The 264,503-nt window shown below is 28.3% G+C and overlaps 1 protein-coding gene across 1 annotated transcript; it reads left to right on the top strand.

Moving 5' to 3' along the window:
• Positions 1 to 26,402: 26,402 nt before the first annotated feature.
• Positions 26,403 to 236,560, top strand: LOC107444985 (zwei Ig domain protein zig-8). Its single transcript, XM_016059279.4, has 7 exons — positions 26,403 to 27,227; positions 147,367 to 147,593; positions 214,079 to 214,289; positions 222,498 to 222,794; positions 224,272 to 224,457; positions 230,674 to 230,754; positions 235,644 to 236,560. The coding sequence occupies exons 1-5, from the start codon at positions 27,092 to 27,094 to the stop codon at positions 224,388 to 224,390; spliced, it is 990 nt and encodes a 329-aa protein (XP_015914765.1). The 5' UTR covers positions 26,403 to 27,091; the 3' UTR covers positions 224,391 to 224,457; positions 230,674 to 230,754; positions 235,644 to 236,560.
• The last annotated feature ends 27,943 nt before the right edge of the window (positions 236,561 to 264,503 follow it).

Raw genomic sequence — 264,503 nt, 5'->3', positions numbered from 1 at the left:
TATCGGAGCGACAAAATTAAATATTAAGAATAAAATATAACTATTTTTACAGTCAGCATCAATTATGAGTATCATTTATCGTCCTAATCGAATAAAACTATGAAAAAATAGAAAAAAACATATTTGAGAAAACGTGTAATGATACTCAGGCTTAGACGAAGTGAATTATTTTTTCTGCAAAGCACATTACCAAACATTACTTACAAAACACTTTAAAAACATTGTCTTTTTAGTTTGAATGTTCGGTCATTATTGTTACACAAAAGGAATTGTGTTGTCAGATAAAATATATTCAGAAACATAATAACTTCAATATAGCACATGACAATTTTATTTTCAGATATTATTGTTTATTAAACAGCTTTGACATAATTTCACTATTTTTTTAAATTTGTTTTCTCATTTTTTTAAAAATTAGAAATGAGTATGTTAGTAATTATATTTAATTTTAGTAGTTTCATAAAAATTATTTTAAGGTAATTCATATCCGAGGAATATAAATCACTGCAACTAATGAAAAAATAATTAATATGTTTCAAATAAAAAATCAAATAAATTTTTTTTCAGAACTGGTGCAGCTATAAAATTAAGCAGGGATAGAGCACTCGCCTCCCATTGAGGTGACTCGGGTTCGATTTCCATCAAAGGTCGAAACGAATTCCGCACGCAGCTCACACCAGTCATAGTGATGACGTAAAATATCCTCAGTGGTTGACGGATCATGGGTTAGAATCCATTTGCCATTAGGCTAACTGTAGGAGGTTTACGCGGTTTTCCTCTTCATGTAACTCAAACGCAGGTTAGTTCCATTAAAAATTCCCGACGAAGGCAAATTGCAAATTTCTCTCAATATTTGATACAGGAGTTCCCTCGTCTGCTGGATTGGGCTCAAAATTTAAAGGCTACAAAGCAGAACATTGGTAGTACTAAACTCAGAATTAGTTTGGTTGTTAAGCGCTGATTATATATGAAAAATAATCAGGTTACATCTTATTATAGTTACATTGTTCTGACAAAAATGTTGAAAACTGCTCTGAATAAAAGAAATTCAGACCTGTTTTAAATTTAAAAAAAATATTTTCCCATTCTGATGATTTATCTTTACATTTTTTGTTTGTTTTCACACATAATATGGAAAAAAAACTTTTGAAAATAAACCATTTAGAGATATACAAATGAAGCTATGCTAAGTATTAGTTGAAACAGCAGAAGTTGATCAATTGTGACTTTGTTTTTTCGACATTTTTTTTAAAAAATCTGTGGGTATACTATTTAATTAAATGTTTCCAGGAAACATATTTTTTACGCATGGTTAAAAAAAGATATTTAATAGCAGATATTTTAACAATAATACTTTTTATATATTATAACTTTAAAATCAAGCGCAAAAAAAAAAAAGCAAAATGGGGTCAAACTGAAAATGATTATACATTACCTTAATGAAAGGATACTCACCTTTTTAGTAAAAAGTTTCTAATTACTGCTATGTTTCTTTCATAGGATATTAACTATTATAATTAAAAAAAATAAAACTATTGCCCGGTAACCATGGAATAGAAAGTGAACTGGAACTGAAACATTTTCTTGTCATCATAACGTTTAGTAAGATGACATGTTGAGACCTCACTTCCGCTTCATCGGTCACTGTCACATTTTCAGCTCACCCTTGCATGACTTAAACTTTTTCTTCAGAATCTTTGAGCTAACTCTTTTACCTTAATTCTGAAAAAGAAGCATTAAAAAGACATTCGAAAAAGACAATAAAAAAGATTTAAGTTAACATTCTTGTGTTTCTCATTTTTAAACGTTTCTGACTTGTGAATAAAGAAATGGTTTTAGCGATTTAACACTGACATACACTTAAATATTTTTAGCTGATTCTTAATTTTTGACCAACCATGGTATTGCACTTTGTACCAAAACGCATGCATACATTTTTAAAATCTATTTTCTTTTACCGTAACATAAACTTCACTGTTAATGACTTAAAAGGACTTTCACGGAAAAAACTTTAAGCAGTATTTTGAGGGGAATCTTTAAAATGCATTTATACAAAACAGTAATTTGTTGACTTGAACCGCATGCTTGATTATGGATCATGTGTTCTATAAATTCAGTAGAAATTTCGATGACTGTTAGTTATTTTTTTTAACATATAAATTATCAGAAATTACTGATAGCTTTTTATTTTATTTTATAACCGTCCTTAAACAGCCGACTCAATTCTTAGGGTTTACGACTACTAATGTTCATCTCGGTAGCCTTGTAATTTCAAACCAAAGTCAGAAGACAGGGGAACTCATGGATCAAGTATTGGGAGAAATTTGCCTTTGTAAAGGACTTTCTGAAGGAACTAACCCGTAAGTGCGTTACAAGGAGGGGAAATCCACGAAAACCTTCATTGGTTAGAATGTCGGTAAAGGGATTCTAACCCATCATTCGTCAACCACTGAGGATATTTTACGACAGCATTGTGGTCGGTACAAGCCGGATGCGAAGTTCGGAAACTGCCATCGAATTCGAATACGGTTCACCTCATTGGAATGTGAACTCTGTATCCCCTGAGCCATCACGTATCATATTTTCTGGCATGATGAAATCGGACACTCGGATTTTTGTGGAATAAATGTATGACATTTTTTGGAATTAAAAACGGCTGTTACAGTGTTTCCGGGGCACAATTAACGGAGCAAACTTTTTAAAAATAACATCACCTTTTTTTTTGATGAAACACATCTTTCACTGTTAAAAATTAAAATGACTTTAATTAAATTAACTTTAAATATAATTTTTGAAGACATATGCATTTATGGAAAATTATATTCTGTGAATCGACTTGAATCATATGCTGGACAAAAGGGTTATCTGTTGTAAGTATTCAACTGTACTTTCAATAACTTTTAGTCCATCACTAAGAGATTTTTTTTTAAATAAAATGCTCGATAGCTCGATAAAAGTGGAAAGTATAATTATCTAGTAACGGATAACCATGATTTTAGTGTAGCTAAAAAAATTTATATAGTGATATATTTTACAATTTTTCATGTAATTTCGACTACTTTTTTTCCATCAAAACACTACTGACCAGACCTCACAGTAATAACATGAAATGACTCTGATGGTGTAAACCTAAAAAAACTATTATTGAATGCACACTTATAGAAAATTGTAATCAGTTGAGTTGAAGAATATTCTCGCCAAGAGGTCATATTGTCAAAAAATTGATCTTTAATAACCTCATATTTAATATTGACATAAATCAAAAATATATTACGAGTAATATTAAATTTATTTAAACGATTTTATTGTAATTAAATTAATTAAATACATTTTTAAGTTCAATATTTGTAACATATATAATTAGTTTTTAATTTGAAATTCAACCCAATAAGTAGGATTTTAATATGATAATAATTTTCAATATGGTAAGTTATAAAATATTCAATAGTCTTTGATGCAAGCTAGATTATATGCCATGACGTAGAGCATGTATAGTTTAAACTCAATACATTAAATTATTCCCAGGTTTATCGGTTTACGATAACAAGACGAGAATGTCATAGATGCGTTCGGTCTAACACATTCTCCTCTCTAATCAATTATGTGTATGGAAGCTCTACGGTCTATTTGAAAGAGAAACTACTCGCCTCTATTGTAATTCAAACACTTGAGTATTGGATGGAAAATAATGCTATTAATTTTGATTACTGGAATACGTTAATCAAATTTAAAAATTAGAAATTTTGAAACAGAATAAAGTTTAAATTGCATACAGAGAAATTTCCATAAAATAACTTATCAGAATAAAAAATTAAAATAATGGTTTTAATTAAGTAAATAAAGTGAAATAAAGTACGTATTTCATAAATATTAAATTTTTAGAAATCTTATCGCTTAAATTTCAGTGGAACTATATCCTAAACAAAGTTAAATGTAAAAAATATGTCCAGTGAATGAAAACTGTAGAGATAGCAAGTTAAAGAATAGTGATAAAGGAAACGAAGGAACTAAAAATAAAAATATGACCACCGAAGCCGACGTCTTCAGGGGGTACCGGCTTCGGTAGCCATAAAACAAAATCATGGTTTTGTTTTATGGCTACCGAGGCCCCTGAAGATGTCGGCTTCGGTGGTCATATTTTTATTTTTATTTTCTTCGTTTCCCTTATTGTTACTTTTTTTGAAATTTCTGCTGCTTTTTAGCACGTTTTTTTCAAAGAAGCTTTATCTATTTAGAATTAAAATTATTTGTGTTTTCTTTTAGTATTAAAGAATAGTGCTTATACAACACTCAAGGTCACACAATCTAAAACGTTGCGTTTTATAAATACATATATATATATATATATATATAAAACGTAACGTTTTAGATTAAAAAGAAAATAAAAAAGATTCAAATTAACATTCTTGTGGTTCTCATTTTTTAACGTTTCTGAAGTGTGAATAAAGAAATGGTTTTAGCGATATAACTTACATACTCTGACTGACATACTGTTATTCTGACATACACTTAAATATTTATTATAGAAAGTACTATTTAACTGATTTTGACCAATCATGGCATTGCACTTTATACCAAATGCTCGAAAATCCTAAATCTACATCTGTTTTTCCAAACCTTTTCAATAATTGAATTATAAGGAATACCTATTCAAAACAGTTAGAAGGCATTAATTTAGGATTGAATAAATTTTGCATATTTTATTAAAAACATTTTTATATTAAAATATTCTTTCATCTACTTTCATGCCTGCATTTCCCAATATAAAGAATAAATTTTACCCATTCGAAATAAAAAAATAATCATTAACTAATTAAAAAATATAATTACTTTATCCTATATCATTTTTCTATCCTTTTATTACGAAAAAGAGCATTTAAAAAATAATAAACTGTTTGATGATTTGAAATCTCAAATGATAGTCTCACACTGACGAAAAATGTATGATCAAAAGTAGCGAAATATAAGAATATGGTAAAATTCACCTTGCTTTAGGCTCTGTCAGAACACCAGAAACCCCGGTAATGTTTCTGAAGCTTTTTGGGAATGGTTTCAGTAAAATTAACAATAAAATATGGTTTCATAATAAGTAATAAATTTCAGTAAATATTATAAAATTTGTTTATTTTATCATGAGAGTAAAACAAAAAATATATTTACTCAACTAATTTTATATTACAGCTTTGTATTTCTTACTAAAAACGTGGTAATAAGAATTATAATTTTGAAAACTAGGTGTTTTCGTGCGAAACCTTACTATATGATTGGGAAAAATTATCAAATAAATGCTTTTTATATATATATATATATATATATATGAAATAAAGGTGGATCCACACCGATATTTTTTAGTTAATTAGTAGTCAAAGCAGCATGATTAACGAGTCCATGTTGTGCATAATCTTTTTTATTTAGTAGCGATGGTGAAAGCATACATCTCAGCCCCCTCCAAGCTGGAGATGGGGGGAGACACATATCCCGTCTAAGCTGACGGATTTTATTTAAGCATGATAAACAAAAAAAATCCCCGCAAAAACATTGCTCCTGCATTTTATACGATGATCAAAAGTTGTGAAGAGGCCAGTCATTATTGCCTTTTTCTGTATTCTTACGCCTCATCAATTTATTTATTACTCATAGAAAATCGTTTAATCTTTCCTTATATGGAAGTGAAAGATCTTAAGATAATTTTTCTTTTGAAGTATAAATCTAATTATTATTCATTGGCATGTTTTTAGCCTTGAAGTCCCAAAATAGAATTTCCACCCTTATCCTTTACCAAAGATATTTTATGAAAACGAATGAAGTTTTAATGCTTTTATTAATACAAAAGTATTTTATTTTTGTATTATATATATATATATATATATATATATATATATATATATATATATATATATATATATATATATATATATATATATATATATATGTAAACCAGTATTTATACAGCACGGTAACATTATAAGAATTTTTTCACCATACAATTTTCTCTCTGAATACCCGAAGGCGTTACACACTATTTCTTTTTTATTCATATATCCTTCTTTATTTAAAGAAGCCATTATCGTCGTTCAGTAAGCCTGGTGAAAACGATAAAATGATTGACTGATTTAAATCTGTTAGCATTTCTGATTGGTTAGAATCGCCTATTGGAACCCTTACTAGTCCCGTGCAGAATTCTTATCGATTTTGTGGTGCTGGAATCTTAAGGGAAATTACCAAGACACCCGGATGCCTCAAGATCCGACGATTTGTCCTACGTTAATGATCGTATTTCGACGCAGAGCTATGACAGCTCGATTCAGAAGCGAAAACTATGGAGCACAAGCGAATTAAGTCAAATTGAATGTACTAAAATGGGAATTCTGACCCTCCATCTAATAAAACTCCCGTCATCAGTTATGAAATTTTATTCTTACGTTTCTCTCCGAAACGTGGTGTTGTTAGACATATTGAAAAATAATCTTGTCATGATAGTGGGCTGCCTCGCTGAAAGATAAGAACGTTTGATGATTAAAAAGAAAATCCAGCTGATAGATATATGATTTTCAATTTGAGTTTGAGCGACAGGTATATTTACCTTGATGTGTATTTAAATAAGAAATTGCAGTGTCGAGGGGATAAAAAAGTACTCTGTTTTTGCGAGACATTTTTTAAGATATAGCATATTTAATAATTCTATTTCGCAAAAATCATTTCCTTTTTATGTAATAAAAAGATAAGATTAAAAAAAAAAAGCTTTGAAGTTTTATTCTGGCTGTTCCTTAAAATGTAATTGTGAAATTGCATTCATAGTATTAATTAAATATCAAAGGTGTTTAACTAAATTTATTTTTAATTTATTAACCTTTAAGTCAATAATTTATCATTGTAACTTGTAAACTTAAACTAAGTTTGTAGCTAAGTAGGCACTTTATTTACGTTACACAATGGGCTATTGGCAATGGTTTGGGAAAAACCCCTGAGGATGATCCAAGGACTTGCTAACACAATTTATATCCTGTGCAAAGGGGATCTCATTTGTGAGGCTACTTTCTGAATTAAGACATGGATTTGGAAATGAACGATATTTTTTCCAGATCCTTCTACTCATGGTACTGCTCATTTACTGACGATATAACTTTCGATTCCACAGGTTTTACAAGCTCGTATATCGCATGTACTTTGTGTGTCTTATCTGAGCCCCTCGGGACCACTTGGCTACCACTGCCCAAATTTGAGTTAAAAGAATTCTGAGCCTCCAACTAATTAAACACAAGTGATCAGCTAAGGAATTTTGTTCTTAAATTTTTTTTGCTCAAAAAGTGGTTTGTTAGACACATTGAAAAATACACTTGAGAGTTTAGTAGAGTGCCTCGTTGAGAGAAAGGAACTTTTGAAAATGAAGAAGAAAATAAAGCTGATTATTACCTACTTTTTAATTTCAGTTTGAGGTACAGGTATTTATATACAGGTATTTATGTATATTTAAAGAAGAAACTGTAGCATTGAGGGGTCACAGATTTCTAATTTCCCCTCATTTTTTTTTTACAATATAACATTTATTAAAAATCAGTATCTTGAAAAACATTTTAGTTAAAATGAAAAAGAAAGCCATTCAGAATAGAATTGTTGTCGATATTATTGTTTAGAAAAATGAAGTTGGAAATTGGATAAATTGGGATTTATTATTGGTGCTTAACTAAATTCAATTTTAATTTATGATCAGTTTATTTTTTATTTATCAGTGTTAATGCCTGATAAATCAATTTAAATGAGCTAAAATGGCAATTATGAATAGTCATCTAATAAAATGAAACTGCTATTTGCTTAAAAATTTTATTCTTACATTTTTTCCGAAGTATAAGAATAACATTTCATAAAATGGCATATTGAAATATAATCTTGTCGTGGTAGCAGACTGATTCACTGAAAGATGAAAACTTTTTAATTCTGGAAAAAGGAAAATCAAGTTAATAGATATAGAATTTTCAATTTGATTTTGCGCGGTTAGTATCTCCTTACCTCCATGTACATCTAGATTAGAAAACTCAATGTTTTAGATTAGAGCAGTACTGATACAATTTATCCAGATACTAGTTTCTAGATCCTTCCTATACTAGTCTCCATATACCATTTAAGATTTATATTCTGTAATCCATCTGTTTAAAACTCACTTCATTTTAAATTGAATAAAAATAGCAGAGCATTTTGTAATTAAATATTGTTTCTTAAAATATAATTTCATATTTACACACACACACACATATATATATATATATACTAGCCACCTAAGGCGGCCAGCTGTCCGCCACGCTGAAGGTTTTCACAAATAAAGTTTTTTAAAACATAGCAGGAAATCTGAAGATTAGTGGACAATTAAAGTGTTCCTGTCCAGCAATTTTGTCTTCATATCCAGTTCTGCTGCAGATGTGTTATAGCTCTTGAGGATGTTTGAAATTATATAGCTACAACGCTTAAGAAAAAAAAACTAAAATGCTAAATACATGAAAAGAACACGAAAACGAATAAATTTTTTATGGTATCAATTTCTATTTCTATATAATTTTTTATGGTATCAAATTCTATTTCTATATCTGTTACGTCAAGCACTCAGGTATTATAATTTGATCTAGTTGTGCTTGTATAATTTTGATCTAGTTGCGCTTTCTACGTCATTTTGTTAACATCGTTTGGTTTGTTATTTAACATCGTTTGGTTTGTTATTTCTAAGTTAACTTTCAAAAAATTGGCTGGCATCAGCATTTTTATTCTTTAAGTTGCTTATTTTTTCTTTTGGAATTCGTTCCTTTTTAGCAAAATGTTTTTCAACCTAATCGAATTCTTTGCCGACTGTTCTCTGTATATATAAAGAAAATAAAGTAAATATTTTTAAAGTGTTGTGAAAAGAATTTTTAGTTGTACAAAGTACTACAATATCGCTATAAAAATTATCGTCTTCGCTTAAGAAAAAAAATAGAGCGTGGAAAGAAGAAGAAAAACTTATTATAACAATTATGAACAGCGACAAATATATCAAAGCGAAGCGTTCTATTTACGTATCGAATATGTTGCCACATTTTTAATACAAAAGTTAAACTTTTCTCCACTTTAATAAATGTAAACTAATGCGAACTTTACAATTAAATTATTAATTCCTTCGTTTATTATTGGTTTAAGTTGTCGAAAATTAATATTTCAATTGTGAGGTTCGCATTAGCATACATTTATAAGAGTGGGGAAAAGTATATGCATTTTTTAATAGTTTTTTGAATATGGCTCTTTGAAGACGAAAAAGCAGACGAAAAGCATAGACTTACAAAATGACTGATAACTAAATAACTAATCAAAATTTTTGAAAAAGAAAAAAAATACTTCTTCATTATGTCAAAACATAATTATGGGCCGAGTTTCGTGCCCGGGCGAGGCTTCTGGGGCGATATATTGTGATTACAGACACACACACACACACAGCCGCGTTTATTATTATGTATATATATATATATATATATATATATATATATATATATATATATATATATATATATATAAATACAGCTGTGTTAAGCTAAATTAATTTTAATCTATCAATTTTATGTTTATTTATTGATCAGAGTTAACATTCGATAAAACAAATTAAATGAATGAAAACAGCAGATCTTGACCTCATGAAACTCCATCGTCAGATTTGAAATTCTATTTTGTACATTTTTTTAAAACGTAGTGATGTTAGACACATTGAAAAATAATCTTGAGATAGCAAGCTGTCTCGCTTAAAGGTAAGAACTTTCGATGTTAAAATAGAAATTCATGCTGATACATAGAAGATTCAAAAATTGAATTTGAGTGACAGGTAATGCTGCATGATGTATATTTAAATAAAAAAATGCATCGTCGTGGGATCAAAGAGTACTGAGATAGCTCTATCCTTTTCAAGATAAAATAACTTTAATAATTCCTTATATTGAAAGTTATTTAACTTTAAATAAAATAATGAACGAAATTCACTACGGAGTTTTGGATTTTCAATATTTTTACTGTTCTGAATATAGCAAGATTATCACTTGTGTTTACCTATCGATTTCCAAATTAAAAGTTTCTTATTATACTATAATATAAATTACTCAAAAGGGGCCTCTTTATTACTTGTTGGATCATGTGTTTGATTTATTTAATATAACTTCGTTCCAATTAATATTGCAGGAATATTACTTGTGTTTACATATTTAATAATTACGAGTTTCTTATTTCATGACAATATTAATTTAACAATATTAATTTAATATAAACTCAAAAGTAGCCTCTTAATTACTTGTTGGATCGTGAGTTGGATTTATTTTAAATTATTTCTTTTCAATTTTTAATGTAGGGTGTTTACTTGTGTTTTCATATCAATTTATAAATTATAAGTTTCCTATTACATGATTATATTAATTACTCAAAAGTAGCCTCTTTATTACTTTTTTGGATTGTGTGTTGGGGTTATTTTATAATATTTTTCCAATTAATTAATTTAAGAACTCTTTTATATTAGAATAGAATACAAAAATCAGATTTGTACACATTCAATGATGATATATTACTTACATTTTGCAATTAATTAAACTTTCTTCCACCGCGAGGCAGCAAACCATTAAATCTTAATTCACCTAATGGAGTCCAGTCCAATTATTTGAAAGAATAAAAAAGACTCTAATAGACGTACTAAATAAATAAAGATTCTGTACAATCTTATAACTTTTATTGATAGCCAATCTTATAACGATCAAAGAAGTAGTTAAGTTTACTTATTTCTTTGCACTTTATTAAATTAGTTATCTATCTTTATATTAATTAATTTTTTAAACAATAAGACTTTGACACACCTATTGTAACGATATACTAAATATTGTACTTTTTTAAATCTACGTTTGTTACATTCCAATTAAAGTTATTACTCTGTTTTGAATATCGATTGCGATTAAATTTGAATTGCGGTTTTGATGTTTAAATTTTATTTTTGTAAATCGAAGTCAATGTTGAGATGAAATAATAATTATGCTCTTTAATACATATTTGTTTTGATTTAAAGTCCTAGTATTTATAATTAAGTGTGTGATTAAATACAATCATGAATTCGTAATTCCATTAATTTTCCAATCACTTAAAATAAATGGTAACTTTTGTACATGGAAATGCTCAATTCATAGGAGTTTATTCTCATAGATGTAATTTATAATAATTCCTATTATTGACTACAGAAACAACACTTTGATTGGGTATCATTTTTCAAGACGTAAAAATCATTTATGAGCCCATAAGATGTAAAAAAGCTTGGCTTATTTCCTTAGGAAATATAAATTTTAAGTTCCCATTGATTTTGATGGACGAGAAATGCATATCAATAAATATTAATGATTTTTAATCAGGAAATTTTACGAATAATGAAATAAAATAATTATGAAAAAATGCAATAATATGAAAGACTTTATCCAAAGGCGTAATATTGATTTCAAACAGTTTCCTATCACTGTTTCCAGATAAATGAATTACATATATATATATATATATATATGAAATATTTGAAAGATTTATAAAAGAAATGAAATTTTCAAGCACATCATGCAGAAAAGTCAGATTGCTCATAAAGAAATTCTGACACTCAACTAAAGAGTTTAAATATATATATATATACATAACCATTATATTGCACTAAAATCTAAATTTTTATACTGTGCACATTTAATAAATATTGGTACAAATTTTATGTTGAGATAAAGATATGATTGAAAGTAGTATACTATAGCTGAATTTGAAGCTAAATTTTATTAAATTATTTGCAAGTTCGCATTTCAGTTTACGAAATTGAAAAAGATAAGGGAAGGGCAATAACAAATTTTCAGTAATTTAGTTTCTTTACTAATATTCACCGATCACATACTTTAGATTACAGTAAAAGAGGAGTACATGTTTAATGTTACAGCAATAAGTATAAAACTTGTTCAAAGAATTTGCAATTAATAAATGGTTTAGCGGCAATTATATTTTAAATTTTGACATTAAATTATTCAGTTTCCATTATTATACGCTCTTTGATCGGAAAACTTTGCACTCGAAGAATTTTCATAAAATTAGTAGACTGAACCATACATTTATAAAGTCATTATCCTTTTGAAAAAAAACACCTAGTGCATGTAACTGCATCAAATGCGGAAATTAGTAGAATTGACTGTAAAAGCAAACGATGAATTCCATTCTTTGAAAACGTATCTATTGAACGTAAACTATTGAAACGTTTTTAAAAATATCATCATTGAAGAAAAAAAAATCGTTGTAATGAGCATCTTCAATTGGTTGATAAAAATCGTGCCCCCGATAGAACCAAAGTACAAAATACTATCAAAATTATTTTGAAATGACACAGAAGCTAGTATAAACTACAAGTAATCCAGCCAGGATATCTGTATGATACCAAAATGATATCTGTAAATTGTGATACCAGTGTGGAAAAATTACTGTACATTTTAAAGTTATATGTATCAGACACTATAGAAAGCTTCATAACTCGTTTTGAGACAAACATTCATTTCCATGGTGGTTATAGCATCTGCCTACAGTCTTGCAGTTTCCGAGTTTAATCCTAGCCGACCCCAAAGAACTACAATCAGAACATGGTCTACAAAAATGGGCTCACACTCCTTGACAAATAACAGCACTACACTACTTTATATCTTTCCAAGGTTCTCCTTGATTGGACGATCAAATCGCCTGAATCTCAAATAGCTGCGAGGTCTTGAAGACTTCTTACTAGCACAATGTTAAATTATTGTAAGTAGCCAAAAGAGAAAACAATTTAGAGATCTTCTATAGGTCAATTCTTTTTCCATTACATCCTCAAGGTACGGACACAAAGACCTTGCATTTGAACTTGGTGCCAACGGACATCTCTCTCGCATTCCTTCAGCATTGGTGACTATGTCTAACAAATACACAGCCCTCTACTACTGGAGAGGTTGCAGTAATACATTTTTTCGCCTCTCTTTTCACCCTTGCAAACTCGGCTCTCGCCTTGCAAACCAAGTACCGACGTCTCGAGCAACGTCAAGGGCAGAATTCTTTTCTCCAAATTTAAGAGTAAGGACCACATATGTTGAGAGAAAAAAAAACTTACGATCAGACCTGCATTTTCTTCGTTCTGATATATTTACTGGCATAATTTATTTCTTATACTTTTTAATGGTCAGAGAGTGAAATTTTTTATAACAAATCATGAAGCAACTATTTATAAAATGTTTATTGAATAGCATCAAGAACGACTGTTGCAAGAATAAAATAAAGGAGCAAAAAAATGAGAAAGCAATTTCTTAAGATATTTTACGAATGTGCTTATGCAGCAGTACTTGAGGTCTATTTGGTGAAAGTCAAGTCTTAAGAATAATTTGAATCATGCATTCTTAATTTTTTTTATAAAATATATAAAACATTTCTATGTGTTATTTTTATGTGACATTTATTCGTAAAATTTTCACATTTTATCATCAAGAACAGCTGTTGTACTGGAAAAAAAAATGCCAAGTGATGATGAAATACTAAGATATTTTCAGATGTACTTATTCAGCAGTACTTGAGGTCTACTTCTTAAAGTGCAAGTCGTAAAAATAATTTAAATCAGCTTGTTTAAACCATGCATTCTTGAACGAAAATGCTATATGAAATATGTAAGACATTCTTAATTGCTTTAATTTTTTAGCAGATCATAAATCAATTTTTTGTAAAGTTTTTAGAGTATATCATCACGAACAACTGTTGCTGGGGTAAAAGAATACAAAGATAGGATGAAACGTTTTTCACGATTTTTTACGGATGTGCTTACGTTGTAGCACTCGAGATCTATTTGATAAAGTTTAAGCCTTAAGACTAGTTATAATCAGCTTGCTTAATCATGCATTTTTTTTTTTAAAAATCTACATAAAATAAGATATTTCTAAATGGCAAATAAGAAATCATAATCAAATATTTGTAAAATGTTCACGGTATATAATCAAAAACAGGTATTGTAAGGAAAAAAAATTGCAAAGAAATGATGAAACATTTTTTAAAGATACATTACGGATGTGCTTACGCAGCAGTGCTTGAGGTTTATTTCAAGGCGCTAAAGTTCTTTATAGAGCTATTTCCAAGATTTCATGACGTATTCTACCTTTTTCACGGTTAGGGGGAAATAGAGCTTTCAAATCTTTTTTCACGTCTCACTTCCTTCATAAATAGGTCTTCAAATCGAAAAAGCCAAAAAAGATCCGTTAATAGCGATCTCAAATAAAAGGGTCCATCCCTACTTCCTTTCTCTATTACCGTTACTAGGTCTATATATCTATATCCACATATATTCTATTGAAACCTTAAGCTGTATAATCCTCAGAGATTTTCATCATCACTCAATAATACTTTAGGAATAAAAAAAAATATAACTTTGAGAAAAGACAAAAATAAAATATATCTAAAAAAATGTAGCAATGGAATTTCATTGCGATTCTTACAAAAATAAGTAATAAAAAAAGCTACTTTATTTCTTCCTCTTCAGTTTGGAGAAGATTACTTTAAAACAAATGCGGTCTTATGAAGGGCTCATGAAGGGAGTGGACAGGAGCATTGCGCATAAAAAATTCCAATACTAGTTCATTTTCTCTGTTTTTTTGTACCTCCTCAATATAAATCAGGGGATGATTTATCACGTACGGAAACAGGAAAGAACTATCGAGAGATTTTTACCCCATTTTTTTAGTGGGAAAGGACCTTTTCCATAAATCGTAACGAGCTATATGAATGCATATATATTCCACTCCGTGTTTTTCTTTCTCCTTCTTCTGAAGCTTTATTTCGGTTTTGTAAGAGTTAATGGATTTGAAAGCAGAATTTGATTTGGACTTTTTAAGTTTTGAAATTTGGAATAAAAGGAAAAAAGTGCTAAAAGCACTAAGACGTGATCGAACTTCACATGTTGATGAAAGTTAAATTAAAATTGGAGTTAATATGTGAAATTCTAGTTTAAACATGTTTGGTTAAATGCAGAATGTTTCGCTAAATTCTGCATGAAATCAAGCGTAATCAACAATAAAAATGTCTGTAATCAAACAAAAGTTAAATTATTGAAACAGCTGGGATAAACAAGGAGTAATTTTTAGAGATTTACTTTTAATATATTCAGTTGCATTAACATTCGACAATACATCAATGTCATAATGACTAAGTCTTAGAAAAAAAGAATAATAGTTTGTTAGTTTTAGTTTTGTTAGAATACAAATATGTTTTTTTTATTATATAATATCATCAAAGATTAACATCGATTCAATTAAAATGGGAAAAAAACAATATAATTCGCTAGAAAAATTGCATTTAAAAGAAATCAGCCATTCAAAATTTATTTTCTCAGAAACTATTCGACAGATTTCTTTCAAACTTTGTACCAAACAAATTTACGTTCATTAAAGTAATTAGAAAACTTAAGCACTTTACTCTTCAAGCCTAAAACAATAAAAAAAATAATAAATAATTGTTAAAAACTAATTATTGCATAAAATTATGTTTGAAAAGCGAATTTTACAATTGTGTGCACAACTTTTTTTAAGACGCTTGAAGAGTTCATTCGATATGACGAAATACGCAGCAAGTAAAATTAAAAACAAGGGTTCTAAGATTTTGAACGTTTTCTTGACCATACTGGGACCATATTTTCCGGATTGCGGTTACCCCCTAGATTTTGGGGATCAGAAATACTAATCTATCGGAAAAAAGTGCGTTTATTCATAGGAAGATATTTGATTACGTTTTTTTGAAATATAGTCTCTACTAACTAAATAACTTATTTGAAGTCACCCTAGATAGATCCTAGTACGTAAAAATCTGATCACTAGATCAAAAGTTATTTAGAGTGCTTCGTGCATTTTATTGCACACTGTACACTGAGCAATAGCCAGCATATTCTTGCGAGACTATTATCCTCGTTAATCTAGATATTTTTTGAAACGACTTTTGGCACACCAGCATACAGTATCGTACATATACTTCATGAGAAGTATTGATCAGTAAAACGTCATTTGGAGAAAAATATTTCAATCACACTGCCTTGTATATGTGTGCACGTTATTCCGATATCTCATATTTTTGCCCCGTATATGTTCACTGCGTGTTAGCTTAAGTGTTGGTCCTCTAATAATACATAATTTCTTGTCAAAAATACTTCTTTATCACAAGATTTTGAGAGCATAGAAAAAAATTCTGGATCAAATTATGTTATAAAGTACCGGTACTTTGGGTGAATCATCCGTAAAGTTCATTTTACTCTTAAATCAGATAGTTCATTTTACGTTGAAATAATTTTTAGCGTGAAGTATTATACTACAATTTTTACAATAATGTGTATTTGGTTAGAGTAATTCAGTGCGTTTACGGTAATTAATACCATAAAAACTACGGTATGTAAAATTTTTTGTTCCGGTAAAAAGGGATTTTCGACAAAAAGTATCAACACCCTGAAGGCCGGTACTTTTTGCAGTTATCTGGAATGTAAGTGTAGTGATTCAGTGACTTTTCGGTAACTATTACTGTAAAAATACAGTATATAATATTTTTTATTACTGTATATATAATAATTTTGATGTTCCTAGCATGTAAAAATGAATCTTACGGTCAAATGTAACGGCAACTTGAGAACTCGTAATGTTTACCGTAATTTGGTCCAAAACTTTCTACAGTGTAACTTTTATACATACATCATATCATTTTTAAGTCAGTTACAGAACATGGAATTAAGAGCAATATTTCTTGTATTAGTGTTAATTATTCATATTCTGAACCAACGCCTTTCTAGTTCAAAACTTTATTACCCAAATATATATTTGTGCTCTTAAAACACGTTGTTGGTTAAATTGGCTTCCTACCATTTGAAGTCGATTCTCTTATGAAAGCTATCATTATCACTTCACCTATCCAAAAAGAAGGCGATAACAATAAACCTTTACTTAATTTGAAATTACTATTGGGTTGCATATGTCTATAGCAAAATAGAGATTCAGGCATAACATTAAGCTATGAGAAATAGGACCAGTACTGCGATGGTAATACGAAGGAGTTAGAAATAAATGTGAGTTTTTTGGCTGAAAAACGTTTTAAATGTGAATTTCTGCATTAACTAATTAGTATATTTTACTTTGTATACAAGTGTGCGAAAGTCTAATAAATAAATTCGCATTTTCTTACCGAATTTAAAACTGTGAATGGAAACTGATTAAATTTTAGCTCTTATAATAAATGCGAGCTAAACAATTATCAGAACTATTAGATATTTGATATTTGCAGAACTGTAGTTTATAACATGTAGGTAATTATTAATATTTTTGAAATTTAAGAGAACAGATAAATACATTTTGCGATACAAAAATATAAATTTTTTGTTCTCCAAGAATTTATGAAAAAGATTTTATCTATGAATGAATAATTAAAAAAAAAACTTTTTAAAACGACGCGAAAAAAAATGTTACGTCATATTTTCATTAACCATTCAAATTATTATTATTATTACAGTTTTTGACGTCATTAGAAAGTAATGCAAACAAATTCTAATGTCATTTTTTTCAATTAATTAAGTTTAATAAAGTAATACTTTTTTTTAAGTACTTCTATCCTACTTTTTTAAAATTCAAACATTTTTTAGTATTATCCATCAAACAAAAATCTTCAATTAGATATTTTTTGCTAGTTGAGAAATATATTTGTGCTATACAATTAAAATACATTTGCCCTAAAGCAAAGCTTACTAAGCAAAATAATATCAAGCATATTATAGAATTTTAAAGAATGCATAATAAGAGCTTCAGAATACAGTAAACTACCTTATAGGAAATTTAAAAACTATCTTTAAAAAATTTGAATTAACCCTCTAGGTGTATTGAGACATTGATAAAATAAATGAATAAAATATTAAATTTGAATTAAAAACTACTCAAAATTTGATTTTCAGTTATAAATTGACGAATTTGATAAAACACTTTCAATAACGTAACATTATTATTATTGTGAATTTAGCTGGAGAAAATTAAAAATAACGTTGAGCATTTAGGATGTAAAATAATCTTTTCTCTCAGGGAATACCAACAAATTAGTTTTTTTTTAAAAATCTGAATAATGTAGAATCCTAGTTATTATGATTTAAAAATATCATTGTTCCATGTATGTTTTTATATTTCGAATAATCATAAACTATAAAACAAATGATTTGCTTGTGTACATCAAGTTTTGCAATTTAGCAGATATATACGATCTTCAAAGGTGACAGCAATGGAAGATAATGTTAGACATTTCAAATAAAGAGACCAATGTGAGACACTCTTCTTTATTAAAATAAAAAAAAATAAAATGCCTCAGTCCGAGAGGTCGTGAGATATATATATATATATATATATATATATATATATATATATATATATATATATATGTAACATATATATATATATATATGTAACCATTTTCCAAGAAACAATAAGAAAACAAAATACCGGGCTAGCTCTGAAATTATTTATTTATATAGTTACTAGCAGAGCACAGAAAACAGTTACAAATTACTAAAAAACATATTAACAAAACGAAACTCACATAACACTAAACGGAAAGATTATTTTGGAGATGTTCTCCAATCGGTTGCCGCAGTTCAAGTCAAAAGTTTCGCCACAAGATGGCGTGGTGGTAATTCAGTTTTAAAGTTAGTATAGTTCTGTTACAACCTCCCTCTCTGACTTCTTAGACATCTCGGCAAGGAGTCAGGATCATTCTTATGTCTATTTGGTGCAGAAGGTGGAGATGTAGTTGGAATCCGTGTAACTACTTGAACATCTTGTATACGCTTTGGACGTCCTCTTTTCCTCAAGGGAACCACTGGAGTTATCTGATGTGCAACACGAAACTTATTCTGTTCTTGAAATGGGGTTAGGGCTGATACATGATATTTGCCGAGAATTTTATCTGGTTCATTGGGATCAGCAATATCGAACGTTGTCGGAGATTTTATGGCAACAATGACGTAAGGACCATCTCTCTTTGGCATGAATTTACTTGTTTTCTTTAGATGACCCTTGCTTACCGGGTGGAGGCTAACCCAAACTTTGTCTCCAAGGTTGAATATAGGATTTTCTCGGCGGCTCATATCAGCATATTTCTTTTGTTTATCTTGATGTTTCTCAACTCTCTCCTGAACTTGGTGTACAGTTCTGGCAAAGCGTTTCAAATAAGGAGTTATTTCCGGAACGAAATTATCATTCTCAATAACTGCTTTTATGTCATGTTTAACATCATCAAGTGTTCGTAATTCTCGTGCAAATTGGAGAAAGGCGGCAGATTGTCCTGTTGATTCACATTTGGCTGTGTTTAAAGAAAACCTTATGAATGGCAACTTTTCTTTCCATGATTGATGGTCATTACCAACAAGTATGGCCAAACGAGTTTTTAAGTCTCTGTTCTTTCTTTCAACAGGGTTAGACTGAGGATGATAGACAGGAGTCAGACATTGGTCTATATTCAGGATATAGCATAGCTGTTGCATGACCGCACTTGTAAACTGAGCACCGTTGTCACTTATTATTTTTCTGGGTAGCCCAAATCGAAGTAAGACTTCTTCCATGAGAGTTGTGGCACACTCTCTGGCTGTTGCTTCCCTTAACGCAAATAGTTCTGTCCACTTTGTAGCACAGTCCTGGACAATAAAAATCCATTTCTCACCAGTTGGTGCTTCCGGAAGAGGACCGAAGAGGTCAATTGACAGGGTCTCAAAGCGTTGAGCATAAACAGGAGTTTGAAGTAACCCAGAAGGCTTTTGATTAGATGGTTTATAGCGACAGCACTCAATACAACTTTTAACATATTCTGCTATATCTTTTCTCATTCCAACCCAGTAGTATCTTTTTGAGACACGATGAAATGTTCCTTCAGATCCAAAGTGACCTGACATTGGAGAATCGTGATATTCTTTAAGGATTCCTGTTTTCCTTTGTTGGGGTATGACCAGTTGCGCCTCTTCTTCGTCTGAATCTGGAGAGTACTGGTATAGCACTCCTCTGTTCATGATATAACCACGGCCAGTCCAGGTGGCAAAGTCTATTGGTTTCTCAGGTTTCTCAAAAGCTTCAATGATCTTCCGAAGTTCATCATCTTCTAGCTGTGATTGACGTAATTGAGCAGGAGTAGCAGTGGGGATTTCAATTGATACAGCACAGATTTGGCAGGAATCTGTACTTGAATGTTCACAAATGGGTCGAGAAAGCAAGTCAGCAATAAAGTTGGAACGTCCGGGAATGTAATTAATTGTCAGGTTGTAAGATTGGATTAGTAACGCCCATCTTGCAAGTCTACCGGTCGGTGACTTAAGCGTCATCAACCACTTCAATGGTTGGTGGTCAGAAGTGATTGTGATGGACTGGCTTTCAACGTACCCTCTAAACTTGTTAAGTGCCCACACTACTGCTAGTGCTTCTTTCTCTATAGTAGAATAGTTTCGTTCTGAAGAGGTCAGCAATCGACTGGCATATTCTATTGGATGTTCTTCATTCTTCTCCCCTTGAAGGAACACTGCTCCAATAGCTACATTGCTAGCATCTGTCCGAATAACGAAAGGCTTTGTACCATCAGCTTGCTTAAGAATAGGAGGGCTTGTTAATTTCATTTTTAGATCCAGGAAGGCATTTTCTTGTTCGGCTTTCCACTTCCACAATGCTTTCTTCTTTGTTAGATCAGTCAGGGGTTTAGCTATTTGCGAGAAATTTGGAATATAACGCCGATACCAGGAGCATGTCTGTACAAACGACTGCACCTGTTTGACAGTCTTTGGAGATGGCATGTCTGCAATGGCAGCAGTCTTCTGAGTATCGACAGATATACCCTCTTTGGTTATGTAATGGCCTAAATATTTAACTTTTTCACAACAGAAGTGGCACTTTTCTCGATTAGCATTCAACTTAAACAACGTCAACCGTTTGAAAACTTGCTCTAAGTCTGATATATGTTTCTCAAATGTAGGAGACAGCACGATGATGTCATCCAGAAACGATAGAGCAAAGACGTCATCCAATCCGGAACGGAACCTATCCATTAGTCTTGAAAAGGTGGCCGGAGCATTTCTTAAGCCAAAGGGCATTCGGTTGAATTTATATATGCCAAAAGGGCATACAAAGGCAGTCTTATGCTGGTCTTCTTTAGCCACTTCTACCTGATAATAGCCTGACCTGAGGTCAATAGTTGACATATATGGGGTAGGTTTCGCTTCATTCAACAAATCGTCTATGCGTGGCATAGGATACGTGTCGGGAACAGTCCGAGCATTCAGTTTGCGATAATCGATGCAAAGTCGCATTTTCCCAGTAGACTTGGGAATCAAAACAACAGGAGAGGCATATGGGCTTTCACATTCTTCTATAATGCCTTGTTCCAAGAGGGAATCGAGCTCCTGTTTTAACAGCTCTTTCTTACTTGGGCTCATTCTATAAGGAGGTACGGAACTTGGAGGACTGTTTCCTGTGTTAATATGATGTTCGATGAATGGTGTAGTTTCTCCCCCTACTTCAAAGACACTCTGGTATTTCTTAAGTAATACATCAATTTCCAACCGTTGCGAGGGAGTCAATTGTTGCCCTTCATTTTCGCGAAGTTGGCATTTGTTTACTACAATCGAAGTTTCTGACTGTTCTTTATGTTGATGGGGCTTCACAAAACTATATTTTCTTCGAGGATCATCTGAAAAACTCTACTTGTTTTCAAAAAGGTTGAGCACAACTTTAGCCTTTTGAAGAAAGTCTATACCTAGGAGAGTGGAGTTGTTTTTAGCACCAGGCAGAATTATTAATGAATTTCTGAACTCTCTACCTTCTAAACGGATACTTTGTTCAGTGCGAAGTACCTCTTTTTCCGATTCCAAACCATCGGCAAAAGACACCTGCAGTGTCGTTTTTTCAAATACTACATTCTGTTGCTGCAGAACTTGGTAGAGTGATTCACTTGCAATGGAATGACTTGCCCCACTATCAGCGAAGGCAGTACCGGACACACCTCCAATACTAATAGGCAATACAGCCGTTCGGTTAGCACATGATCGGATTTGCACAGTTCCAAAATTAGAAGAATTTACATGCCTCGAAGGATTACAATCTGGACATTTAGCCTTGGTAAAACCTGATTTACCACATCCATAACATACCAAAGAACGGTTTTCTTGTCTTCGCTGCTCCCCATGACTTGAAAAAGTCTTATTGTTTCTATGAATATCACTGTGGTGATAGTCTGTTCTACTTCTGGGTGTATAATTTTGCTTGGGAGAATAATTCCGCCTTGCAGAGGCTTGAACTTTACGATTCTTGTTCTGAAAACGTACTGCTTCGTAATCATCTAGTGTCTGCATCAAGTCGCTCGAACTTTTCATCGCACCCCAAGAATCAACGAAATGTTCTTTAACATCATTACTCACTCTTCTTTTAAGTTGGTCCGTAAGCATCAGATCTTTGAGGGATTCAAAGTCAGTAACATCTAGGCTATGTAGCCATTCTTCCAAATAATTATTTAATTGATATCCAAAGTCTTTCCATAAAGTCCCAGGCAGTCTCTGGTGAGTGGTGAATTTAATTCGAAAAGATTCAGCGTTCAATTTAAATCTCTGGAGCAGGATTTTCTTTATGTACGGATAGTCTTCCAACTTGTCTTTTGGTTCACGTAAAATAATTTGTGAAATTTCTAAAGGCAGGAGGGGTAGAAGGTGAGTTAGGTAGTCTGCTTCATTTACCTTCAATTTTTGACATTGTCTTTCGAAAATTTGCAGGTAGCCTGCAATATCAGAAGTTTCTTTAAACTTGGGAATTAGATGTTGTATATTTATTTCAGCAGTTGCTTTTGAAGCAAATGTGCCAAAAGTAGGGTTTGAGCTAGCAGCCGCCAAGTTTAACTTCAAGCGTTCGATCTCTAACAACTGTTCACTCTCTTGTCTTTTACGCTCCTCTAATTTTTTGTTATCACTTTCTGTTTGATGTCTAGTTTCTATTATAGTATCAAGAAGGGTTTTAGTGAATTCTTCATCGTAAGTGTCAGATTTTAGGATAAGTTCCTTTAAATCAATAATGCGCATGGTATCACTTACCTCCAAGCCCAATTCGATGGATAAAGTTTTTAAATCATCTTTACGGGCCTTGGCTAAGTAAGTCATTGATATTTGTGGAGTCAGGGGGGAGGGAAAACGATGCAATATATATTTTAATCGTTCAGATATTGTTTTTCTATTATTCAGTTTTTAGTCCTTGCAGGTAATCTCTTTCACAAAATGTGTTTTTTTTTTGTAAATTTACCCAATCAAATAATAAAATACCTTTTTTCAAAAATATGAAATAATAATAACCCCTACAATTGTAACATTGAAATCACAACTACTTTGTAAATATAACATGTGAAACAACTACATAATAATAAAACAAACCAATATTTTCAAAAGAGAGGAAAACTGGCAAAACTGATAAATTTTCAAAATCAACTTCAGTATGCACACATAGAAATTACCTCTTTAAATGCAAATTATTTGCATATTTGCAAGCTTCAATGTGTTTTACTTATTTTTTCTTTTTTTAAATATTTTAATTTTTAACATTAAACATGAGCACTTACAACGCTTTTCTTTACTTAAAAAACACGCAAAAGAAATTTAACGCCTTTAAAATAATACAAATATTTATAAAAATAATATCATTTTATACACCTACAGTAATGTAACTCAAGATATCAGTCACTTTTAACTCTATTACTATTTAAAGCACTTATCAACAAAGCAAAAGTAAATTAACATTCCCAAATCAAAACAAGCGGATATCATTAATTTTAACCCAATATCATTCCTTATGTTAACTTACATACAAATCACTAAAAAAATTATAACGAATAAAGCACACTTTATATTTATCTTTCATCAAATTAATGAGAATTACTTCATGACTAAATCAATTCCATAAATTATTATCATCAAAACCATTAAGTATTAAGAATGTGCTCAAAATATAAGTCTGGCTTGAAAATCAAAAAATAACATCTGCGCCAGAATAAGTGTATATCTTATTTCAATAACAGAATGAAATGTAAACTTTGGACATAAAATATTTCTCTTCACCACATCTAATTACTTTTTAAAACATGTATGACTAATAAGTAATAAAACTTTCCCGTGATTAGCTATCTACTGATTTATCGCAGCTACTTAAGGAGTGACCTTCAACTTAATATTTAACAGAGCTGCTTGCTCTTATTATAAAAGATTAACTAAGTTTCAATGAATAAATTGTATTTTCACTCAAAACACTTAAATATTCTCACTTAAATTCCATATAAGAAATGATATATATTAAGCAACATTTTTACGTTCACAACACATATATTGAAACAGTAACTTAAGTTTCTCTACGCAGTTAGAAATATTTACCATTCACACAACGTAACTAAAATATTGCTCAATAACACAAGAATTTACAATTTGGCACTTGAATATAAAAAGATTTGATGAAACTATCTCAGTCTAAGAGAGAATTAAGAGAGAATTTTCTGATTAAATTTCTCTCTAGGTTATTTGTAGTCGACTCTAAACAACATTTTAAGACTCTAAGTCTTGAAATGCTGCCACATTCTTATAATATAATTTTAAAAATATTTAGGTATAAATTTTTTGTCCCTAGATATAAAAATTTTTAATAACTGAACAATTCATGAAGTATACAGTCTATTAACTTTGAGAATCAAATCTTATCAAATGTTAAAAATAAAAAAAAAGTTAAAAAAAAGTAAAAAAACTAGCGAGTTTTTCAATTTGCATACATATTTTTTTTTCATTGTCAGTTAAGTTGTTCACAAAAATTTTATTAAATAGGCCATAATCTTTAGTTATTGAAACACTAATATTAATTTGCAAAGTGCATAATATAACATAGAAATAATATTACGCATTCTAAAAAATCTTAAAAAATATTAAAATTATTATAAATTTTTAAAATTAATTATAAATGATTAGACATTTTAAATTTAAAGAAATATCTACAAGGTTTAAGTGTTTAAATATAACATTAGACTATCAATTTTAACTTTAGTGTTAATTTTAACGATAGACTTAATACAATAAAACGTTATTACTATTTTATAATACTTTGTGTCAAATAGAAGCTAAAAATGTTTTAAAAATACGCAGACTTAAATAGTGTATAAATAGTCTCTAAGCACAATATATGATTCCGGAAACCCAAGGTTTATAATGTCATTTGTGTGAATAATCATTTTTTTATTTATTTTTTTGTAATAGTAAAGTATTGCTTGCGAATGCAGCAATTAAAATAAGCAAAATATTTAACAAGTTGTTTTTCAGCAATAGTTTATAAATTAAGAATGTAGAAATTAAGAATGAACAAGTAATAAATGTGCTCGCAAATAAAATGCTATCTACGAAACTTAAGTATTTGCAAGCTTTTTCCACATATGTAGCATCAAATAAAAATTAATTTTCAGTTAAAATGCATAGAATGCAAGCTAATGAGACTATTGTTAATCTTATTAAAATATATTTGTTCAATTATTTTCCTGATTTTACTTAACGCAATCTGAAAAAAATATTTTATTTTTTGTACAGTGGGTAATAGTCAACGTATTCATTTTAGAGCCCTTTCCTTTTATAGCCCCATGTTCCTTATAAATACTGATTTCAAATAAAACAAAATGGGAGATTTAATTTCTGATGTAATTGAACTTTAAACATATAGCTGCGTATTAAAAAAATACAGTTAAAAATAGTTTCTCCTGTTTAATATCTCCTTCAATATATTTGCTGTACATTAATATAATACTTAAATAATTCAAAATTTAATAAATGAAGCGCAAAAAATTAATGAATTATTTACACAAAATTACTGAATCGAGAAGAGAAAAGTATAAAAATTGAAAAAATTGTTTTAAACTAAACAGTTTTCTTTCAGGTCAATATATATAATAATATAAAGACAAAAAGGATAAAAGAAAAGAGAGATTAAAGAATTAACTAAGAAAATTAAGATAGATATTTATCTTGCACCTTTTACATGTTGCATTACATTTTCGCTACTGACCCATTAATTTGATAATTTACATCAATAATATATTAAAATTTTGTTTTAAAATAAGAACATGCCTTTGCACAACATTTCTTTTAATCTCTGATTGTACTGGGTCCAAAGTTCTACTAAATAGTATAACAAAAGAGCGGGATGTTTCAATTTCCTGGTGTACTCATTTTTCCTACTTATTCTGTTAGTGTAGATAAAGAGTTGATAACAGATCATTAATTCACGCTTTTACTCCAGCCCGCATCCCTTTCTGATCATCCGCATCTTTTCTAGTGAGAGTTTTTGTTCCTCGATGAGATCTAAAGAGCCAAGAGAGAAAGAGGGTAACTCTCTTTTCTCGCTCTTTCTCGGGCAACTCGCTACCCCGTATACCCTCCTATACCCCTCGGTGCAACATTATCGAGCCAGCCGGCAGAGGCAGCCAGCAGTACTGTGTCAGGGCCTGCGCGTTAGCGAGAAAAGGGAAAAGGCCCTTTTTCACCACCCCCCTACAATCTGTCCGCCACGGTGGAGGCACCAGACCAGCGCCGCATCTGCAGTGGTGCTATGCTCTAAACTTCTTTACTGTAGTTTTTTAAGTTTTTCAACCCCTTTCAGTGAGCGGAAAGTGGAACAGAAGAATAAAGCCAAACTGCAACCCGAATTTTGGCGATAAAAAAATTTGATTTTGAAATTGCCAAATATAAAATATCTGGATTCGTCATCTTTCATAAAACGACATGGTTTTATGGGATTGTACTATTATTCACAATCGTATATCGCGTTTTTCAAGGTTGAAAACGGATTAAAATAAAATTCTTTCCTGATATCGAAAGAGAAAATCTTGTGTTTTCTAAAACAACAATTAATTTAATTGTTGTCAAGGTCTTGATATTTAGTGACATCTTAAAGTTGTTGTTTTTCCACTATAGATTAGAATCCGGTTGATTTTGAATTGAAACTTTTGGAAATAATTTTCTTTTGTGGTGAGAAATTTCTAATTCATGATGAAGAAATTTTACCCCAGTCAGTGCTGTTTCAAGAAAGGGGTGTTTATTACCCCAGTAATTTTTGCATGGATCATTATAGGACTATTTATAAATTTTAGACCAGTTCATCTTGAAAACTCAACAGAAAAAGGTAAGGTAAAATTCGCTGTTTATGCACAATTTGTTCTGTTCTTTTTAATAATTAATAATTTGTATTGTAGATATAACTTAAATACTAGATATATAAAATTTGTTTTGTAAAAAATGAAAGAGATACGGTGTATTTATGTATATTTACTACTCAAAATTTATTTTAAATTGTTTGAAAATAACAATTTGAGTATTTTTACAATAATCCTCAAATAGTATTTGTCTTAAGTATTGGTTTATTTTCTATGATATTTATTTAATTTACTTAATAAATTTTCAGAAGAAAACAATACAATGTCTTAACATAAACATATTTATAAATTTTAAGGTTTCGCTTATAATTTTGTAATACAGTTTTATTAACAACAAGTCTTGGCTGAAAATAAATTCTAATTATTTCATTTGCGAAATTTTATTCAATGAAATAAAAATAGTTTGATCAAATGACACAAAAAACATTTATAAAATAATAAATGTATAGTTCACCAGACGTTAATAATATTTTTTTTGTTATTTACAATTTTGTTATTCTATTTTCCTCTTCTGAAAATTATAAATAAAATATAAAAATTAACTATACAGATTGTAATGAACTAAATTAAGTGTATAGCTCTATTATTGTTAATAAGGATATTTTTTGTTATTTATTCTATATTCTGTGCAAGTGCAGATTCAACTAACATGTATCATGATTTCTTTAAGCATAAAATATCGAAACTGAAATTGGTATATTTGCTTTTTGTTTTTTTATGGTTTGTTTTTTATATAACTTCTAAAAAAGTATTCAGTTATATTAAAATCAATATAACCTATTTTCATTCTCCTATATTATTTTTTTATTATTTTAAATACTTTCTTATTTATAGTTTAATTGGCTAACTTATGAATTGTTTTGTTCTTGCAAACTAAGTTTAATCGAAAGAAAGCAGTGAACTTGAAAACATTTGTCATATTAATTAAAGTAATTTTAGATTCTTTAAAATATTGATAGATCCATTGATTATTAATTGATTGAGTGCGAAACAGTATTGCAGAATAATTATGAAATAAATTATTTTCATAAAACAATTCTTCAAACATAATATAATTAATAAAATCTACTTTTACAGCTAAATGTATAACACAGCTCATTTTCACTTTCAACCGGGAGAAATAAATGATGGAGTAAATTATATCTTTTTAATGAATCAGATAAGAATTAAGCTTTAAAACTAACAATTTAGTTCACAAGTACAGAAACAAGTACGAGTTACAACGCATTATTTATGGGTCCATTAAATATAGATTGATTAAGTGTAAAAAATATATTATTAAAATAAAAATGAAACAAATTTGTGTTTAAAACAACACTCCGACAATAGTGTAATTGAGAGAATAAACATTTAAAGCAATATGTAATAAAGTATAACATAGTGCAATCTGACTTGCATCCGGGAAAAAGGAATGGTAGATTAAATTGTATATTTATAATAATTCAGATAAGAATTATGCTACAAAGGTAACAATTTAGTTCACAAGTACAAAAACAAGTACGAGTACCAAAGAGTTATTGATAGATTCAATAAAAATTGAACGAAAAAATGTAAAATTGATTTCATCAAAATAATAATTAAGGATTTCTTTCTATAAAACAACACTACGACAACAATATAATCGAAAGAGTTAACTTTTAATGCAAAATGTAATTAAGTATAACACTTCGCAATCTGACTTGCAACGGTGAGAACGGAATGGTAGAGTAAGTTGTATATTTATACTACATTAGATAAGAATTACGCTACAATGGTTACATTTCCCAAATCGAAAGCTTATTAGAATATTCAAAGGAAATTTTAGAATTTTATGATTTTATTGTATAATGTGTATACAGAAAATTACTCCCAAAAAATTTTAAGAATTATTTTACCTCAATATGATTTTCAAATGTTTTGTTTTTCCCAGTGAAATTTCCGAACTATAAACTTTCAATATAGTTCCATACGAGATGTAAAGACGTTTTTTTTTTAAATTTTAAGAATATTTTTTTGGGAAACATATAATTTGGAAGAGAATTATCGAGTAACTCGAAAATTCATTTACTCATCTGAACCAATATATGAACATCAAACACTTTTACTTGTAGTTTAGTATTACTATTTAAATATAAAATCATCTAATTATAAATGATATTTGCCTGTTCAATATTCTTGAAATTCAATTGAAAATTAGAAATGGAAATTTTCTCATTGCTTAAAATCAATTCGTAATCATAAAATGAAGCATTTTAAAAGTCAGTTAAAAGTATTTAGTTCGAAAAAACACTTGTGTTCATGCAAAGAATTTTAATTATTTTTTGACTTGTAATTAAGTTTAACTCTCGTAAAACGATGAAAATTTTAAAAAATTTATTTTTTTAATCCTAAAATGGATAAAAAATATTGTTTCAAAAACCAAATATAATATATTTATCAGCAAAAAAGGAATAGCAGTTGACTTCCCAAAGAAAATTTATGCTTAAATTCGCTTTGTTTAGCTGTTTAAATATTATATTTTGGAAAATAATATTTTGGTTTTATTTATATGTTGACTTGTGATGAAGTCTTGTTAGCTTAAAATTATGATATTCAGAAGAATTTATTATTCTAATCATAAAATTAGTTAAAATAAAACTCCTAATTACCAATTATAATTTATTTATTAACAAATAAACCACAGCAGTTGATTGTCTAGTTTATATTTATCCGCTATATTTTGTATATTTGTTTTAAAAATTTGCTTCGTTTAGCTATTTGATAAGTTCCCATGTTTCTATAAAGAAAATGATGGTAGTTCTAAAAGTACATTAAAAATTGCTGATAGTGCACATCTTAATCATGTATAGCAATCACTATTAAATTTTAGTACTCTAAATCAATGTCTACCAATATTTTTTGAAAGTGTAACAAGTGCTTTCATTTTATAATAAATACTTTATTATAACGATAATTTTATAGTATTGCATTAATTTCGAAACTAAATAGCTGGTATTCAGAAGTATGTCTATAGTATTACAAAAGATTAGTGATGCTTCAAACGTTAAAAAGATATATTTTGAAACTGAAGCATCTAATGCAATCTGAATAATTATACTTTAAGAAATAAATTTAAAAGGAATTTAAAAATTAATTTTAAATAATGAACTGTATTAAATGCTTAACTAAAAAAATCATACCATTTTTGTTATTTAAATTTTTTAGTCAAACATTTTTTTAGACATAATCATATAGTATATCAGTAATTTGCAGTGTGACTTTTTTTTTCCTTCTTAACTCATGAATTTTAGAAAAAGGATTTTTGCCAAAAAGTTTATTTTAAAAAGTTCCATAATTTAGGAGAATTAAAAAGAAAATAAATTTCTTACTCAATCAAGTTGAGACAAAAATAAAATTGTTAGAAATTTTTTTTCGTCTTGCCATTGAAAATATGACTTTTTTTTAAGTACTACAATTCCAAAAATTTAATTATGTACACATGCGTAGTTTAAAATTTGAAATCTCTAATGAAAAATAGCGACAAAAAGTAATAATAATAATAATAAGCATTACAAAATTTAATATAAATCATTGAAACACAGCCATGAAGCATTTACGAAACAAACCGCTAAACTAAACGCTCAATCTTTATTCATCCGCACTACTAAACTGAGTTGGTTAAAATGCTTATTCGCATAAAGCCTCGATTTAAATGTCCCTAACAGTGACAAAAACGAACAAAAGCTATTTTGTCTAACTTAGTTACTGATGGTTGCTTTCAGCCATTCCAACTGTGATAGAAAAAGCCGACGCCTAAAGAAATTAGCAATTTGTCGCATGGCTAACTTGCGTGAACCACGGGTGGTCATTTATGACATTTTGGAGAGAACAACAAATCTCATGGGTTGAGTAATTTGATGAATGTTTGCCGTTTCGTGTTTTACGCTTTCCGAAACGTGTTTAGGCATGCATCTATTTGAATTAAGTGTGATTGAAAAATTTTTAAACTAAGTCATTGTACTAACAAGTTCGTTACTCGTCCAATTTATTATGTTCTCTTGTCTAATTGGAACTATTAAAAGGCTTTTAACTATTGATAATTTTAAATATTATTATAAGTTTTTTTGAAATTGTTTATTAAATTATTTTTTTATCAATGTTATATTTATACATTTTATATTAGTTAATTAAGAATTTAATTTTCTATTTAGTAAATTATTTTCTCTTTAATGTAACAATTAACTTATTATAACCCGATTAGTAAATTGATTTTGTTTTCTCTTTACTGCAATTATAAATTTTGTAATAGCTGATTTTTATTAATTTTAAGTTAGAGAATATATAAATGACTAATTAGGGGTTAAATTTAAATTCTACATAAGTCAGTATGGTGTCTAGAAAAAAAAAATGTTTATTAAAATATGGGTAGAAAAATAATTGTAAATTAATTAATTTCAATTGTTAAATTTGTAGCATTGTATTCAATACTGTGAAAAAAATCACGTAAAATGTACTGCTGATAGCTGGGTTGGTTGTGCGAAACAAAAAAAAATTACGAAGTAAATCTGTAGCCTCAGCCTCAAAGGTTTTTCACCATAAAAGAATGGATTTGTTTCCTTAAAAATAACGTAGAAAATCCTTAAACAGAATGTTTTTTTACTGCAACAAAAAAAGTTTTTACGACAAAAATAAATTCGTTGTCTAAGCATAAATTATTATAAGGGAACAAGTTTTCTCTACAAAAATTACGAAATGAGACTGTACTCGTACCAGATGTGAATATTTTATGGAGGCAGAGTTTTAAACGTTCAGTCATTGTTCTGATTTGAACGTGTGTGACTTCATTGAGAAGTGGGCCCTCCGTTTCCAAAGACACTGAGCCAAAGTACTTTATTACAAAGAAATTATGAGAACTTTGGTTCAACATTGTTTCAATTCGACCATAAAGTCGAATCACTGCTTTATTTATACGTTGTTCTAAACCATAAAGTAATTGCTAAAATATAAGAGCAAGTACAGAAATAATGGTGAAATGATTAGAGGAAAGGTAAAGTTATATTACGCCACGCAAAACTGCAAGGAAAAAACTAGAATTTTAACTGACGGTTTTAATCCTTTAGGGTTGTGGGTGAAAAAGCGGAAAAAAACCTTTTTTTTCAGGAAAACTGCTTTGAATCGTAAAATAATCGGTAAAATTCTGAAAAAGCAATGGATATTTTTTGTAGTGTAAGAAAGGATTAAATTTTACTAAAAATGTGTTGAGAAAATATTTATTTTTTGTTCAGTCATCATTAGTCAATTCAATAGAGGCTTTGACGAAAACTTTTTTTAGCTTCCCTATTACGGTACGAATCAAAGCATACTTTTTGTATGTTTTTTATTTACACTGTTCAAAATGGATTCTCAAAGTTCAAGAAATATTAATAATTTTTGACTAAATCAGTTTTTGGTATATGTGAACAATTCTTCAAATTGACGAAATAACAATCGTCACTTCTTTGACGGAATGAATTTTGCTAATAGTAAATAAATAATCCGTCATTCTATTGCTTTCCAAAGAAAATTGCATAGTGCCTAATATATCTAACTTTTCTTATAATCGCTTTATCATGGGCACCATATCGCTGGGTCAATGCTACCTTAATAACACAAAAAAAACCCAAATAGAACTGATATAAAACGGAATCCATGCCGGAAGCGAGATTGGAGCCCGGGATCTACCTGGTACGAGGCAAACGCTACGACCACCGTACTGGCCGGTTGATTTATTTTGACACTTTAGTTTTGATTTCCTTGTCCTCATCTTTGTTTTGCCATTTTAGTTAACAGTCTCCCAGAATGACAACAATAAGGTTTCGAGTTGATGAAAAATTTTCGTCATATATTTGTGAGATCTTTCATCAAAAATAACGTGATTTCATAATAATTCTTGAAACTAGCAAAATATATAGCTCAAGGATTAATAAATCGTCAAAAGTGTGAGTTTTATTTTTGAGAGTGTAAATAATAGTGTTATATTACTGAATGATATTGTTACATTACAGAAACTAAGAAATAAAAATAATCAAATAGTAGCCAAATAATTTTCAAATGTCACAAGTCTTATTTTTGAATGTTCACATTTTTCGTATAATGTTAGCAAAATATAAGCTTTTTTCAACGCGTTTTAATAGAAGTATTTTTTTTCATAAAGCAGTGAGAGACAATTCAGATAACTGCTAACAACAGCCATAATAAAGCTTTGAACATAATCTTAGGTAATTTTGAACCTAGATTTCAATCAAAAAAAAAAAAAAAAACCCACGTTTTAATAACATATAAAAAAAGTTTATGTTCTTACTGACCTTGGACATAGCAATTTCTACCGATACATCGTCACCGCAAACGACAATAAAAACGATTTTGAAAAATCAGGAGAAATTATGAAGACGAAAAAAAACGACACATTAATTGAACGAACTATCAAATATGGAGTCAAAAAATAATTTTAAGTTGTATAATTGTTTACAATACAGGTGACTGAATTCCAAAGAAGATTCTTTATTAGAACACGGCTAAAATACTTGAAAATAATTCTAAAAAGTATACAACATTTCTTAAAGCGTATCTCCTACGATTTCTAAGAATCGTGGATGAAATGAGAAGAAAATACGGGGGAAAAAATCTGAAAAATTACTGCACTGGTTGTGACATTCCCGCTTAAAAAAAACTAATTTGACTCATGAAAGCAAAATATACGGTATTTAAGGCATTCATTTGGTAATTTTTCTGTTCTAATGGTAACAGTTTTGAGAAAATTCCGATTTTCAAATTCACTGTTCTTATTACCACACATTTAGTAAAAAAATGCAAAACTGAAAAGCATATTTTACTGAATAAATGGTTTTTTATGACACTCTAAGGTATCATGGTATCTCCAAATTTTAACACAATTTCCAAATTTTTTAACATATTATAATTAATTTTACCGACATCAATACCAAAGTGCTTCGGTGAAAATTATCTTTAGAGCTTTTCAGTATTCCTATAGTACCAGAAAAGAGGTAAATTTTATCATATTTTGGAATTCTGTCTATACTTTTTTATCAGACTTCAGGGAAGTGGTTGAAATTAATAATGGTAAAAAACTATATTAAGTTTATAATTGTGTAAAAATATTATTATAGAATACTATTAAAAATATTATTTTTCAAAAGTATATATTGCTGTTTAACTTCACAGTTTTATGTTAAAGGTAATCAAACTGTCGCAAATTAATTAATAGAATTTAACTCAAAAGGAACAAAAAGTAAATAAATGCTGAAAATACTATAAGACTTCAGATTTATTTTCTTCATAAACTGAAAATACATGATTAGATGATTTTCAATTAATGTGACTTGCAATAATTCTATTCTCTTAATAGTGATTGATCTGTAATATATCTAGTGCACAGTTAATTCTTTCAGTAACATCAAATATAGCTTCCTTTGGATCTCATGGATTTATCAACGGATTTATTATATGTTTGGAAACATTCCTTAGGGTGTTTCATTTTTAACAATGATTGCTGAAATTTAAGCAAAGATTCTATTTCACTCTTCAATAACTATTAAAATATTATCATCGAAGACAATCAGACTCCCAACCGGAGTTAATTTTTCAATAACAATGTCTTTCAAGGTTTTGTGTATCAGATAAGCTTCGAAGTTTGTTCAATTTACTTTGTTAAAATAAATCTTTTTGTTCATCTTCTCCTCAGTTCGAAAGAAATGTCACTAAACATTCTCGTCGTACAACAAATAAAGAAATTTTACATTCTGACATTGTACGTCATGAGTTATTTTGAGTCCAGATTGCTAAATATTTTTTTTTAAAAGAATTTCAAATTTTCCAAAATGGCACTCAACAGTGAAAAGGGTAGAGAGAGTCAGCATTTTTGGAAATAAATTCCAAATAGTATTTTTTTTAAAAAAATATATTCAAAATATGTTTCTAATTTATACACTGTAAAGTTTATATAGATTATTTGGTTATATCTGTTTCATATTTAGTAAACATTGCAAAAATAAAATATTTTTCTAGGATATATAGGGCTTAATAAATAATACGGAAATTTATGCACCGTTGTGTAGTGTAAATCCAGCAGCTTTCTTTTTTAATGTATTTTTTTTTTATAAAATGCGAAATCTTACGTAATATTAATAAAGAAAAAATATATTTATATATCAGCAATATTTAACTTTTCTATCTTTAGAATAAACCAAAAATTTTGCTTATTCTATCTTATTTATCTTACAGTAGAGGATAGTTTCTTTAAAATATTTCTCCCAAATAACACACATTTGCTTAAGAACCTCTGAGTTTTACACAAATATTGACAATATCTTCATGGAAGAGACGGTGTTGATAAAGTTTCTATGCATTGTATGCATTACTCATTGTTCTGTTCAAGAATGTTACAAAATATGCGTAGATTAAATTTTTTTTTTTTGGCATTGATATCAAGTCTGAACGCTTGACTTTACCATTTTATCTAGTCCTACTTAAAAATGACTTTTCAAAATATTTTTCAGAATACAAAAGAAGTTAAATGAGTTAAATGAAGAAGATAAATGATCTTAATTATTTCCTAAAGCATTTTTTTTTCAATTTTAAATGTTATAATTTGTTTTTCTAAAGTCTTTTCAATATAACGTCAATTTTTTCAGCTCTAAAAAGCTCTAAAATTATGTAATTAAACCATAATTTTTAAACAAAATTATACTACATTTTGAAAAATTCATAAGCAGGATTTTCTTTCTTGCCTATTAGCCGTATTAAAAGAAACAGTCTATATCTTAATATTTACAGTAAGTAATTAAATTATAATTTTTATTGATTGAAATTTTCTCAATTGAAGTCATTATTTGAATAAAAAATTGATTTCATAAATCGTTGATATTAGTCCATGTTGAAAAATATTGTCTTTAACTGAGACTAATGAAGCAAATTAGTTTCATGCAGCTGGGTATATATTACAGCCGAGAGGGATAATCGAGTCCGATATGACGGGAGTTCAAATACCATCGTTGACACCATAACATTTCTTCCATTCCCTTCAACACATGAAGAGTTTCCAGTGTCCTGCATTCTCCATTGGGGACCATGGACTATTAGAATACGATACTTTCATTCCCTCATAGATGGTAGCACCATAAAGCTGTTTAAGACAAATGAGTTTAGTATTTCTCGTCTCTTATGATCTGTGGAACAACCAAATAAAATTATTAATCCACTGTCCGCGATTTATTTGGTAAAACGAAACTCAACCTATCTCCAGTGCCCACTTTTTAACGAAAAGCCTAGCTCAAATGTCTTGTCAGATTTCTTTATTATGGTTTTGAAACCATGCTAATTGCAAATGGTTAAAAAAAACATCATATTTTTGTATTCATAGTTCTTTTTACCGTTCTAATTGTACCGTAAACTTTGCGATTAATTGGATGCGCATTCTGCTGCTGGTTATTTAACAGCATTTTTATAATGAAAATTCTAACAGCGCAATAGCAGTTCAATTCTCTTAAAAAATCGATCTTGTTTATTTAATTACAGTGAAAAATAAATAGTTCATATTGAAAAATGTTTTTTGAGCATATTTTTCTAAACACGAAAATAACAGATATTATCTAAAGCTTGACTCTAGCGTCTTAGATATTATCTAAAATACTTTTTATTTAAATTTTATAGTTTATTTTCGATAGTTATTTTCATTATAAATTAAATTTGTTTTTTTATTATCAAAATGCGTAAAAATATCTAAATGAAAATATTAACTTTATGTGCAATCACACGAAATATTATTCAGATATAAACAAGATTTATTTTCCAGGATGTATTTGATTTTTAACAGTTACTGTCAATATTTTAATTATGAATGATCGATAGCATTAAAATATATTAATTATTAATTATGATATATGTTCTTTAAAATCTATTATGTAATTTTGACTACAAGATATCATACATTATTTTGATTCAGTTTTTGTTCAATTAAAATGTAATTTTCTTTAAAAAGATGACATTTTGTTTTCCAAGAACCATTTTATATGTTTTTCACTTAATGAATCTGAAATATGTCTTCTTACTGGATAGAATAACCAGTTTCTAAAACTCACAGTCATTTATTATAATATAGAAGTATAATAAGAAGAAGAATAATAATTATTTATTATAATTAGAAGCTTTTATTTTTTTATTTATTTATTAAAAAATAAAAGAATATAGAATTTACCTGCCTTTGAATTATTTATCAAGCATTTAGTTAATTTTTGCTTTTAATTTGTGATGCAAGCGATATCTAATTCTTCATTTAAATATTCGCTTGTGGGTACTAAAAAAAAAGGCATCCTGTTAAAAATTTCTCTTAAAATATGGTTAAATAACTATTTACTGAATTGTTATTTTATCATATTAAAACACATCAGTCAAATTACGCTAAATAAGTTGATATTCAAACTGAGAACTATAGAAAAAACCATTTATAACTTCTTTAACCCAATATATGCTTAAACAACCTGAATTTTATCGTACTGATTCAGCCCATCAGAAGATTTTTGACCCTATGCTATTAGAATATAATACTCTCATTCACGAGTAGATGACAGCACCATAGGGCTGCTAAATTATCTTCAATGTTTAATTAAATTCTTTTTTTTTTCGCTTTGAATCCATGCTAGTTGTAAATGGTTTAAAAATTGTATTGTTTTAACTATACGAACTGTTAACGGTTTTAAAACCATATAAGTATAAGTAAAAAATATTATTTTCCGTAAACTTAGCGGTTATTTGTATGGTTAGACTGTTGCCGGTTATTTTGATATATTTTTAGAATACAAATTCTAACTGTGTAGTTAGAGTTTGTCATACAGATATTTGAATCCTACCACTTTGGTACAACAAAATGATCCTTGTAAACGGTGTAAAGTAAACCAAATTAAAAATATAACTATTTCAACATTATATACCACTCGTTATGTGGTTCTAATTACTTTTCTAATGTATAATACCATTGATTGTACAATGATTATTGAATAGAATATCTTTTTAAATATATTATATTAATTTTCTTACTTTTAGAACATTCGCTTTTTTCGTTCATTACATTATTTTGCATTTACGCATCGGAAACTTGTGCATGCAATGAAAAAATAAATATAAAAGTTTGGAAGGGAATAAAAGGAATAATAATTATTAAGATTTATTTTTTACATTTACCAATTCTTATAACAATAATGTAGGGCTTTAAATTTTAAATATTTTTTAGATATGTGTGTTACCAAAACATAACTCTTAGATGTAGTTTCAAACATGTGAAACTGCTAAGTAATTAATTTTCTAAAGACTTTTCAGAAATAATGTCCAGAGACAAGAATTTAAATAACATTTAAATTGTTGAAGTTTAAATTATTGAAAACTTAATTTCTTAAAAATTTATGGGTTAATTTTGTTAGTTGAAAAGAAAATCGTATATTACAGTTTTTTAAAATAATATTGATTGAATTGAATTAAAAATATAATTAGTTGCATAAAAAAGATTCTTATGAAAACAACTTCATCGATCAATATTTTTTAAGTGTTAAAAGAAAAATCTAAAAAACTTAATTAATTTCTAAAAAAAATAATTTCAAACTAATCTTCTGAAGAAACTTTATTAATAGTAAATTTAAAGAGTATTATTATTTGAAATTAAATGATGATATCAAATACTTTTACATTCTGAAAAAAAATTTAATCATGCTATTAACAACGTCTTATTAAAAATCAATTAAGTAATTTTATTATAAAAAAATCAGAACTGTGTCTAATATTTTTTTTAAAAATTATTTATGAATACTGTTAAAACTAATTTTTTTTTAAATATTTATTTCAATAATATAATAAATTTTATCCGTGAAATAATTTTAGTTTTATATAGGAACATTGAAAAATCAAGGTAGTTTGGGGTCGGAATTACTATAATTTTACTAAACATAAATGTAATACCAAAGACAAAATTGAAAATCTTTTGCTTAAAAACTAAACATTTATTGAAATCTTCGAAACAAAATTGAACGATTAACATGTAGTAAAACTGCGGAGCAAAGTCGAATTCCAAAAGTCATTGAAATGATAAACAAGTAAAATTGTAGCAATAGACATAAAGAAAAAGAATAAGCATAATTCATAATTATTATAAGGCATACACAGAAGAACGTTTGGACCCACAGTTTCATAGTCTGTAGCCTGACAGATTCGTGATTTCGTAGCCTGACAGATTCGTAGCCTGACTTATGTGATTTTGGGATTAAGCAATCAGAAAGTCGTGATATTTTAAGAACTTTACCTGATTTTCAAAATATAATTTGCACTGTGCAAGAATAATAGAGAATGAATGATCAATGGCGCAGCGGCCAATGAAGCAAGCAATTTTATATTTCCAGATGGTATCTAAAAATAATAGACGTCATGTACAGCACGTATCATTGAAAAAAAGCTTTTGAATTATTGTATGCCGTAGTTCACATCCCCACTCCACAAGTTGATAAAACTCCGGAATGTTCCGGTAGATCTTTTATGGAACACGTTATACAGCAAGAGACATGCGAAAACCATCGCTCTCGCATTAAATACTTCGACTAACCACTCGGCCACCAGGTCGGCACAATGACAAAAATAACAACATGATATAGCAATTTATCTGTTTAGTCAACTAAACAGAAGGAAAAATTAAACATATTTATATAACTATTTTATTAAAATCTTCAAAAAAAAATTCACACAAAAGTATACAAAATTTGTATGCAAACGAACTGGACAACAAGTGTCATTTAATCAGAATTTAAGATTTTGTGTGGTTACAGGGGTTATTTACTTGATGAAAGTCTGTATTCCCCGTTAAAATGGAGGAAAACAGAATTTCATGATGCAGAGGGAAATTGAGAGATCCAGATTGGACATATACAAAAATAGTTAATAATTTTTTTCTCATCTTGTTGAAAAAAAAAAGTTGAACTTACCCTCACATCCAAATGATGCTGAGGTAAACATCTCCCCACGTGACTCGGATCTCCCCGAAAAAAGCTTTTACTTCTTCCGTTGAAAAAAGTAAAAAAAAAATAATTATTTTGTTTTAGACACTATTCATGATTTAATTTCAGCATTTTGTGGGCTGTGATATTTCCTAAGCTTTCATACATGTACTATTTCAAAATTTTGTTTACTTACATTTCTTTTTATTTATTTTGTAATTAGTTCTTGGTCATTCTTTCTTTTTAATATTTTTCCTTTTCTTTTTATTTTTATTACCCTTTACATTATTTTTTTCAATGTTTACTTTTACTGAAACATCTTTTTCATCATTTTTATTTTTTCAAAATTTACTTTTACTGAAACATCTTTTTCATCATTTTTTTTTCAATGTTTACTTTTACTGAAACATCTTTAACTTAACTATTTTTTTCACCATTTTTAACCTTAACATTTTGAGAATTCTGCTGTCCAATGTGCAAAGATAAGTTGTCATTGTTAGAATTAGCAGATATGATCAGTTTCTTACCAAATTGAGTAACAAGTGGCCAGACACAATCAATAAGCAAACAAAAATCTTCGCAAGTTTGCAACCCTAATGAAGCATATGGTAAATCAGTATCAAGTATAAAAAACTTAGCAAAGTTAACAATTTCGCCTATCGTAATAAGGGGAAACTCACAAATCTTGTTAAGTGTTAAATGTCCTTTTGTTTGGGTAACATTTAAATTTTCGCATTCTTAATTGGAATATTTAGTTTTGACCAAGTCCAAAAAGTTAAAGAATAACAAATTTCTTTAAGTTTATTTGAAAATTCTTCCTCGTCAGGTTCAAAAGAAAGTTCAGAAAATTTTTATTTTTTATAACGATTTAAGCGTGATAAATCATTAGGAAACAAAAGTTTAAATAACTTAATTTTGTTTGCCATCACTAATTTAATTGACGTTTGAATCACATTTATTTCCTTCAAAAATATTTTAAATGCTCTATGGATAATATTACATCATAATTTTTTAAAAAAAGCAATATAAATACAAGAAATGCACTCTAACAATGAACAAGATACTGTTGATTAAATTTCATAATAAAAAGTTTAGAGCAAGGCTCATATCTAATATCAATAAAATATTTAATCATAAGAATGAGAAAGAAAAATATGAGAAAAAAAATATCTACAGTTGCTCTTTCTTTCCATTTTCTTCAACCTTCATGATTTTTCATGGGAAGAGAGAAGGAGAAAAAAAAATATATAATTTTTTTTGTTTTTTGTTTGTTTCAAACGCGCACTTAACTTCGTAGTTTTTCATGAATATTCAAGATATTTAGTCACGCACAAAATTTTTGTTTTCACTTTTTCGCAAACTTGAGCACTAAGGAATTGTAGGGTCAGCTCTATGGATGGGACACACATCAACTGGTTTCAGGGGAAAATCTCGAGTAAACATCATCATTCCACTAGCGGCGAGGTACATGTAGTTGACGATGGGATGAGGAATCATTCCTTTCCTTCTACGCTTTTTTCACAGCCGATGAAGAAATTTTTCCTCCGGTGGGTGATGGGATGAGGATTTCCGAAGTCACAGCCGGCCTCTAAAGAACTGCGTAAGTTTCCTCCACAAGCAACTATCCTGCCGTCTTATAATAGCAGGGCTACATCCCTGTTATCATTGTTGTATTCAGCTTTAATAATTCAGTCGTAAGCCATAATACGTTATCAAAAGGTTTATTTAAAGGTAGGCTGGTGGTTATAACAGTTCACATCCCCACTCCACAAGGGAGTGGGTGTGGATAAAACTCCGAATGGTTCCGGCAGATCTTTTATGGAGCACGTTATTCAGCAAGAGACATGCGAAAACCAACGCTCTCGCATTAAATACTTACAGATATGGAGGTGAAAAGGCTCAGTCATTGCATAGTTTGTAATTCTACGCATCATCGATAATCATTTAATGTTTCCTAATATGTAAGTGAAAGAGGGTCAAGATTCTAAAAATAACTCCTCCTTTGAAATATAAATCTAATTATAATTCAATGGCATGTTTTCAGCCTTGAAGTACTAAAATGGAATTTCTACACATACGAAAACGGAAGAGTTTTAATGTTGTTAATAATACAGAAGTATTCATAATTTTTGTATTCCAAATATATATATATATATATTGTGTTGGTGTGATTAACTATTGTCACCCTGATCTGGAGAAAAAGTTCTGTTTCATAAATTCAGTTTAGTCCCCTTAAGATTAAGCATAGAAGATTACACTTCTGGCATTCCTACAGGCAACTGAGGCTTGTAATTCTCTATAAGGGGAGGCACAGGAAACTCCTAAAAGTACGAGGATCCATTCACTTAGTCATCTATTCTTCGGTTGGTTGCATCATACATTCAGTAATTTCATCGATTTGTTCACCATAGTATTTTTTTCATATTTATTTTTAGTCAATGCTTTTTTTCAAGACAAAAAGTTAAATGTTACGTATTGGTAAAATGCTTTTTCTTTCTGGATGACTCCGTTACACGCCACAACATTTCAAAATCATGGGTAGCAAAAACTGTTTGTCTCCGGATTGGTTTTCACCCTATGTACGTGTTTCAAGACGTCACACAATACTTTTCCTTCTTCATTCATATTTATATTTAAATCACCGAAAAGATAGTAATTATACGTTAAAATCAAAAAGAATATAAAAATACTTTAAATTATTACTAGTTAAATACATTAAAAGTGCCTGCTAGGGAAAATAAAAATAAAAACGGCAACGGTAGCTACAGCAACCCATGCAGTGAGAACGCATGCGCACTTAAACAACTTATCCAACTTGAAAAACATTTAAAAACCTTTAAACATTACATAGAAGCATTGTTAATTTTAAAAATATAAAAACATTTTAAAAAACATTTAAAACATTAAATTTAACCATATTTCAAAAATTTCTATAGCTACAAATCTGTTCTATAGCTACAACATCGTTGTAATGTTCGTTAATTGCATTATAAAATCCCCATCAATTAGTTAAAATTATGTTAAGTACATTAACTATAGAAAAAATATAGTTTTTCGCAAATTTCGTATTTACAGTGCGAAAACAAAAATGATTTAGACTAAATAATTTTGCTCTTATGATCAGATTTCAACAAACAAAGTGCCTCTCTTAATAATACGAAAGGGTGACCATAAATATGCTAAATAATTCATTAAAACTATCTATTAATTAAGTTATGGAACAAAACACAAAAATTTACTTTTTTTCTAAATAAGCATAATTTTTCATCGGATTTAGATATTTGCTATCAAAATACACGTGGCATCTGCAATCTGAAATACATGGTCCCGAACAGACAAGCGGTCGAAAGTTTTGTCCCATTAGTGTTAAAATTATTTTCGAGTATTTTGCCATTTCTCCGGAACTAATAAAGCGAAGCGAAAAATTTGCGCGAAAAATAATTTCAAAAATAATTTAACGTAAAGAAGAAAAAAAATTATAATTTTTTTTATTATCTTATTTCATAGGGATTAAAAAAATTAGAAATAAAATTTTTTTACGAAATATTAAATAGTGATAGTATATTTGTAAGTAACCTGGTTAACGTATAATTAACGTGGTGGTTTTCACCCATAGCTGAGGGCATGCCTGTAATTCCAGTTTTCTAATGCACTGATTGCAAGACAGATATAGTTATTAATGGGAGTTGTGAATTTAAAGATAAGTAGACTTATTAACGTCTTAGAGGACAATTTCTGCAGTCGAAAATAATTTTTGCATTTTTATTTGTGTATTTTACTATGTGTTTAGTTATTTTTGACCGTTAGAGATTTTCTATTAAAATTCGCTATTCGCTAATATTTTTATTACGTGCTGTTACGATAATTTCTTTAATTTGTTGTTTCTTAATTTTCCATTTTCCCATTAAACTTTTATAAATATTTAAAATGTAGAAGATAATAAAAAAAGTTTTTGCACATCATTTAATACCGTAAATACAATATAATTCACACGAATTAAGAAATATAGTAGGAATGTACTGTGAAAAAGAGGTTCAGTAACACTGAAAAAGAACAAGTGTGGGAAGTGGTCAAATTTTGTCAATAGTTCCAGGATCTAAACCCAAACATACTTAGCAATTTTTCAAACCAGTATTTAACGTTATGCAAACAGCTAAAAAAAAATACATATACATAAAGATTCAAACATATTTTTCTGAACATATTTTTCTGATGGATTTTAAATTCTCCTCTTTAGAAGCAAAGCCGTCTCGATAAAAATTAGGCACTTCACTTTTTGTAATTTTGTCATTTCAAATCAACTGTCAGATGAAACCAAAACTTTTTCACATAACTATAAAAAGGTATACAGAAATTTATACAACTTAATCTTAATATTTTTTTAATTTAATAAAAAATGAAAGTTATAAGTATTATCGGTTAAAAAGTTCATATAAAAATTTGAAATAATGAATTTTCTTAATCTTTATTATTCATAGTGTATTTGAAAAAAAAATTTCATCCACATTTGTTACACGAGGAATCTTTGGCTGGCGGGATTCGAACTCCGGAACACGGGCCCAACGTCCTACCAACCAGGCTATCCCAGCCTTTTAAGCAGATATACAGGTTTGAGGTTTGATGAATATTGATATTCAGTTTAAAATCTCTAAACGCAAACAAATACTTTGGTACTGCCATCTGGTGTATGAATTAAGAAATAAATATGAATTAGGGCACAAGAAATAAATTGCTTTAATCATTTTAACACGTTCGTAAAGCACTCCAACCTGAAAATATCACGGACTCGATAAATGGAGGGCGAAACTTTATTTCGTCAATATAATGGGAAGAGCTGGAGGAGGTTAAAGAAATTATTTTAGGATTGTTAAATTATTTGAAGAACTTAAATTTGCAGATTTAATATTCCTGTTGTTTATGTTTATTTATTTCTAAACAATTTAAACTTTGAGGTGCATAGTATTAGTAATAAAATAGTTTCAAGCAATATTTGAGTGTCTAAATTTCTACTCTCACAAATTTAAAAAAAATAAAAACATAAACTTGACATAAATTTTATTGTTTTTTATCAATTTTTAGAGTTCATTAGCAACCGCAGTATAGTAAAGAATTATTTAAAAAAAATAATAATTTTATTTAGATATCTAAGAATTAATTAGGATTATTATTAGGAATATTTGCATAGAAATAAATTTTTATACTTTTCAGGAATCAATATAATTCTTAGGATTATTTGCAACCAAAATTGAAAGTTTCAATGCAATTTGTTTTACTGCCAAATTGGCAAGAATTTTTTTAATTTTTAATTTTTTTTTCTCTCCAAATTAACTTGTATTCAACAACACTGAAATGCGACTAAAGTAAAAACAGGCGTTTTAATGTATATTACCTAATTGACATAAATATAATTAATTTAAATACAAGAAACTATGTAAAAAAGAAGAAGTTAATCAAATTAAGATATTATTTAATTTTAGATAAAATTATTGAATTAAAATGCTATTAAGTATTAAATTGCCTTTTAATGGGTATATTACAAAAAAAATCTCTAATAACCGGCATAAAAACCCTTCGAGGTAAGAATGCGTTTTTCGATTTTTAGAATAATTGATATAATTATTTTCAAATGAAACATAAAAATGTATTTTCATATAAAAAAATCATTTTTATATTAATTCGAATTTTAATATTAATTTTTTTCATTGCATTAATATGTGTTCAAAATATGAATTATTATGGAAATTAATGAATGTTTATATAATTCAGAATAATTTATATAATAATAATCGAACAAAATACAGAAAAATATTTTGATACAAAGAAGCAATTTTAATTTTAAAATTTTTTCTAATGAAATTTTGATAATTATTCTTGTATTGAAATTTTGACAATAAATTTTCTATTGAAATTCTGACACTAATTTTAATATTGAGATTCTGACTTTAATATTTATACTGAAATAACAAGAAACCAGTCTAAAAGCTTTTCAAGGTATAATTTAAGAAAAAAAGTTTTTTTTTGATACTTAAGCCTAGTTGAAAAAACGAAAAGAAAAATATTTTGATATAAGTGAAGTAAGCAAAGCAAGTATTTTTGATAATTAAGAATATTTGCTTGAAATATAGTTTTATATAGTTTAATATACCTAACGATATTATGTTGCTTTTAATAATATATTTTATTAATATTAATTCAAAGAATGAAGTATATATGTTATTGAAAATTAAAGTTCTAAATATCTTATGTAAAACTGCTTATAACATTTACAAAACTCTAATTTACTACTATTATTTCACAGTATTTACAATTCCTTTGTCAAAGTATCTAACCTCGTTAGTTGAAGGGTAACGACTTCAAAGCAAAATTTGTAAAGGAAACAATGAGCGTCAATTCATTAATAGTTAAAGCTGCCATAATACATTTTGAAAACTCAATTTGTATATTACTTTACCATTAAGAGGAAGTTTATCTAATCACATTACTTAAAACTACTCTTTCATTGTATTTAAAATGATGGTGATAATGATGAGCTGCATATCGGAATAAATATTAATAACGTTGGACAAAATATACATTCTCCATTTGATTGAGTGTTCAGCATATTTTAGAATGAATTGCAGAGCAGAGCTTAATAAATTTGCATTGTTGATTGCCTTTGATGATAGCAGTTCCAGTTTGAATATCTCTAATAATTGCAAAAGTGACATTCAGGAAAACATGTATGCAGTCTCTTTGAGATTAAAGGTTGCATTCATAGTTATTATTTAATGCTAACAATTTGTAATTGTTTATTTAAATTAATTTACATACAATCAAGCGTGTTTCTGCCATAGGCTAATGGAAAAGTATGCACTAAATGTATGCCAAATAAATTGTCGTCGTCACATAGAAACACGCTAAGTTTATTGAAAAAATTATTCAGTAATTTGCCTAGTATATTTTAGACTTATTACAATCAGCCTACATATAGGTTAATTAGAAAATTTATTTAATTGATTTAATAGAGCACGTGCCTCCCACTGAGGTTCTGGATTCGAATCCCAGCAATGGCAATGCGAATTCCTCATCCGGCTCTCCCCGACCACAGTACTAACGTAGAATATCCTAAGTGGTGGAGGGATCATGGGTCAGAGCCCCTAGCGATCAAACTACCCTTGGAAAGTTTTCTTGTTTTCAATCTCTATGTAACAAAAATGCTGGTTAGTTCCAGCTAAAAGTCCTCAACGATGGTAAAAAAAACTTCCAATATTTAATCCAGGAGTTCCTTTGTCTTCTGGATTCGGTTCAAATTACAAGACTGCGGAGTTGAACATTGGCTGTGGTAAAAAATCAGATATTAAACGTTCTAAAATAACATATTACAACTGTATTTAAATAAAGTGTCTGTAGTAACACTTTATTTATAACTATGACAGTTCTCCGGAGAACAACCTATAAACAAATTTTTGGCAACTAAATGTTAAATAACATAATTTTTACTTATCGTGTATTTTTTGTATTTCGAAATAATTTATTTGTATTTTTATGCAAATATAATTTTTAATAATAAAAATACATCAAATTTGCCACATGAACTTTCGTAGACAATGAGCGAAAAATCGTAAAATGTGTGAAAATCTAATTAAATTTCATAGATACTTGATTGACAAAATCGCGTGGTAAATTTATAATCGTTATCATAATCTTTCCACAAATTTAAATGTATTCCATAATTTTTGTGAATACTTTTAGATTTCGATGACTTCACGCAAAGTCGCAAACAAAGTTTTGTGTTTAATTTTTTCTAATTACTGTTCTTTATGCCTATAATATAAATGTTTACTTCACCCAAATTAAATATTAGATAAGCAAATTATTAATTTCCACTTCTAAATCTACATTTCTTCAACTAAAACACATTGAGTTAAACACAACTAAAACACAGTTGCTATAATTCATTTATACAAGTGCCATTTTAAAATAATCTCAAAATTTAAACAACCATAGTATTTACAAATATCTATATGAAATTAAAATTTTTGGAAACTCTGATAAAAATACAAATAGCAATTGACATTAATTGAAACTAGTTCTAGTTTCTAGTTTAAGCATAAGAATTAATAATTTAAATTAAGCTGATTGCATTAAGGATTTTTTTTTCTTTTTTTTTTCGAAGAAGAAGAAGACGAAGAAGCAGAAAAAATTATGCCAGATAATATGATTTTTTTGAAAATAACTTTTCAAATTAACAGGAATCTGCGATATATTTTGTCACATGCATTTATAATTTCCAAAATGAAATTGAATTATTATGTAAATTAAATGCATTAGAAATTTAAATATTTATTTTAATACTACATTCGACGATAACAGAAAAAAAAAGTTTTTTTGCGGAATTTTAATGAAAAATATAATTTTAGAATATTAAATTTCAGCTGTTCCAAATAAATTATTTTGTCTTCCACTAATTATGCTAATTCTATAAATTAATATAAGTGATCACGATACAAATGAAATAAATTTGTGATTTAATAGAAATTAGAATTTCATATTGTCATATGCATCTAATTATTTTTTTATATAAAAGTAAATTAGTATGTTAATTAAAATTTATTGTTAATTAATTCTCTTTCAATATTAAAATAAAAAATGTAATTAAACGAAACGAATTGAAATAACAAAAAGGAATGTTGTTTTCTTACTTATGAATTTATAATTAGAAATTGAGTTTTAGAACACAGAATTCCAAATACTTAAAGTACTTTTTATTTTTCTTCTGCCTTCCTCAAATAATGTCTTTTTTAAATATTTACTTAAATTTTCAGAGAAAAATTATTTTCCTTTAAAATTGCTTAAATAATGCGAAACCTGAAACAATACTAATAGCAGGAAATGCTCAAAAATCATCTCAATTACGATCTCAAATTACGATCAGGTGGGTAATTTTAACCCTTCCATGCCCGGACGGACATATTGTTTCATCAGAAAAATCGCAGAGTTCCGTGTAAACATTACATTCAAGTTCTGACGAAGTTTGACTAGATGACGAGCAAGGCAGTAAAACTGTTCCAAAGTTGGATAGAAAATCAATATTATAGTCCAATATAATATAAATATAGAAAATCAATGTAAAATAAAAGGGAAATTAATATCAGAAAAGAAATCAATATCAAATTAAATAGAATATCATAATTGATAAGATTTAAATATTATGCATATTAAAGTTCATGCCGATTCCTTGACAATTTCCTCATGAGCTTACCGATAATACATAATCGTCTTAAAATAAAAATATTTTTATGAATCGAAAATTGATTATAGTTTAATAGATTTAAATACAATGCTTATTGAAAGGCATACACCAAATGCAATTGACAAAAAGACATATTGTATATATATGTATATATATATATATATATATATATATATATTTTTTTTTTTTTTTTTTTTTTTGCTGCTTCTACGAATTATGTATTATTTTTAAATTAAGTTTGAATAATAAACGAACAAGAAATCATCATAATTCAGGATTTAACCACATTATTTCAACGTTTTCAAACATTATTTATCTTTAAATAAGTAGAAATATTACGATGTTACGAATTTCACATTTCTATGGAACATTTATAACGCTGTTATCCACAAATTATGCTTTTTTAAATTTAAATAAAATTTGAGTAATAAAAGGAATCTGTGCATTTTTAAACATTATTGATTTCTTCATGCATTATTTGAATTTGTATTCTAAAATTGCCGAAAAATGACAGCCAACACTTTGCCCGTCCAATTAACCGTAAAGTTATAGGTAAAGAAAATTTTTTTATCTTTAGGGTTTTGGAACCGTATACAACCAGTATGGTTTAAAGACTTCGAAAGCTAAACAATACGTTTTTTTAACCATTTACAACTAACATAGTTTCAAAGCCGTAAAAAATAAATTTAACTGGACATTGGAACTAGGCTTTTCGTTTGGTAATGGATATTGGAGCTAGGTTGTGGTTAACTTTTTTTTCCTGTTGAGCAGACTTATCTAGTACCGTTTTCCAATTGCCCATGGTTGCAAATTGTGGAGTACATGGAAAAGGAAATTCTTCACGTCTTTTCAAAAAAATATGAAGTGTTGTGGTGGTAACGCTGGGATTCAAATCCCTTTTCTGTAAGTTATGAAATTGACTGACTAGCCCACTCGCTTACAATATATACCTAGCTGCTAGGAATTAAGTGGTTTTATTGGTGGGCCTAGTTTGTGCTATAAAATATGGTTGATTAACCGTATTAGGTGAAAGCTGTAAATAAATGGTTTTTCTCACTGTCAACAGTTTAAATATCCTCTTATTTATGTTTATTTGACTATTTTGTTTAAATATGGTAAAATAACTCTTACGCAAATTGCTAATTAATTTTCGAAAAATTTCTAAGAAATAGTATAATTAAAACTTTATTATTATTACACTAATCGTAATATTTAAAATAAAGCTTCTTTTTTCCTATTTTTACGAAATTTGTGCGATCATTTCCCTTTGATTGATGGTTGACATGACGTAAAAATACAGCTGACAAGGGAATAAACGGACTACACGAATACTTCTATTCAATCTTAGTTCATCTCAAGAGAATCTAATTAATTTACTCAAGCAATTGGTCATCTAAAAAAGACCCATGGCGCATGAAAAGAAGGAAGTGGAAAAATAAAATAAATAAATAAATAAAAAAAATGTCGAAATAAAAACAAAATCGCTCCCGGTTTCATTATTCCCTTGTGTATCTCTGGAGCGAATGAACACTTCACTCGAAAAGAACAAAAACATAAACACTCTCGGAAAACACGAAAACAAAGCCCGGGAATAAAAAAAAGAATCTCTATTTACCCCAAGATGGCCATTATAGCAAAAACTACGTAAGAATATTCAAATGCAATAGCACTTGCAACGGGATTTATGGGACGATAGCTGTATTCATAAAAGTTAATGCTAAAAAACGTAAATGCATGGGAAATGCAAGAAAATATGTTAAATATAATATTTGTTGTACAATATTATTATTTCTTTATTTACCTCTTATCGTGTGATCTTAATTCAAATAAAAAAAGTTGTTTAAAAATATAAGTTAAGGATAATTAAAATGAGGATCCAATTAAAATCATTAAAACATTTCATTTGATAATAAAGTTTCAGTTTAATTTCCCTGTAAGTAAATTAGTTTGGAGAAAACTAATTAATTGGTGTTACCAATAAAATGTGCGTAATAGTTGTTTCTTTTGCTTAGAGTAGAAATTAAACATTTTGTTTAACTGCAAATTGTTTTGAAAAAATTGTTCTTGTTTTTAATTATTATTAATAATTAAGTTTTTTTCTACGCAATTATTGTTAATTATTGTAAATTATTGTAATAATTGTAATAAAATAATAATTATTGTTCACTATTTCATTACAATAATAGAATCACATAAAATAGAAATTACAATAACTTTAACTTAACCATTTCTAATTTTCATTTTCTTTTTTCTTCATCTTCTTTAAATTCTGCATTTTATATTTTATGTATTACAATATGAATTTAAACTTTTATATATTTATCTAAAATGCTTTAAGGTGATGCAAACAAAATACTGTTTTTAGAAATTTATTTACTGCACAGCTGTAAATGATAAAATAAAACTTTCTGAAAATATATGTTAAACACGGGCATTCATCATGAATTTTTATCGGATTTGCTTATGTTTTTCAAAGATTATATAATATTAAGTTAGTTTTTATTAAGCGTCGAAACTTTTAAAAGCTTTTTTTATTAAAACTAGGGCGTATTGTACTTGGAATGTCTTAAACTGACTTCAAAAACAGTAAGCGCATTCGAGCGAAAAAAAAAAGAAAAAAAACATTAGCCACATTAAAAATATTTGCCATGAAGCGTAAAAATATAAGTCTTTGGGCCATAAACTTGTTTGCTTGAACCATAGATTTAGTGCGTATATTTTAACTGTAGTTTTGGACCATAAAGACACGCAGGCATTCTGAAGTTTTCATAAGATGTTAAAATTAACACTTTTTATTGAAGAAAAATCACTGTGATTATGCAATCAAATTTAATCAGCATTCTCAAGGCATAGACACCACAGAAAACACTAGTATTAACATGAGTAAATCCTAGAATAGTCTTAAAATTTTAGAACATGTTAATTTATTCTTGATGCAAAATATCTCTTACCAGCAAAACGAAGGTAATGAAATTATTTAAGCAACTAGTTTCTTACTAGAAAACCATTAATGAAGTAAAAGTGAAAAAGCAAAAGTAATACTTTGCGATATAAACACCACTTTATTTTATTAACCGATATTATTTCTAAACTTTTGCACATGTAATAGCAGACAAAAGCAAATTAGTTATTAAAAGTATATTTAAAGCCACCTTTTCGCCCTAATAAGCTAATAAATTGCTAAAATTTACCATTACCGTAATATAGTTTCTAATTGAAGCATACATTAATTCACTCAAATTATTTCTACAATTGATAGTATGATACTATTATTCAATAGGAACTTAAAAATGGCTTAATACTTAATACCTTTTTAAAGTTGCAACAGATTTGCAAAATATTGAGTCGTAAAGTGAAAAGTTTATAGTTTAATATTTAACCAATATTGCATTTGTCATTAAGACCAATAAGCTTTTTACTCAATACACGTATCTATTTGTTTTATTAACAAAATATATTTACACGGAGAAAAATATTCTGTTAAATTTTATGCACTGAATGGAATTGCCATTTATGGTAAACCAAAAACAAAACAAACAAAAAAGCAACATAATTCTGGTAATAAAACTAAAGTATATGGTATCTGAACCATCTATTTAGTATTATTTTCATTCGCATATTAACAGTTTGACAAAAATTTTGGTTTTCATAACTTTAGCTCTCATTTTCAAAGATTTAGTTAAAAATAAATGTAGCTAAATAAGTGGTTTTTAAACCATGCAAGAAATGATGATGAAATTACCAAATTTTGCCACATTTACTAAATTTTAACACATATCATAACTCTAAAATTTATGGTTCATTTAACCAAGCTCATTACCAAAGCGCTTCGTTAAAATTTACTGAGGTTTTTGGTGATCTCTTAGAGTCATAAACACGGAAATTTCAACCATATTCTGGTGATTTTGAATATGCTTTTTATCTCAGGGTACAAATTACGTCCCTCTGTAACACAAAATGCATTTTGTATAAAGATAATTATCTTAAAGAAACAAGTTTCTACGTTTTAAACGAATGTTTCCTTTACTATTTTTAATATTCATCCATTCATGGCTTCTTATTTTTCAAATGAAAAAAAAAGAAACTTATTATCAACTCATCCAGCTAAAATACCAGACGTGAATCTGAAACTAACTATATTAATAAGCTTTAAAAAGGAAAACTATCGCTGTTAATGAATAACAAAATGATACTAATCTTTATTATTGGTAGTGATAGCAGACAAACCCTAGTCTTGATATTTTTTATTGTAACACAGGCACTTAATCTTTTGTTGGTTAAAAAGAAAGTGCCAGAGTGATTAAGAACAACGCTAATCTAATTTCGTTAATTCTTGTTTTTCTCGAGTACATTCACTAGAAATTGGCTGCATTCCAAGAATAGTGGTGCCTAATTGCAGACAACATTTTTAAGACTGCAAGGATTTTAATTACAGAACTTTGCAATATGCTCCAAGTTGTCCCATTTTTAAATCAAGTTCCAGAAGTAGATGGTTGGTTAGTTTTCAAATACCAATGCTACTAATGACTTTAGTAGAAGGTATCGCTTGAAAAATAAAAGCAATTACCCTTGCGTTGCGCCTTCAATAAAACAAATGGAATAAATATCTGTGCATTTTTTTCTTGGGGAATACGTTAAATCAAAATACATTTACAATTTACACATATTCACGATAAGTTTTGTAAGAGAGATTAAAAATGCTATGTTTAAATCTATTTTAATATACACAATATTTTTATTTTTTGGATTATGTAAATTTAGTTTTTATAATCGTCAGCAATATGTCCATAGTATTAGAAAAACAATATAAATTTAAAAAAAATTAAATTAGGAATACTAATAAAATGCATTTTCAATCATACCCGAATAATAAAATTATTTGAAAAAAAGTTTTAAAAAAATCTTTCGAACAGATGTCCCTTAAAACATTTTCAAAAATTTACATGTTTAGGTAGATAAAAAAGATACTATTTTTTTTTATAAAAAACGATGCTTGCTATAAAAAATGCGCAGTAGTGTTATTTATATTGCAAATGTAATAACTAATATTTCACGCAATTCTTTTTTTTTAAACTGAATATTTTTAATATTTTATACGAATATAGTCGACACAAAAAATGAGGCTCATAGTCTCTGTACATATAACAAAATATTTTAAATTAAAAAAAACTACTTTTTCCCCTTTATTTCCTTTTTAGGAAATGAGTTCCTTATCATTTTTTTTAACTTTCTACACGTGTTTTTTAGAGTTTTGTTCAATAAACCGAGCCTGTCAAAACATCTCTAAATTACAGAAAAGTTATCGATTTTTCTAAGATCAATACATAAAACATATCTTGCATGGTGTATTTTAAAATTATTCCATCACCACGCATTTTAATTCAGTTTCGGTTCGTTTTGATTGAAGAAGACTGAGGGAAAGTGAAAAAGGAGCGGCGCGTTTCACGCTATTTTGAGTAATGGAACGGATGGTTTTAAACGCTACAAATGCTCTATACGTATCTAGAAATTTGAGGTAGAAAAATATTGACGTGGAAAGAAACTTCTGCGTAAAGGCCCACGGCCTAATATATGACTTTGCCTGTCGCAGCAATATCTTTGGGGCGAATATGGGATATATTTCTTCATATTTATGCAAATTTTTGTAAGAACTTTTCTGCAGTTCAATCCTTTCTGGAATTGCTTGTGGGAATTGAAGCAATAGGATGGGTGATATTTACATAAATATTGCGTGAACGAGTAGTTGCGTCTTACTTGGATTGCAGAGACGCTGACTAAAACTGGATGGTTTGAAATTGCATTAGATTTTTCAACGGCACTTTTAGTTTCATCGAAAATTGCATTAATGCAAAAATTATTTAAAGTATACTCGTTTTAAATTAATTTAGAATGAGGATATACTCTTCTTCTTCTCTTTGCACCAATATATATCTGAAACAAATGCTTAATAAATTAACCAGTGGAATCAAGTGAAAGCAAAATAGAAATTTTAAAATATGCTCTATTATTAATTGAATTGCAGAGATGCATAGTGAATAGCAGCACTTTATAAAAGAACTTTTAGCTTCTTTTTTTTTTAAGGACTGTGAGCAGAAAAAATATTCTGGTAAAATTACAATACTATACGGTTATGACATTTCTGTTCAGAAAGAACATGATTGATAAAATCTAAATATAAGTAATTTATTCCATATTTCTTAATTTTACATGAATTTTTCGTGTTCAGTTTTTTGCAATCATACTTCTTATTACCGCGCATCTAATGCGAAATAAAAAACTTGAAAGTAAATTAAACCAAATAAAGGGTTTTTATGCCGCGCTGTAAGGTAGCATAATAAAATTACCAAATTTTATCACGTTTGCCAAATTGCATTACATATCCTAAAACCATGTTCTTTTAATTAATTAGCATAACCATTTATCAGTGTCTTTTCTAAAGTGCTTCGGTTCTCAATACCGACCTTTTTAGTGTTGCTATCGTGCCGGAAACAAGGTAAGTTTTGTAGAATTCTGAAAGTTGTGGAGTTAATTTTTTTATCATTGTATAAATTCAAAATTTCTTTAAAATTTGAATAGTTTTATGATGATAATTAATTTGGTTTTTTTCCCTCTTAATTATTAACTAATTATGACAAATGAGTAATGAATCGTAATATCGAAAAAAGTGTATTAAGCAAAATATAAGTTAAACGTTATGCAAGAACAGTTTAATAATATGCTAGCAAATATGATGCATGCAGTTTCGATTTAAAACAAGGGACTGATGCCAAGAATCTCGAAAAATATGCTAGCATTTGTTTTTAAAATTCTATTAGATAAATGTTTCTTATAATTCTTATCTATATAATTATTTTTTTACTATTGTAGAGCTTTATTGTAGAGTTTTTTTTTAATATTGTAGAGCTGTAAAAAATGCAGTAACTACAGAATTAATTAAGCATTCGAATTAAGGGAAATAAGAAAAAAGTTAAATTATTAAATTATATTTATTTTTAAAATAAACTTAAAATGTTTATTCAAATATGGCCTGAATTTCACTGTGCTTACCAGTAAATAAAGAAACTGCATTGATATATTACTTTATACATGACATTCATTGATTTGGGTTATAATATTTATATCACAAATTCTGATTTTTAGATTGAGTTCTTTTTTGTTGATTTTTAAACATTATTTTCGCTCTTTGTTTTGAATTTCACTTTTTGTTAGTTAATATTGATTGTTATTATAAGTTATAATAATCGGAATTTGGAAATTTTCAGAATTTCAATTAAATTTTTTTTTAAAAATAATTATAAATAACATAATTTAAACGTTACGAACAAATAACTTAACATAACTACTTGTTACTACATAATAACTTACTTGTTTAATTTATAATAAAATATTATCATTATTTATGGAAAACATAATAAATAACATTAAAGTTGTGTATTTTCGTAGGCACATATATACTTCTGAAAGGATATTTTATTCATTATATTAATAGCTAAGGAATACTGCTTATTATTTTTTAATAAGTGATTTATCAACTATTCTAATGTTGATTGATTTGTAAAAAAAATAATAATTATGAATATTTCAAAACAAAAACTCAACTCATCTGAATAATCAATAAATTGTCTCGAAATTAAAGTATTTCATAAAGTATCGATTTCAAAATCTTGCGTGTAGTAAATTTTAGGTGCTTTATGTAAAATGTTCTCGCTTTAAAGAGGTTCGATGCATCAACGTTAGACGTCATTGACTGTATATCGAATTACGTTATTCTCTATCTGTAATAAGATTTAATTTTGCTCATTTCATTAGTTGTGACCAAAATACCCCTGTTAATGCGGATCTCCAATTCTTATCAACAATGTGCAGAAGAAAAACAAATAGTTTTTTAGATTCACGCTTTTAATTTTACCCCATTCACACTTAGCAGGAGCCATACATAAAAGCACAAAGGTTTAACCTTGGTTATGCTACTTGATTTGGGCTGACGATATTTTAAATTACGAAATCAGATACAAGAACATGCTTATTATAAATGTCAATTCTAAAATGTGAAATCCGATAGTCCGATCATTTGATAATTAGTTATGCAACGCGTTTGTTTTTTCCTTGTACTTGTACATCGTAAATCTGTTTTCATACTCTTAAAAAATTAGTTTCAGTGTAAAGTAGGAAATTTGATTTCAATTCAAAAAGCGTATGTTTTGGATGGAACTCAAGATAAACGGTTGCCAGTCACCAATGGATGTTTATTGCATAGAAACCGCGTTTATTGCATTTGCTAACAAAGCATCAAACGTTGGTCACTGAAATTGGAGACCATTTTACAGGACATGCAAAAAAAAAAAAAGTTTTAAGACACACACGATTTACAATCATTCCATCGTAAATCCATTTCTTGTTTCGAGTTCTTTTCTGGCAATTGTTCGATTGTGTTTTATTGTTGTGTGATGTAAAGTAATAATTTTTCGCCCACCAGTAATTTACCCTCAAGGGTACGATATATATTTATTTAAATACCCCTATATGTTTAAATATCGATATTTTTAATACGGTTATACGATACGAGAATATCAAACCACGCATTAAGTTTCACTTTTTGATTGACGATTCGTAACAATTCAACCATATTTTTTATTATTATCAAGTAAATATAATAATTTCTCATAGACTGTATTAAACCAACAACTTTGATGCTGTGCGTATATTTATCTAAAGGCAGCTACTAAAAGTTCAAAAGAGGCAACTATTTCATATGATTTTAGTAGCCAGTGTCTACAATTCGCAATTTCTTGTCTGAAATTCTCGTTGGGGAATACTTAATAGCTCTTAAGTATTCCAAATACTTTATCATTCGAAATAGTATCTTTCGCAATTTTCATTGTAAACTAACTGTAGTAAAATACATTTGAAAGTGAGAAAAAAAAATAGTTAAATGCTTTGAAATAAGTGACTTTTCAGTAGCAGATTTTTTTTTAGAAATAATGAATACAAAATTCTATGTTCTGCAGTGTCTCTCTTCTACTATTTACTTAATTTCAACTTTCAATGTGTGTATTATTTTTTATCTGAATAGTTGTTTAGCCAATATTTTTTTCAGTTCTCAAAGTAGATCAGCGCAAAATAAAAAAAAAATGTAGGACAATGTGGTTAAAGGTCAAAAAAACACTTCTAGGTAATTCTCTGTAGTTTTTACCCTCATTCTCTTATTATTATTTTTTTTAAAAAAAAGACTATAATTTTTAAGAACTTTAAACTTCTTCTCTCAGCGCCAAACAGTTATCCTTTGTTAGAATAAGGAGCACAAATCTAAAAGCAAAATATTTATATGTATGCCTATATGTAACTTATACAAATTCTCAATTCTGAACCATACAAACTAAATTTCGTAGATAAACGTTCAAAGACTTTGCAGACAGAACTATATATTTTAAAAGTCAGCCTGATCACCAGTTTGCGTGTTACATCCCAAAAAAGGAGTTCCATATAGAATTTGATAAACATTTCATAACAGTGATTTACTAGCATGCAGCTCTGATCAATCAAAAATTAATTAGTTTCATCGCACGTTTTTGTGAATTCTAAATAGCTAGCTTCCTGTGCTTGGTTATCACAAGCAGTATTAACGTTAAAAATTACGCATGGTGATGTCATCGATTTTGTATTTAAAAAGTTGTGTGAAACCCCGTGTTTCATTTATCGATATTTAAGCTTTTAAAACATGCCTTTTTATTTAAAGGAAACTCAATATTTCTAATAAAATAATATTGGAATTGCCTATTAAGCCAAGGAAAAATTGCCGTAAATTTTGCATAACACAGGTTAAATGATAGTATAAATTTAATCTGTCTTTTAATGAGTTAACTTATATATCATTATGGTAAATTTAATAGTATGAAGCCGCAAAGAATATACAAAATAAATTTAAAAAAATAAAATAAAGTTTGTTTTTCAGGTGCCATGAATGCTCAGTAGGATGATATTAGGGATATTCTCCAGTTTGGAGGGTGGTAAAAATCCTATCATTGTAGTACCTTGGTATAAAAGATTCTCATTAATACAGCACTTATAAGGGCAATACCTGTAGTATCTAATACCACAATTAATTCAGTTGCACGGTCTTTCTGTAATACACTCTATAACAAAAAAATCGACGCACCAAGAAGCAATCATCCGATTGCTTTGAAATTTCGTATGCATGAATGTTTTGAACAGATATGGCTGGAATGATGCCGACTAGGGACATATAGTCTTTAGCGACGAATCCCGCTTCCAACTGTGTCCTGACGATCATCGAAGACGCACAGGGCAGAGGGGGGATCCTACCTTCACTATTGCACGCCACACCGGCCCTCAACAAGGCATTATGGTCTGGGGTGCCATTTTCTTTTTCAGCCGGACCCCTTTGGTCGTCATTAGAGGTACACTTACTGCACAGCGGTACGCCGACGACATCCCAAGACCTGTTTTGCTACCGTTCCTTTTGCAGCGCCCTTTGCTAGTTTTTCAGCAGGACAATGCCAGACCACATACGGCACGTGTTGCTATGAACTGTCTGCAAGCTTGTAAAACTCTTCCTTGACTTGCCAGATCACAAGATCTCTCTCCCATCGAGCATGTCTGGGATATGGTGGGAAGGCGATTGCATCTGGCACGGAATTTTGATGACCTCGTTCGACAATTGGATCGAATTTGGCAGGAAATACCGCAAGAGACCACCCGGGAGCTTTATCGGTCTATGCCACGCCGTGTGGCAGCTTGTATCTAGGCTAGAGGCGGGTCAACACCTTATTGAACTTGTTACTGTAACTCTGCAATAAATTATTCAATTGTTCTGAAATTTTAATCATTTACTATTCTGTACATTGTCTTCCTATCCACCAATTTTAGTTTCAATCGGACAATTCCTTCTTGGTGAGTCGATTTTTTTGTTATACAGTGTAGTTTGGTTGGCAATTTTTTACGACATTTGAAATAAGTTCGAATATTAATTAATTTTCAAAAATGAATATAAAGAATATTAGCGTCGTTGATAATTATTTTCAAGAAATACAATTAATTAATGTTGGTATTAGGTACAAGTTGAACAAAAGTTTTGTACTAAAATTCGTATAATAAGATACGTATTCATCTACTCTGTATAAAATTCCAGCTCAAATTCCGGTAAAAAGTGCCAGCACTCAGGACGTCGAATCATTTTACTGTGAAAATCATTTCTACTGGAACATATTACGGAAAAAAAATCTGATATAATGCAGTTTTGCCAGTGATAAATACAGTAAAATCATTGAATTACTCTAATTAAATAAATATTACTAAAAAAATAACGATATATACTTTATGGAAAAAAATGCAATTTTCCGGTATATTTCCGGAGAATTTTCCGGATTTCGCCGATGATGTAATGAAAATGTGTGCGGATACCAAAGTGCCAGTACTTTATACCATATTTTTATCCAGAATTTCTTACAGTCCAGCAGAACTATAAAAAATCACCTTATCGCAATTGTTAATTGATGTTTTAATAAATACTAAATACACAAATACTGGTATTGAGATACATACTATAGGTACTGTTGGAAGTTTCTCTGAAAAGGATAAGTACAGGAGAAAATTGTTTATTATAATAATTTTTGTCCTCGAGTAATTGCTTTATGCCAAATGATGCTAAATCTTAATTTTGATCGAATGAAATTCTAAAAACTTGTTGCGCTTAAAATGATTTCATAAAGCCACCAGGAAGAGCAATAAAAAAATTTAATTTATGTGTCGATACATATCTTTTAGTCTTGTGCATATTCATTTTGATTAATACCGATTTATTGATACCCCCCCCCCTCACGAAGAAATGGTATTTTGTTAGCATATTATATAAATAAATACTTCTTTTTTTCACTTTTTAATATTTAAGAACATTTAAATTTTAAAATAAAACGTGATTTTTATCTTTTATTTTTTAAGTTTTTGAATTAAATACTGAATTGAATTTGATTTTAAAAGTTTCCCAAGAAAACTATAAATGGACCTTAACATTAACTTAAAACGTTATAATAAAACCACAAATATTTAGCGCTCCTCTTGAAATTCTTTACAATATTGAATTTTTTCCTTAATATGTTCAATTAATTTTCAAAATAAGTTGTATTTAATTTCCCATTATTGAAATATTTCAATTAAAATGAAGTCTGACCTTTTTTCATAGTTTTTGTTTTATCTACCATCATCTCCAAACTTGAAAAGCGATAAATTTTGTTTCATATCTTTTGATCAAATGATGAGTTACAGGCACAATACAGAGTATGAATCATTTTATGAAGTGTTCTTTAATTGCCACGAAGGCCAGTCCCCGAAGAAAAGATCCAATAAGTAATTAAAGCCTAGCGCTTTAAGGTGAATTGACCGAGGAATTTCCTATTCCCACTAATTGGAAATTGGAAAATCAATATTTTTCCATCAGTAGCTACTTCAGGAAAAGGGCCCATTTTATTTTTAACAAAAATTTACTGCTACTTTCAGAAGACAATCTTTCAAATATTTTAAAAGAAAAAAAATGTAATATGAAAATTAATTAAATGTAATTAATAATTGAAATAAGTCTCTATTCGGGCATATACTCTTAACTTATTTTTAAATTAATATAGATTTACAATTTATGACTGCAATTTTAGTAATCGTCCCTAGGGCATCGTTTGTGCAAATTTAAACGTAATCATTATAATTAAATAGAGTAATGTTATAATCAAAAAATTCCCAGTTTGAATTATCCTAGTTGTTGAGTATATTTAAACATTATAAATATTTGTTTTATGTTAATATTATTCATTAACGATGTTAAATGATATCATATGATGTTTGTACCCATCAAAGAAGAAGAATTTGCTTGGACCTAATTTAGAGACTTATAAAAATTACTTATCATTTGTATTCAATTTAAAGATCATAGTTTATAAAAAGACAAACATATTAAAGTTATTAATTAAGAAAATTTTAAATTTTGTCAATTATCTTCTGATTTATTAGGATATGGAATTAATATCAATTTAGTTAAATTCCATACGAAATAAATGATTTCTTAACACTTTTAAAACACACAATTGATGGTCTGTAATACTTTTCAGTGCCGAAAAGTATCAATCAATTCTTACATAATCAAACTAAAAAAATTTATAATAGTGGGTTCTTTCTTCTTCCTATAACGTGATTTCATACTAATTGTCATTTCGATAAACTTTTTTTTAAATATTTCGGAAATTGCATTGTTACATTGGACACTTTTTAAAGTTAATTTTACACATCTGTGGTTCAAAATCTACATTAATTTTCCTCAAAAGTTTCTTTTGAAAGAAAGTAGTGTTGCTTAGGAAATTAAGAGCCAAATAATGAGATTTTTTTGATAAAGAGTAATAAACCTGTAGCATTGCCAATGGAAAATTTAAATTTTGTTTTTGATTTTTTTTTAAATTTTGCAACATTAAACCTATATTAAATGTTACCGTGTGTCATTTTCTAGAGTAGACTTTGCATGGACCATACCCTGTTAAAAATTTCTCTGATAAAATGGTTGAATAATAATTCATTTAATTGTTATGTTACCATATTCAAACAAAAAGAGTAAAACAATCTTAAATAAAATTATATTCACCCTGTTAACTGTGAGTAAAACTGTTTGTTAACAACTTTCACCTAATGTGGTAAAATAACCAGAATGTTATCACACCAACTAGTACTTGACCCACCGAATGAAGCCACTTACTTCCCAGTAGATAGGTACATATTATAGCTGAGAGGGCTAATCTGTCTATCAAATGACCGACAAACCGACTAATCTATTTCCGATGTCCAGTTAATTTCTTTTTACAGTTTTGAAACCATGCTTAGGTAAAAAACCGTAAAAGTAAAATATGTCTTTTACCGTAAATTTTACTGGTTAATTGCATAAACAGACGACTGCCATTATTTTACAATAATTTTTATTGTACTTTGCGGTTAAAAGGTACAATTTTTTAGAAAGTGACAGTCAAATTTTAAGTCATTAAAAAAAATTTTAATGAAAAATTATTCTAAATTTAACGATACAATAAACTCTTTAGTACTTTAGAAAACCTGCTTCCATGTTAAACTAGTATACACAATTTCCTTTAAAACAATTAGTATTTTAATGTTTTATTTAACATATTATCTTTGCTTTTGATTAAAAGCTTTTTTTCCATAACATTGATTTTTTCATTCAAATAAATAGAAAATTGTAAGGAGTGAAATAAAATATTAAAAATTTCTTCTAAACACGTTAATATATAATAATCGTTCAAATTAACCAGAAACTTAAAAGAAAGGTGCCTAATTGAACTACATTATCGGAAAACATAATTTTTCCAAGATATAACACGATATAATGCCCCTACATGAGCGGAAATATGGTTAAATTAAAAGCCAAATTTTCAAGCTCTTACAGAGACTGCGAACATATCTATGTCCTGTTAGCTATTTCCGTCTTCAGTGTGCAAGCTCAAAGTAGCTACAGGCCTCTCAGAGGTTGCGCAGTGTCGATCTATATGGAATAAACCAAACAGGTAGACATACAAAGTCTTTCTTTTATGGTTTATGAAAACTTGATCCAATGTCATTCTTAATGAAGGCAGAAAAAAAATTGGCTATCATTATGATTTAACCTTTTCCTTACGGCTGGTACGACATGTGGACCACATGTGACGGTAGAACATAGTGCACTGTAAGCAAAGGCTTAAGGTACCAATGCCACTGTCCGTTGTTAAAACATTTTAATGAGAGTTTGCGAGTAAGGATTTAAATCAATGACGGCCTAAATGTAGCCATAAATCACGCGAATTAATTAACGCAAGCTTTCAGGTAGTGCTTGCCGACCAAAAAAAACAAAGGAGAATTAACGGAAATGATAAGGAACTGCCATCAACACGGGCTTGTTTGAGCTCCTTTTTTGTGTTTTCACTTTGATATTGGTTAAAAAAATTATAATATGTATAACTTTCAACATCAAAACAGAATTTTAAATACATAAAAAATATCTAAGTTAATAAACGAGAATTTTTTTAAATAGACTTATTTTTTTTCCTGATTTTTTTATTTATTTATTTATTTTTATTAAATTTTGACCGAACTAACACCTGTGTCGGGATTTTTGGCATCAGACACTTGTTTTAGATGGAAACTGCATGCAACTCAAATGTTGCAATACCTTGCACAAGACTTTGCTATAGACACACTGCGAAAAAAAACGTGTTGCATGTTTAAACATAAAAATATATTTAAGAAAAGAAAAACGAAAGAAACTTTATTTTTGTTTTCATAATTTTTAGAGGCGATTTTTTTTTTACACGAACTCCCTAATCAGGTATGTCATGGGCAATGGGTCTTTTCGTTTCATTAGCTCGGGACGGTTTATATTTTCTTGATGTCAGCTCAATCTTAGAGCTAAATATCTTTTCTGGTCACAAATAAAAAGAAAAGAAATAGCATGGCATTTATCCGCCATAAATTTTTTAACAATTCTAAGTGAGGCAGAAATTAAACTTAAATAAGCAGCCATAAATATCTTCCTCTTAACTAGAAACCTACGTGATAGTGAACCTAAACTTTCTTAGAGTCAATTTATACTTTTAACTCAATATTTATGGACATCATAAAATTTGAAGAATTATATACTTTAAACGTAAATTCCTAATGCCAAATTACTTAAAGCACTTCCGCTATTATATTTTTACCTACTATGTCTTTATAACAAATTTAAACTTGGTAGAAATATAACATAAATAATTAAACACAAATATTAAAATTGAGAAAAAAACCAATGAAACATTAAACTATAATGACCACAATAAAAAGTACCGGCAGTCAGAGTACAGGTACATTTGTACGTAAAATCCATTTTTAACAGAACATATTATGGAACAAAAAAAAACTGATATACTGTAAAAACTGTTCTTAAGCCAATTTATAATTTTAATTTAAAAAAATGCTTGTGGGTTTCAAAAAAATTTAAAAAGTTAAATATTTTTAATGCAAAATTTCTGCTGGGAAATTTTCTGATACCTTATCATGGTTAAAAATCGATAAGCAGTATTTTTTTCTGTCTTATATTAAAAAAAAATAAGCTTGATTTTTATCTACAATCTATTTTTAATAACTGCAAGTTTGGCATAAATAAGCTTTAAATAATCAACCATATTGTTCTCTCGACATAAAGCCCAGGGGAGAATAATTAATGTACACGGATAGTTGATAAAAGCAATTTTTGCATTAAATTCAGAATGATTTGCGAGTTTTTTTTTCTTTTAAATAGATAAAAAATATATTCTTGTGATGCAAAATTTCTGATTTAAAATTCCCTAATGCCAGTCTGTTGTTTTTTAAAAAAAAGGAACGAAATCTGTAAATTTGTGTTGTGTCACAAATCAAAAAGAAAATAGTATGGCTTTTATCTACAATCTCTTCTTAACAACTATAAGCGTGGCACAAATAAAACTTAAATAAGCAGCCATAAATCTCTCCCTCTCGACAAGAAACCCACGCCTTCGTCTCTGGAGACATTGTATCAATGGTAGTGCATTCATAAGCCCCTATCATCAAGAACCTGTATAAATAAGTAAACGCACATAAGTATTTCAGTCTCTCTCTTGGTACCTTTTGAGGATGCTTGTAGACATCGCATTTCTGACACGGGTACCTCGGGGAAATAAGAGGAAGGCACATCACGATCTCGCCCTAGAAGGGAAAGATCTTAGTACCATCGTGAAAATAAGTTATCGCGAAAAAAATGTCCACAGCCACTTGCAGCTGCTACAGGACTCTCTGGTGATGAATGGGAAGGATGGGCCGATATTGACAGCAGTCCTGGTGTGCATGTTGTGAGCTTTCTAGGCGCATGTCAGGAAGGAGAAAATTATATATTTGCCACCTGCTGAAGGATGTCTTATTCTTCCATGTTCCATTTTTTCTTCTTCCCTCCATTCTACTTATCCTTTATTACTTCCTTTCCCCCAGCCTTCTCCATAGGACGGCTCTGTCTGACAAAGATGAATCATTTTTGCTTACTTAAAAACTCACAGCAAGACGCGTGGAATGTATGAAATTATAAAGTGAAATTTTATTCAGGAAATGAAATTTTATGTTCGTACGATTTTTTTTTCTTTTTCATTAGGATTTAAAAAGAATTTGTAGGAGTAAAAATGTAATGGTATTCTGATAAATAAAAATCATAAAAGTTTTAAATTTTATATATGTCAGTGAATGCATCCTCTGGAATATTTTATATATTAAAACATCAATAAATATTATATATAAGCCTATAACTATGCACAACTCTAGTTGTCAAATATGGTACACTGATAGTTACAATTTATAAAACATCTCTAAGATTTTTTTAACGCTTACACGCTTACCGTACAGTATTCTTATCTAAAGAACGAAAATTTACTTTGAAGTCTTGTAAGAAATAAACTTATTTATTTAATTGCTTCTCAACCCTAGCATTAGATTTAAGTGCACTAAAAACTTCTTAATTTCGCTCAATTCAAACACTCTATCGATACAATTTATACATAGTTTTCATATAAGAAATACAACACACAATTTGCGAGTTTGCTATAAATAAAAAGCGTGATTTTTGAAAACAAAAGCTACAGTAAGAAATATATTCATAGTGTAAAAGATACTATACTGATCAAGATTAAAAAAACGTTCTTTATATTTTAATAATTTCTTTGAATTTTGCCTCTTAATCATTATTTTTTTAAAGCATCAATGCAGATAACAAAATAAATTCTATAAACTTAATGTGTACAAATATGCTAAATTTAAGAACAACCTAAACTTTTTGCAATTTTGCATGGCAATGTCTGGAAATTTGCTTTGATGTTGCCCATGTTTATATGACACCAGTATAATGGATATCCATTTGTAAATTTCGAATATACTATTATCCTTTACCCATTTTCTAGCCTTAGAAACTTTGATCAGTGAAACTCATAACAATGTATAGTAAATAATTTGTATTTATCTCTATTTATGTTACATATTATAATCATTAGAAGGGTATTTTTAGAAGGGATGATAATTTTTTTTACCTTCGTTGTTGTCGTTGTTTTATTGCTCAATGTTACCCCTTGATTCTTAAAGTAGGGCTGACTTTGACCTATTCTCACTAACATTTAAAGAATGCCAATAGGACTGATATGTGACAGAGACTCAAACAGTGTAAAAGGCACTGACGTTTCTACCTGAGACTTAGAAAGTTCTGGTGGAAAAAATGAATATGGATCAAAACGTTAATTAACTTAAAGCCCAAACTAACGTTCATTAAACACCTAGAGATATCTGAGAATATAACTGAGAGCTCTAGTTGAAGACTATCTCAGCTAACTAAGGGTGGCAGTGCCTCTGTTTAAACACAAAGTGTTTTTTTTTAACATTTGTTAGCTTTTTATCTCATCCAAATCATTTATAAATTTTTCCGATGGACTGAAAATGGATATTTCTTTTATACATTTTAACTCTTTACTGCACCCCTTTGAATATCTGAAAAGCTAAGCTTGAATTGGATTTTTTTTGGATGTCCTCTAATTTGCTTATCTGAAATGGTTACTTGATTTAGTAAGGAGAAAGAATTAACCACCAGTCTGTACTAGTTTCATCGTTGCAAAACATATTGTTTCTCTGTGTGTAGTTTCGTTAGTTTTACCTACTTCCATTTCCGTTAGATGTATTACGTATGTTTCGGGCTATTGCAGTTAGAAGCTTTAGTCATTTTATTTCTTATACTTCAGTAAATATTTGATTTTTGATGTAGCATACATTTCAGTATATATTTGTTTATTATTGTAGCGATTCAATTGTTTACATTTGCGTTGGGTATCAATAAGTTTATGACATTTTACAAGCAGTTCAGCAGACATTGTACAAAGTTACAACCCCCCCCCCAAATTGTAACTTGACTTTTTACGTATTTTTCTTATATTCCTTGACCAATTCTACATTTGAGAATAATTATTCTTCCTCATTTTTTTTTAAATGTGGAGTGAAGGTAAAAATTGCAGAGTTCATCTCTTTCGAAAGTCAAGTCCGGTGATTTTTCCTACGTTTTAGGTTTTAGGCGTGAAAAAATAAAATTTCTTATTTCATTAAAAAAAATTTTTTTAATGTTTTCATTTCATTTTATTAATTTCTAGTATTTAATATTATTTTTTTTTTTTAATAATATTATCTTGTTTAACTTGGCCAAAACTTATATTAGTCATAAAATGGTCTAAATCTTTTTTCTGTTATTCCTTAATGGAATTAATTTTTTCCGATACTTAGGAAAAGAGTATCTTATTAAAAACACAGCTCCAGAATAAATTTGAGTACGCGATCATGTTGAAAAATGAGGACATTTTATTTGGTGATAAACTCTAATTTGAATTATTGAAATAAGATACAGAGGTCCAGTTGAATTTGAATATAGTTGGGAAAAGTTTGGAAATTGAATTGATAATAATAAAGCGTCAACTATCAAATAAATATTAAATATGAACCCTTACTGTCAAAATTGGTGAAAATTGATGTTATAAATTCCTTTCTGAAATAACATGGCTATGAATTATGTTTATAGAAAAAAAGTGTTATTCAAACTTATATTGTCACTAGAAACAAAGCTCTAGTTCAAATTTAAATGACGGCAAATTACAATTTAGCGATATATCATGCTTGCAGTTGTGAATAATAGTTTAAATTTATTCTGTTATCAAGCAGAGAGTCTCAGTGGAGATTTCATTGCTTCCAGCTAATCTAAATGTATTTGGGATTTTGATTGTTAAATCTCTCTCTTTCAAACACGAAAATGTAGTGAAGTAATTAAAAACTGCTAAGTTACTATCTAAAAAATGTCTCATATTTTGAAGATTTTTTTGGAGGTATTGAAATTAGCTCAACTGAAAATAAGATTAAAATTGATTTAAATTATAAAGATTTTATCTAGATCTTTCGGGAACAAATATTTTATCTTTTTCTGAAACATAGCCATAGTTTGTTTTCTTGTTTAGGATTAAAAACTTTGAAATTGCTTTAGTTACAAATATGTGTTCGAACAAAAATATTTCTCGGGTAAATTTTCATTACCTTAATTTGTTTAGTACAACTCTACTGCTGAAGATAAGAGGAACATTTCAGCAGGAATACTAAAACAGTATACTTAAAATAATCTGTTTTAAATAGTTTAATAAAAAAATAAATGACTTCCAATTGAATTAAAATTTACCTCTAAAATTGAATCAAATTATTATTTACATTAATTAAAGGAACATTGATGTTATTTATAGCATTATGACGTACGATATCATTTTTCATGATATAATTACCTCACTCTATTTCTAATTTAACATATTAGAAATGAATAAAAATAAAATATGCAATTTTAAAATGTTTGATCAATTACTGCGAATTCTTAATTGCGATACTTGATGAAGTAAATATCGCAGAAAATAGGAATTACAAAATAATTAAGCAAATGAATTAAATAATTGAATTGAGTTTAATATTTAGTTTAATGAAGCAAAATACTATAATATAATTGGGTAAATTACCTGATTAAAAACTTCATTCATATGCAAATAGGAAATAACAGTCGACATAATTCAAAAGCTCCAAAAATGAGTGCCTACTTTTGAAGCGCTTGAAACATGTCGACTGTTATTTTCGATTTTATATTTTGAAGCAAATGAAGATTTTAATCAGGTAATATCTTACCACTTCAGTTTCTTGGGATTATTTATTTAATAATCGGTTGTAGTAGAACAAGTAACAAATGTTTTGGGTATTTGTTACATGATCTAGAGTAGCAAGATCAAGTAGATGAATTAAAACTTATAAAAAATAAATAAATAAATATGAAAGATCACCCTGGCAACTTTTGATAAGGGTAGAAGATAAAGTCTTAATGTTGCTGTTTTAAGTATTGTGGAAGATCGTAACAGAATATTTTAATTACCTATTTTGTTCTGACTTATTTATTAACTTTTTTATTATTTTATTTAATTAACTTATTCGTTACTACCCACATTATTTTCCTCTCTGAAATTTTTAAGGGGGAAATAATTGTAGGTATACAAAAAGAATAATTCGAGGAATTCACTTTTTTCACATATGTACTGATTACTTTTCCCCCCCTCAATATTGATTTTCGACATATAACAATTCCAAATTAATGATTTATTTTGTCTATATATTGATGATTTATTTTATCTATATAAGCTATACATGGTATAATAGTAATTTACATAACCCAAAGTAGATGGTAATTATCCCATACTACTATGTACTAAATTATATAAATTATAAATTACATGTTACCATTGAAGCTCTTATTAGGGCTATCAATTTTAATATTAAGGTTTAAAATATTTTACCTTTAAGTATTGCAGTTTTACTTATTTTTTAAACAACTGCATTATAATTTCAATAATATATTATTATTTATCAACGAAAATTAGATCTTCAAGTACTTAGGTTACAAGTTTGAGGGCCTTGAATTTTATCGATCATTTAAAACACGATCTTCCAAGAAAACCACCTGCCACACCAATCTTCCAACTTCGATGGGTTTGATGCATGGTTCTTCGAAAAGCATCGAGTTTCCTAGCTTTGTTTGCACGCTTTGGCCTCACTTGTCCCGCTGAGCATTAACTCAAATTATCCTGATTTATGTCGGCCATTGTTTATTCGAAAATGCGCTCTTTCTGTCAAGAATAAATCCTCTCTACAAGAGTAAAGAGGATCAGTTTGTGAATTTTGTAGACACTAGAAGCAGAGCTTCCTTTTATTTTTGCGTATAAGATAAGATAATCTCTAACTCATCTTTTATCACGAACTCACAATGTCAAAAATTGTTATTTGTTGAATCTCATTGAAAGACAGTGCTTGTGCTTGAATACGTTCCCTTAGTTTATTTAAATTTGTTTATTTTCCTAATTCTTTAGGGATATCGTAATACTTTGTTTACAATAATTAATTGAATTGGAGGAGAATAAAACTGTAAGTCTAAACTACGAGTTAGGTTGTATGGTTTTAATTAACTGAAGTGATAAGTTGTTTTGGGGAAAATATTTACTACATTCAAAATTTTATACGAATTTCATTCTTCATGAATTCTATTAAAAAAGTTTGTTTCTTTGCATTTATTGAAGGGTTAAGAGACAATGGAGCATGGGAACAAGTGAAGCTTAGGATAAAGTATAAAATGTATGCTAGCTAAGTTTTAAACCAAAAATAATAATTTATTTTTGATTAAAAGCTTGTATATGTTATAAGTTCGTGCAAGTTAATGATCACGTGATTTCAAAATATTCTTACTGAAAAGTAATTTTTAAAATCAACAATTAACCATGTCCGTGTTCAATATTTTGGTAGGAAAGTTCTGTTCTTTGATCCAGAAGGATAAAAAAGCAGTAAATATTTAAGATAAATACTTCTATAAAATTTTGACTAGCTGTTACTATATTATATAAAAAAAAGCAGTACAGATTATTTTCAAGCGATGGTAGTGGTAGAGACTGTTTTAGAATATATTTTACCCCATGTTAAAATTATCCTTTATGTATAAAGATTAGTGTAATATAGCTAGTTAAGCAGATTTCTTGGTTCACTTTTACTTTCTTCACTTTTACTTTCTGCAATTTTTTTGCAGCAGATTTTTACAATAAAAGTGCTGGCACATGGAGTACCATTGGATTTTTAAAAATTAGAGAAAAAAATCCATGATATGGCAAATCATAGATATTAATGTTATTATTCAAATTTCTTAGCTTTAGAGTAAAAACGTGTTATCTTGCAATAAACCCTTAGTGGTACTTCAATTTTATGTTAATAACTGAAATATTTGAAAAATATAATTTGTATATAGAATTCAATTTCCTCCCAAATTTCAAGGTTACTGACATAAAAGTACAATATTTATTGAAACATGACGTTTAAATGAAATATGAGTTTAATTTTAAGTAGCTGGAACCATGTTAAGTGCATTTTGGCGTGGGAGTAATGTTAAATAAATATAACTCTAACTAAAATACACTGCACTGAGACTTGAATTTTTTTAGATTAAGATGAAATCGAGATCATTTTGTTATTTTGTGATATACAATTTTTCCACTGTGCCTCATTTTCTGCATTGATATCGCTGCTGAGTTTTGGATAATGATATACAGATGCCGATTAAGTACAAAAGTGACAGTAAAATAAAAAAGAAAAACTTTTTGTAAAACTATCTGTTTATTGTCAAAGCGTAATACCAATTCTACTAAATAACTTAATAGTCAAGAATTATTTTCTTACGTAAGTAATGGTTATAATTCCCAGCTCGCAAATGGAGTAATGCGTACTTTTATAAATAGATGGCGCCACATAAAATTAACTTTAACATTTGAAACATTAAAAAGATTATTTATAGCGTGTTGTAGACGTTGCTAAAACGTAACTATGTAACTATTAGCATTTCTACTGTTAAGAGAGTGAAAAAAAATCTAAGACTTATTTCTTTGAGTAAATTACAGACACATTCGTAATAAAGTACATTCTCTTTATCCATTTTTGATGTAATTTTTTTAATTTGTTCTATGTGAGATAATATGCATTAGCATTTTATAAATAACATAACTTTTCCATTTATAACCAATTTTTGTACACGAAAAATAACTCCTCAAATTAACCTCTCTCTACTTTCTATTTATGAAGATATATTGGATAAAAATACAATAAAACTTTTTCCTTAAAAAGTAAAAGAAATACTCTAGGGCAGCATCGCTCTTTAGTTATTATATGTTGTTTTGGATAGGCAATTGAATTTATTTTTCTAGCGGATGCGTACGAAGAAATTGTTTTTACACTTCACGTAGCTTACGAAATGAAGTCAAGGATTCAATCTTACAGCACTTGCCACGAGTCACTGGGACTTAGGATTCATGAAATTTAGTTCGTTTTTATTCGATTCTTCTTTTTTTGTTTCTCACCCCGCATATTCTATCGCTAACATCTGCGCCGAAGCAAATTCAGCGAGATATTGGATGCGTTCTCATCTTTCCAAACAAAAGAAATTGGCAAATCGAGAACAACCAAAGAAAAAAATAAAAATTTCGTTTAAGATTTCTCTATCCGAACGTATTGTCAGATTAAACATTTTGATATCAGATACATATTTCAATTCAATACCAGCTTGAAATCTGATATTTTAAATTTGACTAAAGAGTGTTATAAGATTATTTTTATTAAAAAAAAAATTAAGAAAAAATTGCAATGCATTTTTACTTCATAACGAAAAATAAATAGAAATATAATGTTTTATAATTTTATTTTAATAAAATTTGACGTATACTGGTATTTGCTTTAAATTTATTAAATATCATAATATTTCTAACTAATAATTGAAATATTTTTAGGATATTAATTTAGGAGAAGGGTAAAATTTCTATTACAAATCCTAGTATTTTAACAATTTTGTAGTCAAGACAATTTTTCAATTTCTTTCTTGACACAAAGAGTTTTTAATTGTGTTGGCCATTAAGATAGTTTCACTCACTTCACGTGCAATTTTCTACGCATTCTTGACCTCATGAAAGGAAATCATTGATACTTTCTATAATGAACGTGATTGAAACTCGATGTGCTGTCTTATTAGATTTTTCCAACTCCACCCCGGTGATTTATTGAAAGTATCTATTTACAAAACTACTCTTGCATTTTGCTTTTTATGATTTCTAATTACTATTAAACGCCAGCTGAAGAAAATCTCAGAAAGTTAATGGGCATTGGTCTAAGACCGTAAACAGGCATATATTCTAAGACTTAGTGTTATAGTAGTGGTGTGTCTGTAAAAATGGTTCACGTAGATAAGTGACCACAGTATATGAGCAAATAATCATAGAAATAACTTTTCGTTGATTTATGGGGAAATTTTACATACCAAGCTGTATCTTATACATGTACAAATTTTTCTAGCATTTAATGTTATGTACCAATTTTATCTTGCAACTCTTTGGTTGTAACATTACTCGACTCCGGTAATAAGGATTTTTCTTGCTCTTGTTCTTGGTTTAAACTTATAATAAACCTCTCCTTTATCAAAAAGATAAAAGGCCGCTAGTGTACATGGTATGTCTTAAATATATTAAGATACTGATAGAGATCTATAGATTTTGCCGATTAGGCGCTCACAGAAAAAAAATGCTAGAAAATGATTGATACATTAAATAAATGCAGGACAAATAGTTATTTTGTCAATGTAAAACTTTATAAATATCTTTTCTAACCCTAGTTCATTAAAATGTCAGTTATACTTTTATCCAATTACAACTTCAATAGCAGAATGCATTAGGGGACTATGACAAGATACAGAAAGGAAACTACTTCGTAAAATCATTGGTCTGAGAGAATATTGCATTATATTATTTTCAATGCGATATTTTATACATTACTTTATTATTACTGTTCAACTATTGTATATAGACCATTATTTTTTGCTTTATATGTTTATTTTTTATATTTTTTGCTTCTTTATTATGTTTTGCTTTATTTTATTTCATTATTTCAGAATAAAAATCAGTTACTTTTAAAATTAAAAAAAAAAAAGTTAAGAAAAAAAATATTTCATACCTTAAAACACATTTACAGATTTGTGACGCGTTTACTTAATTTTGGAAAGTAGAAAAACAATTATTCTTAGAAAGCCTATTTTTTATTTAAAAAACATCAGCCTAGAAAAATGAAAGAATAAGCAATTTATCATTCAGTTCCGTTTGAAAAGATTTATGGTAAATGTTAGATATAAATAGGAGTTTTCTAAATGTTGTAATTTTATAAGCTTGAAAACTTATTATTTTTTAATGAAATTATTTAAAAAAAATCATTTTTTGCTTACCATTTTTTTAAACTTCCTTTTCTTATTAAAACAAATGCTGGAGATTTCTATAATTTGTCTTAAATGTCACATTTCTTTTTAAATTGACTCAAGAAATCTTAAATTTCCTCTTCAAATACGAAATTGTCTTTTTCAAATCTTTTCCTTCTGATTTAAAAAGATTTACTTTAATGTGTACCTAAAGGCAGTTCTAACAAACTCACCTTTAGAAGTTCTTTCGTTAGATTTACAAAAAAAATAAAAAAAATAAAATACATGAAGTTAAAATGTTACAAAATCTTAAAAAGTTGTTTTTCATAGAATTTAAGCCTTGAGCACAAATCTTTAACTGTTTTATAGAAGATTCTATTGCAAAAAAATAAGCCTTTCCAGAAAGTTTTTGAAACTTTGATTATACTTTATTTAAAAGGGAAAGATAAAGTCATGAGTTTCATTAAATCTTCTTGTCGTAATTTAATTTTTACCATAATCATAAAAATAAAAATTCTTGAAGCAAGTAAACAATTTTTTTACGAGAATTTAAAATGCTACACGATTTGATTTACATTGAAATGAATTTTCTTTGAAAAAATTATATGTCTAATATTTTTTATAGCAGAAAATTTTTAACTAGTTTTAAAAGTATGTTAATCGGGTTGTTAGAGTGAAATATCTAACCTTTTGTCTTTAAAAGAAGTGAGCAAATTAGAAAAGAAATTTTGCTGCTTACCAAAATTTTTTTTAATAACTTCAAAATAAGCGTTAACATTGCGAACTGCGTTGGATCATTCACTTATTTTATCCTTGAATTAAAAATTTCTTTGAAATAAAGCATTCTTTAAAATAAAAAAAAATCTTTAACTTGTTTCTTTTTTGTATAAATATATTTTATTTATTTTATTTTGTTTGTTCAGACATTTTAAAAATTTTCAAAACCTAAAAGAACACTAAAAAATATATAATTTATAACAAATAAAGTAGTTTTTAGTTCAGAGTAATTTTGAGTAATAGTTAAAAGTAATTTTGTTTTCAAATAATTTTTTCACAATGCTAATTTCATTAATAAAATTAAAATCTTCATATATATTAATTTTGATTAAATCACGATTTTGTTTACTACTTAATGACAATCATAATGTTAAAAGTGTCTTAAGTTTTATATTTTAATTTATTAATATATATTAATATATATTAATATTATTAATATATATTTATTAATATAATTCAATTATTATATTTTAATTATTATTTTAATACAGCATAAAGTAAATTCCAAGTTTGTTAAAGTAATACATGATTTTTTAGAAAAGATTTATTTCGCTTTAAGAAAGTTATCCTTTCAAAATATAGTGCAACGCCTATCCCAAACTTGTAATATTTTATACCAAAAATGTTTCGTAAAATTATAATAATGATATGAGAAAACATATCTGTAAGTATTTTGCAATGTTCATTCTTAATAGATTATACGTCTTTTCTTTATGTACATTATGCTTAAATATTCAGTTGGGAAACAAAGATAATTATAGAGAATAAATACATTATAATTCTTTAATATCTTTTAATTTGAATTTAAGTGAAAATAATTGTAAAAATTCAAAAAAATATATAAATATTATATTTAAGCGTATAAATGAGACTATTTTATAAATATGTACTCTTATTAGTTAGTTAGTTTTTACACGTTTAATAAATATTTTAATAATTATGTTTATAAATAGTTCTTTAATGAAAAAAACAATATCATATTTTTTTTATTTTTTTAAAGACACAAACTCTTAATATATTTGATGAAAAAATTTTGAAATTTTTCTGAGACATACTATAATATAAGATAAAATGTTAACTATATTTTAAAACTAATAAATTTATGACAGAATGACTAAGTAATATTTAAATGGAGCGAATACATAGAGTATAGAGCGTTTGGTGTAATTTCTGTTATGTTCTGTTATATTTATAAATGCATATATATATATATATATATATATATATATATATATATATATATATATATATATAGAGAGAGAGAGAGAGAGAGAGAGAGAGAGATACTAAATTTGGTTAGTATGTTTAAGAAAGAAATGGGAAAATTAATAAAAAAATTTACAAAGGTAATGGTTACAGTCCTGAACTAAGTACTACATATTTTCTGTAATAAAAATATTTTTCTTTCTTTCTAAATTTATGTATACCTCTTTTCTAGGATTAAATTTTAAGTTTATTGCCTAAAGCATACATTTTATGCTTGAAATAATTTTTATAAAAAAAACTCACAAATGCAAGCAAGATTATACTCTATATTTTTATTCGTAAACTGCATTGGCTATATGCCAAATATGCTACTAAATATATATATACTATTATTTAAGGAGGAAATGTTGGAATATTTTCCTTTAAAAAAATCTGCCTGATTTCAGACATGCTATCCATCTTATTCCGTAAAATTAATTCTCATTTTTCCTTTTTTTTAATATGGAACTAAGAATGGAGGATTAAGCATGTGCTTTGTTCTGTAAACCTTCTTTAAACTTTGAAGGATAAACTGATGAGACAGATTTGAATGTTTAGATAAACAGAAATGAATTTATATTTTTTGCATCTGAATTTATATGCTTTATGCAAAAATTATTGGAATGATAAAAATGTTTCTAAGATAGATTTTAATTAAATTTTGACGTCTTCTTATGCAAGTTTTAATATAAAATGCAAATATAAGAAAATTTATGTTAGGATCTTTGGATGTAAAGTTTAATAAGAGGAAGAAAGATATAGAATTAATTTTTTAAAAATTTTATCTATTTTAATTAAACAAATTACTTAAAATGAATATGCTGTTTACAGATTCACCAGTATAAATACATTTTGTAAAATTTATATGAAAAATTTCCAGTTATAAATGTTCATATAGTTAAAAAAAATGTAAAAATTTATTTTTGACCTATAATTAACAAATTATTACTTACATATATACGCTATTTACCAATAATTATTTTGACAAAATATTGAAATAAGAATATCTACGTCGCACCTTATGTTCTTAAATATCGTGTAAAAAATAAAATTGACATTAGTACAACGTACATATGTCCTAAGTACGTATGTACGTATGTACTAGTTTTTCCATGTTTTTAGATAGGGAAATAGAGTAGAGGAGAAAACATTTTACTTATTTTGCTCATTTGTGAAATTATCTGTCCAGACATTTTGTGAAAGGTCCGTTTTTTGTAAAATTGTGAAAAAATTACTCGTAATTTGTGAATATAAAATAAACGTTAAGTCACATTCTTTCAACCAGGGTCCGCTTTTGTGAATTTGTGCAAATAGGGTCCGTTATTGCAAAAAAACTTTTGCAAGGAGTTTTTAAATTGTAAAAACATGCAAGATTATGCTCAACACTGTAAATATATAATTAAAAAAATTAAATTTTAAAAAATAAACAGCAATTGCAGCTACTAAATTAGCGATGCGCAACATATAAATATTTGGTATTTAGGCCTATACTGCTGAACGCAGAATATTCATTTCGGAAGAATAAAGAAAGAAGCATCTGCCGAAGACAAAATTTAGTTCCTTTACATCTGTCTTTTTTCCTCCCACCCCTCCCTTCCTGAGAAGGGTTTATTCGATTAATAAAACAATAATGAAGATAAACAAATTTGTGAAGGGTCCGATTAGAAGATAAATTATTTTGTGAAGGTTCCGTTTTTAAGTTAAAATATTTTGTGAAGGGTCCGTTTTCATGAAAAGATATTTTGTGAAGGGTCCGTTTTTATGAAAAAATATTCTGTGAAGGGTCCGTTAACGGACCCAAATTTCTTCTAAGCAGATCCCTGGTTAAACATACCAAAATCGATCGTGAACTTTGTGGTTAAGCAGGGAGAGGTGAGTGGGGATTGTTGGAATAAGCTTCGACACGGCAGGCCCACGAAACTAACAGATCCAGACCAACGAGTACTATCCAAAGAATTGCTAGAAACTGCACCAAACAGGTGGCCTACATAATCCGGGAGTTCCAACCAAAGAATCTAGAAAGAAGAAATCCAGCTTTTTGAATACGTAACTAAAGCGAGGAACTGCTCTGTGCGGTATGCTATACCAGTAAAACACCTCACAGAGTGTTACATTTACACAGATGTAGCAGAGCATATGTACAAAAATCCTGCGCATAAGTGCAGAACAAACCAGCAAGTAAAAGTGCAGAACAAACCAACAAGAAAAAGTGCAGAACAAACCAACAAGTAAAAGTGCAGAACAAACCAACAAGAAAAAGTGCAGGACAAACCAACAAGTAAAAGTGCAGAACAAACCAACAAGTAAAAGTGCAGAACAAACCAACAAGAAAAAGTGCAGGACAAACCAACAAGCAAAAGTGCAGGACAAACCAACAATAAATGAAAAGAGAAAACTTTACCTTTCCCTCCCTGCTCCAGTAGTGGTTGGGAGGAGAGGAGGGTGTTAACCCTATTCAAGAACCTCTTTTGCTGTGTCCCTAAATGTTGTTTTTTCATTTATGCACAGTGACCACCCAAATTTTTTTTTTTGCATAGTATCTATGGAAGCTAGTCTCCTTCGTCCGTTATGTATAATTCTTTGGTTCCAACAAGCATCTGTGACTGTAGTTTTATAAATACCATTCGCAAGAAAGCACATTTGATTGGTTCCTATGGTCGTCCTGCCGCCCATAAGCCTTTGATTACGAAATCTATCATTTTTATAGGCGTTGCAAGACACGTAAAATTTGGACCGTAGAACATTTGATGCTCTTTTATATGTAATCTACTGTTACCATATCATGATACCCAAACATACATCAAAATTAGGATTTTCACCAAAATTGGTAGGGGTGCATAAATCATGAGTGGTGCTAGCGCATATTAGCTTAAAACAAGCTTCTTTAATATGAACAATTAAAACTATTATTTGTTTCATAATCAGTGTTTAGTGTCAGAAATTAACGTTATAGTTATTCTGGATTATCGTTATAATTTGATTGAACCTAACAAACGAGATTATTAGACAACATTATCGTAAAATATAATGTATTTAAAACTAGAATTTATACTATATTTAATTTTCAAATTCCATCTCGAAAAAATGTCTCGTCTTTTGAAGCGATCCAAGTTAGGAGCTAATTTTCGATTTCTGCAAAAGAAGTGAACCAGTGAAATGCCAAATCGTGCTGCATCCATCGTAACAATCAGTAATCAGAAGGAGCAATGTCCGATGAATACGGCGGGTGTGGTGAAATATCCCACTTGAACGTTTTCAACTAAATTTTTACGACTTTTGCGACATGAGGCTAAGAATTATCATGCAGAAGAATAACTTTGTCATGTCTTTCCTCGTATTCCGGTCGTTTTTCTCACAATACACAACTCAAACAAAGTTGTACAACTCAAACAACTCAAACTCAGTTGTAGCATCGCCCGTAATGGAATCGCCAGGTTGTAGCAGCCCATAGCATGCAACACCATTCACTATTCTTGAAAAGTCGAAACCATTCCCTACATGATTTATCAGTTAAAGCATTGTCACTATAAACTTCTGCAAGTATTCGATTCGCTTCAGCTACACTTTTCTTTCAATTAAAGTAGAAACGTAAATCCTCCCGCAAATGCTGATTAGTTACCATAAAATTTGACATATTCAACAAAGTAAAAATCAGGGTTTTTGTATGAAACTCAAAGCGATATAAACTGAATATTATTAACCAATGTCTAAGCTCTCTGAAACCACCGAAACCAGCTGTCGCTATGAAACATTCATAACAGCCAGAGCCATCTTTTGAAAACGGACCGAACTAATTGGAAGGATAAGGAGAACTTTTAAATTACTTTAAGAAAAATGTGTACATCTACATTTAAAGAAAATGCATTTGAAATAAGCAAAAATATTTAGGATCAAAGTAAGTTTTTAGAATAAAATTTAAAAACAGTGCAAAAAGAAAAACAAAAGAAAATAGAAAGTTAACAAATGCAATATCATTTAATTGGGAATCATTAATCCTAATCTATTATTTATTAATTTAAAAAAGCTAACTAATGTTTGTTGAAATAGCATAATAAAATTACATAATTAATAAGATTGTCTTGCAATTATTACTTTATTACCTGATTATGATTTAAACTTACCAAAACTCTATTAGCTAATTATGTTAATAAAACATCATTTTTAATAAAGAATTACGTTTCAAATTTACTATAAATCTTTTTATCGTTATCAACATTGAAAAAAAATCGTGTCAACCAAATTGCTTTCGAACATTTTCATAAGAAATGTCATTTAGTCGTTTCTTCTTTTTCTTCATTTTTTTTTAATGTCATATGCGATTTATATTAGGGACATATGATTTGATGATCAATTCGCATAAAACAATAAATAATGGTTGGACGTGACACTTGTTTTCATACAACTTTATAATAAGCATTTGCATTTTTCCACTTTACTTTTTTTTCGTGTTAAATAAATATTGTCTTAAACGACTTTTCTCTCATTAGAAACTTAAAAAAAATGAATATTATTGATGATGCATGGTAATCAAAAAGAAAAGGACTAAATGCAATTAATTTTATTCTATGCATTTTCTTAACTAAACAAGGTTTTTCAGAACTGCAATTAAATTTCTAGAAAAAATTTTTTAAAGAAAAAGAATGAAAAAAATCATCTTTTCTTGAGAAAAAAGCGAACACGGCTTGAATAAGTTTTAAGAATAATTAAACGGACGGTTAGAAATTGAATTTCTTTTGGTGTGCTTTATGGTAGTGCTGTTTTGAATTAAATTCTTACATAATTTCTTTTTAAGGTTTGTGTTTAAAATAATATTATTTTTATTTTCTTTGCTTAACAATAATTTTATTGTTGCGCTTTGTCTTATAGTGCTATTTGTGCCATTTTGTTTCAGAAATATATTAGTAAATATAATCATAAAGGATAATACCTACATATTAGCTTTAAAGAGTAGTTCTTATGCAGTGCTAAGGAATTTAATTATACTATAAAGCAATATTTAATAATCAAATTTACTAAAATCATTAACAAAACGCTTCGGTTAAAATTAACGATCATTTTGGTGCTCTAATAGAGCCGGAAAGTAGGTAAATTTTACCATATTCCGCTAGTTTTGATCATACATTTTTTCTTAGTGTACAAATCGTAAATTTTTTTATGTACTCGGAAGAATTTGTTTAATTAAATAGTTTCAATGTAAATAGCGATCAAAACGTCCATTATTGTCCCTTACCCTATATTTCACAAACTTCTTCGTTTATTTATGTGTATTGTTCTAATAATGAATAATTTTCCTTTAAACAAAATTCAATTTACAATAAATAATGTTATTTTTTTAAATAATCAAATAATAAAAAATTAAATATTGAATCAAATTTTAATTTAAAAAGGTAAATTAGAAAACCAAAAAAAAAAAATTGAAAGGGGCAGCAATTTTACTTGTTCATATTGTTTAAAAATGTTGCTACTATTTTGAAGAATCAATCTTTATTTTGAAAATTTTAATGCTGGTAACACTTGTATAATTTTTTCCAAGTGCATTACTCAGTTTGTAAAACACCTTTTGAGCATACAAAAATCAGGCAAACGTTTGACTGCAATTTTAATTAAATCTAACCTAAAATGGAAACATGTTAGCTTGGTGTAAGTAAACCCATTCTATTAAATTTTCAGTGAATTCTCAATTACGATGAAATTATAATGCAAATAATGTAATAATGCAAATAATTTAAAGAATGATTCCTAGTAGAAGTGTTAAGTTCATAGTCAATCTCAGAACTCAAACTTCTCTCTCACACACGCACTCTCTTAAAGATTAGTCCCCTTTTTGAACCATTTCTAGATAACTCAAACTATGTTATTCTTTTTGCTACAGCCTAATCATTGCATTAAGTTAAATATTAGTTTTGTTTTAGTTGAAATATAGTACTCTAGTTGGCTAAAAGTATCTGGACACTCGGTGGTACTTACTCTAAGAGTCCCGTGATATACTCTGTAAAAATTCCCGGATCAATTTCCGGTAACAATTGTGGGAACCCTGAGTGCATCATCCGTTAATTTTATTTTACTGTAAAATGCATTTTTACCATAAAATTATAAAAAAGTAATTTTGTAGTAATATTGATTTAATTAAAGTGGTTCACTAGTTTAGCTATAAATTTTCCTAAAAATTACGGTGTATCAAATTTTTGTTCCGTAATATTTTACCGTAAAAATACATTGGTAACAGCTTTTACACACTTGGAAAGACTATCAACAAGTTTTTAATACATTGTTACTGGAATCACTTTCGACGTACCCATCATAACTTAAATGAACACTGGCACAGAGGCTATTTGGCTGGCTAATGTAATCAGCCTTTTAATTCACCCTAAACGTGTTCTATTTGTTAAAATGGGATTTAAATAAGACTATTTGGGTTTTAAAGACCAATTTTGTCATTAGGGAATAGAGAGCTAACCTTTAAATGAGATGAGCTAGGTTCGAATCCCTGCTTTGACGTATGGATTCGAATTCTGCATCTGACTCGCATCGATCACCGTAATGACATAAAATATCATCAGTGCTCGCTCAGTGACCACTTAACGTTGAAGTAACAGTGTGATAATTTTCTGGTTTTCCTCTCCATGAGGTTAAGTTTCATCAAAATATCCTCCACGAAGGTTCTTCGCATTTCTTGTTTCAGTAGTTCACATTTCTTCGGGATTATATTCAATGTTACAAGGCTACGTAGTTGAACATTGACAGTAGTAAATTCAGAATTAAACCAGCTGATCAATACGGTTTATTAAAATAAAAAGTTTAAAAAAAATACATAAAAACAAACCATGCTGCGGAAGCACCAATGTGTGAATAATGGAGCCATTACCATTTCGAAAAAGAATTGGAATTTCTTCAGAATATTAATGCAGTTAATTAATACAGAATATTAAAACACTCCAAACCAATTTCTTTAGGTGAGTTTCGAATTATTTTGGTTGATAAAATATTGTATATTTTCAAATTTAAAAGGCATTATATTTTTCGATAATAATCTCAATTATGAAGTTCAAACAATTTTTAACGTAACTATTACTCAGCCTGATCTAAAATATCTGATACTGAGCTCTGATTATAAGACATATTATATTTTAAATTATTTCATTGTTAAATAATTTAATTTTATTGTTAAATAAATTTAATATTAAATAATTTATTATTAAGTAATTTTTTAGTAAATAATTTATTAGTAAATAATTTATTATTAAATAATTTCCTTATTAAGTAATTTTATTATTAAACAATTTGAAAATTCAAAAATTGCCATGAATTCAGTTTTAAGCAATACCAGCAGTAAAAAAATAGCAACAATTTCATAGTGGAGAGAAAAACAGATACTATAATTTTATTCTGTGTCTTTTTATGTATATAAATAATTTTTAACGTACTCATATTTTGCTCTAAGGTATATTAGACATAGATATTGAGTTGCAAAATATTTTACGGACAAATGAATTAATTATTTTTATGAGTCACGTGCAGGAGACAATCGTTAATGCGTCTTTAAAAGAAGCGTGTACAAATTCTAGTTATTTAAACAAACTTCTTACAATAAATTGTATGCATTGCGCTTGTAATTAAATATTGTTTCATCATAAACACTTTTACGTAAAAAATTAATAGTTACATTTTAATCAATGTAAGCTTATTTTTATATTTTTATAAGTATTAAATATTATAAAATATTTATTATTTTAATTAAAATTTATTATTTTATCAATTTTATATTACTTTTAATTTGTTTTATCATTTAATATTTTAGTTTAATCATGGTTCATAATGTATATTTTTTTCTTTAATTATAATTTAAAATTAAAATATTTCCATTACCTTTCTAAACTTAAAAAAAAATAAAAATTAATAAAATTTTAATTACATTTAAAAAATATTTTATTCAGAAAAAGAACTATTAAATAAAAAAAATTTAATTGTTTTTAAACTGAATAATTTTTTTTTGTAATTTATAAATAATGGCATTATTTTAACAACAGAAACAATAACGATTCTAACAAAAATCGTATGCAATACTGACATGTAATTAAAAAAAAAATTCTTTATAGAGAAATATTTCTTTCCAACATCTACAAAAGAAAGAGAATAAAATGATCGTAAAAAGAAAATCAGGTGAAACATTAAACGACATCAACCGTAAATGGGACGCGTGTTAAGGAAAAATTCTGATCGATGAAAAGTCTCTTTTACCCCGGCATCGGAAATGAATCGAGTTGAAATTTCTAGAAAAGCCGTCAACATTTTAGTTTTACCTCCTTCCTAGTAATCTACCTCTCCAGCACCCCTTTTCTATTCTGAACATTCTGAAATAACATTCGGAAATGTTTCACTAGCGAGAGATATGAAAGGAAATATCCTCTAGAGCCCCATTTAAAGAGATATTCTTTCGTTGTACAGTAGCGTCTCTTCCAATGCACATTTGTCAAGCATTCTCTAGCTTTGTAATTGGACAGACGCATTTTCAAGTTGTTAATAACAAAATCCGAGTATTTCGTTTATTTTAATTATATTTCAATTTTAATGACTTCAGGTAACTTATCGGAATGTAGTTGTTCTTTAAATAAAACACGTCAAAAAATAAAACTATTTTGTCTAGTGTGAACTAGATAGCTTTTCTCGATTTAATATTCAATGAAGTAAATAACTAAAACATTGTTTCATGAATTTTTACTTCGACAAAATTCAGTTAGGGAAAGAAGAAGCAAGGGCACCCTATTTTTGATCTAATAATTTTAATGTTTTATTGAGAAAGATATTGTGGTCAAAAATACTAGAATATGGTAAAATTTACCACATTTTTGGTTCTGTGAGAACACCAAAAACCTCGCTAAATTTTACTGAAGTAATAGTTTTAGTAATATTAAGAAAAAAATATAGTTTTAAAATCTGCGATAAAATTTGGTAAATGTTGTAAGACTTGGTAATTTCATCATGATAAATTTGAAAATGGCATAGCAATAATTTATTCGATAAAATTTACTTTTCAGTTTTGTACTTTTGACTAAATGCGTCTTAAGACGAACTTATATTTTGAAAATCGGAATTTCTTGTAAGCCGTTACCATATGAACGAAAATAATTAGCGAATGAATGGTTTAAATACAGTATATTTTGGTTTTAAATACCAGAACTAAGTTTTCATTTACCGGAAATGTGCACAGTGCGGTAATTACACTAGAATATTTTTCCTGCGTGCGTTTTTGACCAGGTATTATTTTTAAATTTAAATGTTTCGTATAAGTTTTGCGGATTGAATTAATTTTTTGTGTCAACAACGCCTGTTGATGACTTTTAAACTAGCATATATTTTTCCTATTTTGTTCATTTTTATTGATTCAATCATACTACACTGAACTTATAATGCGGAATGAGAAAATCTGCAATATTTTATTTCGATCATCACTTCAACAACAACACTTTTTCTTTATTCAATTTGCCATTAGTATCATTTTTGCAATTGATGAATTGGATTATTACTTTTTTTCAAACATAAATGAATCAGAAATAATATCCAATAAAGCTGAGCTGAAGATTAATCGGATTTATCTTGGTCTTTTCTGTATATCCATATCTCTAGGAATTAAATTTATATTTATTAAAATGTTTAACAAATTCTTTAAATGTATGAACAGCAATTTAATACAAGTAATTCGAAGTTTTTATTGAAATAAAGCTTTACTTAAATCAGAGTAAAAGTAATAGCATTTACTCACACTTGCTTAGTTGCAATTATATTCCTTTAACAGCCATGAACTCTTTTACATTAACTCAATCTATAGAATGGAATTATCTCTAAACTACACAACTGAGTTCGAAGCCCAAGCGAATAACAATAGAATATAACACAAAGCGTACGATAAATCAACAATAAGCGATTAATAGTGGTGCGGCCACCAGCTCCTGATAATAAGTATACTTCTAGCATCAAGCGTCATGCTTAATAGAGCGTAGAAATTGATGATCTACAAGAATTATACTTACTGTGGCCTCCGGTATCAGCTTTGTGAGAGAACATTAAAAGAAATGAAGCAGTTATCCTTTATTTTCTAGTCACTTTTATTTGAATTAAGTAAGCAAAAGTAATTTCCTTAGTAATAAAATAGAAACAATGAGAAATGTTGTTGATTTTTTCTTAATTACTCCGATTTTTCTCATGAAAAAAATATATAAACTGTTTAAATCATGAAATCCTAAATAGAAATATTTTGATACAATTTTGTAAATCAATAAATGTCTTGAAGTCAGCTAAAAAAAATACAAAAAAATCTATTTGATTTACTTTTAAATTGAAAAATTCACCAAAAGGAGCGACTTAAGCTTTATTTTTATAATTTAAACGAAAGTTATATTAAGGAATATTTATCTTCAACTCATATAATTAATTAGTATTGGTACTGTTATATTTTTCATTTTTATTCCAATTTAAAAATAGATGTAAAATTATTGTTAGAAGTACGAGATTCATAAATTTTTTTAATAAGTGAAATAGAAATATACATAAGGCAGTGGGTTTTCCTTTAAATAACAATGAATTTGACTATTGGATATAAAAATCTACAGTTATTTAACTTCTCAACTTAAATTATCAATTCTGAAACTTAACATAGTTTAAAAAGAATCAGGAATTAAACTGCAGGTTTTTACCTTTTCTAACAAAGTCTTAACAAATAGGTTTGCTTGTATATATTTTAAAATTAATAGTTGTAAAAGGAAAATGTCATAATTTTGAACTTCTATGAGAATATCTGTATTATTTAAAGTATTATGAGGTGCAAATTACACCTGTAGTATGAAAAAGAATTTACTGGAAATTAAATGTATTTAAAAATTCTATGAATTACATATTTCAAATGATATAATACATAAAACATAATATTAACTAATGTAAATGTATTTATCGAAATTTAATTCATGATTTAATATTTATTTATAAATTTAAGACTTTTAAGAGATTACATATAACTAATAATGATTAAGAGATACATATAATAGTATTAAATTCAATAATAAATGCATATAATGACATTATGATCAATAATAAATTCATATAATTAAGTAAATATATAAGAAAAACTTTAATTAATATTAGTAAACTTGATGTATGCAATAATCAATTAAAACTGAAAAATTAATAACTGAAACTCATGGGAGCTACGGTTACATAAATTTGCATCATCAATTGTTTCAAAGTTAGGTAAATAGTTCTATCTATCGTATGTCGGAATTATTCTTGGATCCAAGACAAATAAAAGTTTTTCCTCCCTCAAGCAAGATTATCTGACATCATGGCGTGTACGTCCTGTTCAACTTATGAACAAATGAAATAAAATTCTTTACATTTATTGAGATCTCAACGAACTTCTACTTACAATGAACAGTGGGAATTAAAGGAATAAAATAGACGATTGACGTTAAAAGAGTTTTCTGTCATTGATTATTTCACATATAAAGCCTTTAAGTTCATTGATGATAATGTTAGAACAAATTAAAATGTACTTTTTTACTGTTTATTGCCAAATGATTATTACATATATGAGGTAAACATACCTACACTTCAGAAGAAGATTGCTTAAAAATGAATGAAAATTATTTATAGTAATAATTATAATTCCACAATATTTCATTGCTAGACTTTTAAGTTGATCGTATTTAAATATGTGCTTTTTCTTATAATGTTATTTTAAATAATAGTCTATTTTACAAAATTTAAAACGTATTTTAAAAAATAATAATAAAATTTATGCATGGTAAATTTCTTTGCTTTTATTATAAACTTTGCTTATTGAAGTATTTGTGTAAAATTTGACGCAAAAATAAATTTTAAAAAATATTCTGAGAAAAATAAATGCCCTTTATAGACTCCCAAACCATCCAACCAAAATCGATCAAATTTGGCAAATAGATAGTTCGAAGCACAAGGAAGATCAGTGTCGACATTAGCTACATTATACGGTGAACCGTTCAAGCCGGATAAGCTAAAACAAAAAGAAATTTTCAAATTGGTTAGGCGTTTGCCTTTGTTTTAAATTTGACAATAGATGATCCAATTTTATCATATCTTTTAAGATTTCATCAATGATAATTGATAATATCTTATTTGATGATAGAGCTTATAGCTTTATTTGATCAAAAAATAGTTTATTGCACGTATTTAAATGTTTAATTATTTTATATCCGCTTTCTCAGATGAATTCAATGAACAACATTACGTACTAGCAAGCGCAAGCATGAACTACGTTACCAAATTTATACTTTTAAAATTATCTGATACTATGCGCTTTTTTTATTCCTATTAATTCTTTTAAAATGTGTTTGCAAAAAAATAATATTTGTTTAAAATCAACAGTAATTAATCTCATCCAGTATCTTCTATATATATATATATATATATATATATATATATATATATATATATATATATATATATATATATATATATATATATATATATATATATATATATATATATATATATATATATATATAAACGATGACTTGCAGTCCTCCTTTGACGTCATAGCAACTCTGATTAGTTTAAATTAAGGTGGTTAAGCCTTATTCTCTTAGGTTTGAGCAGAACTGCCCGCCATAATGTAGCAAACAGTTTCGTTAGTTAAGTAGTGTTAACATTAGCGTGAGAGTTTGTATTTAGAAAGTTAAAATTACTGAGAGAGTGTATTTAGAAAGTTAAAATTACTGATGAGGGTAATTGTACAGTGACGAATTGGACAAACAGTCTAAAAAAAGGCTTTCTAATGTTAAGATTTCGATCAGATCTCGAAAGATAGAAGAACGGGGTACTAAATAGCAGGAGATATAACTGGCAGCCTGGAAAGGGAGCTGTTTATGTGAGGAAAATTATTCTTTTATTTATAATTTATTGACTTTATTTACTGATATATGTAGGATATAAACGTCGTTAAGTTGATGGAATTTGTTTCTGAATGCTAGTTTTTCTCTGTTTCATTAAAAATGAATATTCTTCTGGGTGTTCAGTTCTAACTATGTCTCAAATATAAGACTTTTCATTGAAAATTGCGTTTATTAAGTAAATATTTATATAAAATATGACCTATAAGCAACATTTAATAATACCTTTAACAATTTTGTGTGTTTGTGTGGTTTAAATCCAAGTAAATAAAGGCAAGACAATGGCTGATTTGCCAAACTTATCTCAGAATCACCAAGTTTTGTATTCACTTTTAAGTATTTCTTTTTATTTTGTTAAAACTGAATATTTACCTGTTTCTAATTATATTTTATCATTTTGATTCACTAATATATGAGATAGTTAGCGTTTTAATCCTGGTTCATATAATTTGTTTGATTACTCATGATAATATATCGCTTCAAGTTCCAACGGTTTGTTTACGTTTATAAAATGAAATCTATTTAATATGCGATCTTTAATACGTTTTTGGATCTATAAATGTTATTTTTTTCTTTAAAATTCTTGCGATAAATTGCTAAAATCATTAGTTTCTGTTGCAGAAAAGTTAATGAGAGTATGTTTACAAAATTTAAACTCTGCATCTTTTAATGTGATTAAATTTTGTAGAATCTCAACTCAAGGAAATGGAAAAGATGGCACCAAAAAATTAAGGCCTGATACTATTCCGAATTCATTTGGGAAAACCGTAAAATATCGCCCTATTATTATTGACTCCAATGATGCTTAATTAACTTAGATAATATAAGTATAGTGAAATAAAAGAAATTAGCTATGTACTAGAAATTAAAAAAAATGGATTAAAAGTATTTTTTTTGTCTAAAAAAGCCGTTAGAAATCGTTATAATATCATAGAAGACAATGATGCTTAATTAATGCTGGTAATATGCATTAATTGAAATAAAAAAGTAACTTACGTACTAAAAATCAAAGTTAATGGAGAAAAGTTTAATGGAAAACACATTTAGAAAAACCGTGGAAAATCGTCCTTCCCACACGATATTTAATTAATATCAGGTTTTTCAAGACAAAAAAAAAATAATAAATGAGTGGTAGCTAAGAGTTTACGAGAGATTATTGAAATATACTTAAATTTCGCTTTTTGCCCCCATTTTATTTACTTTACATTAAAATTTATTAGCAGATAAAAGCATTAAAATTTATAACACTTCTGCCACCCCTTTCCTGACTGTGGGAACCCTGTAATACGTACTATTGACGGTGATATGTATTACTGGTATTATGGGAATTCATGCAGTTTTGATTAAAACTCTAAAAACTAGTTTTGGTAAGTTAAGAAAATTTTTTTCTCTAATGGTAGAAAAGATAGTGTTCAAACATTTTAATGAATATTTAAATATTTTAACCTAGATAACAGAATAGAGACATGATCATTCTCCAAAACCCTTATCAAGTTCAAATAGGAATTCGATTTTTTTCTTTGTTCAAAAAAATCGGCTTTAGTTGGTTGCCACTGACAAATGCATTTCACGCAAAACTTTAAATGTTGAAGGGTTGTACGAAAGCTAATAATCTGTACGAAATATAGTAATACGTACGAAATATATAGTAATATGGTCGTAAAATATTATATTGATATATTTGGTAATTTTTAAAACTTCTCCAATACTAAGTAGTTTTAATGTCAATACATTAGAAATAAGTATTTAACGTAACCTCGGGATATGTACTGTTTAGTGTTTGTGATGTATCGATCTATTAATCAGTGGACTGTAACACACATAATAATTTATTTACAAATTTAAAGATATAAAATTGACAAGATTATTGTGAGGTGACAGGAAGATGCGCCCGGTTCCGGACTTGAAGGGCAACTGAACGATATTGACATGAGCGCCGCCTTATGGTTTAATTTGACAATTCTTAACAACTACGATAGAAAATTACTTGATTGTGGTAAATTTCGACTATCATGCGTTGGTTAATGTGATGATAAATACTTTTATCTTTATTTGAATTGGGTCATCTACAAAATACGAATTTTGCTGACTTCAATAACACAAAGTTATTTTCTTCCATTCATCAATTTCCTAAAAATGTCACTTCCTTGGCTCTTTCTTCAAGCTCTTTAATTGCGTTTGTACATGTCTTTCCGTTTAGAGCATGATTTCATAGTGTTTCTCAGTATTAATTTATTGATTATTTAGATTTTTTTATTCACCCCGTGCGAAGAACGGGTATTCAGATAGCATAAAATATAATTTTTGTTTTCTATAATATGAAAAAAAATAGCACACGAACATTCATTGTAAGGATTTACTTAGCTTACAACATATAAAATAGAGTCATGTATTTTATTATTCATTTTATAAAGTAAGAAATAATAATTGCATACTAATAATTTATTATGATATAAAAATGTGCTACGAAACAAAAGAGAGAGAAAAAAATAATTTAATGAAAAATGACACACATATTTCTTTCAAAATAATAACCCAATTTATTTTAATAAATAAAATCTGAATTTTCAAAAAGAGTCAATAGATTAAAAACCAAACTTAAAATTATTAAAACTATCGATTGCTTCATACTGGTTAATCAGCTTTTATCGAACTAAGTAAAAAATAATAATTTTATTCCCAAAGTCATAAAGAAATATCGTTTCTAGATATCTACATAAAATTAATCATATCCTTTCTGAACGCTCTAACTTCTCCATGGAAACTGCTTGCTCTACCTTTACACTAAAGATTGAAGCGGGAATGTTGCCAGGAGAAAAACGAAGTGTTGTAATTTTAAAGAGATTTTAAAAGTAGTTTCTCTTTTCAAGATTCATCATTTTTCTTTAGCAGTTTTTTTCCCGATCATATTAGGCTCAGAAATTGTTTTAAACTATTAGTATTTCTTATTTTTGCATTTAAATATTTGTTTTAAAGACGATTTTCAGTAGAGTTACATGTTTAAACTATAATGGCATTTATAAAACTTTTCTTTTTGTATTTTTTATAGTTGTATGAAACTGTGAGTAATTTTAAATTTATTATTAGATCTGGAATGTCTTCATATACAAATATAATTTTATAGTGTTAAATTTTAATATTAACTTTTGTTAATGCTTTTATTTGGTTGATTCACTTTGTTTATAAAATGTAAAATTTAAAATTGATTACGAAATTTGATTAAATAGAACACTATTACGTGGCAAAATCCTTTAAGCAGCATGAAGCAAATTCCCCTTCATGAAAAAAATTCCATTTAATTTTTCTACGTCCGCTTTGTTTTTTCTTTTAATTTTTATTTTATCTAAATTTAAACATTAATTTATGTATAAATACAGACTAAACTGAATTTATAATATTTTTATGGGATTAAAAAAGGTTTTAAGAATTTTCAAACAATATGACGAAAATAGTCATTCGACAAGTTTGTGACTTTTTTTCTATGATCATGCTTCAACTTTTCCTTTTTAACTGAGATCCTCAGTTGAAACATCGAAGAAAGAAAACGTGAGTTTAACTAGAGTTAGCAGTCGGAAAAACCATTTCAGATGAATGCTGTAAAAATATAATATATTTCCTTTTTTTTTGTACAAAACTTTTTTTTTTCTTATTTGAATGTATGTTATATTCCAGATCTAAAATAACAGATATAAAGTCCTAATATATAAATTTTTCTAATATATTTCTCAATCATAAGGAAAATCGACCTATGGCATCTGTTGTATGCGTCTTTCATTTGAGTAGAGAATATTTACTTATTTTTTTACATTAATATCTTGGTTTCTTTGTAAATAAAAATAATAGCTTAAAAAATGTTTTCTATTGAAAAAAAAAACATGATATTGTTCAACTTAACGAAAAACATCAAAAATATAAATCAAGTGTTATAGCAGGACTCATTCCCACTACAACCAAAGAGTTGAGTGGGACAGTGACACCGCAAGGGGACAAAATTATTGAGCTTTATTGCAAGTAAAAATAAAAATCCTTTCACCAAACTCTCTGAAGCGTAAAGGTAGCGTATTCAATATCTTTGTGTTGCTCTTCTTTGTTTTGTGCTATCTGTTCTTCATTTCGACATGAGACAATCCAATCTTTGAATTATGAGCATGAGCCTGCATATCTATCTGAACCAAATTTATTTATTAATTGTTAAAGATCCAGCTTAACGGTGGAATTAGAACTAGTTACCTCCTTTTTTACATAGGTTTTGGTGGAATGTGACACTGCTTGGCTAGGGAGGGTATTCCAAATCGAATGACTTAAAAAAAAATGCATTACGGTTCTAAGTATTTATTTGCTGTAGCACAATCTCATCCTGACTCATGTCCTTATAGCAAAATAGGATTATTATAAACACTTCTGAAATTGAAGAGCAGATAGCATATGTAAGAGAAAGATATTACAAAGATGCATCGATTAGGTTAGATTCTCAACGTATGCCTGTATACGTCTTCTCTTTTATCTGTATTGTTGACTTGACAAGAGCCTATAGTATGAACATTGTAATGAGCACTCAATCCTGTATATGTTTGTGTAGCAATAAATAAATAAATAAAGATTTCCAGGATTAAAAATTTTTATAGTTTTAAAGTTGGTAGATGTAAACTCATAGCTTAGGTCGAAATAAATAAAATATAACTGTTTAAAAAATAGAGATCATCAAACATAGCATTTTTTCGTCATGTTAAATTATTGCACTGTTAAAATAACCGACGATTTGGTTAAAATTAATAAATTTTACCACATTTACTACCAAACTGCACAGTAATAAAACAATGTTTTATTGTTAATTTTACCGAAAGTCAATATCAAAGCTCTTCAAGAAAAAATACATTATTTTTTTTTGTTGTTGCCATATGGCTAGAAATACGGTAAATTTTTACCATATTTTGGTAATTGTGACTATATATTTTTATTTTTTGCGTACCATGTGTAACTTAAATTTAATATCAACATAGTGATGAAAAAATAGTAGGCAAAGGAGGGGCAATAATGGAGAGCTAAGGTTGATGGCTTGTTGTATCTAAACTGCTTGACCTAGAAATTGTCTGATTTAACCTGAATATTAATTGTTTACTCGTATACAATTTATCATTTTTGAAATGATATTGATGTACTACTTTTTTTAAATGATTTTTTGTTAGAAGAAGTTAAACCGGATTTATGTTAATTCTACGGGAAATTTAGAAATACTGCAAAAGTGACAGAAATTTCTATTTTTTTACAAGGCAATTGAAGAAAATCATGCAAGCAATTTGCAGGTGATGTAGTAAAGGCCGTACTAGAGGAGTGGAAGGAGGAGCGAGGGACAAATGCCCTTTGACTAGAATGGTTGACAGGTCAACTATAAGTCTTTGAAAAAATTTAGTGTTTTTAATATGTTTTCAAAAGAAAATGGCAGAGAATCTATGAAAATATATAATCTATGAAGTTATCTATACATAACTATGAAAAACTGCTATTTTGTGTAAGGAATCTTTACAAAATGAATATGGTGAAAGAAATTTCACGAAATATGAAAATAAAGCTTTTTGTGCTTTGAGGATTGGGCCTGCAATAAATTGTGACCTGGGTTCTTCATAACTTTTGTTCAATCTTTGATATAATTATCTTCTTCCTCTACTGCTCTGTAACTTTTGTTGGTCGAACAAAGACACACATCAAGAGTAGAGGAGCTTTCGACTGGGTAGTACACGGATTAACATCGCAAACAGAAACAGAACAGTGCTACGTATCAGACTAAATACTTATTGTTTGTAAAGTTACGGATCCTTAGTAAAAGTGAAATAAGCTGGAATAAAAATTTTGAGTATTGCAATCAACGAATCTGCAAGTAACGATTAGATTCTGCAAGTAACTAACCTATAATATTAAGGAAGAAACTTCAAAAATCAACAGAAAAAAGTTATCTGTAGCACTATCTGATAGAATTATTTTTTACTAAAACTGGAGAGCTGAAACAATGCATTTTAATTAAATACTTTTTTAAAAATATAATTAGGTTCTTCTACAAACACCACCCTTAAAATTTATTTTAAAAATATTTATGAAAATGTGTGTTATCATGGTTCCTTGGGCATACATAGTGAAGCCTAAAATGTACACACAAAAATTCATACATTACCTGCAACATTCATTCGAGAAATTTTAATTGTTTTTCTATTGTAAATGTTTGAAAGACATTGGTATAATTTATGGGTCTCTTTTTTTAACTAATATTCACTGAAAAACTAAACTAAAATAGGAAAAAAATATAACTTTTAACAAAGATTCAATTGAATGAATTGAGTCATGTTGTTCGTAGAAGTAATAATATAACTATAATTAAAATAGAAATAAGACATAAATAAAAGCTTAATAATTAAAATAAAAATTTAAATATAAATGTGTGTTTGCAGAATAGTAATTCATCAGGGGACACACTGCCTGCAAACACACAGGAGCCTTTCTGTTGTTAGTGGATTTAACAAAAACTAACAGTTCCCTGAGACTCCTTAATGAAAATACAAAAAAATAACATTTACCACAATTTAAAAGCACTATAAATTTGAAAGGGAATCACACCTAAAAGATACAAAATTTAAACCAACAAATGAAACGCCTAATTAAAATCACAATATAAATAAATGCAACTAAAGTAACAGTTACAGTTAATTAAAGTAATAATATTAAAATATTCCGAATCAGTAAAAGAAAAAAATCAAGTGCTGCCACCTGTGTTGGAATTCCTAAACAGCGAAACATCTAATCAATGAGCAAACTATAACTGTAATTAGTAGGGCTATAGTTTCAATGTTTCTATTTACATATAATTCTGTTAAAATTTATTAGCTCGCTATCTAATTGATTAAATTACTTCGTAATAAATGTAGTAGATCGTTTTATTACATTAGGGGGACCAGAAAGTATCGTCGTTTCGGTGCATTTGATATTTGTTATTGATTGTGTGATGTTTGTTTTGTTTTGTTTGTAAAATTTTATTTTTAATCAATAATGTATTCATTCTCGTTAGTAACAACCATTCGATGTCGGATCAAAAATTAATCGAAATGGATCGAAAAAAATTAATTGGGTTTTGAGACTAACGAATATTTAATGCGCCGAAACGACATTACTTTCCGGTCCCTCAAATATATAACATTTTAATTTTTAAAAAGTTTCAGAAATCAATTAGTGATATTTAGATTATTTTTATAATGTTTCAGAAACATAAATGACCTGTTTTAATGCGAAAAAGCATGTATTTCTACATTTAAAGCATAGAAAACTAAAGTTTTCACTACATAAAAACAATGGTGAAAAATATACTCTCCTTTTTAACCTCATTTTTATTTTCCTTCAAAAAAAAGTCAGACCCACATGCTGATAAAATAATATAAGCTATTTTCAATTAAAGTAAAATAACCATATTTTATTGCTTGGTGATAAATAACGGGAAAAAAAAGTGTCTAGAACACCCATCTTTTTCTGCGATTCGAAATCGAAATTTCCTGATCGCCATCTAATTTAAAGGGCAACTGCTCGATAACGATGACAATGATTTAGACAATGGTCAAATTCTGAAGCTCCCAGTGGAAATGAATATTTGGGAAGTTTGCCAAAAGCTTAACGGACCGTTGAAATTTTAAAAGATATTGTATATTGGTTTTGTTTTTAGTTTTCCTTTTGGCCCGTTTGTGAAAGGTAGTTGGGACGTTTTGTCCGAGATAATGTAGCGTGGCTTTTTATGGCCCTAAAGTATCACTTGTTATGTCGCCCGAGTGAAAAATAGCAAGCTTTTGACGACAACGTAACTTGACGCTCGGTTGAACTTACACGACAATGCCGTTTACTCGGATGAGCTCCTAAAAAAAACATTTTTACTCGCTAAAGCTATTGATTAGGAGCTGCTAAAGCAGTAGAAGTATAAGCTGAAAAGTGATTGACTTCGAGTAGATGTAACTGATAAGAAGAATTCCAATTTCTATAATTTGGATTCAAAGGATACAACGTGTGGATATTATAAATTTACAGAAAAGAAAAATTTATACTTCATAGTTTTTACTAGTTTTGTATAATTAAAGGATGACAGAAGCCTTAAACTATTTATTTTAAACGTAATTAGCATTAAGTAAATAGTTATTTGTTTTCGATTGCTGTACTTGCACTCTTAATTAATAATCAGTTCTTGATTTTAAACAGTCAGTTATAATGTAATATTTTATTTTAAAATGATTTCTCAATTTTAAAGTACATATTTTCTACTATTTTTTAGTTTTGCATTGTTTTATTGTTCTCTGCTTAACCCTAAAATGTAGGAAAGAGCCAATTCGCTGCCTCTTGTGATTTGTTGCACTGTAATTTAAAAAATGACTAAGTGAAAGCACTGGGTAATATTAACTACTCATGATTTATTCCTAAAATTTGCTTATTTAAACATTCATATCAGCTTAATAGAAACGTACATGTAGAAAATGCCTCATTAGGTTTCTTATGGGTTTCGCATAACCACAGGCAGGTTTGGGTGAAAATTATCCTCTTGTAAGTTTAATATACTCTACTTTACTTATAGAAATAAAACTATTTTATCATATCTATAATTAATATTTATATAATATTTCGAAAAAGGGAAATTTGATTTAAAATAAATTAATTAAATTATAACTGTAAAGTCAGTGTTTCGTTCAATAAATTATTTTTGTTAACCAAATCCAAAACAATACCAACGAACTTTAATGATCATGTCGATAATAGGTTTTTATTTACATAATTAGAAGTATATTTTATTCGTCTTTACACAAATAATCTGGGAATTATCACGTATTCAACTTTTAATCTTTCTAGATATACAGCAATGTTCAGTCCATCTAGTGTACATCTAACTTCAGTCCATCTAGTGTACAGTTAATCTAATAATTACAATGTTCTAGCAAGAAATCTCTGTATTCCTTAAATTAGATATCAATTAGAGCATTTTATATAGTAAATTATACGCAAATTCCTCCGCCCCCCAAAAAAAATTCAAAAAAATCATTGAAAGTACAGGCATAAATTCCTGTAAAATGCTTTTTAAACAGCTTATTTGAAGCATATTTTTTATCAAGCTCGTTGTAAATAAAGTTAACTTTAAAGTTCTATTCTCAATAAAAAAAATATCATAGGGATTCAAATCTCATGGAATCATTATTCCATGTAACAAGCATTTTAAAGTTATGTTTCTACTGGAATCACCTCTGAAGTTTTGCTATAATGCATTCATAACATTTTAAATAAAAAGAGGAATTTTTTTTTAGTGTGGTTGAACTAGTTTGAGTGCTTATTAAAAAATACTATTTTATTGATTAGCTGTCTTGTGCATTCACCCCTTTATTTGAGGTAATAAATACGTTTTGTGGTTCTTATTTTTATACTGTAGTTTAATACTTTATTTAATGCCATTTAATCACTTCTAACTTTTGACAAATATTACATTATATTAACATTTACTTTAAGTTTTTCATCTAAATTAAAGAAAAAAAATAGCTATATACAATTCATTATTAAAATAATTTAGTCTATTTCTCTGATGTATCAACATTGTTTATATAAGCAATTCAGAGGCTAAAGAACGTATTCAAATATCACACACACTCCAATATATAAATAAATGCAATCATTCAAGCTATTCTCTATATGTACATCAGAAGAAAATTAAAAATTCGCTTTTTTATTGCCAATATGCTGTTAGGCAGGTGAGGCAAAATACTATAACTTGAATTGTTTTGTCGTATTGCAATAAACCTTCTTTTATAAGACTGTTTAATAATCAAATTTATTTGGCACATTGCAATATTAATTTGGTGGTTTTCTAAGAGCTATTCAATTAACTTACGCGATATTCATAAAAAAAATTTCGTTTAAGGACAGTAAAATTCCTAACTGATAACTTAATACATTCAATTAACTGCATAGAAAGATTTAAAATAAAGTTTAGTTTGCATCGAATAACTAAACTTCATCAGATTTATTTTATTTTATATATCGTTTTTCGTTAAAATATTACGAAACAAAAAGAAATTATATTTATCAAATAAGGGCAGAGGTTAGAGAGAATACCGTCATTTTCATTAATTTATGAAATATATTCTGGGCGTAGTTTTGTAAATCTTTTTTAACTTACATTTGAAAAGATTTATTATGAGTGGGCATCATTCTTTAACATTCATATTTAGTGATGTTACTTAGGTATGAAATAAAAGAACATAAATGTTTTTAATGAATATATGCTATTATCATCTATTATAGGATAATCATTCACACGTTTTCCTTTATAATTTAAAATTTTGCATAAGTTCTAGAAATAGCAAAGGTGAAGAACTCTTATTACTCATTTATATGTAACTAATTTTTGTACATGGGTGGGTAAAAAATCAGTAATAGTTGGTGAATGCCGGTATACATTTACAGTATGCAATCGTACACACGGCGCAGAGAAAAAAATTCTGGTAACATTACCGTGCTTGTATGGTAATAAAATTCTATTCAAATATGTTCAGTTTTATTACTCATTTCCTCTCTTTTTTATATTCAATAAGCATTATATGATAAGAAATTTTTTTTTATAAAAAAATTGAGTTTAAAGTATATACATTATTTTCTAGAAATAAATTACGGTATCTTAGTCAACAATCGATATAAATTCACTTTTTTTCTTCTTTTTTATCTAGTTTTCTTGAAAGTAACTTATGCCACGAGAAAAAAAAATACATTATACTTCTTTAAATGCGTATGTGCTCATTATATTTACATGCTTGAAATATCAATGGAAGAGAAATCATATACTAGTAATTGAAATTTTTGTCTGCAATTCTATTTTGTTATTCGAAATTCAAACGAAAATAATTTTGGTAAAATTGCCTGCGTTATTCAGAATTTAGAACTTCGTATAAGTTTATAACGCAAAAAATAACTTAATATGTTAAATAACTGAGTTTTCAAAATATATATTTTTTGTAACGATTAATTCATATTAGATTTATTTGGAATAAAAGTCAGTTTTAAAATTTTACTCTAGGTAAAGATATTACATGATGTTTTAAAAATATTTATACGAACATAACTATGAAAATTCGTTGTGTTTTCAAACTGTGGAATTATATCTATAACTATATCTATCTATCTGTCTATATATATATATATATATGTAATTATTCCCTATAACTTAAACAAAATAAATAATTTCTCTTATTTCTTTTTTAGGTAAGAAAATTCATGATCAAAATGAAGACTTGTTAATTTCTCTTTACATAAAGGTTGTAAGTTCTTAAAATTATTTATATATTTTTTTATAAACTATCTTTTAATATGTCAGATATTACTCACAGCTAAGTTCTCAAACTTATGTAAATTCTCTTATTTGTGTTCGCAAAGATAATTCATTAAATGATCTATGTAGTAATTTTATAGTAATATATAAAACCCATGATAAATATATTTACAATAGGAAACCTAACTATTTTGATCATTAAAGATTTTTACTGCATTATTTTAGTATTTTCCGATAAAATCTTAACTTATATTTGTTTCAAGAAAATCCAAGATAATATTTAGTATCTTTGAAAATATGTAAACTGATGTATTATCTATATGGGTATTTACTAACGACAGTAATCCTTGAATGCGGTCCTACATCACCTTCCGTGATTGTTCATTTAATTTTTAGTTCCAGTTACAAAATAATTTTTTCCTTCAAAAGAATACGGTTTATGCATCCCTCTTCCAGCATTCATTTATAATTAAAGTTTTATTGTCAAGCAAATTTGCTCATTTAACATTTCTATTTTCTCTACAATTCGGCCTTTTAAATTTCAATTTAATTGCTGGTTTCTGAATAAAATTAAAGGTTTTTCGCAAAAAATATTATTTAGTAATAATGCACTAATTTATTTCCTATAACAAATATTGCATAACAATTAACATAAAAAATAACACATTTATATATATAAATTTAAACAAAAATAATTTAGTAATCTGTATTCACTTGTATTTTGAACTATAAAAATGGTAATTTTTAAATAATTTATAGATCTGGATAACTTAATTATTAACATCCGTCTGGTAGTCACCAGTAGATTGATTACTGTATTAGATCCGTTGAACGTTAATTTGATATTTTGTTAATGTAATTACAAGCATGTATTGTTTACTAATTCAGAAGAAATTTATTATCTTCCGGATAGGAGCAGTTGTTAAACGCCCATTGTTTTTGGAAGAATGTCGATTTTTTAAATAAAAGAAAATAAAAATAATCGGCAAATGTATACGCGGTGCATTTTAAAAAAAGTATAAGATACTTTCCAACCACAGTTGGCAATTTTAAAAATATTTATTGAACGAAACAACCTATTGCGATGAAAAATAAATACATGAGGTACTTTTTAGTTTTGTTTTTAGTTGGAATTTAAATCTCCACTCAATAAAGTTAGGATCCATTATACTTACAAAACGTCGGAAGAAATGAAAGTGAAGAAAACACAGCAGAATGTAGAAGAGACTTTGGGAGATTTAAGCATTATAAATGATGGGAAAATACTTAAAAGCACCAGGACGGTATTCCATAAATATTCCATGTAGGGATATCCAATTTAAAATTTTGAATAATACATTGTTCTATGCGCCTTTTTCTTATAGTCTCAAGGTAAAGATAGCAAAATGGGGCTAAAGAAAATATATTGCATTTTTGTTTCAAAAAGAGTCACGTATTTTGAAAGTTTGCTTTTTATCATTTCAGTTCAATTTTTCCAATATCGTTTCTAGGATTTTAATAGCTTTTTAAACAAACTCAAAGAACTTTTTTCGGTCTCTTATGAAAAGTTTCTCAAAACAAAGGTATCGCATTTTCGTTTTGTCAACATATATACATAATTAAAAGTTTAATATTAAAACATCCGAAAAATTGAAAATACTAATTAAGCGAGTAAAATAATTTCGATGAATTTTATTTGTAAGGTTAAAGAAGAAATTTCTGTTTTTTATTAAGATTAATGTTGTAATTTCTGTCTTAATTTAAATCAACGAATCTTAATTAAAATCCATAATATTTAAATCCACGAAAAAAAAGGTACTTTTTTTGTTTTTAATTGAAATTAGAAATTTAATTCATCAGATTTGCAAAAAACGGACAAGTGAATATACGTTCCTTGACGGGCACTTTATACCAGTGATTTAATTGTATAATTTAAATTGTTGTCAGGATATTGTCAGATACAGTAGTTAGAGCAGAAAATTATAATTTTAAAGTTAAACATAAAGATTTGTGCTTAAATTTTTTTAAAATAATATGAATTTCATAAATATAAACATCTGGAAAATAATTATATCTTATTTGCTCAAAGGAAAATGAAATACCAAACGAAAATAAAATTGCTTATTTGATGATCTATTAACACAGTTTTTACAATTGCACTGTATTATGTCTTTTTGGTTGTGATTAAACGGAAGATCTCGTTAAACGAGCATACACTATTCGTTAGAATAACTCAAGTCAATAATGGAAGAAAACAACAGGCAACAACATCAACTGGCTTTTTTACGCTACAGTCAGCAAAGTAGGTGTACAGATTTAGCAGCACCAGCTGTTAGATATTTAGAATAGCAGTGCGCCGGCCTGGTGGCCGAGCGATTAGCGTGTCTGACTGCGAAGCCACATAGTCTGCGGGTTCGAATCTCGCTCTGGGCATGGATGTTTCTCTCTCTCTTTGTGCTGTCCTCTGTTGTGTGTGTATGTTGTGTGAATGTGGCCCACCCTATAAACGGGTTTGTGGCAGTGTGGCGTGGGCAATGTTGCTCGCCTCCGTGACTTTGGTTCACAGGTGCCCACTGGGTTGCGCGAAATGAGCAACAATTCTGGCATAGTATAGGCAAAGATTCAAATTCAGTGCCTGCCATTGGGGGAAAAAAAAAAAAAAAAAAAACAAAGAATAGCAGTGCCACCTATTAGGTATTTAGAAGAGCAGCGCCATCTATTAGAGATGTATAACAGCAGCGCCATTTATTATATAAATCTTACACACTGGCGTGTAAAAAAGATTGTATATTCAGGAAATCTACATTATGCACTCTTTAAACATGCCCGTAGGCATTATCATTGCTAGAACGTTTCGATTAAAAAGTGAGAATCTCGGGTAGTAAAAAGACTACCCTGATGAACAGATTTTCGTTAGTAGGTACCCTTTCAAAAATTTCAAGTGTTTTTGAGGTTGTTTTGAGGCGTTAAGATGGATTTGAGGTTGACCTTAAAAATAACATTGAAAAGTCAAAGTTCCAGGGTTTTTAATCAAGTTGTATGAAAATGTTTTATTTACACTTGATGGTGTTTTGAAGTTGATAGAAATCTATCTTAGCAACCAGTTTAGAGGGGTTTTTTTGAGATGATGATTTTTTTCAACACTTCATTAGAATTTAACGAGCTTTAAATTAAAATTATATATATATATATATATATCGTATATATATATATATATATATCGAAAATATATATATATCGTAACCTAAATTATTAGCGGTTTTTAAACTGTATTGTGATAGAGGTAGATAAGTTCAAAGCCACATAAGTAAATATCATAATCTAAATATTTCAGGATATCTAGTTTGAAAATTTGAATATCAACCGATGTTGGTTACTAAGATAACAAAAAATGTCAATACTTTAAGATACATTTGCATGATTATTTCAAAGTATTGTTATTTTCATGATGTCAAAAATTCACCGTATTTGATATCAAGTGGAATGCAACATTTTTTTTAATAAAAGGAAAACAGTAGTAATTATTTACCAATCAAATATTAAATTCTCGTTATTCCTTCCGAAAAATTCTCGTTATAACTTCCGGGGAAATTCTCGTTATTTCTTACAAGAACTGTGCTATGTTTTCGTTTTTATGCATAAAAAACTCGGTTTTTCTTCAAATAAACACGTGGGAAGTAATTGGGTATTTTCAGCAAAATGAACATTTTAAGCATTTAAATAACATTCACCCAACAAATTAATTTAGAATGTACAATGTCAGGTTAACTTCATGGATGTCGTGACTTTTTTATTGAATTACTTCCTTGCAATATTTTTCTACCATACTAATTGGTCACATTCCTCTGTGGATACTTTACATATCTTTTTCGGTGCTAAACTTATTTATGTGCATGTACTGTCTCATGAATGAATTAAAATTAAATATTTGCCATTTTTATGAATTATAATTTAATTATTTTGTATTTCTCTGCTAATTTGACAAATATTTAATTAAATACTGAAATATTATTTTAATTTATTTATCTTAAAGGTATATTTTTTTAAAATAACTTCTACCATTTCCTAAAAAAAAATACCACCATTTCCTTTTAAATATCTTTCTACTTCAGAGTTCTAAATGAGGTCATTAAGTCAAATAAATCATGCATTTTTGTATAGATTTAATAAATGCCGAGCCAACAGTTTATGAATAAGGCATGGCATTCTTTAATAAGAATAGATTATCTAGCTAACTTCCTTACATATTTATTTTGCCCCCGCGATAGATGTTTTAAATAAATCTATCCTCATTTCATAATAGTTTTAGTTTAGATTTCTTTATTTCATTTAATGAATAATACTTTTACTATACTAATGTTAAGCTATTTGGAGATTTTGTTTTACTTTAGGGAGTATTATGACAAAAAAGGAACATAATAAAATATTTAAAAAGCTTTTTATGGTTCAGTAGCGTCGGACCATTTTTGATCGTGGGATTAATATTTTAATGGATTGAATAAATATCCTCGCTCTGTATACTTTAGGGATTTAAAAGCATTTATATTTATTCAAATAATAACGTAACATCTATCACATTTTTTATTATCCCAAAATATGGTAAAATTCAATTTTAGATAAAAAAAAAGAAGGAAAAACAAAACAGAAATTCTCTTTTAGAAGGATTTCTCAGTAGCCTTTTTAAACTTTCTTAACGCTTAAGCACTCCTTTTCAATCTTTGTTATGAAGATGATTGAGAATTAAAATTGGAAACGTAAGCATTTTAAGAAAAATGCTGGATTAATAATTGAGATTTGAGATTTTTGATTAAAAAAAATTCTAAATCTTATAAATATTTTACATCATCTTAGTTTTCTTTATTACATAGTTAACTATAAGACATGATGCTTTTATATTTCATTTTTAAAAATTAAAATTTTGCAATTCCAGTTTTAAATACTTATCAGTGTATTGAATATCGTTTATGTATATTTCATTTATAGAAAACATAATAGGTTTGTATTTGTTTACATTTGTTAAATCGATAAAAGAAACATTTTTTCTTACAAAAGGCATCGAAGTCAAGTAAATAAGTCAAAAAGGCGTTACAATCCAAGAAATTTTATATATGTAGAAATGAAAAGGAAGTTTTCAATCCCCAGTTCATGAGACAAAAGGAAGGGACAAAACGGAAAAATGCTGTAAAAATTTCGGAAAAATGCTTCAAAAATATAACTATTTACATTTTTGTGCTTTGTTGTTTCTTAGGCTTATATTAAACTCAATATATGCATATTATTAAACTCAATAATTCTGAAATCTTTTCGTTTAATATAGAGGTGGTAAATAGACCACTAAATAGGATTTAAAAATTATATGACAATGAACACAAATTTTATTTCCGTTAAATGAACCCTATATTTTTTGACTTAATAATGCACCAAGCACAGGGGTTCGTATCGATTGTAGATAAATTAAACAGGCTTTGTGGCGAAACCCCAGAAAGTTCGACATGATTCAAGATACTTCTCGTCTAACACCTAACTCGAATTTTCCAGATCTATCATTTTGTCTCTAAATAACCAACACGTAAGCCAAGTCACCAAAAATGTCGCCAATCTGAGTCTTCCCAAAGAAATGCATCAGGGGCTATTTTTTTATCTATAAATTACGTAAGAACACACTTCTTTCTTGCAATTTTTCTAATTAAACTGCGTATTTAGGGTCCCTTTAAAATATTTAACCTAATAACAAAGTATCATTTGCAAAATTATAAACACATTAACAAATTCGTAACAATATCATATATTTTTATTAAAATATACATGTTATCGTAACGTTTTATTTATCATGATTCGCGATCGCAACGCTCGAGTACGCCGTCTAGCGGGAGCCTGTAAATATCGGACATTAATTTATCACGTTTTCATTTAGTTCCATCAAAGTCATTGACTGAATCAGACGCCATTTTTTAGCAGCAAATAAGAAACAAAATTTCCCTAAGGAAAAGGCCGAAGAACTTGAAAAAAATCTCCAAAATATTAGTAAATCTTTCAGGAACAGAACACGCCAAACATTTGAAGAAAAATTCCTCAATAATTTTTCATTTCTATTATCAACAAACTTGCAACTGATGACTTCCGATTTCGGATACTGTTACAGATGTGTGTATTAAGGTAAAATGCATTTCTTCTGTCTTCAATTCATTACGAATTAAAGCGAAGTCAACATTGCTTTCGTCATTCCAGTGAATAAATATGAATTCAGAACATACAGAATTGTAATAGTTATAGCATATTCTTCTTCGTTATAGAATAGTATATATTTCTGTATCCATATAATTCGGAAAACAACAATAAAAAATTATCCAAGTTACTTGAAATAGTGCCATTTGTGCTGATTCTTAATTAATTTAAATCGTTTTCTTGGTAAGTTTTTTTTAATTTTGAAAGAATAAGTTCAACTAGAATTCAGCTATTCTGTTTTTAGCTACATATTCAAATTAATATCAATTATAAACTTTTGCTGTGTAGTATGTTATCTAAAAGTAATGAAGGTATAAACTATGTATCTATTATTTGAGAATAAAGTTTTCAAACAAGGAACTTTTCATTTTGGAATTCTCCGGGAATCATAAATCAGGTAAGTGCAATGATTTTTACAATAAAAAATTTGCTTGTAAATATTTTTTTTTTTCATTTGATGATGGTTCTCTACAGAATGGTTTTTTACGTCTGATTAAGAACTATAAGAATAATAAAAAAAGAAACAATATGAAAGTTTTTATTTCAATGTTAAGAATTCTTAAAATCGTTTTTTTTATCCTAAGAATTCTTTATTTTCCGTTTTTTAGTTTATAATTTTTTGATAAAAATTGTTCTCAAAATACTTTTGAAAAATTAAATGGTATAACATTATGTGTTTATGTATACTTCTTGTATATTCCAATGTTTGAAATAATATGATTCAGAAAAGTATGGAATAAAAATTCGGTACTTACGATGTATTAATGCCACCGCCGCTACAGATTTGGCGGTTTTTAAGTGCCGCCAATCTACACTTAAAATTTTTGCGACAGTTCATAAAATAAAACACTTTATTTAAAATCAAAATAGTTAATTGGATTTCGGTGGAAAATGAGCCGATATAGAGTTTAGCATAGATTCAAAACAATCATATCGCCATATGAACTCTGATGAATAAGATTCCAAATGAAATAACATTTCCAAAACGTACGTTTGCCAAGATAAAGTTTTATGTTGTGGGAATTGGTACATTTTCGTTTTTTCGGTAAAATATTTCCCTCCTGAAAAAATAAAATTGCATCTTGTTTTGTTTTTGGCAAATCCCAAAGACGAATTTTCGTAGCACTAAAAATGGCGACAAAAAAGAATTGTTTTTGTTTTTGTTTCGTCAGCATTCTTTATTTTACGTTTCTTAGTTTCTAAATAATGATTTTTATTGAAACTTGAAATTTTTTGATAAAAATTGTTGTCAAAAAACGTTGTTTACAAAATTAAATTTCATAAAATTATGAGGCTTATGTATACTTTTTGTTCATTTTAATTTTTGAACTAATATGATTCTTAAAACTATAGAATGTAAAGTTTAAATGGGCCTTTCATGTTATATCATTAAATTTAGTAATACTATTTCTCGGGCATTAGGTTTTAACTCTTATAAGAATATACATATTTTTTTCTGTTAATGTACAAATATTTTTCCGATGTGTTTTGGATATTCCTTCTCTAATAAAAAGAGATACCATTTTGTTTTCGGTTGTACAAGAAAGAAGATCAAGCATTTTTCTTTTTTAAATTTAATAAGCCACATTAAAGAAGGAACGTTGCAATGCTACACGCTACATTAACGACGTCTCCAGAGTAACTGGATGACGGTTCATATGGAAATCGCAGGTAAGCGTCTCATACAACAACGCCCCCTATAGTTCGTTGCGATCGCGAATTGTATGCTGCCGATGGTGCCATTTTGATCATTTTTCGCTATTTTTTATGTTATTTTTGAAGATACACGTGAGCTTCGAAGCACATACTTATCGATTTTAAATAAATTGTTTCTAATCATACTATTTCAAAATTTAATGCCTTTGTGGAAACACTTAACTCAGCCAAAAGGAGTCATTTTGACCCTTATAAGAAAAGCGTTCATTTTCGAAGTTTTTGGTCGGTTTTTGATTTTGAAGAACTGCATATATTATAAAGATGAAATGTCGAACTGAAATTAGAGTCAACCGAGTTATAATATGTCACGTTCAACATTTTTCGTGAAATTATATGGTAACTCACATTCGATTATCGAAGTAACTTAGTTGAGTGCCTATTAAATTATAATTTCCTTATTGCGTCCAAAAAAAAAACCAAGCACAGTGCGCAAAAAAATCGACCACACTGTATAAGTTTTGATCTAATGATCGGATTTTCACGTTATTAATGGCTCGATGTGCTAATCTCATATATGCTAATTAATAAGTGCAGACGATATTTTCATTTACGAAATCTGACACAAAATATATTTTCTGAGAATAAACAGGCCTTTTTTCCGATGGATTTGGATTTCTGACTCTCCCCCCCCCCAAAAAAAAAATAGGGCGTATCCGCAATCTGGGAAATATGGTCCCAATAGTATGGGCAGGAGAACGCTCCAAAGTTTGGACCCCTAAATGTTCATTTTACTTTTTGCGAATATAAAAATTTGAGCGAATTCTGTGGAATAGTTCCTGAGAAATCGAGATTTGAAAAAATAACATTTTTAAAATTCAATTTTTGAATTATTGAACCAATTTCGCTCAAAATTTGTATTCTGCGATGCAAAATTACATTCTTTATACACTACATTTTAAAATATTTTCAACCATTTGTATTAAGTAATAAAAATATTATACTTAAATTAAACTTAATTAAAATAAAAAAATAAAAAAAGCTTCTTTTTTCCTGGAATTATCTATGGAAAAACGAATTATATAATTAAGTGTAAATTTTTTAATAATGTTAAAAAATTCTCGAGATATAGCGAAATACGCAAAAAGTAAATTTAAAATTAAGGGGTCCAAACTTTGGAGCTCTCTATTGACCATACTACTGGGACCATATTTTATCAGATTGCAACTACCCCCTATATTTTGGGGGTTAGGAATCTGAATCCTTCGAAAAAACGTTGTGTTTATTCAGAGAAAGTACGTTTTTTGTGCTTGATTACGTAACTTAAAATATGGTCTGCTTTTAATAATTAACATATTTGAGGTGTCCCTATCAAGCCATTAAGATTGAGTCCTAAAACGCGCAAAGTTATTCAGGGTGGTTCATTTTTTTTGGCTCACCGTTCAAGCTGATTTTAAGCGGTTATCTTTGCCATTAACTGGACAAGAAAGTATTGTAGAGGAACAGTTATTTTCGCGTAAATAATAATGCAAATTTATTGTATGACCTTCAAGCCACATAACTTTGATTTCAACAGATGTAAAGTCAAATTTTTTAAAATTACAATTTCTTTTTGCAATCAAAAAAACGAGAAAATGAATTACGGCCTCTGAAAAGTATAGTGCTCTAATTATGGAACCACACCTAAATTCCTGGAGCAGCAGAATTGCAGTTTGTTGCTTCAGTATAACTTGCAGATGAATTTTTTTTCTCGTAAAAAAACCTGTTTACAAGGATTCAAACGAAAATTCCCTTCTTATTTCAGTGTCACTTCTAAATCTTGACATTTATATTTTGTATTGCGAAATTCAAATGCAATACTTACCAGATAGGTGCAAAAGAGAAATAATACCGTAATAATTCGGAATAGTGTTGCGAGCGTGTTAGCAAACGAAAGCACAGAATAGAAGCCAAGCAATACCAATACCAGCCTCTTACAATACCAATACGAAATCTGACGTAAGCTTTGCAAACTAGATGCAACGAGAGGTGAAACTTGCATGTGTCTTGCATTTCTTAACAACGTTTGTAATATTGCTGACTTGATTGCTTGAATCCTTACCCCCCCCCCTCATTTACTCATTGCGAATTATTTCTCGTGTTTTATAAGTGCTATATATTAGTATTTTGCCCGTCAGATATCCCCTACTTAATAAAATTCAGTCTCAAAAATTTAAGAAACATGTCTTTTAACATCGCAAGGCACGGAATATAATGAATACAAGCTATGAGAAATGCTAGAAAATAATTTGTCGATATTTTGTTGTAACTTTCACGTCATGTGGATATAGTGTATACGCCTAATCTAGTACCTAACTAGTGTAGGATATTAAAATCTAATAACATTCTGTGTGCTAATGAATATTATTAATATTCATGTCGTTCGTTTATTTCCTTATTACTTGAGCACTTGCGGATGAATAATCTGTAATACCAAATCGCATTTTGATGTAACATTGTCATTAAAAAAGAAAAAAATTAAAACAAAAATGTTATCACTGAAAACTCTCACATATTGTATTTTCAAAAGTATTCATCATTTAAAAAATAATTTTCTTAATCATTTTCCTGCATAACAACAATTTCTTATGAGGGTCAAATTGACCCCAAATGGCGATTTTAGGTAAGTCAAAATCCGGATGTTCTGGTAGTAATAATTAAGAGACTAATTTTTCAAATATTTACACAAAAAATAAATATATTTATGTAAAGTAATTGCTTCTTCATTTATTCTATACTTTAAGGAATATGAATGTCTTTTTAGTCATTCAATGTAATATGTACATAATATGTTAATGTAATACCTGACAATATAAAGTCAAGCCAAATGTTATAAAAAAATAAAATAAGAAATTTTTCAAATAATGAAAATATGAATTTTTTACATGCATCACTCTTCCTTCAATAAAATAAGTTTTTAATCTTAAAATATAATTGTTTGATATGATAAGTGAATCATCTTATCAAATCGACATCAATCTTATCAAAACGACAATTTTACTGTTTAAATATCTAAATACATATGCGAGTTTCGGACAGAACTTATTTATTCGGTATATTATCGTCATGTTTCATTACAATTGTAATACGAACTATTTTTTTATTCTCACAAAGATGGCATCGGAAGTAGCATAAAATTAGCGAAATGTTTTTCAGATGTACATAATTTTTATGTTAAGAATTTGTATCTAAAATTTAGTTTCATATTTCCACTTTATTGTTACGTAGAATTATCAAAAAATTACATTTGTGAAATTGAGAATGTCGCTGTGTTCAAATTCTTACGCAAACAAAAAAGCATTCTTTACTATGAAAGTCAGCTTTCATTTAAATGCATCTTAACTTATTTTAGGCCTAGCTCTATTGACCGAAACAATTAAAAATAAAGTGAAAGATACTCTTGTAAATTCATGAATTTCTTATAATATACCTACTTACACGATTTATTAACTAAAGAAAATCTCAATAAAAGTTTTATATGCGTCTACGAGATCTATGAAATCATTTAGGTAAAGGAAGTATCATAAATTCTCTAGTATTCGCAAAGGTCGTTGTCCTGAATTCAGAGATTAAGAAAGATTAAAATAAGAATGGGAGTTAAGAAAAGGATTTTCGAATCAGAAATTGAAAGTGTTCTTTAGATAAGAAGATGCAATACACTAAAAGTGGTATAAAAACTTTCCTTAATATTATTGAATATAAAACCCAGGATTATTTGATTACATTTCCTTAAATAAAATAATTCAGCATATTTCTGAATCAAGTTATTTTTTACGCATATTTTCATTTTTCATAAAAATCTATACATTCTTTATTCTAACTATACTTACCATTCATCTTCTTTTCGTTTATTTAATGAAAGATCCAACTTTTCCCTTATAGAAATATTTCAATTTCGTTTTATTTGCTCATGTTGCCTAAAGTATGATTTAATTAAATATATGCTAATTATATTAAATTAAAACAATATACATACTAAGAATTATTGTAGTAAGCAAGTATTACATTAGTAATCAAAAGCGTAGAAAATTTACATTCTTTGAATTGTAGAACAATTAAGAAAGCGAATAACTCGTAAAAAATAGTTTTGCTACGTTTGTGATTGTTTGCAATCTCATTCTCATTAAGTTAAAAAAGGCAACCTAGAAATTTTCGAGATATTGGGAAATATGTAACTTTTCTGAAATTTTATTCTATTACTATTTAGTAAAGAACTAGAAAGTGATTGTGTTAGAAGTATTTTTCAAGTTTATTAAGAAATCTAATTTATTGATGCTATTGTTTTTTGCTTATTGTTATTACGGGATTAGTATTGGAAGTTCCTTTTCTTTATTAAAAAAATTTAAATATTAAATAAGAACAATATTCATTTAGCTGAAAGGAAATTTTGTACAAATGATGAAATATTTCTGTATTTCATAATATTTTCAAATTATATATAACAGAAATATGATATTCAGAAATATAATTAACTAGTTTTATTTCTTTGGATCAAAAAATCAAATAGTTCTTCTGAAATATTTTTCTAGAATTATGCTTTAGATACTATTTCTAAAAATCGATACACGTGACTAAATTTTTAAATTTTTATAAGTGAAATAGACAATATTTCAAAATAGTTTCATTGAAAAATAATACAAATACAAAGCCTAATATTAAACTTATTTTTGCTATTAATTGTAATTTCTAGCATACTTTCACACTTTTAGATTTATTATAATACAATGATCTATGATCAATAGTTTATGAAAACTTATAATACAACTAATAATTGGTTAATTAGAGCTGCAAGTATCACTCATATTATGAAATATTTATCAAATCCTCCAAAAAAATTTTCCTTTGGGATAAAAATCAGAGTCTTAAAGATGATGGGTAAGTTCGCCGTGTCTTTGAATGCGTATTCACCAAATATAGTGCGCTTCCAGAATATGGAACAATTTAGCTTGCTCATACTCTATGGTAACACTAAAAAGATCAGTAATTTTTACCGAAGTGATTTGGTAATGATGATTTGGAAAAATTAATACTAAAATATGGTTTTATAACAAGTAAAAAAATTTGCTGAAAGTAGCACATTTTTGTAATTTTATCATGATACCTCAGAGCACAGCATAAAAACCATTTATTTGTTTAAACGTATTCTTTAGTTTAGTATTTTTCACTAAATGTATGGTCCTATAAAAACTATGTTTTTGAAAAACTGAAACTAACTGTTAAACTGTTTTATATGAACGAAAAAAATGAAAAAAAAAATGAATGGTTTATATAATGAATAGGTAGGTTTTTATTCCCAGAATTATTTGCTTTTACCAGAAATGTCATTATCACTATAATACTATGGTAATTTTCTGTACGGATTGGTTCAGTATGGTTAATCAACATATATACAGCTCCATATAACATTATGCTTTTTTATAAAAATATATACATTTAACTACAAAGAGAGACTAACATTAAAATTCAGATGATAGTTTATTCACTTAAGCTATTTAAAAATAAAAATAAATATTATTATAGAGTTCAATAATAAATATATACTGGAAAATCCTATTATTGAATAATTGAATTGAATTGAAACTAATAATTGAAATATTTTGTTTTTGGTGCTCTTTTAAAAATTTCATTCGAATTTTCCACACTTAACTTCTTTTACGTACTAGGTATACCTTAAAAAAGAAGATTGATATCAAAGATTGTAAATAAAACATGATCTTTTGAATGGAAAGAGTATAATTCATAGTTAAGATACTGAAACACAATATTTCACAATATATTTTCGAAGTGACATTGATTTATTTTTCTAAAATTGATATATTTTCCCAATCTAGAACGTCATATCTAAAGTATGATTTTAAAAAGAAGTTTTGTATTTGTTCATGCGGAAATATCATATCAGTTTTCTTCGTTTAAAGTATTTCAATAAAATGAATCAAATTTTATATTTTTAGTTTAAATTATCTTGGTAACTCTTTTTTTGTTTCTCGTTCGTAAAAACTAAATAATGATTATTGAGATTTATTAAAAAATAATCTTTGAAATATTGTTTATTTTCAATTTCATTATGAAACAACACGTATTTAAAGAGTACAATAAAAAAATATAAATTTTCTGTAAACCTTTAAAATACTCTGCGATGCCCATGCTTCGATATAAATATAAATAAGTATCTTCTTTTTGTTCATTAGATTAATTTAGAAAGTTTCTACACTTATTTTTCCTTATATTCAGTAAAAACTGATATAGGAATAAGCTTGAATTGGTGTTAAAAGGCTTAGGCGGTAATAAAGGTAGAGAAAGACTGTTACAATAACTTACTGTGTCAACATCTGTACTAAGAATAATTTACTGTGTCAGCACAGTAAGATTATTTTACTTTTTATTTTTTAACCAAGTCAGGAACTAACAACAGATTTATAAAAGCATTAAAATACAACTGAGAATAAAATGATATTTATTTAAAAACGAAGCATTTATATACTTTTTATTAAGTATATAATTGTAATAGTGAAAAATGTGTAATAGAGAATAATATGAAAATGCTTGAATGAAATACTGCTTAAATTACTGTTTTGCATAAAACTCCTTTTTAAACTTATTTTAAGATGCTTCAAAATGATAGTAAGTTTAAGTTTTTTTATGAAAGAAGAATAAATATCATTGCTATTACAAAAATAATTAACGTTTGGAGCATTTTATTCATTGTTTGCTTTCTGTAGTATTTTTCATAATTTCAAAAAAAGTTGAACAAAAATCAAAAGTCACAAACCCAAATTAATTAACTTATTCTTTATAAAAATCCATTAAATTTTTCTAAATAAATATGATATGAGCTAAAATGGATGCTGTGTAGCTTTTCAATAAGTTTTAATATATTTTTTATTTTTGAAAATATTTTGAAAGTATTTGAAAATATTTTTTGCAACTCTCTTACAAACTTGCTAGGATATTTTTTTGAACTTCTTTTTTATGAATCATTTTTTTATAAAAGCAGCTTTATTTTTATCTTATTAAAATCGCTGAATTAAAACAAGTAAAAAAATCAATAACTAACTTTTTCACTTTTCTGTTAAATTTTTATATTCAGTTTATTTTATTCTTTAGATATCAGGAAAAAGGAATTAATTAAAATTTGATTCCTAGCATCTTCTTACGACGTTTTAATTTAAATCTTTAAAGGTTTTGCTTCAGTTTCATAAAGAAGTAATATTCGTAAAATTATTTTTTTGAAGCACAAAATTTTGAGGTGATGTTTCAGAAATTAAAATTTACGTGTGTTGAATAAAAAAAATGTAAAGCTGTTTGCTTAGATAGACTGCATAATATTTATTTAACAGTTGCTGTTTTGCGAATTTAATGAAACTTTGAAAGCCTATGCAGCTTTTGTAAGTCAATTTTGTTTGCAAAAAATTGAATACTTTGAAAAGGTAAAAGGTTCTGAGGCAAATTTTAATATAGTTTTTTTCCTTTAAAATAATTATAAGGGTTTAGTATTTCTAATTACATTTTCAGTGATGAAATTTATAGATCATTTGAATTATTAGGAGTGAGTAATATATGTAGACATATTTTTTGTTACAAATGCATAGCAACATGATTATATTTGTAAAACCTAAATGTCTGAGAGGATAAATTGCTTGTTTAACTTTATTTTAAAATATTTTTTTAGATTAAAAAGTTTTATAGTTACTTAATCAAAAATTTGCAGACTGTAGCACTAAAAGGAATACGTCGTGCAGATACGTGGAAAACTAAATTTCAACTTGCATTATTTTTTTTATAGCTACCTATAAATAATTATGCACTCTGTAGTCCTAAAAGAAATACGTTTTGAACTCACTTGGAGAACTAAGTTTCAGCTTGAAGTATTTTCTACATAGCTAACCAAACAAAATTACAGGAATACATTCTGAACACACATGAAAAACTAAATTTCAGCTGGCATTAATACCAATTCCTTTTTTAGGGGTAATGTGTAGAAAATAAATATTATCTTAAATTTAGCTATTTCAACTTGAGAATTCTTTCTATGTTAACGAAGTTAATAGAATAGTGAAATTTGTGTATATGTAGACAAGCATGAAAGAACAGGGTAACATCACACTCAAAGATATAAGCACTGTTGGAAATCTTTCAAACCGAATTGATAAGTTATCAGATTTCTCAAAAGTGGCATAATCAACTTGCATTTTACTCTATATGTCAACCTAAAGTGTGCCTAATATGTCGATTTGTTGTTGGTAAGATTTTTTTAATTATAGTATGCTTATTAAGTTTTATAAAATTTGGTAGTTACTAGAGTTTTGAAGTTATATTGCCAGATATACCAGTGTTTATTAATATAGGGGACATGCAGGGGTTCATCGTGCTTTCCAAAAGCTCTGATGTTTAGATAACTCGTCACCAAATCATTCTTTTTTATGAAAAGTTAAGTTTTCCAACCTTTTTTAAGTTTTCCAATCTGCCTTTTGTGAATAATTAAAATGTATTTGTGAAATTTTTCTCTCCTAAACACGCATTTTATCAATTAATGGGATGCTGAAAATACTTACCTCTTTCGTTTTCCCGATTCTTCAACAGAGCATTTTATTTCTCATGACTTGTGAAATTAGTGCGTTATTTTTCTTTTCCAAGGATTTTATTAGTAAAGAATCTTTAAAAAGTTTAGTCGAAATAAGATAAAGAATTGCTTAGCTATCTATGAATAATTCACTCTCTTTGTAAAACACTCAACTACGCTTTAGCAAAACACGTTGCTTATTCATTCATTTACTAAATCCTAAACTTCAAGTTTAAAAAGAGAAAAAAACAGTCATTGCTTAGAATCATTAAATTACTGAAACCCACAATTTTAGTACATTTATTTGCCAGAAGTATTTAATTCCTGTGCATATTAATTGTCTTCATGAAAGCGAAACATAAATAAAAATTGATATATTTATTCATACTTGCATTAAAACAATGGAATAAAATAAAATACTATGATTTGTCGACTAACTATGAAAGAAGTAAATATTATCATGTTTTATAAAAAAAAAACTTCTCAAATAGAGCAATATAAAGCTTTAAATAGTTAAACAATAAAAATTATATGATTTAGACCAGGGGTGCCAAACTCAAAAGCTAACTTGGGCCAAATAAACAATGCTTAACTTTAGGTGGGCCGCAAAAAAAGAAAAGAAAATCAGTGTTCATAGAAGCAAATATTTTTTGTTTTGAATAGTACATTGTAATAAACATATATAAAATAAAATTATTGTTTGATATTTGACATCTCTTCACTGCTACTATCTTTCCTATTTCGGGAGAAATTTTATTAGCCGAGACTACTTTCAAAATTGACGCAGCATGAGCGTTATTTATACGGTTTCGGACAGGAGATTTATTTCCATGCATAACCGAAAATAATTGCTCGCACTGATAAGTACTTCCAAACATGGCCGCGAGTTTGACACCCCTGATAAGACTAAACAATGGATGTTTGATCTAGACTTAACAATGAATGTTTTATTTAGACTAAGCACTGAATGTTGGATTTAGACTTAACAATGAATGTCTGATTTGAACAAAACAATGAATGTTTGATTTAGACTAAGAAGTGTTATATTTTCAATGAAAACAACATCGTTTTTAGATGGTAGAATTTATTTTTGGTTCAATCAATAACCAGCGTACGTCGTAATGTTCGTTCGGGAAACGTACGTCCTCGCAAATCCATGTAAAAACAATGGGCGAACTAAACATTTATACTTATCATACAAACATATTAAAGCAAATTTAAGAAAAATAATTTTTGTTAAAATTGCTTAAAATAAGTCCTTGAAAAGCTATTTTCTATTGAACTCTGAGGCCTCTAGATTTTCTTATAGCATAAAAATACTTTAACCTGCTAGAATAAGTTCCTTTCAAAAGTGCAAAAATGAATGAGAGAAAATTTGCGTATTAAAAACTACTAATTACATTTTCTGTTTTATTTTATCAAAACTTCATTATGTTTAATAAAAGTATTACGTTTTATTATAAAATAGCTTTATATGAAATAAATTTACTATAGAATAGCTTTATTACAAAACAACTTTATTTTAAAACAACTTAATTATTAAAAAATTTTATTGTAAAATAGTTTTGTTATACCATAGCTTTATTATAAAATATATTTAGCCGTAAGTTTCACTTTTTTTAAACATTCCTAACGGAATAAAAAAAATCAGTTCGTAATAATCTAACTACTTTTTTAATGGTTTTGTAAGAAAACTATAAAATAATTCTTGATAAATTAATTAGTTTTTTCTGGATATACTAATATATACAGGGTGTCTCAGTTAAGCGTTTCAGAACTTTTAAGAGGGGTAGGGGGCATCCTGACGACTCGAAATCATATAGCAATGTGGGGTCGGAAATGCTTTCCTGAAGCGGTGACGTACACAGACGCACCATAAAGAAAAGAGACCGTAAGTGAAAAATCGCTATAATAACACATTGAAAAAATTATATGGTACATGGGCCAAAGTAAGTGTTCGAAGTTTCTGCCCCCGGCTACAATGTACACCTCACATCTCCGGCGCATGGACATTTGAACATTCTGCAATACTCCAGGCATATCTCGCAGGCAGCTACTGCGATTCTTGCAACCAGCATTATCAACAGGGGTGTCATAAACCAGTATTTTCATTTGACACCAGAAGTCAAAACATGATAGGTCGGGTGACCGAGGAGGCCATATAATTTTTTCAATGTATTATTATAGCGATTTTTCACTTACGGTCTCCTTTCTTTATGGTGCTTCTGTGTACGTCACCGCTTCAGGAAAGCATTTCCGACCCCACATTGCTATATGATTTCGAGTCGTCAGGATACCCCCTACCCCTCTTAGAAGTTCTGAAGCGCTTAACTGAGACACCCTGTATACATCTTTTTGTCTTAATCCTCTGCATAATTTCTTACAAACTATGTTTTTTTAGGCTAATTGTGAAATCTGAAATGCCATGGTTGAGTTCAAAAAGAATATTTGTGCTTTACTATTTCTAAAATAGAAAAACGAAACTTTTAACAATTGTGGACATTCAAAAGACATGTATTCCATTTGAATGACCTTATTTAAAAATTACCATATAATTAGCACATGTTCTTCTACTTTTTGCTACATTTTTCAAACAAATAATCTAACAGACATTTTCATGCATACAGAGATTTATGTTTTGGTACAGTTGTCACGCAAACTACAAAAACAGAAGTTTTTTTAATAGCTTTCAAGTCATTTTCTTTCTGTTGTTATGTGCATGAAATAAGTTACTTTGTACTACTTGTTAGAAATACTTCATTGTCTTAAACGTGATGACACAAGTACAAATTAAAATACGCGTAAGAAAAAGTTTGTAGTTATAAATGAAAAATAAAAAAAAACTAGCAATTTTTTAAAATTATCGTGCAAACGTTTCTAGCGCATTACAAACGATCATTTTACTTAAATTTTCTTGTAAAGGCACAGAAGGGGAGAGCTAAAGATGTTTAACTTTGAAAAGAAATAGCCCAAATTTTCTTAATTTTTAAACCACACGAATTTCAGAAAGATAAGAAAGAAAAGGGGCATGTGAATTCAATAACAAGTGCCACTCATCAGTATATTTATTTTTATTATTATTATTTCCTATTTATTGTTAAACAACATAAATTTATGTGTTTAATTTATTATGCTCCATTCTGATCTGTAATAACTATGATGTATTTTCTGAACTTGGCCCTGTTATTTATAAGAAATCTAAGCTTTTTTTTTGTCTAAATTCATTGAAAAAGAGTTAGGATCACTGTAAATAATATTTCTCAATGTAAATAATAATAATTTCTAAAACTAAACAGATGGCGCTCTGCTCAGTAATGTGAAATCATATCATTAATTGTAATCAGTTTCCTCCATGCTACTGTATCATGAACATCATCCGTGTTTTGTTATTAAATATATTTTGTTAAAGGCACTTGTATGATTTAACCCCGAAATCATATCATCGAATTTAACAATTACGTTCTTTTTACTTTGTATGTTATAGAGAAATATTAATCTTTACTTTAACCATTCATTGTGTGTATCACTATCTTTTAATCAAACACTTTCAATCTTCTATCATGCAGTGGACAGATAGTAAAATAACAATCGGATACGATCATCGAACTGTTGGGTGATAACTTGTTAAAGCTGTTTAAGTACCGCGCGTTCGCGGTAACGGTCTTCTTTAAACTGTTCTACATTGAAATACTCAACCTCGTATGCATCTACGCTGGGCATCAGGCTTCTAAAATGGAAGAGCCATCTTCTCTACACAGGATCATAAATGTGATGCCATGTCTGCGGATTATACTCAAAGATACTTCCTAGACCATCGCCAATACCCAATTATTCAGCTCTAATGTAAAGTAACTAAATATAATAGCTACTGAAATAACTTAAGAACTGTAAGTTTGTTGTCGAAGTACTGCTGAAATTCCATACCGTTGTGGTCTAAGCACGAACACATTGTCTACACTTTGCATCTGGTGAGCGAGCAAAGCGAAGAGAAAGGGATTGCGAATTCTGATCCGTGGTTTGAGGGCAATAACAAATAGATGTTGGTAACCTCCTAGTTACAATAAAGTTGATTTCGAAACCTAGAGTCAGCTGGTTCATACGAATTCCGCACTCGGCTCGCACCGACCACAGTGCTGACTGAAAATATCCTCAGTAGTAGACAGATCATGGTTTATAGTTCCCTTTACCATCATGCAAATCGAAGGGGTTGTCTTGGTTTTCCTCTCCATGTAGGGTAAATACAAGTTAGTTCCATCAAAAAGTCCTCGGCGAAGGCAAATTCATTCCAATACTTGATCCAGAACTTCCCTTGAATTCTTTGTTTAGTCCAAAATTACAAGTCTGTGCAGTCAAACATTAGTAATCGTAAACCCGAAATTGGGTCTTCTGTTCAATAACGGTTATAATAATAAAGTTAATTCATAGTGCTGTGTATAAGAGTTTTATATATATATATATATATATATATATATATATATATATATATATATATATATATATATATATATATATATATATATATAGCAAAATTCGAGCTCTACACTTTTTTTTGAATATATTAAACACTAAGTCTATACGAAGAGGTATGTTATGTCTGAGCAAATGGTGTATTTTATTTTAGACTGGGTTAAATAAAATTAAAAAGAAAGAAACGCGTTTGTCTTTTAAATATTTACAGTTTTTTTCCTTCTATCGTAAATGGTGTTCTTACTTAACATATTTTTTTTTATACGCAAAGTATACCAAACCTTACTTGAGTCTAAAATAAAAGCAAACTAAAATGATAAAGTTAACTAAAATAAAAATAACCACGTTCGTAAAATTCTAAAAAAAGGGCTGGAGATAAAGTGCAGTAATTCAGCTCTCTGTAGTTTTTGTACAAAAAAATACTTATCCATGATTTCCTTCAGTTTCCTTTTCTAGCTTTTTCTCAACTCGTTATCAGGCACCTTCAGACAGGTGAGTGCATGGTGCTGCATTTTTTTGCTTAATATTATTTCTTCTCTTTGAATGGCAACACTTTTGTTGAATGCTAACCAAAGATTTGAGTTTTGAGTGTCTGATGAAATAAAAAGAATTCAGAGAAGAAGAAAAATACGTGCTCTTTTTCCTGTAAGGTTTTTTTTAAAGATTTTTAAATGAAATCGCAAAATAAATTTTTACTTTTTTATTTTTAAGTTTAAGATGTTTTTGAAGCTACTCATTTGGCAAATTCTAACACCAAACATACATTTTTTTATCAAAGAGATTTAAAAATTTGTTTTTCTTGTACATATAAAATAAAACTTTGAAAAATAAAAATAGAAGTTTTCAACTGAAATAAAATAAAATTTAATTTAAAAAATGTGAAATTGAAACTCCAATATTTTTTGAAAAAAGAGCAATCTCTTTAGAAAATAAACTATTAATAAACGATATATTTATCTTAACTTTTTTTACTAATGTGCTGATCATTTTTTATTAAGAAGATTTATTTCTTCTTAGATTGGAAATGAGAATTGTAAATTTAGACTTGGAAAATGTAAATAATTAAAACCGTAATAAATAGGAAAACAAATTGCGAATTATTTTTAAAGGAATTTCTATTAGAAGCATAAAATGTGTGCATTTTTATGCTGAGTACGCTACTAAAAAACTACTTAGCAAATTATAAGACCATACTTAATTTTTTCTCTCAAAAGATATTAGCAAAATTTCAAAAAAATCTTTTTTTTCAGTTGACAAAAAATTTTTTTGTAAAAAATAAATGTTTGTAGATTTCTCTATTCTAAATGCATATCAGACAGAATACATTATTAAGAAGAGTAATTATTTAAGTCCACAAATAAGTGGAAATATTTTTTTCCTCTTGAAAATAGCAAATAAAAAGACATTATTTCCCTCACAACATTTATTATACATTAATGTTTTAGAAATTAGGTTTGTACTTAAAAATAACTAGGAAATATTTCTATACAAGTATGTTACAATAAGGAAAGCATAATATTAACATATATAGTAATAAATAATTGTTCCAAAGATTTAATTCATCTATTTTCTCAAAAGAAAATAAATACTAAGACGCATTTAGTCTTAAACATACATGCATTTTAAGATTAATGTGTTCAGCATAAAGTATGATCAATAATTAAAGTAGGGTAGATTTCTTTTATACAGGAATGAAAAAAAACTTAATTAATCGAAATACTACATTAACAGAAAAATAATTTAAAATATATAGATAAGAAAAAAAATGCGGTAATAAAATTTTTTCGTAACTTATTGATGAAGCAAAAATTTTTAATTCAAGATATTTTTTGTTCAAAAACATATATAATCAGAATTTATTATTAGTTTGTAAGAGATATATTTTTTTGAATTTATGTTTAAATACCTAGACTTCATTTGCCTTTAAACAGTATTTAAACTGAAATATATTTTGGTTTTGCTTTAAGCATTTCTGGATGTATAAAGATTAAAGTAATCAGTGAATGAACACTGCAGAAAAACTTGATATAAACATTTCGTAATATCTCTTTCTAAACTGTAGGTTTAGACATCTTTCATTGCCTTTGTTAGTAATAAAGTTAGTAAAATATTGGACCTAAAATTATTTATGCTCTTTGATGGTTTCAATGATATGTTGAAACATAACCAAATTAACGAACAATTACTTCTAGCATATGAACAGGGAATTTCCTAGCCAAAGAACACTTGGTACTTTAAATAAATTTTGGCATTTTAAAGCTGTGCGTGGTATTTAAAATCTTTACAGCTATCTTTTAGGTACTTAATTATAATTAGGTAATTAAAAGCTTAACAAATATCTGAAATTGTGGCATACAATAATAATTATTCAGAAAATTTAAAATTTTTATGGTCATGATATGAAGTTAAGTAAAAAAAAAACTATCTATGTAGGTATAAAAATTGAAATTCCCTTTCCCTTGATTTCCTTTACTTCTTGAATTATGTTCTGTCCAGAATGTTAAGAAGATATGACAGAAATAATTTGAAGTGTATAAATTTCTTTTTACTTTTTTTCTTCTTTTTGTGTCCCGAAATACCGAATTCTGTTTTTATTTACTAGCCATTTCCAGTCTAGACATTATGGGGACACGCATTTCCATTTTTTAACTTTATTCTTTATTTATATTTCTCTCTCTCTCTCTTTATATATATATATATATATATATATATATATATATATATATATATATATATATATATATATATATATATATATATATATATATATATATATATATGTAATACAAAAATTAAATACTTTTGTATTAATAAAAGAATTAAAACTCTTTCGTTTTCATAAAATGTCTTTGTTAAAGAATAAGCGTAGAGAGATTCCATTTTGGGAATTCAAGGCTGAAAACATACCATTGAAATATAAATAGATTTATATTTCAAAGGAAGAGTTATTTTTAGAATCGTGCCCTCTTTCACTTCCATATTAGGAAGCAGTAAATGATTTTCCTTAATGCGTAACGTAAGGTTACAAGGAATGAACGAAGTGTGACTTTTTACCTCAAATCTGTGTTGGTATAAAATGTAGGAACACTAGTTTTGCGTGTCCTTTTTCATCATTTCATCATGATGTGATCCTGATAAGCTGTTCCGGAATTGTCAAAAGTCTTGTCCATCCCCCTCCCGTAGGGAGTGTGGATGTGAACTGTTATCAATACCAGCCTACATTTAAATAAACCTGTTTAGAATGTCTGATGGCTTACGACTGCAATTTTTCAAGCTAAATACAACACTGATAACAGGGATGTAACCCTGATATTACAAGCGACAGTATTATTACATATATATATATATATATATATATATATATATATATATATATATAAAATTCAAATCAATCAATGAAAAATGTGTTATGGGACTAAAATTAATCTTATACTAGGATGCTCTCTTCGTTTTTAAATTCTTTTAATTTCTTTCTAAATTTAAATTTGAAATATAATACCCGGTGAAAATGGCCAGCCTACATGAGTATTTCAGGTATAGTTGTATTTTTCAAATAAAATAATAGTTTCCATAAGAAGTACTGCTCAAAGAGTACTCTGAAGTTTCTTTTTAAAAGACACCTACAGAAATTCACTAATTGTTGTTTGTTTAAAACAGTCACATATTTGGATTAAAAAGTACCACTCTGTCTTAGAAAAGTTCCTTTTTATTAAAATTAAATTTAAATACCCTTAAGAAGCCAGATGTAGGTCATTAGTAGAATGAAATGTGACAAAGATTTGGTGCAGCACTTAACTCACTAAGCCGACGATGCTAGCTAAGTTTGGCTCATAAAATATTAACGGAATATAGATCTCCTCCACTATCTGAATTCAACAAACCGACAATAAACAGGGCATGCTTTATCTTGAAAGCCAGAAATATTTATGATGATAAAACTGTGATTCAAATTAGTGATGACTAATATGAATCACTATTTTCTGAAAAATGAAAGAAAACTTTTCGAATAACAAATTTCAGATTAAATTTTAGTATAAGTCATATTAATGCACGAGGAAATTTAATTGATGAAAATTAGTACACACCCTACTAAAAATTACAATTCCGGAAGTTGGAGGTTGTTCGAATTTAATATTTTCGCGAAACGAGGAATAACCGCAAAATGAATCACTATGGCATTTATTTTAACGTTTTCTTTTAATCTTTGAAAGCGATGAAAACTCATTTGAACCTTTTTTGAAACTCTCTTTCACATAGAAAATTTAAAGGAAAATTATTTGCTTATGCGAGTCAACGGTGCTTTTTTTATTTCAGGTTGCCGACAAATGAATGAACTAATGGATGAGAAAATTTTTACTATAAAATATATATACATATTTTTAAGCTCCAATTCACAATTTAGAAGCCACGACTGCCTAGCAGGAGAATCAATCTCAACTAACTAATCGGAGTATTTATTAATTAGACGGAGCTGTTATATTAATAGAAATGAAAGTTCCGAGTAAGACGAAACAGTATTATTTATTATTTCAAAGATAATATTTACAGTTTTTTGATCTATCCTGGATAATATGGATCTGAGTTATGGCACTGCATTAAAAAATAACATGAAAAAATATTAAGTACTCTTTTTTTTTAACTGTTAAAGAAGAATCTTGTGTATCAAGTGTTTCATAGCATTTGTAAATCAGAAATCCTCAGAAAGGCAAAACAGAAACCAACTGATCTGGAAATTAAAAAAAATAAATAAGGAAAATGGATTGGTTATGTTCTACGCAAACCTGAAAATTTTCTTAAAGTAAAACAATAATTTGATTTGAACCCTTACGACATTAGAAAAAGTGGAACACCTAAAAATACTTGATATGATTGTAAGCGAATTGAAAACAATAGAAAATGCATAGAAAGAGGCAAAATATCTGGCCATAATTAGAGTGAGATGGTAAGCTATGATAGATGCCCTATGCTCAATTTCGGAGTGAAAAGGAATATGTCTGTGTGATAGTTTGTTGAACACTAAGAAATTTTACTAAATCTATTTCACAAGTAAACTAGTTTCTCAATCCAAACTTAATGTTTTTATATTATGAGTTACATTTAACTCAATTCATTTTGGAAACTAGTTTAAATTGTTAAAATTAACTTTTACCAATCATCAATTAACCTGGAAAGCACAGTTTAAAAGTAAAATAAATTTGACCATTAAAGAAGACGAAGAATTTTTTATCCTTCCAAATGTTTCAAGAAATTTAAACCTGATTAATCTGTTTCATCATTTGAAGTATCTTAAATCTTCTACAGCTATTGTTTAAAAATAGAGTATCAGGACTCAGTTCGATAAATCCTGTTTTAAGAATGATGTTATGTATTAAGTTTATATGCAGAACTTATACTTAAGTTTATATACAGCAACGGATTGGCGTAATCAATTACTTAAATGATTGTGAGGGTTTGCTGAAATTGTTGCTATTAAGGACTGCAACCGATTGCAGTATCAGTTGTTGAATCAACTAAGAATCTAACTAATAAATGGTAAAACAAATCATAAATTTTACTCTAATTAATTGTATGTTTATTAGAAATAAGACTATCTGAAATTTCAGAACATTGGCGGGATAAAAGTTCTTAGGTTCAGAATTAAAACCTAGTTCCTCCAGTTCAAATCTTGGAGATAAATGCGTGGTCTTTCATTTAAATTTGTTCTCTATTTCTGTCAATAACCTTCGACGTCATGCTCAAACTCTATGTAATTTATGGTAGATTAATTAGCTGTAGAAAACTTTTAAAAATTATAAAACTTAAAAAATTTGGTTTATTAAACTTTCCAAATTCATAAAATGTTGAACATCGCAAAATTACAAAAACAGGAGCAGAATCAACTTAATAATGCAAATTACTAACAATTTTTTAATTTTAAAGAGTCAGAAATTAAGAATTATGGATAGGAGAATTATGAGCAGGATATGGTAATGTCAAACTTGTCATAGGCATAAGAAAAATATTAAATCTGAAATATATCGATCTTTGTGAAATGTTTCTTAGGTGCATAATAAGATATTAATTAAAATGCATCAATGATAATTGATTTATGTAACATTATCAGGTACTATCGTTGATGTAACATTATCAGGTACTATCATAGATCTTGGTAATAGTTTGTCATTATTGTATTTTATTCCTAATTAGTATTTTTTAATTATTGCAAATTTAAAAGTCAAATGATCATCGGGTTTCAAGTTAAGATCAGTTAATACATTTAGTTACTTGCAATGGCAATACGAATCCAATGTTTTGTGTTAAAATTCCTGAATATAACTGCGTGGTCTCATATTATTTTTTCTGTTGCAACTTTTTCAGTAAATGTGAATTTATTTTGCATAATAATAGCAAACTGAGTGACGGTATTCTTTAACATAAATTTTCATGAAATATCTGCAACATATACGATATTTATCACATAGCAACTATAATACACTGTTAAAATTTTCATTCTAAAATTATGGTAAAATAACTGGCAGCTGTCTGTCCATCCGATTAACGGTAAAGTTTACGGTAAAGAACATTTTTTTCCTTTATGGTTTTGAAACCATTTACAAAAAGTATGGTTATAAGACGATAAATATATAACTATACGGTTTTTTAACCATTTACAACTAGCATTTTTCAAAAACGTAAAAAAAAAAAAATATATCTAACTAGGCATAGGAGCTCGGTTTTTCGTAAGGTAATTAGAGAGTGTCGGATACTGGAAATTCTCCATGTGGTGAAGGAAATTGAAGAAATATTGTGGTGTCACCACTAGGACTCGAACTCCTGTTCTGCCGGTCATGAGATTGACAGACAAGCCCGCTCGGCTATGATATGTACGCCGTTGCATAGAACTAAGTAGCTTCATTAGGTGGTTCTAATTGGTGAGATAAAATTCTGGTTGCTTAACCGTATTAGGTGAACGTGGTCAATAAACAGTTTTTCTCAAACGTAGCAGTCTGATTACCATTTTATTTATGGTAATTTGACTGTTTTGATTAAATATGGTAAAATAACCATTCAAAAAATTTTTATTTAACCATTTTTTCCGAGAAATTTCTAACAGTGTATAAATAATGACTGTTTCAATCGACTTTATGTTGATTAATGTCAGCTAAACTTTTCAGAATTGTGTAATAATAAAAAATGAGAAAATAAGCAATTTCAAGTTAAACTTAATCATGTGAAGTACTAAGAAATTCTATTAATTTGGTGGAACTGTCAAAAATTTAAAACAGTAGATAATAATCAAAACGTGCTTCCACATTTGAAGTAGCTCAAGGTTTCTGCGAATATGGTTTGAAAAGTGATTAGAAGGATTTTGTTTGATAAAACCTGTCTTAGGAGCGTTGTAAAATATTAACTGAAATGCATGTACGGTAATGGATTGCTGTAAGATCATCAATCAAGAACCTAATTAGTCAATGTAGTGGCAAATCACATGGGCCCGCTTCTTGATTGCGTGTTAATTAGAGATAAGACGATCAATTTCCTTTCTCCTTTATCTATTCTTTAAATACTTAGATGATAGTTGAATAACAAATTCAGCAACTTGAATCGTCGTATTTGATAATTTAAATTTAATCATGGTCCTTGGAAAAATAAATAATTCAATATCGGTTTTCATTTTCCTTACTTAGACTCTTCCTATTATAATTGCATCGATTTTTTTTTACTTGTTATGAAATTATGTGAATGTAAATCACTTAAAATTGTGTTTTCGAATTTATTCAGCTAAATTTAAATACTTTTATGGATATGACATAAGAAATTAACAAGGTAATATTTAAATGTTGAAATTTGATAAAATAACGCTTCTCAAGATTAATTAAAAGTCGAAAGATAAAATAATGAAAAACCTTGTAATTGAGAGATTTGACTGGGTAAGAATAAGCTGGTTAATTTTATATTATTACCAATTGTTTTTTTGAGATGCATGGAGCTATGGGATTAGAAATATAATAGAAACTTGATGGAATAAGCGTAAAGGTTCTTTTCAGGAAGCAACACATAATGGCAGAGGCATTTCGAATATCGAAATAAAGAAGATTTTTCTTAAGATAAAAATGACTCACTATAAAGCAACAATGCCTCCAAATAGTAACGCAATTGTAAATGAGTATAAACAGAAACTTACCAATGAAAATAAAATGAAAAACATGTAAATGATTAATCTATCAATTGATTAATCTCTAATTGATTTATCTATCATTAAACAAAAATGCTCGGAAAAAAATAATAAAGAGAGAACTTTTATCCTTCTTTCTATAACAAAGAATGAGCTTTTAGCTGCCTCTCTATAATGAAAAACAACAACCTAAGAGTAACAATACAATTTAGAAAAACGACAGATAAAAAGTCGAGAATAATAACAGAAGTTTAAAAAAAAAATGAAAAAAATTGTATTTTAATTTAGTTAAATAATTTAAAAAATTTTTGTTTCAAGTTTTCAAAAAAATTATTATTGAAAACCATAAAGAAATTGATCTCTCTCTCTCTCAACATATATATATATATATATATATATATATATATATATATATATATATATATAGATAGATAGATAGATAGATAGATAGATAGATAGATAGATAGATAGATAGATATATATATATATATATATATATAGATATAGATAGATAGATATACACTGAAGAGCCATTAAATTATGACCACCCTCCATCTATAACAATGGGTTCGCCGAGGTTTTCATGGTTTCTCGCCCAGGAACAATGTTTTCATGGGGCACATTAGGACCCATAATTCTCATAGAACAATCCCTGACGTCTGTAATCTACTTGAACATAGTTGCAGACCAGGTTCTCCCATTCATGGCAACAGTTTTTCCTTCGGGGGATGGTGTTTACCAACAGGATAATGCACCATGTCATAAGAGTCGAATCGTCGAGGAACATTCCAGTGACTTTCAAGTCATGCCTTGGCTCCCCAATTCACCTGACCTTAATCCAATACAGCATTTGTGGTCCTACTTGGAAAATCAAATTCGTGCTGCCACGCTACCCCCTCGTAATGTGAAGGAATTGCAGGATCAGTTGGTGAGCGCTTGGTACCAGATACCTCAGATATATATATATATATATATATATATATATATATATATATATATATATATATATATATATATATTGTGATATCATACTGTCCAAATAAATAATTAGACCAACAAAAGAACGTCTTTTCTTTCCAGCCGCTACGTGCGAACTCTCGACCTTTATTTACAACATCTACATTTGCTGACAGCGCCATCGCAACATGGAGGCATGACACCCCCCCGACAAGATTGCGCTACACCTGGTATAGCGAAATCTGATCCACACTATAGGATAATATATATATATATACAAAAATATATTTAACACTTAATTATAAATAAAACAGATGAATAGAACACTTGTTACAATTACTTACACATAAAATATGCAAAACGCAGATGAAAATAGTAGAAATATGACAGATGTATAGTTGCTTGGTTATAACGCATCATATATACAATTACTATGTACAAATCAAATTTATATAAAACTGGTATATATTTCTATATAACTACAGATGAAAAGAAACCTTGATACAATAGATTCGATATTACCATGAAAATTAAATTTCAATTGAATTATGTATATTTACAGATGAAAAGAAGCCTAGTTATAAAACAGATTATTATATATGTTAGTTTGTTTTCTAATAAACACACCAACATTCAATCACTTACTAGTCTTGATAGACCATCAGCATTTTTTAATTGAGCACCTGGGCAGTGTGTGATGTGAATATTGTACCTTTGGAGAGCTAAAGCCCACCGTTGCAACTTAGCAGATTGTGGTGCTGACTTCTGTAAAAATATTAGAGGATTATGATCAGTTATAATATCAATATTCGCACCAAACACGTAATTTTCAAACTTTTTGATCGACCATACTACAGCATACGCTTCACGTTCAATAGTAGCCCAGTTTTGCTGCACTTTGTTCAGTTTTTGGCTAGCAAAACTGATTGGGCAAAGTTGACCGTTATCATCTCTTTGGGATAAACAAGCACCAACACCATAGGAACTTGCATCACACTGTATAACATAAGGTTTTTTTGGATCTGGAGTATAAAGGGAAGGAGCTTCACTCAACTTTTTCTTTAGTTTTTGGAATGATAATTCCTCTATGTCAGTCCAAGGAATAAGCTCTGGAACTTTCTTTTTGGTTAAATCCGTCAATGGTTTTGCTATCTCAGCATAGTTTTTTATATAATTTCTGTAATAATTGAAGAGACCTAACGCACTTTTTAAAGCTGACTTGGTTTTAGGTGTTTCGATAATTTCAATAGCAAGAAGCTTTTCAGGATCTGGTTCATGTCTACCATCTCCTATAATATGACCTAGATACTTGATTTGTGTTTTTGCGAAAACGCATTTCTTGACATTAACGGTGAATTTCAGATCAGTTAATTTGGTCAGTACCATATCTAACTGTTTAAGATGCGTATCCCAGTCACAAGAAAATATAGCTATATCATCGAGATATGCTTTGCAGAATTCACGATATTCGCTTAAAGCACTGTTCATCACTTTCTGAAAAGAAGCTGCTGCGTTGCGGAGGCCAAATGGCATTACCTTCCATCTATATTGGGCTTGATGAGTTTTAAATGAAGTAAGATCACGGCTTTCCTCTTCTAAAGGAATTTCCCAGTACCCTTTTAAGACATCTAGGCAAGATATAATTTTAGCATGCCCAATTTGGTTAATGAGGTCCGCTGAATTTTCCATTGGGTAATCAAAGGGTTTTGTTACGGCATTTAACTGTCTGAAATCGATGCATAATCGCATACTGCCATCCTTCTTTGCCACGCAGACAACTGGGTAAGCAATGTCTGCTTCGCTGTGTTCGATAAGACCTAGATTCTCTAATTCCGAAATTTGTTTGTCGACTTCAGTCTTTAAAGATTCGGGAATTTTGTAAATGTAGGGTTTCTTCCTCTCAGCACCTGGTATTAATCGAATTTTATGTTCACCTACATTAGCTACTTGTACTTTACCAGAGAATAATGATGCATGCTTGTGCAAAAGTTCAAGCAACTCGGTTTGTTTACTTTCTTCTAAATGACTAACATCTACCTCAATGTCATCTTTTCTTAACGAAGGTGTTATAATCGGTGTAGGATGAATTTCACCAAATTCAACATCGTCTTCAAATATAACACCCACAGTTTGTGCTCTAGCATGAAAATGTCTTATTTTGTTAGCATGAATATGTCGCACATTGCCATCTGGTAATTTAACCTTATATGAATTAGGATTAACTCGTTCTATTATTTCGCCTGGTCCCGTCCATCTTGCGTATAGTTTATTCGAAGAATCCGGAATGAGTAAATAAACTAATTCACCTTTCTTAAACTCTTTCATTCTTGTACTTCGATTAAAATAATGAGCATAAGAATTTTGTTTTTTAGTTGTAGTCAAAGAAGCGAGATCTGCGGCCTTTTCCAAATTTATTTTTAATTCCTGTAAATAATCTACTGCCGAATTGCTAAGATTTAGGGGTAGTGGAATCTCACCCGACCAAGAAGATTTTAAAACTGACAAGGGACCTCTAGCTTCGCGTCCATACATAAGTTTAAAAGGAGATATGCCCGTCGTACAATTTGGTACTTCGCGGTACGCAAAAAGTAAATATGGAATATGTTTATCCCAATCGGTAGGATCTGAACGGATAACATGGTGCAACATCTGTTTAAATACCCTATTCCATTTTTCTACTAAACCATTGGAGGCTGGGTAAGACGGAGTGGAAAATCGAGGACTTGCTCCTAACCTATTTTCAAATTCTTTCGTCAATTGCGACGTAAAATTAGTACCCTGGTCACTGCAAATTACTTCTGGAATTCCGGTACGCATGAATATCTCTAAAAGGGCGTCGCATGTTGTCTTAGCAGACAAATTTTTTAGTGGGACGACTTCAGGCCATCTAGAATTTTGATCAATTAAACATAAACAATATTTGTGTTTTCTACCTGAGGGTGGAACAATTTCTCCAATTAAATCTATATTTACCGTGTGAAAAGGATATGGAGCTCTAACAACAGGGGTTATAGGAATTTTATCAGATTTTCGCTCCGGGCTCTTTAATTGACAATTTTTGCAGGTTTTACAATAATTTTCAACATCTTTTGAAACATTAGGCCAATAAAAGGATAATTTTATGCGTTCTTTAGTTTTCCGTATTCCTAAATGATTCTCATTATGAGCTAATTGAAGAACTTTATCCCTATAAATTTTAGGTAATACTAACTGATATATTGTATCGCCACTAATTTTATCTTTATGAAATAATAAATCATCCCGCAAAAAGAAATTATTCTTTTTCAAACTAGCATCTTGAAAAGAATTCTTTAAAGTTAAACAATCTTTCTGCATTTCTCGAAATTTGTTAGCCTCCGAATATTCATCACTAGAACTGCATAATTTATTAGTATCCGACATTAAATAAACAACGCACCCTGTTTCACTTTCTTTCGATTGAGAAAATGAATTCTCTGACCTTGGTGAACTTATATTCATTTCTTCCCCCACGTCTACTGACGGGTCGAATTCTAAAACTAAAGTGTTTTCGATTTCAGCTGAATCATCATTTTGACAAATCAAAGAATTATAAGCGTCCGGTGTAATTAAACAAGGGATGTTTAATTTATCTGTTAAAGCAAACAAAATATTTGAACTATAAAATAGACAATCGTCAGGGTTTTTATAATAAACTGGCAATACTGCTAATTTCGCCTCGACTTGTTCTTTAAATGCGGATTGTAAAATTATTTTTCCCTTAGCTTCTATTTCTAAAGACGGAAGTAGGGTCGTATTCAAAATAGAGATCTCAGCCCCGCTATCGATGATTGCGTCTATTTGTCTACTTGCAATAGAAATAGAGACTTTTTGTAAAGGGTACAAATTAATTTCATTTAAAGTTTTAGAACTCTGCAAATGTTTCGAATTTACATTTGTAACCACTGCAGTGTTATCACTGGATTTATTTATAGACGTTTGTGTGTTACTTCGTGTTTTGTTTTGAATATCATTACTGGCTTTATTTGATTGCTCATAGTATTTATTTCTTCTATTTGGGCAACTCTTAGCCATATGTGAGTTACTAGAACAGATATAACATTCGCGTGTGTAGGGAAAATATTTGTTTTCTCTAGTAAATGGGGAGTTTCTGAAAGGAGGCGGAACATACTTATGGTTTCCATTCGAATTGTGATTGTTGTTATAAGCCCTTAATTCGGTTCTCTTTTCAGTTATAATTTTTCCTCGAGATGTAAAATATAAGTCACATTCTTTTGCTAACTCAAGTGGCTTAAACCATTTTTCGCCCTGCCTAACGTTAATATGTGAGGCTGTATCTCGATCTAGTGTTCGAAACAGTTTGTCTGACACTATCAATTGCTTTAAAGTTTCAAAATCCTTTACTCCTCTCAAATTTAAATAGTAATCGAAACTCGTAGTTAAGCGCGAAGCAAATTGTATATGTGTTTCGTTTTCTCTTGATGCCCTTCTAAAATTCTCTAATACTGCCTGCGCTGTGGGTTCAAATTCTCTCAAAACAATTGATTTAATCACCTCATAATTGTTTAGATCTTTCTCTGTTATATAAGTTAAAATATTAGACGCCTTTTCCTCTAACAAGTTTAGTAAAATCTCTGCTTTATATTTCTCGGATATATTTTTTGTGTTAAAGGCTCTTTCTAAGGAAGTAAAAAAAAAGCCCCACCCTTCCGACTTACTCGGCACTCGAATTGTTAATGTTCTCACACTTTTTATTAAATTTTCTAAATTATCGCAATCCGTTTCACTGGTCACTGTAGTCTTAGACGTGTCAACTAGGTTACCTCTAATATTCGCAATTTCTAACTGCTTTTCTAATTGAGCTAATTTTAACTTTTCTAACTCTATTTCCTGTTCTGATTCCCGTTTTGCTTTTTCTAACCTTTCCCTTTTTTCTTCCAAAACATTCTCAATTAGATCACGTAAAAACTCAATATCATTTTTAAATTCATCGCTAGATTCAATTAAGCGCTTTAAATCCACTATTTTAGCATTTTCGGGAATTATTAAACCCAATTCTTCTGCAATCGTAATTAACTCATCCTTTTTAAGGTTCAACTTAAGTGCCATTTTTATATTTAGTTATTAAAAGAACTACACTTTAATATCAGTAACTCAATCAACTAATCACTACGCTTTCATCGAAAGCAATTCTCTTCACTAAACACTAATTAACAAAGTAAACTAACTCCTCTAAAGCAATACACATAGTAAACTAAAAGCATCACAAATTACAATTAATCGAAGATTCCACTTACCCCTACAACTTAAATCATACTCAATTATTATTATTCAAAAGGGGAACGCCATTGCACTTCCGCTGTATCGGGATCGTTGTCCAACGAAACCAAAACTATCGCTCAAGACACAGAATTAAATATTGTAATCCATAACTTTACATAAATCATCTCTAGGTCTACTGGTCATGTTTTGGCTCTGGTTCTCGAAAGAGAGCGTGCTGTGATATCATACTGTCCAAATAAATAATTAGACCAACAAAAGAACGTCTTTTCTTTCCAGCCGCTACGTGCGAACTCTCGACCTTTATTTACAACATCTACATTTGCTGACAGCGCCATCGCAACATGGAGGCATGACATATATATATATATATATATATATATATATATATATTACGAATACTGCACATGAACTTTATTCTTTTATTCTTTACGTTTTTGTCTAAACGACGCATTTTTATTTTTAGCCATTTTCATGCGTTTAAATTGTATTTTAACTAAATTTAATTAATGATTAGTAGTTTAATTCAGAAAAGTTATTATTTAATCTTTTTGAAAGTTAAATATAATAAAATACTCTCACGTCTTCACAAATAACTTTCCAAGATTTGCTAAGAATGAAATTTATTCACATGCAATTTTTCCGTATGGGAAAGAGCAAAGGTTTTGAATCATTTTTCCTACTTAAGTTCTGTTCACTCCTTTTTTTGTTCTCTGAGAAACGTGGCATCTGGTACCACCGTCTTTGCCTCATCTCTTATTATCCTAGACTCTAGTGGAATAAATAAAATTGAGAAAGAATAGATGAGTGGAATAAAATGATTCTTAGGTGAGGAAGAAACACGTGTCCAAGCAAAAGATAACCTAAGTGGTTTGAATGTTAATAATTTAGCTTTTATGTGCATATTTTTAGTGATTTTATTCAAACAGCATTAGGTAATTTATTGCTTTTTTTTCAATTTTTTAGCTTTCCTTTATTAGAGGCTTATGGTTTGAAGCTTAGCATAGTATATATATTTTTTTTCTTATTTGTTTTACTATTTGTTCTTGTTTGTTTCAGTCATTAAAAGTAGAAAATTTATTCCGTGATAAGGAGAATTTATGTAGGTTAAAGTAAACCTTTCTTTGTAGAAAAAAATAATCAACACATAAAAATGAATGTCTGTCCTTTAAAACCACTCACCGACAGCGATGAAATTTGGCATACTGATACCTCGAAGCATGGGAAATATTATTGCTGATATTGGAATATTTTAATATGAACCGTTCTAGTGAGATGAGCGAAAAACGAACTGGCATTATCTGATTGTTTAAGCATTAGTCATTGTCTTAAACTAAGCTCAATATGAATCTAATTTTTTAAATGTTTTAATTATTACATCAGTGATATTTTCTCTCTTATAAATCTATTTGATCGGGAAAAAGAATTTATTTTCTGTGCTTTATTTAATTGCGTTTTATTCGCTATGCTAGATATAATGAATAAACGGAGCTAACGTGTGAATACTACTTTTCCGAATTAGTATTTCTAAATTTGTCTGAAACAGATAGTTTATTTTGCTATTATTTAAAATATGTTTCTGTAAAAGTAAAGAATTTAAAGTCAACGATAGTTAAACTGAAACAAAAATATTTATTGAAAGGAAAAATTAGTGGAAAAGAGATAACAATTCATTTAGGAGGTACATAAAAAATCTATTTATTATTATTGAGGCCAAAGAAGCTTAGTTAATTTAGATAATAGATACATTAATAAGTGAAACAAATGAATTACTAAAAAGCAAAATTAAAGGAGAAAAGGAATTGTCTTATATCGTCATACCATTATGGACGTTAATGATGATTTAAATAACTACTATAAACAATGTTGGTAATAAGTATCAACCAAAGGATAATCATGATTGGTGATATGCAAGAATTAACATAAAAAAATTCCCTGTGTACTAAAGAGCAAAGTAAATGAAACAAAGATACTTTGGTGAATCGTTTTGGAGAACCGTAAAGAATCGCTCTACGCAAATAATGCTTACATACTTTCGATAATCTGTACAAGTATTATGTTAATTTGTACAATTATAATAAGAATTCTCTAACGGAATTTCCGAAGTTTCTGAAAATATTTTTCCTGTGATAGGAAAGATAGGGATTTAATTTTTTGAAGTTCATTTTAATGCATTAGAATAAAAAAAAATCCTTTTCCACCACCACTAATAAATAATTTAACAGTATATTTAATGTCAGATAGAGAAAAGGTCATGCTCTCACGGAGAAAAAATTTCGGGTAAAATTAACGTAGTGTATGGTAATAACAACATTTCTGGTAGAAAAAAGCAATCAGAATTCCTGTTAATAAAAAAAATAAATAAAAGGAATTTCATCTATTTTTCGTTTATAAGTAAAGGTCTACCGAAAATTCTAATTTTGAAAATTATATTTCATATTACCCTATATAAAAATATAAAACTGAAAAATAAATTGAATCAAATATAAGGCTTATATGCCGTACTTAAAGGTCTTATGATAAAATTACAAAACTTTACCACAGTTAACAAATTTTATCAAAATTTATCGTATATTATAAAAGTTTATTTTACCAAAATCATTAACAAAGTGTTTCGGTAAAAATTACCAATCTTTTTAGCTTTCCCAAAGTCGGAAATCAGTTTAATTTTAACATATTCTAATGAGATTTTGATCCTATTTTCTAATCTAGGGCAAGAGTGCTTATCTAAGTAAGAATTCTATTATTTTAAAAATTTCGACTTAACTTTGTCACTGATAAATGTATATCGCAGAAAACTCAAAACATGCTAATATTGATATAAATTGCTATATTGTTATATTTAATAGTAATTAAAAGAATGCTAATAATGTGCAGTTCTAATACCGATAATGTGAAAATAAGAGTTTGATTAAGTGTCTTCATTAGGGATATGTACTGCAGAAAATTACTTGATAATGGTAATTTTAACTATCATGAGTTGGTCACGAAAAATAACATGCCAAGTGATGCTACAAACAGTTAACTCATCAGCAAAAAAGCATTAATTAAATATTTTAAAGTCACCGGGAAGAGCCACAAATAATGAAAAATAAATAAATAAACATTGTTTTATTTATTACTTATATCAACTTTACGAGTTCTGTCGCTCCAATTTGCTGTTGACCTTGACCTTGTTTGTTATGCCTTACCGTTTTATGTAGGGTTGATAATTTTCACTCTTTGATAATTTAATTTTTTTATTAACTTTTAATTTCCGTTTTAAGTCGGAATCTTTATAAATCAAAAAGTACTAAATTTATGTGTACTAAAATTAATATATATATATATATATATATATATATATATATATATATATATATATATATATATATATATATATATATATATATATATATATATATATATAAAATATATATATATATATATATATATATATATATATATATATATATATATATATATATATATAATATATATATATATATATATATATATATATAATATATATATATATATATAATATATATATATATATATATATATATATATATATATAATATATATATATATATATATATATATATATATATATATATATATATATATATATATATATATATGTCCTTTTTTCGCACTACGCAGGCATACAATTATCATTACTTCGTGCAGCAATTTTTTTTCATTTATTTCCTCTGAATGCATTCAGGATTATTTAAAATCTTAAATATATTTTTCAAATATTTGAGTCTTAAACATGTAATATAATATATAATTAAATTGGGTAACTGTTTTTACATGTTCTATTGCAAAATCTCTTGTAATCATTATACTATAAAGGAATCTGCAGCTAAAGTCAAGATAATAGCTGAAAATTTGAAGGGCGTTCGGACTTTCTTAAGTAGACATGCGAGGAGAAGGCTTGCGATTTGCTTATATTTATTCAGAAAGAGAAGTTGCAAAATTGTTATAACACGCAATATGTACTTATATAATACGTAATGTCTAATGACTACTTTTTAAATTACTCTTTAATTTAAAAAGTAAATTAGTTTTGAAACTAACTTTATTACAGCTAAAGTTGTTAACGTGCAATGGTAGTTAATGCATCTCAGTTCGTCCAATTATAGTATAATGTTTCTCCTAGCGGAAATTTTAAGTAGTTTATAAATGCTTGTAAAACATTGTGTTAGTCTGTTTTAAAATAAAAAACATGTTGCTTATAGGAATTTATAAAAACAGGCCATTAATATTTAAATATTAGTGCTTATGTTGCACACGTACAGAAAGAATAATGTTTTTATTACAAGTTATGGAATAGTCTAATTTGACTATGATGACTATCTAGAAAGTTACATGCACTTAGAAAAAAAAAATTTTATTCCTGGAATTTTTAAAAAAAGTCCTTGAATAAGGATTTTTTTTTGTTGAAAATGCAAAATTTTTATGAAACACAATGTAAATATTTATTAATTTTATAAGCCAGATATTTTATATTTATTACTTTTAAAAAAAATTAAACTTTACTTGGATACAAATGATTTTTTAATCAATCTAAGCATTTCCTGATTCGATTAAATATTTATAAAGATTTGGTGCAAAGAGACTAAAAATAACATAAAATGGGATCAGTCATTTTCCTTTGCTAAGAGGTAAATTTGCGCGGATAATTACTATACAGTACCAGGGGTATGTCCAGACATTTTGTGAAAGGTCCGTTTTTGTAAAATTGTGATGAAATTACTCGTAATTTGTGAATATAAAATAAACGTTAAGTCACATTCTTTCAACCAGAGTCCGGCTTTTGTGAATTTGTGCAAATAAGGTCCTGTTATTGCAAAAAACTTTTTCAATGAGTTTTTAAATTGTAAAGACATACAAGATTATGCTCAACACTGTAAAGTTTTGATAAAAAAAATTTAATTTAAAAAAATAAACAGCAATTTCTGCTACTAAATTACATGTGCAACTTACAAATATTCGGTACTTAGCCTATACTGCTCAGCACAGAATATTCATTTCGGACGATTAAAGGAAGAAGCGTCTGCCGAAGACAAAACTTAGTTCGTTTACATTTGTCTTTCTCCCTCTTCCTGGGAGAGGTTTGTTCGATTAACAAAACAATAATGAAGATAAACAAATTTGAGAAGGGTCCGATTAAAAGATAAATTATTTTGTGAAGGATCCGTTTCTAAGTTAAAATATTTTGTGAAGGGTCCGTTTTTATGAAAAAACATTTTGTGAAGGGTCCGTTAACGGACCCAAAATTTCTTCTAAACAGACCCCTGAGTACGATATAAGTAACATACTGTATAGAAATGAAAAGAAAAATCTACGTTTGGTAAATAAGGCTAAATTATAAGGTATTGAAATCATTCATTTTGTAATTTTTCCTTCCCTACGGTAACAAATTACCGGTAAATCTGGTATTCATAAATATGATTCATATTACCAAACATTGAGGAAAAATACATACACGAAATATAAATTATAACGAAAACTAGTGACGTTTTCCACGTTAACAAGATTTTAGCATAACCATATTTTTGAAACCATATTTGATCATTTATTTTACCAAAACAACTACCAAAGCGTTTCGTTAAAAATTGCCGACACCTTTGGTTTTCCCTTAAGTCCAGAAACACAGTAAAATTTACCATGATCTGTCAGTTTTGACCATATTTTTTTTATCTGAGTAGAAAATACGGTTTAAAAAGTTCCTTTGAACCACATTTGCCAATTTGTGGCAGTATAATGTGAACCCTATAATGTGAATCAAAAATCTGAATTCGTCTTAAAAAACATCTGTTTCTCGAAAAAGATGATTTTTTCCTGTGAGTCCGTATAATCAGGTTCAAACAGAGGTTCACCAAACTGCGTGATTACTTTTTCAGACAACATTGAGAATCAATGGGAAAAAAAGGTTAATGTACCTTTTATGAAAAAAAGTGATTTTATTGCCATTTGATGCATTTTGAGAATACGATGAATAGATTTTGGCAAATCAATAAAATTTAAAATCAGTATCCCTACTACCCCGAGAGTTATTACTCAGTGAAGATGGGACGTGCTTCGAAATAAAACAATTCCTGATTATGCGCTTCTTCTCTGAATCAGCTTTAAGTTATCTGACCAAGTGCAGAAACATGATTTTGGTCAACAGTTTTGAAACTGAGTTTATTAAAAAATTAGAATCCCTGTAACTTTCTAAAAATACTTTACTTTTGTTTGTATTCAAAAAATTTTTAACAAGTTATTACAGTTTTTGTGTAAGGTGATAACAGTGGATAAACTAATGATTTTAATTCCTTAAATGCGTTTATCTCAAAATCAGATTTTTTACCTCTTCTTAAATACGATATCTCATGTTGTTCTTAAGTAACTGTCGGTAACTTTTTATGAGAGGTTAATGATTATGGCACACATGTTTTGAACTACAGACTAAGAGAAAAAAGTAGAATTTCATTTTTCATGCATGTTTTTTCGAAAAACAAGTGCGAATTTTTTAAAAAATTACCTTTTTAACTACATTGATCCCTAACTCATATTGATCTCTAACTACATTGATCTCTAACTCGTAATATATGCACTTGCTTTTAAGAGAATAGTTCAAAAATTGAAGAAATTGAATTGAAGAAAAAATTGTTGAAGATTTTATTTTGAAGGCTAATAGGTAATCTTCAAAATAAAATCTTCTATTTTTTTTTTTTTTTTAGTCTTTGGCGATAGATATTTTTTTTACAGTGTTTAGTATAAATAAAAAAGGGACTTTATTTTTACCTAAAAATGGCCATATTATATAATAATAATAATAATAATAATTTTATTTACTTGTTTTATAAGTTTTTACCTAGAATAAAACAAATAAACTATTTTTGTTTCAAATTTTATATTAATATTTAAAAATAAAAGTTATCGAAACTAGACAGATACCTTAATAGACATAAACCTTTGCCCGCCTTGATCTTTCTATTTTATTTTCTTAAAAGTTTTTTTTAGAAAATATATAATTAATATAATTTTAATTCAGCGCATTTTATCACTGTATCATTTCATCAGATTTTATTCGCAACAAAATAAAATGATAGCTGGATTTGAAAAATTATCAAATGTTCTAGAAAACACATTTTCTGCAGCTTAATAAGCGGGAATATGTAAGAATTAACTTCACTTGTTAACAATATTTAACGATATCCTTATGACAGCTTGCATCGGAAACAATTTTTCAATACTCAGTCTAGGTGTTTTTAAAAACTTCCATCTGAATATTAATATTTATATCTGGCAACATCCAATATGTTTTTTATTTATTCTTTTTTTTACATCAATTCAAGCATGAGTTTCTGAAATGAAAATTACGAAAATTTGATTAAATTTCTGTAACAATGGATAAATAATTGTTCTTTAAAAGGAATTAAAAACGCAACTGGTGCTGGAAAAATCGCATCTAATTTTACGGCAGAATTGATAGCCATTTCTACGGCTATCGAAACGTACATCAATCTTGAACCTTCGGAGCAGCTTAGTGGTATCACCATCTTCAGCGACTGCAGGTCTGCCTTACTGGCCCTCAGCAAAGGTACCTCAAGCCTTGTCCTGAATATCATAGAACAACTTGGACAACTTCAGCGTCTCCGGAAAAATTGCTTCTTGCAGTGGATTCCCGCCCATGTGAACCTAAAGTTCAATGAAATAGCTGATTCCTTGGCTAAAAATGCCAGAGATCTAAATCAAAATTCAATCCCAACCACGTTGGCAGATGCAAATGCTTTTGCAAAGTCAAGACTATTCACTCCCTTAAAAATCAAAGCCCACGATCAAATAACTAATCTTGGCATCGATAGGAAGACAGCCACTACTCTCATCAGACTAAGACAAAACATCATAAAAACATGAAAATTTCTACAGATAAGACTAGAAAATATCAAAACTGTGGCAACTGTCTTAATGTGGAACTGACACCATATCATGTTTTTAACTGCCCTGCAGTCGCTGCAGGCCTTCACCTCTTAAACTACCCCGCAAAAGAGGATTTGTATTCTTTTAATGCCATAGAAATAACAAAAACTATTCAAGCACACCATGAAATATGATTCAATAGAGAATACGACACCAACCAACCAAGGAATTAAAAAGAAATAAATTGCGATTACTTTCGAAAAAATAGGTTAGTCGAAAGAAAATACTCTCCTTAAAATTATAGTTAAAAATGCATATCAGCATTTTCAATTTCAACTCAGTTGTTGCATTTCAGTGGACAGTAGATCGAATAACATTATTTTTACTACAACTGTAGCACTTAATTATTTTCGAAATTATAATCGATTTTTTTTTTTATTCTATCAAACTCCTTGTACATTTTTTACACCTTCACCTTTGCAATATCAAGTCTATAAGTCTCGTGCATTTTGAACAGCAAAGCACAAGGTAAAGTAAAACAAAAGTAAGTGAGAAAAAATTTAGCAAAATCTCACTTAAAATTGCAATAATTTTTGTACAAATTGGAATTTCGAAAAGAAATAAATTCTATATTACGTTCATAAAATATGGTTATTTCAGCATGCAAAATTTTAACTCCGTAGTAGCATTCCTGAATACTATGGAGTGACCCATAAAATATTTTTTTAACAAAATAATAATTCTCGAACTAATTCTCGAATGTTCATTTCAAGTAATTAAGTAATTTCAAGCTTCTATGTCTTTAGTTTTTGTGCAGTAAAACAAATTGCAACGTTAAGATAAACGCCAAAAACAGCTGCGGGGTGGGGAGTCGGTGGAGGTAACGATTTTTTAAGCACCCAGCTTAAAAGAGATTAATAAGCTAAGTGCTAAGGAGTTGCAACTATTATAAATCTAGCATATAACGGGATGAATCCTCAAAGTTTATGGATCAAACTCAAATGTGATTTTTCCAGCTCTACATTTACACATCGAAATAATGTAAAGCTGAAAATGATCTTGATTTTTTTCCTCTTCTGATTATAGGCTTTGAAATTAAAATAAATAAATAAATGTTTAAAACCTAGTAATAATGAAAATTAAATTTATTTATTTATTACGGACATTAAATGTCATGTCAACATGTTTTTTTACGTCATGGAATTTTCTGCCCGAGAAAAAATGTACCCTATTTCAGTTGTCCCCACGCTAAATATCAGATACGACGAATTGTCTCAATAAATGGTTCCTAAGACGAATATTGCACAATTAATTATCTTAGAACGAATCCGTTGAGAGGAGTTGAAGTAACACAATTATAAGTATTATCAATTATCCACCATATATTTATATAAATTTTGCATGAAAAGTATTAATTAAATAGTACGAGCTTGCAATTTTTCTTCCGCTTGTTGTGTGCAATGTGTGAGTGATTACGTTATGAACCCTTCCAATCTTGAAGTATTCCCTAAGCTGTTTAGAGATTTCTAAGATAGATACTACCAGGCAAGAGAGAAAATTCCAGTTTTGACTGTTCAAAAAGATTGCAATACGATTCTCTTACGTTGCAACAAGATTCTTTGCATAATATTCTTTCACGTTGTTTTGTTTAACTTAATCGGTTTGCATTGTGTTTACTTGCTACATACACGTCTAAGACAAGTAATCACCTGTTACTGGTAGAAATAGGGAAAACATGGCACAAGCTTTTCCTTAGTAAAATTACATTTCATCAAACTCTAATTTTTATTTCAAATGATGTTTCCTTAGTGCATTGAAAAGCTTTATAATGATCATAATTTTGCATAGAATTTTTTATTATATTCTCTCTTAGCACTCTGCAAAACCTGTGGTGCACTATCCCTCTTAATATGGTGTTCAACAACCCAATAAACTGTGTGAAGGAACACTTTATTTCTGGTTAACACCAAATAGAGCTTTCATATACAATTTAAATCAACACTAAGAATGAAATAAGCTCACACCAAACTCTTGCACATTTACACTATTTATGGATTATTTTTACATGCACAGACATCAATGTTTTCTTGAAAAATACTGCCGATATTCAAAAAGATATCGCCAGTAGTTTATTTGCGATCCAGAATGAGCTAGCATGACGTTTGTCGTTTTCTACACTGCAATACATCAATAGAAATATAAGTTCGCTGTTAAAATATGTATGCATAGTCTTAGGTGAGAAATAAGAACAATATTTTAATTTTTAAAGCTTAGTTAACTGTATTAAATGATTTTATAATGTATAATTTTTATACACTTTAAAATCGTAAAGGTAAAAAAAAATGTTTTTACCGTATTGGATGGACCAACTGTTGCTGGTTGTTCGAACAGAATTTTAGAAAGAAAATTCTAATAGTGCATATATGAGCTATAATCACCTGTTTTGAACAATAATTTACTTAAATGTTACAATCTCTCTAATATAAATATATTGTCTTTAAATTTATTATTTTTTATAGTAATATTAATACATATAAATTTAATTTTTTACAGCTTCCTCCCCAGAAGCAAGTACTCAAGACACAGGTTGCTTGTGTTCGCTACCGAACAATACAAGTGCATCTAAGTCAAAAAGATCCCCTATTTTAGTAGGACATTCTCATCTCTTATCAAAAGTAGAACAGCCTACTTTTGATCCTGCAGTGCCAAGAAATATTACAACACAACTAGGTCAAACTGTCTATCTCCACTGTAAAGTTCACAACTTAGGAGATAAAATGGTAAGTCATGCTTGTTATTAATGTAGCATAAAAAAACTTCAAAGGAAAAAAAACTAAATGTAAACTATAGAAATTTTAAACATCAGAATTCAAAAGTAAAATATAATGTGAGTTCTTACAGTGTTTTACCATCAAAATGTGTGTAAAGGAATTTTTTCTTACAAAAACAATACAAATAAATAAACCTTATGCCATTTCTGCTCCATTTTACAAAAAAAAATTTAAACGTTTCTGCTCTAACAATTTAAAAGTATGTGCATTTCTTCTTTTTATTCTTGTTTCAAGTTAAACACGTAATATCTATCATATTCTAAAAGATAAGAAAAAAATAAGTAATTTTAAAACTTGTCACTCTTTTAAACGGGTTGATATAGTTACCAACATCAATATGAGGGTTCGTAGTTGTCATGGAATTCCTGGTAAAAGAATGTCGTATTTTTTTCCATGATTTTATAACTTTTTGTTCTAATATTCTTAATTTCTCTGTGTGTTCATAACGTTGTATTTTTTTACGAAAACCGATGATCAATTTCAAAAATCGAGAGATTTGTATTTTCAATCCAATGTATTTTTATCTAAATTAAAACTGTTAATAAAATCGATTGATAATTTTTGATAGTTCAAACTTAGAGACCGATGACAAAAGATCGATTTCGATCAACAATGCAGTAATCATAACAAGGAATTTTATAAATGGTCAATTACGTGATCATTCAATAAATTACTTTGAAAGCGACATATTTTCTGAGTTTTCATTTCGAGATCTGAATCCCTACCTTAAAATTATTCGATTAATGAAGGCTTGAGTTGGATATAAAGTTCTAAATAAAGGTTTTGTATAAAGAAATATTAACTAATTGATGATGGTTAGTTTTTAATGCAACAGAACAGAACCAGATATTTTTTTTCTGTACAAAGTAATACTGAAATTTAAAAAAAATTATGATTTACTATTCTTATGCAATGAAACTTGCTTGTATAATTTTAATTTTAGTTTGTCGTTTTCCGTTTTTAAAAGTGAGGGTTTGAAGCGAAAAAGGTCCTTATTTTACTACTCTTTTAATTTGTTGTCTCGATTTTTTTCATGAGCAACAAACAAGCCTTCGAATTTTAAATTTAAAATTTATGTGACTTGACTTTTCACTTACTTGCAGATATAAATTATGAACCATTATTATATCTATAAATGAATGTTGTTTCTTTATGTATATTGTTTAAGTAGGCGCGTGTGCAATTATGCTTTTAACCGTTTTTAATCTAATATTGATAAATTGTTCATTTTTAAAATTACTCAATGTAGAAAGCAGAATAAGAAAGTTCTCTAAATATTAAGCATTAAGTTTACTATTTTTACTACTACCATTCATATATTTAAGATTTAGTATACTGTCTTTACATATTTAAAATGTTTAATTCATGTAAGTGTATTAGTACTTAATACCTTCACAAATTACAAATTTACGTGCATTTATCGTAAAAATTATAAAATCTGGAAATCATTAAAAAATTTAAATTAAAAATATTTAAAAACCAAAAGGTATTCGTTCATACACCTAATTACACGTATTTTGGGGGGGAGGGCTAAATAGTATCTCGCGATGAACAAATATTGTTAATAATGTAAATTTTAATAAAATTATTTTAATACTGTATAAAAAAAAGCAGATTTTTTTCTCGATAAAACTAGAAAAAAAAAAGAAATTTATTTTATTTTTAAAGAACTTTATTTTTTTGTCAAATTTAAATGTTTAAAGTTTTTTTATACATTTAAGACATTCTATAAATTTATTTAATAATAATAAATTTTTTAATAATATTTTATAAAAGGGGCTATGATTAATAAACATTACATTGCAAAAAAGTATTATCTAAATTTTTTCTAATTTAAGAAAATCATCTTTTATGATTAATTGATTCATTTAAAAGAAATTTACTCTTCTCCAACTATTATATACTTTCGAACATTAAGATCATTTTAAAAAAGCGGTGATGAAAAAAAAGAAAAACTTTAATTCAAGCAGTAACCATTAAAAAAACATTTATAAGTATAGTTACGATACTGAAAAACATTTTCAAGCTAGTCTAGTTTAAATTATTTAAATGAAACAAATTTTCAAGCTCTGTAAAAAAATACTTCCTCTTTCAAAAAATAACCTTGCAAAAAATAGTTTAAGACATGAATAAAATAGTTGAATAACTAATGAATCTCAAAAATGGTTAAAAGTGATACACGATCTCTTTTTAAAATACGTAAACTTTAAATAAAGGTATAAATGTCGGTTTCTACTTCAAAAAAATATTTTAAGTGTAGTAGTTAAGGATTTAGAAATATTTTACGGCGCAGTCAGGGAAGAAAACTGCCCATTATGCGACTTAAAAACTTGACAGCAGTTTCTAAGAAATACTTAACTAAAGAACTATAATTTTACCACCCACAAACATAATCCTTATTTTATAGCTGAGATATGAGAATCTTATTCACAACTCGAAATATTTCCCTGCCGAGCATAAAAATGGATCACGGCGACATCTAGTGTCAAGATGAAATATTTTTCAAAGTGAGCAGTTAAATATTTCTTTTCCAACAAGATATAGAAATACATAAAATGTGACCTTAGCCATTGATAAACGCAGTCAACATATTAATTGTTGATCATTTTCTGTGTTTAGCGGAAAGGTGCAGTAAAACAAGAAAATATCCGCTGTGAAAAAGGAAAATAAATTATCGAAAAAAGAAAAAAAAAAAAAAAAAAACTTTTTGAAGCCAACTTTGTACAGTAACGCCCGAAATGGTCACGGAATTCGTGATGTTCGATGCGGCAGTTAACACGACGACAAAATTACTGAAAATAATGGCGAGCATTCAAATGAGTGATTTGCGGAATAAATATTTAAGGATTTCAAATGAACAGCGTCACGAAGCTTAGCGTTGTTTGCACGCAATTTAGCGAAAACATGTATTGCTGTAAAAATAATTTTCAAACTTTCATTTGACTTGTAAAAAGGAAATTAAAAATATAAAAACCTTTGCTGTGAGCTTTGATTTTATGATCCAGGGAGATAAAAAAAAACAACCATAAATTCGATTTATATGTTTTCATATTTCCAATTATTCATTTTTAAATGTTTATTTTGTCACTTTCAGATCATTTGCTATACACGTATTCCTTGTTATGATCACAAACACGCGAGCAAATAAAGGCATAGATTATATATGGTGTAATTTATATGTAAATCAATAAAATGAGGCATACAGATATATTTTTGAATTATTTTGCTGCAAATAATACATAAATAAAGTCATTTTATATTATCTTAAATAGAGTCAGGATACTATTCATTCAATTTATACAATCAATTCAAGCAAATTGAATAATAATTATTTATTGTAAGTGTTTGTTTACATTGTTCGTACGCCATGCAATACAGTGGAGTTTTACGGTCTTTTCAAGACCATTTGAACTTTTCAATTCAGCCGTTAAATGATGAAGAATTTAAACATTTTCGTTTCATATCGACTATTTGCACAATTCAAGTAATTTCCACAACATTATAAAACTATTTTGCATGATGTGGATTAAATCATGACTCATTATTTGGCTACAATACAGCAAATAAATGTGTGATATAAATTCAATAAAGGTATAATTATCAAAATAGGTACTATAACAACACAGTTCAAGGATGTATAATAAACTGTGTACTAAAGAATGCATAAATATATATATATATATATATATATATATATATATATATATATATATATATATATATGTAATAATAGGGCTCCAACCCTGTTATCAGTGTCGTCTTTAGCTTGAAATAATTGCAGTCATAAGCCATCAGACGTTCTAAACAGGTTTATTCAAATGTAGGCTGGTATTGCTAACAATTCACGTCCACACTCCCTATGGAAGGGGGAGTGGACAAGACTCCGGACAATCCCGGAACAGCTTATCAGGATCACATAATTATGAAAAGGACACGCAAAACTATGCGTTCTTACGTTTTATACCAACATAGATTTGAAGTAAAAAGGCGCATTTCGTACATTCCTTGTATCCTTACGCATTAAGGAAAATCATTTCTGCTTCCTTATATGGAATTGAAGAAGGGAACGATTCTAAAAATAACTCTTCCCTTGAAATATAAATCTATTTATATTTCAATGCTATGTTTTCAGCCTTGAATTCCCAAAATAGAATCTCTCTACGCTTATTCTTTAACAAAGACATTTTATGAAAACGAAAGAGATTTAATTCTTTTATTAATACAAAAGTATTTACTTTTTGTATTACATCCCCCCCAAAAAAAATCTTTGGTGAGCCAAAATAAAAAAAATTTAGAAAACTTTTAAATTTAAAATTTTTAGGTTGGTACGATTGTTCCTTTTTCCCTACTACAAACAACATCTTTTCAATTAAGTAAAGAAGAAAAAAAAATTATTTACCATGACAAAAATAACAACATGATTATGCAAATTATCTGTTCAGACAACTAAACAGAAAGAAAAATGAAACATTTATAAAACTAATCTACTAAAATTTTCAAAAAAATTTTCACACAAAAATATACAAAACTTTTATGCAAAACAAACTGGACAACAAGTGTCATTTAATCAGAATTTAAGATTCTGTGTGGTTAAATGATTATTTACTTGATGAAATATAACTATTCTACTAAATTTTTCAGAAAAAAATATTCAAAATTTTTATGCAAACGAACTGGACAACAAGTGTCATTTTCAGACTTTAATTTCAACATTTGTCGTTTGATATTTCTTAAGCTTTGATACATGTACTTTTTCAAAATTTTGTTTACTTAAATTTCTTTTCATTTATTTTGTTTTTGTAATCAGTTTCTTGGACATTCTTCTTTTTCCTATTTTTCCTTTTATTTTTTGTTTTTGTTACCCTTTACATATTTTTTCGTCGATATTAACCTGATAATAAACGCATCCATTACCTAGATCTATCTTCGAAACATTTGAACTTTTTGGACATTCTTTCTTTCTATTTTTTGATGTTTACTTTTACTGAAACATCCTTAACATTCATTTTTTCGATGCTTACTTTTTTGAAACATCATTCTTTTCTTTTTTCAATGTTTACTTTTTTTGAAACATCTTTTTCACCATTTTTAACCTTAACATTTTGAGAATCCTGCGTTTAATGTGTAAATATAAGTTGTCACTTTTAGAATTGGCAGAGATGATCAGTCTCTTACCAAATAGAATAACAACTGGCCCGACACAATCAATAAACAAACAAAAATCCCTGCAAGTCTACAACCCTACTAAAGCATATGGTAAATCAGTATCAAGTATAAAACTTTGCTGAGTTAAAAATTTCGCCTATCGTAATAAGGGAGTCTCACAAATTTGTTTAAGTGTTAACTGTCCGTTTGTTTGGGTTTCACATTTTTTAAAATAGGAATTTTTAGTTTTGACCAAGTCCGAAAAAGTAAAAGTATTACACTTTCTTTCATTTTGTGTGAAAACTCTTCATTTTTAGGTTCAAAAGAAAGTTTTGAAAAATTAAATTTTTTATGTGGTTAGATCTTGAAAAATCATTAGAAAACAAAAGTTTAAACAATGACTTAATTTTGTTTGCCGTCACTAATTTAATTGACGTTTGAATCACATTTATATTTTTTTTTCTTCAAAAACATTTCAAAATGCACGATAAATACAGTACTTCATCATAATTTAAAAACAAACAAACAATATAAACACTAGAAATGCAATCTAATCATTAATAATATACTATTCCATTATTCAAAATAAAATATTTAGATTACTACTCATATCTAATATTACTAAAATTTTTAATCACAACATTGAGAAAGAAAATAAAAATGAGAGAGTAAAAAAAAATATATATCTACAGTCAATCCTTTTCATTTGTCACTTTTCTTTTGACCTTCATCCATTTTTCGTTGACGAGAAAGAAAAAAAATATCACTTTTTTTTTTTTCCGCGCACTTAAATCGTAGCAATTCATGAATATTCATGATTAAGATTCGCGCACATTCACTTTTTATTTCACAACTTGAGTAGTAAGAATTGTAGGATCACTCGGTGTCGAATCACTACTTTGGATGATGTTTCTTCCAACTTAGAGGCACTATGGAATTGTAGGGTCATCGGATGGGATACTTTCACTGGTTTCAGGGGACAATCTCCAGCCAACGTCCTTCCTACATCAGCTTTTCAGGCGCGACGAGGTACAAGTAGTACGGGTGGAAAATCGCCATCCTTCCTTCAACGTTTTTTTCACTGCCGATTTTTTCTCCTCCGGGGGTGATGGAAAATTTCAACGTAGCAGTCACAGCCGGTCCAAAGATTTCCTCAGCAAGCAACTATCCTGTCGACTTGTAATAACAGGGCTCCAACCCTGTTATCAGTGTTGTCTTTAGCTTGAAATAATTGCAGTCATAAGCCATCAGACGTTCTAAACAGGTTTATTCAAAGGTAGGCTGGTATTGCTAACAATTCACGTCCACACTCCCTATGGGAGGGGGAGTGGACAAGACTCCGGACAATCCCGGAACAGCTTATCAGGATCACATAATTATGAAAAGGACACGCAAAACTATGCGTTCTTACGTTTTATACCAACATAGATTTGAAGTAAAAAGGCACATTTCGTACATTCCTTGTATCCTTACGCATTAAGGAAAATCATTTCTGCTTCCTTATATGGAATTGAAGAAGGGAACGATTCTAAAAATAACTCTTCCCTTGAAATATAAATCTATTTATATTTCAATGGTATGTTTTCAGCCTTAATATCGACGAAAAAATATGTAAAGGGTAACAAAAACAAAAAATAAAAGGAAAAATAGGAAAAAGAAAGAATGACCAAGAAACTGATTACAAAAACAAAATAAATGAAAAGAAATTTAACTAAACAAAATTTTGAAAAAGTATATGTTTCAAAGCTTAGGAAATATCACAAACCACAAATGTTGAAATTAAATTCTGAATAAATGACACTTGTTGTCCAGTTCGTTTCCATAAAAATTTTGTATATTTTTGTGTGAAAAATTTTTTGAAAATTTTAGTAGAATAGTTATATTTCATCAAGTAAATAATCATTTAACCACACAGAATCTTAAATTCTGATTAAGTGACTCTTGTTGTCCAGTTCGTTTCCATAAAAAGTTGTATATTTTTGTGTGAAAAATTTTTTTGAAAATTTTATTAGATTAGTTTTATGAATATGTTTAATTTTTCTTTCTGTTTAATTACTAAATAGATAAATTGCATAATCATGTTTTTAATATTTTTGTCATTGTAAATAGTTTTTTCTTCTTTACATAATTGAAAAGATGTTGTTTGTAGTAGGGAAAAAGGAACACTCGTACCAACCTAAAAATTTTAAATTTAAAGTATTCTAAATTTTTTTTATTTTTTTAGCTCACCAAAAATTTTTTTTGGGGGGGATGTAATACAAGAATTAAATACTTTTGTATTAATAAAAGAATTGAAACTCTTTCGGTTTCATAAAATGTCTTTGTTAAAGAATAAGCGTAGAGAGATTCTATTTTGGGAATTCAAGTCTGAAAACATACCATTGAAATATAAATAGATTTATATTTCAAGGGAAGGGTTATTTTTAGAATCGTTCCCTTTTTCAATTCCATATAAGGAAGCAGAAATGATTTTCCTTAATGCGTAAGGATACAAGGAATGTACGAATGTGCCTTTTTACTTCAAATCTATGTTGGTATAAAACGTAAGAGCGCATAGTTTTGCGTGTCCTTTTCATCATAATGTGATCCTGATAAGCTGTGCCGGAATTGTCCATAGTCTTGTCCATTCCCCTCCCGTAGGGAACTTGGACGTCCACTGTTAGCAATGCCAGCCTACATTTAATAAACCTGTTTAGAACGTCTGATGGCTTATGACTGCAATTATTTCAAGCTAAATACAACACTGATAACAGGGTTGGATCCCTGTTATTACATATATATATATATATATATATATATATATATATATATATATATATATATATATATATATTAAAATTTCACATTGTGAGTATCTAAAGATATGTTATCATTTTTTTAATATTATCCACCTTTATCAAAATAAATCGAAAAATTTTTTTTTTCTCTTTTTAATTGTGAAAAATTATATTTGACTTTTACATGTATAAATATTATATTACTTTAAGACAGAGGAGAGGATTTTCAATCGCTAGCTCGTCTAGCTTTAAAAATCATTCAACTTCTACAAAATATAGATTGCCATCGCAAGTATTTTTTTCCATATCATAACTATTTCAATCTCCCAGTCTTAACATATTAACCTAAAATTGCATAAACTGATCTCAACTTCGTAAATGTAAAAACAGATTGTTACTTTTGAATATTTTTGAGAAATTTCTATCCAGCAGAATGAATTGTCACATAAACTATGAGCTAAAGGGAGGAAAAGAACTTTATGCTTTATCCGCTTGTTTTTTTTATCATACTGTTGAGATAAATGTAAGTAATTGCATAAATAGTTTTTTTTTCCTTTTTATAACTGTACATTGCGAGTAATTAAATTGAAGATTTATTAGCAAATTGTTTATAACCATTTTTTATTAAATCAGATTCATTATTGAAGGAATTGAAAGTTTATGAAGCACAAAATTAAGAAAAAAAACTATTAAAACTTCAGATTCATGTTGAAAGAAAAATATCAAATTACTTTAGCATTGAAGAAAAAATTTTCCATCTCTTACCCGTTTAGTCTGCTAAACTATAATACCTTTACAAATTAAAGTTACCCTCTTCTTAAATAGTTTTTTTTCTAACCAAGGCATAACTATTTCAATTTCTCAGTTGGTTAAACTTTCAGCTTCGTCATACGTGCCTGATATAACATCAACGTTTATTTTCTGCTAAGCTCACTCTACAATGGGAAAGAATTTTTGGATGTATTTTGTTTGTGGCGTTGAATCCTGAGAAATAAAAACACACAAAAAAATAGTTATTTTTTTATTTACCTTTTTCTCTGTGTAACAGTATCTAGTGGATTTTCTTATCTATTCCATTTTGTGTTTTTATGCTGTTAGTACCGTTGTAAGTTTAATCTTTTAACTACGTTTTTTCCACAGTTTTTTTTCTCTTCTTTTTTTTCCTAACGATTTTATTTTTTTTTAGTTCCTTTCGTTGCATTTTAGGCTTATATTACTTTCTCCCTTCAACTTCCCATAATAGTTTCGTTCATGGAAGTTCGTTTTCTAGGATTATTCCCAGAGTTTTATCTCGTTTTTTTTCTTGGCGGAAATTTCGCCGTTGAAATGCTTTCTTAAAATTTATGTTTGTTTTATTTTCATCTGAAGCATTCAGCACAGTTTTCGTGTAAAATTTTAGTAGTCGTAAATGTTTTGCGCACAGCAATGTTTTTATGTGAAGGTTTACATTGTTTTAAATTGAATGAATAACATAAAATGCAATGCGAGTTAGGTATATATAAAAGAGGAACTATTGATGCGAGTGTTTAAGAGATGCATTTTTGTACTAGATCAAATTCTACAGCGGCATGAAAGCATAAATTAGATGAACCATTATTTTCTTAAACTTGAGTTAAACTCCTTTTTGTTTAAATAATTGTATTCTTGGATATTTTTTTTAAAAAAAAAGTTTAATTCAATAATAGGCAAAATGTTATCTAACATATTATCCAAATATATCCTATAATATCTTAAGTTTCAATATCAACAAACATTTAAAATAAAATAATCTTTTATTTTGTAAATATTCACAAAACACTAGTGGAAACTTTATAAATGGCAAAATCATTATCCGAAAATAGTATCCTGTAATATCCTGAGTTTCACTATGGACAAACATTTAAAAAAAAAATCTTTTATTTTGTAGACAATCAAAAAAGCACTGTTGAAAAAATTATATAGGCGACAAAAGTATTATCCAAAGGTAGTATCGTATAAGATCCTAAGGTTAAATAAAAACAAACATTTAAAACAAAATAATCTCTTATTTTGTAAACATTCACAAAGCATTATTGAAAACTATATATACTACACTCTTGGAGATTGCGAGCATTGTTTAGCATAATTATATCGTTCAACTTTGCTTCAACCTTTATTAGTTGTTAAATTAAACCAATTCATTGTGACAATTTATTCTAACTGGAATTAAAAATAGAATATACTTCAATTCAAACGGGAAAGTAGGTAAATGGAAAATATTACAGCGTTCTATAAACTTGTAGGTATTTATGGTTCAAATTATCCACATAACGAATCGACGCTAAATTGATTCTATGTCAACATACAACCAGATTTAAAATCTTTTAAATAGTTTAAAAATAAATTACAAAGTAATATTTCAATAAACTGATTTGTCATGTTATTTACTCAACAGTGACTTTCTAATTTAATAAAAATCTCCCAACAGTAAATATAATAGAAAATATGCGAAAATAACTAAGGGCTATAAATCTTTATGTTTTTGACACCAAACAAATTATTTAAACAACGTTTTTTTAAGTGACAACTTTGAAACCAATGTACTTGCTTGTTTAAATCAATGCAATAAAATAATGAAATTTTTATCATAGCTAAACAACCTATCATTTAGTTGAGTAAAAGAGAAATCAGTTAAAATCTAAAATTAACGTATCTTAAATATCCCCCAGCATAGTTTTTTTTAACTTATATTCAGGAATTTTACATAATATATTATCTTTTTTCGAAGCCTAAATTAACAAAAGCCTAAATTCAACCAATATTATTAAAGAACAATCGGTATTAAAATCATATTTAATTTTAAAAAAAAATATATGCACTTTTAAGTTGAACTTATTACATGCTTAAAATTATGAAAACTTCAGTTAATATTTCCAGTAGTTAGACAAAACTCCTTTCTGTGCCCCAATTATTAATTGCGTAGACTGACATGCACTTATGTGTTTTATATTTTTACCACATATTTAATTGACATAGTTGTAATGGAACTAATATCAAATTGCTTCTTGGCATATTATTTGATAACACTTATTTAAAATTGACGAATACTATGCAAACTTCCTATTGCACACTTTACCAAGATTGTAGGTGAAATAATAACCATCATATGTACAATAGAAGGAAATAGAGCCAGGGTGGCGCAGAGGATAGAGCTCTCGCCTCCCAATGAGGTGACCGGGATCGAATCCCAGCGATGCCTGGTCTAAACAAATTCCACATCTCTCTCCCACTAACCACAATGTTGACGTAAAGTATTCTCAGTGTTCAACGGATCATGGGCTAGAGTCCATTTGCCGTCAGGCTAACAGTGTGAGACTGTCGTGGTTTCCCGATCATTGAAACGCAAATGTAGTTTAATTCCATCAAAAAGTCCTCTATGAAGACCTTGTCAACTATATTGGGTTTAACTTTACAAGGCTACGGGGTTCAACACGGTAGTCGTAAACTCAAATTTGGGTCTGCTGTTCAACGATGGTTAGAAAATAAAATCGAAGGAAATAACTTTAAGCTTTCGCATAGTTTACATGTTTAAATCTACTAAATATCACCATGCGTATCTTAATTAAATTTTATATAACTGAATTTAGAAGGTATCAGTAATTTTTAATGCATTAAGAAATTCAGTTATCATATATAAATTTAACTTGTATATTAATGTAAAATATAAATTTATGTTTAATTTAATACAAAAATTTTGAGGAAAAGTGTGAAAAAAAAATCTTTCCTGAAGCGAAGACAGACAAATTGAATGCCTTTCAAAAACCTCAAACCTAAACAAAATAAATTTTATTGCATTACTATCCATTTTAAGATACCCCCCGGAGGAATTTAAATTTCCAGAATTTACTAAAAGAAAGATGTCAGGCGTAAAGACTTAAATTACTTTCAAAGCTGGGTGTCAATAATGGGATTCATTAGAGTGTGCAAACAAACAGTAACTGAACAATAACCGAAAAAACGAATAGTTTCCATCGGCCGAAAAGAGCTTAAGGATGAGTAAGACATACATGTCAGTATCCACTACTTTAAATTAATACAAAAATTTTGAAGAAAAATGTGAATTTTTTTTTCTTCTTAAAGCAAAAACAGGCAAATTGAATGCCTTTCAAAAACCTCAAACCTAAACAAAATAAATTTTATTGCATTACCATCCATTTTAAGATACCCTCCAGAGGAATTTAAATTTCCAGAATTCACTAAAAGACAGATGTCAGGCGTAAAGACTTAAATTACTTTCAAAGCAGGGTGTCAATAATGGGATTCATTAGAGTGTGCAAACAAACAGTAACTGAGCAATAACCGAAAAAACGAATAGTTCCCGTCGCCCGAAAAGAGCTTAAGGATGAGTAAGACATACATGTCAGTATCCACTACTTTAAATTAATACAAAAATTTTGAAGAAAAAATTGAAATTTTTTTTTCTTCTTAAAGCAAAAATAGGCAAATTGAATGCCTTTCAAAAACCTCAAACCTAAACAAAATAAATTTTATTGCATTACCATCCATTTTAAGATACCCCCCAGAGGAATTTAAATTTCCAGAATTCACTAAAAGACAGATGTCAGGCGTAAAGACTTAAATTACTTTCAAAGCAGGGTGTCAATAATGGGATTCATTAGAGTGTGCAAACAAACAGTAACTGAACAATAACCGAAAAAACGAATAGTTCCCGTCGCCCGAAAAGAGCTTAAGGATGAATAAGAGATACAAGACCTAAATGTGTCAGTATCCACTACTGAAACGGATGGTTCTTCATCAGTTACAAGACAAGTCGATAATGCTTGGTCATAGGTAGTGAGTGAATGTGTGAGATGATCCCTCTTTCACTTTTTTTCTCTATTCTTTCTCCCTTTTTCCCCACAACGTCCTATCTTCTTTTCTCTTACAAAGTAAAGATAATTCTTCGGATCGTTTTTTCTCTATTCCTTGTTGCTTTTTTTTATCGACTGTAAGAAATGTTTTTATTAGAGACTTAAGAAAAAATATAATCAATGAAATTCCTTTGCTTTACCAATGTCAATACGCTCCATAAAAAAGAATATAGCAATTATTTTATTATTGGCTGTTTTGATATCATCATTTATTTACTATAAAAAATTGTATACTTTATTTTGAGAGAAAATTTATGATTTTGCAATATATTAGCAAATTCATTGGACAATTCATTATTTTCACAAATTATCGCTTTCATCAAATTTTATGTTATTTGTCAGTTAATATCGTTTCAAAAATATTTTAAATAAATACTTTGGGTTGTTCAAATCTCCATTTACAAAGACTGACGAAAATTATGTCTAAAAACGAACAAAAACATTTTATTATCTTTATTATAACTGAACTACCTAAAAGTGAAAAAAAAAACCTTCTTATTTTTTTTTTCAAAAGCTTGCTTCACTTGAAACATAAGTATTCCAAAATTTCTTGTGCGTATCAAAAATAAATATGCAATACTAGTTTGGAACAGATATGAAAGTCAGCTTTTAATACATGAAAAAAAGAACAGAATAAGGCATAAAACACTGTGACTCTGAGTACGACGTCGAACACTGCATATTTCTATGCATTCAAGATCAAAAACATTTGATAAACAAAAAAATTCATTTATTTTCAAAAATTAGCACGTGCTTCTATGACATACCTTATATATAATCCAACACAACTGAAGCAAAAATATATATTTGATGATATAAAACTTCAATTGCTTCAAAAATCTTGAAGATGGTAAAAAAAAATCGACGTATTTCGACAGCCCTTAAATAGGCGTCTAATTTCAAGTCTCTTTAAGACTTGAATGAGGAGAAACATAAAAAGATTTCAAAGAGTGAACGTAAAGTTGCCAACGAAATTGTAAAATCTGTTTACGTGTATTGTTGGATTCTTAGACAAAAAGTTGCTTTCGATATTGAAAATATTCTTTACACAATAGTCACATCAACTCATCTTGATCTCCTTGAATTTTGTTTCATACTTAGGAAAGCCAATTATCTTGTTAACGAGATAAGTTCATTGCCACTTCTTCATAGTAATGGGAAATTCATTTTGCTCCGATTTGCCTCTCTTATCCAATGCGATTTTTCGTTTACTGTTTCATTATCGACTACCGATGTTGTTTCTAGCTTTCTTTTTCTCTTTTATGCCTCCTCATTTACGCTTTGCATGTTTTGAGAATGGGTTCTCGAAATTATATCAACTCTTATTATCATCTTCATGTTTTTGAAGGAAATAAAGTCTTTTATCATCACTTACTTTGCATTAGTCACTTTGTACCAGAATAAATATTTCTATCAACAATGCTTAAGGAAAGAAAGTATTGATATACTATACTTCGTTTCTCCTCAAGTTGGCACTGCAGGGAAAGGTAGGAAATATACTACGCCTTTGAAAGTAGTTCTTCGCTGTTTCCGAATTAATTACAGTTTAAATGTGCATACAAATATAAATAAATGTTGTATAATAAAAAATATGTATCTTGAAACATGTTCTAGAAGTTTTATCACGTTTAAATGTATTTAACTTAAAAATACCTTCTCAAGAAAGCGAATGTACAAAGAAGAAGATGGTTTAGTTTAGCGATTACAATTAGTATCTCAAATCAATTATTATTTGAAATGCTCCAAAAAAATCTTGTTCTTTTCTGTATTTTGCTCAAAATTTTAGTAAGATTCTCAGAAAAAAAATTTTAAAAAAAAATCTGTTCTTTGTTTTCTTTAACGCCAGTATTAGCCACTTTCTCTCCTTTTTTTTTTACTACCTCATGCCCCCAATTATTTTACAACAACCCAGTTTCCATGACAACAGCTGCAATCTGGTCTACCTGCCTTTCTCTCCAGTGCCAACTTAAGGTGAAATGAAGTATAGCATAGTAAAATAATCATTCTAGAACAGTGCGATGAAATGTTATTTGAAAGTATTTTGTTAATTTTTGAAAAATATTTTTTTGTAATAAAGGATAAAAAATGATCGTATATTTTTCGCATCGAATTATTTTATTCATAAGCTAAATTCAATCTTAATGACAATGATTAAGCTGAAAAATGTGAAGTAAACAATATCTGATGTCCTTTTTTGAGAAATGCAAAACCTTGATTGCTGTAATTCTTTTTTTTTAATTTCATCCCTGATTTAAATTTACAGTTGTCTTTAATCTAATGCACGCACTTGCTTACCCTGAGTTCAAGCTGTTACATTTAAATAAACTCAGATTTCATTATCCCTTTAAAATGATTAAAAAAAACTTCATTAATTTATGCAATATTCAGACAAGTAAAAGATTTAAAAAGCGCAGGACTAATAAGATTCTTAAAAATCTTTTCCAATTAACACGTATTTTTTTATGTATTCACGCAAAAAAAAATCAGGAAAATGGTTTGTTTGCTTTTGTTATTTAGTATTAAGAAAATTTTTTGAGAAATTCAAACACTACACTTTTTATCTCTGTATATAACTTTAATTAACGTTATTTGAATTGCACAGAAAAATACTCTAAAGATTTAATTAACAAAGGATTTTTATCAAATACATAACGTTGTCTTTTAATTACATCTCTCATAAAAGTAAGTAATAACCCACGTTGCTGAATAGACCTATTAAGAATATTTGCTTAAAGAAAAAGCAGAATGGGAAATAGGAAGAAAAAATTTCAACGCGATCAACACTGAGCGGAGAAAATTAACTCATATTGAAATTTTATCATGGTTATCTGCTTCATTTGAGGGCAGTATTTTATTTTTGTCCTGCTATTATTTTTTTCGCCTTTTAAGTATTTTGGATCGATAAATTTCCCTCGCCAAAAGAAATCATCAGAGAGCTCATAAACGTATCCAGAATTAGGAATACGGTCAATCTTCGTTCATAAATGCTTATCGTTCCGTAAAAACTCTCGCCTCATTGGCTGCTGACAGTTTCGAAACATAATTACAACAGAGAGAATCATCTAACAGACGCCAACGTCATGGTCATTAAGAAATACTTAACTTGTTCATAATCAAAAATGCATTTCCCCTCAGCGACAGAAAGTCATAAATGTATGTATATTTACGTAATGTTTTCGAACTACTTTGTTTTGTGTAACGCAGAAAAATAATATTCGATACTTTTTTTTTCCCGTACATACATAAATTTGCCTTTTTCTATGTACGTATAGAAAAATGCTATTAAATAATCTATTTGAAATTTATGCAAACAGTTCTTTGTTAAAGAAGAGCAAGAGGATAAAGAAGTTTTTTCCCATGTAAAATATTTAATCATTATTTTTTTTCTTCTTTTTTTATATTTTTAAGGAAGAAAAGTTGAAAATTAAAAAGTAGCATTAAAAGGATTGAATGAATTAGTGACAGATGAAAAAAAATGTGTTAAAATAATATAAAACTCTATCATGCCAAGTGGCTAGCAATAGCAAATAGAAAACTTCTTCTATATTTTGGTACAGTTCAGAATACACTGTAAAAGTGCATGTAAAAATTTGGTTTCTTACTGAAGATGAGCTTTCTTGTATGACCGCTAAACAGCCTATTGGTAAAATTATCCACAACTCAAGTTATCACAGAGATCTGAAATTATTTAAGGATCCCGAAATTCAAAGAAAGGATTGTCCTAGTCATCCAGAAAGCTTACTTAGCTTAACACAGCTTAAACTCTTACAGCTAGCATAGTTTCTAAACCAAAAGAGTGAAATTAAACTTAACATGTGGTTATGTAGGGTTTTTCTTAAGTAATGGCTTTGGAATTAGGCTGTAGTTGAGATGTGTTTCGCCAAATGAACCATTAAGTATAGCTTAATTAGTTTTTCAGGTTGTGCCCTTTATCATGCGAGATAGGAAATAAAAGATTTTTGGCATGGATGGTAGTTTAGTTATCCAATAGTCCAGGTTCACCATTTGATGAGTGCAGGACCTAGGAAACTCTTTGTGTGTTGAAAGAACTTAAAAATATCGTTTTGTCAATGATGGAAATCGAATGCCCCTTCTGGCATATATGAGATTGACAGATTAGCCCTTCCAGTTATGGTATGAATCCAACTTCAAAGTTATAAGTGGTGTGAGCCTAGCTGGCACGCATAGAATTATGGTTGTTTAGCCGTTTTTGGTGAAAACATTCAATAAATGATTGTACTCACAGGTTTCTCCCGCCATGTAAGGAAAATTAGTGGATAATATATGCTAAAGTTTACTGGGCCTGCATGCTTGACCGAATTGTCTGAAACATGTTAAAAATATCGTAAAGGAATAATTGGTAAGTTTCCTTCCTTTGTCTTCTGAATTGGGTTTAAAATTACAAGGTCACGGAGTTGAACATTAGCTGTCGTAAATCCACAAAATTGGGTTGGCTGTGCAACAACGGTTGTGTTATAAAATAAAATAAAACAAAACAAAACAAAACAAAACAAAACAAACAAAACAAAACAAAACTTGGTAGAAAATCCCTTTCTCATCGCCGATAGTGTAATGTCAAAAAATAAATAAATAGATAAAAACTGTGTCTACATAACATTTAAAGTAAAATATCAATAAAATGATCGAAGCCTATTAAAAAAAATTAAAAATCATTTTTTAAACTTTATTTTCTGTTCATATGTTTAATGTTAATGTTCACTGTTTAATGATAGACAATATTTGGTGCATTTTATGTGAGAAATTAATTTTGCATTGCAAATAACTTTTAATTGAAATGTTTAAAAAATAAAATGAAATTATTTTTATGTGTACATACAGGCCTATAATGTATAATATTACGTTCTTATGTAGTGTTATAAAGTGTTTCATATTCTATTTCATTATTTTCATATTTTAATATGTATTACAAAGATGTTATCTACGAAAAGCTTAATTTTAATTTACAAGTATAAAATGCACTCCCTCGAATTTTAACTCAAATCTTTGTTCACGGCTCTTAATATTCGCTACAAGCATAATAAAGTATATTAACATAGTTGTTGAAATGTATATTATTTATTGAGGAAAACGTTTGTTTGATATTTCTCGAGATCGAGTAAAATTTAAAGCGTGAATGGATATTAATTTATTCATTGTAGAAATTTAAATTGATTTGAAGATTCTAGTTTGTTCATGTTTTATACCTGCATGTATAAAATTTATTCACAATTCCTTTTCTGAAAGAATAGTTATGCTCTTAATACATAACTAGAGTCACTTTTCTGAAAAATATAATTTATTCATTTGACACTTTAAGTCAAAATTAGTCAAAATATTTTGTTATAAAGAAAACGATGCTTAATTTCATGGAATTGAATTGTTTGGTATTAAATTTTAATTACGTATGTAAGAATTTACGTTGTGATATCTTTTAGATGTCGGTTGAAGTTTTGACAATAGTTATCAGGAATTAATAAATTAGCTGAGTTATATTTAAGGGGAGATTGTAATTTTAATAAGCATTTAAAACAATTATTTTTATAGACTCAACATGAACTCATTTGATTTAAAACAATTATTTTTATAGACTCAACATGAACTCATTTGATTTAAAGTGTTCTTTAAAACGTTTCAAGAAAGCTGATGAAAAAACTGCGGTTTATTTATAATTGATATTGTTTTTAGAAATACCTCCGACTTTTCACCAGCTTTTTTTATAATTATTATTAAACATTCCTTAACCAAATTTAAAAGAAAATTTATGTAAAAAAACATAATATCTGGAGACTATATTTACTCGATTTTTACAAGTTACACGTAATATTTTATTTTTCACTTTTCCTTGCAAAATTACACGAACAATTTTTTTCACATTTTTTTCATTGTAACCCTAACAGCAAAATAATCTGGACCCTCATTGGACCAATATTCTTGGACCAATATATCTCATTGGACTAATATATCTTGTCACAGTAAGGGTTAAGAGAGCCGTTTTTTACTGATATTGCCCCTCGATGGAATTATCCGAACCACCCGATATTTTACAGCCATTTTACATGCAACATCGGCCTTATATAGAATTGTCAGATTCACCCGATATTTTATATTCATTACTCAGCCAATATAGGCCCTATATTGGTCCTATATTTGCCCTATATTGTTCATTCTAAGATTAATATTAAAAATTTAGCCATTACAATATTGGTCAATCGGTGCATGCTCTTATAGGAGCCAGAGTCAATTTTGAGCTTAACCGGGTAAAGGTAAAGTTATTGCTACGGAAAATTAACTAAGTCTTCAAAAATCTTGCGTTTTATTTTGTTCCAATATTTTCTCATGTTTCTAAACTATGTACTAGTGTAAAAATAGATATGAAATGAGATATATTTGCATTGCCTATAACTGGAGAAAAAAATCTTACATATATCTACTAATCTACTCTATCATTATCAAAGGAGATAGTTAGAAAGGATAGACCTTAAAGAACGAAGTTTTTCAGTATTAGAACAGCAATCAAATTATAGTGAAAATTAAATCACAAACCAAACACCAATTGATATCATAAAAATTAATATTGTTCTAACATTTAGTGGAATATTGTTCTAACATTTGTGAAGATCGGAATCAGAGGCGCACTGTCAGTGAATAGTTTGATTCGAGCATTTCAATTACAGACTCCGAAGCCTCAATTACCGAATCGATACTATGAAATCATGCACAAAACTGAAAGACCTATACCGACACAATAAATAAAGCTAAATTTTTTCCATTCTCCTTATTGCATTTGCCTATGACCTTACGTTATTAGATTAATTATAACAATTTTTAGAAGAAAAAGCAAGACTTAACTATAATTATTATTATTTGACATGATTCTGCTGCCCGAGGTCATTTTATGGTAGTCGATGTTTACCACAATCTTGAAAATTTGCCCAGTACTTATCCTTTTAGATGAATCTTAAAAAACCTATTACCACACCACTGTATTACCTATATATTAGAAGGGTCTGGTTCATTTCATCGAATATCACTTCATCGACACCACTTCATCGACAGATCATTTCATCGACTGGCAATTTCCTCGACAGTGTTGTTTCGTCCACAGGGCCATTCGTCGACAGGATCATTTCGTCGACAGGGTCATTTCGTCGACAAGGTGGTTCCATCGTCAGGGTCATTTCGTTGACCCTATTAGCGAAATAGCATCGTTGACGAAACAGCCCTACGATGAAATGACTCTGCCAATTAAATGATCTGTAGAAGTGGTGTCAATGCAATGTCTAGTCGATGTAATGATTGTCGACGAAGCGACCATTCCGACAAAATGACCCTGTCGATGAAATGACCCTGTTGATGAAACGACCCTGTTGATGAAACGACCCTGTTGAAGAAATGACCCTGTCGACGAAATGACCCGGTCGACGAAATGACTTAGTCGATGAAATGATCTGTCGATGAAGTGGTGTCGATGAAACGGCCAGTCGATGAAATGATTGTCGCCGAAAGGAATGCGACCCATGTTAGTATGTTTCGTACCCATAAAAACACGCCATATACCCTATTACCAATTTACCAACATTAAACTAGCATTGGTCCGTTCACTAATGTGTGACGAATTTTTGCAATTCTTAATGAATCAGAACATTTTCTTCATTGATTTTGCTTTTTGTGCATAACCTTTTTCTTTACTTCAATACACGTTGAGTTTAAATAATAAAGTCCTAACAGAAACGCTTTTTAAAAGCTCACATGTGAAGAAAATAAACATATGATTTCAAACATTGATCAATATATTACTGGATAACGTATACGCTTTAACCTGGAGGCCGCCGAGCTTGTTAATCACCCCAAGGTTAAATTGGCCTCCAATGTTTAACCTTAATGTCGAGGGGTTTGATTGTACTCGGTAAAAAAGTATTTTCTAATTCCCGGTTTGTTTTAAGCAATGAAATACCGGTTTTTAGTTTATTATTTTTATACCGAATATTTACACTGTTAAACGAGATTATTGCAATTTTTATTCATTATAAGAAATAAATTTTGGACATTATAAAGTAAAAAGTAAGGTATAGTTAAGTAAAAGGTAAAGAAAAATGTAAAACAAAATTTAAAGCGAATATACGTTACAAATTTCTCCAAATACTTGATCCAGGAGTTCCCTTGTCTTCTGGATTGGGATCAAAAATACAAGGCTAAGGAGTGGAACATCGGTGGCCGTTAACTCAAAATCGGGTCAGCTGTTCAACGACGGTCACAAAATAAAATAAAATTACAAATAACAAATTTCAAATCAAATGATACTTTGAATCATTTTGGAACATTCGAACATTTGAAGCAATTATATCTAAAAACTCATTATTTCTCAAAAGTGTATAATTACGAATGCTGTATACCTTTGCTACGTGACATTTTCATTTCCCTAATGTAATGTAAAAAAGCTTTAAACATTTTGTTGTTCTCATGTATTTTTGTTTGGAACAAAAGAATCTTGTAAAGCTCGCGAAAAATGTCTAGGTGCAAATCTCTTCTGCAAGCTTACAACATATTTTGAAGCATTATTTCAGCTCTCTAAGGAGCTTATATCAAGTAAGAAAAACCCCTTGAGAAATCCTCGCTTTTATCATGTGATATTTTTAACTTTGTTTGAAAAAATAGCAAGTAAATATTTACAATGCATTTTTAAGGTTGTAAATACAATGTTATTTGGCGAAAAATATGTTGTTTTTATATTAGAATGAATATTCATACAGTAAAAAAAAAGAATAACTTTAACTTAAAAAGCTTTTATGTTTTAGAATAAATATGTACTTAGAAATCTAAAGTAATAGTGTTTAATCTATGAATTTATATTTTATATTTATTAACATTTATTTTTATCATTTTTGTTAAGAATGTTTTAACTTTTTTCAAAATTTGTATGCAATTTCTGTAAAATAGTACGAAGCTGATGGACGCGAGCATTTTGATCTTCTTTATTTAAAGTATTAATTTAAAGCCAACGCAAATAATGAAATGAAACATATTGTTTCAGCTATGCTCAAGCACTTTTTTCCATCACCGCAATTTTAAATAATTGCATGATAACTAATATTGTAAGAAAAATATTGTATAAGGCACTTTTTTTTTATTTATGTTACTGACGATGTGGGAAATGTCGTATAGTATAAATAACAACTTAGGAGAAAATATATAACATAAGAAATGTCTTATATTATACATCGGTATTTTATACAATAAATGTAAATAATAAATAAAATAAAATAAGAAAATCAAACAACAGAGAAAATAAATTACAAGGCATTATTTTTCCTCTCTTTATTTTTAAATAAATTATGTAACTTAGCTGAAGATCGAGAGAAAAAACTTTTTTTCTTTCAATTAATCGATTTTTTTATATAACAGGAATTTTATTTCATTCGGTTATTTCATTATTAGTAACAATGCACAATTAAGAAATGCATTATAGTACACTGTTAGAAATTTCTAGGAAAAAAATGGTTAAATAACAATATTTTTAATTGTTATTTTACATATTCAAACAAAACAGTGAAATAATCATAACTGATATTCAAGATGATTTTCAAACTGCGATAAAAGCAGTTTCATAATTTCTCTGACCTACAACGGCAAAACAACCAGAATTTCCAGTAGTACTAGCACGGTTAAACAAATGGTAACCAGCACCAACTAGATCCACCTTATGAAACCATTTAGTTCCCTTGCAGATGCGTACATATTATTGCCGAGAGAGCTAATCTGCCAATCTCGTGACCGATAGAATAGTGGTTCTAGCCCTAAACTTGACACCACCATATTTCCGCCATTCCCCTCAACGCATTAAGAGTTCCAGTGTTTTGCACTACCAAATGTGTAACCCTTGGCTAGTGCGATCTTCTCATGTACGTATAGCATTATAAAGCTTCTAAACTATATCCTATGCCCAGATAGATATTTTTACTAGGTTTTGGAAACTATGCTAGTTGTAATTGGTTAAAAACCATATAGTTTTGTATTAATGAATTTTTAACCATGCTAGTTGTAAACGATTTTAAAATCGTAAAGGTAAAAATGTTCTTTACCGTAAACGTCATGGTTAATTGAATGGACAGACAACTGTCAGTTAATGTACCATAATTTTAGAATGAAAATTCTAACTGTGCAGCGTACACTGGGCAAACTAAAACGTTCGAAAGATCGGCAAAGATCTTGAACAATGGCATAGGATCGTTTACGTTAACGGCACTTTACCTCAAAACTCAGTCTTGGACAGGGCTTGCCAAACGGAGATCAGTGAACTCCTGGGTGATTCTCCGACCCTATATACAGGGTCACGGACAAAGTAACTTTGATAAAAATAAATGTTTTCAAAAATAATTACGAAATGAATAAATAAATTTAAAATAAAAAACATATAATAATGCTAACTTATAACTTACGTGAATGGAACAAACTAGTTAAAGTGGTAAGTTAATTGGAGCAAGTAAACGGACCACAGTTCACTCTGCTTCTTAATGCTTGCTGTGATCTTCCTATGGACTGTTTGATCCGTTTAACTCCCACTGAGATCCACTCCCTGAGAAAACATCGTTTGCTTCAAGTGTGGCGCCATACTCCATCCTATCAGTGGTATGCTGGCAACCACCCTGGCATATCATTAACATGCTGCGGCCCTCGGCCTTTCCAATCGGTCATGGCCAGATTTCGTAGTGGCCATCTTAAGTGTTTAGGGTTTCAAAATGGGGAGAAGACTTTCCAACCTTGTTCCTGCTCACAACCTGCTAGTCCTGATCACCCTCTTTCTTGCCTTGGCGCTTCTTTTAAGCAGCTACTGGTTGATCGGGACTCTCTGCAGATATATGGGGAACTGACGCGACGGGGCCTTCTGGACCTGGTCTAGGCTTTCCTTCTCCAGGGGGATGTGTAACAACAACAACAATATGCTTGCCTATCTATCGTCAAAATAAATATTTACTGTTTAATTAACAACATTACTTCCGATTCCCCTACTAAATTAACCTCCCTTCATAATATTTACCCACATTTTTGGATTTGTCTAGAAAAAAATATGTTTCTATCTCTCATTCAAGAAGAAAAACACAAGTTTTTTTCTTCCATAATTTACCTATTTGTCACCAGGTTTTCTATCCAGTCTGTCAGTAAAACTAAATACAAAATTTGTTAGATGCTAGATCTGGCGTCATCTCCAGTTATCAAACAGCGTTTTAAAAGTGTGAAAGCTGAAACAACCTCTCTCTTCTCATTAACTCAACTGACTCAATGTTGAAATTATTACTTTTGAGTTTTTTCCCTTAATATGTACTGATTTCGACCTGTTAAACTAACTTCAACTTTCGCATTCCGAAGATTAAATTAATGAGAAATGAGCTGGTTAATTCATAAAAGTTGACTCAACTGATATTTGTGGTCACAGGTCTACATTGAATATTGTTCCTTTTATGAGGCCTGTTGAATAAAATGTTTGAGACGCTTTTTTCTAGGAAATATATATATATATATATATATATATATATATATATATATATATATATATATATATATATATATATATATATATATATATATATATATATATATATATAACAAAATTATCCTGCTTTCTTTTTGAATTTTTTTAATTACATGGAAAGGTACTTTTATCTGTAGAAAATGTATTTGAATAATGAAAACTTAATATTTTTATTCAAAAAAGTAAAATGCTCCTTCAAATGTATAAGTATTTAAATTTTATAAACAATCAAAAATATGCATATTATTAATAATAAATATATTATTATTAATATGTATAGTTTTGAAAACAAATATATTTATTTTGCAAATTTTTTTACTAATTATTACACTTGTTTTTTTATCAAAATTATTCCAGTGCACTGAAATGAATTATAGTAAAAATGTTTTAAAAAGACAGTTGGAGTGTACTGTTTTTTTTTATTTCCAAATTAAGTATTGCACAAATAAGTGAAGTAAATAAGATGCATACATATATTCGCATTAATGTATGTATTTTGCATAAAGAGAATATATTAATGTAGCATTTCTAAAAAAAATTTATAAAAATATGATTAATAAAAATATTGTCTCAAATAAAATTGAAATAAAAAATAAAATTTGTAATTGACTTAAATAGAAGTATATAAAATGCATGGTACTACTACAAATCAGATATGGAGCATATAAATATTACGTATCAAATCAAAATTTGAAAAATGTTGTTTGAGTATTTATGAAGGTTGAGTTTTATTTTTTTTTGTTGAGCCCTAACCACCTACCGTGGGAAAAGATGTGCTTTGGAATCAATTATTAATAATATTTTTTGTTAAGTCCTTCATTAAGTCCTTCAAATTTTTATAATTTTATAAAATGCATTATTTTTTAATACCTAACTGGCGAAAGATAGTGACATGGTTTATCGATCACGATAATGTCGTATTTCCTTAATATCTGAGTCCATGATGAATTATTTTAATGCTTTAATGGCATACTTTTTTTTGCTGTTTTTCGCCCAAGTTTTTTTTCAAAAAAATATGGTTACAAATTCATTGAACTAGGAAAATACAAAAATTTGATGGTGGAAATGAAAGTTTTTTGTCTAGTTCAAATAATTTTTCCCTGGTATTAATTCTGTAAAGATTAAAACGATCTAGCGTTCATTATTTTTTGTAATTGATATGGAGTCACCTTTCTTTTCTTGGTATTTATTAGACAATGACAAATTTTGAAAATTAAAAAAAAATGCATTTATTTACAATTAAATAAGTGTGTCAGAGAATTTTGAAGTTTGCTAGTACCGAAATTTACAGAATCAGTTGCTTTATAGCTTGGTATTTCTTTCCGGAAAAATAATTCTCAGCATCAGTTGTACAAAATAATAATAATTATAATAATTCCACAACTCCTCTCCCTTTTCTTCATCTTTGAATTGATGTGTTGTTGTTTGAATTCGTACAAATTCATTTCTAAGGTTTAGTAATAAATACAACTCTTATAAAATAAATTTTAACAGACTTTGCTCTCACAAAATGAGGCTGCATTTAAAATTAAATATCTGAAAATCGATATTATTGTAATATATTTAGAAATTCAAAGAAAAAACTATTTTCTACAAAATGAGACAGTGACTAGTTAATTAGTATCATTAATTTAACTGTTGACAAAAGAAACGAATCGTTAATAATTCACTGGGGTAATAAAATGATCAATTTTATCTGCTGATACATTATCTGATTTCAGTGCTGTTGTATTAAATAATTCAAACATATGCTAATTTATTTGAATACTGTGAAATAAGATCAGTTTAAAACAAGAAAAAATAAACTAATTGATCCTATATATAATAGAACTGGGACAGTTTAGTTCTAGGGCGATAGATAAAAATATATAATGCCATTTATACTTAAAATTGAGCGTTTTGTAAATCTAGGGACATAGCAGAATGAAAGGAAGACTGAACTACAGACCCCTGATTTGGAATAAATGTTTACGTTAGTTTGACATTGTTTGAACACGCTGATTTTTTTGACCACTAAAATATGGCTTTTGTATTATTTTGTAGGGTTTTGAACGGTTAAAAAAAGGATCATATTTAGCAGAGTCTTCTTTAAGAAAAAATTACAAGTAAAATAGTTTAAAAGTCTTAATTTGAAATGGCTTAATTTGGAATGGTTTTTTAATAAATTGAACAAAACAAGTATGGTAATATTTTCATATAAATAAGAATTAATATTGATTGAATCAGAGAACTTAGAAATCTAATATAATATACATCTAACCATTTAATTACGCCCTATCGAAACGATGATTCACTACTTGGAAGTTAAAGCGGTAATTTTAAGACTTTTTATAAGCATCGATTTTGAAATGGCTTTATTATTATAGTAAAAATGCCTACTCTCAATAACATTTGCCTATATTCATATTCTAATCTTCATTTTCTTTTATAATTTAAAAAAATAATAACTTTTCTCTATATTTAATAATTGAGAACTATATTTAAATAAGAAGAGATTATTAAAGAATTAATAAAATGGTAACTTAAGAATAATGTTTGGAGTATATGGAAATATTGAGGAATACATAATAACTATAACAAAAGCAATTAGGTAAAAAAATTAGAAAACGTTTCTGTTATTAAAAGAAAATATAATTTCATCCATTAGATTGCTTTTTAATAATTTATACACACAAAAACAAATTGCTTCAATCAAGTGTAGTTTTAAATTTCCGCAAGCAATAGATATTTTTGATGAATATTGACCGTATTTCAGTAATAGAGCTTTTGAACTAAACAGTATTTATTTAGATCAAGTCGTAAAATTGCCTTAGATGAAAGATTGTTTTTTTCAAACTTATTAAATTGCAACATTTTATGATTTTTTCCTTAGTAAGAATAAATCAATTCTCTTAGTAATAATAATGAAACAACAAATGCTTCTGTAAAGAAATTCGACCAGAACTCGCTTTATTTAGGTTAAGATATACTTAACCAAATTAGTTAGTAATCCTAATGCTAGCTAATTAGTAGTCCTAAAGATATTTCTTACGATCAAGTGAATCAATCTTTCTATTGGCAGTGCCTTAATTGCCACCTTTTGATGCGGAAGTAAAGCTGGTTTAACAGGGGAAAAAGTACAATCTAATCATTTACTGAAAAAGTGTGTTTTGTTTTTCTTTAGAAATTTCATTTCAAGTAAACACTTGCCCAATATAATTATGAAATTCAATTCGAAATGAAAAATTCAGTATTTCTTTCATGTTGATAATATATTTAAAGATTTATAGATGAAGGTAAAATATATCGATTTATTTAATATCTTGTTAAAATTGAAGAAATATATGGAATAGTATGGGGTAATTTTAAAGTTTTGATCTGCGCATGACATATGAAATTCAATCATGTTCTTATTAAAAAAATGAAGCATTTTGTAAACATGTTTTGATTTCTGAAACATCTTAGTGCCAAATGTAAATCAAAACACGATTTTATTTATATTAAATATATATATATATATATAATAATTACAAATTATAAGTGTTTCTAAGACATTGAGAATCCTTATTACCCTTTCCAATGGAAAGTATTTACTTTTTTAATTTATATTTAAAGTCTAATAGATTTCATCAGATTTTCCAGCGATTAAGTAACAAAATAAAATTTACAAACAGAGTAGCAGCCTCATCAAAAAGAGCTTAGCCAATCATCCATCGCAAGTGCAGTTTCTACAGATTGGTAAGTTTTACAAAGAAAATCTAATTTTTCCTCTGCAAAACAATATTTAGAATTTATTTCTTTTAATTTATTAAAATGGTAATTGCTTCGAAAAAAATCTCTTGTATGCAAAAAATCTCTTTCTTAAATGTTTAAAGTTCATTTTATTTATTTTTTATATTTTTATTATACAGCTCTCTAGACAATGTAAAGATTATAGACATCTAAAAATTTATCTAAAATCGTACATCCAATTCATTTTGCCGAAAAATATTCGTTTTGTTAGACATTAATTTAATTCGTAGAAAAATTTTTCGTTTTTTAGTTAAGATTTTTTTTACTCTTTAGCTCTGTTTAATTTAAAGCTTCTTCAAAATATAAAATCCTTTGCCATTTGATTTATCTTTTTCTATATTACGTTTTTTTTCTTCTCTAATTTTTCATTTGATTTTGCATGACACACATTTTTGGCAGACAGATATACCTTCATTTTTCAACGGGTACCATAACAGTGACAGTAAGGAGTTTCATTTCTTATATACCCTTTTCCCCAATTTTTTCAGCAATTCTTCTCAGTTTCGAACAGAGCTTCGGTCGTGACGTGGCATTTTTTCCTGTCTCAAAATTCTCCTTCCACATGCTGGTCACGCGGCACTTCTTAACTACTCACGGCATCGAATACATATTCAACGGGCATGGTGAAGTAAACAATACTTCTAACAATCGATTAAAGGAAGCAGGGGAAGAAGAAGAAATGAGAAGAAGGGTAGAAAAGAAGATAAACATATGGATGGAGGGAAGAAAAGAAGATGCAGTGGAAGAGGAAGAATGGGACCAGCTAGAGCAAATGAGAAGGGAAAAGGAAATATATACTTGCACCTGGTATCCAAGATTTCCGTTTGCTTTTACTTTTCTCTCTTTAGAAGATATGTGTTCTTGTGGGAATGATTCGAACGCTCGATTTTAGCTGCGGGAGAGTTGACATTGGTCTTGTTTACCGATATAACAGCTCAAACGGACCTTGATGCTGTTTGTTTGTCAGTGGTCCTCTTCATTGATCAAATAATGTAAAAGGATAAAAGAAGAAGGAAAAAAGAAACACTGGTTTGAGTTCCTTGATATCTGCTTTCAATTTGCGTATTGGAAAACTATTTGTTAGGACTTGACAGAGTTATCAGCGCATAAAACTGTTTCAGGAGAAAGGTCGGAATTAATGCTTTGAATGTGTGTTTATTTATTTGACATGCAAGAACACTCAAAAATTTGTTATCAGTCGACAAATCAATTAATTATTTAGCGAAGCGTAACAAATCGTTGTAATCTAAAACTGATAAATTTTGAGCTTTAAAAGATTTGGGCTGACATTGACATTTATCTTTAAGTTATTGGATCATAGTATTTTTTTCCTATCTCATGGATTTTACTTCAGAAATTATCAGACAAAACATTCAATATATTTCTGATTTTATGTACATTTTTCTTTTTATTTTAGCTATTTTTTAAAATATAAATATATATAAGGGAAAAGTTTTTTTTTTTCGTAAGAATTTTACAGAAATGAATTATCTATATCAGGTATGGAACATTACACCGTCATGAAAAGAAAAACGGTAGATTCCTTATCCTTCGGAAATATTACATACATTTGCATACGTTTTGCTACAGTAAATTATACGACGCAAGACCTATGGAAAAATGCATTCTTCAATTTCTTCTTATTTTTTTTCGAATTTTTCAACAATGCTTACATTACAATAAAAAAAGCAGAAACTTAAATAATCTATAAAATCCAATTGGTTTGACAGAAGAATAACTATGTTTGTTGACCCGATGAATGATGGTTAGGAGTCAGGTCGCAAACAAATAATCCCGTTTTCGTCACCTATTCGTCCCGTTAGCGAAATGCAGATTTAGTAAAACGTGGATATTTTTTTAAACTTAAATGTGTAAAGAATCAATCGATATATTTTCTTATTCAAATAAAAAAAATTAAACATTTCTTATCACTTTCAAGATATATTTTAAAACTTATAATACCTGTGTTTGACTGTAAAAATAGTCAAATGAGCAAAACTAAGTGAAAACAAAACATTACCAATAAACCAATAATACTTAAAGACTTGATATACTGAAATGTACAAAATAGGTAAATTTCGACACTGTCAGATTTGCTTCCATATTCCACCACTGTGACATCAGCACATCCTGATGCCCTGGAATCTAGTTTCATTCGAATGTCGATTCTGTTGCTAACGACATGTGATCCCCACCACTTCTCCAAAGCGCATTAAAATCCATTTTGCCCTGATTGAAAACACCTCTCGACCACTGTGGTTTTGTACGTTTTAATTTATTAAAGGCCTTTCTCTCATTTACATTTGTAATATGGATTTATTAAAGTTCTCTCAGTTTGCTTAATATTTTACTTATCTTTATAAATTCAATATGATCAATACTATTTATCTTGTTAATGTTTTGTTGAATATGCTTTTATAAATAACTATTATTTAAATCTAAAATATACACTAAATAACTTTTTCAAATAATAGTTAAATTAATTATAATTTTGAATTATTTTTTTTTACATAATTTGATAAAGTAATTATTAGAATGAGCCAATATTGAATACATATAAAAATCAGCATTGTTTTCATGGGTGCTGATATAAACTAGAAAATATATATATATATATATATATATATATATATATATATATATATATATATATATATATATATATATATATATATATATATATATATATATATATTGCTTTTTGAAAGTAGATTTTGCTAAACTTATTTTTTTGCGAAAGATAAATTTAGCAATGCAGCCTATTTCTTTAAAAAATAAAAATATACTCTTCAGAAAAATAAACCTGCTTTTGAACTCCTTATTCCGATTAGTAAATATACCCTCATTAAATATTTTCCTCATTATCAAGTATAAGTACCTGCTCTGTTATACATTGCGTCTGAAAACTTTTTTTAAAAAACTAAATGCAAATAAATACGAATTTGTTCAACTAAAAACCCATTTGCGTACCGAAAAAAATTTGACAGGAGGATCCCACGTTTGCATTATATATTTTATAGCAGGTTTCATTCAGAAGGAAATGGAAAAAAATAGAAATTAATGCGTACCTTAAAGTTTATGCACTATTGACACGATATACTATGAATTATTTATATAAAACAGACTGGTAGGGTGGCTAGTTTATAAAAGAGTTGCCAGAAAAAAGTAAACAAAACGTTGAAAAATATAGATACATTATGTTGTATGAATGATCGTTCCTTCCATGCATTATTCATAGCTATTTCATCTGTCTGTATGGATGGATTCAGTATCCACTAAACTTCGCCAAGACAGTTTATCTTAGAGTTTTATATTCATTCAACTGCAAGAAGTCTACGTACTCCTTGATAATAAATAGGCACTGTTATTGTGCTATGAATATAAAAGCACAGTTTCTAAAGAACAAGTTTTAGAGTATCACATAATGAGTAATACTTTTTTATAAGAAGAAAGGGAAAACGGAATGTGATTTTTAAGAGAATTATGCCTCCTTATAGGAAGTGGAACAGATTATATTATTTTGTCTGTCTATGTTTATGGTTTGAATGATGTATATTTTAGCATTTGAAATTTAAAAGAAAAATGTAAATCAAGATTTCTGACAAAATTTATAATCCTATAAGATAATTTATCTATGAATGAAACGTCAACTGTTAGAAGACGATATTCTCTCTAAATCGACTTGAAGATAGCCACTCTTCACCTGGCGAGTCAACAAAAAATTGGCAACTTAAATAAGCAACCGGTCACTTTTTTTCTCATCTTTTCTTTTTCCTCTTGAAAATATATTTTAATGATAAAAGTGAATCAATACTGAAAGGCTTCGGAAAGCAGAAATTATCATCAAAATATCTAATGTCCTTATTCAAAATTTTGATTTCTCAAAATCCATCAATTTCTGATGCAAAGATTCAAGTGGAAAGAGAATTTTTTGAAAATTAACATTAAATGTATTTTGATTCTCCAAGTATTTAAAAAAAATCTTAAAAGCCAGTATGTTTAACTAAATTTTGTAGCATATTTTTATAATTTTTTTATTGTTGAATTACTTTTTTATATTCGTAGATTATTTCTTAGATGATTTTGTTTTATAATTTTGATAGTTGAATAAACTTTTTATATCCACAGATTATTTCTTAGATGATTTTGTTTTGTAATTTTTTATTGTTGAATTAACTTTTTATGTCCGTAGATTATTTCTTAAATGATTTTGTTTTATTACAAGCAATTTTAATTAGTTTAATACAAGCGAAAAGAAGCTTTGCAAAAATTTGCTATTAAAGGAAACATACTAATAGATATTGGTCACCGACTCATTAGGTTTGAGAAAAAAGTAGTTACAAAATTAATAGTGACTATCAGCCGCTAATTTACAATTTAGACGCCTTTAACTACTCTCTCTCTCTTCTCTCTCACTCTTTTATTATACTTAGAACCAACTACAGCCAAAAAAAAGATGTCTGAGAGAGAGAGAGTATATATGAATAGTGATATATGAATTAAAGAAAAATATTCTCCATAAGCGTAATCCCCAGATTTATTTCAAACATAAAGTATTGCATAAAGTATTTACATTGATAAAGTATTTGCAACCATTTCAGTTTTACTCATAGAAGTAAAACATTTCAAATTGCATTGAAATTGAACTCGATAATTACAAATGACACAACTCGAAAGATAAGGAAAGTTTTATTAATCGTGTTAATAATGAAAAACTCGAATGATTTACATATGATATATAACATTTCTCTCTTTAATAGCGTTGCCGCTCATTAATAAAGAACTAACGACTTCAGAAATTAAGTATTTCTTAGTATAATATTCATTTCATGAATAATTCATAAAGAACAACCAACAAAGGAATGATTTTAACAATAAATGGTTTCCTCCAGAGGTTACTTGTGATCTGAGTTTGATAAGATGGGGTAATTACGTTAATTATTTAGATAATCACCCATTCGTATTTCACGATGACGAATTGAGAAGGCGAATTTAAAATGATTTACTCCTACTACCATTAAAATCATTCCCTAAAACGATAAATTTTTTCGATGTATTATAAAATCGCATTTGCATTCCTGATCCATATGAAACACAGAATAATTTAAAATAAAAGTGACTATATTATAGCTATGTTTATTTATTTCTTCTGTTCATAATTATTATTTTTGCTAACATAACTAGATATCATTTTATATAATAATCGAATAATGTATAATAATCTACTACACATTACGATATTCATTCATTTGTAATTTCCAATGACGAATTGGGAATATATAGAATATTTACTCATACTACCATTCAAATCCTTCAACAGAACGATGCATTTTTTCGATGTGTTATTAGATGTTTTTTTGCATTCTTGAATCATATGAAACACAGAAATATTTAAAAAAAATAGCTATATTATATCTATGATCGATTATTCCTTTTGTGCATAACTCTTATTTTTGTTCACAGAACTATATATTCGTTTATGTAATTACTGATGCACAATAATCAAATACATATTACGATATTCATTATATATATTTATTTTTGAATTTGAAATTGGCAACGAATTGGGAATGCATAGAAGATTTACTCATGTTACCATCAAAACGATATTTTTTTCGATCTGTAATTAGATCGTATTTGCATTCTTCAACCATAGTATAAATCGCAGATTGATTTGAAATAAAAGTAACTACATTATGGCAGTGTTCCTTTCTTTTTGTGCATAGTTATTATTTTACCCACGTTACTAAATATCCATTTATATAATTATTAATGTATAACAATCAAATACATATTGTGATAATCCCTATCGTAACTCCCCATGTATCTATGTATCCCTATTCCCTATGTATCTCTATCATAAATCCATGTGATGAATTGAAAATACAAAGAAAATGTATTCATAAAATTATTAAAACCTTTCTCCAAACCATAATTACTTTTGATGCGTAATTAGGTTATTATTTGAACTCTTATTCCATTTTGAACACATGTTAATTATGTTACGTCTATATAATATAATTATATTCACCTTTCTATTGTGCATACTGATTATTCCCATTCGCATTAATAAATTTATAATACATGCATGTTAATCAAATATTTATTTGGATAATAATTCATACGATGTTCAGAATGACGATTGAGAATGAAACAAAAATTTAGTTTAAATATCAATTAAATTCATTCTCAATACGATAATTTTCGTAGTTCTATTGGATGATTATTTGCAATCCTGAATATTATGATCATAAATTAGTAAAAAAATACATGTTACCGTTTGTGATGATTCCCTTTTCTTTCTTTTGTGCATACTAAACTTCTACTAATTCTCATTTATGTTACCAAATATACACTTTATACTTTACTGTATATCAGTTTGTTTGCTCTGTAAAGTTTTATTGCATGGATGTACCACCTTATTTGGAAGTTTTTACAATGTGAGGATAAATCCCAGACCGTTATAAATTATTTCATTAACTTAGCTTTAACAACATTAACGATCAATTAAAATAGATCCTTAAGTATTACTGTTAGTTCGTCTTCAAGTAATCGTTATATTTTTCACCTATGCATTTCGCATTAGTTAAATTAAAGTTTACGTTTTTTTAATTATAAGGTTCAGCATTTGAATATTTATAGAAATTGTTTAAATATTGAAAAATATAACACTATAGAATTTTTTTTCTGTAGCCCGAGAGTTTTAAACAGATCTTGGTTACTTTCACATTGCTGATTTCAAATCTGCTTCACCCTCCATGCTACAGTTTCTTCTAATGACAATTTAGTCGAATTTTTGTCAAAATGTGCAAATTTTAAAACGATATATACAAGAGGGGGTCGCATAAATCTTGTGGCAAACGTCTAGAAGATTTAGATCACATCATCATATCATAGAAAAAAAATTGCATAGGAATACATGGATGGAAATGTCATGATACGCCACTAGAGGAGTTTCCCAACTGAAAAATGTTTCTTCGTTTGCCTTTAAACAGGTCATAATAGGGAAGTGAGTCACAGACATTTGGACTCTAGCCACAGACATTTCTGAGCATGACATTTTATGTCATGCTCAGAATGTCGAAGCTGTCATGTTATGTCAGCTTCGATTTTAATCCTGGTGACGTGTCCTAACTCCCCTAGAAGTTTGTTGTAACGTTTTGACTAAAAATATAATTTTGAAAGAAAAATCTGTAGCCATTGGAGTAAAACTAATTTTAATTTTGAAATCGTTGTAACAGAATAAGGCTAAATCAAACATTTATATAGATGAAACAATCAATTTTCTCCTCGTTGTAATTAATTACTTTGTCTTTTCTGATTAAAATCGAATAAGCTCATTGTCAAATGAAGGGAATCTGAATATAGCAAAATTTTATAATAATTTATTTGATAATTATTTTAAACTATTGTGAAAATATACAGTACTCTGCTAAAAGAAAAATATTGGTATCATCTATAGTAACATATGAAATTAATTATTAAAGTACAAAATAAGGTTTTTTTTTTCAATTTCAAAAATAAAACCTAATTCTGAAAAATGATATCTAAGCTTCTTGACTAAATAAGGAAAAGGAGGATCTATGGAAAAGTTTTTATGGTTGGTCACATTTATTCCATTTCAAATATAATTTAGAATTCCGAGCAAAATTTCTCAAATAAGACGATGTGGTTGGAACATCCTCCAGGTAATTTCTTCTCTCCGAATTTTATTAATAAAACGAAAGAATCGATCTTGTCTTTCCTGATTGCAGAAAGAGAAAAAAATTGGAAAAGGTCATAAGACATGACTAGAAATATCCGCCAACAAATTTCATTACTTTTTATTTTTTATAGATTTTTTCCCTTCTTTTTCTAGTTTTATCTTTCTTATCGTTTTGCTCTGGTTCTGATCTTCCTAGATTGAATCTTTGCATATTTTAAATAAATGAAAATGAAAATTATGAAACATTGAATCAGCCGTAAAATTTTACATCCAGAGCTCGCATATTTTATATTAACTTAATTTATTTAATTAACTATTATAAATTTAATAAATACACATTTTAATGAATTGTAAATAATGAAATAATTAAAGAAAATCATATATATTATTCTATGAAATACAATTTTACCAAGAGTTATAAATTTAATTTTACACTAAAAATTATTATTTTAATATTTTATGTAAACAGAAAGGTAACACAAATTATTTTTTTGTAACAAATGGCTAGAATATTAGATTTTATTCTAACTGTGAATAAAATAATAATTTTTTTTTCTGTTCTAAAGACCATAATAAGAAAACAAATTTTGTTCCAATAAAATTGTTCATTAAAACTTTAAAAAAGCTTATATTAATCATTAGTTACGACAAATTAAATTTAATGTTTTGCATAAATTCATAAATGGTACAAATTTTAGGAAATATAATCTTCCTTATATTACTGTATTCTTAGTAATTTATATAACATATAAAAAAATTTTTTTTATATTTGTTAAATTTTGAATGATGAAATATTAACTATTCTAATAATTTAGTTAGTGTTCACTTTATAAGAATTCAATATCTTATTTTAATCAAACAATGAAAATATGTTCGTAACTTAGTCAAATAAAAATATTCATTATAATTAGATAATATAGAAATTCGTCAAGTTAAAAAAAATTCTTATCCTTTGTAAATTATACATATGATGACCCCTTAATGATAATTTTACTTTTTGCGTATTTCGCTATATCTTGAGAACTGAAACTACCGAATTTAAGAGAAGTAAGCAAATTAAAAAGCGATTGAAAAACAAATTACGCACAATTATAAAGTTTATTTATCCAAAGATAATACCAGGCGAAAAATAAATTTTAGCAAATGTTTATTATTTATTATTATATTATTCAATAATAGTCGAAAGAAATGGTGAATTGTAACGTATAAAATTTTTTGCACCATTTTAAAGAATCTTATTTTACATAGCAAAATACAAAATTTGTGCTAAATCGGTCGAATAGTTCCTGAGAAATCGATTTTTTAGTATCTGGTTTTTGTGAATAAATATGCATCGCAACATTAAGTCCCGTTTGCTGTACCATCTGCGCAATATTATTCTAACATACATTTGAACACCCGAACCATTTATTTGAATATAGTGATTGAAATTTTGTTTCATTTTGCTTTTAGTTCCCGGAAATTCATTTAACAAATTAGTATTATGACATTCTGGTGCTTTCAAAACTAAGATTTCTCCATTGGCGACAAGTCAATGATTACCAAAAATCTTGAGAAATCCGCTTAATAAACATGAAACATCTTGGATGTTAAATGATTGACCTGACCACCTAATCTAAATGTAGGTTGTCCTGGGCGTAATCTGTGGTCAAAAAGATTGTGATATAACAAATTACTTACCTTTAATGATAATTTGAAACACCCACATTTAGAAATATGTAGACTTCCGTCAAATCAGCATTTCTTTGCAAAGGATTCAATATACTCACTCATCAATCATATTTTTCTTACAAGGGAAACTAGGGAAGTGTGACTCGCCAATTTTGAAATAAACTAATGGGATGTATACCTTATGAGGAATAATTTTAGGGGGCAGCATTCGTTTCGGCCCATAGAAGGTCCTATGAGAGATAAAAAATAATTCAATATATGGAAAAATCAGTATTTTATTACTTCAATGCAGACTATTAGTTATTGTAATTGTCTCATACTCCAATTAATTTGTAATTAATTGGATAATTATTTACTTTCACGTACTATATAATGCATATTTATTGTTAAAATTGATTTTGAAAATTTTATGTATCTGCAGTTTTTCAGAAACACCTGTTAGGTTAATTTAAAAAAAAAATTGACATCAAATTTTTTAAATTTTTTTCTTCAAAAAACTTTCCAAATTAATTGGAGTGTGTAATTGCAAATCAATTAATTAATTAATAATTTCTGATTAATTTATTAATCAAAAAATAATTAATTATCCAATTAATTACAAATTAATTGGATTATGAGACAATTACGATAACTAATAGTCTGCATTATAGTAATAAAATACTGATTTTTCCATATATTGAATTATTTTTTATCTCTCACAGAACCTTCTATGGGCCGAAACGAATGTTGCCCCCTAAAATTGTTCCTCTTAAGGCATGCATCCCACTAGTTTATTTCAAAATTGGCGAGTCACACTTCCCTAGTTTCCCTTGTTAGATGAAAATTTTATTTCTTCTTTTAGTGCAATTTAGTAAGTTGTGACTTCTTTTAGAATTAAAACATGTGGTAGTATTCATATTCTTCTAAATTTTAGTTTTGCTTATATTTATAAATATATTTTAGCTAGCAAAAATGATTGCCCATTAACCAGTATAACGCTAAATGGATAAGAACGGACGTAAATATCTTCCGATATCATGACATTGTTCTCATTTAGCAAAATTTCAAAATCTTAAAAAAAGCCCTGGATGGCTATCTAAAGTTTATGCACAGTATTAAATGATGACATTTTAAAATATATATATATATGTATTTTTACACTTTTATGCAATATATTAAATAAATAATACTTTATTAGCATAAAAAACGTGTATTTTTCAGCTCTTTAAAGCGTAGCAGGTTCTTGCCAAATATGCGTAAATACTAGCATTTATTTTATGCACTCATGATATAGCGAACTCACGTTATTACGTCTGTATTCGGTGGGAAAACACATACAATACATCATTGTATCATGTTTCGACCATATATATATATATATATATATATATATATATATATATATATATATATATATATATATATATATATATATATATATATATATATATATATATATATATATATATATATATATATATATATATATATATATATCCTTCGTAAAATTTAAATTATTTCTATTATTCCTTACAGTGTCGAATCACTTGAATATCTTATGAAAAATAATGCAAATACCTTTGCAATTCCCATTGGTGACTTAAGAATTGATTAAATTATACTACTTGTTACCTTCTTTGTATGAAACAGAAGCATTTAAACAATTTATGCAATGTTCGCATAAAGGCTATGAGATTTGATTAAAAAAATTAATCCTTAGTAAAACATATAGCGAACCAACAAATCACTGCATTTACAAATGAGATAAGTTCCCACTTATAGAATATCTGATAACTTATTCCACTTTGCAAATCAGTTACAAGAGTGAGGGTGGCTAGGAGGGGAGTGAACCAGGAACCTCCCAGGTGGCACATGGCAAGCAGTCTCTTCATTTGTACTGCAAAAGGAACATCGCGTGAGGTAAACCACTTCCGAGTTGGGAGTCACGCATCTTATCCTAGTGTTCCTTCAGTTCGATTGGATTTCTAGTTTTCTCCGATGAAATTTCATGCTTCAGTTGAATTCGATTTTATGTTGCTACAGAATTCAATGTCTGTAATTTAAATGTTTCTGCTGCAAGTTTCTTCTCAGTTTCTTTTCAGTTTCAATACACGACATATTTTTTTTTAAATATTTTTCTTTTCTTTTTCTGAATAAGCGTATAGATAAAGTTATACAGGAGTTTTTTTTTTTATTTCCAATGAGCTGCACAATCGGTCTTGCCGATGAGCAGACCTAGTGCGTTCTCCAGAGGTGGTATCCACTCTTTCAGGACCACCACAATGGGTAAGATACCGTTGGTCATGTCAATTTGGACGTCTAGTTTCTGCCACACTAGATGGCAGCACCGAGACTCTATTTGGATGCTAAAGTGCACTAGGAATTTATTTTTTGCCGGAAATGCCAAGAGTCAATAAGGCACTCCAAGGATCTTTTACATGCCGCATAATCATACGACATGGCCGCTGAGGATTTTCTGCATAAGGAGTTCTTTATATTATAAAACATTATTAATATTTCTTAGTGCTGGTAAATTAATTGGAAATTCTATGTATTATTTTGACCGCATAAGTTATGGTTATTAAAAATTAATAGCAGTTTGTTACTTATATTGAAAAATCTATGCAGCGTTTTGCGTGCAACTGTTTAGTTGTGATATTTGCGAATTTAAGATAGTATGAAATAAAAGTTAAGGGAAAATTTATATATATATTTTTATAAGTTCAAGCTAAATACAGAGAATTTCTAGATTTAAAAGGAAAACGTTACTTTATATAAGTCTTATTTATACAATAATAAGCCTTAACGGAATATTTTTTAGATGGAAATTTAAGAATGCAATGTATTGTCTTTGGTTTGCTATTTATCGCAAGTCAGAAATGATACCCAAGGTTATCTCGTAAAATGGCAAAAATGTTTTTATTTTCAAGAAAAATACTACCGTACAGCTACTAAATCTACTTAACCTTACTAAACAGTAGACAAGAACTAAAAAGACTAACTAAAATCAGAACCAACACAATTTATACCTTTTAACCATGGGAATACGATTCCAATAGTACAAATTATATTCAATTTGTGTTCAAAATTTTGTGCTTATTATACATAAAATTTTGCATCATGCCGCAGTTGTCTCGTAAAACGACGCAAATATAAAGATCTTAAAGGTTAAAATGATGTTTTATTTAATAGAGAAGATGAAATCTTAAATGAGGAAAGATGTTGTTTTTTTCTCGTATTTGAACAAAATAAATCAAGTTCACTAGCTTACTTTTACATCTTGAGTTAAATTCTCGGAATTTATACATGATATTATCTATTATATTTTTTTTACTTCCGCAATTTTAATTCTTACACTATATTTATTTGTTTACACAATAAGGCACTTAATTTTGTAAAGCAATAAATTCGTAGAAAGTAAAAGTTGCGTGGAAGAATTAAATACTCTATAAAAATAAGCTTAATTAATCATTCTTAAATACCATTTAAGAAATAATAATTAATAGAGTTTTCCTTTTATGCTGTAAATCGTATCTTGTTAAACTGCTTATTCATTAAAATTCATTAATCCAATAGCATTTCAATGATTGTTAAGCAATGTTAAAATTTATCCACTGAAAATCAACACCCACATCCCAAAATAAAATATAACTAAAATCAGAAGTAACGCAATTTCTTCCTCTTACCACATGGGAATTCAAAATATCTTAAGAAAATAAAAAATATAAACACTAGCTAAAAGTATAAAAAGATTTTAAAAGAGTTGGATTCTTAAGTTCTCGAAACATTTCGTAAAGTTAAGTATAAAATGTTCTTATTTCCTGCGGAAGCTGGTTCCTTAGGACTTTATCTTTGAAGCACTTACAAACATTTCAAAATCAGCAGCTTTTAAAATGTTTTAGAAATTTATTTTTGTATTCTGAACACACTGATTTACTGAACCCATTATACAATGATTTATAAACAATAAACTGAGACCGGGACACAACAAACAAAATTCAGCATTAGATATATAAGAAAGGCTAAGTATAGCTTTTGATTCACTAATGCTCCAAAAATGAGTTTATTTCAAATACGTACGAATATTCGGTTAATGGAATGTTTTATATTGGGAAATTTTAATTTATTTTATAACCGTCGTTGAACAGCCGACCCTGTTTGATTTTTCGACTGCCGATTCAACTGCGTAATCTTGTAATTTGAAACCTAATCTAGAAGAAAATTAATTTCCTGGATGAAGCATTAGGTGATATTTGCCTCCATGTAGGACTCTTTGATGGAGCTAACCGCCATTAGAATAACCACGAAAAGTTCTCACGGTTAGCCTGACGGCAAGGAGACTCTAAGCCATGATCGGCCTTCTACTGAAGCTGGTTGACATCAGCACTGTTACTGTGCGAACCGAGTGCGTTATTCTTAACAACTTGCCATCTCTGGGATTTGAACCCGGGAAACCTCATTTAATGACGAGTGTTCCTGAGTCTCCACAAATAGTTTAAAAGCCTCTCGTAATCAAAATCAAATAATTTCGTCGGATAATTTTTAAGCTTATATATGTTGTCGAGCCGATAATTGTATGCTGCAAAATATCCGGCATCAAATTATAGTAAAAATACTGGCTCCTGAGTGTGGCGATCATAAAATTAATTTTTACTGTTAAATTTCATACCGTAATTTTTGAAGAAATGTTTAATTTCAGTTATTCAATAATTCTGTAAGAATTACGTTACATTAGATTTTTGTTCCATAATATTTTAGAGAAAACATTATTTGCTCCCTGAGTGTCATTAATTTTTTTACCGTAATTTCACCCTGAAGCTTTTATAGTGTGCGAAAAACTGTCATTTCGAACCCCTTTAAACGTTCAAAAATCAGGCCTGGGCCAGAAAATATATTCTAATCCTGAAAAAGAATTATTTAAGTAATGGTACTATTTATGAATCAATCCCCCACATTAATTAGTTACGAGATTTATATCATCCACTGCAAGGTATGCCATACATTAATGAGAGTTTTTAAGGTAAAAAAAATTCTTTTTCTGGCTTTGAATATTAAATTTTTAAACATTATTAGTCACAATTCCAAGTTGATCAAGCAATCTATCAGCAATTTATAATACATCATCTACTTATTATACCTCTCATTAATGCCCTCTCTATCATATTTTAGAGGCAATTCTCCCTTTTTCAAATACTTGAGACAGTAAAATTGCCGTTTCTCGTAAAATATTCAACTCTTGAGTAATGTTGTCTTCACTAAAGTATGGTTCTGAACAGCTTTTATTTCCTTATACTCAAGGTGAAAGGTCTTATTCAACAAAATCCAATAACCACAAATCGTAAATTATTACTTTACCGTGTGTTTCTGGAAGTCTCTCTTTCTCTCTATGTATATATATATATATATATATATATATATGTAGTTTTCGAACACAAACAACAATTTGTTACTTTTACGTGATATGCATGAAAAAATATATATATCCTCGTGCTTCTTCAAATATTTTGTATTTATATTGCTTTTATTTTTATTTATCTACAAAAACATGCTATTTCGATGCACTCAACATTTTCTCTGGAAAGTTATTTTTCAGCTATAGCAAAAAAATCAATATAATAAAAAGATTTAAAAACCTAAAGTACCTGAAAAATGTGCTTCAATATCACTATATGCAACATACTCTTATGACAGAAATTAAAGCATTAGATTTTATTTATATACGAAGAAGCATACATTAAGAAATATTTAGTTTAATATTGAACTTAAACTTTAAATAATTATTATAATTATCTGTAAGAGCTCTTAAGCGTAGTTCATTTTTTTCAACGCAAATTATTACATGATTTTGTACTTAAAAATTGATAAGCAACTATCACCCAAATGGAAAAATTCCAAATTTTATATTTCGAATAAAATGATTATTTTAATTTTGATTATAATTATTTATTTATTATGTTTTATTTATTTTATTATTTATTTATTTTAGTATTTATTTAATATTTTTTATTTATTTATAATTTATTTATTTTAGTATTTATATAATATATATTTATTTATTATTTATTTATTTTAGTATTTATATATTATATATTTATTTATATATTATATATTTATTTATTATTTATTGAAAACTATGCTAAATCCTTTTTTTTTTATAACATTATGAAACTACTCCATATTTTCAAAGGTTTTAAGATAAGTGGTTGCATAGTAGTGGTTATAAGAAATTCAGTATTCATTACCCTTTTATTGCAATAAAATTTTATAGTTTTCAAAATATGCATGGTTCAATATAATATCATCTTGCTTTAAAGTTAGTTTAACAATAAAAAACATCTTCTCAGTGCACAAAATTGCTTTTGCAAAAGCAAAATATTAAATAAAACAAAGTATTATTTATTAATTTTCTTGTAAGTTTCTCGTAATCCAATAAAATGAGATAGCTGCAATTTATTCTTGTGAAATGTGACGTTATTAAGAAAATATTCAAACTTAAAAGTCGATAGAAAATAACAGAAAATAAAATTATTAAAAATTGCTAACGTAAGTAAGAAATTAGGTACATCAGAGAAGTAGTTTTTCACAATTAATCGAGAAAGAAACACGTGTAACAATTTGATAGTTCATTTCTATTTTTCGAAACAGTTTCTTTCTTTCATTTAAATTAAGTACCTACTCCATTAAAGAAAATGAAATTTCTACCAACTACACCGCTTTATAATAATTTTCAATATCTTCGGAGCTAATCTAATTACTTATTTCTCGAAAATATGTCAGAAATAAGCAGAAATAATCTCATTCCTCCTTGGCGACTGCCTCTCATTAAGAAGCGCACTGAACATTATCTTCCCTAAATTATGAAACTTGCCTGATTGAGTGATCAATTCTGATCTCCGGCATTCTGCTGTATCTGACGCGCCAAATGACAATTATGTGTAATAGAATTTGGCGAGAAACCATTTTGAAGAGAAAGGACAGCCTTTTCTATGAGCGATGTGAAAATGTGTATGCGAGAGATTTTTCATGAATATTGATTAGAAAGCAATGCCACCTACCAAGTTAAGGTAATCACATGCAAATAGTAGCCCATTTCTTTGAGAATGACAAGAAGAAATAAGTAAGAAAGAGACATGGATTCTGAACTTGTAATCGGAAGAGAAAGATAAAGGATGGTCTGATGATTGTCGCAATCTTCAGGAAGCGGTTCGGAATTGTCAAAATTCCCTTGGAAAATTCGTCCATGAATATGTAATGGTCGCTTGGTAAAATGTTATCGCACAAGTAACAATTTGAATGTGAAGTCAAGTGAAGTAAGATAAGGTGAAATGTATGCGCTATTTGATAAGTGATAAGAACAATTATTATCACATTGAGACGTTATAGAAATCTTATGCTTATCAAATTGAAAAATACGACATGCTGAGGCACATTGATTTGAGTTTTAAATAATAGTATATGGATGCAAATTGCGTTTCAACCACTTTACAGAGATCCAAAAAAATTAGAACTGACATGATAAAATGTTATCAATAAAGCATATATTTTTTTTCCATTAAAGTAAGAGATTTTTTTTTCTTTTTTTGTTTTGAAACAATTGTTTGAGGAAATTTTTGGTCTCAAATAATTCCCTCCACAGTTATATTATAAAAAGATGTATATTGACCTTTTGCTCACCCAAACATTTTCCGTTAAAATGCATGGCAGAATCCTTAAACGAACCAACTTGAATTGACTAAATAAGACTAAAAGGACGTATACGCATAGTAAATAAGACTAAAAGGGACCTATGTATGCGCATACTAAGTATACGCATAGTAAATAAGACTAAAATGGACCTATTATGCACTACGCGCAAAAGCAACTCTCTAAATTAGGACTGTGATGATATTTCACGAACTATAAAAAAATACAGTTAGTTAACAACATAACTGCTGAGGTCACAGTTCATTTGTTATTTTGAACTTTTAAACTGAAACTCAATATTTTTCAATCAGCTTAAATTACATGCAAATGAGCAATAGAAATAAATTTGAAAATAAATAGTACCTATATAAAGAATACACACTTTAAAAATTCTGAATGAATTTACATTATAAATTATTAGCACTATCCGTACCCATCCGTAAAATCCAATTTACAGTAAAACCTATGTTGGTTTTAAAATATTATACCGTAATTTTTAAAGCAATATTTTTTTATTGAGATAGATTCTGTGATTTCATGGTAATTATTACTGTAAAAATTACAGTATAACAGATTTTTTGTTCCGTGACATGTTCCTTTTAAAATGAAATTTAAATACGTTAGAAAATTCCCGCACCCTGGGCGGCAGTACTTTTTCACCGTAATTTGATCTGGAATCTTATATAGTGTATAGTTAATATCATAATACAATCGAACTTTTGTATCTGATACTTAATTTAGAAACTCTTTTAGAATAGAAGAAAAAATTAAAACTGTTTTTGACAATCTACAGAAATGAATTAAGTAAAAGGAGAAAAAAATGAATGAAAAAAAGAAACATTAGGAGTGAAATATCCCGGTTATAAAAACTAATTGTTCTAGACATTATTTTTTTTAATTTTTTCCATATTCCTTTAATATAGTTCATCATATAAAAAAATAGATTCAATTTTAGAAATAATTTTTTTACTTAAAGTTATCTATACATTTAAAATTGTAATGAAATTAATAATCCGGATTAATAAATCTGAATTTAATATTCCTTCAAAATAGCGCAAAAGATAAAATAAAGCTTAACAAAGTATTCTATGTTATTTGTTAGACAGAAAAGTTTTGAAAAGAAAAAAAAAAGCTTCAACTAGTCTTTCTTCCGAAGATTATTCAAGCTGACGTTGCCCCCCAAAACATTTGATTTGTTATATATTAGAAAGAAAACCGTACTAACATGCTACTTCATTTAAATCCATGCCACCGTAAATAACTGAAATTGACTTTTAAACTTTAGAGGGATTTAGTATGCTTTAATTTATTTAATTTGCAATCATTTATAAAATTACTTTAAGCTGAAAAAAACTTGGTTATTTGTACTTACATAAGATATTCAAACAAAGCAAAATAAAAAGTCTTCAAAAAATGGAAAACTTGTTTAATTATCTTTTCCATCATTGTAATTGTTTTTATCACTTTAAAATACTAAGACTTTATTAAAAAAATGCTTACTAAAGTCTTTAAATAAGTTTTAAAACTGTGCATAACTTGGACATTATTTGTAACATAAATTAAAGTAATCTTTATTACTACAAAGGAATCAGCATTCATATGAATAATTAATTGAATTATTCCTTTGTAAACAAAATTAGTTCCTCACATCTTGACACTCTGGAATCCAGATTTATTCATATGAATACCGATTCCTTTGTTACCTACATTAATTCCTCACTGACTCTTCATAGTGACTGGAAATGCATTTTACTCAGATTTGCTCCTCTCGGCCTCCGAGGTTTATCTTGTACTGTTTTTCTTCTTTTTTCTCTCTTGGCTACTTTTTTTTCTAGTTCTGTGTCTAACCTCTGTTTTTCAATTTTTCGTTGTAAACTTTACTTTTTATATTTCAAGAGATTTTGTTTTTTCTCATTCACCTTGGCAAGTCTTGAAAATGATTGCTTGTTTATAAGCGCTTTTAACATGTCGACTGTTTGTTTTCTTACCAATTTGTATATTTTTGGAGCGAATAAAGATTTCAATCCAATCGAGTAAAATTCATGAATATTAAATTAAAACTAGATTTTACTGCAAAATGTAAAGTTTTGAAATGTTAGAAACAATTTTTATATTATACAAATTTATTAATATAATATATATATAAAACCGTATAAAAATGCTCTAAAATAGAAGCAAATAGTTTCTTAATCAGATCATAAATTGTTGGTAATTAACGTAGTTTTAGTAACCAAAAATAGGCGACACGAAAAATATTACTCCATTGTTCTAATTTACAATTAGAAATTTAGAAATTAAATTGTAGAAACAATTTCAACAAAAGTAGCATTTGCATCTTTACACTGTTTATAGGAGGGAAATTTTCCAACATAAGAAAAAGAACGCAGCAAGTATTTATCTGGAAAAACAACTAAATTTTATTTGCTTTTGTAGCATTTCCAATAGCTTTTTCAGTTAACACTCGAATTGAATGTTTTATTTGAGATTAATTGAAAAAATAACAAACAGAAATTAAGACAAATATATCTAGCAGTACTAATATATATAGCTTTAAATTATGTTAGTAAAAATATAGTTTTTCTTGGAAGTTTCTTCCAGCCATACATTTATTTCATTTGTAGATACCCGCATAATGCATATAGATTATTCAGGCATAAAAAAAGGGGGGGGAAAGTAATAAAGTTGTAATAAAATATGCGGTAAATTTCTGGTAAAGGTAATAGCAATAAAAATCCAAAAAGATCGTAATGTAATTGGAATACGCATAGACAATTCAATTATACTATGAAAGAAAGATATGTAAACAGAACAGAAGATATGAAAGAGCCTAAAGTTTGTCATTTTGTTGCAGAAACATGAGAAAAAAATATTAAAGAAAGGCTTCGTGAGAACATTTCCTGTAATGCCTTCTAGTGTTTAATTACACAATACATTCTTCAAACAAATTGCAGAGGTTTTTATTATCAATGTCGAAAAAGATTTTTAATTCCAAATAAATACTTAATTTAAGAAGTTAAATTTAAGTAATTAAAAAAAGGAAGAAAAAAAGTTTTGTTTAATGCTACAAATATTGAAATTAAGGCAGAAGAAAATTTGAATTTTTTTACAAACTAATTCAGAATTGTAAAACATAAAACCAATCTTTCTAAAATAAAAAAATGATGTAAAAAATGAATTAAACCATTAATATTCATTAATGTGTATCCATTCTGTTATTTAGGTACAAATTTAAATTTTACAAGAGTCTTAGTTAGAACAAATGCTGGTTTTCGAGAATCATTGTTCTATAATTTGCAAATGCTATTATATACATTATTTATAACATGTTTACTAAGTACCAAATATTCAGCTCTAATCAATTAAGTTTTCCATGGAAAAAATATATTGGGTGATATAATTCATAATTCAATAAGAATCAAGGCAATATTATATCATACATTGTAAATAATTCGGGATCAAATTACAGAATAAAATAATTAGTACTTTGAGTACATCTCCGTAAAATAAATTATACTGTGAAATTTATATTTACCATAATTTGTACCGTATTACCTATTTATTTAGAGTGATTTAGCGATTTTACGGTAATTATTACTGTACAATTTACGGTGTATCAGATTTTTTTTTCCGTAATATGTTCCTTTAAAATGATTTTACGGTGACAAGCTCCGGCAAGGTGTCGATATTTTTTGTCATAATTTGCTCTGGATTTTTTTACAGTGTAACTATAGCAAAAGTTAATAATGCTAGATTAACTTACAGATAAGTTGATTCAATGGCATGCAGGCAATTTTTAATTTGTCTTCTTTATTTCTTCATTATTGCAAATTATAACACAACATTGAATCTTTAATCTATAATCAAAATGTCTGCACAATATTTTGCGGTAAAAATAGGTTTTATCGTTAAATGTATTATGCGAATGAGACAACCAAACAGCCAGTATTTTATGCTGCTATTTGATCCGGAATTTCTCACATTGTACCTTTGTATATAAGTAATAAAATACCGATGATATCTTATTAAACCGATAAATAAATACCGATTATAGCGTGTTATACCGATAAATAAGTCAGAATATACAGAAATTCAAGTACTAATTTTTCAGTAATTACACTGATAAATAATTACTTTATTATACTATATTATAACAATAAATAATTACCAATTATGCCATTTTTTCCGATAAATAAGTACCGATTATCCCAAAAAATAAATCCCGATTTTTCATATTATACGGATAAATAAATACCCATATCATAGTTCTGCTATAAAACCATATTTTTTTTGTGTAAAATTGATACATTGTCAAATTATGATGTTCTTACTTCAAGCAACATTACATTCCAAATTAAAGTTATAAAATATATTTCCTTAAAATTCTCCTCAATCAATATAAAATGCCATTCCTATTAGTATTTACATATAATTTTCCCAATATAATAAATCAATGAATCAATATAATATCCATAAAGATCAAGAATCATTATTCGATGAATCGACTTATGTGACTCTGCCTCAAATTTGCTTCTCCTCAATCCATCTCCCAAATTGAGCACACGGTCCATAGCTATTTCGTTACTGTGTGATTATCTTAGAAATTCGAAAACGGAATTGATTTTTCCATTAGCATGTTCCTTCTTTTCTCCATCTTGAGCACTTTAAAAAAGGAAAAAAAAACAGGAAAAAAAACAGGAAGTGAATAAAACAGTTTTCAAGATTAAAATAATGAGAGAGGGAAAAAAATACACTGTGAAGATGAAACTCAAGGGGAAGGAACTGGAGTAAAAGGAATGGAATGAAATGCCGGGTGGGTAGAAGGGCTCATGAAATGACTTGTCTTTTTCAAATGCAATCGTTGATTAGAACGGAGGCACATAAGTTGTAATTTCCCTCCCAATTTTGGAGCCTAATCTAGTATGTGTCATCCCGAGGAATCCTTCTTTCTGTTTCCTTTCTGCATTACTTTCTATTAGTGTGATCAGAAGCTTAGAAAATATACGCGTCCTGTTAATGGCAAAAGTCAATGTCATTAATTTCATATTAATCAATTTCCCTTGGAATGAATTTACTCTGGGTTTGGAATTAAATAAGGCCTTATCGATCAACTATCCCGTATCGTTGAGATAATGTCATGATAAAAAGAAATACTTAACATGCTGAAATAATAATTTATCTGTTACTAATTTCAGCTGCTAATTTTGAGTTTATATTTATAGCAATTGCAGCTGTTTCGAACAGCTTTTCATGGAAATGTATTTAATTCTGTAATGAACATTATTAGTTATGCATATTGGAAGAGACGCTTATTATGTTTCTGTTTTTGATTTGTACTTAAGCGTGTAGATAAAAAAGATTTCTTTCACTGCGTGTTTGATTTTATGCATAATTTATTCAACAAAATAGCTAAATAATCGAAATATCGAAGTAATCTTGAAGTATGCATTTTTATTTAGTGCTCTATAAGGAAATACATATATTCTATTTATATTTAAATTATTTGCTACAAATAATTTTTTGGGTAATAGTTTAATATAATAAAAGAAGTAATTTATTTCGAAACAATATATTATATCTAATCTTAAACATATTTAAAAAAAAAATCATAATTCGTTTATTAATTATTCAGGTTTTCATCAAGGAGTTAAAAATGTCTTTAGAATAACATTTAGGATGATGAGATAGAATAAAATGGAATATAGTGTGCAACTCAGTGTGCCTAGATTCAGTGTGCAATTCCGTCATAAGAGATGTTTATTAAAAAACTGCTACTAAGTTCCCGCTATAGTAAACTGCTACAGTTTGAAAATAACTTTTAAGTAGCAGGATGTAATGATTAGTAGAAGTTTAATTAAATCCTTTTAAAAATGTTTTCTTAATTGAGTTTCGTAGGCCAATGATTTTCCTTTATTTATATCGGCTTTTTAGAGTCTCCTCTTCAAAATTCTTATTGGTTTTAAGTTTCTTATTTTTCAGACCAGAATTATTTGACAAATAAGTTTTACAGACTAGATTTAAACATTTATTGCTTGAGTCTATTTACGAACTATGCATTATTTTCATCACTTCCGTAACAGTTCTGATTCTACAGTTCTACCTTTTGAATTATAGAAAATAAGAAATTCATAATAAAAAAGTTATAAATGAAGATTGAAACTCCACATAAACTTCTAATATGCATAGAGATTAAATCTTCATTTCGCTTAGTTTTTAGGTAATATTTCTGATTAACTTTTAACTGAAAGTTTTGTTTTAAATTAGTTCCTCGACATTTCCATCCTTTTTCTATGAAACAATTTTAACACAAACAACCGACTGGTATTATTAAACTGAGGAAATTAACTTACATTTTCGAAGAACATCTAATTTAAAATACATTGAAAGTTTTTTCCGTATGTTAAATTATTCTTAAACTCTGTATGATTTAAGATTTGCTCCATTTTTTTAAATGTAAAAATATAAGAAATACTGATAAACAAAATTAGTTTACGAAATTCTTTTAGCCTTTTATATTTAAATCAATTTTAACAACAAGAAATGAGAATTTTCGAGTTTCATTTATTTATTACAGAAATAACTAAACTTTCGCTGTATATTAAGACCATTATATATTTTTCCAGTTACATAACCAAATGAAAGATTTTTCCTATTTTTTAAAATTTAAAAAAAATTGGTGTTTAATTTTAATGTTAAGTAAAATGTCAAAGAAATCGAAAAAGAACTTAAAATTTGCAAATTTTAATATCTTAGAAACAGATCTTTTACTATCCCAGCAATTGTAATTAAAAGGATTATGATGTTTAAAATTCACTTTCCTGAGTTATTATTTTTTCACTTGTAATACTTAACCCAATAAAATGTTAAAAAAAAAAACAAAATGAATCACCATAACATTTTAAGAAACAATATTTAGATAAAAATCAGGTATTTTCTAAATAATAAACAAGAATTAAAGTCAATGTTTATCGTACTAGAAAACATTTATTTTTCTGATTTCGAAATCAAAACTGCGTTACCATGTTTAAGAAATTCGAAATTTTCCCTTACCATGGTAGCTTTATATTGGTTAGCTAAAATTTGAAGAAAAAAAAAGAAGGAAAAAAACTGCATCCATTATGAAAAAGGTTAAATAATGGCGTCTGAATACTTAAAACGTCAACAAAAAATTTCATATCTGAAACATAACTGCTTCCATTATTAAATAGCTTCAAACTTGCAGGACACAGAACCAAAACAGAAAATCCGCCATCCTATCTCAAAGCCATATTACAAGAAAATATGTTTAAACCACCAATAATTTCAAGGGATTGTCACTGATTTGTAAGGCCTTGGAATCCTTTTAGTTATATATTACACAAAGTTCGATTATACCAAAGGCTCTGATGCTGTTACACTATCAAGGTAACCTCTGACGATGACGGCAATCAAGAATCAGTCTTGGAGCAAACTCAATGGCTGGTTTGTGCTTCAAAGGACGCGTTTGGACGAGCAATAAGCCTTGCGAGACACCAGATCGCTTCAATCAATCATTCGGAAACGTCAGAAGAGGTGGAAGGAACGTCAGGGATGGGAGGGGGTTGTGAAAGCCAGGGTCTTCGAAATGAGAGATAATGACAGCCCTAGAACGTCGAGACAAAGCATCCGCACCGCGACACAATAAACGAATCGATCCCACGCAGCGCTTTAACCTTAAGCTCAGCCTGGAGATTCATTGACGGGACAATGTCAAAAAGTCAAGGCAAAAGATCTGTCATGATTTCCGTGGATAAACTAATTGTATTTTTCCTTTCGATGACCCATTTCAAAGTATTCTTAGCTTATTTTGTAAATATTTTCCAATATTTTAAGTTTTTTTTACTGAATAGCTTAGTTACACATTGCAGATGTTATTGTACTTACGGTTCATTTACTGAGTTACCAAGGCAAAATGTTTTATAACGAGTGTATAGTTTACTAGAATTTGTGATAATTTAGACTCAAGGATTAAATGTAATTTCAATTATTCGCATTGATTTATTTGAATAACTACACTGTCCATCTGATTGAAGTATACGCTCAGCTCTACTTTATTTTGACCTCTACTAAAAATCTCGTATGGTAACATTTACTTAATAGCATTTACTTGATAACATTTACTTAACATATATATCAATTTCTTATATATATTATTACTTATATATTTAAATACAGCCTTACTCTTTGGCCTGCATCTTAAGAGACACCTATAGGTTATTTGTGGTACGTTCATAGCATTCACCTATAGTGAGGGACTGAATCAGATTCCAAAAGACGGTTTACTGCCCCGGCGTATTCACATAAAGGCTGAATTTGATTCAGATCTGAGGAATTTAGGAGCTACATCAATAATGTAAAGCTTACATCATGTTTCTCAAACCAATTTTTTACAAGTCCAGTATTATCGTAGAAAGCATTATACTGCTAGAAGTACTCATCGTTATTGGGATAAAACATCAGCATTGCAGGATGTTCTTTACTTTTATAATAACGATGTTTGGACATGCTGTCCCATTCAAAATTTTTAATAGTAGCACTTCACAAATACATCCTCAATTTGTTATAACCACCTCTGAACACTTCGTTTCGTTGCATTTATTTATTTATTCTTCCTTAAAACAGCCTTGATTCCCCTTTGCATGATTAAGAGACATTGATAGAGTGTTTGTAGTCCGTTCATAGTACTTCTCAATAATGTTGAATTATATCTGAATCCAGACAACTGATTGCTAGTTAATATAAATATTGAATTTGATTCTTCTGAGGATTCTAGGAGCTTAATCAATAGTGTGGAACTTACATGATGTCCATTAAACTGATTTTTTACAGCACCAGCATTATGGGAGAAAGCTCCTGTTAGAAATACTTAACGTAATTGAGATCAAAACATCAGTATTACAAGACATACATTACTTGTATAGCAACGATATTTCTGCCTGATGTGCAGTTCAAAACACTACCACATAATTTAGAGATTCTTATCTCTTACTGATATTATAATAGCCCTTAAGAGCAATAATATTTCATCTGTATACAACTGGCTAGCAGTCACAATAAAGTGATTGGTTAGTTATTAGTCTTAGAAACATTCTAATGCTCTTTAAACTGATTTAAATTGCTCTGCGATTTACCTTGGTTTGAACCACATAACTGTACTATCAAAATCCTGCTTTTATATAACTACTTAATTCTATTTGACGAAAATTAATTTATAAATTTTAATTATTCATTTTGGTTGCTGTAAATTGATTAATAATCTACATAATATTCGCATGAAACGTTATGATTATTCATTTTATTAACCTTTCTGTTGCAATGTTTGTGTTCCAGAGCAAACAGTACGCAGTCGTCACCAGAGCAACACATGCAATGACGACGCGGGTGTACTGTTTGCTTTTGAACAGCTTGTTATGCGAAATACTAGGGTAAAAATTATGTAATGCATTGGTGTTGAAAAAAAAAGAAATTAAATTTATATTTTTGGATAGTTAAGTATCATCACTACATTTTAATCAAGTCTACTGATGCAAAACCAATACTGTAGATCAAAGAAGAGCATATATTTTGCATCTATTGCTATATTTAGTTAGTTGTATAGTAACAAAAAGATTAAATCGTGGTAAAATGTTTTTATATTTTGGATCAAAAACAAATTCTCTAGAATTTCAATCATAGAAAAAAACAGTTTTGTCTAGTCTTGAATTCGGGTTACAGTTTTTAAATCAATTTAAAAGAATCCGGCAATATATTTTATTTATTACTGAACACAGTAATTTATTTATAAAATAGCAATTATTTTGCGAAAAAAATATATTAAAAAAAATGAACAAAAATAAAAATAGTAAAATGCAGCTGATTCAATGCTATTATTAACAAAGCTATAAACAAGAATGTTCCTCCTTCCAGAAATATCATTTTAGTACGCTGTTTTTATTGTAATTACTGTGAAAGTATATCTTAATTTTTCTACTTTTAATATTATGATTTTTATATCCTACAACTTCCATCTTATCTTTTAGACAATGTTTTATTTATAGGGAATTGTTACCACATGGAACTATTATTAAAGATAAATTAATTTTCGCCCGTATTATTTGTTTATATATCCCATTGATATGATAAAAGTGGGCTTACACACAGAATTAATATCAAAGCATATGGAGGCTAGAAGAAATCTGTAGAAAATCCCTGTCTCATTTTGTACGTTATTTCTTCTGCAGCTAGAATTAGAAATCCTAATACCGCAGCAGCTTTGCTTGCTCTCATTACCTGACGTTACCCAACAGAACAATAACATCAACAGAGTAAAACAAAGAAAGGAAGACAAAGGAAGATAAAAGATATTCTTTCGCCAAGAAACTTATGTTGCTTTCTTTTTATCCCGCTTTTTTTCTCCTGTTATAAGCCATGCTGCAACAGTGTTGATTCCTCCATTATACCACTTCATATGCTATGTCTGAGAAGAAAATCAGATATGACCTTCATTATCCGATAGGAGATCAGATATTGATTCTTTTGTTATTTTTTGTCACTATTTTTTTCTTCTTTTATTGGAAACAATTCCTTTTAGTAAGCAGTAGTAAGCTGTTGTTTATAAAATACTGCAATTAGGAGATATTGTAGCATACTTCATTATTAAAGAACTGAATCAACAAATGGGATTTAATCAAAAAATATGAAATTTCTCCTGAAAAACAAGCGAGTAATTTTGACTTAAGCTTACGCAGCTTAAAAATGAGTACAAATAGCCACATATTACAGTAGAAAAATCAACCTTATTATTTTTTTTCACTCGCTTTTTATCATTTCACCAATTTATTTGAAATTCTTTATTTTAGTAATCTATTACCATTTAGCAATCTATTACTATCTACCACAATAAGCTGAAATTTCGAAAGGCTTTATTGTAAAAACCAAAACAATTCAAAAATATATATTCCACCATTTCAATAATTGTATCACTTCAAATGCTACGTCTAAGTAGAAAATCAATTATTATTTTTTATTATCTGACAGGAGATAAGACATTGATTCCTTCTTTCAATAATCTCTTCTTTAATTCGAAATAATTACTTTTAATAAGCAGAAGTAAGCTTTTCTTTATGAAATACTGCAATTAGGAAATAATGTATGTAGTTTATTCTATTATAAAAGATCTGAATCTGCAAAAGCGATATAATAAATAAATATAACATTTCTTCTGAAACATAAGCAAATAGTCTTGAATAATGTTTATGTAACTTAAAAATGCATTATATAGCCACTTTTTATAAATCGTAGAAAAATCAACCTTATTGCTTTTTTCGCTAGTATTGTCATTTTATCGATTTATTAGAAGTGTTTTATTTCTTAATCTATTTTTAAGAAGGTACAATAAATAACAGAAATTTTAGAAAGCGTTGTTGTAAAAACCACAGCAATTTAACAATTCAAATTCATACGTCTAAATAGAAAATCATTTATAATGCTTTCATCATCTAATAGGAGATCAGACATTGATTCTTTTGCTTTGTTTTTTTTTGCAATAATTTCTCCTTTTAATAGAGCAATTCCCATTAGTGACCATTAGTAAGCTTTTTTCATAATACACTGCAATTAAGAGGCATCATGTACTTACATTATACACTCAATAAAAAAGCATTTTATATTGAATAAAAAAACCACTCTCCTGGTACATCTTTGCATAACTTTATTTATTGTTTCCATAATTTAAAAATGTTGACACTGGCAGAAATAAAACTTTCACTTTTGTCAATCCAGTAATACTTGAGTGATATTTTGCTAATTTTAGGAATCAATTCGTCACAACATCGGGTGATTTTTGATCAAACGCAAATTTTTAACTTAATGACAAAAATGTTTCTTCAACTTGAAACCTTAGTGCTTTTTGGGAAATTGTTGACAAAAGTAGAAAAACTAGAATGGAGACAAGACGATCGAAAATAAAGTGACAAAATAAGTAGACTTTTCTGTTTAAGGGTCAAGGAATTCGACTTCGTACCAGAAATACCCTGAGTTCGAATCCCGTTACGAGCATGAGTCCCGCTGTGAGTATGGATCATTAATACGAGTATCTCTGTTGTATGTATCCTTGTTATATTGTTGGGGTGACATTGATCTACCTATATGGTGGCCACGATAAAGTGATTATTAGAAAAGTTGGTACAATTGGCACTACGAATTTTTTTTTCTCCTTTTTTTAATTTTTCTTTTGAAAAAAATAGAATGATGAAAATAGAATTTTTGCTCGGTGCATTTTCTAAGAAACTGCTTCGTCAAGAACAAAGAATGTTTCGTGACATTTGAGTATCCATTTCCTGCAACGTAGAAAGAGTTCATGTTAGAAAAAAATGCCTTATATAATTTTTCACTCATTTTCCTATTTTATTCATGTTATTCGAAACAATTTGTTTAAGTAAACTTATTCAAGTACAACAATTAGAATAAATTCCATTATCGGCGCTTACTATGAGACACTATAAATAAAAGTTAGAACAAAACAAATTTTTTGATGTGAATTAATACCATATCTTATTATCGCTTTGTCAGTGTAAATCATTAGGGATTGTCCAAATTTATAATACCCCAAAACATCTTGGTGTCATTTAAAAAAATAAAAATTTGAAGAAATCTTCAAAATCTTGAAAAAGTGTGATCATATGAGATAGTATCAAGGCGTAATAATTAATTGCTAACTCTAGAAAACTTTAAATTTTTATTTTTATGTAACTGACAATTATTTTTACAAATACTTGCTATACACTTGTTATAATTTTTTTGATAACTTATTATTAACTTGTTATAATTTTTTTGATAACTTCTTATTTAAATTCAATTCATTTCAATTTTATTCTGTAACATTTATTCAATTCTAATTCTAAAACATTTTAATACCAACAAAAGCTTAAAACATGATATTCGTTTAAGCATTTATATCTTTTCTTCCTGCTATTATACTATTAAATACTTGTTAAGTGTATTATTATCTAGAGTTTTCCTTCCCTTGCATATTTTATTTTTATTTAAATGGTACTTCGATATCCACATCAACTTAGAATGCATGCAATAATTAATCCTTTCGTAAAATAATTAAGCACTGATAAATAAAAGTAATTTTTTAAAATGTCTCTTCGCTATTCCAAGAGAAAAATATAGCATGTCGAGAAACTCGAACTAGCAAAACCCTCTAGCAAAAATCTAGAAAAAAAAAAGAAAAAAAAAAAACTCAGAGAGTGTGAACGAACGGTAGAAAGCCTGCCATGCAGAGCTCCTTATTTTTTTCTTCTTCATGTTTGTTATATATGTTATGTTTGTGAATGTGCTGAGTGCTAACTATAGTCATGTTGTTTATAATAAAATAAAAAGTAAGCTTGCCTGTTGTTTTTATTCCCCCTTATCCACCACACTTCACAAAGAGGTGCCCAATGTTTTGTATGTTATGTTTGTGAATGTGCTGAGTGCTAACTATAGTCATGTTGTTTACAGTAAAAAGTTAGCTAGCCGGTGGTTTTTACTCCCCCCCCCCCCTATGCACCACACTTCACAAGCATAAAATTTTATTTTACGCCTCTCAATAACACTATTTTAGGCTTCCACATACACAAAAAAAATTTTAAACTTAATATTTCAAAATTTCGCTACAGGAGATGCTATGATGCTAATTACTAGTTAATTCATGAAGCAAAATTTTCAATGACACCAAATGACATATTTTAGAAGGGTCTGCAAACTGGGCATAAAAGACAGCCAATTGAGTAGCATAGATCGCTGTGACGTCACAAGCAATTATTGATCTCTTTTTTTTTCATTTTCTTTCTTCCAATCCATTCTTCCGTGGCATATTTTTCATTTCTTCTTTCTTTTCATCCTTTTGTGTGCTTTGGGTCATTCATTTCAGTTGATGAAGCCCCTTTTTAATAGAAGATATTTAATATCACTTGGGAGTTTATAAGGTAATGAAATATTCTTTTTTTTTTCCAGTTTATTGAAAAGCTGACAACACAATCAAGAAATCGAATGATTGCTCAAAGCTTCAAAAAATATTTTACACTACTAAGCATTTTAAATAAATGTAGAGAACAGACAAAATACAATAAATTGCCCAAGGTGCTACTATATCGAAGTAAAATTGTGATAACTTAATTTCCAACAATTAAGAGACATAATATGACAATTTCAAGTGCAGTTTAAAACTTCTTAAGGTACACAATTGAATGAATACATATTTATTAGCAATCATTCCAAATGTTCTAAAGCTGTTTTTCTAAATCATAAGCACGTCTTTGATCATTTCAAAACTTAATTGAAGAAAAACAATGTATTTTTTCTTAAATTTGTTTTCAAATTATTTAAATTTTACGCTAAATCGTATTGCACTGTGAATATGCACAGATTAGAAAAAAAAAACCAACACTCTTTTAACTTTAGATCTACGTTCACGTACTCAAAGGTCCTAATAATAAATATACAAGACCTTATGACAAACATGCAGATGATAAATGCTTTCTCTTAACCCAGTATTTTAATGTTCAAGAATCTGATGCTTATTCGGTGAGTTCTAGTACGTCAAGATGCGATCATTAAATCAAAAATTTTTCTGAGAGTAGTCCACGTTTTGTTTTCTTTTTTGGAATGCTGCACCGTTGCATAAAAATTTAAAAGCTTACAGAATAAATAAATAATTAATTCAAAAAATATAACAATTGTTTTCTTGTCCAAACCTTATTTACATTAAAAATTGAAAAGTACAATATTTCCATAAAAATAATTTATTTAAGCTTACTTAATATTATATTACTATATGTTCTTTTTCTTCAAAGCGATGCTTAAATAAACATGCCCATATTTTAACTTTCAAGAATTCTATGCTTATTCAGAAAATAGTATGTTTTTATGTCCGATTCTATTACTTAAATTATTGTCTGCACTAATTAGCATATTTAAGTTAAATCACACGAACTATTAATATTTAATTCTAGTTAACACTAGAACACCCGGATTTTGGACTTAATTGAAACCGCCATTTCGGGTCAATTTGACCCTCGTAAGAAATAGTTGATTTTTAACAGTTCGTGATTTTTTAAAGGATTCATATTGTTCAAAGTACAATATATATTTAGAAATTAAAAGATTTATTTTCGTTTTTCTTTATGGCTAACTCAATGACAATATTAAAATATAATATAATATTGAATTATAGATTATTATTTTTTTGAAAAAAATTGCAAGTAATATGAATATAAAAGGTAAAAATGCAAATAATACTCATTAGCGCTCAATATGTTTTGAAAAGTTAAGTTTCATCCTTATTTAGGCTTTAGCGTAAGCGTATACTGCACATCCGCGGGAATTGAAAGGGACAATAAAACATCGAAAAAAATTTTCCGGTAATTCTTATATTTAGTATTCCTTTTATTCTGTGCCTTGCGATGTTACGATAAATATTTTTTATAATTAAGAAACTGAATTTTATCTGTTAGGAGCAATCCTATGCGACTAATTTGTAGTTTTTCAACCAGCACAAGAGTGAATTCACAATTAGTAAATTGCGATGGTAGAAGGGTTTATTATAAACAATTCGAGCATTGAGAAAAGCAATATCATAAGCGTTGTAACGAAATGCAAGACACCTGCAATTTTCACCTCCTACATTTAAGCATTTAGTCTGATAAGCTTACTTCGCATTTCGTACTATCGTACTTTTTTCAGACGCAAAAACGAAACTGAAACTCAACTGAGCTACATCGGTAATCGAATCTAAAATCCCATTGAATTTCACGAAAACTGTTCCCGCTTAATTTTTTTTTAAACACTGTATTCTCTAATTTCTGTTTTATTCATCTTCATAATGTTTGCAGTTCTGTAATATCAAAACAGACTTAAATCTATCCAAAAACAGACATGAAATAAACGTTTTTCTTACAAGGGTCAAAATGTCCCTTTTTAGCTCTTTTAGGTATTTCCATAATTATTTATTTTACTAATCAAAAGAAAGGCATTAAATTTTTATCTAATATGCGTAGAAACAATTTATAAAAAGTAACGAAAAAATGAACTTCAAAGCTTGCGCGTATATTCAAAAATAACGTAAAAACTGGGAAAAAAAGATCAAACTGTCCCCAACGGACTTCTAGTGTTAATGCTGATACGATAATTTTATCAAAAGTAATTCAAAATGTAAATTTTTTTCTCGCTGTATACGCAAAACACATACGTTTATTATATCGAAATAAATGTAGAAAACATTGAGAATGTTTATTTTTTTTTATTCAGTAAATATAGCATGTTTAGCAATTTTATTATTTCGGTGAATATTCCTTTCAGTGTTAAAACTGAGATTTATCATTCCATCTTTATTCATTCATTCTAAAGACCCACCTCTATACAACAGTATTAAACAACTGTTTTGATTATAACGAAATCAGTATTTCATGGATTTATATTGATGTGAAAATTTCATTGACGAGAAAAAATGTGTTATTTTTTTATAACTAGATAGGCAAGTTCTGTCCGCCAAGCATTAGGTAATAAATTTAATCGCAAGATAAAATGGTTCAATACATTTAGGTTTTCTAATTTTAAATCAAGATGTAGTACGATGTTGTTATGATATCTTATTTTAAATTTTGAAATTTTCCTTTTGTAAGGACACGTAATTTTTTACATTAGGACTGGCCTCAATTCATATAAATTGTATTAAATTTGAAGCATAAATTTGAAGCAGACAGATTAATTGACAGATTAAATTTGAAATGGTGGTAAAATGATTCTTTAATGAAAAAGCTCGAATAGTTTTCCCAGATAAAAAATTAAAGCACATATTGTAACAGGAATGCGTAATGTCTCTATTCCAATTTAAAATAGTATTTACTACGAAAAAAGGAGGACAAAACATATTATTGTTAAAGTTCTTTTTTTTTTTTGGTATTTTGAACACAAAACTAAATTAAAGGAGTAACAGTGTCGCTTCTTACAAATGGTTAAAATAAAATATTATTATTGTCACGAAGTTATGGTTAAAATAAAAGTAACTACTTTTGCTAAATAATAAAACATTTAAGAAGTACATACACAAAATAAATTTCTATTAATATTCTCAAAGTTAAAAATAAAAATAAAAAAAATTCAAAGCAATGATTCTTAAAGTAGAAATGAAAAATACAATTGACTTTTGCGAGGAACTCGAAACGTAATAAAAAAAAAAAGTTTCAAGATGGTGGAGAGGACAGAGAAAGAGAATGTCACAAGAGGGCCCAGGATTAATGTCACGAGTATCAGGGGCGTCGATTGGATTTTGGAAGCAAGAATATCTGTCTTCCCAGCCACGTAATAAAACCCACGGAGCACAGCCAAAGAGGGTCATTTATTAGTTTAGAGCGTGAAATTTTTATTTTAGTCAAGCCAACTAAATAGTTACTCGCGCAACGCTTCGATAATAAAAGGCCGCTGGATGACTGTCAATATATTTTGTCGAACTAAGTGCTGCGAATATGTCAAGTCTCGAGTTTTGTATGCAGCGTTCCGCTCCGATGAAACTTTGCTAATTGCTGCAGATTTGTCATTGTGTTGAGATATTCTCCGCTTCAGGGATTTTTTTTCATTTAATCAATGAGATGAAAATGAATGTTACTTTGTGTCTTCAGTTCTATGTGACTGGGATACATTTTTGTTAAACTGTTGGTTACGGCATTTTTTATTTGCATCCTATATGCTTATATTCGTTTTAAAATTTAGGTAAAATAAACAGTTTGTACTGCCGATGAAAGTATCTTAAAACTTCAATAAAGATTAACATAAATTGGATATTTAAACTAATGTTAATTTCTCTAAATCCATAAGTTTTTATCTGTGGAGAACGTGGAATTCGTAATTCAACTAAGCCACTTAAATAGTTACACAAGCAATGCTTTGATAATAAAGGGCAATTGTTTATCTGTCAATATATTTCTAATTTATTGCTAATTGTAATATATTGCTAATTGCTGCAGATTTTTCATTGTGTTTAGATGTCCTCCGCTTCAGGGATTTTTTTCTTCATTTAATCAATGACATGAAAATGAATTTTATTTTGGGTATTCAGTTCTATGTGACTGAGATACATTGTTGTCAAATTGTTGGTTACGGCATTTTTTCATCTGCATCATATATGGCAGGGGTGGCCAAGATCCTTAATAGTCGAGCCATTTTTCAAAATTTGAAATTTTTCGCGAGCCGCAATTAAATACGTATTTAAAAGGTATTAAAATTTTTTCACAGAAATTATATTTATTGAAAACATATAAATAAAAGTTCAAAATATGTATATTGAGTTTAAATATTAAAAATTAAACATTTATTTTACTTCTCTTGATAATTCTTTAAAATTTGGTGAATAATTGGTAAAAGCACTTCTCAGTAATTCTTTGACATGCTGTTTAGTTAAGACTGATCGGTGTTTGGATTTCACGAATTTTAAAGGGGAATAAAATAATTCACGTAAGTACGTTGTTCCGTATATTGAAATAATTCGACAAGCAGCCTTTTTTAATTCAGGATACTTCGATTCTGGTACAAATTTCCAAAATTCGGAACATACGGAGCGATAATAATTTTTTAAAATATAATAGTACAAAAATTTAAAGGGAACTCAGGTACATTTATCGAGAGCCGCAAATAATCCATCAAAGAGCAGCATGTGGCTCGCGAGCCGCAGGTTGGCCACCCCTGATATATGGTAATATTAATTTCACGAATAAGGCAGACTAAATAGATTGTTTTCGCCGATCCAAGTATCTTAAAACTTCAATAAAGATGAACGAAATTTGAATTTTGAAACTAATAATAAATTCTCTGAATCGATTTTTTTTTTTACGTTAAGAGGGGCTCGTATAACTATTTAGTTTGTTTGATCGTTAAGAGGGCCAATCAAACAAACTAAATTGTTATACGCGCAACCTTTCGATAGTAAAAGGCCATTGCCAATATGTTTCAGCTCGGATGAAACTTTGCTATATTGCTATAGATTTGCCTTCGTGTTAAAATATTCTCGACTTCAGAATTTGCCTTTTATTTAATAAATTAAATTAATGTGAATATTATTCTTTGCCTATATTTCGTGCGACTTTGATGTATGTTTGAGAAATTGTTGATTATGGTATTTCTTTAATTTGCACCGTATATGACTATATTAATTTTATAAAAAAAAGAAGTGTACATATATTGTACCAACTTTCCAAATGTCTCAACACTTTAGTAAAGATGAACATTATTTAACTATTGATACTATGGTTAATATCATAAATATAAGTTTAAAAGCTTAGAGAGTGAAATTTCTATTCAGTCAAGCCAACAGCAACCTACGCATAATAAATACCATTGGAGGATTGTGAATATGTTTATGTTGAACTAAGTGCTGGAAATTTGTCTTACTTGCTTGCACTGCTCCTCTCGGATGAAACTTAGCTAATTGATACATAGTGGGTATAGTGTTGAGATATTCATTATTAGAATTTTTCATCTAATATATGGGTCATTCTCACGAAAACTGTCATTTTTCAGTTCATAAAATCCCAAAAAAGTAAAGTGAATAAAAAGCTCTGAAACTTTTTATATTAATAGAAATATGTAATGGCATTATAAAGAAAGTATATATCCTATAAATTATACTTAATATTTAAATTAATTAATTTTTTAAATAATTAATTTATAATTAATTAATTTATAATAATAATTAATTAATTAATTTAATAAATAAATAAATTAATTTAATAAATAAATTAATTAATTTAATAAATTAATTTATTACTTTTTAAATTTATTTTTCAAATTAATTAATAAGTAAATTAATTTTTTTCACTATTTAAAAAGTGAGGGAATGACACTAATAGTAAGGGAATGATATTTTATTTTAATACATGTTTTTATCCAAGTTACATCTACCTAAAGTTTGAAAATGATAGCATACTAAGTATATCTAATATTTATTATAATTTAGTCTTATATATTTAATAGTTTTTACAGGTTTGGGAAATAAAATTGGAAAGCACGATTGAACAAAAAAAAATTAATAATATACTCATCTTGAATCATTCCCTCACATTAGCGTCATTCCCTCACTTTATACACTAGTGAGGGAATGACGAATTCAATGAAATTGAAAAATAACGGTTAGGCCTAATTAATTTCTGAAGTCAATCACATACAATTATATTCATACAAGAAAGCAACATATAATTATCCACTTTCTCGATGAAGTTGTATTTTATTTTACTCTAAAAAATGACATGAGGGAATGACAAATGTAAAAAATTTTACCTGGTTTGATTCATTCAAATTTATTCCACAGCAAAGCTTCTTTAAGTTGAAGATGGAAATATACTGCAATTTTGTTCTATGATGCCAGTTGTTAACTTCTGAAGTTTTTATTAAAATATTTTTATTCTAAGAAGATTGCAGGTCATAAGAACATTGTTGTGAGGGAATGACGCGAAACACTGGGGACAAAGTTTAAAATAGTGCTGTGTTAATATTTTTATCAGAAATTAAATTTATAATTGATTTTCTGAATTCTATATTTTAGTATTCTGAAATAAAAAACACGAATTTGTAAAGAATTTTTTTTTATTTCAGAAACAATTTTTTTCTTTTTTTAAATCAGCAGTGGGGACAAGTGAGGGAATGACATATTGGTATATTTTAATTACCTAAAATAAATAAAAAATAAAAATTGATAATTTTATTTTTATTCTTTTGTTAGCTTGCATTCTGAAGGACACTTTCCCTGAATTTTTTTTTTTCGTAAGCTGTAAAACAAACATAAAATATACTGGGGACATGAAAATGACTGTTTTTGTGAGAATGACCCATATACATATTTGTAATGTATTAGAAATTTGGGAAATTTTTCTTATGGTATTTCTAATATGTGTATCATTTATGATAAAATTAATGTTATAATTAATTTTGTAGAGTTAGTATTTGCAGAAAACCAAAGTATTTAGCAAATTTTCCAACAGATTAAAGCCTTGCTCATTATCTTTCGTCCAATAGTCATCGATAGAAAAAAAATATCTGCTTTTTTAAGACTCGTAAAATCTATTGGAAAATTTGAAAATAATACAGTTATATTAAAAAGATAATAATTATATTGAAAGTGTTAGTAACACGTAATTAATTTAATCATTATTAAATGATATTATTTATTGAATTTGAAAGTTATAATTTCATTATATTACACTAAAATATGTATATGAATACAATTGAACTGAAAATTCAAAATTAAATATCTTTTTAAGGTAACATGGATACGAAGAAGAGATTTTCATGTATTGACAGTGGCCTTGCAAACATATACTGCTGATGATAGGTTTGTCGCAGTGAATATGGATCGTTCGGATGATTGGATGCTACAAATAAAATTGGCGCAGCTGGCGGATGAAGGACTTTATGAGTGTCAAGTGAACACTCATCCTCTGATAAGCTTCTTTGTAACTTTAACTGTACTAGGTGAGAAACGCACTTAAACTAAACTATTAGTTATGTTAAGTACACTAGCTATAATACTAAGATTATTTGATAGGAAAAAGAACAACAGTTACCCGATTTAATAAAATAAATTTGCCTTAAAGTTATTTTTAAAAATTTTAGTTACAATATGTCTAAAGAAGTTTTACTTTTATATTAAAATTCATATATTTTTTTTCTGTTCATAACTTAAATTCAGTCATATTTTTATTTTGAAGAAAATTAAGACCTATGCTATGTTTCATGTGTTAAATCTGAATAATTATATTAGATATTTATTCTTTTACTAGATATTTATACTAGATATATTATTTATACTAGATATTTATTCTTTTATTTCGAACTTAGAATATATTAACGATTACTTTCAAGGAATTGTAATAAAAAAATAAGCTTTTTAATACATTTTAACATATTAAATATCCTAATTTTTTAATTCATAATTAATATTGAAATACTATTTAAGTTATTAAGATTAAATGTTGCTTTTAATTATTTCTACAGATCTTTTGCTAATAAAACATTGAAAGATAGATTTTAACATTTCAGGAGACTTTCTCGTGTCATAAATATATTTGGCTATGCTGAAGCACACAAAAAAATTTTTCCTTAAAAGTTTATATTTCCTTAGCCTTAAAAACTTTTTATCCTCTAAGTATATATATATATATATATATATATATATATATATATATATATATATATATATATATATATATATATATATATATATATATATATATATATATATATATATATATATATATATACTAAAAGGAGTGCTCTCTAATATTGTATCAATATAGCCAAAAAAAATATATCAATATAATAGTGTGTGGAGCACTAAAAAAAATGAAAATGAAAATGGAACATATTAAGTAAAAAACATGCACGAAATAAAACATATGAAGCAAAAAACAGAAAATACAGAACAAAACACAAATCGAAATCTATAAAGTGACTAGTGAATTCAAATGAACTTACACATACCGGATTCTTTCAGGAATGATTTAAAGTATTTTCGTAATAAAATTGCCAGGCTACAAAACATGGAAACAAAAGTGTAAATAAAGGAATCTTTTATGTCGCGTTCTTGCTGCAGAACTGAAGCGTGTTTGATTTGTTAGTTATCTTAGATTGGTGCAAAAATGGGTGTGCGCAATGTACACTGGATAATTTAAAAGTTTATAACTAATAAGGTTGATATTTAATTAAACCATTTTGATGATTTTAGAAAATTAACGTTAATTTAAAAAAAGAGAAACATGATTTGTCCGTTTTGCTCACATTTTTAGCCACTGATTTTCCGGAATTGGAATTGCACATCAGAATAATAGAATAACAAAGAAGTTTTTAGTAAATTTATTAATAATAACATACAATTAACTCGATGATTTTATATAGAACTTAATTACATTAGTTACTTAATTACATCTATTGTTTTTATAAAGAGTTTGTCTATTTGCTTTTCCGAGAAATAAACATTACTACATATTCTCTTAATTCTACTCATACATTTTTTGATTATATGAATTATATAAAGAGAAAAAAATTATTTAAGAAGGTAGAATATTTTATTAATAAGAAGATAGGAGAAGATCCTATTAAATAAGCTTTGATTTTACTTGTTAAATTTTTAAAAGAAATATATTTTGAAACTATTTTATTACATTATTGCATATTTCTTGTTAAAATTAATCAAAATTGAATAAAAAATTTTTTTTTGCAGTTTAATCCATTTGAATATTTATTTTCTCTCTATCGAAATTGAATAGTTATGAGCTTAAGGAAAAAATTATTAATAAACGAACTATTTGCTAATAAAATATATTATTAAATCCAGTGCATTAATATACGATGTATTAAAAATATTAAATCTAGTACATAGTTTAGGAAAGATACGAGTGTCGCAACATTTTATATACATTATATGTATTTCAATTCATATAATGTTTACGCATTTAAAAAATAATTTAAAATTGATCATCAAATTATTTTAAAGCACTCTAAATGTAAACATTTTAAAATGCTGTAAATAATTATAATGGAGTTATTTATTCAATTTAACTAATTACTTTTAATTGATAAATATGAATTTTAATGTTATAATTATATTTTTATTCTTGAGTAAATGTCAAGAATATCAAGGAAATATGGATAATAATAAAGATTAAGGAAACGAGAAGAAGAAAAAATTTTAAAATAAAATATTTTTAAAAAATATTTAAGAAAGTAACATTTAAGAAAAAAATATTTTTTTTTAAATTTTAAATCTATATTAAAAAGTCTGAAAACAAAATAATGAAAAGATGTAACCTCTTCATCAGCTCACACGATTATATCCGCAAAAAAGAGTGCTTTCTAATATTATATCAATGTAGAAAAACAATATGTATCAATACCATAGTGTAAGGAGCACTAAAAAATGTAAGCTAAAATAGAACCCGTTAAGTAAAATATATATCAAGCAAAAAACAGAATAGCAAATGTAAAAAAATTACAGAACAAAACGCAAAACGAAATCTATAAAACGAGTAGTGAATTAAACTGAACTTACACGTACCAGAATTTTTCAAGAACGATTTAAAATATTTTCGAAATAGGATAGCCAGAGTACAAAACATGAAAACAAAAACACAAATTGAGTTAGAAGCTTATATAGAGGGATTTTTTAGCGCATTCTTACTGCAGTACTGAAGCTCATTTGATTTGTTAGTTATCAAGGATTAGAACGAAAATGGATGTGCCCAAAGTAATAATATTATACTGGATAATTTAAAGTTTATAACTAATAAGTTTGATACTTAATTATACAATTTTAATGATTTTAAAAGAATAACATTTATTACAAAGAGAAGGAGAAACATTACCTGTTTTGTACAGATTTTTTGCCACGGATTGGTTTAAATCAATTTGTCCATGTTAAATATATAAATTAACAAAGAAGTTCTTAGTAAATTTATTAATAATAACTTACAATATATTCAATGGTTTTACATAGAACTTAATAATATTAGTTGGCTATTCATTGTTGTCTATAAAAATTTTTTTTCTAGAAATGTCATAATCACAAAGTACGGTTAGTTTATCTAAACCTGTTTCTCCATGCAGTTAAATTTCTTTTTTAATTAATTTCTGTTTTTCAAAACTAAATAGTTATTGGCTCAGGGATATAATTGTGTTTAAAAACATAAATTTTTCTTTAATGAAATCAGCCGAAAATTCTGCCGAAATATTTTGAATCAGCGTAGAATAAGAAACGGAAGATATGAAACCAGTTTGATTGTCTGACTAAATGTGGAGCTGTTAACAATAATCATTTATCAACTCATTATTTTTCTTCAGTTAATCATGTTTTCATTTGCACTTTCCTCGTTAGTGATTCGTTAAATTTCAATTACGCATTTGCTTTGACTTTATTTAAATAATTTATCATCCCCTAAAGTGCATCTTCTTTTACTCCTTGACAAAAAAATATATATATACATTAGATACGGTCATTCAGAAATACTTTTCCTGTCTTGATCAGATATGAACTGTCACTTTGAATACTTTTTTTTGGATAAAACTGTTGGTATCCATGTAAATAAATAAAGCTTCTGCAATATTTAAATATACTGTCAAAATTTACTTTCTTATTTTTAAGGTTTAAGCTGACTTAGTACACTTAAAATTTACTTTAAAATTATTGAAAGATTTTAAAAAGTATTTTAACATATATTCACAGTTTTCATATGCGTAATAATAACAATTCGTGTGATCTAAATATCAAATAAATATTTATATTAAGTTTGCTAAATATTATTGCAAATTCATTAATTTGTTTAGTGTTCATGAAATTATACACGATCAGAAAAATCTGCATAAATGTAAACTGCAATGCGGTTCAAGCTTGTTGTAAGAATTATAAGGTGTTTAATAGATGCATGTCTCCGTCAAAATTTAACCGTAACACCGAATTATCAAATATCGCTTAATCATGGAGCAATCAAAACGTGTTTGAATAAATTATAATATTATATGCATTAATCAGCAGTTATTGTAATAAATTTTCTTTCTTAACTGTAAATTTAAGTAATTTTAATTCTTTACACAAACATAATTCTGATAAATCATATTACGTGCCATTAAGATCAAGCAAAGAATAATTTTCAGTTTGCTAAACATTATTACATCTTTTTGATCAATATGCTTATATTCTCACTGTAAAATTGGTATGAAGTTGAACAATAATATCGACAATTTAAACCATTATACTATGCAAATTTATTGGAATCTTATAATGAGTAAAACTGAACCATCCTTTTTAATAAAGTTTAAGCAAAGCTTTATTTTAATTATGCTAAACATTATTGTGATATTTCTCTTTTGATGACAATGATTATATTCTTTCTGTAAAATAGGCATTAATTTGAAGAATAATATTTATACTTTGAACCATTATACGATGCAAAATTACTGCAATTTTTAAAATGGGTAAAACAGAACCTTATTTCTGTTAAATTTTAAGCATAGCATTGTATAAATCAGTATTTGGTTCAGGATGGAATTAAAACCGGTTTCAATAAACAATTAATATGCGGATTTCGCCATTTATGGATGCAGGTTTTAATGTTTAATATTATTAAAATCGAAGGAAAATTTGCTTCCTAAGCTCAAACAAAGATAAAGCTAAACAATATAGGAAATATTCTCTTTTTGGTTGGTTTCAAATTTAGAAAAATTGTTAAGTTGAACCGTATTCTATAAAAAAATTACTGCAACCTTCATGTAGTTTTAAATTTAAACATGTTTTCGTTCAAGTTTGATTGCATTAACATGATAATTCAGTTGAGTTTGAGACCAATTTGAGATTGAGTGAACGAGGTATTAAGGTACAATATATTTCAAAATTTTTGACAAAATATTAAACCTTTTATTGTATTGAAAACGTTTTTTGCTTTAAAATATCTGGTAAAAACTTTTGAGATAGTTTGATCTTTTTCATAAAAAAAATGAAATATAAATCGAAGATAGAAAATTTTATTTTAATATGGAAAAGAATATCATTCTGAACACGTTGCTGACAGCTTTAAGGTTCATCACGTATGAATGAGGCACCTCTGTTATATATTTCTTCTTCATACTTGCTCCGTTGCAAACTTCTTTTGAATTCAAAAGGGATTTATTTTTAAATCAATTTTCTTTTGCAACCACAAAATAAATTCCATTTTCTATTTGAAAGCAGGTTGTAAATAAATATATTTGAATATAGTGTATAAAGAAAAATGGTGACGGGTAGAAATTAAATCACGTTTTTTGGAGCTAAGTTATGGAGCTATTTTGTTCCGCCTTTTACAAAAACTTAAAATTTATTTCAAAATAAATACATTTCGTAAAATTTGAAACATTGTTTTTACTAATTTAAAGTGAACATTTGGCTTTTTTAATGTAATTTAGTTTTTATTTACCGAGAAATTTACCAAGGAGTTTTATTCAAAATAAAATACAATCCAATTATTTCTGGAATCTCAAAACATTCAGAAAATAAATTATCTTTCCAACTCTGCCTGGAATCAAATTAACATTTCAAAGGCTTCCTTATTAAATTTTCTTACCGAGAACTGTTTTATTACTCCCTTGCCAAATCTGAATGTGGTCTACGGTTATGTATACACAATTGTTTATTAGTTCGAGATGTATTAGAATAAACAGAAACATTTCCACATTTGATTAAGATTATTCAAAATAATTTACTTCTCCCGTAAGATAAACAAAAAGAATTAGGCAATTACTTTTAATTTACATAAATTATGTGTAGCTGTTTAATTAAACCGTTAGATACTATAGAAGAGTAAGTCAGAAATTTTTTTAAACAAAAAGCCCTTAAATAATGTAAATACTGAAAATACCAAGTTATAAGTTATACTGTAAATACAGAGTTGATGAATATATACTCAATTAAATAAGTCATTAATCAGAAGCATTGATTTTTTTTAAATATACTATGAGATATTGATAATTATATTGAGCAAATATGATGAAAATTAAGGTTTTTCAACGAAAAAATATACACTTGTACACTTGTGGTTGCACCAATCACAACAACCATACTCATCAATTTGATCTAATTTAGTTAAAATTTTTGAATCATTAAGATTTCATTAACCGAATAATTCAGTTCAGTGGGTGCCAACTTGAAAGAGATGCAGGACGTATGCAGGACGCAAAAGTATGAGGGTTGTTGGATCAGTTAACGCCATTTGGGGAGTTCTCAGATTAGTTTGTAACATTTTGTGAGCTTTTGAACCGATAATTCAACAAAATTCTCCAAATTTTAAGTTTACTAATATTAATAAAAATTTCCTTCAAATGAAGCAAAATTCACCGTTTTATACAAATTTTCTAATTTGGAAACGAATTTGGTAAACTCTGCAAATTAGCAACCAAATCAATAAACTTTGATACAATTGAACGAAATTTATAACAGCAATTATTAAAAAATAAACTACCACGAAGTTTATATAATTTGGATCAAAATTTACCGGTCCAAATTCACACGAGGAAAGCGCTATTAGAATCTAACTAGTTTATAACTCTAACTAGTAAACTAATTTAAAATATGATTGTTGTTTCTACTGGGTTTATAACAGGATACAGTTTCTAATATTATAACCCCTATGTTGTGTCCTATCTTCATATCAGCTACACTGAATCATCCTGTAAAAAAGGGACACATATTATCGATACAACATTTGCAGCAATTTTTCACTATTGCTTAAAGTGGGTATTTGTTTGAAAATAAAAATAATGAATAAAACGTGTTATTTTTACATTACGAAAAAGTGACAGGAATTTCAATAAGACAAAAAAATGTTTCTTGCACTTGATAATAAATATTCAATAATTATTTCTAATGAAAAAAAAATATTCAATAGAAAATTTTTTTTTCCAAAATAATAATAAAAAAATATAGATTTATCCTTGTTATGGGAATTATGATATTAAAATAGAACAATTCACTCTTGAACTTTTCATCATTGTTTTAGTTTTCTTCATTTCTATTCTGATATTTGAATGAAGTTTTTCAACTTTATAGTAACTTTATTCACTAAGATAAAGTATGGTCAAAACTACGAGAATATGGTGCAATTCACCGTATTTCCAGCTCTATGGGAACACCAAAAACCATTGTAATTTTTACCGTAGCAATTACTTCGATAAATTTAACAAACAAATCTGGTTTAATAATATACATAAATTAATATTATAACAGTTTTAACGTCATAATAATAATTGTAAATGTTTTTGATCCTAGTAAAATTCGCTACTTTTATCATGATATTCTCTGTCGACCGGCCTGTGTAGGGGTTAGGGAACTGCCCTTACGTCAGAAAGGTTCTGAGTTCGAGTCCCGGTCAAGGCATGGATGTTCTTTACTATCTGTCCTTACTGGGGGAGCAACGTTGGCCCACCTAATAGGGTGCCCCTGAAAGAGTGGCCAACAGATCTGCCCTTCAGGTTCCTGTATGCCCTAGGTCATTATCCAGGTGGGCATTGGACAAAAAAAAATCATGATACTCTAGAGAATTGCATCGAAATTATTCATTCTATTAAATTTACTTTTTAGTTTTGTATTTTTCACTAAATGTGTAGTAATAAGATCCATAATTTTTAAAGCCCGAATTTCCGGAGAGCTATTACTATATGAAAAAGAAACACAAATTATTGTTTAAATATTGCATATTTTTTTTCCATTCCCATTTTTTGACAGAGATTAAATAAAGAATGAATAAAATGAATTATGAATTATTAAATAACTTTAATTATGAGTTATAAAAATTATTATAAAATAAAATGATTATAAAATAAAATAATTAGGAATTATAAAATATGATATTTTTTCCAGATTATTTCTCTGCACTTCTTTGAATGGCGCTATGTTCAATATTTGGATACATATTATTATTTATATTATAATTTTATATTTATTATATCATATATTACATCTCATATACTATATATTTAAGTTTCACTATTATAGTTTTATAATTCCCCATTAATGCGTATAAATCAATTTGAAGAAATCTAAGTACTTTTAATCCTTTATTACCAAATATAAACGAAAATTAATATTTAGTGCGAAAAGTTTAGCAACAATTACATTGCCTTCAGAGATAGGCATAAATATTTTTCGTATTTTTCTTTCAGTTCCTAAATCCTCCATAAAAGAAGCTCCTGATTTATATGTGAAAACAGGCAGTTCAATCAACCTAACGTGCTTGATTAGTCAGAGTCCAGAACCTCCAGTTTTTGTGTTCTGGTACCATCAGGACCGAATGATCAACTATGATTCCTCAGGTGGACAAATCACGGTGCAAAAGGCAGGAAAAGATACCGCTGTAAGCAGGCTATTCATCAAAAATGCTCAGCCTGCTGATTCTGGTAATTACACTTGCTGTCCATCAAATGCAGATGCTTCAAGTATTAGCGTACACGTTTTGAATGGTAAGTGTCTGTCTTTGGGAAATAAAACTCCCTTTTATTCCTTTTGATTTGATGTGTTGTAACTATTGAATATTTTTGTAAGATATTTCCAATTTTGAGCGATAATTTTACATTACATTAATTAAAAATATTTTTTATTTTATTATCTATTTATGCTTGTTTATCTTTTAAAGTTCTTAAAAAAGTTGTAAATTGGTGTTTCTTGCAATCATTTGTCAGAAAATGAGATTTCAATTAAGTACAAAAAATGATAGAGTAGTAACTTTTAAAACCATTTGACATCCAAAATTGGATGTTAATTTTTTAAAAAAAAAAGTTTGTTATTATTCTCGATTCAGTGACCATTTAAGATATTAATTAGTTTCGATCTTTTGTCAGCAAATTTATAAAGATAAAGAAAAATATATTCTATTGTTTTCTAAATATCGATTGGAAGAAATGAATATAAGCCTGGGAAATTTTGGTCACATTTTAAAAATGAAAATGCATAGAAAAATGATAAAATTCATAACGATCAAAGGTACGTACATAACATTGATATGTAGAAGTTTTATCAATATTGATAGTTTTTGAAAACTTTTCTTAGGTTTTTTTTCAAAAAATAGTTCTGAGTACGACTAAGTTGTTTGTTCAAATGATGGCTCTGGTTAATGTTTCACAGAAAAAAAATTCCAGTTAAAAAAAAAAAAAAAAAAAAAAAAAAAACTTCTGATATACCGTATTTTTTACTTTAATAATTACCGTAACAACAATAAATCGCTCTTAAAAAATTAATATTACTGTAAAAATATGGGTATAATATATTACGATAAATGGATTTTACTGTAAAATGGAGTATGCGGATGATGAACCCTAAGTGTCTGGACTTTATGCCCTAATTTATGCCCTAATATGTATTACTTAGTTTTAAAGTAATTCCTACTTGAAGATTAAGCAAAAAAACCTGATTAAGTTTGTTGTTTAGGGATACTACATATTTCTTGTTTTACATTAGGGGCCTTTACCTAGTTAGGTTTCTAGCTTTATTACATTTCTGACTGTACTCAATTACGTGGAATATTTAATGAACATAATTAGTAATATATAAGAGGTTTTGTATTAAATAAAATAAAAAGTAAGAAATTGTAAAAGATTGACGAAATGTTAGTTTGAAAATGTATTTTTCCTAATCGACGGATAACTGGACTCTGCGTGCTTAACAGAATCCCTTGTAATAGATGATTCCGATGAACATTTGTTATGCTACTTAATAAGAAATTAATTCATAACTTTATGTTTTTAAGTGTTTTGTACTGTTCGTTAGCATGGAATTTTGTTATGAAGAAAACCATGAAAGGACAATTTTGAAAAAACACTACTATTGGCAATTACAGACAGAAAGCGTAACCTAGTATAGAGCAATTACTTAAATGACCTCTAATTATTATAAATGAATTAAAAAATGAATTTTACGTAGATTCTTTTATTTTAATTGTAGGTGAAAAAAGAGCAGCAATGCAACATGATCTAAACACCTCTCCGGCATCTGGAGCCATGGACCAAAATTCATGGAGTTTTTTGGTGTCTATTTTGCTGTTTTTGGTTCTGTCATCCTGACGCTATTAACCAACTTTTGATTGGTGATTCAGATATGACAGTCCGTCCATTTCTCAGCCATACTTTCGTAAGTCTGGAATTATGTTTGAATTGTCAAATGCTGCAAAAGTGAATTATTTTATTTTTGAATGTTTGCAAGCTTATTTTATTTCAATCTTTACACATAAATTTAGCAAATTTCTTATTCTGTGCCTTCTTTCGAATTCCGATGTAAAGCAAACAATTTCAAGTTTTGATATTAATTAAGGTTATTACAGTTGCATGTTGAAGCAGAATAAGTGATAAGATAGGTAAGGTAAGGAAAAAATGACATTCATCATATCCATAATCAAATTGTACCCAAGAATAAATGAGAAGTAAATATCAAGGGAAGAAAAAATAATTAACTTGTAGCGTATCTACCACTACAAAATTACAACTACAATTCACTAGTATATAAGACATGTTAAGGTATCCGACTACCTTCGGGACAAAATTTTTGAAAAATAAATATTTTCCACAACTTTATTGCAATTTATATTGTATATTAATTTAAATAAGCATATTTAATAGAGAAAATTTAAATATACAGGAAATTTTTTGTTTAAAGAGTATTTTTTAGATAATTTTAATGAAAATAACTCATTAACGGGAAACACTCTACATAAAAAACTATTGTACATACAGCTATCAAACTTTCTGAGCCGTTTTGTATAACCCTCTGAAGTGTTATGAACCTCAACTTAAATGATATCATGAAATTAAAAAAAATTATGGAGTGTTAAGCACATTTTTCCATTTTTTTTCACATTTTCTTCACATTATCTATTGCAAAATATCTCATAAAACAAAAAATAATACAGATATCTGAATTCTGGAGGTCTGTTATATAACCACTAATACAAGAAACATTCTCTGAAAGTTTGAAGACAAATTTATAATAATTAGTTGAGTTATCTTGTTTTCCGTAGACAAAAAACAGCAAAATTTTCATTTTGAGAAAAACACAGTTAAAGTTTATTATTACATTTTTACTAAAAACTATGAATGTTTGTCAGTAGGAAGTTATTATATTTTATAGGGGGCACATTCCTTCACACATTTTCTTAGTTTTATTTAACGTAGTGATATTTTAACGTATTATTTAGCGATATTTTAACGTATTATTTAGCGATATTTTAAAGTATTTAGTGAATAACATCAAAAGTCTACTACTTATAAAGCATTTAACACTGGAACAATTTTTTATTAAACAACCATCTTACTGTATTTTCACACTTTAATATATATGTCTAAATATAGTTTTTATTAATAATTAGAAGTAAAAAATATTTTTTATAATATTTATAATAGCCCAAATCTAGAATTTTCTTCTAAATGCAATTTGTTATCATAGCAAACCGGACAACATAATGAAGCTAATATCATCATCAGGATCTCAATATCAATTATTCGATTGCCACACAGATTGTTTTTATCCAAAAGGATCAATTCTTTATTGACATCCATAGAAATCGGTAATTTTGAAGAGCTTGAAGTAATAGATTCATCTGCATTACACAATTTTGAAGAAATGGTATAATCAACTTTACTCAAATCATCGCTTTTGTCGGCATGTTGATTACCGTAATATTTACGTTTCTTAGATCGAGAAGTACGTCCTTTACCCATCTCAATAAATTTATCAAAGTAAATAACAAATGTTTTTGAAAGAAATCAATAAATTTCTTCAAAACAAATCAAAATCAAGATATAGAAAGTACGCTTCAAATGTAAACAAACTATCAGAAAATATGCTAACTTTTCATGTTACCCACAAACAGTAACCACGAAACGTAAAATCTAATTAAAATATAATTCAGATTATTAGCCGAGAGTTTAAGAGCTTTTAAAAATTAAATATCTAAGAAAAATAAACACACAAATAGAAATGGAACCGAAACTATTACCTACTACCGGTTTCATTTTTGTAATTTCCGGTAAGTTAGACAGCTGTCATCTGTTACTAAAATAGCTATAACTAAAGTTCTGCTTGACGTGCATTCAAAAACAAAGCAGTTTTGAAAACTAGAAAAATTGGGCATTATTATAAAGCAATAAAATAAAAAAGTGATTTTTTGTGAAATTCCTCGTTTTTAAGGTAGTCGGATACCTTAACTCGACTCTATGTCGGGGTACCTTTTCATAGATGACGGTTGACATGGTCTGTAACTACTCTCCCCACATTGGTGACCTCCGGACGTGATGTGAACACGCCTACCTTGGCAGTAACGCCTACTTCGATATGAACACGCCTACTTCGATCAGTGATCCAGATTGAACAGTTGACTTGCTACTTGTGACTGCGACAAAATCCACCTCCTCGCACTGCTGCTACTGAGTCTCGTCTCGATCACACACAACGTCGGCTTGCATACTTGTGATTACTCGACTGCTAACGGCAACATAGGAGCGACTACGACCGTGAAGTTAATACACCTCTCACATTCAGCACTCAAAAAATACGGTGATCTTAATACAGCTCTCCCGGCTTCTCACAAAAACAGCAATGAATCAACTAGTGGTATTCGTTCATCGAATTCTATCACAGATATAATTCTAGTGGGGGAGTACTGTAGCGTATCTACCACTACAAAATTACAACTACAATTCACTAGTATATAAGACATGTTAACTCGACTCTATGTCGGGGTACCTTTTCATAGATGACGGTTGACATGGTCTGTAACTACTCTCCCCACAAACTATTTACGGCATATTATGTATATATATATATATATATATATATATATATATATATATATAGAATTCCTCATAAGTAGTCTTTCTTAAAAACATATGTTTCTTATCCAGTTTAAGATGTAGAAGTCGGTCTCTCACAAGGAGCTATAAAAAGTCGAGATAAACCAGATAAGGCCAGATAAAAGATTATTTTCTGAAGTTAATGGGCAATAAGTCGTAGATGAAGTACGCATTAAGATAGTCCCAAAAACTTCACAGCGGCAGAATGGCGCTATCCTTTTAGCGAATCAAATTCTCTAAATTATATCAATTGAATGAAGTTTCATTGAGTTAAGAATATCCTTGCAACCACATTTCATTGAGTTAATAATATCCTTTCAACCACATCTCCTTTTTAGAACCCCCCTTTAAAATCTCGGGACAGCCAAAAATGCGGATCTTTTTTAATATTTTTCATATCTAGATAAATCTGGGTCAATTCCCAACATTCCTGCTAGGGAAACCTACTATGTAATAGATGTAAAACTCCAGCCAATAATGTTTTCAATACTCCATATAACGTAATAAAATGTCTTTTTATGTGAAGCGGCCTAGGTCTCTTAAATTATCTAGCCTTTAAAGGCATAACTATTAATTATGAATTATCAGTAATATGTTAATATTACCGATATTTTTTTTTCTTTGTGATATACCACACTTTTGCAGTGAAAATAATCCTCATTTTAAGGAATATATTTAAAGTATTTATTAGCTTATTAACTTTCTTCATTTTACAAAAAGAATAAAAATGAAAAATGTATTTTTATTATATGATTTAGTTTTTGGGTATTACATTTCGGAATCTGAAAGAACTCAATTCAAAGTGTTTGTATAAAAGATCAGATTTTATTGTCGTATGTACTAAATAAAATTTTATATTATTGCTCTATTCTCACATACTATAGGTTCATTTTATCACGTGGTAGTTTTATGTTGTAAAGAGACCAAATATACCCCCAAAAAGATTATAAAATCTTTTCCTTCGAGCCAAGACCAAATATAAAATCTTCAAAAACGAAACTAAAGTCGACAAGTAAAACTATATCATGTAACGAATTCTTTGGAATAAAAGGAAAAGCGAGTAGTTTTTTTAGGAATTGAATGGCATTCAATTTCTAAAATGTCTTTGCCTATTCTGTTTTCGCTTGTTTAGTTTTGCAAAGCTAGAAAAAGAAAAACATGACTCATGTCCAATGTTCAGTGTTATTTTCCAGCAAAATCTTTAGAATTTCTGAGATAGTACATCAGTCGGTTTTTGTTTCCATCTCCTCCAATCAAAAAGCGCATTTAGTTTTAAATCGGTTAGAAAGTCAAAAAGAAAAAAAGCTCTATCAAAGTAGTTCAAGAGCAATTTAGATTGGAAGTAGAAATATTTTCAAACTTTAGCATTCATATCAAGCTTAACATAAAGTTTTAAGTCTCAGAAATTTTTCAATATTTTAAAACAATAATAATTTTTTATATGCGTTAATATGCACTTTTTTATTATACCAACGCTTTGAAGGGAAAATATATATATATTATGTAATATAAAGTAAACTTAAATAAATAATTTTGATGAAATATTGTGGTTTTTAATTTTAAATATAAAAGTAGATTAGAGAGGATTTTAAAATTTATTTATTAAAGTTAAATTTTTTGAACTTTTATATAATGCTTCAGTACACAAAAATTAAAGTAGTCGTATCATGGATTAGAGTCCCCATGTCGTCAGACTAACCGATGTTTGTGTGGTTTTCCTTTCCATGCAACGCATGTGCGGGTTATTTCCATCAAAAAGTCCTTCACGGCGGAAATTTTTTCCCAATACTATGGATAGGGTTCAAAATTACAAGACTCCAGACTTGAACATTAGTAGTCGCACATCCGAATTTGGGTTTGCTGTTCAACAATGGTTATAAAATAAAACTAATAACTCATTTTTTAAGTTACGAAATCAGACACAAAAATGGATTCGGTTTTCTAAAAATTAAAATATAGAGATGCAGCTGTGATCTATGAAATATAATTACAATAGTTGGACCCTTCAATGTAATTTTTATTTTTTGAAAATATTTTTCGCTATATCTCGAGAGCATTTTTAGCAAATTTGAAAATTCTTACTCACAATTATAAATATCGTCTGTCCAAAGAGAATTCCATGAAAAAATGCATTTTAGTAAATATATATTATTTTTTTATTATTTTATTGAATCATAAGAGGAAAAATTTTCAATTGTAAGGTATACAGTTTCTTATGTCATTTTTAAGAATACAATTTTACAAGACAAAATACAAAATTTGAGTGAATTCGGTAAATTTTCAAATACGAGCTCATTAAAATTTGGTTAAAAATTAGTCCAAAAACGTGAAGATATAATTTTTAGATAGAAAGTTATTCAGAGTAATCCATTTTTTTGCAATGTACTTTATTAAGTTATACACTAAGTCTTTTTTTTTTTTTGTAAATTAGGCTAAAAAGGGGTAACAGGGAGTGACATACGCGTACTTCAATCATAGAATCATTTGATATTGGGGTATATTTTTCATACTGCAAAAAGTCATCTAAACCAAATAACAATTTTCTGGCTTAATGAGGCTAATTTTAGATGGTTAAATTTGAAGTATAAATTCATGGTTTGTTGTTGTCCTGATATTCCTGATAAAAAAAATGCCATTGTCGCGATTTTTAGCTTTTCGACTAATACTCTTGATTTTTGTTTTTATCCAGGATCTTATCCTCGATCTCTACGAACAAAAGTTCGAATTTCTTTATGATCTAACGTGTTTTATTTTAAATAAAAATACTAATGAAAAAATTACTAAATTTGATATCAAATAATTATATATAAAATCAGTCATAAAGCTTTACGAATACATCCTATTAGGGATTATACTGTAAGTCATAGGAAACTCTGTCTTGTAATAAAAGCAATCAAAAATATTACATTATAAAATTTTAAAGTTGATCAATGCAAGGGCCATACGCTTATTTATTATTTTTATTAAAACTCTTCAAGGGTGGAGTTCATCCGATTCTTTCATCTAATTTTAAAAATGATAGAATTCAAAAATTCTAATTCTCAACACATTCATCAGGATTTTTAAATGGTGCTTCAAGGGATCATCCACTAAATTACTTCTGTACTAATATGTAAGAGGGCATATTCTTAGTGTTTTCTTTTCGATATTAAGTAAACTCTAATTTAAAATTTATTTATTAAATATTGCTAATTTTAATCAAATTTTGGCATCAGGGAATTTTAATTATTTGATATTTGATTTGATGTTTTGTATTTCATCTTTGATTAAATTTTTATACAATGATCTCAAACTATTATTTGTTGTTATGTGCTCTAAGTAAAATAATGGAAACTTTTCAAAATTTTCTAACCAACAAAGTTATTCTGAAATTTAAAAAAAAAATAAAAGAGCATGTTATATTACTTTTCTACACGATTATGGTAGAAGAATACTTATTTATTTTCACTGATTAGCTTACTGACTTTTTAAGCCAATTATTTGAAACTGTTTCGTATTCTAGGTTAAAAGATAGTTGATCAAATATGAATAGCTGCTGCAGTATCTTTTATCAATGCAAAGGACGAAAATGAAGTCTACAAACGTAAGAATTATGTTTCATTACGCATCAAATATTGATTTTTCTTTAAAAAATAGATTAAAAGTTTTAAAAAAATCTTAATTTTATGAATAAATGATTATTATTTTACATTTTTGTTACAAATTAAATCATGATATATTAAATATCAATAAGTTAGAAAGTTTGCTTCATTTAACAGATCTCATCCACTGGACACTAAAATTGAATTAAATGATATATTTCATTACTTTCAGTTAAAAATAATGTGTACAATGGTGTTTTATTGGAGCAAACATTAAATAATTTGAAAGCTTTTGCCACTTCCATACCTTATTAAGCAATTTAGTCAATTCTAATTGTAAGAGAGAAATGTATATTCCTTAATTATGTAAACAAAATCAGTATGTTATTTACAATTCAGTTGTTTATTTAGTTATTCTAGAATTTTTTTAATGATATTTTTAAATCTTATGTAATGGTTAGTGGTATAATAATTTTTACCAACATAGAAATATTGGATATGAGTTACTTCCGATTTCTATGTTACTTCCTTAAGCTCATTTAAAAAAGAGCCACGAAATATTTTAATTTGTCAAATTACCATATTCTGAATATATTTAGTTTTTTTTATATGTATAAGTAATAAACTAAACTTCTAAACAAAATTAAATAAGTGTACGCTTTTAGAAATTTCAGTAAAAATCGAGAGTTGATTGTTAAGTTATACCAGGGGTAGCGAACCTTTATGCACCAACGTGCCATTTTTTCTAAAAATTCTTTAATGATGTCATAGACGTGCCGTCAAATAATTTTGACTTCGTGATTATTGGGATAATAATAATACTAAGTACTATCAACTCAAAACTCTTTATTTACTATGAAAAAAAAAAGAAACATTTTGCAATGCGTCAGTTATCAGCGTAATTCAACTTAAAGTAATGTCAGTGTGACTTCTGCTGTTGCAGATTAGATGACAAATAACTTATATTTTGTAAGATGTTAGTTAAGCAGGACTGCTAATTTTTTTTTTGCCGGTTATTTATTGTTAGCTTGGTTTTTATGATCATAAATTGTTTTGTTGGCATTAATTGTTAATTTTTTTGTTAATAATTGTTTGTTTATTTTGTTTGTTTTTCTGTGAATTTATTTTAATTGTTAACACGCTTCATATTGAACTTTGTGATCGGTGGCGTGCCCGGAATAGTGTGTCGCGTGCCATAAATGGCACGCGTGCCATTGGTTCGCCACCCCTGAGTTATACAGTCAGTTCCCTTCTTCGACAAAAATGCCTAGTACCCGTAATTGTGACGAACCTCTGTAAATTTAGTTAGTTGATCCTTAATTTATAAGGTTATAATATAAAGATTCCATGCTCAATTCAGAGGTGTATATTTTTTTCAATGGCAGAGTCACAGCATCCGGGTGCGGAGACAAATGTTCCGTGTTCAAACCAAGCTGGTACTAAAGAGCACTCTCGCACTGACTTGACATTGGTGACTAAGAATCACGAACACGCAACTCAGTCAATCTTCGACCGACGGGATCATTACTCTACTTGCCACGTGTGACGGTTCGGTTTGATTCGACAAACAAATTGACAGTCTTTAACAACGTCTAGCCAGGAACTGATCAGACGATAACTGTTACGTGCATAACGTTAATTTAATGTCAATGGACATACAATTTCGAGATAAAATTTATGGATAGACCTGGATTTGAGAATAGCTTTGCAAACAAACATTTATTTTTACGGTCAGAGACTTTAAATTTTTTTTCACAGTCATTGACCTTAATCTAGCTGGAAAAGTGTTTTGAGAGTTTTGTGGTAAAAATTGTTTTTGATATATTGCATTAAATTAAATAGCAATAAAAATTACAATCATTGAAAGTAATAAGAGCTAAGGAGGCACAAAAACAAGGAGAACCTGGACCTCCTCCCAATGAGGTGATCCGGGTACGAATCCCAGCGATGGCTGATTGATAGGAATTTTGCTCCCAACACGAACCAACCATAGTGCTGACGCAAACTATCCTAAATGGAAGACGAATCATTAGTTAGACTTCACTTGCTTTTTTATTAACCGTGGGTGGCCTTCGAGGTTTTCCTTGCTAGATAACGCAAACGCCGGTTAGTTCCATCAAAATGTCCTCCGCGAAGGTTAGTTTGTATCAAAGCTTAATCAGGGAGTACCTTTGTCTTCTGGGTTGAGTTTAATAATACAAGGCTACGGAGTTGAACATAGATAGTTGCAAGCTGAGTCTTTGGTCGGCTGCTAAATGCTGGTTATAAAGTTTAAAAAAATAACAGTAATAATAATAATGATTTTGAAATGAATTCAAACACATATGCAAAGTAATGAAAGTAAAATATTATAAAATTTTAAAAACAAAGTAAGTTTATTTTTCAAATTGAATAACTTTTTAGAGCAAGTAAAGCATTATTGAATAAAAAAATATATATTTTTCATTGTTTCAGATTGAACTTTTTGAAACTGCATAATTTTTCCCTAATATTTTCGAAAAGAAAAATAACTGGCTCAAGCTTAAAAACTTTTAAGTAAATTGCCTTTCCTTAACATCAAGATTAATATACCTATTTATGTAATGGCTACAGTCCAAATTTATGCTAAACTTTTAAATTTCTCGAAAAAGCTCCACAACTTTCACTTTCAGGATGCAAAAATAACATTTTCGATTACGCTCTATAAGTAATGAACGTGAGCCAATCCATGAAATGTAGTTTCCTAGTTCTTTTTTAAGTTAAATTAGATTATTGAAGCTTTATCTTTGCCTATTTTTTAATGTCGTTTTTCGGATAGTTCCTTTATATTTTAAATTGAGAATCAGCATTTGTTATAAACAAACATACATTTTAGAATTTTTTTCTTTGCTATGAATAACATTAGTTTTATTCAAAATTTAAATTTATTTAAAAGAAACTGAAGTTATGAAAGTTTAAAAATTACTTAGGTCTTTTTTCTGATGGAACCCGAACAATGAATTGTACAATTGTTTGAATTTTTTTTTTTTAATAATACTAAAATTTAAAAAAAATGCTAGTATTTCCAATATTTTTTTTAAATTCAGAAAGTAGGACAATTAAAATGAAAGAACGCTTAAGAAATAAAGAAAATAATTACGAAATGATTTATTTTGCATTCTTAACTTGGTATCTTAAATAATAATTTCAAGTCATCAATTATTGATTTCAAATTAATAATCAAAATTATTTATCTGTTTTGTAATTTAAACTAGTTTTAAAATTGCAATTGGCTAAATTATTTCAACCAGATAAAATGAAAAGCACAATCTAAAATCGGAATCTAATATCAGAATTTTCTGTTTTAAATCACTTTCATTTAATTCAAAATCCTCTTATAATGATTTAATCTAATAAAAGTGATTTTACAAGCTGTATTATCGCTATGAAGATTGTATAATTAGGAAGTAAAAACTGTCTAAGCGCAATGCTAACCACATTCTTATCATCTTGTCATTGGTCATGAGACTGTGACACTCCTGGTTCAGAGTGAACTATAGCATAAAAGCTTTCTTTTTTTTTATACAGTGTATAAATTTTACTAACTTATAATTTTTACTAAATTTTATTAATCTTGCTATGAGAGTGAGTAAACCCGAAAGTCGTTGGAAAGTTAGATTTCGTTCGAATAAAACTAGAATAAGCAGTCTAACTAGTATTATTTGTCTATTGTCCTTTTCAGCAATTTTCAGAGAAAAAATATCAGGCATTTAGCGCCATTAACTGATAAATCCAAATCTGCAATTTTTTTTCCTCAGAACTCAAACCAGTTATATGCCAAAAATGGATGATGATATGTAAAATAAATTATAGAAAAATTAAACAAAAAAAGATTTGTACTGCGTGAAACGTTCTTCTTTGGTAACGAGAGAAAGTTTTCTTCATAATATCAAATTCGTCTGTAAAAAACAGCACTTCTAATGAAAAAGAAATTATAATACAACCTTTATGAAAACAAACAATGAGGTACATTTTAATATCAAAATTAGCAGACTCTCATGCTAATATTTCATTCGTAATGGTCTGTCTTTTAGATAAAAAATATTGTTTTATAGTAACAGCGTAATTTTTGAAACATTTTGTGAAGAAATTTATTTTTAGATAATATAAAATTCCTTTTTACCAAAGAAAAATGCAGAATACTTTGCATTTCTCTTTCTTTTCATTTTTGTAAATTTATTCTTCAAATCATCGGACATTTTTGCAGCACCTGATATTACCCAATGGAGAATTTATCTTTCCGTTTCTCCGTCTTGTTCAAGCTTTGCACATCACATACTCAAATCAGTTTTCACTGAGTACTCCAATCATCTAAATTGAATCGAGCAATTAGTAAAAACTGATTTGCAGTCTCGATAATTGTCTGAAATGGCACAAAACTTGTGGCGGTTTAATCTTAATCAACTGTTACTATAATTACGCAAGTTCTCTTTATACTTAAGTTAATATGTATATACACAATTAGTTATTTATTTATTTTTAATTCAACTCTTTTAGGGATGTATAACTTCTCAAATGTCAGTATTGAAATTTTAAGGTTTTTATATTCGCTACGAAAAATCTCTGATTACACTGCGGTAAAAAGCACTAGCGTCCTCAGCGCCGCTGATTTTCATCGTAAAATACATTTTGAACATTTAATGGAATAAAGAAATATGATATACATAATTTTTACGAAAATATTTACCACAAAAGCACTTAATCATTCTAATGAAGAATATTACTATAAATCTTACGGCATAAAATTTTACGGTAAAAATGGATTTTACGAATGCGGCACTCAAGATGCCAGTATTTTTCATCATAATTTGATCCGGAATATTTTACAGTGTTTGAGTGAATGAGTGAAATATAAATATTTATTTATTTTTAGGAATATAAAGCCTTGATTATTGATGGTTCGAGCTATGTGTGACTTCATATTTACCGAGTAACTGAAAGTATTCAGAGCTGTTAAAACGTCCATTGTTTCAACAGGGCCAAATTATAGATAGAAAAGTATCTAACATTGGACACACTCTTCGTTACAGAGAAACAGCTAAAATGATGAGTGATACTGCTGGCAGCTTTCATAGTGAATGCTGAATTTCAAGAATATAATTTTTCTTTTATTTTTCGTGGTGTCTTTATCCATATCTATGTCATCTATACGTTATACAAACTCAAGTTACGTATGTGTTGAATTATTCAAGTCTGTGGAACTTACAGGCTTTCGATGCCAAATGACCTAACAAATGACCTAAAACTGACATACCTGCATAGATGTATATTCGATAAGGACTTCTGTGTACATATAAAAAATGGTGAAATATATAAGACATAAGCTATAAATATATGTATGTTTAAACAGTTTCTTGTTTTACGGAACAGAATTTCAAAGGTGCTGCATCTTATCATATTAATAGTATGAAATATTATGAGTAAACAATTTTCTAGGACATGTTCTTGAAAATCAAGACAAACTGTTGCTGTTCAAATATCTGTATATTGTATAATAGTTTTCAGACTTCTTCGTAACTTCCGAACTTATGAGCGGTAAGCATACAAGCGGGCTCTTGACTTATTATTGTTCTTTTTTACTTCATTTGTTTTCTTTTAAAACTATATATTTGTGAACAGAGAGAGATCAAGGTAACCTGAACGAGAATGTTTTCAGCAGATAAATTTCTTTCATGAAATATTCAATATAAAGTTTTTTTCGTGTAATCTATTTATTGCGTGTTGTAATATTTTATTTGAAGCTCAAATTATGTATTAAGGAGGAATGATAAAATAAAGAATTTTATTAAACGTTGAGATTGTGTTTCTTGCCATTGTTGGAAATTTCGTCACAATTTTATCCGTCGTTACTTTTTTCTTCATCATCACGATTTTACTAATTTTCTTAAGGTGTAGTAACTAAGCTGAATGCTACTCATATCCAACCTTAAACTATTTGTTGGAGGGTCGTGCCTTTCAGTTTCGGCAATTTAATTTATGTATTTTTAAGAGAGAAGTTCTATTAAAATTATAGGTTTCTATAAAGTTAGAATGAGTTTTACTAAGTTATCTTAAGAGTGTCAAGGTAGATATTAAAAGTGTATTCGATAGTGCTATTAGTGTTGTACCATTTATCTTTAAGATGTCAACACCAGAACTACAATTTCGTTTTTTTTGGGACAATATTTAATTATTTAGTTTTTAATTTCGCATTAAAGAGCAATATATAAAAATATTTGTTACATTTCCTGAACAAATCTTTCATTAAACTAGCTAATATTCAATTTCTTTAAAATTTCATAATTATGGAAATATATAATATTTATATACTATTTTTAAAGAGCAATATAAAAAAAATATCATTAAGACGATATCTCTTAAAATTTAACTTCAGCAAAATATTTTCTCATATCTCGTGTTTCTTTATAATGAGGAAAATAGGTAAAATTTGAAATTTATTTTTAAAAATAGACCGCCTTTTTTTATTTTGTGTGTCATTTAAGCATTTACAAGCACCTTTTTTCAACTTTTCTTAGATTAATTAAGTGGTTTGTATAAGCAGTACATCGTATCATGATTTTGAGTAAAAAATATGCTTATAATCGATCTGTTTTACATATATACTAGGAGGCTCCGCCCCCTGCTCACTAACGCTCGCCAACCCCCGAGAATTGCTACGCAATCCTATGTGGTTCACGACGTGAACCATGGCTCGCTGCGCTCGCTCGCCAATGAACACAATGTTCTAGCACAAAGACATAATATATTATCATCAAAGACATAGTATTTTATCATCAAAGACACAGTATTGTACTTATGTAGAAGAATTCTACCAATGTTCTTATTGGCTTTTAAAAAAGTATATTAGCTATTTAGATTGTACATGGTGAAAAAATCAAAACATTAGCTAAATAAGAAACATATTAGCAAAATTTATCAAATATTGCTTCACTAATATTCTGCATTTTAAAGCGTGAAAATTCAATGCATAAATAAACGCGAAGTATAAAAAAAATTCAATGCATTCAATACAAACACTTAAACGTTTTTTAGACGTTTAGGTAGCTCCCAGTAGAAAAATATCAATTCAACAGCGGCCTTTTAAAGCATTCTCACTCCAATTAATTAATTAATTCCTAATTGAGTTTAAATTAAATATTGTTATGTTTTTAGTGCATGAATCTGAATTGAACAACCTGATAATGCTCACTCTGGTTATTGTTATCTGGTTGCTCACTACGTGCTCTTGCGCGCCGAATCCAATCAATTAAAAATGAAAACTGTTGCCAGCGCGAGAAAAGAAATATCATCGGTTTTACTGATACATACATACGTACGTATTAGCGTTTTATATAATATAGATAGATTGTTTTCTAGCTTAAAAGCTTCTTATTGAAGATGAGATAATAAAAGTAGTCCGAACAAAATGACTGCCTCTAGGGAATATTACCTACTAATACGTCTGAGATTAAATTTAGGATCCCCATGATATATTTTATGTAAATTACAAGCTAATGCATAAAATGACAGAAATTCTAAACAATAAAATTAAGTAATTTTATGTTTTCTTCTGATACTTTTAAATTAAGGCAACAATGAAATATAATACTTCCCATGATACTTCAGATAAACCATTTACAATTCCTTCGTTTTAAAAATAATAGAGATTATTAAGACATATTTAGCAACAAATTCTGAAGAAAAAAAATCAGATCTTATTTCTAAATTTTCCAAAAAAGCAATTAATACAGTTAGTTTATGTTTCAAAATGATAGAATACATTTTAAGCAGGAAAAATGTGTTGCTAGTAAAGCTGGCGTGAAGCATATAAAATAGCAAGGCAAATTTCGGAGCTTGGCGAGGCTTAGAAAGCTGAATCACGATCAATAAATTGATTTATGTGACAAACTAATGAATGTTATTCTTTTCATATGGAAATATATATTTTAGTCACTTTTCAAGTCACAAGTTCACTTTTATTAACACTAGATCAGACAGATTTTGGACTTTTACCTAAAACCTATTTGAGGTCAATTTGACCCCCTTAGGAAATTGACGCCATTCCAATGTAAATGATTGATTTTTTATTTGATGAATATTGTTAAAAATACACTTTATAAGGATATTTTGAGATAAGAGACATTTTTGTTATTTTTTCTATCAACTTAATCAGAATATAACAATACAATATAATATGGTATGATAGATTATTTTTCTGCGAAGTCATACGAAAATAAACTAACAATACGAATATACACAATGCGCAGTAGTGCACATGTCGAAGTTTCATCAATAGTTAGACTTCAGTTCTGGAGTACTACAGTTTATCCGCGTTGCGTGAATGTTACAGCAAAACGAAAACAAATAGATTTCTAGCATTTCTCATAGTTATCATAAGTTTTCTACTGACATTTGGGATGTTAAAAGGCGTGTTCTCTTGCTTTATAAACTAAAAATTAAGAATTAGAGGCTATCTGGTGAAAAAAATACTAATTCGTAGCTCCTTAACAATCATAAGAATGAACTCTCAATGCGTAATTAGGAAGACGAAACACTTCTCGAAAATTATTCAAGCATTGAAGGTAACAGTATGACAAGCATTTCAAAATAAGTGTGAGATATTTTCAAGTTTTTCATGGAGTAAAATAATAATTTCTTAGCGACTTGTCAGCCATTTGGTTCGACATTACGATGTAAGTGAGAGTATAGCTCGTTCACCAGGAGTTGGCACTTGGCTCCGCCTTCATCACGTGGTATGCGACGATACTATTTCGCTATTTTTGGGAGAAGGTTGTGAGCAATCCTGAACAATGTTGCTATATGGCGACCGTTTGGCAAAAATATTTATTTCGCAAACTCTATGTGCATTTTTTTAACAATGAATATTTCATAAATTTGATGATATTTTACACTATTTTTTATGATATTTCTTTCTTTTGAGTGAATAGTTTGTCCTTTATGAGACATTTCGCTGGGAGAACAACAGTTTTTAAATTTAAACTATATTTAATGAGCTAGTGTAACAAAAGGTATATTAGCAGATGATAAAGCAAAGTAAGTGAAAAAGAATTCACTTTCTGTGTTTGGCGCAAATTAAGGGTTGTCTCAATTTCAACAACGGAGATGTTTTTCCTCTTACTCCCCCGCGCTGAAATGAACTCTGCGTCCGAGGAGGTGGAGCCAAGTCTCAACTCCTGGTGAACGAACTATACTTAGCTTCTTCTCTATTCCGTCGTTTGCAGAAACGTTGTAAAGAAACTTGGTAAATCTTTAACCGGTATTTAGTGCGAAGTTTCTTATTACCCCAAGGTTTAGTTAATTGAAAGATAATTTATCTTAATTACACCATAAATCGTGAAGAATGATCGAGAAATACTTCCATGGTGCAACTGATTGCACCAAAATTTTGTAAAAGACACAAAACTTTGACAGTGACTGTAAACTGAACGATATTTGCTTACGACGCCATATTTTCTTTGCAACTCGGTCTAGTTGTATCGGGACGACTAATGCAAGTTGTTTCGATTATCATCTTGTTCAGGTAGGTAAATGTTTTATTTGAATTAATTATAGTGCATTTCTTTTATGTTGCCTTCTTAAATTTGGTTGGTGGTATAAAGGGGTTAGAGGCATGTCATAAAATAACTCACTTTCGGTAAATTGTTTTGCTACAGTAAATAGCAACATCGGCCTGCATTTGAGTGCTTTAAAAATACCTAATACATAATGGTGCAACGGGAAAAGAAGGAAGAAAGAAAATAGGTGCTCTGTTTCATTAAAACACCTACTTTTGGTGCAACCTTCCACTGATATTCAGAGCTAGTAAAATACCAAAATATGAAAAAATTAAGCTCCATTTTATAAAGCCAGTAAATGAATACCAACTTTTGGTGCAACTTGGCTCCGAATTTTTAATAGTGCACATTCACATGAATGCTATTTAAAATTAGTTTCGCTGAGCTCGAAGTTTTGGTGTGGTTCCATGCTTAGAGCTTAATATTTTTCCAAATCATTATCAAATCATGAGTCGTTTTTCAACATACAAAAATAACCATTACTTTTTTTTTAAATTTTATGTCAGTTGCAAAAATTTGAAGTTAAAGTTATATAAACTAAACTCAGCGGCGCAACAGCAAATAGAGGGCCAATGACTACTGGGCCCATCTCAGTTCTCTTGACCTTGGGCTCTGAGGAGCAGGAGCAGATGTTCCGGTCAGGGGGTCAGCCGAACTCGGAACCCCCAGTGTTTAGTTCCCAAGCGTGCTCGGTACTCATTTATAGACCCACTGAAGAGATGAAAGGCTGAGTCAACCATGCCCGTCCCGAGGATCGAACCAGGGACTTGTGGCACGGCAGCTCGAGGCGCTACCGCTTATATATGGCTTGTTCATAATGCAATAAATTTGTATTTTGGCTCACAAGCAATTCCAATTTGCCAATAGTTTTTTTTGTTCAGGATTAAAAAACACTGTTTGTAATCAGGATGTACACGGTTAACGCAATAACAACTTTGTAATTGAATAAAACTAACATCACTTCAAACATCGAATCAAGACACCCTGTTCTACTGATCTTCCCAGGGTTTCAAGTCTTTCAAAATCAAGGACTGGCATGAACAGTTAAAATGAAATATTTTTCTTACTACGGTCAAAATGACATTATTGGCTGTTTTAGGCATTTCTAGGATTATTTATCTTAATACTCAACATAAAGGCCTGAAATTTTTATAAAGTATTCTTAGAAACAATTTAAGAAAAGTAAAAAAAATATCAACTTCAAAAATCAAGCGTATCTACTAAACTGGCATAAGGAATGGCAAAAAATGTTCAAAATGTCCCGAATGGCGCTTGTAATGTTACAATTTTAAAATTCTAAATCTTTTTTCTCCATTTATATAAATCTTTACATGCATTTAAAGGGAAATGTTTGTAGTATTACTTTATTTTGCGTTACCTAGATCTGCATAATGTGGTATTGGTGACTGTCTGGTAAACATCTCTGAGGATGATCCGAAGACGGTAAATCACTTTATGGTAAAACATTTATCCTAGGAGTGATGCCACGCACCCTCGGTCACTTTGTGAGTTGATCAAAGTGGACAGCCATCCTCTCTTTGATTGCAGCCTGTAATACTTGACTTCACTGGAGAACCTGATGAAATACTGGGGGAGCTGGAAATATCAGAACATACTATATAGAATTACATACGTATAGTTCCATGCAATATAAATTTAGAAAGGAAGAAATAAAATATTTTTATGAATTTTAAAAGTAAAATCTTTATCATCTATCATGTTGTGGGTAAAACTGCCTTAAATTCATTGCTAAAATTTGAACCAGATTCTGTTGACTAAAAGACTACAATATAGAACATTACAATATAGTTCATTCCTTAATCCTTGAATGTCTACATTTTCAGTAAAGGGCACAGTAGGAATTCTCTATGATAAAATACTGTCTTATGATACGTACTTGCGTCTTTCTGTTGGATTTAAATTGCTTTTCCGTGTTTTCCTCTGGCAGAAGAATTCTCCTGATATTATCAAGTAATACGTAAATATTAATAGTCATCCGTGAAAAGAAATAAGACATTTTTTTTAATATTTTAACGTCCCGTTTTTAAAGTACAGTCTGTACTTTGGTTTAGTATGCGCTGTTTTAAAAATACTGTTTACAATTATTTTAAAGTTTATAGGGATACAGAAATTTTCATCTTGAATCTTCAAAGAATTTAAGAGCTTTCCTTGTACATTCGTAACTATACATTGCAATTAGGGTAAAAATTGCAGGTACTCAGGATGCAAATACTTTTTACCGTAAAATCCATTTTCAACTGAACAAAATCTTATATAAAGTAATTTTTCAAGTACTATTTATTTAATTAGTGATTCGGTGATTTACTGGTAATTGTTATCGTTAAATTACAGTATATCAGATTTTTACAATAATAATTACCAGTTAATCACTGAATCACTAATTAAATAAATATTACTCTAAAAATTACTGTATATTGTTCTACGGAGAAAATGGATTTTTCTGTGAAATATTTTTTAGAATGATGCCCTCCAAGTGCCGGTACTTTTAACGTAATTTGTTCCAGAATTTTTTTACTTGGAAGTTCAGTTGAAACTTACTCTAAATCCATAAAAAATTTCTTTATTTCTTGTACAATTGATTCGCGTATTTTTATGGGTTCTTTATAAGAAAGAAATGTATTAGTGAAAAATCTGCAGTCCTTTATGATCACAACGAAGCAATTGTCACCATTTCAAGGAATTTTATTTTTCTTAGCAATAGCATACTATCATTTTTTGCATCATGCAATCATATAAGCTCAAATTATAATGAATAGTGACAACTTTTATAAGAACACGCAGGATTATTCTTATTATTAACATGACAAATAGAAAAAGAAGATAAAAATTATTTTTTTCTAACTAGTAACTGTCATGAAAATTCTCAGGAAATGATGCAAATATGATTAGATTATAGTATCAATGATTAAGTTAATTAATAATAATGTGTTGAAATACATGCAAGTACAAAATATTATTTTTAAATATCAATAAATATACTAATAAATAAACAAAATAGCAAAAAGCATTGATTTATCTACATTTCCAAAAGGCATAAAAACATTCGTGAAAAAGGAATTATGAATTCATTTTATTCACAAAAATAAAAATGTTAGAAATATTAACATATTTTATTTTAACTATCATATTAAAAATGAATATCCAGCTACTCCAAATAAAATACCCATTTTTAGAAGGCAATAAAACGTTAAGTAATAAAATCAATACTAAAATTTAAAAACAATCAATCTTCATACCAAATAAGCCCACAGAAGCAATCCATTAGCCAAAAAGAGAATGAAACTGTTTGCAATCTTTCTTTTAAATCATAAATTTCAAAGGAATTATTATAGAACTAGGATATTGTATTTTTGTCAGAAATAAATTGTTTCATTCAGAGATAATAGATTTTTCAGCGAGGATGTACTGCAATTAAGAGCATTTCAGATTATTTTTTTCTTCTTAGAAAATCAAACTTTTATAAAAGGTCATTACCGGATATTGTTTTACTATTGAAAGTAAAGACTGCTTTTCTCAAGAGTAAGGAAAAAAACAAGAAAAAACGCAATTTCCTAAAAGCTCTCCTTAAAGAAATAATTCTGAATTTATTCCCAGTAGATGAATGAGTTTATTTCATTTTTTATAAAGTTTTTATGGCTTTTTAAACGAATTTTAGAAAGAAATGAAAAATTGCTAAACATTCGGTATGCTGTTTTATAAACATCTAGAAAAGTTCATAAATCTTGAAATAAAAATTCATCAAAATTATCATTTCATACTAACAATAACTTTAGTTTTTATTAGTGTTTTTTTTGTTTGCTCTGTTAAACTTGATGATTAATTTATCCACATGTCAAAAATATGGCTTCTGTTCAAATTAAAACTTGAAAAAAAAACAGTCAAAAGCAATAAAATATATGCTTTTTTTTTCAATTTTGCGATCATTTTTTTAAAGTTTCGATTTATTTTTTTTTTTTTTTTATATACCACCACTATGATTATGATTTGCTGTGATTTGTGTGGGAAGAAAAAGCAATATCATTATATATTATTCTATTTTTATTTTAATCATATATCAACAATTTTCATTCAATTGTTTTTTAAATAAAGTTTCTTCACAAATCGACTTGCGAAATTCTATGTACTGAGGTCAAAAAAATAAACTGACCATCCTGAATAACTTTTGATCTAAAGATTGGATCCTCATGTTCTAGGACTCAATCTTAATGGTACGATGGGTGACCTCAAATAAACCAATTGATTGGCGAAGAAAATATTTGATGTTATGAAATCAAATTTTAAAGCGCACGTTGCCTGATTATACGTACCTTCTTTTTTTACGATGGATTTGAACTTCTGACCCACAAAATATAGAGTGTTTCCGCAATCGGAGAAATATTTGATCAGGAAAGTTCGTCATTCCAAAGTATGGACTCCTTAATATTAATTTTACTTTTTGCGGATTTCGCCATATCTCGAGAAGTGCTTGAGAGAATTGAAATTTTTTTTTACACATCTGAAAAATTCGTTCATCCAAAAGTGCATGAGTGCAAATGGAACTGTAAGGGTATGTAACCTCAAAGAAAAAGTAAATTCAGGTATACATCAGGATACTTTCGATTGCTACATAATTCTGCTAAAATTTTATTTTTCAGCAAGTTTTATCTTCATCTCATTTGTCAAAACCAACTAAGATTTGTTTTGAGTAATGCGAAATAACAGAACAGCAGTGACAAGCTAACTCACCAGAATTTAACCAAATTGAAAACTTATGAGGGATAGTAAAGAAAAAACTATGAGAAATTGATCCAACAAACAAAGTTGAACTAGTGAAAAATATTATTCCACTTGAGCTAATGTGGTCAAAAAAGACTGTTAAAATCTTGCTTATTCCATGCACGATCGTTGATATGCTGTTCTCAAAACTAAAAGTGATGCTACGAAATATTAAGTAACGTTTTTTTCCTACCATTTACAACCAATTATACAATAATTTATTATTGGATTTAAGCGTTTATCATTAAATATTCTAATATTTTGGAATACATAAAAAATTTCAATATGATTTTTTTTTTAGAAATAAAATATGCAATTAACTTATGCTTCATTGTGATTTTTTAAATGTATAAAAATGCTGTGATATATGTAGATTTGTCTCCCTAAATTTGTTATGTAAATTTGAGTAATTAAAAAAACAAATGAATAAGTAAGAAATATCGAACTTTTCAATCTTTCCAATATTTTGAGTCAGATTCGTACATTACTTTATGTAAAATCTTTGATTCGGGTACACAGCTAAGAAAATTTCAGGGAAAGTGTCCTTCAGAATGCAAGCTAACAAAAGAATAAAAATAAAATTATCAATTTTTATTTTTTATTTATTTTAGGTAATTAAAATATACCAATATGTCATTCCCTCACTTGTCCCCACTGCTGATTTAAGAAAAGAAAAAAAATTGTTTCTGAAAAAAAAATTTTTTTTTACAAATTCGTGTTTCTTATTTCAGAATACTGAAATATAGAATTCAGAAAATCAATTTTAAATTTAATTTCTGATAAAAATATTAACACAGCACTATTTTAAACTTTGTCCCCAGTGTTTCGCGTCATTCCCTCACAATAATGTTCTTATCACCTGCAATCTTCTTAGAATAAAAATATTTTAATAAAAACTTCAGAAGTTAACAACTGGCATCATAGAACAAAATTGTAGTATGTTTCCATCTTCAACTTAAAGAAGCTTTGGTGTGGAATAAATTTGAATGAATCAAACCAGGTAAAATTTTTTACATTTGTCATTCCCTTATGTCATTTTTTAGAGTAAAATAAAATACAATTTCATCGAGAAAGTGGATAATTATATGTTGCTTTCTTGCATGAATATAACTGTATGTGATTGACTTCAGAAATTAATTAGGCCTAACTGTTATTTTTAAATTTTATTGAATTCATCATTCCCTCACTAGTGTATAAAGTGAGGGAATGACGCTGAAGTGAGGGAATGATTCAAGATGAGTATATTATCAAATTTTTTTTTGTTCAATCGTGCCAGCCAATTTTATTTCCCAAACCTGTAAAAACTATTAAATATATAAGACTAAATTATAATAAATATTAGATATACTTAGTATGTTATCATTTTCAAACTTTAGGTAGATGTAACTTAGATAGAAGCATGTATTAAAATAAAATATCATTCCCTCACTATTAGTATCATTCCCTCACTTTTTAAATAGTGAAAATAATTAATTTACTTATTAATTAATTTGAAAAATAAATTAAAAAATTAATAAATTAATTTATTAAAATAATTAATTTATTTATTTAATTAATTAATTATTATTAATTAATTAATTATAAATTAATTTTTTAAAAAAAATTAATTAATTTAAATCGTAAGTATAATTTATAGGATATATACTTTTTTTATAATGACATTACATATTTCTATTAATATAAAAAGTTTCAGAGCTTTTTATTCACTTTACTTTTTTGGGATTTTATGAACTGAAAAATGACAGTTTTCGTGAGAATGACCCATATATATATATATATATATATATATATATATATATATATATATATATATATATATATATATATATATATATATATATATATATATATATACTTACATTTAAAAATAAACATAATATATTATATTAATACGTTTCCTAAAATCAGCTTATTGAAAAAAAATGAACATTAGTATTGATTTTAATACTATTTAAACATATCAACGTCTCTTATACTTTATCTTTTAATACAACTTCACTTAAAACTTAATCATTATATATGTAATTTACTATAAATATTTAATATAAATTCTAATGATAATCCATGTAGCTAAAAGAGTATCCATACAACACATTGTTAAATTTAAAAATTTTCTTTTTTTTTTTATTCCAGATATTTTAAGGTAAATAAAATTTTATTCGCAGAAATTAAATCTTAGGTAACTGCATCATTGATTCCATCACCAGAGTCACAGACTTAGCGCCATCTATCGAAAGTAAACGATAAACTTTGGCAAAATATTTCGATGTGTAAAAAATTGATAAGTCCATCTGTAACAGAGATACATTTTCAGTTCGTTAAATTAAGTGTTTTTTTATTTTTAACACAACAATAGAGATTATATTTAGTGAGTGCTTTAATAGATTTAAATCTATTTTTTAAATTGTATATTATAATTTTAACTGTTAAAAGAATGACGAAAACATAGAACAGCGTATAACTTCACATATTAAATAGTCTCATCTGTCATTTATTTACACCCAGTCTATCTTACTTCTTCATAAAATTTTCAGGAAATTATTTTCTTGCAAAACTAAAATATCATCGCTCCCATTTGAACGTTTGATGTAAATGAAATATTCCAATATATTCTAGCATTTATTTTAAAAAAATTGTTTCGAATTTATTTCTGAGATTTAAAGGGATTAAATTATAAACAATGTTTTTCTTTTAAAAAAATCAAAATTAAATCTAGTTTATGAAAAAATAATCATTTATAAAAATATTAAAATTAAAATTGAATAATCAGGAGAGCTAAATATAAAATTCCGCTTATTTTTTCATTTGCTGGATATTTTTTTACAATTTGAGGAATATTTTATTACTCTCTACTAGTAGCTTTAACTGAAATTTTTAAGATTATATGTTATTTTAAGTGTAAAAGTATTCTAACAAAGAGTATTATTGAAATGAATAATTCCAATGAAGCTTAAGTAGAAATATTAACTTGATGATGATAATCTAACAGGACTTATATCACCCCTGTTAGAATCTCTATATTTATATACCATAAAATTTATTATTGTGTAATAGATCACGAATTTACTATGTGGCAGGTAACATAAAATAATTTAAAATATTAACTAATTCTTGTACAAATTAATAATAATATGAACTAAAATATATTTTTTCTACAAAGCATAAACAATTATTTTGCAAATAAAAAAAATATTTACTTTTTTTCCGTCTAGAAACCAAACTGCACATTTTACTGACATTTTCAAGATCGTTTCTGAAACGGGGAAAAAACTAAAAATCTTGAAAAATGCTACATCGTTCATCTATGTCATATGTATTCAATCGGCTAGCTATACCATTCTAATCCTTTTCCTTCTTCCACCTTTCCATCCCTCTTTCCTATTTTTCCTGTTTTTTCCGCCTTTCAAACTGTTGAGTCATCAGTCTTTTCGGTGCCTTCCTTTACACTCTTTTCCCCATATGAAGGATGGGCGACCTTTCATCGTCGAGTTTTGCTCCTGCTACCATATACAGTAGCATCATCAGAAAATCTTAGGTGATCTTTTCCTATGTATGGGAAAGTTAGAAAAATATGATTTAAGTGGCACAGACAATTTGCTTTTGTTTTTCCTGTGTTATAAATGGTTAATGTCATCCCTAATGTGTATTGCCCATTTTTCATTCGGGCTTGTCAAAAATTCTTTTCTCTACATTCATGCCATTAGGGTTTAATTGATTAATACGCTTCACATTCTAAAATATTATATTGAATTTTATTGTCTGGTTAAAATATTAATACTAGAAGGATGATGATTATAACTCTAATGATGTTGGTATAATTAAAAACGTTGTTATAGAGGCTACATGAGGAAACTTCATTAATCGTTTGGGTTTCTTTAGATTCTATTAAGTTATCGATATTTTAACTAAGCAACTTTTAAAGTATTTCTACTATTTAGATTTTAACTAAGCAATGTTTAAACCATTTATTTTTAAGACAAGCAATTTTTTAAAATATTCAGACTATTTATTTTAAATCTATTTTGAACAACCTTTACGAAAGTTTGATTTTAATGGACATGCGTTAAAATAGCTTCTAACAACACTGTAAAAAATTTCGAATGAAATTTCGGTATAAAGAACCGACACTTTTGTGCATGATCTGTAAAATCCGTTTAACCGTAAAATTATTTTTTACCATTTAATATATAGTACCATGAATTTTACAGTAACAGTTTAACAGTTAGAAGGATGATGATTATAACTCTAATGATGTTGGTATAATTAAAAACGTTGTTATAGAGGCTACATGAGGAAACTTCATTAATCGTTTGGGTTTCTTTAGATTCTATTAAGTTATCGATATTTTAACTAAGCAACTTTTAAAGTATTTCTACTATTTAGATTTTAACTAAGCAATGTTTAAACCATTTATTTTTAAGACAAGCAATTTTTTAAAATATTCAGACTATTTATTTTAAATCTATTTTGAACAACCTTTACGAAAGTTTGATTTTAATGGACATGCGTTAAAATAGCTTCTAACAACACTGTAAAAAATTTCGAATGAAATTTCGGTATAAAGAACCGACACTTTTGTGCATGATCTGTAAAATCCGTTTAACCGTAAAATTATTTTTTACCATTTAATATATAGTACCATGAATTTTACAGTAACAGTTTTTTGCACTTTGGGTGCATCATTCATAAAATCTATTTTAACATAAAGTATATACCGGGGTTTAATATATATATATATATATATATATATATATATATATATATATATATATATATATATATATATATATATATATATATATATATATATATATATATATATATATATATATATATATATATATATATATATATATATATATATAACCAAGCTAATAGATATTTTGTTTCGTAACATGCTCCTGTAAAAGCGAAATTAGCGGTAAAAAATATCGGCACCCCGAGTTCTGGAGCTTTAATTTAATCAGAAGATTTACAAGTGGTGAATTTTCGTGAAATTTCAGAGAAGTGGTGACATTTCAGAGAAAAAGTTGCCAGTTAGGTTGCTTTTAGGTTGTTATGTTAATTTGAATGCTAGATTAGATTAGATTGAAAGAATGGGCACATTGACTAGAAGTCTACAGTACCCAAACCCTAAATCATGATTAGCAAGAAAGCCTTATGCCTGAAATAAAATTAAGCAGACACCTTACAGGAACATCTTGCAGTTCCCAAGTCTTAATGCAGTGTTGCCTTAAATGCTCAATTCTTTGACCAGAATAGACCTCGCAATCACACAGTATATGTCGCGAAGTCTCCTCTTCAAGATGACACCCACTACAAAGAGGATTAGATCCAATACCCATTACGTATAGGTGCCTCCTGAGGCTGCAGTGTCCAGTGAAAAGACCAATGATCTTCCTGTTCCTTTTTAGCTTAAGAAGCTTTTTTTGACGTACACTGGCATAGTCACGAGTCAGCTGCTTAGCTTGTCTCTGACCGCCTGTGTTGCGAAATTGCTCATTTTGCCTTAGAGCTTGAATATAGATATCCTGAATGATGTGGGAGAAATTCCTAAGGCTGGTTCAGGGCCCCAGAAAATCGTGTAAGTACTTACTTACTGTTACATCTCATAAAAATACTGAATCATTATAGTTAAATAAATATTACTGAAAAAAATGACGTATAGAATTTTACGGTAAAATATATTGTAAATATTAGCTCAAAGGGTCGGGACATTTTACCGTAATTTTATACAGAAATTTTCACAGATTGAAGAAAAGAAATCAGACATATTGCTTAAAAAGTTATGCTATTCAGCAGATATCCTATCCAACACATATAAATGTACAAGCTCAAAGTTTCAGTCCCGCAATCTGGACCTGAAAATTTCGTCAAGTATTGAATCGTAATGATGTAATATTACAACAGATATCCTATCCAACAAATGGATAATAACTAGCTCAGAGTGCCAGTACATTTTACCGTAATTTGATAAGAAAATTTTTACAGTGCGATGAAGAGTAATTCAACTTAATGCCTCAACATATATCCTATTAAGGATAATTACTGGACACGAGTGCAGAATTATTATCGTCATTTAATAATGAAATTTCAAGAGTTTGTAATGATAAGTTATCAGACATCAAAATTCCCATAGATAACGCATGCAAAATGTTATTAAAGTATACAACTATATTATTTTTAACATAACAAAAAAAGTGAAGAAACATGAAATCCCGATTACTGCACCCAAGCTTTTAGTTTTAAAAGACTGAAACAAGTTAAAATTAAATTCATAATGATAGAATATAATTCTTGGAAATTCTAGAAAGTTCCTCTTAACCGGCGGAAATTTGATTCATTTTCCTTGTTTGCTTAGTATATTTCTTATGCTTTGAAGTCGTAAAATATTCGTTAACAAGTTTTTACAGCGATTAGCTAATAAGAGGAGCATTTATTCTCAAGGGAGTTTAATGTTTAAAATTTACTAACAGAATTAAAGAACAAACATTCTTTGTTAATTGTATTAGTAAACGCACCATGAGTGACAAAAAATCCTTTAACTTAGTCAATCAATAATTTTATTATGAAGCTTGCTTTGCTTGATATCTAAACGCCTTACTTAAAAAATAAAAAAATAAAATGAGCATTATTTTTTCAATGCACAAAGATTAATATATAATGTTATAATAAAATATATATGCAAAGAAATATTCTATATAATTGCGACTTTGCAAACAAGTCTTTGTTTTCTCGGTAAATAAATATATTTTAATGTCAATATTTGAAAGTGATTTAAGTCTGTTGATTTAAAACGAAAAGATTTAGCAAGCAGTTTTCAGTTTTCAATAAATTTTGTCAATATTGCTGTTAAATATAATTTGTCCTTACCAAAAAACTGTTTTTTATGCGATGTATTGAAATTCATAAGACATTTTGAACCAAAAGAAAAAAGCCTAGCCGAGTTATATATATATATATATATGTGTGTGTGTGTGTGTGTGTGTGTGTTGGCAAGGGCCGGCAAACGAGGACACACATAGGCAATTTCACCGTCAAACGAGGACCTCGTGCCAACCGAGGACGTCCTCGGTTAGAAAATGGTATTTTCGTACTCAGGGGGTCATGAAATAGTCCCAGAAAAATTTTTAGCAAAATCTAATTTTGTCCTCGATTGGCAGCATTTATCAAAGTTGTGTATAAAGAGCCGAGTCGAAGTGTGTATGCGTGCAAAAACGACGTCCTCGGTTGGTCGATAAAACCACACGTTCAGCGGGGGTCCTCGTTTGCACTTAAAAACCGCCTTCTCGGAAACACACACCCCGGTCTTTTTCGTATTTAACGAATAAGTATGAAACAAATAAAGGAAATGCTTAAAACATATTTACGTACGATGTTAACTGATTTCATTTCATTTTTATCAGATAAATGTAGATGAAAGTTCATCAGTTAATGTATAGGAATAAATAATCGTTTCTATTTGAAATATTATCACATCCATATTAACTAGTAACTTTTCCTTAGTAACTTTTTTGGTATGTAAGAAATGCATAGAAACGTTTTCACGCAATTTTAAGAGAAATTAATGATTTTCTTTACTTTTATTTCTCCGAAAGTGTATGTATGTTTATAGCGAAGAACATGTTAATGAAAAATAATACCGTTAGCTAGTCATTATTAATTAAAATGCAGTAATTTAATGTTAAATTGTTATCTTAAAAAGCTCTCCTTTTTTAAATTATTTTTTTCTGTTAAATTCAGATGATTTTAACATGAATTACCTTTCAAAATAACAGCTTTTTAAAAATTCGCCTTACACATATTTTAATGTTTACACGCGTTTCGAAGAAAACCATTTTCTTAATTTTCTTGTATGATAAGACTTCTTTTAATAAATTGTAATCGAATTATTTTTATTTTGTTGGTAAAATAATCTAGTGATTACATTAGAAGCTTTTAAAAATTTATATCTGACATTTTCTTAGGACTAAAATATTATTTAAGTCTCTATTATTAATTAGAACTTATTGGAACTATACGTTCGAAAAAAAATAAAATTAAACATATTTTGTAATTAAATTTAATATTCGAAATAAATTGTTCTAAATAAAAAAAAACGATTAAGCTTTTTGCTTTTTAAATGGATTCTAATTGAGATTAAGCTGGAAATCAGTTTTAGATATTTTCTTCAAACTAGAACTTTATTATTTTAAAGAACTTAGCGAAAAACTTTCGTACACACAGCCTGCAATACATACAGCCAAGCGAGGACCTACAATACACACAGCCAATCGTGGACCTACAATACACACAGCTAATCGAGGACCTGCAATACACACAGCTAATCGAGGACCTACAATACACACAGCTAATCGAGGACCTACAATACACACAGCCAATCGCGGACCTTAATTACTCGCGGCTAATTGAGCTTTTTTAAGGGATAATGAGGAGTGTCTAATTTTATTAAGATTAGTGACTAATCATCCATATGATATTGACTTATACTTTAAGGCTTTGTTAGTGATATTTTTTCCATCAGACTTTAATTTAAATTAATTTTAAAATTGCAAACTAACTGAAAATGCTCTAATATTAACTAATGCTCGGCAATAATGCTCGGCAATAATAAAAATCAAGATCCTACTTTTTTCTTATCTCGTTTGAAGGTATCTTTATTCGGTTCTATTTTGATTACAGAGGTATTTAATATAAATTTATTGAAGATATTTCCAACTTTTTGAACTCTCACAAGCAGTCAAAAATATAAAATCAAAGACATAAAATAAAAGCTGAAGGTGGGGTCCCTTTATTATAATTTCTCATGATGTTATCTAATTACGCTACATTTTTTGATAAGCATGTTATCGGTTTACAATCAATAAACGATAATTAAGTTATATTTGCTTATAAATATTTTTTAAGTATAACTACTTCCTATTAACTAGAATAATAAATAGTTGAAAAACATGCAAAATAGTTGAGCAATATTAGAGAGTCATTTTTCGCACTATTTCTACACTTTTTCTTCAGTGAAAAACATTTAAAATATTTTTATAGTAGCAACAAATTAAGTAGATAAATTGGAGTAAATAATCAAACAAATTTATTACATTTAAATTCCAAAAAAAAATAAAATTAGAAATTGTTACATAAATAAAATTAATGTGGGAATTTCATTTATAGAGGATTTAAAAAAGAAATTCGGGATACTTTCATAATTATTTTTTTAATTTGATGCGGTAGCATAGCAAAAATGAATGCGTAGAAGTAATAGGGGTTGATGAGAGAATCGATCAGATCGAACAGATTTTATATATATATATCTGTTGGTTGGACGGTATTTCTATGATGGTTACATAACTTAAATTAGGAATAATATTCTTAATTTTTTTTTTTAACAGTCGATGAACAGCCGACCCAATGTAGGGTATACGTCTACCATCTCCATATCCTTCCAATTTTTAACCCAAACCAGAAGACTAAGGAACTCATGGATCAAGTTTTGTGAGAAATTTTACTTCGTGAAGGGTTTTTTGAAGTAACTAGACCGCTATTGCGTTAGATGATGAGGAAAACCACGAAAACCTCTCGCAGTTGGACTAATTGCAAGGGGACTTTAACCCATTATCCGTCTACCACTGAGGATATTAACTCAGCTCTGAGGTCGGTGCGAGCCGGGTGCAAAATTGAAATCTACCAGGCATTGCCGGCATTCGAACCTGGTTCACCTCATTGGGTGGCAATCGTTCTATCCCCTGACCCCAACTGCTCTCCTAATTTTATTATCCTTTTGCTACCACTTAGTAAAGTTTTTCTCAATTATCATTTTTAAAGAGCCATGAATGCATCTGCTATGCTAATCTGGTCTACGCCCTTAGAAAGCTAAAACCTGGTTCTAAAATTTCAAAATTAGTGCATGAAATTAAATATTCTTACTAATCAAATAGAGCAAAATTAGATAGAACAAAAATACTTAGCAAAGGTTCTCTAATTATTTTTTGTAAATAATTGGAAAGATAAAGATGTGAGTTCTCGAATGCTCGTTTAAAAAGATTGCTACCGGTTTTTAATTTTCTGAAGAACCTGGTCACCTTACGCAAAGCCGCAGTGCAGTGGTCCACATACCTCTGCAAAAAATGTGGTTTATGTAGATAATATATGAACAATTTCTTTCCTAAGACATAATTTAAGTTTCAAAATTAACATAAATGCTTGAATTTCATAATTTCATAGAATGAGACAAAGATATATATATATATATATTTATATTATTATGACACAGATGATAACGCTTTACTTCTTCTTTACGAAATATATTTGTGCAATTATGCTGCAAATAACATAATGTAAAATTACAAGGGGCGAGAGAAAAAATTTTCAGTATTTATGTTCTATTTTTCTTTCATAATTCAGCATTAACCAAAAACAACTTTGCAGTGTAAGACAATTGAAATCAGCAATGGTCACCGTATAATATGAATGGCTTCCCATTTTTTCATCAGAAACTTTCCATCTCGAATTCACTGAACATAAAATAAAATAAAAATTTAATTCAAATTCCATAAGTCCAATTCTATAATTCCAAAATAACTGAGTGATCTTTTATATCCCTGAATGATCAATTGAACATTTAGTTTTATCTAATACATAATAAGTGAGAGCATGAAACCAATATATTTTAGTTGCAAATATTTTGTGTTTCAAAAAAATATTGCTTGTTAACAAAAAATTACTATACATGAGATTTTCTGCCTACGCATGATGTACTTATCTTTTTCTTTTAATTTTATCGATCGTTTTAAGATTTTTAGTTGATGAGCTTATCTCTTCATTAAAAACTATCAATTTTATAAAAGAATATTCTTATGCTAGATGTCAAACGCGTTTTTCTAAGAACTACCTTTTTAAAGTTTACAAGCACACTTTATTCTTTTGGATTATTTTACTGCTTATGCACATTGTTTACATTATTAAAAATCTTGGGTTTTAATTTTACAATCGAATAGTATTTCCTACTTATCTGCCATGCGCTAAAATGGTAGTTATTTAAATAATATATTTGATCGTTTTACTTGATTTTAACTACTTCAGGAGTTGAATAATAGTGTTTAAATTCTGCCTTATTACATTATACAGCAGTTAAAAATGTTAAAATATTTCTTAAATAACAATTTAAGAAATATCTATGATGAAAATATGGCTCCTAATTGCCTGTGTTTAAATCTAGATAAAAAAAATTTTCATTCTTCAGATATTATGTTTTCATTAAATATCATGGAAATAATAATATATATAAATTATTTTTATTAGCTGAGCATTTTTCTGAAGAAAAATGTTTACAATCCTCCTTGAAAGGGGGGGGGGATGGGAGCAAGGGGGTTGTGATTGTTTACAGTGAGAGACTAAACCATTCTTTGCCTGGAAGCTAAAAGGGGAGCGGAGTGATTAAACTGGTTCTTCACTGTGCACATACTCCTTTTGCACAAATGACTTTAAAGAGCTTCTTTTTTAAGTCCAAGAATTCCAAAATTTTATCGGAATTGGTATTACACACAAAGTGAATAAAATATTTCTTATTTTGCTGCAATCATAATCATTTTTTTTTTCTATTTTTAATTCTTTGATGATGTATAACTGAGTTATTCGCCAATTTTGTCCATAAGGTTTTGACGTGGGAAGTACGTTTATAAGAATTAACTACAAATAATTCATTCCCCCCCCCTTCAAATTTCCTAAAAATTACGGAATATGACATTCCAATTTTTAGTAACTTTCTTAAATCCCCGTATTTTGCAATAAATGCGGTTTTCTAACATTTAAGCACTAATGGAAAATAAAATATCAAATGCAACTGCTCTTCATAATTTTAGTTGAAACTATAAAATATGATAAATCAGTTACTTTAAATATTTACTAAAAATTTTAAAGAAATAAAAATAAATTTGTATAAAATTTATTAAAAAATGAACTTTGGAAATTAAAGACGATATTTATCCAAATCACACAATAGATGTGCTAAGAGATTTTTATCTAAAAATTAAATTGACTCGCTGTAAGTTTTTCGCAATTAAGATCTAGAAACAATTTTAAATATTCTGAAATGAAGCCTATTGTCTGATTCAACTGTAGATCAAATATTTAATCAAATTAACAAAATAGCGATATTTTTGTTTCATGAATACATCGTTATGCTTGATGAAGGAGAGAAAAAGGTAAAAATAACATAATTAAACGTAATATATTCAAAAAAAATTATGTAATAATTTGATAGTTCATATAAGCACTTTACATCACTTTTAAAATTAAACGACATAAACATACTCAGTTCCCCACCAACCCAAGGAACTAAAATTATGGTTTGTATAACCTAAAAATGAGACTTTAAGAGACACAGAAGTTCTAAAATGAATATATACATAAAATCGTCGTACCGTTAATCGTTGTATAAAAAAGTCGATTTCAAAAAAGTTATTGTCTCCAACAATGCAGTTTGAAAAATTTTTGTTTCGAATGTGCTTCTCATTTTCAAAACTTAAAAACGATTGGCTGAAATTTTGTAATATCAAAATTTTATTGATGCGCTCTTTAATTTTCGAGTTACTTCATGTAGAAATTAAAGAAATTTTTTGTAGGATTGTAATTTAGTTTAGCGAAAATAACTGGAAGGGAAATGATTATAGGTGGAGAGTTTTCTGCAGTCATGCTATTAAGATTTAAAATTTGGAAAATTAAACTTTATTTAAAATTTATAGTTATGTTGCAAAAACAAATTCGATTCTTATAATTTTAATTAGCCGACCAGTCTGTGTAGGGGGCAGGGAACTGTCCTTGCATCAGAAAGGTTCTGGGTTCGCATCCCGGGCAAGGCATGGATGTTTCTTTCCCTCTATCTGTGTTCTATGTCCTTTCTCCTTTGTGTGTGAATGTGACCCGCCCTATAAACGGGTTGTGGTAGTGTGACGTGGGCGACGCTGTTCCACCGCCGTGGCTTCGCCACAGGTGCCCACTAGGTAACGAAAAGATAATTAGCAGTTCTGGCACTTTCTGTGGCCAATGGACAATAGCTCCAAGTGCCCGCCATTAAAAAAAAATAATAATAAATAAATAATTTTAATTATCATGATTTATATTCCATGGCGTGCTTTCAACAATAAATTAGATGCTGTCAATCTAATTATAACACTTACGAAACAATTATAAGAAAAACTGTCTTGTAGCCCTTGTCTTTATTTCAGCAATATTTGAAATGTTGCATTTTGTCAGAAATATAAGTTAAGATTTGAAAGTAATAGGGGGACTGGAAATTAATGTCGTTTTTCCTGCCCATTAAATGTTCGTTAGTCTTAAAAGCCAATTCATTCCTTTTCGATCCATGTCGATTAATTTTCTATCTGGCATTGAGAGGTTGTTACTAATGAGGGAGAATATATTATTGATTAAAAATAAAATCTTGATACGAAATATCAAATGCACCAAAAAGACATTACTTTCTGGTCCCCCTAATATTACAGATTAACCGACTTTAAAATCCCCGTTTTCTAAAATGTATAGGATTTACAAATATATTTTCATTATTTTATACAAACTCTAAAATCAATATTTTATATAATTACAAAAATACTGTATTTCGTAAACCTCGAATAACTCTCTATTATTAGATTACTGGCATCATCAGAAACACTAAGAAACTAGCAATGAAGTTTCTGAAAAAACATTCAAAAATTTACCTTTTTAAAAAAATTATTGTTAGAAAATCTCAGAGAGGGAAAACGTGGGTCATGACAGTGGATTGCAATGTTATTCCGAGTTATCCAGGTGTACCTCAACCTTCCAAAAAATTCTTTACTACTGTTTTTAATCATTATACTTAAAAAATGAGAAATGAAAGTTAGATATGGACTGGGCTACAAATAGATTTTGAATAGAAACCCACTAATTTACTAAGAATATTACTTTACTCTTAGGATATCTTAACTCCAATCTTACTTCTCTCCAATAGGATATCTTTACTTTCCTCCTTCTGTTTGTTATATGAAAATAAATGTAGCATATTTTGGTTATTACTAAACGAACCGAAGTATAAATTAATTCAAATTTTTCTTTTCAAATCTGGTATCATGCTTAATAATTTAAATAACTTTAAAATATTCCAATAACTGATATTTAAATAATGTAGTTGAAATTTTCCTGAAAAGCTTTAAATAGGAATAGTTAACAACAAATTTAACTGCAATCCAACTTAAAATTATTATTGTTATTTTTCTTCTTTTTTTCAAGTAACAACCGAATTTTAAAAATCATGAAAAATTTTGACCGCAATCAATATTATTGATCAATATTTTCCGACGTAAAGCTACCGGAAGGAATTAACGAATGAATCCAATACGAGGACAAAACTAATGAAATAAATTGTTCAATTATAGCAACAAAAAAAATTTACAAAATAGGACTAAATGTATCAAAAACAATGATAAGAGTACGTCTAAGAAAAGGAATAAGTATATCCAAAAATATTGCATAAGTATTTTCAAAAGAATGGTATGAGTATATCCGAAGAAATTGATTGAGCAATAGCTTAACTTTAAATTATTATAAATCTTGAAATTACGAAGCAAAAACAGATTTATTTCGTCAATTGATAACATTTTTCAACATTATTATAGGATCACTTAATACATTTGCGTCTTTTTGCTAAAGTTGAAAATTCATTTTAAATCAGAGTTTGCAAAAGAAGAACTAAGGAACTCATGGATCAAGTATTGGGAGAAATTTGACTTCGTGGGGGACTTTTTGATGAAACTAGATTTGCGTTACATGAAGAAGAATATCAAGAAAAACTCCCACTGTAAGCCTGATTGAAGAGGGACATTAACCAATGATTTGTCTATCACCGAGGATATTTTACCTCAACACTGTGGTCAGCGCGAGTCGGGTGCAAAATTCGAATCAACCAGCCATTGCCGGAATTTGAAACTGGTTCGCCTCATTGGGAGGCAAGTGCTCTATCCCCTGTCCCACAACTGATCTCCTATTTTTATTATCCTTTTGCTACCACTCAGCAAAGTCTTTCTCTACGATCGTTTTTAAGTAGGCATGAATGCATCTGCTATGCTAAGCTGGCCTGCACTCTCAGAAACCTAAAAACTGGTTCTTAAATTTCAAAATTAATACATAAAATTAAATATGCGGAGAATAGAAGTACTTCGCAGAGATTCTCTAATATTTTTTTTAAATAATTAGAAAGCTAATGAGGTGAGTTCTCGAATGCTCTTTTAAAAATGTTGCTACCAGTTTTTAGTTTTCTGAGGACCCTGGTTACCTCACGCAACGCGGCAGTGCAGTGGTCCACATGTCTCAGCAAAAAATGTGGTTTATGTAGATACTGTATCAATAATTTCCTTTCTACGATGTAGCTTGAGTTTTAAAATTACCACAAACGCTTGAATTCCGTAGAATGAGGCAAGAAAAAAGTTATATTATTATAATGTCACAGATGATAAGGCTTTACTTCCCCGTTACAAAATATATCTGTACAATTATACTAAAAATAACATAATATAAAATTACAAAGGACTGCGGAAAAAAATTTCAGTCTTTATGTTCCATTCTACTTTAATTTAACATAACCGAGAATAACTTTGCACAGTCAGAAAATTGAAATCAACGATAATCATCATATAATATGATTGGACTCCCATTTTTTATCAGAAACTTTCCATCTAGAATTTAATGAACATAAAATAAAAACAATTTGACTCAAATTCCATAATTCCAATTCTATGAATCAATAATTACTGAGTGATCCTTTATATCCTTGAATGACCTATTGAATACTTAGTTTTATCTAATACATAAAAAGTGAAAGCATGAAACCAATATATTTTAGTGGTAAATATTTTATGTTTCAAAAAAATATTGACAAAAAATTAATCACAATCTTCAATTAATAACAATCTTTAACAAAAAATTACTACACATGAAATTTTCGACCTACGAATGATATGCTCTTTTTTTTTAAATTTTATTAATAGTTTTAAGATGTTGGTGAGCTTATCTCTTCATTAAAAACTATCAATTTGATGAAAGATGTTCTATGTTACTCTTATGTTAGATGCTATAATATTCTAATTCAAACGCGTTTTTCTAAGAGCTATCTTTTTAAAGTTTTCAAGCATGTTTTTAAATAAGTTATGAACTAGCTACATTGTCCATAATAAATTCGCACATTACGTATCTTTTTTTAAAAAAATAATAAAGTAAATAATTCTTTTTATTACTTTTTTATAACACATTGCTTCGTTTCATTAGGAAAAAGCCGAACATTTATGTACTAAAGCGAGTAAACTATTTCGATAATTAACCTTAAAACAGAAAATTAAAAATTCTCTTTTAATATAATTTTTTTAATTTTATTTTTATTACAAAAATTTAAGCGCATCATATAATTTGCAACATAGAAGAAGTAAGAACCACTGATACTATCTCTTATATAGTTTTCAAATAAAACAAAATTCTTTGTACAAGTTAAAGAATTTTTCATTACTTATTTTGCGACCATTTAAAAACCATTTTTATTCAATCATTCCATGTCAACAACTACGTGTTTACTTAATTAAGCAACTATCGTAGTTATTTAATTAATTTATTCACTCTTTTTGTTTGATTCTTTTAATTTTCAAAACAACTCTGAAGAGTTGGGTTAAAAAGTGTTTAATTTAAATACTTCATAAAGCAGAAGAATAAGTAAAACAACTTATAAAAATTAAAATATATCATAAAAACTAGATAAGAAACATTCAAGTAATTTTCTCTAAAGAAATCATGTTTTATTAATACCCAAGTACAGATCTCGACAGTTTTCAGTTTATCTCTTTTTATTAGATATAATATTATCATTTTGATAATAATGCATTTCAAACAAACTCTACGTATTCCATGCATATTTTACCAAATAAAAATGTTTAGCGGGTAGTAAAAGGGTATCCTCTTTTCTCTATTATTTTATTCTCAGACTATTTACAATGACGCGGAAGTAACACTCCCTCCTCCTCCTAGTTGAGGGGAGAGTAAAACTGGTTCTTGACTCCCGACCCCCTAAGAATTGTTTCCAAACAAATGCCAAGAGGGATTTTGGAGACCAGTTTTTTAATGCTTTTGTAATTTATAATATTATTTTTATATTATTAGTTTATTTTATTATTAATATTTCATTATTTTCAGTTTATTTGACATTATTATTTTTTTATATTATTATTTTTATTTTCGTCTCAATGCTTTAGCATGAAAAGCATACTTATTAAAGTTAATTTTTAATATTTTTTTTTCCAAATTTTGTAAAAAACTTTAAAATTAAAATCTAATTTAATTTACTTTTTAATTCAAATATATGACACAAAATAAGATTCATCGAACATTTAGGTACTCATAATTACTTGAAATTATCTTCGAATAAAGATTTTTATGAATGTGTGTAAAAACTTTTCGAATAGCTTAGAAACTTCTCGAGATATAACAAGACACGTAAAAAAAAAAATTAACGTTAAAGATTGCATTCCTACTTAAACTATGAGGGCCATATTTTCCATAGTGGCTACAAGGTGACCAGTGTCCTCAAAAAAACTAAACTGGTAGAAAATTTTTTTTAAAAGAACATTCTAAAATTTATCCTTTTACCTTTTCAATTGTTTCAAAAATATATACATCTTTTTCAGACACTCTCGACGAGGGGCTTCTGTTCTCAGAATATTTAATTGCAAAGGTTAATCATTGGGTTTTCAAATGCACATTTTTTAAAATTTTAGCAAAAGTTTTATTTAGTTTTCTGAGGACGCTGGTCAGCTAAGAATACCCTCCTGATCTTCAGAAATTCATCAGAAATCCAAATCCGATTTAAGAAAGGGTATACTTATTCAGAGAAAGTAAGTTTTTGTATCTAATTTCAAAACTTAAAATATAGTCTATGCTTAACTAGCTCTCAATACTGAATAATCCTAGCACATAAAATTGTAACCACTAGCCCGAAGTTATTCATTGAATTCGCAATTTCATTTTGCGCAATGTGCGCTTGAAGTTATCACAGGATTGCAAGAGTCTGGAAAATTTTACAAAGTGAAAGAAAATATTAAACGAAACAAAATTTTTCATTTTAATAAAATAAAAAAAATGGTCGTAAATCAAATATGTATGTTAAAATTGTTAAAATCTTATTTTGAAAGTGGAATTGAAATTGGTGAAATTTTAAACAACAGCATTTTTTAAATATTTCTGGACCATAGTCATCCTGCCGTAACAACACGGTTTACGAAGGTTAATAAAAAATTGCTACTAAGGAGAAATTTAAATTCAACAATATTACAGAGCCAGTTTTTTGATTTTTTTTATCCTTGTGGAATACTTCATTATTTATTAACTTTATTTACATTATTAAAAATCTTGGATTTTAGATTTACATTAAATTAGGGTGATGTAATGTTGCGATGTTAGTGTGATGCGTTAAAAAATAATTTCGTAAGAAAATTTCTTCGTTAATTAGTCGACTGTTTTATATTTGTCTGAACATTTTATACACAATAAAATTTTAAAAGCTAAGCTCGTTTGAAAAGAAAGTCTGCTTCAGAGATGTCTGCTCCGAATTTCTTCATTTTAAAGACCTTAAAATGAAAACCTGATACTAAACAGACACTTGAGATAAAAAATTGGGTAATTTTCCTAAAATACGCCTATTTAAAAATTATAAATGAATAAATTTGAAAAATTACTAATCCGATCTTACTTTACTTATGGATTGATCCATTACGACCTTATGGATTGATCCATTATTTCATCGACATCCTCTTATCTTAAATGAAAAATAAGCAATATAAAATTCATTTGTAATTTTCTTTTCCTTACACATTATTGGAACATTTTATATTTTTTATCGACAATATAGTACATCCATTCTTCATACAATTTAATGTACTTTAATAGAGTGATAAATCACGTTTTGAAAGAGTTACGGTCAGATGACTTCATAAAAATGAAAACAATAACTCATTTTGAAATTATACAAAGTAATTCAAAACTAGAAGAAATAATAACCTGGTTGGTTAACTCTAATTGGAAATACAATCCTAACTAGATACTTCTTAGAGTCTGACGCAGGTACTGCGTCAACAGTCACGCGCAAGGGCTGTTCGAAATGAAATTAAACTATGATTCTATCATTGGAAGAGAAAATATGGACTCATTTTGGATGAAGTTTGAAAATGCTAAGCTTAAATTAAATTATCATTTTCCTGTTTAAGATTTTATCCGAAGTTTCATATTTAAGGGGCTATTCTTACTGTATGCGAATATCCTATTGTAACAAGCAAGAAGTTTTTCTTGAAGCAGTTTCTAATAATTTTCACATGCACGATGAGAAACCAAATGCTAAG

This window comes from Parasteatoda tepidariorum, chromosome 8, assembly GCF_982258835.1.
Source record: "Parasteatoda tepidariorum strain Cologne lab strain chromosome 8, Ptep-v5.0, whole genome shotgun sequence".
Taxonomy (NCBI): Eukaryota; Metazoa; Arthropoda; class Arachnida; order Araneae; family Theridiidae; genus Parasteatoda; species Parasteatoda tepidariorum.
This window is presented reverse-complemented; position numbering and strand designations above follow the sequence as displayed.

What these genes read in the sequence shown, in the direction of transcription:
- LOC107444985 (XM_016059279.4), top strand. Translation starts at nt 27,092, where the DNA reads ATGATGAAGAAATTTTACCCCAGTCAGTGCTGTTTCAAGAAAGGGGTG. An exon ending in ACAACTTAGGAGATAAAATG is followed by an intron (nt 147,594 to 214,078) that starts GTAAGTCATGCT and finishes TATCTTTTTAAG; the next exon opens with GTAACATGGATACGAAGAAG. An exon ending in TAGCGTACACGTTTTGAATG is followed by an intron (nt 222,795 to 224,271) that starts GTAAGTGTCTGT and finishes TTTTAATTGTAG; the next exon opens with GTGAAAAAAGAGCAGCAATG.